Genomic DNA, 253,969 nt, shown 5'->3' with positions numbered 1-253,969 from the left:
TACTCCGGTCCTTTTACAAGCCGGCGAGTGGCGATGTTTTAAAGAAACAATAGTTTCGTAGATATTGTTATTGTGGAAAGTGGAGGTGGAGCCGGAACGCTTTTGAACTGCATTGTCCTCAGACCAAGCTTCTAAGAAAGAAATCGGATCAGGCTTCGTTGTTGTTGTTGTTGTTGTTTTTCAGTGCGGTAAAGCGAAAAGAAATTAGTCGCCACTATCAACGATTGCTTTATACAAACCTCAAACAACTACTATGAAGTTGCTGCCCTCGGCTCGTGTTTTATTTGTATATTACATCGAAGAGCAAATCCGATAGCAACAATTCAATTATTGGAACACCAGTTACGTGTCGTTTGTCGTGGAAGACAGATGTGGTTGTGTCAGTATGGATGGTAGGAGTGATTGTAAGATTACTGTAAAGAAAAAATATAAAAGTGGTGCTAAAAAGCGAGAACACAAACGAAGATGTTATTTACAAAAAGCTGCATCTGACCCAAAACAACGTAGGCTATTTGAATCTGTGAAGCCCCAAGAAACAAATGAGCGTGACGTGACTCATTGGAGTGCTGCAGGACAATTGCCAGGTACTTTTTTTTTTGTTTTGTTTTTCTCTAAGGTGTTTATAAATTATAATGCATACACCACGTCTTTGGATGATTTCAGTCAATTGTAGCTTATTTTTTTGGCTATTTATACTTGAAATTACACAACTTAACAGCCGAACACGAAATTAACTGAATTGTTTGCTGCCGTAGTGCTTTCAAACGGGTCCGGGAAGATATTTTTCGGGAATATTCCCTGAGAAAATTCCCGGGAAGATTCCCAAAATGGGAATTTACCCGGGAATTTATGTTTAATCAGAAAGAAAATTGCATTCTATTACTATATTATGATTTCAAAGTTGAATTAATTTTTATATCACAGCATATTATTACTGTTGTCCACAGAGGATTCTTTAAAATCTATATAATCTGAACGGTACTATGTTACTTTATTAACACTTTATTACAGTGTGCGAATTAGATAATCTATATTGGGGGGATAAAATTAGGCCAAAGGACATAGTCTGAAGGTTCAAATTTCAAAATGAGACAATAAATGCCTTACCCCATATATATATATATATATATATATATATATATATATATATATATATATATATATATATATATATATATATATATGTGTGTGTGTGTGTGTGTGTGTGTGTGTGTGACATCTGTAATAAATAAGAGATTTATTAATTTAATGTATCTACCGACAATAACTATGCACATATATATTGTCTGACATACACACACCCCACTAAACCTTTCTGAACGTGTTTTAATGTTGTACTCACTCTTGTCCTCGTAGCTCTCTAAGGTTTATTTATTTAATAATTTGGCTCGAGCGATAGCCATGATCACAAGCATATATTAATTTTTCCACTCATATTGAAAGCTTCCACTTTGTATTAATACATACAGGTTGCGAAAAGAAACCTACTTCAGTCTTGTGAAAACCACTAAAATTATCAGTTAAACCGGACATTTTTTTTAAAAAAAGAAAATCTAGATATTAGCCTATCAAATAAGAAATGAATTGTTGCTGGTCCCGATTTCTCACATCAAGGTCAAATCGAAGGCCAAATATTTAAAATCTCTCAATTCAAATTTCGAGCTTGTGCTTCTACTTCCCGCTAAAGCTGTGCTCATCACGACTTTTTTTCTCCAAATATCGATTCCGTGATGGGCACGGAAAGTCAACACTTAAAAATTACTTTACTGTTAGGTTGAAGATGAGTTGATTCAATATGGGCTACGTTATTCAAATAAAGTAAAATATTACACTGAAGTTTTTCAGACAACATTAATTGCGTGGACAGAAAACTGTACAACGAAAAGATGGAAAAATGAAGGGTTAACTTAAAAAACAAACAAACAAACAAACAAACGCTCCAGTTGAAATGCTTATACAGACACGGACAATGACACGGAGAACCAGTCGTATTAACAAATGCTGAAACAAATCTTGAATTATTCGCTTATTCACCTAAAAATCACCTTCATTGACATGTCTGCTCACTAGGAGCGTATCCCCCAGCGTGTACGTTAACATATACTTACGAGAGAATACCTATATTTCAGATTTTGAGTACAGTTTCAAAAGTTCATTTCCGTAAACTGTAAAAGCAGTGATTACTATGCTAATTATCACAAATTAAATGCAACTTTTGAGTTGCATATACACACCCTACTAGGGAATGAAGACCATGTGCTAACAAAGAGTACACTGGAAAATGAAATAACATGTTATAACAAAAATTAAAATAAGATGATAATCGATACAAATATAGAGGATGAATATGACATATCCGAACTTCGCCAAGTATGGTAGAAGAAGCTATTTGTTTACTTCTTCTTGGCCAACCGCTAAGAACATTTATAAATCTATATGTAGCTTTGTTATACGCAATTAGTACATTCAAATTCACAAACGATGACGAACTGAAGGGTACGAAGGTACAGTTGCAAGTAACAACCGTAGTCATAATAATATAGTTCTACTAAACAACGTTGAAAATAGTGGGTAATTAGGTGGTAAGTAGAAATGACCAAAACTGAACAGTTTACATCGATCATTTCGAAATACAGCTAGAAGATTAAATTTACAAGAAATAACAAAAATCAGTGAAATTTGGAGTTATACTAAGCATAGTTTGAGGGGGAAAGCGAGCATCCCCGGTGGGGATACTTCAGCTGACTTCTTTGGGGGGAACAAAATGTGATTGAGGGGGAAAATCCCCCTCATCCCCCCCGGTAATTCGCACCCTGCTTTATTATATTTAAAGAGTACCAAAAATGTATATTTATTTACAATAAGTTCCATCAACTAAATATGTGTGAAAAATTATATAGTAAGACCTAATACTTTTAAACTACTAAACAATTTAAATTTATATGTAAGTGGATTTGCTCAACTTGACTCTATTACTGATATTATAAACATATTAAATTTAAAAATGTTATAAACCAATTAGATTGGGTAAATGTAGAAGATACATGTCTCACCAATTTATCAACATTTGCGCATACAGACGTTAATTCACATGAAAAAAAGTCCGAGTACCTCTTCAGAAATTCGAGTCAGAGAGAGGAGACAGACCGACGTCTATTACTAATGGTGGTTCAGGGTTTATTAATAGTACTTCATCTCTATTTCTATAATTCTAAATTACTTTACAAAATGGTTCATCATTTGTAAATTAGTACTTTGCTAATTTTGGCTGTTCTTTAGCATTGGGGGCAAGCTTTTGCGCCTACTTTTTTGCGATATTCTATTCCGATGCGGTTGTTTTATGGTTTCATACATTAAATTACGTTACCAAAATTAAATTCAGACAGCATTGCAGAGCGAGCGTTAGCGAATGAAGGCGGGTTAGAGCCCCGCATGGCGCTTTGTTTTTTATCTTCGTTACCAACAATTCACTTTCTTTTCTCAGATAAATCATTTTCACTTACCTTTCCGTTTTGTATAAATCCCCTACTGCCCTAAAAAAATTGTGTTCGATACTTTCTTGACTACTTTAACATCACTATCAACTCATTTCTTCCGTAAATCATCCTACTTTTCGCTAGTTTTGGCTCCTCAATACTAAACAAATAGCTTACTTTTTAGTTCAAATAAAAATGGAACTTAAAAACCCATATTATTCGTTATATAAAGTACCGTCAAATAATATTAAATTTTTTAACCTCCAAATTCTTTAAAACCCAGAAGTAAATCATAATATATTAAAATAAAGTAATTAGTCATATGGTTCTTATAATTTGGAAGATAAAGTAGAGAAATGATAATAAATTCCTTCCCGGGAATTTATAGACCAGGGAAAAAACCCGGGAATGTTCCCATTTTTAAATTCCTTCCCACCGGGAATATTCCCACTGCCCATCACTAGTCAGATCAGGCTTTCATGGGTCAGGGGTCGAGTCAAGCTTGCTTGAGACCCGGGTCGGGTCAGGTCACCTACGCTAGGGTCAGGGCTGCTCTAGCCACGGGTCGGCTCGGGCCAACTTTCTTATGCACCGTTTCGGCTAAATACTTCTCGGGTCGAGTTGAACGTCGACCCGACCCGACTCATGACCCGAATATGTTTTAACCGAAACGACGCATAAGAAAGTTGACCCGAGCCGACCCGTGGCTAGAGCAGCCCTCACCCGACCTGTGACCCAAGGAGGTTCGACTCGAGCCCTGACCCGATGAAGCCTGGCCTGACCCGTTTGAGAGCACTAGCTGCTGGCACTGGGCTTAGTAAGCGTTGGTGTAACTTCTAAAAGTGCTGAACACTTATGCTCTCAGTCAAATCAGTGTGTATATCGTGTAAATGTTAACTTCCCTTTAGTTATTTAAAGTTAATTTAAAATAAAAGTGTAGTAGAATGTAAAAATTATTTGTGATGTGCAAAGTAGGTATTCATATGAAAAGAGAAGTTGGGGCCAGCCGAGGAATGGGCGGACTACACTAGACAATAGACGATATCTAACCTATTATATCAGGTTACAGTATGCAATTCAGCAGAAAATTTCAACCATTTTGATATTAGAACTGATTTATGAGGAAAGAAACTTACATTATTTCTGTCAGTGCTTTAATTATGTAGTGTTTCAAAGTTGACTTGAGATTAGTTTTTATTTATTGCACATGTATATATTTTGGGTTTTCTAAAACATGACACTCATTTGTTTAAATAAATGGTTTAAATTCATTACATAAAAAACAATAGCACTATATAAATAACTGAAAACACCAATTCCGGTATTGTGTGTGTTTACAATAAAAAATAATGCCAATTACACACTATATGAGTTACTATTAAAATGTTCCTACTTGATTTCTTGTAATTAATGTTTTGCTTTTGTATGAATATATGGGATACTATTTATGGGTTCAAAGATGGACTTTTTATATGTAATACATATGAAGAATGCCAAGTACATTTTTTACATTTTCATACAGTGGGCCCTCATTTCAGTTTAGCAGGGTGGGCCCTATGGTTGCCAGTCCGCCCCTGTCCATAGGTGGTAGGAAGTAGAAAAAGAGAGTATTTTTTTTATTTATATCATGCTGTAAAAGATTTAATAGGAGAATTCTATTGGAAAATAAAAACTTTCTATTAATACTTAAGTTACGGATTAGTTCATGCATTCACACACACACACATACATACACGGTGCTGTTCTGAGTACTGTCATTAATTGCTTGTATGATAGCTATATTATGTATTAAGAACATGAGTAATTGTTTTCCTGAATCTTGTAGATACGGTGATGTCACTTGCGATCTCGCAATTATATCCGTGCATTACTGCATATCCTATTCTATTAGGTTAGTACTCAGAAATAGGAGATCGCATTACTGAGAGAAGGTTAACAGTTAACAGGAAGGCAATTTGTTAGCTATTTTTTGCGTATAATTTTTTTCTCTCTCTCTCTCTTCTATATATATATATATATATATATATATATATATATATATATATATATATATAATTGTTAGCGGAATTTGTGCCTGAGGGGATAAAGACTGGAGTCATGAACCCATACTGGTTAGAATCGAGTAAGCCTTTCGTTCAGCTACATTTAAATGGCATTGCAAATGGAGAAATCGATCGAAGTATTATTTCATGACAATATGCAGAATTGGGATTTGTCATATTTAAATCATCCTGATGAGAATGAGCTTACTTTAAATTCGAAGGAAGATTTTTTCAAATCCAGCTTTTGACTATATAGAAAACAGAGATAGTTTAAATAACGTTTGGTCTCGGTTACAAATAGCTGTTGCTGGCGTAACACATGAACTGCAACCAAAAGAAATGCAACCCAAACTTCGATCGAGTATATTTTTGTGACAAAAACTAGCTTATTCTAAGGACATATTTTAAGAATAAAACCAATGAGACAAATCGTAACATTGGATTTGAGTAATTGTTTAAATAACCAGAAGTGTGATTCAAAAAATTTGCAAATTGTTTATAATCAATTGCGAGGAACAGAAAAAAAAGAATTAATCACGGTATTCTTAATGTAAATGTTTAAATAAAATAGCGCATTCTGACAACAATGTTCCAGCAAAAATACTACCACAGGTGTAACTCATCCTCGAACATATTGGGCAATGTGATTTATCAATAAAATAATACATTATTTTTTTGGTAAAAATATACGATAAGAATAATCTAGTCACTTGCAGCTGGCAACCCGTTCTGGCTTGAACAAAGAAGGCACTTTTATAATAAGTGTTCAAATTGGGTCCCACGTTCTTGCAGACATATTTTACCCGCCTTATCACGTTCCGTGAAACTTTTCGAAGTGTCCCTCGTAATTGTTCCCACTTCTGTTTCGATGTTTCTTTTCAATTGTTCTATTGTTCTGGCGTTTTCATGGACCTTTCCCTTCAAGAAACTTTTCAGAAAAACAGGTTATGTTAAATCTGGAGAGCGGGCAGAAAACAAGTTTTTGGAAACTATGCGATCACCAAAGAACTCTTGTAAAATTTCGTTAGAGCTATAACACGTGACCCCGTCTTGCTGAAGCAGTCAGCAGTCTCGATCATCGTCTTTTAATGTGGAAATAAATTGCAAAATTAAATCTCGATATACAATGTAATCCACAGTTGAATTGAAACAGAGAGGACCTACTATATATCGTCGCGGTATCATATTTGGAGTGGATAGAAACTATGGTCCTTCAGATTCATAGTCAGCTATCTTCATCTTTAGTCCACGACCACCTCGTCTTTACTGCAATCGAATTGTGTTCCCACTTCAAATATTCCACGATATATTTCTTATAGATTATTGGGTATTTTTATGTTGTCACTTTTCTACATTATGCAGTACTTGTATTTACGACTTCTGTCCTCTTTCGTAATGTATTCCACTTTCATTGTTTAACTCCACAAAATTATAGTTCTAATTTAATTTTTATCATTTTCTTCAAACTAGTTAGTGTAGAAATGCCAGACTCACAAATAGGTATACATTTACTTGACAGATAATACTTGTCAGCACCGAGTTAGGAAAAGTATAACCATTTCCGTAATAATAATAATAATAATAAAAAAAAAGTCTGGTAGGTCTGGGAAAAAAAGTTATAGGTAAGATAATGCACCTATAAGGTGAGGTGAAGTATGGCTTAATTTATTTTATGATGTATAGTTAATTTTGAACTGGCCTACATCAAAATAAACAACTTAGGATGAACTAGTTTTACGTTTTCATGTGTTGAAGATAGGAAGGGACTAGATGTGTTGGAAGGGACTTTCATTAAACTTATTTCTCAGCTTATTTCACTTAAAATCATGTCTCCAGTGTTAAAAGGCAATAAAAATTTCATTATTTGTAAACGTATAGGAACTAGGTCCTAATTTATTTTAGATCCGTGGCTGCAATGCAGTTTCGCCTGGCTTCTTCAATTGTTGAATTAGGATTAACATTAACGTCAGTGTTTCGAGTTTTGAGCACTATCCTTATATATTTTTTCCGCGTTTTCCCTTTCCAATGAAGGTATTGGCTCATAACTTGAGTTGTACTTTTATTCATAGTGCAGATCGTGACATACGTGTTTCTAATCAACTTCAGAAAACAGGCGAAGCACTAACTAAGAGGCTAAAACCATGAATATAATTCAACAATATCAGATAAGCGTAATTCCTTTACACTTACCTTTGCAATGGTTGGTCTCACTTCTCAGTCAGCCCTCGTATATATAAATTTCATCACATGTAACCATTAAATTTATGTAAAATTTCAGTGCTCTAGCTCACTATACTGTACGAAGAATTCTTGCTTATCGTTCACAGTTAACTTTATTTGATCCTTTTCTTGAACCATGTTTAAATTAAGGAGGAATAGCAAGTGATTTACAAATATTTCGGGAAAAAAATAGTAATGTTAAAATAATGAAATACTTTAATATTGTAATTACGTATATGTACACAACGTTCCATAATCATAATAGTAACAAAAACTAAAAGTTAAACCTTCAGTTTAAGAAAATAAGTTTATAATACTGTCTTTTTTTTCGGCATTATTTATTTCGCAAGAAGGCTAGCAAAATTAATAAGAGGAAGGATCACTTCGGAATTTTAGTAATTCCCCCTCATAACAGTATTCTATGTAAAAGTATAGCCATTTTTGGCTCCAAATTTGGGTACGAGCACAACATAGATTATTAACTCATGATATAGCAACATTACCTAGTAGGTAATTACAGAAACCTAGATAGAAATTTACAGGCAACCATATATTTTTGAGTAATTCTATTTTTATATTACTAAAGGTCCATCTTTAGAAAGTAATCTTAGAATTTTTAACATTGACAAGTACATAAAAGAGTTTAACTTAGGTAACTTTAATGAATTTATTTTACTGGTATAAGAAAATTTAAATACTAATATTTTTTAATACGCATGTTGCTTTAAAAAAAAAATTACCCAATGTAACAAATAGCGTTTTGCTGCTAATGTTTCTTTCTTTTAATAAACCAATTAAAATAATAGAAGAAAAATATATAATGAAACACATTGTAACATATTTGCTTCATTTCAGGCTTATTACCGATTTGAAATTAACAGTTGATAAGAATTTACAAGGTCTGGCATTACGAAATTTTCAATCAAGTTCAGTAATAGTACTATTACTTTATAACGAAATGTTTTATAAAGCAAGGGGGTACAGTTTATTGTTCGAGAGAAAAATCTACCTTTAACGAAAGGAAATATCATACACAGATTATTTCCAACTTGAAGTTTTCGGCAGAAGTAGACTTAAAAATCAAGATCGAAAGTTAAGTTTCACACATTAAATTTATGTGATAACAATATACAGCATTTAACACAAGATTTGAAGACTATAGTTAATGCGTACACTTGAAGCAGCATGTAATTTTCTTTTTTTTTTTCTTTTTTTTTCTTTTTTTTCTTTTTTTTTTACTGTGATAAGTACTATTAGTTTCAGGATTCTAATTATGTTAGGGAGGTCAACATAATCAGAAAATTAAGCAAAAAAGGCTGTACGAAAAAAAAAAGTCCACGTAGTTTTCTCTCCTGAGTGATAAGTCGTGCATGAGACAGAACGACGACAACCAGTGAAAACCATGTAGAGATTTCTGGAGAAAATCAGAAGCTAACTCCAATTCAAAATGGTGGATGTGGTGTACAGTCAACGACAAAAGTTCTTTTCGTTTGATGAAATTAGTGTCATAAATAACTTCAAAATGGAAGGATAATTTTGAGTACAGTGTTCAGTAAATTAAAAAGAATGTAATTTTCTGTTCGTTTCAGACATACCACAGTTATTCCCAAAATAAATTTTATCAAACGGAAAGAACTTTTGTCGCTGACTGTACAAGGAAGCGGCCATATTGTAAGGCAGTTTATTTCAAGATATTCCTTATTTCTTTTGAAAAGATCATTTTACGTCTCGACAAAATTCTTGAGTAAATACTAGTGGTCAGTTAACGTGTGATTTTCTCCGAAATGGTCTATACGTTTCTCTGAACTCGTTAATATTTGTACTAAGTACTCTCAACACACACTATGCTTTGCAAATAAGAAGCAACGTTTTCTTTTTAAATTGTTTCCGTAAGTGGAATCAAATCTAGACGTACGGTTCTATGCCAAGCAAAATTTTCGTTCACTCTGAGTTACAAACATACTGTAATAGAGATTTTAATATGTTGTGTATATTACACCAGATATTTAAACTGAACACACTGAAGTTTGTTTCGAATATTACAATCGCAGGATCTAAATCAATCTCTATCAATCTCCATTCTTTCCAAACTAATTATTACTGAAATGGCGTTGAGAAAGATGACTTCCTTCTTGAATTTTTAATATTCTGACATTACTTTGGGCAGAATTATAACAAAAAAATCAAATAACCTGTTATCACGGTTTCAAATACTTTATTGATTTCAAAAAACAAGAAGAATAATGTCCACTCTGTCCAATCATTTTTTTATAGCGTTAAACTAACATTTTATAGAAAAATAGTATTAAAAATTTATCCTTTTCTGTTGTGATTTTTAAGATAGTTTTCTTAATGTTTTCAGTTTAATACAACAGACTCCTCTGTTAAGATTAATAAAAAACATTAACTGAGTAGCAATTAAAAAATAAATCTATGTGAATCAAAACAAACGTCTATATATTACACACGATGGCAAAAATTTTGCATCAACAGATCACATTCAGTGTTGTTTAGAGTCTAAAATTATGTGTCTTAAATGAAGTATGATTAATGTACTTAGGTGAATTTCCACGAGAACGTATCAATAATAACGAAATTGCAAACATCTTTAATATACAGGACTAGCATAAATGACTCATTCATTTTGAAAAGCCTATATTTTCGAAAGTATTACACGCACACACATGAAAGAATATATGAAAAGAATCACACATTCGCCAAGTTTCCACTTTCTACAAATGTTCAACATGTGCCCCTTTGGTGACATGATACACGTCCGGACGATACTCGAGCTCATTCCATACATTTTGTAGCACAATCCTGTCAATTGTCAGCACTGATGCGTTCTTTTAGGTCGACTAAGGATTCCGATAGTGGGGGGTACGTAAAGAGGATCCTTAACGTACTTCCGCAGGAAGAAGTCGCAGGGCATTAAATCAAGAGATCTGGGAGGCCAGGGGAACAAAGCTGTCATTCTCACCAATACACCCCATCCAGTGATGCGTAAGTTCGTTTAGATAGTCATGAACTGGGATGTGCCAATGAGGGAGTGTCAAACACTACACAATACAAACTTGATGAGTTTGTGGTTCTTTTCATGAATCTTTTATGTGTGTATGTGTAATACTTTTGAAAATATAGCCTTTTCAAAACGAATGAATCATTTATGCTAACCCTGTATTTGTTTTCCATGACCTTGAGCAGAGTTATGTCTGCAATTAATCAAGATCCAACATGATATTTGTGTGTCGACTCATGGCCAACGAACAATGGAGCAATATCTCTGTTAACCAAACTATTTCAATTATAGCTGGTCCTCAGTGTCACTTCTGTGAATTAGACTTGGAAATTTTCTCAGTCTTCTGAAACTGACGACCTTATTATATTCTTATCGTAAGAATCTGGAGTACTAACTTTCCCCATAGTCCATGCCGTGTGCGTTCCGAAATTCTATTGACATGCCCTTTCTTTAATAAATAAAGGTTCTGGATGCAATAACTTCACATCTGATGATAGGACCATTCGAGATATATCGTAAAGATTTGAGAAAAAAATCTGAAAAGAAACAAAAACAAGAACGAGAGGAGCAAGAAGAATAGAAACCACACAAAAGAAAAAATATATGTATAGATATAAATAGGTTTGCCTATCCAAGTTTCTTGCACAGATTTCCTATCTATAGGTAAAATATGATGCTAAAATCGGATGATAGTAGAAACTGATACGGAATAATGAGTGAAACAAACATGAATTCAGAAATACCATTATACAGCTATATTGACGAGTAGATGATGTCGAAAACTTCAAAGTTACGAGTTTGTGAGGTCGTAACAGACCAAACATTCGTGGACGCAATCTCTCACTTCAACAATGTCAAAGCACACGACAATCAGACTGCAAACAGCCAAAAAGACATCAACTCAATCTATGGAACTCTTCAATCACAACAGGTAAGGACTCGAGAATTGCATTGTCTTCCTTTGCAAAAGACTGAATGGAAGTCATTTATAAAATAATAAAGATAAAAGATGATAAACGAACTTCTTGTGGATGCAGTATATAACGCAATTTGAAAATTTGAAGCAGCAGCTATTTTCATGGTGCTGATAAAAATTATGTTTTGTCTAAATTCGAAACGAAAGCTTGAACTTAAAGGTTGGTCATCCAATGGATGCGTAATCAGACACCTCATTGGTCATCAGAATATAGATATAACAGACTGTAGGACTATGAATACTGAAGTGTTCTCCGCCGGAGGCTTATTCCATATCAAATTCGACTCGGTCAGTAATTCCTGAGTTCATTACAGTTTTAAAAACTCACGTAATGATAAAGTGTTTTTGAAATATATGTATGTGGCATTAGCGCTTTGGAAACTCTTACACTTCATTATGGTGTGCTATTGTTTACAAGCATCAGCACAGCAGACGATACACACGAAGCCAGAACGACGGAAACCGAGGAGGAACGAGCCACCCAAAAATCGCCTATAAAAATGGACCCGAAGAGGACAGAAATATTAATTCACCACTGATCACTTAACCTACACCTGCTCCTGAGGTCCCCCTGGACGGAGTACTACCCTGCCTAAATCCGTAGAGGCTGCCATGAGCTAAGGGGATTCCTAACAACAACCCGAACCTCTGGAGGGTGCCATGAGCTGAGGTGGTTACCGAAATTCCGTATCTTCAAGTCGCTGCAAAACATCCTGGAGGCTGCTATAAGCTAAAGGGTTCCCATATAAAACATTTTCTTCCTTCATCTCACTTGTTATAAGGAAGATTGTAAGATATTCACTTTGTAGATACAAAGTCTATTTTTTGTAATATTTTTATAAAATAAATTAGGTGAAGGGCTAAAATCCCGGGACTGTTATTGTCTCTACCTAATAGGACATTACAATATATATATAAAGAAAAAAATGTACACTCTAACAAACACCTTGTTGAAACCCGAAGCAGATCGCCCGACTTCAAACATAAAATCCTACTCACACGGGACAAGCTGCTAGTTGCGAGTGATCGACAAATCGCAATGAACTTGAAATAGGATGCAATAAGCGTCGTTCACTTCCTTCCTGTGTTGGTAGATTCACCTTATCTATACAGATGGATAAGCAGCAGCCTGATTATGGATTCAATGGGAAAGCAACAAATGAATAGAGACATTTAACGTCAATCTACGTATCTACGGTAGATGTAAAACAAGATCTCTCACACAAATTCGATATCTAAAAATTGTAGGCTAAAAAAACTCACGAAAGAACTTCGCAGCATGAACTGAAAACTAATAGCATTTGTTAGTCAAGTTCTGTTTTTCAGGTAATAAGAAGGTAATTGGATCTATGATTGAAACGAATGAATGAAAAAAAAGGAAAGAAAAAAAAACTGCATTTGAAGCAACAGACTGGCCTTTTGAAATTAATTTCGTTTCAATTGCAGACTTTCTAGTTAGAATTCATATGTTCTCAAGTTAACAAATTGGGCCCTGATACAGTGCCGTACAGGCACATGAACCACCATGACAAAATGCCGGTACGAGTTGTGCTGTTTCAAGGATAAGTTGGCAGTTCCTATGAGAGTAAACGAGCATCTTGAGAAAGAACGAATTACAGTAGGTGATCTTTAATCCAGCACATTCGGGACCACGGCTGTGCCGGATTATCGAACATTAATACAATTTTAACAAGAATATCAAAGATAAAAATGCAAACGATTAAAGCACGTGCAAAAGTAATATGTAACCAGCTAGAAAAAGGCAGCATTCTACGTGGCGGTCAAGGTCGACAGGGCCGGATTTAAGGGATGCAAAGGTGCACGTGCACCCCCCCACCCCCCCTCGGCGTAAATATACACTATTTAAAATGATAAACTAGCAGTTAAAATAGCAACACTTTCCGAAACGTAAAAGAATTTCGGGGCTTAAAAGAACGCAGAGCTTTGCAAAAGCAATGGTTTAAGTCGATTTTCTAAAGGTTGAAGGAAAAGGATTCACCAAGCAAAACAATATAACATTTGTCACGTAGGGAAGAAAACAGAAGCCAGGAGAGAAGAACATTTTTTTTTCCTGTATGCCACTTGCGACCCTCTTTAAAATACTTTCCCCCGTTCTATGCATCAGTGTTGTCACGGGTAAAGAATATTGTCACATGTCACTTTGAAGAGTTTCAATGTGATTGGTTATTTTGGTAGATATTGGTGCACTCACCCTCAGACAATCCTGGATCCTGGATCCAGCCCTATATATATATATATATATATATATATATATATAGCGAGCGGTTCTCAATCGGTACAGGATTACACAATGTGCAAACCAGAGAGAGCCCCTATTGTACCCAGAAAAGAACTGGTTATTCATTCTTTCCACCTGAAGTGCCTTTCCGTAATTTATCTGGTTCTCTTTTTATTTATTATTATAATTTGGCAATCTTCCCTGTCATATAATAGTGCAACTCCACTGTAACTACTACAGGAATATTACAATAAGAACTAAAAATACTTTCACTGCAAAACAAAGAAATACGGTATAGCGGTGAAACATGAGATTTTTTTTTTTTCGACGGGAACATGATTCCACAATATTTCTTTGCAAAATGAAATAAATATCTTGTAACACCGACAAAACATTGTGTTTTATGCTTCCCACCGAAGGTCACACTAGCCTATGATAGAAAAAGAGATCTTCTTTTCCAAAGGTGACCGCTCTTTTATTGGGCCATTAACGTCTACTTAAACACTTTATTTGCCACTTTCTACTGCACGACTTGTCTGAAGATGAACACAAATAAGAAACTAAAATAACGTGAGTTCATCAAATTCTTTTGGGGGAAAAAATAAAAAAATAAAATAAAACAGAAATAAAAAATAAAAATAAGTAAATAAACTATGGATACTTTTTATGTGACTACTACAGATGAAAGCTAAGTTTCTGGGCACATCCCAGTAATACTCCTTAAAATGGAAAACCATCTCATCTCATTCCCTCAAAAATATCGGGAGCAACTTGTCACTACAATGAAACCTTTATTCAGAAATTAGTATAACAATATAATCACACAACCACAATTTTTATACTGCTATCCATTTCCGTGCAGAGCTTAAGCACTGAGTTTCAACCTCTAGAACTGAATGATCCACCAAGACAATGCACCAACACATACGGTTGTCAAGTACAGCTACGTTTGGTCCCAAACATTAGGCGTTTACAACCAATCAGCCTCCTGTTTTCGTGATTTGTCCACCTGTTTTCTTTTTTATCTTTCAAAATGCTGAGATTTGGCGTCAGCGACGCTCAAGAGGAATCGATCATCTGGCTCCTATCAATATTTCTTATTAACAAAACTTTGGATCTCTCCTTTGAATCCCCTTTGGATCAGAGTGTTTGGATTATCCAACTGCCGAATAAGGATTTGTGTTGGATATTAACGTCGTTCGACCGAAAACTGAAAAACGCAGTGTCGTCTTATCAGCATTATGGGCCCCTGGGTAAACCAATGTACTGAGGGCCTGGGCAAATAACCACTGGATTAATGCGTTAAGACAACCCTGTCTAGACGAGGATTGCGCTGAACAGTATGAAGAAAGAGGGCTGAAGGGTGCATCCCAATAAAATGGCACATCTACCCTACTGCATTAAATATCGCGAATCTTATTTTAAATGAAAGAGATTTCATTCTCTACCAAATATCATATCACTCTGACGCTTTTAAGAGCTGGCTGAACTTTGCAATTTTTTAACTTTATTTTGTAATTATTTTTATAAAATTTACCTTAACTGAGTCTATTTAAAATATACGGTCTATTCATGTATTCTCCTGTAAAAACAAGTAAATACTTCACATTTTATTCTTTAATATATCCGCATTGAAAATCATGTTACTCTTAAATAATTCTGTACTTGGACATTTCTAATAATTAAAGTATTGTTACATGAAATATTATAACATCTGTAAATAGAAAGTACATACATAAACACAAGTACATGTAAAAAAAACAGAAAAAGAAATCACCAAGATCATAAATTAGTCAGTAAATACTGACTATCTCGATGAACAAAAGCGTCACAAACATGTAAGCGTAGCTCCAACTTCTTTACTTAGCTTTTTTCTTACTGTACACTGGCGGCTTACATATTAGCTTCGGTTAGAATATAAATTCGCCTCCCCCACTCCTTTCCCGGGCATACCAATTTTATAATTATTACATCCAAACTGTTTTCTGTTCTTTTTCTTTAAATTAAAATTCTTTTTATCTTTTAACATTTTGTTGACATATTCCAGCACAAATACGCCTTTTCAACTATCAATTACATTTTTTTATTATTATTTTTTAAAAAAAAGCTTTACAAATAACACTTCTACTCAAAACTATATTAAAATATACATGCATAATAATAGTAATAATAATTGTAAAGGTTATCAATTTCACCTTTTTTCACATGAAGCAGTTTACTTTAAATCCATAATCACATAATTACAATCTACAGTTTTAGCCATTTTGAAAGAAAAAAATCAGCTATCAAATATTTTTCGTAACAAATAAAACTAGGGCTCACACAAATGCAGTGGTATATGTAGACACAAGGAGTTGATGACAGATTGACAAAACAAAAATACGTATTTACAGAAAACTAAATAAAATTACCATGAATAGGTAAGTAAAAAGTAAAAATATCCTTTCTCTTATATGTCTGTACATTTTGTTTTAAAGGTTAATTCTTGAGCTTAATAGAAAAGAAATATGTCCAAGTTGTAAAAGCTATTACATTGCGAAATAATAATATTGTTTAAAACTAGCATCAGAAACTGTTTTTCAGTCACAAAACATAGCACCATTTGAAGTGATTATTATTATTTTTTTCTCTTGAAGCGCGCACACACTCCCATACATTCTTCACTTCAAATGTTACCCTCGAACATACGAACACATACGCACATATCTAGGTAGAGAAAGCTGGTATTCACAGCCTACATTTGGTTTTACTCCCCCACCCCTTATTTTTTTTAATTATTCAAGGTCATTTTGTTAAAATTAATAGCCAGCCGTGATTTTCGTTTCTTGACTAGTACAGCTTGGCCTGTACTATGCTCTTGCGCTGTGGACGTGGAATCCTGATTCTGAGGGGGTAGTTGTTCTTTCTTAACAACAGTTTCCGTATTTTCCTGAGCACTTGTAGCACTGGACTGCCTGGTCATTACACTAATCGGATTCTGCGCCGGAGTCGTATTCGTAGTACTACCAGATTCACTACCTTCCTTTTGTGGCGTCTTTCGTTGCACCTGCAACGGAACGAACTGGAACCCTGCTGATGGCGATACTTGATCTTGTGGTGCCGTATCTTGAGTAGTCTGTTGTTTGTGACTTTGTGAGTGGAACACTTTTGTTTGTTGGGTTCCATGTTGCATTTTTGCAGTTGATCTGGACGCTCCTTGGTGTGAAGATTGCTTGTTTGAAACCTGCCTTGGAGAGTTTTCGTAGCCTTGGTTACTACTGCAAGATTTTCGCCAATCGGTGACGTTGTCAGCTACAGAGAAGTTAAAAAAAGACAATTATTAAATTACCATAAAATAAAAAAACAATAAAATTTCGAAAAGCGGTTGATGTCAGAATTAACGCCAAAACATTTCGAGGAAAAAAAAGTTTTGTTTTGATGACTCAAAAGCGTCACACTCGTTGATAAACATATACCATATATCTTCTAAATGAACGAATCGAATAATACCAAATTCTACGTCTTATAACAAAGCTCACATTTCATTTGAAAATCTCTCTTTAGAAGAGACAAATATATTAATCCACACTGATTACTTGCTACAACAAAATACGTAAGCCAGCATACTTTTTGAGTCACTTGTATCACGATATAAATATGAGCTTTGATTTAAAAAAAAAAAATGTTTTCTCACCTGTCTTCCAAACATTCTCCGCCAGCCGAGATATTAGTTTCTTGACTAGTAACACATAAAAGCTAGACTTATTATCTCTTTATAAGTTTAAACCTACAGATAACATGTAGTGACTAAGCGTTTTGATTAGTCAATTTTGGTACAGAAAAAGGGGGTTTCCGCACTGTTTTGACCAACAGCGCACAAACCAACATTGTCAAGTTCAAAATAATTGTAATCCTTACTTATCCTCTTTCGCATTCTGTATTTATATTGTTTCACAATTTTGGTAGTTGGTAAGTACTTCAAATTATATTCCCGTAGCCAAATTCCCTCTATAAAAACTGTTTCGTGAGTACTACAAGATTCTGAAACATGTATTTTTATTAGCACACATATTAGTTCCCGACTACGGTAGGTCCCATAGTACTGAAGCTACGGATCTTTAAAATTTATTTTTTCATGTTTTCGGCAGCCTATAATTTCGAAAGGAAGCATTTGTGCAACCAAGTGTAGCATTTGTGTATAATTTTTGCCTCATCTTGGTGTCAGGAATCACCTCCCAAACGTTGTCGGTGTTGTTTTGAAACACTATATATACCGCGAGAAAGCCAAATTTTAAGATGCCATATTTCGAATTCGAGAGACTGTGGATGGTGGTTCTTATCAGCGTAAAGGAAGTCATGCATAGGCAATCGAAAAATGCATATTTCATTAATGTTCAATGTGTGAACAGGTTATTCCCTGCAGGGTGAAATTCCCAGACATGCCATTAACCGAATTTTGAGATATGGTCTGACTTTATGATTGGTTCAAAGTAGACAAACGATAACTCTTGATAGCAGTGAACACGGAATCCTTTGGCGCGATTTCGAAAGTGTTTAGGATCGTCACCACCACGGTCTTTCCTACCCGGGAAAACGCATGGTGCGATGTTTTCTTTCACGCTTATAAGTGAAGAAAACGTGAAATATACCGTGACGAAATACATATCACACATTATTCCTAACACAAATAAACATGGAGCTGCTGATTCCTAACACTTCTGCCTTCCCTCCGAAGCGCTGGATGTCCATTGTGGTCAAAGTTTACTTCCTGCCTACTTTGGACACTTTTTGAAATCGGGGTATATCTGAAAACTCTATTGAAAACATATCTAAGAATTACACCCTGTACACCTATGGACAATTGATGAAATATGTACTTTTGGATTGTGTATGAGTGGCTTCCTTTACGCTGATAAGAACCTCCATTCACGGTTTCTGGAATTCGAAATAGGGCCTACTGAAATTTAGTTTTTTCGGGATTTTGGACCAGGATGTATGTTTGGGGGGGGGGAGGAAGTGCTGTTATAGGTACATATAGAAAAATTACAAACACCAAAGTACATTGTCGGACCTCTTTGGGGGGGCGGCCCCTCTGGCCCCCCCTTCCCTACGCCACTGTTTTGGACAGCCCTATCTCTGAAACTATGCACTTTTCGCCATAGGTTCATAAAAACTTTTTCTCTTATTTTGATGTTACGAATCACTTCTTACAGTTTGTCTGTATAGTTCATTAACACGATGTATATATGTGGTAGAGCGTTCACCTCTAGTGCGTGGAGCCCCTGGTTCGATCCCAGCTTCACCAAGTGAACTTTAGCCTACACGGCACAATCGTGGGATGTAAAACTGAAAGATTTCATTTCAATCTTCTTCTTCTTATAAGCCTTTTTTTCCCCAATTAGCTGGGGGTCGGCTTTTCAGATCCCCCACCTGTTTCTACCTTGTGTCATATCCGCTGTGACACCACACTGCATCATATCGTTCTTAACACAATCTCTCCACTTCTTCTTTGCCCGGCCTCACGCTCGTTTCCTATTCAGTTCTATAGCATCTACTTGGTTAGCTACGTATTACAGAGGTCTTATTACATGCCCGAACATTTCAGTCTACTTTCTTGTAGTTTTTCTACTACTGGTCTCGCTTTTACTGTCTCCCGAACCACGTCATTCTTAATTTTGTCCTTCTGTGTCACTCTACACATCCACCGCAGATTCCTGTCCGTATAATACGGCAGGTCCCATTACTGTTTTGTAAACTTTTCTTTTAAGGCATATTGATACCCTAGTCACACAATACCCCAGCAGCTTTTCTCCATTTTGTTCAACCGCTGGTAATTATGCTGTTTGCATCTTCCTCTCTTCCTGCAGTACTTGAATTCCTTCGTCTTTACCAGCTCTTCTTCGCCCAGCCGTATTCTTGTATTCTCGATTACATTTTTCCTTAAAGAATAATGTAAATATTCTGTCTTGATATTGGTAATTCTAAGCCTTTTGCTCTCCAATGATCCTCTTCAGGCATCTATTTCTCCTGCAGTGCTGCCTTGGTCTTATTCATCAGCATGTCGTCATCCGCAACTAGCATATTCCAAAGTGCTAACTCTTAGATATCCTTTGTAAGTTCGTTCATCATAATTGCAAAATGGTATGGGCTAAGATTAAATCCCTGATGAAGTTTCACTTTAACTGTGAACTTTATTGTTATTCCGCACGCGCAAGAGCGTGTGCGAAATAACAGAAGAGTTCACACTAAAAGATCTGGTTACTGCACTGACATCTAAATCAAACTTGTTTCTTGTTTTCCCAGGAATCTTACCCTATAACATTCTACGTTGCATGTAAATATGTCTTCCAACACGATATAAGTTCTGTATGTACAATGTTGCGAAATTAAACAGTGCTGCCAATTATGTTCAAATTCAACCGTTAATCCGTAATTTTTGTATGTCCTCAAGAAGGTATGACAAAATTAAAATTTTATTTTTATTAATGTAGTTGGTAAACATTGTATCCCAGTCCTTCAGAAGGTCTTCTTTCTGAGTGTTAGCAGGTCTTTTGTCCTCATATAGTAACTTTCAAATACGTTCCTTTCAAAATTAGTGGTGGCCCCATGTGAAACTTCTACCTTTTGAACTGCATGATTTGTAGATACGACAGAATGCATTAATTTCTTTAAGCACCAAATATATTTCTCAGAACTTTACTCATATAGATAATTTGTCATTTTTAGTTGACAAGGAAAAGCTAAAACAAACAAACAAACAAACAAACAAACAAAAAAAAACATATGTTTGTCCTTGTTTTTCAATTAATGTTTAGTAATATTTTTTAAAAAATCTCTCTCTTTAATTATTACTACATAACAGAAATTTATAGGAGAAATTATTAATTTAATATATCACACATCTTTAATAATAAAAATAATGCAATGAACTCATAACGTTTATTTTACACTCTGTGAAAAAAAGACATAAAATAATCAAATATGTATGTAAAATAATGTATATTTTCATAAAATAAAAAAAGTTGTACATACACTACTTGGTATCTGAAATTAAAATTCCATACTAGCTGCAAATACTAATTTCTACCTTAAAATAAGTTCAATAAATTTATACATGTTGCCAATAAAAGAAAAAGTCAGAATTTATATGTGTAAACAACGTTAAATAACATGTATATTTCACACAAAGAACTCATTACAAAGTATTTTTTATAAATAAAATATGTAATAATAATAATAAATAAATAACAAATGCAGTCATTAATTAACATGAATTAGGAATAAACGCATTAAAAGAATTAACATTTAAACATATATTCTGAAAAAAGTATTAGAACAGCATATAATATATTTGTGAGCGACGATCCATAAACTTACGAAAAGAAATATTAATACATAGAATTAGCGATTGTACAGGGTGGACATAAAGTCTCTCTTTGATAAACATTAATAACAAGAAAACTAAGAACGACAGAAGCTTGTGATTTGCGGCAAATAATAGGAAAACTCGATAGGTTTTTATTTGATTTCGAGAATTTCCACATGCGCTTTATTAGTTGCCCTCAAGACATCCAAGCGATATTCAATTTCCATTCATATGTTACTCAACATTTCAGGAGTCACTGTGCCTATTGCGACCCTTATCCTGTTTATGAGTGTTGGAATATCATGGAGTGTTGCGTAAACCTGTTTTTAACACAACCCCACAGGAAGAAGTCAAGGATGCGCAACGCAAGGATTTCCGTCGGCTTCCGGTTAAAGCAACGCGAACAGCTTCCACACACTCTTCACTAACACTCGATCTACCGCTTCTATCACGATCTAAAACATTTTCTGTTGCAATAAACATGCTATACCATTCCTTTATGCTCTTAACATCTGGTGGTTGCTGTCCATATTCTCTCTTGAATTTTCATTGAACTGTGACGGGAGATTTTGTTTCATGATACCACAACACACACTTCGCTTTCTGCTGTGCTGACGCCATTGTTTAAACGCATGACTGTCGCGCTGCAGTCAGCTGCAGTAGATAGAGGCACAGGATGTGGCAAAATCTTTATAAGTATAATTCATCCGATGTTTTCAGACCGCATGCTTCTATCCTTTTTACTGTGCTTTCAGTAACGTGTTACAATGGGCACTGCAATAGAACCGACCTCTTGTGAGGTGCGTTCTGTGATTACGTTTTTGTTGGAAAAACACTTAAGAAAATTAAGGCGCGCGCCGGGAAACAAGCACCGGGGAAAACATAGTACGCAGGTGTTGTTTTTTCACGACAACGCACGTCCACACACGGCCAAGCACACCCGAGAGCTCTTGGATGGTTTTGGATGGAAGGAGTTCGATCACCCACCATACACCCCGGATTTGGCGCCGAGCGACTACCACCTCTTTCCAGCGATGAAGACATGGCTCGCTATACAACGCTTTGATACGGATGCCGAACTGCATACCGGTTTAAGTCAGTGGTTGAAACCGCAAGCGGCAGATTTCTACCGCGATGGTATTGAGAAACTTCTGCAACAGTGTGGTAAGTGCCCTAATTTGCATGGCGATTATGTGGAAACATAGCTTAAGGGTGTACCTTTCAAATGTATATAATACAATTCATTGGTTTGTTCATTCTGTTACTATATTATTTCAAAACGTCTGTTACTTTCTCGACAGCCCTCGTACTGTTTAAAATGAGATCTAACCAGTACTCGGGCTTGTATCCAAGGCAATTATTCCCACCGAAATTACAAGCAAAAGCACATGTGTTAGCACATCTGGTCACGAGGAGTCACAAATATGTTAACTTTAATCAACCAACAGACGATCGTTTCGTGAATTTGCTATTAGCATCCTCAGACCAATGTTAATACTTGCAGTTTGTGAATCACAACGTTCACTGATTTAAAATTAAACATACACTATGTTTGCTACGTTTTTGAATTTACATTATTATTTTTGTTTCGTGTCCCATATTTATGTTCCGAGGATAAGGGAGATTTGATAATGATGATGATAAACGAAATAGTCGAATTAAGGTAGCGGGAGGAAACGGAAGAATCCCAAGAAAATCCACGCACACCAGGAACGTGCCGTGGAAAATCGGCGCCCGGGGCGAAAGTATTTGACGGCGCTCCCGTACATATAAGTGAGGTCGACAGACCAGCCGAAAAGCGTCACCATGGTTGGCGCGAAGCGTAAGAAAATTTTCAAAAATAAACCCTGCTTTTCCTTGGTTTTGAGCATTTTTTATTACTTTATTCTTTCCATTCTATATATATATGTGCACATGCATTTTCCTAACATGAGTAACATTATAGGACCAGTTCCTAAAGCAGGAAGAGGATTTAAGTATATACTACTAATATGCCAAATAATATTTCCTCTCTCTTTCTCTTTCCTTCTTTTCTTTTTTATTTTTCCACCCGAATTTTGCGCCCCCTTACTACGGCACCCGGAGCCGTCGCCCCGCTCCCCCCATGCGGCACGGTCTTTGTCTACCACAAGGTCCACTTGGTGAGAGCTGGGATCGAACAAGGGACTCCACACACACCCAAGTGAGTGCTCTCCTACCGAGCCACCCCTAGTCCCCACAGTTATAAAACGTATATGATTTTCGGCCTAGTAGCATATTTCCCTTCTTTGATTTGAAATTCATTGTGCTTTTAGTTACAAACAAAATTAACTGTTAGAAAAATAGGTTGCTTCTGCATTTTTCCAATGTACACTGCGTATACTGTTTATTTTGATTCATGCTAAATGTTTCTCTTGTCATAAATCAATCTCATGAAATTACCTAAGTACGAGGTAAAAATAAATAAATAAATAAATAACAGAAAATATGAAAATACAATATGCTGATAAATATGCTAAATAATACAATAGAACAAAATACCACCACTGCTGAAACATTGGATTAACGTATCTGTTTACAACAACAATCTCACCATACACTTAGCAACAACAATCAATAATTAAATTATGGGCCCAATCCAATTCTGACACTTGCTCGTCCATCTTCCACCTTTCTGTCTTCAAGCTAACAATACGTTTCTTTGTGTAATGTTTAACGTCCTATAACTTGATTTGTATACAAATCTCAAACATGATATTTGCAAAGCAAAATAATAACAGGATAGTAGGTTTATCTGTCAAAATTTTAGATCTTTAAACTTCGTCTCAACAAAGATCTAAAATCTTGACAGATAAAGACACGTATCTTGTCGTATCGTAAATTTTGACAGTACTATCATGAAGTATTTTTCTGTGCACATATGTTTGAGATTTATATACAAATCAAGTTATAGCACATTTAAACAGATTTTTTTTTTTATTTCCGATTTTGAAAGATTTTAACTTGTAAAGGAAGCAACCTTCAGTGTATATTTTTTTGTTTCTCATATGGTACACTAGCAGCGTTCACCCCGCTTCGCTGCGGTCACCCCGGAACGCAATAAACTTTGTTACTTAGATAATTTTTACTTTTTCGCTTTCAAGTGATATGATAAAAACCATAGAAGATTGCAGTAAATCTTAACATTATATCGCCTGTCATTTATGTTAACCCGCCCCGCTTCGCTGCGGTCATCCCGGTGCTGGCATATTGTAAAAGTGTCTGTAAAAATAAGCAAATCAATTAAAAAATTTTAAACAGAAGATTCAAGCTATTTTCCGCTGTATATCGCCTGTCATTTTGCAGTAAATCTTAACATTATATCGCCTGTCATTTATGTTAACCCGCCCCGCTTCGCTGCGGTCATCCCGGTGCTGGCATATTGTAAAAGTGTCTGTAAAAATAAGCAAATCAATTAAAAAATTTTAAACAGAAGATTCAAGCTATTTTCCGCTGTATATCGCCTGTCATTTATGTTAACCCGCCGAGTGACACGGTCATGCGGGTTGCATATAAATACGTTTATTTTTACCTATGATGAACTAATAACAAAGGATTTGTACGTTATGGACACTTGAATGGTCAATTATCTCAAGACACTGGTAATTAAAAATTAAAGTGATATGATAAAAACCATCTAGGGTCCAAATCCTAATAACCCCCCAAAAATGAAAGAAATTGGTTCAGCCGTATTAGCGTGATGAGCGGACAAAATTTTGTACGTTCTCTTTTATATATATAGATTTAGTATGACCCTCCTCCCTCCCGAAACAATTAACCCTGAGATTATGTTCCTTCTTGAGGTGTTATCATTTCGAACACTGCAAATTTGTCACTTTTGATGTCAACTGTTTAGGTGGATTTGGAACTATTTTGCAAACAAATTTCATTAAATATGTACTATAGACTACTCTTTTCCGAATAAAATGACTATTATTTCATTAGCCTAACCAGCTCTGAGTAATATCAGTTAACGGAAACCACTACGAACGCAAGGATCAGAGAGTGTTGTCAAACAAAAATGGCTGCAATGAAAAAATGCTACAAAAAATGTAGCTTTTTTCTTTTCCATCTTCTAAAATAAGAGAAAACCGAGTTTAACAAAAAAAAAAAAAAAAAGCCAAACCACTTGGCGTAGCGGCCCATTTGTGAGCCTAAGCCTGCTCCAGCGCCATCTACTAGCGACCGGCTGAACTATGCTCAAACTAGCGGTGAGCACGTGATCAGTGCGCTGCGACGCCCTGTTTCTAACAGGTGCATCAGGAGCTTTCTAAATCGAACTCAGGATCACGCGGACATGAGTACAGCGCTCTCTTTAGACCTTTAGACTACACTGTTTCCAGACAACCGAAACAACGAAAATTAAGTGAAATCTTTGAGTTTTACGTCCCACGGTTATGCTGGCTAGGCTAAAGGATACGGTGATGATGAGAAACGAATGGGATGGTGGAATGAAGAAAGTGGAAGAAAATGGGAGAACCCCGAGAAAATCCACGCACACGGTGATTGTCCACCACAAAGTACACTTGGCGTGAGCAGGGTTTGAACCCGAGACCCAAAACACCAGAGGTGAACGCTCTAGCACTGAGACACCGTGGGCCCTCCAGACAACCGAATTACAATATCATAAACTGGATACAAATATCGATCTTGTAGAAGAATCGGCACGTGGGTTTACCAAGCATTAACAGAGGAAAAAATAAATTTAGAAAAAGGACAAACTCTTTTGTAACAATACGAAAACAAACTATCTGCAGTAATGAAAAAGAGAAATGGATATTTAATAATAATACATACCACTTAAAGCCAGTAAGAAATATCATAATTATATGAGTATAAAAAAAATCACTAGAAATAACAAATATATCAGAAGAATAGAAACAAATAAATAAATAAAAATAATACTCAAAATTGAAATCTGAGTTCAACGAAAGTAACAGAATGATGATGTTATTGGACAAAATTAATATCATTTTCGCAATTACTAATATTTCAGTTACGAGCAAAAGTGATTCTGTAAATAATGTGCTCCCGATATATACCATATTCGTCGTAAAATTGTAATGAGGCATTACAAATAAAAAAAAAAATGTCGGTGGAAGAATTCTTTTGTTTCGTTTGTTTGTCACGTAGCATGAACATAGACTCTCATCATCAAAACCATGGGAGTCAATCCCACCGCGGACGTGTTCCCGCCAATACTTGTAAAACGGTCCTCGTTCCCACCAAGATTTCAAGTAACTTAGGTCAACTATGACCCAAAAGAGGCTCAACCATGTAGCAGTTTGCTACGTTCACAAAACAATGTTAGACAAAGTGAATATGAAAAGAAAGTAGTACAAAAACTTGTTTCCAATTGTGAATTGCTTTTGACGTACATTTGGTTTATCATTTAACTAAAATTGTAAAACAAGGTTCAATTTTACTGTTTGAATAAATGAACAAACTGTAAAACGTGTTGTGCGTGTATTTTAGTACCACATATTCCAACTAGAACTAGACTATCAAAGGTAAAAATAAAACACAAAATTTTTAAGTTTTTGTTTGCTTTTTACGTCAAGATGTTTTAAAATGCAATGTACGAAGACTATTTTCTCTAAATTTTCCCGAGGAGAACCCTCGAAACCCCGCATTCCTGGGAGTATTCCATATACAGGGTTCCTACTGATCTCGAGAAATTATTTTCCTGACTTCTCCTTGACTTTCACGACAAATGTTGGATGACGTTGATATATAAATAGGAATAAATAACGGTGAATATTTATATATAAGAACATTTATTCTATAGAAACAAATAGTAATCAATTGCTCATACATACACTCATGTCCAAAATGTTTGTCGCATATCTATAACTGTGTTCTTGTAACAATATAATTTGATAATGATTTTGCTGGGTGCTTTTAATACTGATACTATGTGTATAGTCTGGAAATGTATATTTGTGGTAAATTTCATAGGAAAAGAATTATAAACACGAAAATTAGAATGAGTAAAACAAAATGTTGCTAAATGGACAAGAGTTTTATTTTCGTTTTATTGTTCTTATTTGCTGCTCTTTTAACACGAAATTTGCCACATACCTGTCTTTGCCGATTATACACATACTAACATTATAAGAAATGCCGGACGAATTCGTTATCAAATTATATTCCTACAACAACATATTTATAGGCATGCGACAATAATTTTGGACATGAGTGACATTCCACTTATCTTTCATAAAAATCTGAACAACGTCCATTATAATGGTTGGCTAAGCTGAAATTGATATACAATTAAAGATAGAAAACATATAGTTTATAAAATTTCCCTGACTTTCCCTGATTTCTAGTATTTTTCCCTGAACTTCCCTGACTTTCCTGAGCAGTAGAAATCCTGATATACCAGTCCCCCTAGTAATCTGTCCCCCCAAAGTTTATGTGCTGCTGACGCTAATGTTCAAAACTAATGAACTTAGCAAATTTTAGGAAAATAATTTACGGTTATGTTGATTAACAAGACGCACCATAAACAAAACTGTGTATTACAAGAGAATAAGATTTATTAGATACAATATTTACAGATTACAAAGATCGTATTTAATAATTAAGTGCAGCAGTGATTAATATGTTATATAACTGACATTGGCTGTTATTCCCCTGTTTTAGTATTTCTCCCATAATCACTCATGGTCACTCAGTAATAAACTCGCCTCTGGACTGCAAATAAAATGAGATTATCCATCACGGAATTAACTGTTATTTCTTCCAACAAACTCTACTGTGTTTATTTATACTAACAACTTAAGCCAATTAATTGAAGTTGTAATTATAATTAGTTCATTAGAAGCTATTGTCATTATTAGTGAAATGTATGATTTTATTTACGTACTTCTTAAAATTTATTTACTTATTTATTATGTATCAGCGTTAATTAATATTACGGTTCAACCTATCTCGATTTACGGAATAAGTCAGTACCAAAGCACGCTTCCTGAGAACGATAAAGGTACGCCATTCCACCCTATTCGGGAGTGAAATGTTCAAACTCGTGAGCGTGACTTTCAGGTTCCATAACTGAGAGCGAGCGCGTGTAAGCACTAGCCCTGTAAGTGGATAGCGAGTCCGTGTGTAAACACTACTTCTGTAACTGGAAGCAAATGCGTGAAAGCATCACCCCCTATAAGTAGAAAGCAAACCCGTGTAAAGCACTAGCCCTATGCCATGGAGGTGATATTCAAACCAAAAGTAGTATAAATTCAATCATTTCCGGTTTTAAAGTTGATCGCTCTAGAGCAAAAACGGTGATAGATAACGAGAAGCGGTTTTCTGCAATCGATTAAGAGTTCCAGAAATATATTGCATCTCCACTCTAATCTTTATCCTAAAACAGGAAGTGGCAGAAATTCAGAATTAAGAAACTACGTATCACTCAATACAAACCAACCGTAGGTGGACATTGTAACTTGTTTTAAACTAACAGGCTACGGTAAGTACTCTACCTGTTTTTTACTAATATTTTTAATTATCCTTTTAATCTCTGAACATGACAGAACTCGAAGAATTCTTGGTCGTCATTTATATAGTTGAATGATGCATCTGACATTTTTCAATCTAATAGTAAAGAGCCATTCTTTCGATTAAATTAAATTATAAAAATGTCACTTCCTTGTCTGTCAATAGCATTTTTTATTGATATTCACGTGGGATCTTAGTGTGACTTTACAAGAATGGCGTCCTACTGTACAGTAACTTTTGGACCTAGCCCTCAAAATACCACTTTTACAGTGCTTTCCCCTGACTGGCTCTCTATGTTCACCAGCCCTTACGCCACGTATTTTCAGAATCCTGTGAATAGTTTGAGCTTAGCATCATTGAGTTCTATAATAAATACTCACAAACATTATTTGTAAGTGGACTCTTTGAAATATATAAGGAAATAAACAAATTTGTTTTATTTGTGAAATTATTAATACAAAAATTAAAAATACGTATCAAGTTGTTAGTACTTGTTATTTAAAACTAGCTGCATATCAAAATGTAATTGTGTGGTAAAGCGAAAAATAAGCTCTCATAATTTTTCTCCCGCTGCTTATCAAGTTGTGTGAATATATTTAAATCTGACATTTATGGCTATCACTGATTAGTATGACTCTCTTCTCTTTCTTCCATTTAGAAGGAAAAATAAGCTGTTTTAAAAGAAGGTAGGAATATATTTCATTGTAGGATCGGTGTATTTGATTGTTATTAGGATAACCGCCAACTGAACTTGCCGCGAGGATTACACGTTGAAACTGCGCTTTAGGAAGCAGTTCTCTTTTAGCTACATATTTCAAATAACAAATAATTTTATGATAGACACAAAATGTCTTCCAGAAAATAAATGGATAAATACAATTTATCCTATAAAATGGATTCAAAATTCACTGAGAAAATAAGGATCACAATAAGTAATAAAGGAAACAGAGTGATTCTCACCTTTCTTTTGTTGAAAATGTCCAGATTGTTGACCATACTTATTGTTGTATCCCTGGTTGTTCGCAGTTCGCCACGCTTGTTGATGTTGATACCATTGTTGTGGAGGTGTGGGAAGATTATTTGTAGGCAGTGAACTTGTAAGTGGCGGAACAGGTGTTTTCTTCACTTCATTTAGAGCGACTTTCGCTGCATTTTCAGCCGCCTAAAAGAAAGAAGAGAAAGAACAACGCCTTAATTCTATACAAATTGGTAATGCGTGAAACAACAGCTTAACCTAATATTTAAAGTGATGCTAATTTTCTCATCACCGACCGAATGATGCAAGACTCTCCTATCCTGTAGAGGTTCTATACAAACCCAACTTTTTTTTTTTTAATTCAAAACAGAAAGGGACAAAATTTTACTAAAACATCAATCTCTTTGCCAAAATACGATGACTCTCTTCGACTCCTCGCGGCTACATGGTTAGCGTACTAAGTAGGAGCTGATTCGGATATCACCTTAAGCTGAAAGTCCCACGTCTCATACAGCCTCGGCACTGAAACAGGCGCTAAACTCCAATCCAACGAACAAAGACCCACCCACCTCTTCCTTGCGTGACGAAATATACTTTTTGTTCGTTCCTTTCCAAAGTTTCTTTGTAACTTCAGATACTTTTCAGGTTATACCAACACTTTTCCCTTGTTAGCACTCTTATGGGCAGAGTTCGAAATTTCGTTGCAGCACAGTATAGTTAATTAAAAAGTTAAGATTAATTCTAACGCAAAACGTCGTAAAAACTCTTCTACAATGATGGAATTTTATTTTAATCAACTTTATTCATTTTTATAAGTTAACAAGCGGACAAACAGGAAAGAAATTCTTAAAAGTAGATGCAACTTTCCCCCCCCCCCTCCTGATTCCTCTTTGAAATAAAACGTTATAGAAAATGACCAAATGCTAGGAAGTAGGAAGACAAGAATCTAATAATCATTCCTCGATTCATTATTAGTCTTTACGACAGAAACTCATATCTGATCTACCTAAGGCCAAATGTCAGGATTTTAAACAAGACTCTTAAGAAATTTGTACTTTCCTTTACATAAAGTCATTAGAATGTTTGGACAATTAGTAAGTCAGCACTATTCATAATGTATCAATCCACTGAAATTTCGACAGAAGAAATCCCTCAGGTACCACCACAAACTAAACTTAAAAAAAAAAAAAATCTTCAGCGTTTATTTATCGATAAGTCGGCACGTTTGTGACATGCTGAGGCACAACACCTTCGATTTGAAGATATGATCATTCAAGTAGGCTTGTTCTCATCTGTAACTTTGGATAATTTATAATCGTACCGCGTATTACCACCAAATGCTCTAGGAACGAAGCTGTAAAATTATGAACATTTTTTAACCTTAGGACGTGGACAGTTACAGGACGTTTCGAAATACCTCCAAAACTCGACTGATGACTTTGGATTTGTATGAATGTCAAAGTGTACTGAAAGGATAGCTCACTTTCTCTATTAAAGTGAAAGTGTAATGTAAGGACAGTTCAACTTCTTCAGTTCGATGGTTACAGAGATCACTTAAATATTGTCCAAGTATAAATGCTAAGTCTTAAGTGACTCTGATGATATGATGCAGGATATAAATTAGTGCTGACCACAGATTGTTTGAAATCGAAACTCAGTGATGAGAATGAAGTTTTACGTTTGGTTTATAGTACTTCCGATAAAACCTTCGCACATTACTCTCAGCTATGGTCATTCTCATACTGCTAAAAATGCTAAAAACTTTTTTTTTTTTTTTTTTGTAGTCCCTTATTCAATGTTTTCGTGTTTGTATTTGAAGTATTACACATGCAATTCATGCTGCTTCTAACAGTATGTGAGGATGAACAAATTGGATCTGGCATGGTAATCTTCCAGAAAATCATGCCAGATTAAAATAATCCCCCAGACTTTACTTCGTAGTGCTAAAGGAAGACACTATTAAGCTGAGTAAGGAGGTACTAACTAAGCTGAATCGTTATCCAACTATGCATTAATAAATAATTATATTACAAGGTGTGGCTATTAATTTCCAGGACTGCTCTAATAACACCAGAAGAGATGATGTGAAAAACGTACCCTTTTAATATGTTTCGAAGTAATCCCCACCTGTCATAATACACTTCTGTGCTCGGCTGTATAAGTTGTGGAAACAACTTTTAAAGTCTCTTTCGGAAGGCTCTTCAAAGGAACACTTAATGTCAACGTCACGTGCTTCTTGATGTCCTCAACATCCACAAATTGTGTTCCTTTCATCACAGTTTTGAGTTGTGGAAAAAAAAAGTCTGCGGAGGCCAAGTCAGGAGAGTATGGCGGTTGATGCAGCTCCACGACCTCATGCTTGACCAAAAACTGCTTCACTGGCAACGCAATGCGGGGCGGGCATTATCGTGCAACAGAAACCAACTCCCATTCTGTCGAAAACGGGAACGTACTCTGCGAATTCTTTGTCGGAGTCGGGCAAGAACTTCTGCGTAATACTGTCCTGCAACAGTCGTGCCAGGTGCAACAAATTCATGATAAGTCCTTCATTATCGAAGAAAGCGATTAACATGACTTTGACCTTTGATTTTTGAAATCGAAACTTTTCTGTTTAGGGGAGCTGGGAGACCGCCATTCTGCGCTCTGTTTCTTGGTTTCAGGGTCGTATTGGTAGCACCAAGATTCGTCACCCGTTACTATCGAATCCAGGACAGCAGGGTCATCAGCGTTGTCGATGAGCTTATCACACGCGTCCATTGTGAATTGCTTTTGCTCGTCCGATAAACAGTGCAGAACAAATCTGGAACACACCTTGCGTTTCCCTAGGTCTTATGTCAGAATCTGAAGAACCATTTCTTTGTCGATGTTCAATTCACTGGCCAGTATTCGAATAGTCAGTTGCTGATCCAATGTTACAAGATCGCGAACTTTCTCAATTGTTTCAGACGTACGCACGGAAATCGGCCTTCCGGTGTGGGCGTCATCTTCAACACTTTCGCGCCCGTCCCGAAAACGTCCATACCATTCAAATGTGCGGGAACGGGATAATGCTTGCTCACCATACACTTGTTTCAACATTGCATGTGTTTCTGTCGCACTTTTGCCCAGTTTGAAGTAAAATTTGATGTTCACCCTTTGTCCATTTCTGCACTTCCACAACACCACTTCACCATTTCGACAACAACACTGCACCAGATACGTTATCACGCGTCTTTCCCGGCCAAGCTCTTGTTTCCAATTGGCGCGCGCTTCGGGGAGCATGTGCAGATGTACTACCTTCCGGATACCAACAGCGCTTCTCTCGGGCAAATGATCGGTTTCGTGCTGTGACGTAAGTCCTGGATATTAATAGCCACACTTTGTAGTATTCATAGTAGAACTACATTTAAATAAACATCATTCTGCTTAATTTGGCACTTGACACTTACCTGTTCTTTAGTCTTCTCGGCTTCTCCGTAAAAGCATCTTCTGTCTGGCAAAACTACCTGGGCCTTCACCGTTGCCTCTTCACTGTTGTGTATGTAGTTATATCGAGGTATGCCATAACCTATAACGTTTATACAACACTATCAGAAACTAAAACATAAAATAAAATATACATGCTTTATACATTTACACGTATTATCGACTACTTACACCATCACTGCACAATAAGAGGGATGTATCACTGATACCACGTATGTATCCGTACGTATTGCATTCCGAGCATTTTCGTTCCCCATTCTCACTTTCATTGAATTAAAGTCACCTGCATTTTCAAAATACAGTCAACACTTGATTAAACGGACAGGACTAATGTAAGAAATGTGGCTGGGTGAAAGGAATTGCTAAGGCAAAAACTTTGATCAAATTTTTAGAAGATATGTTGGCAGATGCGATTAATATACGGTAGTAGTTGTCTCATAGAACAACAACGTCACTCCTTTTTTCATCCTTCAAATACTCAGTGGTAAGGATGTTTACGAATATATTCATCCCAGTTACCCGTTAAATGTAGCGTTTACTGTGTTGCAAAAATCAAAGAAAAATCTTAAAATTTCTCTGTATAGTTTCACCAACTGTTTAACAAACTGCACCGTGACTATTTTACTAAATACCATTTATATAACAGACAATTATATAGAAGAATTTTAGGATTAGTCTGATTTCTGCAATATTTCGAATGAACGTTATTAAGTGAACACAGGTTACCTATTGACATTACTTAAGCAACATACATGTTGCCAGATCATACTATAACAAGGCATATTTCAAAAATTGGCAGCTCCTTATACCAAGGCAAAATGCTCAATCAAACGACAAAGCACTCAAAATACTTTCACAATTACTTGTAAACGATTAATAATTTCAAGAGCCTAGCTGTTCTCTTCAGGCCCGTATTCACAGGAGTCTATGGGGGGAGGGCTACAATTTTACTGCTCCCCTAAACTTTTCACGGTACGCTGGCAAATGAACTAAGTTATATGGTTAGATCGCCCCCTCCCCCCCTACACTTTTGGGCTGGCTACCACCCTGGTTCTCTTTTTTAAATCAGAATGGTAGTAAAAGAGGGAACTTCTTAATGCTGTTGCATATGTGTACTTCATTGCTGCGTATTTCCAGTGAAGTAAAAAGTAATAAGCCGTTAAAAATTGCACTCTATTGGTTTTACTGCTTAATCAATTGATAAATTGAAAATTACCTGAAGAAAACAATTTAATACCATAAATATTGGCCTTCCATAACTTATAGTTATGGAATGTCAGCGCAATCTTTCCTTTTCAGCGCGAGCTACATGTGGAAGTTTTTTCTTCTTCTTCTTTCTTTTTGAAAACGAACACAGATTTTAATGATTTAATTTTACTGATTTCTTTTGCAAGCCTTTCTACATGTCCCTTACTTTGCCAAGATCAATTTGCACTACACAAATTTTAATACTCTTTACATTAAATATAATTTTTTAAATAGTAAAATTTAAATATCGCAGTATTTAATTCTCAGAAATTAACGGACATGAATGCAATAAATGTGAAGATATCAGTGAAAGAAAACCACTAAAGTCCTCTCTAATTACAAAGAAAATACTTTACCCCACATCAATGAATAGCGTGAGAAACCACGATGACGTTAGGTATTTAACAGACTTGAAAATCACACACACCTAACAGTGCGAATTTAACACTGAAACCGAAAGTTAATAGATCTATAACTTTCGTTTGCAATAGAGGGATAAGGTCAAAGATGGAATGTGTTTCTGAATTCATATCAAAAACAATTTCTCGTATTTTGGTACAACTTTTACTATGTAGAAACTTGCATTCAAACTGGGTCAGTATTAAAATCGGAAACTGCACTAGTTTTTACTACTTCCTGTTTCAGTTGAAGAATAAAACTTGAGATGAAATCTATTCTTGGGGTACTGAATCTATATCAGAAATCCGTACGCCGTATCCCATTATCGTTTTCGATTTATGAAGATCAAAATTGAAACCGAAAGCGGTAATAGATTTATCAGGACTACAGTAGCTCTTGTGGTACTGAATTTATATAACAAGACTGCTTCTCGCCGTCTATTACCGTTTTCTCACTATTGTGATCCATGTTGAAACTGGAAACAGTTAATTTCTACCACCGATTTCAACACTGATCACTAGGGGCACGAGTTTTTCGCACTAAGAATTTAAAAATTTCGCGTTTCGTTTTTCATATTTCGCGTTTTGTCGCATTTTCCAAATAAAGTTTCGCATTTTGTAGTTCTTGTGGAAAAGAATTCCCTGCCATTTTTGTTCCTTTTATTCAGAGATCACTATAAAAACAAACCATTAATTACCTAAAAACAAAATACATTGAACATTTTATATGACATTGTAAATTTCACTGATACAAAATTACGTATTTTAAAATCAAACTGAAGGAAAATCAGTAACTAAATTTACTATGAGTAGGAAAGTTTTGTAGTCTTCTGAAAACACATAGGCAGACAGGCGCGGATCTAAGGGGAGAGCTATAGGGGTTACAGACTCCCCCTTGACGCTGAAGTGTACATTGGATAAAATGGGCTTCAATTCTACTTTTTTTTACACTGGATAAAGCGGCAAACCATGGTTTAGCCCTCCCTTGATCATATCCTGGATCCACGGCTGTAGGCAGAAGTTAGATTTAAGTATTAAACATAAGCATGTTACATGTTTCTACACTTTCCTCCTTCACTGCTGTACGTTTGTCATTTATCACCAGTCCATGCCATTGGCTAGCTAATTAAAACGGCTCCTCCCCATCCAGCTGTAATGGTCATAGTTAACGCGAAACATGTTCTCTATAGCTTAGTCTGAATCACCCAAAATGCCACGTTCTACTGTTCCGTCAGCGGAAAATTGGGGTTTTTAAATTAATGAAAACGTATTTTTAAAATTTCGCGTTATTTCGCGTTTTATTAGAAATTTCGCGCAAAACTGCCGTTTCCGCGTTTTATCGCGCAACGGAAACCAATGTACATAGAATACCATAAAAACGTCAATAAACTGAAAATTACTCGAAAAACTCGTGCCTCTACTGATCACTATAGTGAAAAAAAAACTGCAATAAATGCCGAGGGGCAATTTTATTATATGGATTTACTACAGCAAGAATTGATTTTATTCCCGACTTTATCTCATTATGTAGACGGAACTGGTGCCAATTTACTATCACTTTTCGATTTCAATATTGATCTGCACAAAACGAAAACGATAATAAAATGCGCCATATATAGATTCAGGATCTCAAGAATGTATTTGTTCTCAACTCTCGTTCTTCTACTGAAACCCGAAATAGTAAAAACAAGTACAAATATATAAATATAAATGAAGAGGTAATATAATATATATATATATATATATATATATATATATATATATATATATAAACACACATATATATATATGAAATTACCACATAATACCTTACCCTGTTACACTGAAATACAATCTTAAAAAGGACACAAAATAGCAAAATAAAAAAAAACTTAACGGTGCAATAATAAAACAAAACACAACAGACTGACTATGAAGTTTACAACGACGAATACACAAAATTACGTATTAAGATAATAATACGATATTCCCGTGTTAACAGCAACAAAGGCTCTCTGCTGACTGAATATCCCACCTACTAGTAAATCACTGTATAATTTGGGAAGCCTACAAAGTAATGACAATGTAATACATTTAACTTTTTGAACCTGTCTAAAGCAATAGATAAAATGTGACTTACCAGGGTTGTACTCTAGAGGGTCTACGAATTTAACCCCTCCTCCCTTTCGGTAGTCTCCAAATTGAAATGAAATGTAAACAAAGGTGTTTGAATATAATTATTTATCGAGCACATTTTGTTTGAATATATTTTATTTGAATAGAAAAGGGAGGAAAAAACTATTCGACTACCAGTAAGCCAATATAAACTCTTCCATTAACAAGTTTCTGGGTACGGACTTGTGACCATAACTGATTAAAATGCGATTCAAAACTCTACGAGATTTAAAGATATATTTATTCACTTATGAAATTAAATTCAATATTCAGTTTACCGTCCCGTGGTTATACCATGTAGAATCAAGTTGGCAAAAGATGAAAGATTTGATGAACGAAAGTAGTGACAATAGATGGGACGAATCCAAGAAAACCTACGGACATGACACCGTCTACCACTAGTTAATATAACTTAGGATTCCGAACAGTCCCCTCCCACAACATGTGCAAATTGAAATGAAATTTTTGAGTTTTACGTCCCACGTTTATGCCCGACAGGCTAAAGGAGACGGTGATGATGAGAAATGGATAAAATGGTAAAATAAAGTGGGAAGAAACAGGAGAACCCTGAGGAAACTCACGAATACAGTATGTGTTCACCACGATGTTCAATTGGTGTGAGCTGGGATCGAACCACGGACCCCATGCACCAGAGGTGAATGCTCTACCACTACTTCTACTTTGTTTCATTGAAAAATTAGTGATTTGAAACACATTTGATGCTGTAATTTTTTACATTTTTCTCTCCAACTTTTGTATACAAGTGCTTTAATTTTTATTTTTATTTTTATTTTTTTTTTACATTGATATATTTACGTATATTCTTAGTACTTGTTCATTATTTTTCCTGTTGTGTCTGTCGAAACAAAAAGAACATTTTCAATGTATAAGTTTTTGTTTGATGACAACCGCCATGGTATAAATACCCTATAAAAGTAGTTATATATATATATATATATATATATATATATATATATATATATATATATATATATATATATATATATATATATATATGGCGCCCATGCAGTAAAGCACTATTCTTCAAGTCAAAATAAAGCGAAAAGTATACATAATTGTATACCATTCGAGTTCTCATCTGAAGGCACGAATTGCACTACGTGGCAATGATGCAGTTGACACTAGCACTACCTTATTAGTGTAGCAAATTGAATAACTACATGATGAATTCGTAGAGCAATGTTAATGGTTCCAGGTTAATCTACGATGTTACCGCAGAGTGAAATTTTTGATTCCCTATAGTGGCTGAAGGAGGCCTCGAAGGGTATACCGTTGTATAACATTTTTGCTTTGCTTTGACCTGTAGAATAGCGCTCTGTTGTCGGCGGGCGCCATTTTCAGAACACCCTACCTATATATATAAGTGTGTGTGTGTGAGAGAGAGAAGGAAACGGTGTGTGTGTCTAAAAATAAAAATAGTACCACAAAGAATGCGTTTTTTCTTTTTCATTTTCAATTACACTTTTTAAAGCATTTTTCAAGTATTTCAAAGTATTTCTTTTAAAAGATTTTACCACATAAAAGAATTCTTTATTCTGCATTTTCTGCAATTCATGGCGCAATAAATCTCTAACTTAGTAATTTGTAAGCACACGAAGTACGAACTGAAATAAAAGAAAGGATAGGAATGACGAAAGAAGAGAAGGAAGAAAAGTCTATTCTGAGGCTCCTTGAATAAAGAATTAAGAAAAAGACTAGCAAAATGTTTGTCGGGAGTATTGTACGATACGGGGCAGAAGCATGGACATCACGCTAAAGCTATTTAAAAAAAATCTGAAGGCTTTCAAAATGTGGGTATGGAGAATGGAGAGATTAGCTGGTTTGAATGGAAAACGAATGAGGTGTTAGAAGTCGCGGGGCGAAAGAACAATTTTAGATATAATTGAAAAAAGGGAACTAGTTGGCGCATTAACTGAAAAGGAACTAAATCGTGTGACGTGCTAGGAGTGGTGGAAGGAAAAGGAAAGAAGAGCGAACGAGCTGTAGTTGAAAGATGGTATTAAAAACAAAAATCGTACGTGAAGACGAAAAGGTTTGTTGAAGACTACGGTGCATTGAAAGCTTTTCAGCTGCGGAAAGTGACTTGTCAATAATGACAGAGTACATATGATAGTGGGTTGTGATTTACAGAACAAATGCAATAACTATGCTGTAAGTTACTTTCGTAAAAACAAAGCTAAAATTTTGCTCAATGGAATCCAGTCTTATATTATTTTAAAACTACATGCACTGAACGGCAAAAAAGTTCTCATGTTATCTGAAATAACTTGAGTCACGTCTACACTCACTGTTAAAAAGAAACGAAATATTTTGTGTTATTGTGATCCACTCAAGCAATAATAAGTAAAAGTAAAATAAAAATAAATTAAAGTAAAGAACTATAAAGGTTTTATTTCGTATTTTTGTCTGAGGAGAATGGATCACGTTAACTGAAACAGAAAAGTACTTGCGAAATTAATTTTAACAACGTTTAATTTCACACCTTTAAATGCCTTTTTTACCTTTTCAATATAGCACTATGATGCCGTTATTCTAACTACAAATAAATAAACATTTGCATACATATACATAAACTACAAGTATTACCTTGTTCCTGAAAATAGTCCAAAAGTTTTACACAGTAGCTCACAGATTTACTAGCTTCCGTTTTCGATTCAGCAGCCCTTGCATGCTGAAAAGAAGGAAAATATATTGTTAGAACCAGATTTCAACACCAAACATGCAACTTCATTTCTTTTTCAATATTCTGGACATACCCACAGAACACAGACAGCACAAAGAAGAGAGATTCAGTATGGCATGGAGACAGCACAGACACAAATAACTACAACTGACAAAGGGTCTGGTTTAACAATTGCGCCGAAACACTTCTGAATAGATGGAAACTAGAATGTTAGACGACAGACTAAAGAAAACGATGAAGAGAATGAATCTAATACTCAAAACGTTATCTAAAACATGCTAGGAAAGAATAGTGGATACTAATGGTATTAACACAGTCTATAGGGCCTCGGTGTGCAACGTGATCCTCGTAATTCTAAATACCCACATTATGAGAATTAAATACACGAAATTTTAGAATTGAAATTTTACCTTGTCAACATTCTACAACAACCTACAACAAACCATGTTTATCTTGCAAAACACATATTTCGGAAACAAATCTACACACATCCTCAGAACAAGATGGAAAGAAATTAGCGAGAGACAAGTCAATTGATTAATTGATTACGGTAAGACCAATAGTCGATACATGCTGTACATTAAAAATTAACAATGAAGCGTCTAAAAAGTGCAGTTCAAAATACAAAATATAAAGTGCAAAATAAAAGAATAAAACAAAATAAATAAATAAAATTAAAACAGAAATAAGTGAAAGACTACAAAAATAAGTAACAAAATAAAAAATACCTAACAAAAACAACTGAAAAAGAGCAACAAAGTAACACAACGGCAAAAATCTAAAAACAAAAAACTTCAGAGCATGTTACCTTCTCCAATCTCACGAATAAAAGTGAGAGGAAGGTTGGTCACTAAAGACAGCGTTATCCTCCAAAGTCTGATAAAAGCTTTTAGGCAATTCTAAACGTTCTCTGAGGGCTAAGTATTGTGAACACTCTACAAGAATGTGCCGAATGCTTAATTTGTACCATACTGTCTTCACAACACGGATGATTAGCCCCATACACTACGGATGGTTAGCCTCATGCACTAAACAGAGATGTGTAAAATGACAAGTGTCCGATATACGAGTCAGGATCACTTCCTCTAAAAGAGGCGCTATTAGAGACTTCGTGCAAATTTTAAAATGTATCAGTTTCTTAAGCTTTCTTGTCTGGCATAGTGTGAATGTTTACTTCCTATTCATGTGGATTCTTTTTAGGTATCTCATGTTTCTCTTCATGCACAATTTACGTAATTCCACAACATGAAACGCAGGAGGGGAAAATAATACTTACCTCAAACAATTCTTCGACGGACACTTGCTTTCCTGTTGTTGGGTTACTATTAGCTGCATTAGTAGGAGTTGGAGAATTCCCTGGAATTCTCAAAAGTTGTTTCAGTAACTGAGTTCCCGTATCAGGAGTCTACAACAAGATATTTATTACTACGAAACAAGTACACTCAAATAATATAGATACAAATTTTATTTATACTTTGCATTAAGTACTCTTTGTAGGGACTTTCCTATTATTAAAAGAAAATCTTATCTCGAGATCTTTAATCGTACCACTTCCACTGATCTAATATTTTGACCACTGGCTATGATCTTTATTACAAATACTAAATTTACGTCAAAATTAGGTTTCAAAAAATGAATGAAGAAGTAACAACAACGTGTTTGCATATTTGCAATTTTTTTCATGATATAGTGTAGCGTTGAGCTTTTCCCCTACATTTTTTTTAAACATTCTGTTTATAATGTTTTTTACTGTTTTCATTTGTTTATGTAATTTTGATTATTTTTTTTTTTTTTTTTTGTGTGTGTGTGTGTGTGTGTTTTTGATTGTTTAACTAGAGTGTCTACAATTGTTAAAGTGAGTCTCTACGCTTTGTATGCTGTGCTTTTGGAAAGAATTTTCGTAAAGAAAGAGAGTAAGTTGAACCGTCCACTGTTTTTCGTTGAGCGGCAAGAAGGAAAGCGAAGAGTTGAGGGTGGTTGCTTGTTCTTACAAGGATCGCAGTAATTAACAAAATTTATGAGTAGGATAAGTATATATTCAAAGTAATCGAACACTTAACAGTACAGCATTACTTTGTGCATTTTATAACTCAAAGTTATAAACGAAAACTAAGCGTAAATGCAACGTGGAAAGATGGTTGTAGTCTGAAAGCAGAGGTAACAGTATTATTCAAGAAAAACAGAAAATATTCAAAGAACTTATCTCCATGTTAAAGTATTATAGCACAGCTACGAACTATTACATGTGTTAATAGCTACGGTAAGATTTTCTGCATACAATTTTACCTGTACCTTAAGAAGCACCGAATAAATAGAATATTTGGTTGTCCTTCAGAAATGACTGTAATATATGTATTTTCTTTTTTACAATAATCATTGTTCAGATTTAATATAAGGTGTCCTGTGGCAACGAAATTACAATAGCACAAGTCTCGAAGCAATAAACCTGAACACGTGGATGACTGAAGGAAAATTAGTTCCTTGCTAAGTTTTCCTTCTTTTTATAAGAAATGGCGTGAAAATATAAATGCTGAAAATATAAATTGCGTTTTACGTCTTGGATAGTACGTTTATAAACAGTAAGGAAAGCCAACATAACACAGAATATTGCCAAGCGTTTTCCAATGTACAAATACCGCTGCATTACAATAGGTGTAATTCCTATTGACAAAATGCAAATCACCATAGAGATATCTGCTGTTTGTTCAACGTCAATGAAATCAAAGGTCGCCATTAGGTCCCATCCTACAGGTTACCTCCCTTCTTCTCGGACTACCCAAAAGACTTTTTCCTAAAGGTTTTCTAAATATTCTACCCATCTCATATCACACATGAGCAATGTGTTCGTCATCTTGAGAAGTCTTGATTTAATCATTTGCCTGATATTCACTGAAAGTACAAAAGACATATTTTAGGGTTCCAATACGGCAAAGTGATTCTCCATGAGTGTAATGTGGGAACACAACAGCGCACTAGCTATTGGTCCTTGTTAGCTATCTTCTCCCATTCGTTCTGTGTAAGTAACCTGTGGAATGGAGTCAGATGGACCTGTTGTGTCAACGTGGCTAAAATAGCACGCAGTCACTGAATTTTTGACAGAGGAAAAAATGAATCTTAGTGAAATTCGTTGTTACGTACAATCAATTCATTCACTTACTATGTTTTTCTCCTCTGTACAGACTGGATGTTAGGGAAAAAAAAAAAAAAAAAGATTTCTCAATGATAGAATATGATAAACGCACTAAAATTCATTTGGGAGGAGGGAGAGGCTGTTCGATTTCGGAAAAATGTATTTTTTCTACTTCGTTCTATATTGCTTGCTGAATATTGCCTATTCTTCGCATTTACTTCAAAATTAAAACTTCGAAAACTACAATACATAGATTTTTTTTTATTTTCAAGAAAGGTTTTTGTCAGTTCCAAGAAATTAAAAAGAAAAAAAAAAGAAAAAGAAAACTTTTGTCCAGGTCAAGGTTAAGCTCCACAGTGGTATATAAAATAAATGGCATCGTGAAAAACATAAATGAGTTATTGCAGCCAACAACATCATGGACAAATTGAAGACAATTGGGCAAGCAATCAAAGAAAAGAAAAAAATGTGAATCTGATCCTCATATTTGTGCTCTAAATATGTCCGGACTAGATCCGTGGAAACAGAAAAATACTTTTTACATATTTATTTATTTATTATGTATTGCACTATTGACGAAAATTTATCAACTGACATTTTGAAGAAATTTATTATTATGTGGAATCTCAATTAATGATTCGTTGTGGTGAACTGCATAAATGTATTACGTTAATTTATATGGTCATTCTAAACCGACTAATATATTTTTTTCGGATTGTTCAATGTAAAACCTCATATTACTGTTCCAGAGATACAGACACAATATTCAATAAATAGTCTGTTTTATTACATATCCATGTAAAGAATGTCATTTTTGTTTCCTTAAAGTGTTTCCTTTTGTTTCTACAATCAGGGTACATTTCTAGATTACTTGAACACTATGAATGAGTTAATTTCAGTTTATATATGTTACTGAATGTTTGTCTTCAATATTTCGAGCTAGATTTTAGTGTCTATGTTCATGTTTTTAGTGTACAAACATCAGGTTTCGACTAATCTGTAACAGATATTGTTCGACCACACTAGGCCAAAATGGCTGCTCTGCCTTCTCCTGTTGCATGAAGTCTTAGTGCCCATCTACTCATCATACTTCCTTTCATTGTTTCTTCACTAAATGACGATAATTTTCACTCAGGGTGTCTACAAATTTTGAGAATCCAAATCTCTTGACTTTTCTTGACGATTTTACAAATTTTCTTGGCCAAGTACTACAATATTTTACGGTACTTTTTTTTTATCCCCTACCAATGGCCGGTTAAGATGAAAGCTTAAGGTATTTTACACTTTTGTCTCAGGAACTTGTAGTCAATAAAGACCTAATTTAATTTACCCATCTAATTTACCTAATCTTATAATTTCAGTGTTACCTCTTAGAATACACTTTAACTTTTATCTTGAATGGGGTATGGCTTTATTTGTTATGTCATAATTAACACTTTCACTTACAAAACAATCGTAATGACCTATTTGCCATTACATCTGGTAAAAGACAAAGAGGCCCCTTTAACAATTTTGCAGGCCAATGGGTACTTCTCAACCAGTTTCTTGAACAGAATGATCACAAATTCTCTGCACTGGTTCTAAAATGACAGTATCTCCAGATCTTTTAAACCTTTTAAGCAGCAGAAGCACCAGAACCAACAACCACATTCTGAGCCATCTTGATATTGGACGAATTTGTCAAGTCAATGGTAGTGAGTTTTCTGGCGTTGTTGATGACATTCATGACATTGTCGCGAATGACTCTGGTTGCACTACTGCACAGTAGACTGTACAGTTCCCTGTACAATGAATGGCAGAAATGAATCATTAGACTGAAATATGGCAAGAAAAGACTCCAACTCAAGTGCAACTGACTGAAGAAACTCAAGCTTTGCAACTTACAACGATAATGTATATTTTGTATGTTCTTCCCAATATTGTTTTTATTTAAGGACAAAAGTGTATTTAAAATTAAAAGGCACAAGCTGTTAAGAAGAAGAAAATATATAAAGAAATAATTTAAATATTTGTATTATATCGACATATTTCTTGTTTTGGTTGCTATGACAACCTGTTTATCTCGTTGATAGGGTAACTAAGAAATATAGAATGAAGAACCTCTTGTAAGAATTGAAAGTTCATTATTTTAATGTGTCAAATTTGATATATATTACGAAATATACATATTCTAAAGTACATAATTGTGGTGTAATTTATCATAATCTTGTGTAGTTTATAAATACTAAAAGTATATGCGGAACTAGGAAATGTAAGGAAAAGAACCACGTTACAAACTAGAAGCTGATCCTGCAGAAATTCTTATACCTTTTCAAAGTTCTTATTTTAAGGCGGCTTTTTTTCGGGGGGGGGGGGGGCACCACTCTCATATTTCCTAAGAGGCATGATATTTCTAAGGCTCTTTTAAAGACTTTCGAGTTCTCTAGCCACCTGTTTGCACAAAAATTTAAAAGGAAATCTTAAGGAACCAGAAAAGTATGTGTTATCTGCTCGTCTGGAAGGATAATCAATAATCAGATAAAAATGAAAATGAAGAAACTCATGAAGTGACCACCCACTCTTGTTATGAGCAGTTTTATAGGCTCCATGTACAATATGCAAAGAAAATGTCTAAAATTTCTGCCTGGTCTGGATCATCTACTTCAATTTTGAGGCGTTCCTTCAAATCACGCAAACATTTTACGTTTACATTGGGACCGTCCATTGCAAATTCTTGACCTACCGTGCCATTTTCTTGATATACTTGACCTAATGTTCAATTTATTGACTTTTCCTTGACTTTCTTGACCTGTAGACACCCTGTCGCTATATCTCAAAGGCTACTGGGGAAAAATATACGAATTACATGAATCTAGCATGTCTACCAGATGGAAATAGGTGATGCTTTCTGCTCTATTTTTATTTCGAAATACGGTACGATTCTGCATCTTTTCGCAGTCGCAAATGCCAAAGCGAAATGGTGAAACAAACTTGATCGCTCCGTGATAGCCAGTATTGAAATATCAAATGTACTGAAGGATAACCAATTCAAGATTTCAAAGTAAGATTTTCTAGTAATTTTGTGAACTAAGAGAACCATGAGATTACAGGAACTAATTATTGTGCCATTTCTGTTTAATCACAGTAGATCATTCACGAACTCTTACTGTTCTTTTCCTCGTAAAAATATCCATAAACCTACAGAAAGAAACTCTACAAACCTTATTAGGACGAAGAAGCCTAAACTGAATTTGGATTTTAAAAAAAAAAAAAGAATCATCAATGATTTTCTCAAAAATTTAATTTACTGTGAAATATATACCCCAGTGCTATGTCCGAGAATGCAAATTCTAAAAGGTTCACTCTCTTAGAAATAATTGATCTTCGGGAACATTCACTTGTTTATACTTCGTGAGGCCTGCTGGACAGTGTATGATTTTTTTTTTTTTTTTTTTTTTTGCCTGTATAATTCTTGTGATTGTGTTCCGAGACAATTAGGTATCTGAGTATTTTCTAGTTGGTATTTCAAACCAAACATGACCACCACCTCTTTTTGAGAAGACATGTACTCTTGCCTACAGTCGGAATTAAACCAAACAAATGTAATTTTCTTTGGCTAATTGAGATCTTTACTTCTAAGCCAAAGTATTAGAATTTCCTATGGGCTGCCAGAATAAAGACTTCTTGAAGCAACAAGTGTGGCCATGTTATTTTGAACAAGACTGTATACTGACATGAACTATTACAGTTGAAAGTTTTCGACTTTAGTTTTTCAACGTGCATCGTAGCCAATAGCAAGAGTTCTTGAAATGATTTAACCGTGAAGTGAAATTAAAAGAAAAAAAAAATCAATATCGCTACTTTCACTATTATTTAATGCTAATGTGCCAGACATTTCCCTCATTACATAGAATTAAAAATTTATTTTCTAATTCCTTTTTATTTACTTCTTATTTCAATAATCATTCACTCTTCAGCATTGTGACTCGGTTATTTCCACAGTTTCTAATCAATAACGAGCTAAACAAGTTCAAATATTTGGAAGTAAAAGCTACACAGTATAGAATCAACCAACCCACCAAATCTACTTCGTAGTTAAAAGCTTACCTCGGGTGACGCTGGAACAACGGAGGAAGGAACTTGATTATCTTTGGCAGGTGCATTATTAGAGCAAGCAACATCTGAAGCAACAGGAGTCGATTTCTGTTAAAAAGAAGAAAAGAGAAATCGATATATGATTCAAATTATGAAACATAATAATTCACGAAAGATGAATACTATATCTAAGCACTAAGAACCAACGTATTGTACCTCTACGAGCTATACTAGCATAGCTTGATGTACTGAGCAAGCAGAACAGTGATCACTCATTTCTATTATACAGAAATACTATACTAAATAAAATACTGTAATCATGTTACAAAAAAGAATGAAAAAATGAACGACTACGACGAAATTCGAACCCGGGATCTTCACGGTCCGTGCCGATGCGTTAACCACTACGCTATCCCTCAACTCTTTGAAATAGCCATTGCTCTCACACTTGCAGACGGTGTTTATTCACCCAGAGCACAGGGTTTATACGACCTTTATTGTACTTGGACACTCTACGTTCAGAATACCTCTGACGGTTGAATCATGTAATATGAGCGTAAGAACACATACTTCAAGAGTGGGAGAGTGTATGAATGGTTCAGAAAGCGGGTAGCGTAGTATAGATAAGGTATCGGCACGGTACGACGGTCCTGGGTTCGAATCTCGGTCCACTCACTCTTTGTATATCATTGCTTTTGCACCTATAGTGAAATTGCTGTGTTAAAAATCGGTTCTTTACTCCATTTATCAATATAACACAACAATCATAATGATTTTTCAGCATTATACTGTGCTATCCATAAGTGTCTATTGTTTATCCTTTTTAACCATAAACTATTTCGCATATATAAACACGATGTTATATGAAAGGTAGAGAGCCAGTGGTCTACCTGCACTGGCTAAAATTAAATACTGCTGTAAATTACAATAGAGTATACGAATTGCAAAAATTATTCTTGTACTAACGTCGAAAAGACTACTAGTTCTACAAAATTGAAATTTTCTTATTGTCTAACCTGTCAGGGTTATCTGGAGATTAAAATGTACTAAGGAAGAGGAAAATAATACAAAATGAAAAAAAAAAATTAAAAAAAAATAATAAGCCAGGAATGTAACCGTGATATCTGGCTTCTTACCATGCCGGTGCCCTAACCACTACACCACCCAGTATACTCCCTGAGTAGTCACACACCCATCAGTCCAGAATTTGTTGTTTATGTTTTCAGAATACATGAACTCTACCACAGCTCCTGCTGTGCTGGGCAATCTATTGTCTGTATTAGTAAAACATATATAAATATGCCTATATATAACTATGCCCTATAAATTCTACAATATTATCAATATTAGCGCATAACGAGGGAAAATATCCTATGACACGAATCAATAAACATTGAACTGAGCAAAATGATATGGATGAGTCTAAAATCATCATGCGTAGTTTTCGAAAAAAATATTTTATTTTAATCTAAACGTGATTATTGTTCCTTTAACCTCTCTTTAATTACATTTTTCTCAGTACCTCTTTTACTTCCAGTAACACTAACAGTTTGGTGAACGAAAGCTGTAACTTGATAAAAGATTACGGTTTTTTTTCTCATGTTAGAAGAATCACCTAAGGTGTTTATCGTAATTGATGAATTCTTTGCGTTTAATATTCAATGAGATAATGTTAATCTCTTAACCTCCATTTTCAGCACCCAGACTATATGAAACGTGGGCCTACAGTTTAAGTTGGAATCTGAACTACTCTAACCCGTTCAAATTTCAAGAGAATCGTTAGAACGTATAGAATATATAGTATTGCATATCGTTGATAATTAGTAACTCTCATACTCACCTTCAATTCATTCCACAGCGCTTGGAATTCACTAGAATTCGACTCCTGTTGAATGTCGCCGGAGAGCAGTTGATTGAAACTTTGTCTACCTTTATTTCTCATTGGCTGCTGTTGTGGTGTCCTCTGTTCTTGTTGTCGAGGCGGACCTCTTCGCCCTGACTTTTCATCGTTACTGAAGAAGTGTCTATGGTTTTTGTTCGCATTGTCCGGAGAATTAAGATGTCCACCAAAATTCGGCTGGTTATTTCTGCGTGGGAATAAGTTGGGAGCTGGCTGATAGTTGCCGAGCAGACTATGCTGAGGAAAATTCTGCAACAGAAAAGAATTTTACTTGTTTTATTTATTCTTTTTATATTTATTAATTCTTTCACCAGGAATTCCCAAGGACGTTCGTGCCGCTGTGGCGGAAAGTGAAATTCAAACAGCATGTGTTGGTAACTCTTCCGTGATGGTGTCTGATGTTGACATTCTCGTCAACTGCCAGTCAGTGTAAAGTTGCGAGGCATGTTGGACATGTCGAAAACAGTTCTGTAAGAATTACAATCTTCGAAGTGAACATATCAGTATCAAAGGAGGTTTTATGGCCGTGTTTACTGTATGAGTTCAAATTGGACAGCAATACTGTGTAAGATGCTAGGAAAATAGGCTCCACGTTTGGAGAGGCATCAATGAATGAGCCCACAGCGCAAAAATGGTTCGACTGATTTGCATCGCAAGATGAGAAGCCTTCAAGCCACGAACTCGCCGTCCATCCACCATCGGCAGAATCTTGTTCAAGCATGACATCTAGAGTAATTCGACATTTATTTATTTATTTCGCACAGAGCTCAATACTGAAGCAAACCAAGTACCGTATTTAAGGTTGAATAACACGTTTTCCAAAAATTTACCTCGGTAAATACTAATTAAATGGTGCGTTATCCACAGAATCATTCCAACAGCCACATAAAATCACAGTAAGGTACTATGTGTAACACACAGATATCAACAAACGAAACTAGGGCAACGATTTGATCGGAGATCTTTCCTATGGTTTCCGTATCGTCCCACATAGCATTAATGATACCCTGATTTCAATTCCTGTCAACACACAAGCAAAATCGTCTGTTCATTCTCAGAAAGATTTACGAAGTGTTACGATGATTACTGAGAAACTAACTGATGTTCAGCCATATTTTTTTAAAAATCCACTTTTCTTTACAAAACTCTATGTTCGAGGTTGTAAGTACAATATTCGATTGAAACGCTCGATAAAATTATACTAAAGGTAGTAAAATATACGACTATGTTACTGCATAAACATAGGGATGCAGATATAATATAGAGCATCTTAAATTATTATTATTATTATTATTATTATTATTATTATTATTATTATTATTATAGATAGTAATTTACACTATGGGGGTTGTGATATAGTACTTAGATGGTACAACAACGAAAATTTAAAATAATACAATAATAGTTACTACTGTACGCATAACAAAAAAAAAAAAAAAAAAACTACAACCAGAATTTACCGACGATACTGGGTAATCGTTTACAATAATAATAATAATAATAATAATAATACTCAATGGTAGGAACAAGATACAAAAATTTAATACGGTGTCTGGTATCACGAGCAATCAGTTACGGCTATCTGATACAAAAAGAAACAGTTAATCACTGAGCCTTCTTTGCTTTTAGAGTACCAAGGAAATTTCGAGAAAAGGTTCTCAGCAAGAACTCGAAAATGTTTTACCAAAGAGAACGCTTCCATTATATCATACACTTACCTGTCTGTTTTGGAAATGATCCATTGGTTGACCAAAGGGTGACCTATCAAGGCCCTGCGCCCCAGGGCCCCCGCCAGACGGAAGTTTCATCTTTGGAGACTGTGTCATAAATGGTGGTAGAGAGGAGAGTGCTTTATTCGAGTAAAATGGAGCTACCATCTGCATCTGGTTTGGTCCGTTCCAACTTGCAAACGCTGAATTAGGTCTCATTCTGAATGGGTGATAGCTATCATTCCAGCGACCGTTCTCATTTGTAAATGGCACATCTTGAACAACGGAATTCTCTGAAAATATTGAAAATACAAATAATGATAAAATGGAATTAATTCACCGTTTACACATTACATTTATACTTCAATAACACCATACAATGAACTATTTATGCACTATACTGAAATATATGCTGTATCGGTATACTAATCAATTCCCCGTCTGTTATCAGATACAACATTTTACCAGGACCGAGACCAAGTTAAGTCACTTTGTCGCACTCATAAACAGTACATTGATCTCATTTCATTCATTTATATCATCACGTTATGAAAATCACGACCCTTCTACGCCAAATTATTTTTGTCGAAGTTACCCACAAATGACTTTCCCCGAAGCAAAGACGTTACTAAATAGCTTTCGCATTCAAAAACAGTAAATTAACCCATTTCAGTGGTAGAAACATTGGAAATTATCAGATCCTCTGACTTGAAACGAGTTTTACCAAAGCCGCCTGTATCAGTTATTCTTTCTGCAAAATCTGGGTTTCATCAATATTATGGAAGTACTCTCCCATATATATATATATATCTTGCAACACTATTAATCTTGTGGTATCACTGAGTATGTTAAGTAGAGTCCCTCCCTACGCCACTGTAACTTATCTCGAAACGCCACTGTAACTTTTAAACTAACGGACAAACCGCTGAAATTTTGTACCACATGCAAACATCGGCAGGGGATAGGGAGGGGCTCTACTTAACATACTCTGTGATACCACAAGATTAATAGTGTTGCCAATCTAACATAAAGCTAGTTGTATTTATTTAAATAGCACTACATCAGATTATTACGTATTTCAAATTTACATGTAACAGTAAAAGATAATACCACACTTGCCATACAGTGTTGCAAAGTAAGGACGCTACAGTATCAGAAACATCCAAAGTTTGGTGGCCTCTAGAGCAGAAATAACGAAACGAGACAGACTGGGCAATGCACATTCAACGTATGTAATTTAGTGTCTAATACTATGATAAGACAAATTTCGAATGATTACGAACTAAGTTACAAGAGACTGATATTTTGACTTTTTTCTTTTCGAAAAAAAAAAAAATGCTTACATAAGTAGCTCATCCAACTGTATAAATGGTTTTCAATAGATCACAATACCGTTTATAGCACTTTGATATCTCAAATCGTTCTGAATAAATGGTAAAATCTGTTAAGTTTGCAACCTGCTTAAAATTATATAATTTCGAGAAATTATTGTAAGTATGCCTATCGAAAAGTATTATTGTCATTTATAAAAGCAAAGTAAATCAAAATTGCTTTAAAGTTTCCATCAAATATGTCATTTTAAGCAATATATCAAATTTTACCACTTTTTTCATATTTCCTGAATTATTTGAGATATTAAATTGCTGTAAACAGCATTATCATCTTCATGTGCACTGGAAACTATGTACGTAATTCAATATGATACTTATCTAAACCCTTTTTCAAAATAAAGTCCTCACAAAAAGTCAAATTTTCAATTTCTTTGTCTCTACTTGTTCGAAATACGTTATATGATGACCGTAGTATTTGTTAATGAAGTACTTTGAATGTGCATTATTCCACCATCCCACTTGCATTACTATTGTTGTAAAACCTTCCAAACTTTGGTTGTTCTTCCATTATTGTGATACTGTAAAGTCCTTAGTTTGTAACACTGCATAACAAGTGTGGTATTGTATGTTTTCCTTCTATATGCAGATTTGAAATATGTAATAACCTGCCGTAGTGCCATTTAAAATATACAACTTCGTGTTGGGTTGGCAACATTGTATAACCTTGTGGTATCACAGAGTATGCCAAACAATGTACCCCTGCCAATATTTATAAAGTACAAAATTTCAGCTTTTTTTTTTTTTTTTTTTTTTTGTCCGTTATTATAAAAGTTACGAGGATGTATCTAGATAAATTGTCCATAAAATAAATAACATATAGAAAACAGAGAATCATCAGACCGTCTCAAATCGTATTCTCCTGCACAAACTAAGTTACCGTAAAAGAGTATTAACGATTGCATTAGTTTCTGTCGTCGTTTTTTGAACTAGACAGTACGTGATTCAGAAATTGCTGTTTTCTGACGAGTCAACATTTACCCAGTTCTATCAGTGTAAGAAGCAAGCGAGGCGCCCCCACAACAAGTGATTTATTATCGTTATATCGTTCCAACAGTGAAGAGAACAGAAAAATTGATGATATAGAATTTCATTTGTCAAAGGATGTGGATCATTGTAGATTATTCTACGAACCACAACTAAAAATGGACAGATATATCTGCAAATTCTTCAGAAGAAGCTTCTTAAGAGTTACATTCACTGGTTTAAGTATTTCCAGCACAACGAAGCGCCTTATTACGGTATCAAGGAAGTTAAATTGTTCCTCGTAGCTTCTCCTGGTTTGTTTCTTGTAGCTACCAGTTGCTTGATTCATGGCTAGGCAGGTTACCAGATCTGAACATCACTGTAAACGCTTGGTACATCATGAATAGGACGGACCTGGAAAAATCCGCTCTTGTAGTAACCTTGTGGAGACAATCAAGTAAGTGTGTGTTAGCAAACTCACGCACGATTTCTGTCAACGTTTGGTGCACTCAATGCCTAAATGCATATGAGAAGTGTTTAAGAACAATGGACGTATTTCAAAATAATGAAGTGACATCCTTTGTAGGTTTGTTGTGTGTATGTCAGTTAAAACCCATGAAAAGCACATTTTTAAAATAATTTTCGGAACTTCTGGCAGTCTTAGAACTGTCAGTTTTAAGGGAGGATAAAGATGGTCGCAGGGAAACTGAGCTATCCTGGTTTAAAGACAGGTGATATTGTAGTACACTAAGGTTTTTTTTTTTTTATAATAATAATAATACATCAGAATAGGTTAATTTAACATTCAGACGAGGAAGTTACGCTACGATTCACTCTCAAGTCAATTTTTTTAAGTAACAGCAATAAAAGCGTAATTTATTTCGAAACACTTCCTTGTCCTGTGTTCTAATGTTAATAATTATTGAGCTTATTATTATTATTATTATTATTATTATTATTATTATTATTATTATTATTATTATTATTATTATTATTCTCGAAATTTTGAGCCCAGAGTAACAATATGGAAGTTCAGATCTTGGGAATTTTGGATCTGCAATTTCACTTTTCCCTAGCTCTTAGGTTTCAAAAATTATTAGGATATATGTCACAAGAGTGCTTGGTAGGAAAAAGAACAACTATACTAGCATTTAACATTTGAAACTTTGCTTTCAAGATATATATATATAATAAAACACTATTTCATTATACCACCACAATCCGTGAACCATTTCTGTAACACTGAACATTAATCACACTAAACTGACGTAAATAATTACTACACACAAAACAGTGAAATACTGGCAGAAAGAAACAAATATCTGCATATATATATATATATATATATATATATATATATAACCAGTTTAATTATTTCCAGTTTATTCATGAATATTTTGTAAGCTTGTTTATAATCTAAAAATCAACCAACGAACTTATAATTATGGAAAATCTATAATTTGAGTCCACATACCTGAAGGCTGGACAATGGCAGTTGGTTTCGGTGTCAGATTCTTCACTTGTTCAATTCTTAATCCATGAGAGATGTTAATGAAGGATGAAGCATGCATTCGATAGCCTCTGTTTGGTGAACAATTCAGGGTCAACCCACCAGGGAAGGGCTTATCAAACACTATGTCGAATAAAACATCCTCTTTCTTCGGTGCTTTCAAAACAGCTAAAAGTAAATATCGTTATTAACATATCAATATGACAGCATACATTTGAAGTTAAAATGTAGTACTAAATGCCATTTTACTGTTTGGAACCACAAAGAATCCTGCTAGGGTATTATTTTTTTTATACAAGTATTGATTTGATTGTTTAGTTTAGCGTCCTTTTCAGCAGCGAGGCTATATGAGACGGGGACCTAGTTTAACATGGAATCTGAACCATATGAGCTCTCGCCGGCAATCGAATCCGGGTCTCCCACACCAAAGGCGCGTACGCTGACTGCTTAGCCACGAAGGAGCTCTATACAAGTATTGAGCTGAAACTCCAGGAATGAATTAGTGTGACCATTGCTTCTAATTTTCCCCTTCTAATTAAGACAAACTGTCCATTCGGTTGATGCTTATGGGTATAGGCTGGTGACTGGAGCTCTTACTTCAGAATAGGGTGGTCCCGGGTTTGAATTCAGAAGATTGTCGTCCTGACTGAGGCTTGTTCAGTCTTTCTGAGTTCTGCCACTAAATACATACTCTGGACGACTTTCATTCACTTCTTTTTCATATTGCTGTTTGCTGTTGATTCCAGTTTGAGATGTCTCGCAGCCATATTTTGAACTTAAATACAGCCAAACTCAACAAAATGAAATGAAATCTTTAAGTTTTACGTCTCACGGTTATGCCGGTTAGGCTAAAGGAGACAGTGATAATGAGAAATGATTGAAATGGTGGAATGAAGAAAGTGGGAGGAAACGGCAGAAACCCTAGAAAAAACACGCACACAGTGTTTGTCCACCAAAAAGTTCATTTGAAGCGAGCTGGGATCGAACCAGGGATCCCATGCACCAGAGGTGAACGCTCTACCACTGAGCCACCGCGTCCCCCCTAAACTCAACAACTCAACAACTAATAGTGAAGGGGTATGGGGGCCAGGAGGAGCAAGTTCCACTATATAATGTAAAGCCAGCATATCTGCTTTCAACGATTTTCTACACTGGAGGTCAATTCATAATACTTAGTCAATTTTGAAAATTCTGTCAAGCCACAAAAATCGAACCCAAGGCTACATTGCCATGCTCACTAACTATTCGACATGAAGGCATATTCGTATATATAAAGTGAAATTAAAGTAACTAGTAGCAATGTGCATAACTGCACACTTAGCCGAAATATAGCAACACTTCTCAACCTATGATTGTGAGTCGTCATTTGCTCATCCGTGCAAAGTAAATAAATTTCTTGTTCGAATCAACAGCCACTAATAAGCTTCAGACAACGGTTATTAAGTTTATTATTATTATTATTATTATTTAAATCAATTTACCTTGTGGATCTCGTAATGTGCCATCAGAATTACAGAACAGAAAAGTGATTTCAGTTTACTGTAAATAACAACCCTTCTTGTTCAGAATTTACGTACTGTTGATAAACGATAGATGAAAATAGATGATATACACACACTGAAACTTGTAATAATTTAACCATTGCAGAAAATAGGCTTCCTCACTTTATTTCTTGACATACCATTTGACTCTCTATGCATTCTTTATGTGACCGTTTTCTTTGTTCCAAGTTCACTTTATTAACGTTCATTGCTATTCATGATGCAACAGCTATAAGATGTAGAAGCTCAAAATTGTATTTCCTAGATATTGTATTCCTCTTTCAACTTTCAGATACAAAATCGTCTTTTTTATTACATTTGTGATTTTTTTTTAACTCATGCGGAAAAGGAAAGTTTACTAGACCCATAATATAAATCTATATATTAAAATGCTAGGTTTATATTTTTGTGATCAAGAAAAGTTTATATGTTTGTCTCCAATCCTTTCGACAATGAGATCTCGAAAACCACAAGTGATAGAAACGTGCCTAGCTGATCGAATCCTAATTTTGTGTAGATTGTCCAGCTCTAATTGAATATTTATAAAACATGACTGTCATTTCTTTATTACATTTTTAGGGGCATACTGTAAAGCATCATATCCTACGAGTTATACACTCCAACACCACATATTTGAATACAGGGGTTGTATATTTCTCTCAGGCGTTTGTTTTATAGCTACATGATAATGAAAAACGAAGGATAACTGGGTCTAAGATGAATCGTTTCGTTTGGAGTGTTTTGCTCAATGAACACCATATATCACTGACATTATAATTAATTGTGTATATAATGTATTTGCTTACTACGTACTGCACGCAAGAAGAAAGAAAACAATGATCATACATGAATTAGAAACTTCAATCGGAAGTAGTCTCAAATCTTACAAAAGGTGCGAGATAGTGAAAATATAATCGAAAAAATCTCCCCTTTATGGTACCACTTGCCGATTTTTATCAAGACGTCTTTCACTTTCACATGCCCGTCTGCAAAGGGGCATGTACAGATGTGAAGAATGACAAGGAGATTTCATGGTCATATGTGAATGATGCGCTGTGTAGGGAGCGCAGGTTCAACTAATAATTCTTAAAAATTGAAATAAGCATTATTACAGTATTATATAGCATCTATTAGTAAATAAATATTTCTTACCTGTCACAGTTCCTTTCAGTCCGCATGGCACAGTATAGTCTTCTCTCACATTAATGACTCGGTCAAACAGTCTTGTTTCTGCATTGGGATCAGGTGGAAGGCATCCAGTGTGGAGCTCGTACTGTTCGACATCATTGAAAAAAAAAAAGCATAAAACACTTGTAACATAATAGCATTAAAAATATCTTATTAGCAAGAAAACATTATAAATAGTTTTGTTTCCTTTTGCGTACTAGTATTTGAAAACTATTTTCTTTGATCATAATTCAAGCGAACTACCATTCGAAGTATTACGTGAGTACGTTGTAAGTGGTAACAGAAGTTACTTCATTTACAGAAATATTTTTTTTCTTTCCTATTATGAGCTCTCTCGTAGCTAAGCGGTTAGCGTACGCGCCTTTGGCGTTAAAGTTCCAGGTTCGATTCACGGCGAAAGCTCATGCGACTCGGATCCCTTGTTAAGCAATATATCCACGTCCCATATAGCATCACTACTGAAAGGAACGATAAACCCTACATTAAATCAAAATCAAATATCTTCTATTATATCGCGCCACTGGAGTTCAAACAGAAACTTTAGGGACAGCCTAAATATAGCTTCTGTGAATTTTTAAAGATCTCCAAAAACACGATACAAAAATTTGTCCAGCTCCCATGTAAAGTGTAACTAGCTAACTTGACTTTATATACTTAAAATTGTAAAAAAAATAATTCTATAGATACCTGATTATTACAGCTATCAGTACAGTTAATATTGACGCTATTAATATGTTGTTTTCACACTATTAGCAACTACTCTAGAAATCCTACAAATTATTTGCCAGAGCTCCGTCGTGCTCTATATGGTTTACCACATCCCGATGGGACTTTATGTGGTTCAAATCCCCGTTAAGTTGTAGGTTCACGTCGCATATGGCCTTGGTATTGAAAAGAGACACTAAAGTTCAAATCAATCAATGAAATAATCTGTTGGAACTGGAGAGACTACCGTATCCACGATTTGCTTTCATCTGTCGAATGGAATTTTCTTTGATTCTAAAACATTTTCTTTAGAATACAGTGCTGCTAACATTTTTCCTTTCATAATGGGAAAAGAGTTAAAACAACTGGTGCTTACTTACTTAAAAAAAAAAAAAAAAAAAAAAAAAACGAAATTTCGGAATTAAAGAAAAAAGAAGTCATAGACAAATTGCGATTTTCAAAACACCTTGTGAATCTAAAATAGAAAGAAATAGATTGGTTGGCTGACATTTAACGTCTCTTCTCAAAAATTACCAACAACACCAATTATTGCCTTAACGTTCACATTTTAAAGATTAAGTTTTCAAATAGTATGAAATTGCTTTGTTTCAGTTGTTTAATAACGTAAAAATATTTTTAAAATTATAGCGGTACATTTACAGTTTTGCATTGGCCTAATGTTTGTGAATTTCGGTGATTTTTTTAAACAGTTTTATAGACGCACTTTTGTATTAAAATATATATAAAGTTTTTTTTTTTTTTTTTTTGAGTGATTTTATATATTCAAATTTGAGATGAAAACAGCTTTTAGTGGATATTCGTCCATTTCCCAAAATTATTCTTGCTAAAATAATCTAGACCTCACTACGTGGAATTGGTGTATTAGCTGCAATTCGAGTTCCATCCACGCCCTCGTCAACCATCCAACCATTCAGAGCATGTTAAACTATGTTGAATGGTTGTGGTTAACGTCCCCTTCAGCACTGAGGTTATATTTATTTATTTATTTATTTTTAATTATTTACAACAGTCCTCTACAGAACCAAACTCCATCTGCAGAGGAACATAGGTACATAATAAAATCAAAATTAAAATATTAGTAGTATAAATATTTTTTTAAAAAATGAAAAATATGAAAAATAGTCTTCACTATAGATTCAAAATTTATTGAGATAACACTTCTTACTTAATTGTTATTCCATACATAATGTCTCTTCAAAATGTTATTTTTGAGAATATGCAAATATATAGAGATAGGATAAGAGAAGTCAAGATCTAGAACTAATGAAATCAACTGATTGAAATTTTTACAAGCTCTAACCATGAACACTCCTGGTGGATTGTAATGTGAGATCTCGTTATGTTAAATACTAAACTCTTACGCAATGATCGTTTTGGTATACTGAAGTTAATATATTGGAGTAAATTACATTTATCTGTCACTGAGTTTGTTTTGAACAAATGTATTTGTTGAATAGGGAAACGTCTATTGTAAAGAGAGTGCATATCAAATTTAAGTAAAAGAAAAGAGTACGAGATCTTATTTGTACTTGCTAATGTATGATACAATTTGAAATAAAGAAGTTTCAAAAATTTAAATTGGACTCGTTGGGAGGTCTGTATTGCTTGTAATTTATGAATATGATCCCAAAGAACACAACAGTATTCCAACTTACTCCTAATCATCGCTATAAAGAGGTGTTTTAAAGCTTGGACATTTATGTAGGTCTCTTGTATTCTTTATTAAAAACCCCAGGGTCCTGTACGACTCTACAATAATTTTATTTATGTGATATTTAAATGTAAACTTATGATCTAGCAACATACCTAAGTCATCAGCAGAATATACTCTTTTTAGCTTTTCATTATTAATCTTATACTCAAAAGATGGGCAATTAATTTTATTTGAAAATGTTATAACATTACATTTTTTTATAGTAGAATATAATTTGTTCCTGATACACCATTGCAGACAACTATTAATATCTCTTTGTAGTTCATGCACATCATTATTCACTTTTATAGCTTTATATGAGACGTGGATCTACAGCCTAATGTGGGATTCCAATCAAATGAGAATCGAACCCGGCTCTCCCAAGCCAAAGGCGCGTACGCTAACCATATAGCCAAAGAGAGCTCTAAAATTATGATGTTCCACCGTTATCAATCAAGGGTGTTATCATGAAATCGGATTTCCAATTTAATTTAGCCATCAAAGAGGATAATGTTGTTCTAATATAGTTATCTCGGTTATCTTGTCTGCACACTTTACCGGCGGACTCTGCAACAAAATTTTACACATTTATCTACTGTTTTGGTGTGACAGAGGAAATTTATAAATTCAAACTCAGTTTTATTTGCCATAAATGATCAAATATTTTCTGTTGTCTAACTTTGTATCATTGGAAGGAATAACAGCTTTCATTGTGTCCATTCAATCAGCTCAATATAGTATCAAAATGCATTGAGGGAGATATAAAAGTTCTAATAGATTTCACTTTCGTCTTCTGATTCCTAGCTTTCAGTATTATACCGCAACTCGACTCTCGTATGTATTATCTTTCAGCCACTATTATCGTCATGTTCTCAGAATGAAAGAAGAACGTGTTTCTCTTAGTCCCTGAGATTCGATCATTTCTTTCGTGTTCTTCGGCATGCGTCTCGTAGCTTACAATGTCTTAAAGACTCGCTTTCTATCGAATTTCGCTGAGTGATACTCTTTAAACCCTCAGGCTGTCATATAAACCCTACATCCCTAACCTACTGCTGAATTTTTTAATACACTGAATTTAGCGAGTAAGTGCTCGAGATTCTATCTACAGGATAGGCACTTAATGACGAGTACGTACTCGGGCTCCCGATCTGAATAGTTAATATCGAACCAGACAGCAGTACGTATCTTCACAATGTAAGTAGCTAGTATCTTCAATTCATTCGTAGGACTTGTATCAGAAATAAACATTCATAAGACTCGGTGCACACGTCAACCACCAGGAACGACTAGACCCATTAGTCCAGTAAAAGAATGCGTTTTCTGTCATTCTGAGAACATGTTGTTGGCGATGGCTATGACAGTGGTTGAGAGAAAACACATACAAATACTGGGTTATAAGAAAATACTGAAAGCTAGGATATAAACAGACGAGGATGAAATCTGTTAGAATATTTAGCCTCCCTTAATAAATATTGTCAAAAATTACATTGCACTGATTGATTGTAAGCTGTCATCTCTTTCTATAATGGAAAGCTTTACAACATAAAACATTTTATCATTTATGCAAAATAAACCTGTGAGCTCGGGAGAACCCCGAGAAAACCCACGAGCACGATGTTTGTCCACCACAAAGTCCACACGGCGAGAAATGGGATCGAACCAGGGACCCCAAGCACCGGCGGTGAACGCTCTACCACAGCTACCGCGACCCCGTAAATATAAATGAACAACAATGAAATACTAGATCTGAGACACAAAGAACAGATACCAATTTTGTATTCTTTTGTTAGAAATTGTATATCTTTTTAATAAATTACATCAACTGCTTTGCTTCTCTGCAACCTTGGTATGTGGAGTTCAAGCAAGTGATTTATTACACAGAACGTAACATATCTTCTGACATATTTATGTTAGTCGGAAGGAAAACATTTACCATTACCTTCAGATAAACTTGTCCAATTTGAAAATTAAACTAAATTAAATCTTTCAGTTTAATCTGTCACGATTATGCTCTTTAGGCTAAGGCAAGTGAATCATGATGGAAGAACTGGCGGAATGAGAAAGTGGGAGGAAACGGGAGTATCCCGAGATAACCCACGGACACGATACTGTCCACCACAAACTCACTTAGCCGGGACTCGAACCAGGAACCCACACACAGAGGTAAGCGCTCTATCATCGAGTCACCATAACTTCCTTGCCTAATCTCAGTACAGTTTATTGACACAAAAAATATAGTTCTGTATATGTTAACGAAAACAGTACTGAAATTCGATCTATTCATTTCGAAGTTATTGGTAAAAGAAAAATCTATCGTTGAAAAAAAAAAAAAAAAAACATTTTTCAAGACAATGATTGGCTGATAAAATGCTAACAGAAAGATACCAGAAATTAAACAAATGAATGTGGTAATGAGAGGAAATCAGCTAAACGTCACATAAATGCATAACGAAGCAATATTTCTTTTTTTTTTTTTTTTTTTTCTAAACAATACTTTGTTTCCAGAATATAGACAGAGTATGTATCTGCATTTCACTTTTTGAGCAAAATTCCACAACACCTTCAGATTTTTTTTTTTTTTTTTTTTTGAAAATAGGCAAGAGGAGTGAAACATAAAAACTCACCTTATACAGCAAATGAGGTTTGACTTGCATAATAACTGTTTTTACTTTTACATTTCTCTCATGAAAGCTGTCCACTTCACTCTCAATTTCTTTAATAATGTCTGCTTCAAGCACTTCTGCGCCACAAGCTTGCCGTTCAATTTTAGTGTATTCTTGTTTCTTCAGCCACTCTTTTATTTCATTCATTCTGCTGGCTCTCCTATAAACAGAAAATAACGGTAAAATTATCTTAAGTTTAAACTGATTCACTTTTGATTTCCTCCTTAACAGGGGATAAAAAATGAAACGAAATATTTTAGTTTAAGAGTCTTCATCCCACCGAAATTAAAATACCGCTAATTTTACAGTAATTATGTGATATCTTCAAATAGATAAACGATAATTGAAATATAGAACAAGAGCGCCCTAGACAATATCATTTTGCGTGAGGTACCGTTATCACAAGTCACCTAGTGGCTTTCCGTTTTCAGCTGTTTAGAAACGGGAAAATAAATGCCGATTTTCAAAATGGCTCGAAATCGAAAGCAGATAAGTGAGTCGTGATAACAGTTTCTCATGTAAAATAATATTGTCTAGGGCGCTCTTTTTCCACATGTCGATTATCTTTTATCTATTTGAAGATATCACATAATTACTGTAAAATTAGCGGTATTTTAATTTTGCCGGAATGAAGCCTCTTAACGTGCCGCAATCATGCCCTTTAGACTAAGGAAGACAAGATGATTAAGGGCAGTGAATGATGTTGGAATAATTGGTGAAATTAGAATGTGAGAGGAATGGGAGTACCCCGACAAAAACCCAAGAACACGATGCTGGCCACCACAAACGTACTTGGCCGGGGATCGAACCAGGGACCACATGTACCAGAGGTAAGGGCTCTGGCACGAGCCATAGTGCTCCGTAACAACGGATAAGAAATGCCTATCATTGACTCAACATTGTACATTTTCTTTAATAATAATAATAATAATAATAATAATAATAACTATTCTATCAGGCCTTGTTTCCATTTTATACTAAAACAAAATACACTCAGCAAGGCTATGTGATAATATGTAACAAAACACGATAACTGTGTCTTCATCAGAGAAGAGAACTTCGGTGATGAATTGGAATGCAGGATTCTCGATAAATAAAGAGTGGGAGAAGATTCTATTTAAAGAAGAAAAAATAAAAAGGAAAAAGAAAGAAAGAGAACAAACTAATAAGAAAAATAAGGATAATTAAAGGCAGAATGTATCCAGAGAAAAAAAAAGTAAACTTTTAATTGGACACATGTGCAGCTAAAAAGGGAAAGTGAAAACCACACAAGTGTTACTTTTTAATGAAGGGGCGGAGCCTAATTAAAAGTTGATCTCCGAAAGTAACCAACTCCCACGAGCAAAAAGAAGAAGAAGAAGAAGAAGAAGAAGAAGAAGAAGAAGTAGTAGTAGTAGTAGTAGTAGTAGTAATAGTAGTAGTAGTAGTAGTAGTAGTAGTAGTAGTAGTAGTAGTAGTAGTAGTAGTAGTAGTAGTAGTAAGAAGAAGAAGAACTACGACAATAACGACGTTGTTTTTGTTTTTCCAATACCCAAGTTACAAGAGCTGTAGTCCCATTGAAATTATAGAACGGGTCTGCTGCACGAAAGACGAGAATCTAGCCAATCAGTTCCAAATATGACAACAAAGGGAATATAAGTACTGACTACGTATCACTCAATTGAAACTTGTTTTGTATCCGAACAAGTTTTGTGAATATTTCTCTCGGCCTACGAACAATATTTTGGGGTTTGAATCAGAAAAGGATAATGTCATTTTTATTCCATATTCTTCACCGCAGAAAACACATAAAAATGTAAACAACATATACAATACCATGTTTCTGTGGCTAAAACGGATTAATTGTATTTACATTAATTTCAAAAGGAAAAAAAATTTCAGTTTACAAATATTTTGATTCAAGAACAGCGTTATGGAACGGACTAAGTTCATCATGGTGATGGACTTGAGATTAGGGTCCATTTCAGCAGAGAGGCTAGATGAGACGTGGACGTACAGCGTAATGTGGAATCCGAACCACATGAGCTTCCATCAAGAATCGAATCCGGATCTCTAGCGTCAGGATTAAGTTTGTAGCCCCGAGTCCATTGTATATTATTTCAGAGGTTTATGTACAATCCGCAGCAAAAGCCCTGCAACACGAGCATGTATAAGTTTATTGTGAAACGATGAAGTCTTTTGCTCCAAAGTAAGTGTGCAGGGGAGGACGCCGAGCTTTCTCCTGACGTAATTCGTGCCACTTAGACATTATGTTGATTCCCTGTGCTGTTAGGCGTAGTTTCACAATAAACTTACATGCTCATGTTGCAGGTTTTTTGCTGCGGACTGTGCCAATTTTCACTCTTCCGACCAATTTCAATTTTCTTTTTTTCTTTTCTTTTTTAATTTCATTTTGTACGGCTGAAGTGAAGAGGTCATTGATCACATTGGAATTTATCCTTTTGCGTCCTTACCGCTCCTACACCGATGTATTAGGTGTAGTATTGTGGTAAGTTTACGTTAGTATAAGGCAGTCTTAGGTGTCCTTATTCCTCCTAAACCCAAACTATAGTAGTAAGTGTCGCACTGTGATCAAGCTGGGTATCTACCTTAATAGTTATACGTGGTATCTCAGATTTCTTCTTGCTAGGACTACGAGAAAACAACTCGATCCGACTCTGAATAAATTAAATTTTAAAAAAAACAAAAAAAAAAAACACTAAAACATATTGTTACTCACTCTTCGTCTACAGGAAAAACTTCTTCTTCAAAGAACACATCATTGCCTGTATTTCTTCCGAAATATTCCACTAGTTCTGGGAACTGCTGTATGTAATCTTTTACAAGATCCACGGCTTTCATCGAATAATACCAAACACCGTTGTCTTTCCTAGTGTATCCAGGAATCTGAAATTATAAAAGAATATTAACACAATCACACAATATCAAGTTGAGAGTCATATTTATACTTTTAAATCCATAATTGGTGTTCTGAATATTGACGGAGAAGTATACAATAAGTGTATATTACAAAAACAACCACCCACAATTGCAGTTGTTTAAGGAAAAGGTATCCATCCATTTATCTACTTTATAGCGAAGTATTAAATATAATTCTGATGCTAATCGCATGTTTAACAGTCACAGTACCATAAGAATCTTTTTATTTCTGCTCATTCCCCAACCCAGTTACACTTCTTGACCGTATGTATTAGATCATCTCCTCCTTTTTAGTGTATTTGTGTGTTAAGTAGTTCGATTTTCTCAACGTCAATATTTCTGGTCTTCCATGTTCATTAGGGCATTTTTCATTACACTGTATTCTAATTTACTAACCTGCTGTATGTCCCTATATGCACCATAGATTTCTCGTGTGAACATTTTTCATTAGTTTAAACATAAATTATTCACTCTTCAATTTATGATTTCACTTTATCACTTTATAAATACCCTTCATGTTACAACTCTTCTATAAGTCTGACTACGTTTAGTTTTCATGTATATTTCAGTGAGCAGGGATATCGTCAAGGAAGGGGTAACGGGGTATTACCCCTAAAGTTATCAATTTCTTGACAATTTGGCAAATTAAAATGCCTAGTTGGCAATATTACTTGGAAGAATGCCGTTGTGTTCAATTGACTTACTTGGCTTAACATTTTCTTCGCTACTCAGTTCCTATACATTATCAATTCTTTTATGGCGTAAATTTTGTGTAGTTTCCTATTCTAAAACTGATATGTTCATTTAAAACTGCCTTACTTTTTTTTCACTTCCATTCATTGATATTCCTAAAACAAATCTATGAGGTTTTCTCATTAGTAAAAAGTCAAAGAAAGGTATGTTTTGATACTAGAATGAATATATTGTGTGATTATTTGTGTGCATATGTGTGAATAGGCCTTTTGCCTCGAAACAAAAAGCGATCGTATTAATACCGGTTCAATACAGGCTTGATTTCCAGTAAGACTTTTTATTTATAGGTCGCTCCAGGTAGGGCAAACTGAATAAAGATTGGATTGAGAAGGGTGAACTCAACAAAACGCTCCTATATTAATTAGTTATTATTATTGTTGATAATTATAAAAATTATTATTGCTAAAAGATATGATGCTGAAGCAGAACATTACTTCCAATTATATCACAGACGAAGTATCTTACTCAAGAGATTAGGTGAACGCACTCACACTGTATCTAACGTGAATTTGAAGAAGTTCTTTAGAAAGGAGTTCAAGATTGTTCTAGATACTCGGTGCTGTGGCCTTCGAGAAAACGCCACTGCAAGAACAGTTACAATTACAGTGCTTCTACACTAAATTTTCAAGTTCCCCTTGAAAAAGGAAGTTTTGACTGGGCAAAGAGTGGAAGAGGTAGCTAACATGTTTCCCCCATGTTTTATTTGATATATGTAACGATGTGTTTCAAGAATGTAGTGATTGACACGATGGTAGAATGTATAAAAACCTCAAGTCAGGCTTTCAAACTTTTTAACTGGTAGTAAGTGCAGGATATGGGGTGAGTACGAACGAAAGAGCATTTGGTCAATCAAAATTTGTTACGAGATCTGTCAGACCGACAATGACTGAGAAAAAAACTTAATGTTATTAAAGTGTGACAAAGATATTCATGAAAAGGTTGATTTATGAAACATCATTGATAGGTGGTCTGAACTAAAGCAAAGAAGAACTGTTATGAAATGAAGAGTGTAGAATTCAAAATGACATTCGGATATTTTGCGGGAAGAAAAATGTTGCAAAGAATTTTGAAAAGAACATAACTAACCTGATATATTTTACACACGTTATATAAATATGGTTTAAGCTGCAACAAAAATTATTGTTTTGTTTTTTTTACCATTGAAGTTTTATGTAAATTAGATATTCCCACATCAGAAGCATTAGACATAACCTACCTTTCACTTCGTTTTTTTTTAAATGCATTTCTACAACGATCGTACAGTCATTCATTAGCTCTAAAGGTTTTCGTGGGAATTGGCTGGCAGGAATTACCTAGTCTACGCATGAATACTGTCACAAACTTTAAGTACATCATGCGCCGCCTGGTATAAAGATAACCAAGAAAGTTCTGTCCTTTATTGTGAAGGTTTGTGTTCAACTGACCCTCACACCGTGAGTTGAATGCGAATAGAGATAAGGCGAAGGTCAGTTGTTGGTATGGGTATATCCAACATACTACCTGGTTATGGTCGTTCAGTTACGGACAGAGTGAACATGGCATCTCCACAGAGCGTCATAAAGGCGTGTATGATGTACGAGTTCAAACTGGGGTCAAACGCCGCTTCAGCGGGGCGAAGATATGCCAGGCCTTTGGTGAGAATGTCGTGACTACGCGGACAGTGCAGCGGTGGTTTAACAAGTTTAAGGACGATGACAAAAACACTCGAAGAAGTACCACGTGCCGGAAGACCAACACATGTGCAAAATGAAAATCTTCAGACAGTAATTGAGGCGAACAATGGCCAGACATATGAGGAACTGGGACTACAATTCAGTGTGAGTGGACAAACCATTCGACAGCACCTCCATTAATTTGGGAAGCACTGCAAGTTGGGTCGATGGGTCCCACATGATTTGACTGCGGGCCAGAAGGCAACGCAAGCAGACATCTGTATTTCTTTGTTATTTCGTCTGAGGAAGGAGCCATTTCTGGTTAGGGTGTTGACATGTGATGAGAAGTGAATCCTGAACGAAGCTCCACGGCGCCGTCATCATTCGTTAGAATTCCATGAACCGGTTCCAAAATCAGCACTGCACCAGAAGATAGTCTTCCTGTGTGTTTGGTGGACTGCTCACTGCATCGTGCATCGGGAACTGCTACCAGCTGGTCAGAGCATCAATGTAACTGTGTACTGTCAGCAGTTGAGCCATGTTCAAGAAAAACTCAAAACTCTAGAGCCAACACTTCTGAATCGCAAAGGAGTCCTCCTGTTACAAGACAACGCTAAGCCACGCGTGGATACGATGACCCGGGAAACTATTCTATGCCTTGGATGGGAAACAATAATGCATCCGCCATACTCCCCGGACACTGCACCGTCCGATTATCACCTGTTCTATTTCTTGGACAATCACCTTACAAGGGAAGAGAGGGAGATTATATATAGAAGTGGAAGATGATTTATACACCAATCGAAAGCACTAATGACGCTTATTACGAAACTGTAATAAAAATTTCCGAATGCATCTACTGTGCGAGTTATATGAATATACAGTGTGTTCAAAAAATCCGTTTCCACCTCTAGAATCGCAAACGGTGAGATAGATGCCAAAACTGGAAAACATGTGTTTGATCATTTTAAAAGTACAACGCATCGAAGAAAAAGTGTTGTCCCAGGGCCACTCGCAGGGTCCCAGGCGGTGTCCAACTCAAAAATTGGAACAACACATTTTGCTTTGATACGTTGTATTTTTAAAATGATCCAACACGTGTTTCCCTGTTTTGGCATTTGTCTCACCGTTTGCGATTCTAGGGGTGAAAAAGGATTTTCTGGACACCCTGTATGTTCATAAAACTCGCGCAGTATGTGTATTCGGAAAATTTTTATTACAGTTTCATAATAGGCGCCATTAGTGCTTTCGATTGGCGTATAAGCCATCTTCCACTTTGATATATAATCTTCCTCTCTTCCCTTGTTAGAGAACACCAGTTCAAATCTTAGTAAAGGTGCAAAATGCACTTAATACCTTCTTCGCTTCACGGCCCACCAAGTTCTAACGTGATGTATGCATGGCCTTTCAGAACGTTGGCAGAAGGCTGTCCATGTTGATGGGGACTATTTTTTTATCTTCCAGGTACGTCTTAGGTGACATATCAATGTTCAAAGGTGGTGGGTGAGAAAGCGACAGAACTTCCTTAGTTTCCTTTACAGAAGCGGAAGAAAATGTTCTTGTCAAATCAACAGCTGCGCTCTTAGAATGGGGTGAATATAAAAAATGGATAGAAGTAACAATTTTGCACATGGTAAAAATAGGACTAAGATTTTCGGAACACTTGGCAAATTTTTTATCAACATTCGGTAATTTCCCATTTCACCCCAATCCTATAGTGCTCACTACGCCGTTGTCAGTGAACTCATGCACCAGTATTATAACTCAGAAGAGCTACAAGATTTTTATTTACTTATTTTTAATCCTGCTACTCACCTCTTCATTCTTCTTATTAAATTTTAAGTTCAAGCCAACATTCATTCTGGAGCCTGCTTCAGTATTACCACCACTGGATAAATATATTGATCCAGTCAAGCGCGACAGTAGATGAGAAGTTATACCCAATTTGTGTGCAGCAATATTCCCTACGATGTAAAGAAAAAGAAATTACTTCCTTACAGTATAATGCGTAATATTTTTCTTAGGCATAATGCGTAGCTGAATCTTAGCGCAGTCGATTTTTTTTCTCATGGTTTGGACTCGATTCTGAAAGGAGTTCACCCAAGAGCCTATTTATGTATATATTTACATTTTAAAAATGTATACATATGCATATATATGTATTATGAAGAAATAAACATTCATATTTACCATGTATTTGACCTCAACTAGCTTAATCAAGTCCTACGACTAAGAAAACATCACAAACTTACAATAATTCTGTTTCGATTAGTTTCAATGAAAAAGCATATTGACACAAACACGTTCCTATTGAAAATACTCCTTCCAGAGAGTTACTTTCGTGTTTCCAATCAATGACTGATTTTTCTACCTGATTAAATAGGATGCATATTCAATATTCATAAAATAATAATAAACTCTTTTTTTAATATGGAAAATACAGATAATAATCCTATTACAGTATTCCTCAGTATATAAAATACAAACAATAAATAAAACATGTAATAGAATGTCAAGTACAACAACTAACTAAAACAATAATCAAGTAACATGCTAATAAAAACACTAATAATATGCAGAGATATCCGATCTATATTGTTAAATATTATAAGAAGATTATTAATATAGTGAATTATTGTTAAAGATAAAAAAAAAATTGTTAAAGATATTTATTGTACGAGAATATTTATTGACCGTTTTAAGTCCTTTATAAATAGGTTCTTTTGTCAATTTAGGTACACTCTGAAAATTCGAAAATTCCTTGTGTTACTTCTTGAAACATAAATATATTTAAAATATGAGACAAATGTAATTTATCTACTAAGATGTATGTAACATTTATTTATGTTTATTAATAACTTATCTACAATGCAATCGGAATTATCCAATTGCCTAAATTTGTACAAAAAAAAAAAAAAAAAAAACTGGCTCCCTCAGCACAAATTTTTAAAAAACTAATATTTTCTGAATATGATTACCTTTCTTAACCCATTTGGAGCCAGCGTCCTATTTTTAGGACACTTTATAATTTATTTTTTATAAAACGAAGAATAAGGTTTTCGAGTTTTGCTTATTACAGAGAGCAATTGGAGACCTGTCCTAATGCACTGTAATTTTTTGATATATTTTCCTTTCCCTCTGTAAAAAAAAAAAAAAAAAAAAAAAAAAAGAAAAAAAAAGAAAGAAAAAGAAAAAAAAGAAAAAAGGTCGCTTAAATTTACCCGTGTAAGTTACTTTATTTGGGTATGATTTGGGTAACTTTTTTTTTTTGTTTGTTTGTTTGTTTTTAATGGAAACAATGCATTTGGTTTATATGTATTAGGTAGCAATAAGTATGCGGCAATCAGACTTTGTGCTATAGACGTTGAAACATTAGTCTCATATAAATAGACGCTGGTCCAAAGCAATATATTACCAAGTAATAAAAGGGAATGTATAGATAGACCAACGCCCTTGATTTTTTCGAGTTCTTACGCTTATCATTCATTGTTCAACGCTTGATAACATCAATTTTTTGCTTTTGTCAATTAAATGCGATTTATATCTAAGCTTTAGAATAGTTACAGTAGAGAAGTAAATGGAAGAGAGAAAATTGCTTTATAATAATGTTCAAATTTGGAGAGAAATGGACGCATCATACACAAAGCTTGCCCAAGTTGGTGTACAAACTGACAAACTTGAGCGAACTGAAAGAGAAATGCTGTAAACAAATCACCTACAGAGATATTCTATTGTATTTTTAACAGTGGCACAATGGAGACAAACAGATCGGTATGGTGCGGAGATAAAGAATGATCATTTTCTCTTGTGTGATTATAAAACTTGTTATAAAAATTTTATCTCTGCTATGGAAATGATATGAAGATAAAGGAGAGTGCTAGCGACAATATACATAATGATAGAGAATATTTTTCTTTAGATTCCAGAGTGGTTCTCAATATACCAGATGATCCGAAAAGTCATGTTCTATATTTGAGAATTTCTTCGCAAGTAGAGATCTGCTAATTCATCTTCGTGAATTGGAATTCAGAACAACCCGTATTCTGCAAAGCAATCGTGCGTCTCAGTACATCCATTGACTGATTCAAAAGAGTTGAGTAAATATATATGAAGTTCACATGAATACAGATTCGACTAGGAGGTAAGTTCTCATTGCCAAATGGCATGACAATCGACGTGTTATAATTGGCACAAATTTTAAAAGCGTACATCCTGTTTCGCGAACGAAGAGGTGGAGCCGACTACATGATGAACATATTAGAATTGAGCATCCTCACGTTATAACATCCTACAATAATCACACTGGAGGTGTCGACCATCTCGATTTGCTGGATCAAAAAATTAGAATTGATATAAGAGGCAAGAAGTGGTATCGGGTGATATTTACACGAATTATTAACATAATGATCGTACATTCATGATTACGTTTACGAAACCAACTCAGTCCAAAGTGGATCTTCTGACATTTAGGAGCAACATTTCTGTCAAAAATATATCAAATTTGGTAGTCACCTGTTCAAATGTATTCAATGATGTACGCTTCACTCTAAGGGATTACTTCATTACGGAAAGGAAGACGTAAAGATGCCATGATAATGAATTCACTTCAAAACCATCATCGTACTTTGAAAAGTGTAATGTCACATTGTGTTTGAAAGTGTTTCGGGAAATACAACGAAGCCAATGAAAAATAAACCTTGAATCAAAGTCAAACACGTGTAACAAAGTAGCACAGGTAGATCGAAATTACAAAATAGCAATTAGCTGTACTTCAAACATAAAAGTTGGGTGTTCTAAATACTGGCATTTGTATGTTCTGTTTACTTTTGTACCATCTATCGTATTTTGAAAACAAACAAACAAACAAACAAACAAACAAACATACATACATACATACATACATACATACATACATACATACATACATACATACATACATACATACATACATACATACATACATACATACATACATACATACATACATACATACATACATACATACATACATACATACATACATACATACATACATACATACATACATACATACATACATACATACATACATACATACATACATACATACATACATACATACATACATACATACATACATACATACATACATACATACATACATACATACATACATACATACATACATACATACATACATACATACATACATACATACATACATACATACATACATACATACATACATACATACATACATACATACATACATACATACATACATACATACATACATACATACATACATACATACATACATACATACATACATACATACATACATACATACATACATACATACATACATACATACATACATACATACATACATACATACATACATACATACATACATACATACATACATACATACATACATACATACATACATACATACATACATACATACATACATACATACATACATACATACATACATACATACATACATACATACATACATACATACATACATACATACATACATACATACATACATACATACATACATACATACATACATACATACATACATACATACATACATACATACATACATACATACATACATACATACATACATACATACATACATACATACATACATACATACATACATACATACATACATACATACATACATACATACATACATACATACATACATACATACATACATACATACATACATACATACATACATACATACATACATACATACATACATACATACATACATACATACATACATACATACATACATACATACATACATACATACATACATACATACATACATACATACATACATACATACATACATACATACATACATACATACATACATACATACATACATACATACATACATACATACATACATACATACATACATACATACATACATACATACATACATACATACATACATACATACATACATACATACATACATACATACATACATACATACATACATACATACATACATACATACATACATACATACATACATACATACATACATACATACATACATACATACATACATACATACATACATACATACATACATACATACATACATACATACATACATACATACATACATACATACATACATACATACATACATACATACATACATACATACATACATACATACATACATACATACATACATACATACATACATACATACATACATACATACATACATACATACATACATACATACATACATACATACATACATACATACATACATACATACATACATACATACATACATACATACATACATACATACATACATACATACATACATACATACATACATACATACATACATACATACATACATACATACATACATACATACATACATACATACATACATACATACATACATACATACATACATACATACATACATACATACATACATACATACATACATACATACATACATACATACATACATACATACACACACACACACACACATATATATATATATATATACACAGGGTTTTCATAAAGTCTGGACGGATTTAATTTGGTTATAATTTTCATAAAAATGCTCATAATGAAATCAAATAAAGTGCAAACGGTAGCGGAAGGATTAAATTTTTAGTTGGCAACACTGTTAGATAAGCGGCAACTCTGAACATGTTGAGAGAGGGAGAGGGAGAGCAAGGGTCAGTTTCTTACCAAATTCCATCCATTGTTGTTTTCATTGTTGTTTCAATGTTGACTGTTAAAAGTAAGTTGTAAGCTGAATTGGTGTGTGTGTCTTTTAAAGAAATAAATAAATGAAAAACTCCTCTGAGAAGACTATTTTTTTTTACCGTATCAAAGATGGCGTTGGTGAAAGAGAAAGTGCAATGTGTTCTGTGGTACGCAGAGCTAAAATCACCAATTCTGGTGTGTCGAAAGTCCACCAAAGAGTTCAAAAAGCCGGCACCGACTGAGAGTGCAATCCGAAAGAGGCATGCTAAGTTCTTGGAGACAGGAAGCGTCCTGGACCGTCCTCGAAGTGGGAGGAGGCCAACATCGCCTGCAACAGTGAGCAGGGTAAGGGAAAGCATCAACAGCCCACAGAAGTCGATTCCCAGACGGGCCAAGATCACCCGACCTTACCCCCTGCGACTTCTGGTTTTGGGGTCATGTGAAAACGGAAGTTTATGCAAAGAAGCCAAGTGGTTTGGAGAACTTAAAGAACAAAATCAGGGCGTCTGTGGCTGGCACTTCAGATCAAACACGGCGGAACGCTGTGAGTAGATTCCAGCGCCGCCTACGCGAATGTGTGGACGTAAATGGCGCCCAGTTGGAGGTGTGGCGGTGAATGAACTGAGCTGGTGCAGATTACAGGTAAAAATTTAATCCTTCCGCTACCGTTTGCACTTTATTTGATTTCAATATGAGCATTTTTACGAAAATTATAAGCAAATTAAATCCGTCCAGACTTTATGAAAACCCTGTATAAAGGAAAACTTCATGCTTTGATACACCGGCCGTTATCACTCAATGCCTTAAGGCACTTAGCGGTAAAAATTTGAACTACTTCACTAAAACAATAGAATGCAATTAGTTAAATATATGTCCTCTCTAGTATATCAGAAAGGACCAGCGTCCTATTTATAGGACAGGGCGTAAGTCACATCTGATGCGCAGGAAAAATCAAAATGTTATATTTCTGTGATACTTACGCAATAATAAACTAAATTAACTTCTTAAACTGAAAGAAATCACAAAAATAATAATTTGGTCCCAAATGGGTTAATGCTAGTCTTTCATAATATAAGATTAATTTTATGAAATACTACTGGAATTAAGAAAAGTAATCATATTTAAACTGTCAAATTTGATAAATCTGCGAGTTTTCGGGGTAAGTAACTTCTTACGAAAAATGGTTCACTTTTTTTTTTTTTTTTTTTTTTAACTTCTTTAAATATCCCTAGTATTACAATCAACAAAAAGCTATAGCCAGTTAATCGACACCAAAAGCATTATTTCTGACCCTTGTGAACCTGGCCCCCCCACCTCTCGGTACAAACGATTTCCGCATATCAATAAAAAGTACTTCGTTTGTACCGGTTTGTACCGCAAATATTTTTGTTTGTACTGTACTGCAGTATGAGAAATTAAGAAAACAAAGTGGGGGGGCCAAGTTCACGCAGCCCCCCCACATTGTCCTAGGATCGATTTATTTGTCTCATTTGAAAGATTTTCGTTTGTACCGGATTGTACCGTAGTTTGTTTCGTTTGTACCGTACTGGATTATGAAAAATTAACGAAACAAAATAGGGGCCCAGATCAAACAGGCCCCCAAATCACGACTTAATACACCGGGTACCCATGATTTTTGTATGTCATACGAAAGTACTTGGTTAGTACAGGATTGTACCACAAAGAGTTTTATTTTAGAAGTAATAGATTATGAAAAATTAAGAAAACAAAATTGGGGGGGCTATGTGAACCTGGCCCCCCCACCACGTAGTACAAACGATTTAGTTGGCTCATTTGAAAGATTTTCGTTTGTACCGGATTGTACCGTAGTTTGTTTCGTTTGTACCGTTCTGGATTATGAAAAATTAACGAAACAAAATGGGGGCCCAGATCAAACAGGCCCCCAAATCACGACTTAATATACCAGGTATCCATGATTTTTGTATGTCATATGAAAGTACTTGGTTAGTACAGGATTGTACCACAAAGCGTTTTATTTTAGGCGTAATAGATTATGAAAAATTAAGAAAACAAAATTGGGGGGCTGTGTGAACCTGGCCCCCCCACCACATAGTACAAACAATTTAGTTGGCTCATTTGAAAGATTTTCGTTTGTACCGGATTGTACCGTAGTTTGTTTCGTTTGTACCGTTCTGGATTATGAAAAATTAACGAAACAAAATGGGGGCCCAGATCAAACAGGCCCCCAAATCACGACTTAATACACCGGGTACCCATGATTTTTGTATGTCATACGAAAGTACTTGGTTAGTACAGGATTGTACCACAAAGAGTTTTATTTTAGCCGTAATAGATTATGAAAAATTAAGAAAACAAAATTGGGAGGCTGTGTGAACCTGGCCCCCCCACCACGTAGTACAAACGATTTAGTTGGCTCATTTGAAAGATTTTCGTTTGTACCGGATTGTACCGTAGTTTGTTTCGTTTGTACCGTTCTGGATTATGAAAAATTAACGAAACAAAATGGGGGCCCAGATCAAACAGGCCCCCAAATCACGACTTAATACACCGGGTACCCATGATTTTTGTATGTCATATGAAAGTACTTGGTTAGTACAGGATTGTACCACAAAGAGTTTTATTTTAGCCGTAATAGATTATGAAAAATTAAGAAAACAAAATTGGGGGGCTGTGTGAACCTGGCCCCCCCACCACGTAGTACAAACGATTTAGTTGGCTCATTTGAAAGATTTTCGTTTGTACCGGATTGTACCGTAGTTTGTTTCGTTTGTACCGTTCTGGATTATGAAAAATTAACGAAACAAAATGGGGGCCCAGATCAAACAGGCCCCCAAATCACGACTTAATACACCGGGTACCCATGATTTTTGTATGTCATATGAAAGTTCTTGGTTAGTACAGGATTGTACCACAAAGAGTTTATTTTAGCCGTAATAGATTATGAAAAATTAAGAAAACAAAATTGGGGGGCTGTGTGAACCTGGCCCCCCCACCACGTAGTACAAACGATTTAGTTGGCTCATTTGAAAGATTTTTGTTTGTACCGGATTGTATCGTAGTTTGTTTCGTTTGTACCGTTCTGGATTATGAAAAATTAACGAAACAAAATGGGGGCCCAGATCAAACAGGCTCCCAAATCACGACTTAATACACCGGGTACCCATGATTTTTGTATGTCATATGAAAGTACTTGATTAGTACAGGATTGTACCACAAAGAGTTTTATTTTAGCCGTAATAGATTATGAAAAATTAACAAAACAAAATTGGGGCGCTGTGTGAACCTGCCCCCCCCCCCCCCACCACGTAGTACAAACGATTTAGTTGGCTCATTTGAAAGATTTTCGTTTTTACCGGATTGTACCGTAGTTTGTTTCGTTTGTACCGTTCTGGATTATGAAAAATTAACGAAACAAAATGAGGGCCCAGCTCAAGCAGGCTCTCAAATCACGACTTAATACACCAGATACACATGACCTCTGTATGTCATATTAAAGCCCTTGGATAGTACCGGATTCTACGGCAAAGAGTTTTATTTTAGCCGTAACAGGTTATGATAAATTAAGGAAACAAAATTGGGGGGCTGTGTGAACCTGGCCCCCCCACCACGTAGTACAAACGATTTAGTTGAATCATTTGAAAGATTTTCGTTTGTACCGGATTGTGCCGTAGTTTGTTTCGTTTTTCCCGCCGTAGATTATGTTAAATTAACGAAACAAACTGGGGTCCCAATTCAAGCAAACATTCTAATCAAGTTTTAAAACACAGGATACATATGACTTTCGAGAAATTTGACTTTGTCATGGCAGGTCAACCTGGCCCGCACATGTTTGTTTTCTTTCCAATTCGAATCAAAACGTCACCAAAAATTTGTACCCAATATGTATCAATTTATTGCATCAAAGTTAGAATTTGTACCGCCATCAATTTCGAGGAATTTGAATTTTTAATGGCGCGTCAGGCTGGGCTGGAGAACTTATTTTCCTTTTCAATTCGAAGCAAAAAACTACCAAAACTTGTACCCAAAATGCACCAATCTGTACCACAAAAATTGAAAATTGTACCCCGAATATTTTTTGAGAAAATTGAACTTTTGTTGGGAAGTCAATCTGGACAGCACAAGTCATTTTTCTTCTCAATTCCAACTAAACCGTTACCAAAATTTGTACCCAATATATACCAATTTGTAGCACCAAAATTATAATCTGTACTACCACCAATTTCGACAAACATGAATTTTTATTGGCGGATCAAACTGGCCCGCACAACTCTTTTTCCTTCGAATTTGAATCGAAACGGCACCAAAAATTTGTAACCAATATGTACTATTTTTTTATTACGAAAATTACAATTTGATCCCCCATGAGTTTCGAGAAATATTAATTTTTGATGGTGAGTCAAACAGGCCCACTCAACAAATTTTTCTGTTCAATTCGAATGAAAATATCAAAAAAATTGTAAGAATTTTTACTCCCACCAATTTCTACAAATTTAAATTTTTGATGTGTCACGCTGGCCTGCACAACTTGTTTTTCTTTCCGATTCCAAGCAAGGCGTTACCAAAAATTTGTACGCAATTTGTACCACAAAATTTAGATTTGTACTCCCACCAATTTCGAGAATTGTGAATTTTAGACGGCGGATCGAAGTTACCCTCATAACTTATTTTTCTTTACAATTCGAATCAAAACGGGACCAAAAATTTGTACCAGATCTGTACCAATTCATACCACTAAAATTAGAATTAGCACCCGCATCAATATCTAGAAGTTTGAATTTTTGATGGAGGATCATGCTGGCTTGGGCAACTTATTTTTCTTTCAAATTCGAATCAACACGGCATCAAAAAATTGTAGCCAATATTTACGAATTTGCAGTATCAAAATTAGAATTTATATCCCCACCAATTTCGAGAAATACGAATTTAGATATGCGGGTTAGACTGATCCGCACAACTTATTTTTCTTTAAAATTTGAATCAAAACTGTACCAAATACCTGTACCCTATATGTAACGATTTGTACCGTCAAAATTATAATCTGTACCCTCACTAATTTCGACAAAAATGAAATTTTCATATATAACGGGTGAAGCAGAGCCGAACAACTCTTTTCCCTTCCAATTCGAATCAAAATGGCACTAAATGTTGGTACCTAATATGTACCAATTTGTACGACGACAATTAGAGTTATACTCCAACTAATTTCGAGAAATTTGAATTTTTGTGGAGGAAAATTTTCTCCTCCACTGCTTTTTTTCATTCTAGTTCGAATCGAAACGGTACCAAAAATTTGTACCCTATATGTAGAAATTTGTATCAACAAAATTAGAATTTCTACCCCCACTAATTTCGAGAAATTAGAATTCTTGATGGTGGACCAAATATTTGTACCCAATATGTACCAATTTATACCACCAAAATTAGAATTTGTACCTCCACCAATATCGAGAAATTTGAATTTATGTTGGCGGTTCAAGCTGCCTGCATAACTTGCTTATCTTTCCAATTCGAATCAGTACAGTATCAAAAATTTGTACTCAATATGTACCAATTTGTACCACCAAAATTAAATTTGTATCCCCAGTTATTTCGAGAAATTTGAATTTTTGGTGGCAACGTCAAGCTGGTCCCCACAACTTATTTTCTTTTCAATTCGGATCGAAATGGTATCGAAAATATGTACCTAATATGTACCAATTTGTACCACAAAAATTAGAATTTGTGCAACTACCAATTTTGAGAAATTTGAATTCTCAATGCTCGATCCAACTTGACGTCGAAACCTGGCTCGGCCAACACATTTCTTTTATTAATTCGAATCAAAATGTTACCAAAAATTTGTGCCAAATAGATATTAGTTTGCGCCATTTATAAACACCGAAGACAAAATTATTTTAATATTTTTCTACGGTGTACCAAATGTTAGAAAGAATAAAGGAAAGCATTATCACAAAACAACTTGGTTGGGGGAGAGAGAGTCAAACATCTACATATGTTGGGGACTCCAAAATATTTATGAGTGGGTGATTTTTTTCTCCAACCATTTGTGATCATGGATAATATTAATTTTTATTATAGAACTCATTCAGAGGATCAGTTCTGTGAAATCGTCTCTATCCACTCATATCTCCGTTTCGATAACAGAGTCTAAGTTCTAATTTTGCTTATACAAATTTTTACAAATTCAGTTACCATCAATAATACACTCCAGAGTTAAAATGTTTAATGGAAATAGTAACAAATTCATTTGCGAAGTAGTGATGTCGAATTTTAAAAAATTCGTTTCTCTGGTTTACCTTGAGATCAAATAGATACACACATTTGAGTAAGCATTTCAGATTTATTGAATTGGTGCAGGTACAATGTAATATTTTTTTGTTACAAATTGTCTAAAAAGTTTGGACAAATTCATATGAATTCTGAATAAGCCTTTGGCCTGGAAGAGTTGACTTGGTGATAAATTGGCCCTTCGTTGAATAACAATTTCTAATCTTTATTCGTACATGATTTTGCTCATGCAAATCATAAGCAAATTTCCGTTCCGTTTTTATGAATTGCGGGGAAATTTGTTTGCACGTTCTCGTTCGAATCGAATACTATTTTGATTGAATACAAAAAAAAAAAAAGGATTGCCATGCCCAGGAAGATTGCAATGAAAATTTAAATTTCTAGAAATTGGTAAGGTTGGAAATTCTAAATTTGAGAGTACAAACTGGTACATACTTGCCACAAACTTTTGGTAACATTTTAATCCGAATTCATAAACCAAATGTGTTGCGCGAGCCAAGTTTCGACGTTAAGTTGGCTCCAGCATTGAAAATTCAAATTTCTCCAAATCGGTGAGGGTACAAATTCTAATTTTATAGGTAGAAATTGATACATATCGAGTACACATTATTGGTACCGTTTTCATTCGAATTGCAAAGAAAAATAAGTTATACGGGCCAGTTTCACCCGCCACCAGAAATTATAATTTCTCGAAATTAGTAGGGGTACAAATTCTAATTGCGGCGGTACAAATTGGTACATATTTTGTTCAAATTTTTGGTGAGGTTTTGATTCGAATTTGAAACAAAAATAAGTTGGCCGGCCAGTTTGACCTGCAATTTAATTCATATTTCTTGAAATTGGTTGCTGTACAAATTCTAGTTTTGGTGATACAAGTTGTTACATATTGGCTACAAGTTTTGGTACAGTTTTGATTCGAATTAGGAAGCAAAAAGTTTTGTGCTCGCCAGTTCAAGTCCCTCGAAAGTTCCTCAAGTTCCTCGAAATTGTTGGGGCTAGAAATTCTAAGTTTTGTTGAAAAAATTGAACATATAGGGTACAAATTTTTGAAAAATTTTGATTAAAATTGGAAAGAAAAATAAGTTGTGTGAGCAAGTTTGACCTTCCAACAAAATTCTGTCTGACGTGACTTGCCACGCTCCACGAAATTTCTTGGGATATAAATTCTAATTTTGGTGTTACAAATTGGTACACATTGGGTACAGAATTCTGGTACCGTTTTGATTTGAATTGGGAAGAAAAAGTGTGCAAGCCTACTTGACTCGCCATTAAAAATTCAATTCTCGCGAAATTGGTGAGGGTGCAAATCATAGTTTTGGAGGTACAAATTGGTATATATTGTTTACAAAGTTTTAATACAGTTTTCATTCAAATTAAAAAAAAATGTGTTGTGTAGGCCAGTTGTGGTCATGCTGATCTACTGATCCTCCATTACATCCCAATTTTGTCGAAATAAGTAGTGTGTACAAATTCTAATTTTCATGGTACAATACGAAGCAAAAAACCTGCAACATGAAAGTTTAAGTTCATTGTGAAACTACGCCAACAACATAGGCAACCAACCTAACGTCTTTGTGGCACTGATCACGCCAGGATAACCTTCGGCTTCGTCCCCCTGCACACTTCGTTTGGAGCAAGAAATGCATAGACCACGTGACTACAAACCACAAATTTCTCACAAGATGGAGTAATAGATTGAGGTTCTTCTCATTTCTCTTCTCATTTTACATCCTCAGTTTTAAAGAGAGAGAAAAAGAAAAAGGTCAACGTGATAAAAACTAAATAAAGAGGAATATGCGAAATATAAAGGAAAAGAAAACGTGCGCATATATTGACAAATGACACATGCACTTCAAAGGAGACCACCTCAAATTTTGTTATGAACCATATATAATAACTGTGAGAATCAGCAAACCACAAAGACATAATTACACACAGTAAGTGTTACATAACACATAATTATTTAAACAAATAAAAATGCTCGCAGAAAACTGAAAATGTCTTTAAAATCTCAACCATAACTGAAACAAGAGATTACTTCTCTATTGTTTTTCTTCGTAGCATCCATCTACATGGAGGAATGAGAAAGAGAGAACATCTTAAGAGATTCGCACGTATACAATATCGGAAACTGCTAAATGGAAAAAATTACAGTCTTTGGATGGGATTCGAACCCAGAACCATAGTATTAGAAATCCCACACTCTACCGATGTAGCTAGTCTGACAGTAATACCCTGTTCCTCCATCATTACCTATGAAAGATGGAATGGAGTCTGCAGAAAACTACGTCTAACATGTCCACGACAAACCGCCTATAACCTATGTCTAATTGGTACTTAAAAAAGCTAGTTCTACACGTGCATAGAAAAGTAAAATCAAATGAGTAATTAGTACACATCACTTTGTCTGTCTCACTCTATCTCTGACTATAGAAATCGAGGAAGAAGAAAAAAGTATATAGGTGAGAACACAGGAAGAACAAGCAAAAATATAAGTTGCAGGAAACTGAATATCAAGGAGAGAGAGAAAGAGAGAGAGACATAGAGACAGAGAGAAAAATAGAGGAACGGAGCAAATGATTTAAGGACTATCGTTTGCAGGACTATCGTTTTATGTATTTTGCTGATCAGTTTTTTCTTTTGCTTAGAAATTTATTACCAACAGTACATGGTTGCTTCGATTCCCGGCAGCAGCTCATATGGTTCGGATTCCACGTTAATAAGTAGGTCCACGTCTCATATAGTCTCGCTGCTGAACGGACGTTAAACTCAAAATCATCAACAACATCTAAATGATTGTTGTGGGAAAATTAGTAATTTATTATGTTGCATAAACCACGTTTTCCACTATTACTGAAACAGTAAGAAAACAAGACAACGCGGGCATTTGCTACCTTTTTACAAATTAATATTTGTCATCTAGCAAGCAATTTAGAAGAAACAGAGTATCAGGCCCGTAGCCAGCCCAAAAATTTAGGGGGGGGGGCGGCCGAAGTTAAGGGGAGCCCGACCCAATCATATTATACTTCATCACCATATTATAGTTCATTTGCAAGCCTATCGTGAAACCTTTATTGGGGTCAGCCAAAGTTTATGGGGGGCCCGGCCCCCCTAGCCCCCCGTGGATACGGGCCTGCAGAGTATTCAATACATTAAATGTATAGCACAGTTGTGAACCTTCTTTTCCGATGTATATTAAATCATTTGTTCCGTTCCTCTATTTTTCTCTCTGTCTCTATGTCTCTCTCTCTTTCTCTCTCTCCTTGATATTCAGTTTCCTGCAACTTATATTTTTGCTTGTTCTTCCTGTGTTCTCACCTATATACTTTTTTCTTCTTCCTCGATTTCTATAGTCAGAGATAGAGTGAGACAGACAAAGTGATGTGTACTAATTACTCATTTGATTTTACTTTTCTATGCACGTGTAGAACTAGCTTTTTTAAGTACCAATTAGACATAGGTTATAGGCGGTTTGTCGTGGACATGTTAGACGTAGTTTTCTGCAGACTCCATTCCATCTTTCATAGGTAATGATGGAGGAACAGGGTATTACTGTCAGACTAGCTACATCGGTAGAGTGTGGGATTTTTAATACTATGGTTCTGGGTTCGAATCCCATCCAAAGACTGTAATTTTTTCCATTTAGCAGTTTCCGATATTGTATACGTGCGAATCTCTTAAGATGTTCTCTCTTTCTCATTTCTCCATGTAGATGGATGCTACGAAGAAAAACAATAGAGAAGTAATCTCTTGTTTCAGTTATGGTTGAGATTTTAAAGACATTTTCAGCTTTCTGCGAGCATTTTTATTTGTTTAAATAAATATGTGTTATATAACACTTACTGTGTGTAATTATGTCTTTGTGGTTTGCTGATTCTCACAGTTATTATATATGGTTCATAACAAAATTTGAGGTGGTCTCCTTTGAAGTGCATGTGTCATTTGTCAATATATGCGCACGTTTTCTTTTCCTTTATATTTCGCATATTCCTCTTTATTTAGTTTTTATCACGTTGACCTTTTTCTTTTTCTCTCTGTTTAAAACTGAGGATGTAAAATGAGAAGAGAAATGAGAAGAACCTCAATCTATTACTCCATCTTGTGAGAAATTTGTGGTTTGTAGTCACGTGGTCTATGCATTTCTTGCTCCAAACGAAGTGTGCAGGGGGACGAAGCCGAAGGTTATCCTGGCGTGATCAGTGCCACAAAGACGTTAGGTTGGTTGCCTATGTTGTTGGCATAGTTTCACAATGAACTTAAACTTTCATGTTGCAGGTTTTTTGCTTCGTATTGTACAAGTGGGCGCATAATGGGTACCGTTATGATTCAAATTTTTCGATACCGTTATGATTCGAATTTGAAAGAAAAATAAGTTGTGCAATCCAGTTTGACCCGCCATCAAAACTAAAATTTCTCGAAATTGGTGGAAGTACAAGTTCTAATTTGGTGGTACAAATTGGTAAGTATGGGGTACCAATTTATGGTGTCATTTTGATTCGAATTGGAAAGAAAAATAGTTGTGAGGCTCTGCTCCACCCGTTATCAAAAATCCAACCTTTTTCGAAATTGATGAGGGTACAAACTTTAATTGTGGCGTTACAAATTTGAACATATCGGGTAAAAATATTTGATACCGTTTTGATTTGAATTTTAATGAAAAATAAGTTGTGCGGGCCAGTTTAACCCACAAACCTAAATCTAAATCAAACTAAAACTCATTGTGTTACAATCCGCTACTAAAAAAGTACCTTCATATGACATACAAAACTCATGTGTACCCGGTGTATTAAGTCGTGATTTGAGGGCCTGTTTCATCTGAGCCTCCATTTTGTATCGTTAATTTTTCATAATCCAGGACGGTACAAACGAAACAAACTACGGTACAAACGAAAATCTTTCAAATGAGCCAACTAAATCGTTTGTACTACGTGGTGGGGGGGGGCAGGTTCATACAGCCCCCCCAATATTGTTTTCTTAATTTTTCATAATCTATTATGGCTAAAATAAAACTCTTTGTGGTACAATCCTGTACTAACCAAGTACTTTCGTATGACATACAAAAATCATGGGTACCCGGTGTATTAAGTCGTGATTTCGGGGCCTGTTTGATCTGGGCCCCATTTTGTTTCGTTAATTTTTCATAATCCAGAACGGTACAAACGAAACAAACTACGGTACAAACGAAAATCTTTCAAATGAGCCAACTAAATCGTTTGTACTACGTGGTGGGGGGGCCAGGTTCACACAGCCCCCCCCCAATTTTGTTTTCTTAATTTTTCATAATCTATTACGGCTAAAATAAAACTCTTTGTGGTACAATCCTGTACTAACCAAGTACTTTCATATGACATACAAAAATCATGGGTACCTGGTATATTAAGTCGTGATTTGGGGGCCTGTTTGATCTGGGCCCCCATTTTGTTTCGTTAATTTTTCATAATCCAGAACGGTACAAACGAAACAAACTACGGTACAATCCGGTACAAACGAAAATCTTTCAAATGAGCCAACTAAATCGTTTGTACTACGTGGTGGAGGGGCCAGGTTCACACAGCCCCCCCAATTTTGTTTTCTTAATTTTTCATAATCTATTACGGCTAAAATAAATCTCTTTGTGGTACAATCCTGAACTAACCAAGTACTTTCATATGACATACAAAAATCATGGGTACCTGGTATATTAAGTCGTGATTTGGGGGCCTGTTTGATCTGGGCCCCCATTTTGTTTCGTTAATTTTTCATAATCCAGAACGGTACAAACGAAACAAACTACGGTACAATCCGGTACAAACGAAAATCTTTCAAATGAGCCTACTAAATCGTTTGTACTACGTGGTGGGGGGGCCAGGTTCACACAGCCCCCCCAATTTTGTTTTCTTAATTTTTCATAATCTATTACGGCTAAAATAAAACTCTTTGTGGTACAATTCGGTACTAACCAAGTACTTTCATATGACATACAAAAATCATGTGTACCAGGTGTATTAAGTCGTGATTTGGGGCCTGTTTGTTCTGGGCCCCCATTTTGTTTCGTTAATTTTTCATAATTCAGAACGGTACAAACGAAACAAACTACGGTACAATCCGGTACAAACGAAAATCTTTCAAATGAGCCAATTAAATCGATCCTAGGACAATGTGGGGGGGCTGCGTGAAGTTGGCCCCCCCACTTTGTTTTTTTAATTTCTCATACTGCAGTACAGTACAAACAAAAATATTTGCGGTACAAACCGGTACAAACGAAGTACTTTTTATTGATATGCGGAAATCGTTTGTACCGAGAGGTGGGGGGGCCAGGTTCACAAGGGTTTATTTCTGCTATTACTCCAAGATTTGCTACTCCTCAACCCTTTGACTACCAATTTTTTAAATGTAAATATTCTTTTATATGTACATGTATGACTTCTTTAATGTGGGATATTCCTGACATTTGTACACAGTTTTGGAAACTAAACACAGTCTCCTAGTCACATCTGAATCGATGGGAGAACATTTTTTTTAATTTTTTACAGAATTTTCTAAAAAAAATCCCAACTATGTTTGAATTATTCGCATGGAACACATGAGTCCCGTTGGTAGTCAAAGGGTTAATCTTAGAACGCTAACTGCTCATGGTAAATTCTGTCCTCTTCTATCAAAAATCTAATCCGAAATCACATGCATCAAACATACGCGCACTAACTATTCGGCCATATCGCAGCTACAACTTCCCTTGTGAGCCATGATTTCCGTTTAATGAATATCGAAATTACTCTATTTTAACATGAAAATATTATAAATTTAAATTATCTTCCAGTTTTAAATATATGACACGATCAAAAGTTGGAAACAATCGTGGGATCCTAGTACAGTTCCGTTCAAGTAAATACACTTAAAATAATAATAATAATGATGTTTTACAGCATTGAAATATATCTCTTCTTACCTGGCATATAACGTGTTTTGTATTCATACTGTCTTCTTATCACCATTTCCAAATTAGGTTCTTTGGTGCTGGATACACTGATTTTTACTCTGCCATTCTTCACTGCGCCTTCAACCACCTGTTACAAACAAAAACAACTGAGATCACACTACCTTCGTAAAATAATTCATTCTATACTGTAGTTTAGAGTGTATCTGACTCATTGTTTTACAGTAACTGAAAAGTGTGAATTTTATCAATGCTGTACACAGACATCTAGTTTTCGGTATAATATTAACCCTTTTAAATTCCGGCTTTTTTAAGGTAAATTATAGACTTTCAGTCAAGCGGCTATATCATCATCCCTATTTATCTTAGGATCATGGTTCATACCTCGTTTTCTCCACAACAGAGCAACCTTTCAAATGGTACCATTCATATTTTCCTATCGTGTCCCTGAGGCGAGGAATTTTCAGAGAAATCGGGATTTTTCCCTGAAGATTTTTTCTAATTTTGAGGCCCCCCTGGATCCCCCCTGTGTTAACGCAGAGACCTGAAAATCAACGGAAAAATACTAAGGGGTGTACTAAATGTGTGTACCAAATTCGATGCTTCTATCTTGAATAGTAAGGGCGGGAAAAATATTTATCAATAATCCTTACAGTGATCCAGATTACCGCAAACGACCTTGATCTCAGGTGAAAAATTTCCTGAGATATCCATATTCATTCTAGCATCATGGTTTCCCAATCATTCTCTTCAGAATAGAACTGCCTTTCAAACGTATCATTCACATGTCTCTAGCATGTATCTGAGGCAGGAAAATCGCAAACATAGGGATTTTTTGGTTAAACAGGGTGTCTACTAAAATTCCAAAATGACATTTCGTGACTTTTTCGTGACCATTCCTTCACCAAATCATAAAATTTCTTAACATTTTCAAGAGCAAATTTGGGTGCGAATTAGGCCGAATTTTCATCCATGCGTTAAAAGCGTCCTTTACTTGCGATTTGGTAGCGTCTAAAGCCGACCACAGACATTTTTGGTGGTGAATTTTGACGTTTTATAGAACGAAATTTTCCAATCTGTACTTACATTTGTACAGTTAAAAAAATCGTGACCCAAAAGCTAAATTTCGTGACCTTTTCATGACTTTCATGGCCGTTTTCTGATTTCGTGACTTTCTCGTGACATTCGTGACTTTCGTGACCGATAGACACCCTGTTAAAATATCTCTTTTAAAAATTTTTTGGCCCTCTGGACCCTCCTTGAGTCAACACAAAGGTCTGAAAAACATTTAATAAATACTACTAGGTGGATTGAATGTTTGTGCAAAACTTCAATCTTCTAGGTATAAAAGTAAGCCTGCCATAAAATAATAAAAATAGGTCAGATCCCAAAAAAATTTTTTTTTCAGGATCTCAGGTAAAAATTCCTGAGACATCCATATATACTCTAGGATCATGGTTCGCAAATCATTCTCTTCAGAATAGAACTGCCTTTCAAATGGTACCATTTACATGTCTCCATCACGTATCTAATACGTGACAATCGCGAAAAAAGGGATGTTTTGGTAAAAAAAAAAAAAGAATATCCCCTTTTGTTTTTACCTTTTTGCCCCTCTGGACTCCCCCTGTGTTAACGCAGAGATCTGAAAAAAATCTGATAAATACTACTCGGTGGACTGAATGTTTGTGCCAAATTTAATTCTTCTAGGTGCAAAAGTAAGGCCGCCAAAAAATAATAAATATAAGCCTAACAAACAAACTTTTTTTTTAAAGTTATGACGTCATCACCTCCTATGTCTCGACGTAAAAAGACGTGAAACTACGTGTAACATGTTCTACAATGCCTCTAAACTTTAAAAAAAAAAAAAAAAAAAAAAAAAAAAAACCTGAAGTAAAAGCTTTATTGGGTCTTTTTTAATCGAATAATGGAGACACTACTTTACTACCTAAAAATAGGTAAGAGAACTAAAAAGGGCTAAGGAGCTGTGAAGCTCTTTTCCTCACAGTTAAAATAGAAAAACATAATGTTGTTATCCATGAATTCAGAATATTAATTTTTCGTGGACAATAACTATAATTGCAACGTGTTGCGCAGAAGATAGTTCACGCACATAAGCAGTTACAAGACTAGTATTAAAGATCATAGAATAAAGTAAAAAAAAAACGACAATTATACCAATTAAACGAAAAACAAGATTTTTTTAGACATTAGGGAGGAGAAGACATAGGAAAAAAGACACTTTAAAGAACAAAAGCACCTGAGAAGAGTAAAGAAGAGGACTTTATTGAAGTGTAGGATAAGATGAACGTCAATATTGTTAGAAGACTAGACGAAGTTTAGTGTATGAAGATAAAACTAATTGAAGAAGTGATGGGTAAGAACAAAAGAAAGCAAAGAAATAATAAATAGAAGGGGGGAAAAAAGGTTTAGAAAAGTATTGAAGGAATTATTAAAAAATATAAATAACACTTAAATAATAATTTTAAAATGCGAAAATATAGCTACATAAAAAATAAGATACAATAAAAATTATATCGAAATAATACAAGGAATTGAGACAGATTTTTTACACAATGGGAAGCGGACCACGTATGGTGCATACTATTGGTATTACAGATAGTTCAGATCAGCTGCAGTTCGTTGAAAAGATAAAAGCCTTAAAATCTCTTAATGAGGGACATGAAAGAGTCTGAGGAATGGGTATTTTAAGTACACTAACGTGGAAGGTATGGTCTAATGTCCTGCTGTGACTTGCTATGTGTTTTGAGACAAGTATACTTGGAATTTGAGAGCTGCAGAAGGGTGTCTACTAAAATTCCAAAATGACATTTCGTGACTTTTTCGTGACCTTTTCTTTCCCAAATCATAAAATTTAGTAACATTTTCAAGAGCAAATCTGGGTGCGAATTGAGCCGAATTTTCATGCATGCGATAGAAGCGTGCTTTGCTTACAATTTGGTAGCGTCTAAAGCCGATCATAGACATTTTTGGTGGTGAATTTTGACGTTTTATAAAACAAAATTTTCCAGTCTATACTTATATTTGTACAGATAAAAAAAAAAAAAAAAAAAAAAAAAAAAATCTTGAACTAAAAGCTAAATTTCGTGACTTTTTCTTGACTTTCATGACCGTTTTCTGATTTTGTGACTTTTTCATGACATTCGTGACCGATAGAACCCTGGATCTGTGATCGTTGATGTGAACTGAAAGAGTAATTAGATAGTATCGCTTATGTAGAAAGTTGGATAGTGAGCCAACTTAGAGATAAAATTAGCTTGGAATAATAAGCAACTACCGAAATGATAAAAAGTGTGTTACCTGTGACGGGGCGTTGGAAACTCGAACTAGTATGTAATATTGGACAGGTAGTTACACACACAAAACAAAGGAAGTCAAAATCATCCGTAAACTACTTCTCATGCTGATATAATAAATGTTGTGCGTCATTTTATACAAGAACAAAAAATCCAACGTTGAATTTAGATCAAGATCACTTACATAAAGTTTGGGTTTTGTCGTTAGCAGATTTGTTGTACAAATATAACGTTCACAAAAGTTAATATAATCAAGTTGTAGAATAATTTTGTGTTGTATACTCAAAGGAGTGAGGTAAAGGCAACAATTTGTACAGTTTTGATCTAACAATAATTTATACGGTCCACTTCAAGCATATGTTTATATAATGAGAGTTTTCTTGTGAATATATATATAGAAATGATTTTCTGTGTTTGTACTAAGATTTGCGATTCATATACATGCTGTAAAATTTAATAACCAGTTTTGCATTTTGAAATGTTCTTTCTTTGTGATTACTGATTGTTGGCTACCTTGTTTACAACTATCTACTAGTCTGCATTTAGAAGACGAACAGTGAATTCTTGAAATAATATTGAAAATACATTCTTCAAGCGCAACATAAGTGACTACGCTATGTATTACTGATTAGCTTCTATTTCTTGTATTTCTTAGAACAAATATCAAACAAAAACTTTGCTAAGTGAATAAACGGTACAAACTTATCCATCAAACACATTTCTATTTTCATACTAGAAAAAGAAAGGAAGAAAGAAAGAAAAAAAAAAAAAGATATGAAGGAAAACAATCTTACCTCGCCCAAACAACCATAATGTGGATGTCCAAGCATGAAACAAATAGTTTTAGGAGCAAAAATCTCTTGTACTGATCTATACTGAACAAAGTTCGGTGCATGAACTGCAATATCCTTCACTGTAGTCTGCAAAGCATACGCTGTGGGCTCGGCTGACCACTAGTCAAGAAAAAAAAAAAAAAAAAGAAAAGCTCAAATAACTACTTTTAATATTTTATTTCTTATTACTAAGAAATATCTTTAATAAAGAATTTAATTATATTTCTTTTAAAATATCAGATAGTATTTTAAAATAATACATGTGAACATTTACCTTGATGTAATTAAGTATATAAAGTTTATTTTTAGTACATTTTTAGTTGTGTATAATTAAGCTGTACATATGCTTAACATTTACTTCTAATGGACAAAATGTCATATCAACATGTGAATTAAGTTCTATATGAAAAGTGGGTACTGCAGATGTTAAACTTCAAAACTGATGTTGTTGTTATGCTACTATACTCAGGAATTTCAACCATCTTACTTATTTCGCATTTCGATTCCTGAAAATCCCTTGGACTTCCAAGCTTTCGACTCTCCTCTGAAGTCTTGTTAACCGAGGATAAAAATAAGAGTAAAGACTTAAAAAAAAAGTCAAGGAAATATAAAGAAATGAACTTACTATGGAAGTGCAGTGAAAATACAACCTTTCAATTGATGCTTCTTACTTGTCAAATGGCGAGTATAGCAAGCAATTGACAGAATGTATCTTCACTGCTTTTCCCCGGAGAGTCAATTCCTTTATATTTCCTTGATGTTTATCTTTCTTTTACTCCTATTTTTATCCTCGTCAACAAAGCTCCATGATGAACCGAAATCTTGAAAGTGCAAGGAATTTTCACAAACAGGAATTTGAAGTGAGATAATGTTATTGCATTACATACCATATTGCACGTAATATTAGTTTTCTGTGCTTAAAACAATAAATAATAAATAATATTTCCATTATAAACGGAGTATAAAATCAGTTCTGAAGAACACAGTAGTATAGACGTCATATGAGCTGAGTTTGCACACAATGTTCCCTGGTTTAGGACTAGGGAATCCTGGCGTAGGGGTCATGGACCAGGGGTACCTAGGACTATCCTCTTTATATTCTGGCAATGGATACATTGCCCCACAAATTTTGGAAGGGCTATAGAGCACCACTTCTGAAATTCTGAAAATTGCTAAAACTAAAAATATGATATGGTAATGTAAGACCACGGTGTGTAAGTTTGGGTGGTACATCTCGTTCCAGTTTATGGGTCCAAAATTCCCAAAATTTGAAATTTCGAGGCTCTGACCTATTGAATCCCCTTTGATGAGGGTTTATTAAGTTATACGAGGAAGTATCGTAAAGTTTTAATCATCATCAGGAAGTTATGAAGATATGATGATGAAATTTTGACAGTGTTATGTTTGGTTCTTATGTGCATGATGTTAAGAAGAAGAAGAAGAAGAAGATGATGATGATGATGATATGATGATGTGGTGATGATGATGATGATATTATTATTATTATTACATGGTGTGCCAGAAAACTGACCAAAGTACAAGATGGACAAGACTGAGGCTTGCAGTGTGATCAAGTTCCTTGATTTAAAGAGTAATAATGCCCAAACGAATTCATGACGAGATGACGGCTGTGTACGGCGATGATTGTCCTACTTATGACACCATTGTAAAGTGGAAAAGAAAATTCCAAACTGGTCGTATGTCCCTCACAGATGACCCAAGACCTGGAACACCATCCCTGACGAACAATGCTGCCACTGTGAAGAAAATGCAGTGTTTAATCCCCGAAGACACGTGTAACCATACAAACGATTATGAATGAGACTGGTCTCAGTTATGATAGTAGTGAAAAATAATCCATGACGAACTTCACATGTCTAAGGTATCTGCGCATTGGGTTCCTCGTTTGCTGACACCTTTTCAAAAGCACCAGTTCATTCATCTCAAATTGCTGTCAACAAAGCAAAGGGGTGTGGCTTCCAAGTATTGCAGCATCTGCCTTATTTTCCCGACCTCGCATCCAATGACTTTTTGTTTCCCCAAATGAAGAATCTGTTGCGTGGTTGCCATTTTGACAACACAGATGACGTCATTCATAAGGTGAAAAAGCACAATGTGCAGACTTCTACAATGACGGTATTCGTAAAGTGAATGAACGCTGGGAGGAATGTGTAAATCTGGATGATGATTTTATAGAGAGGAGTTAACAATTACAAATCACAACAATCTCTGTATCCTGATTCTTTTACTATGATAATCAAAATTTACGATATCCCCTTGTATGTTATAGAGCAGACTATAGGGGTCTATTCACTTTAATGGGACTTGGGTATAACATACCCCTCTTAAATTTTACAAGGGGTACATAGGACCCCTTAAATTTTGGAATTAACAGAAAATAAAGTTTGGAATATGTTTTCTAGGACTCGAATATATAATTCTGGAAACTTATGTGATCCTGATTATCTCCTTTTACGGGTAAAAATTCCCAAATATTACTATCAGCATATGTTCACCAGATGGTCAATAATCGACCTAATTTATCTTCTACAGGGGTAATTCTCTTCCCTAGGACATGAGTACATTGATGCTACCTTCTCAAAATTATGGATACGAGCTTGCTTTTGATTTGTGTAGTCGTACGTTAAAAGCCTGCCGGGGGTACATCAAATTAGAGATATTCAAGTAGCGGTTCGAATCCCTTTCCTCATATGTCCAATTTTTTACCCTGTTGTGTTAAGTATTGTGAAAGAACGCAAAACAAAAATCGCAATAAAACAGTAATGTTTAATTACATGTATTTAAAAGAAACGTAGATATTAGTTTCAAATGCAAAACCACAGTTTTAGATTTTACTTATATGCAATTAAGTAACATGTTGAAAAAAATTAAGTGAATTTTTTTAATTTTACATTCCACGGTTATACCCTTTAGTCTAATAAATAAGGATGATTAAGTGAATGATTACGAAAGACTTAGTGGAGTGATAATGGAAGGAAATCGGAGAACTTTGAAAAATTCCACGCATAGTGTTTTTTCACTACAAACTCATATGGTCTGGGATCAAAACAGAAATGCCTCGTACCAGAAGTGAGCGCTCTAACACTGAGCTACAGTGCCCCTATATTATATATATATACATCGAATATTAGGATACGTTGTCGGATGTCGTCGCTTTCACCATGACTATAGCAGTTTAAAAGTAATGATGTTGAATATACAAGTCCATGTCATATTAAATCACGCTGTCTATTCTTGCAGTGGCTATAAAAAGATCCAACAAATGTGATAATCAATACAAAAGCAGATGAATGTCTAAGTTCTTACCTGCTTCTCCAAAGTGATTTTGGAAGAAACGCCAAAAGTATATTTTCTTCCTGTCATAGCGCAAGCATATACAAGTATAGTAGTTTCTCCAATATGGACACCCAGACGATTGAAGTAGCTGCACACAAGGTATAAAAAAAACAGACAAATTAAATATATATTTAAGCAACTCAGCAAGAACAACAATTGTCACACTTTACACATACGAAGTATTTAAGTCATAAATGAAAATGAGATCACTACGACCGAATCTTATTCTTTATCACATTTTAGAAGACTGCTCACGTATAACTGTTAAGAATATCCTCGATATTACTCTATATGGACATTAGGTTTTTTTTTTTTTTTTTGTTCTTTTTAATAAGTAATTTTGTATAATTATTATTGCAAAGTACAGATCGTAGATGCTCATTTAGAATGAAATAAACCTAGGTTATAAGCAAGCAGATTTTACTTTTATTTATCATTCTTGGATTGGTAAAATATAGAAGGAAAGATACGTGAATCGGAGAGCAGAACAAAGGGGGAAAGAAAAAAGATAAGAACTTTCTAAGAATAGATATTTCATATTTAATTGCACATATACCAGTACTCTTTACAATAATACGAGGACTTTTTTTTAACCTCGAATGGAGCGTAACATATACACACACACACACACACACACAAAAAAAAATGTGAATCACAAAATCATTTTATTACCAAAAGTCAAGCACAATTACAGTTACTTCTCCACATAGTTATCATAACGATCAAGGCATTTGTCATATCGATGAACGAGCTTTCCAATACCCTCTTCATAAACAGTTGCCGCCAGCGTATGGAGATAAGTCTTCACAACATTTTGAAGTTCTCCATTAATGCGAAAGTGCTGTCCTCCAAGACCTAGTTTCACCAGTCGAAAAAGATTAAAACCAATAGGCGCTAGATCTGGGCTGTATGCCGGGTGCTGGAACACTTCCCACTGAAACTGAGAAGCAGGTGCCTGGTTACGGCAGCAGTATGTGGTTTCGCGTTGTCATGAATCAAAACAGTTCCAGATGACAGCATGCCCCTTCTTTTGTTTTGTATGGTCACACATACGAGAAACCTGAGGTTGAAAAAAATATTGTGAAGATCCATCTCCATACGCTGGCGGCAACCGTTTATGAAGAGAGTATTGGGAAGCTCGTTCATCGATATGACAAATGCCTTAATCTTTATGGTGACTATGTAGAGAAGTAATTGTAATTGTGCTGGACTTTTGGTAATAAAATGATTTTATGATTCATATGTTTCTTTTATGTGTGTTATGCTCCATTGAAGGTTGAAAAAATAGCCCTCGTATACTGCCTTCATGTTCGGTTTGTAAGGGCTCATGAGTTTTGTCTCCACTTTTTAACGATGCTGCAGCAATCAAATAATCAAGTAATTTCTCTGCACACATTTCTAAAAAGTACACAACTACTCAGTAAATCTATCAATCATTTCGAGGTCTTTATTCTTGCCCGATTTGTCATCTAAGCATATGATGTATTAAACTGATTTCAATATGTAGTTTTTGGCAATCGGAAAACTTACCAACGACACAAACTAAAGTAGACTCCCGAGTATCGGCTCGCCACTATCTGGCCTAGTTTTCTATTATCGTAATTAAATAAGGAAGGCAAGGCGTTGCATTGGCAACATTGCCAAGGCATTAGAAGCGGACGTCTCTTTCGACTCTCCTACGTGTCGTGTGCAAAATACAAGTTGTGACACGAAAAACGCAGCGTTCTGCTCCTTGTTCATTGTTTCGTCAGTGTGTAATGGACCTCAATACAGGACGCTTGCCGTTGTTCCTGATTATAACTGTACAGTACGCACAGTACTATATTCGTAAATTGTTCTTGGGCTATGCTTAATGTTCATAAAGAAATAAGTTCATAGAACTCCGACCTATCCGGCATTTTTGTTATCTGGCCTTCCGCCCTTCCGCCACATTAGGCTGGGAGTCTACTGTATTTCATTAACACTCTTAAGGTCCTCATTTGGAGTTTACACATAAGGCCCTCGGGTCCATTTGAACCCATTATTTTCGTCTTTTTTTTTTTTTTTTTTTCATGTATGTGCTTAAATGTTGGAGTAATAAACCGATTTTATTTATTTACGTGTCATCGTTAAAACATCTTAACTTGTGTACAGAAATCTTGCACATTGTACAAGAGCGTAGGAATGAAATGTGCACATCACTCCAACGTCCTTGTACGAATTGTGAGAAGTTTTATATACGCATGCACAAAACGTTAAGATATTGATTTATGTAATAGACATTTGTTTATATTTCGTTTGTAGTCCTATTCTAACATGGTAGCTTTTCGTAATTACTTGTTGAAAATATTTGGACTACAGCAAAAGAAATAATGATATATAAAATCCGTTATACAAAATGCTGATACAATATTTTTCTTTCTTGCGCGCAAACACAAAAATACAATAAATTTGAAAGTGTATGTCCATAGACAGTTGAAATATTATGGTTTATAATGTAATTGGAAGGATTTCAAACATATCCGCAAAACCATGGAGAGAGACAGGCAGTGGTACAAACGTAGGGGGCTGGTCAGACATCAATATTATATTCATGCAATATATAATGCAAATTATATATATTGTAATGTCCCACGTGCTTATGTTTACAAACACACAACATGTGTTCCTATTTATAAAAACAACCACCACGTGCACCTTACTCTGGAGTACGACAGCTGCAGTCGACGGAGACGACAGCAATAATACTGATCACATGAAGACGAGGGAACTGCAGCGCCATCATCTCACCTGGGTCGCATGTATAAGCAAGATGATTCCATGGACAGCCATCGGTTTTGACTGGTCACATTCCCTTTCTTGGCTTGCAATGAAGACTAGGAAGTACCTCACCCAAACACAAAGCTTTAGCTTGCAGTGGAGCTAACGGTTCCTTTTTCTCCTGGCTTGCAGTGGAGCCTTGTGGAAAACTTTCTCTCTCTTTCTGCTTCCAATGAAGCAGCGAGATATTCCTAGTCACAACTCGGCCTAGCTTGCAGTGGAGCTCTGTCGTGGTCTCTAACTCCTCTTTGTTTGCAGTGGAGCAGGGACCGTCCGACACCTGCTCACGTAGTTCGCTACTGAAGGATCCTTCCCGAGACCGTCAGGTCGATGGGACACCTTTCCTACCTAATATTAGACGAAGTTACATTATTGTAGTGTTTCTGTAAAATACTGTTTATACAGGATTTTATAATAAAAGAGTGGTAATGGGAAACAATTCCGGACTGTAATTTGCTCTACCTACTCCAGCACAAGCAGAACTTAACAATATGAATCAATGATTCTGATACTTGCCCCTCCAAATATTTGTGGCGCAGGGGGAAGCAAGCACCACAGTAACCGAGAACCTCAATGATCGAATATAATGTACAAATGAAAAAAAAAATGAAATCTTTAAATGAAATGAAATGTTTGAGTTTTACGTCCCACGATTATGCGGTTAGGCTAAAGGAGACGGTGATGATGAGTAATGAATGAAATGGTGGAATGACGAAAGTGGGAGGAAACGGGAGAACCCCGGTCTTTATCCACCACAAAGTTCACTTGGCGCGGGCTGGGATCGAACCAGAGACCCCATACACCAGAGGTGAACGCTCTATCAATGAACCACTGCGGCCCCTACTGTACAAATGAGTGAATAGCGTATGAATTTTCCGATTTCTCACTATATTTAAAAGATTCCAAAAATGATAAAAGAGTTTATCAAAGCAACGCGTCGTCATCAACAGGTGCATCTTAGTGAGCAATGGTCCGAATAGAGCATAAGATCTACCTAGTAAATCGTATGGGTCCAAATGGACCCAAATGGACACAGAGGAACTTAAGTGTAAAAAAAATTGTATAGCTCTCTAATTTAAACACCTACGGCGCTTATATTAATTATACAGTATATGCAAACATAGTAAAATTAATAAAAGTCATACAGTATGAGAGGTTTAGATGATATACTTGACGAATTGTGGAACACTGAAAACGAAAAAGGATCAAAATGGACCCGAGGACATTAGGAGGGTTAAGTAGTATTTGTACTACAATAAATGTTTAGATAGACCTAATATTTCCAAACTTTGTCCTTTATTTTTTTTTTTGGGGGGGGGGAGGGTAGTTCATTTTGAGTTGCGTTTCTTCATCCCAACATAATTATTTTGTATTGTAGCTAACTTAGGTTTTAGTAAGTCGATTATAGAAATTACATTTGTACCCAGACGTCTTTTTCGGTGTTGATACAACGTTTGAATTTATACTTTTGAAAAATTTCCTCGAATAATGGCATCGTTATACATTTTTGCTCAGTGTTACGCCTTGCTTTTACATTTTTCGTTCCAATACAATTTAGAGCAACTGTATGTTATTTATCTGATCAGTTAGTGTCGCATCTGTTTTGTTTATCTAAACTGAAAATAAGTCAAATCTCATATCTTCTTCTGAAGCTATTAATCAGGAAGACTTTTTAAATCCATGGTAAATTTTGGCTCAGGATCTAGGTTATTTATTTTTCTAAAACTGTAATTGTATATCTAATTTATGAATCAGAATCCCATCATCTCTCTAGTAAAGGTATTTGGTACATTTTAGCTCATCACTTTGTAGAATCTGAAATCCGAAATGAATAATTACGATATTGGCTAAACATGTAAACAAAGAGCTGCCGTGGCTTATCTTTCTTGTTGTTTATAAATTCGATTTCCGAATGTGAAGAAATCTGTTTCAGACATAATTCAGATAGTTTGGTTATTTTCTCAAATTTCTAAATTAAAACCTTTTAGCCTATTTTTGTGAAACAGAATTAAAGATGTCAATTACGTCAACGGAGATTATCTTGAAGCTGTTAAGATTACCTTCAGAGTAAAATGAAGCTTTTACTACACAACTACTATCGACAAAAAACATACTGACTGTCGAAAATTTCAACGGAAACACCCAACCTTTCTCAGTGGCGTTTGCTTAAAACATCTAAAGCAAAGTTTCAGATGAGTACCGTGCAAGTTCAAATTTCTGCGAGGGAAACTTTTTTTTTTTTTTTTATTTATCAAAAAAAAGTTTCTGCGTTGATACTTCCATACCACAACGATGGATGCTATGTGATGTGATAAGTTTGCTGAAGATGCTTGTATGTCAAGATTAGTCCCAGCGAATATATTCAATCATGCGTCAGAATAATTTCTTAAGTCGTTATTACCAACATAGTTATTATATTTTATATTGGTAGTGAAATTCATGCGACCATTACTTAAGACTAATTTTGTCTTAGAACTAAGTTAAATAAAAAGGGAGATAATGGCCTTTTGTGGCTACTTCTTATATTTGATAAGAAGTACAATTTTTAGTTCACAAGAACGAAGTTCTGTACACTGTCACCGGTATGTTTATGAAGTAATACTGTTCGTTTCTGTTCGCTAGGAAGAACATTAACAACTTCAGCTATTAATCAGCAAACTAGACTAGATTTCCCTGAATTTCATGGATATGAGACGATGCACATTAGACAATCTAGTAACAAGTTTGTCCCCACATTTTCCAACTTACCATATGAGCTGTCAATCTTCACTTGTTCAACGTAAGAATACCATGCTGGCATTTTTATTCTACAATAACACACCCCATCATGAGAGGAGTGGAACTTCACTACGCTGAAAAGATGTTTTCAGCTCAGACCTTCTAACTGAAGCTGTGACTCAAGATAGTCGTAAGTAGTTAATCAGTTCCGCAGCGATTTCACTGCACAACCTTCACTATGTTATTATATCGATGCATACAAGTGGCTGTAGATACTACGTTCCTTTCCTTATTCATGAATTTGAAGCAGTATAGTGTGTACAGTCAGCTAGGTTTGATACAGAAAAATACACGTATGGCTGCATTACTCTTTCCAGGTACGTTCGTTCTTTTTTTCTTTGGTTTTAGTTTCATTTAGTCTAACGTCCCACAGATATGTCTCTTAGGCTAAAGGAGATGTGAACCTTGGACCACTGATTATAATGGATATAGCACTTTGGTCATTCAACTGTACCCCCACCGGGAATCGAACCCAGGACCATGCGAACCGAAGTCAAGCGTGGTAGCCACTAGACCAAGCGGGGGTTATATATATATATTATATGGTTTATAACTTTTACTTCTATTTTTATCGTCCACGGAGGAGAAAACAAGTGCAAAGATTAGTCAGAAACTGAAATAAGAAATGTACATGATTAATAGTATTATCTAAGTGCCCCCATAGTAATAACAAATAGTATTTTAATCGCTAACATTATAAAATGTAAATTACACTCTTTCTCAAGAAACACGCTGCCGAAAGCACAAAGAAATGAATAAAACAAGAAAATATACGAAGAAAGGAAAAATCCCCAATAACTGATAATATCAATCTTTAAAAAAAATGACTACTTACTGATCCTGAATTGATTTCTTCTGTAACATCCACCGACTTGCAAGATCTCCTCGAACCTCTTCTATTTTGAACGAAGATTCGCGATCATTTTCCGCCTTTCCCTCGACATACGTATATTTCAACTCCTTGTTGGCAACAGCAATCACCCTATAAAAAACATTATAAATTTATATACTTACGAAAGAATATTTTTAGTCTGTAATTGTAAGATAGGAATCCCAAAGTAGGAATGGGAAATGAATCACAGAAAATAGTGAAAATATATCATACGTTAAAAAAAAAGTACATTCTCATCATATATCCATAAAAGAGTTGAAGGAAGTTGTCTAATGCTTTTAATAATTCCATATGCTGGTTCAATGATGACTGAATTATAATAACATAACACACATTGTAAAATGTGGCCATTAAAATGTATTATTTATCAGGATGTGAAGACAAGCAATACCGACAACTTCAGAGAAAGAAAAGGAAAAAACGTATTTACGAGCTGACAAGGACATCGATCAAGCTAAGGTCTCTAGTTCATGAGATGTAACTACCTTTATTTCAATTTTCCTAAGTTCACACTCGGATTCTTTTATTCTAACCAAGGTATTAGATACATATACATGTTAAGTCGCATATCATTATTTCTGGATTCTTTCTTGAGAGAATAGTAATGGAACTATCACACCTATATTTTTCTACTGAGCCATAAAATCTGAACTTTAAATGTACAAGTGGCACCCAACAAGTTATCTACCTAGTCAAGAAGGAATGCAAATAGGCTCGCCTTTTTTTTTCGATGTAGTCCCCATGGAGCTCTATTGACACCGTCGTCACTTTGTGGACAGCGAAGAAATAACAGAGAAAAAACCGTCTTTGTCATGACCTGTAAAATCACTGGGAAACAGCCTGTTGGACCTCGTTGTCCGACGAAAAACGTTGTCTCCGCAGGCGTTTCTTCAGGTCTCGGGAGAGCATAGACTCCTGCTTTCTCTCAGGAGCGTCATGGTGAAACCAGGTTTCGTCCCTTGTTACCAGTTGAGCCAGGAATTTCTCCTGGTCCTCCTCAAAGAAGCCCAACAAGTATTGGGACATATGTATTCGGCGCTGCTTCTGTGCAGGCGTGAGCATTCTGGGAACCCAAGCACAGAACTTTGACATGCCAAAGCGGTCACGCAGAATCGTCAGGACGGATCCTTTGGATATATCACATGCTGCCGCAATCTCGGCGACCTTCATACGGCGATCCTGCAGGACCATGTCCTCAACTTTGCGGCACATTTCCGTGATGACTGCATCCGCGGGTCTCCCATGATGACTGCATCCGCGGACTGCATTCTCAATTAACTCTCGTCCCCACTTGAATTGCTTTGACCAGTCCGCGCCTGGAATTTGACCTGGAATTCTGACGGTGCTGCATCCCGGTACAATTTCACCAGTCACTCGTGGATCTCCTTTGATCCTTCTCTTCTTTAGTAAAAAAACTTGATGAACGAGCATTGCTCCAATTTCTACAAATCCATTGTTCGTGGCGTCATACAAACATTCGCTACGCGGCGTAACACAAACACTCTGCTCATGGCCATTGTTTTGCTGCGACTGACCTCAAATTGCGCAGCAGGGTTCCCCACAGTGGCCTTGGCGTGTGTATCAGGCGTCATTATGTTCCGCCCCTTCCTTCCTGTCTATGTAGATAACTTATTGGACGCCCCTCGTATTAATTCACGATTACCGTTCTTTAACAACTATTAACAAATACTCACTTTGCTTCATACATATGGGGCCATGCAACATAGATACTTTGCCCCAGCAGCTCTTGGGCAACTTCCTTTATATCAGGCTTTCCTTGGTTCAGGATATTTAAGATCATACTATCGCCTTTCGAGGCCATATCAAATACTTTGATTTTTGCCTTCGACAAAGAAGCCTGCAACAACAAAGAAAAAATCAAATTAACTCCGTACACTGAAAATACAGTATACAAGGGTAAATAAATTGTTAGGCGAGGATACGTAACTCTCTACAAGAATATATAAAACAAATGCTGACATTAAATTAAATATGTCATTGAAAAAAAAAAATGTAGTTCAGGTCATGTTTTGGCACTATAACACTGAGTTCTAGTGATTGCCCTCCTATTTTTGAGAATAAAATATCATTTAACAGATTATACGACTAAATATATTAACACAAGCTTCTCCACTGAATACAATGGGTATTAATTTCTTAAGTATTTACTTTCATATAAATTCAGTGGTAATAATAAATTAGATCTGTTCCTTATTTAGCACAATAAAGTACAGAACAGAAAATCAGATAGCTGTCTATAATTATCAACAATAATAGAGGTAATAAATGAGTAAGTGTAATATCGATTCCAGCTAAAGATCGTCAGCCTTTATCTCAAAGATAGGACGAGATTGCTTCGAAGATGTTAAAAATAACAGTTGGAAACACTGAATACCTAACTTCAAATTCGTCGAACTATACATATACGGATTTCAACAAATTTCTGACCCAATTTACTTCTTCCTGCTCTACTCAAAAGCACTGGAACAACGTCACTATAAAAATTATGTACTTAACAAAGCTATACCCGAAATTAATTTTTACGATTAAACTTCAAGAGCTGTATGGTGCTTCAATAACTTTAACTGCCAGACGGACAATTTAACATATCAAGTGGAGAATTTTAAAAGGCTACAGAGTATACAGAAGATCTAATTTAGTCCAAGTTAGTTCACTGATTCAGCGAAGAAATACAGTGACTTAATTTAACTTCCATACCAATAAACGAAGTGAATACGAATCATTTGAGTTCACTGTGCCTTTTGAATCTTCACACATATACATATACAGAAAATACTCTTGATACCAATAAATCATTTACATTCATGTTTCCTGGGTTTGTAATATATGAGAAAGAACTATACCAGCGTTCCTACTGATCTGGAGAAATCTATTTCCCTGACTTCTCCGTGACCTTTAGCACCAAATTTCCTGCCTTTCATGACAGGTGTCGGATGACATTGACGTATAAGTAAGGAATAAATAACAGTGAATATTTATATATGAAAACATTTATTCTATAAAGACAAATAATAATCAATTGCTCACACGTACATTCCACTTACCTCCCATAAATATCTGAGCAACGTCCCATACTGTGATCATTAATGGTTGGCTAAGCTGAAATTGGTGTACAGTTAATGTTAGAAAAAAAAAAAAATTATAAAATTTCCCTGACTTTCCCCGATTTTGAGTCTTTTCCCCTGAGTTTCCCTGACCTGCACCATTTTCCCTGAGTTTTCCCTGATTTCCCTGACCATTAGGAACCCTGTATATGGATTGTGATATGAGGAAATGTCACTATGACTATATATTTTTGCTTTAAAATTTATTTATTTTTCTTTACTTAATTATTTTTTGGTTCAAACTTTCTTTTTAGGCACTACTTGGTCTAAACCAAGATTTAAACCCTGACATGAACTTTACGCGATTTTCACGAGTACTAAATAAATAAGGCAAGAAGATAGGACTGAAATACATACTTCGTGAGGTATATGTTTCAGTGTAGGAAATCCAGGAAAATAAACATCTAGTTTGGAACCTGGACACAGTCCCTTCACTAAATGTTTTGGATCAACGTAAATTTCATCTCGCCACACTTTTACGGCCTTTGCATGGTTCTGTTCTACAACTGGAAAGTATTGTGGAGCTTCGTACGGACCTGAAAGAAGAATTTTAGTCAGAAACACTAAGTTCTCACAAAACAGTTACAAACAATAATAATGTAATAATTCAGATTTAAAAAAAAAAAAAAAAAAAAAAAAAAATACAGTTGAATGATACTCCACTTATTGACATCACGACTAGTATGTTATGATCAAACATGCATTTTTCATGGCAGACAGGTAACATGGAAAGAATTAAATGTAGCTGAATTTTGGTAACTACGCTTTTAGTATGCGGTTACAGAAAAACAAAATTTAAAGCGTCGTTATATAAGAAGCCTATATCAGAAAATCTGGACACGATATAACAGAAAAGAAAGACCCAAAACAGCCGTTTGTGACTTTAATTTTGTACAACTGAACTCTTTGAAGCTCAGAATAAAATGTTTTCCGAATGGAGAACAAGATATAAGCAAGATTTTATACCAAACAAAAAGAGTTTTGTATTTATTTCTTGGTTTATGGTACGCTTTCCATCTCTATCAGATAGATTTAGGTAACCAGTAAAAACACATACATCAACATGTGTAACTTGCAAGTACTTGATAAAATGTTTAGGTACCCAAAACGACACTTGGGATATGTGGCTTCGATAACTAATATTTAGAGCAACCCACATTATGCTTTATTTTTCGTTTAATTATGCTTTATTGTTAATTTCAATCAATGCTTTACATTAATCGTGTATAATGTATAATATTTACTGTATATTAAATATTCTAAATATCTTGATCTATTTATTAATATTTTATCCAACCAATTTCTTTCATATTTAATGAACTTTCTACTTAATGCACTGTAAAGAGATATCTGCTCGAGTCAGTTTTTCTTATCACTTGTGTGCACCTTAGAGGTGCGTATATACAGAAAGGGAAAGTAAAAGATACCACCAAAAAGTACAGAAAGTGCTCAAGTTCAAGACGTACACATAACAGTACAGTGAGGAGTTCTTGTATACTATTCATTGTTGGTGGAAAGTTTTCTTTTTAATTTTTTTCCCCACATCAAAGAATTACACCGAAAAAAGTTTACAGGAATAAAAATAAGCTTTTCCTTGTTGTACTGTTATGTTCTCAATGATTTTGCGTTGTAAATATTGGTTTTAAAAAATATTAATACAGTATGTTAAACAGAATTTTTCAAGAATTGTGTTATATATTTTAAATTATGCTTTATGCTGTATTTTCTAAAATCTTTTAAAATTAGTTTCTCCTGGACCCTTAGACAACCACAACCATTTTTAAGGTACCAACCATTAAATCGCTATTATGCTTTTTATGTTTCTGGGTTGCTCTACTAATATTTAATGTCAGTTTGAAAACCAATCAAGACAGCCAGCCTAGAATTGAACATAGGACTCACAAGTAGGCATTGTAAATTAATTTCCTTAATTGTAGATTCCACTACAGCGAAAAAAAAAAAAAAAAAAATGGTACTTGAGTGAGAAAGCCATAAAACAGAAAAGCGAAAATTTCCGCTTCCCTCCTTCCCCCAAAAAGCTGGCTTATTATAGGGGGAAAAAAAACCTTCGTCCCAATAAAGTCTTTTTTTATCTCTAGTCTGAAATCATCTTAAATAATATGACTAACAAAAAGAGCACAGAGGCATCTTTCGAAATTATTTTAAATATTAGTGCATAATATACACTAGTAATTACATTATTTTTTAAAAAAAGTGCTGGACGATTTCATTATTAAAAATAATAGATGTGTTTGTTTAAGTGCAAAGGTTAGTTGTGATACAGCCGATGTGATCTACGACGTAGCGCACCGCCATCAAGAGTGACAATGTGCGATTAGTCTAAGGAAAAGCTAGATACCAAGACAGTACGCTCGACAAGCCATGCGTTTTCACTCTTTTGATATTTATAGATTCTTTGCTTACCTAAATCTTGTTCTGTGTATGAGTATATTAACATTGGTCCATGGCCGTTGCGGTTCCGTTCTTCATTTGTCAAGCGATCATTTACAGAGCTCATGGCATTCAGTAATTTTGCCTGTAAAACAGAAACATTTTTTACTCTGTTCAACATTTCTCATTCTATCATCTTGGTAACACGTCAAAAAATACGACATATTACGGGGTAGAGGGTCTCAATATACTGAGTTATCAGAAAAGCTATGAAGTACGAGGGCTGACCAATAAAGAATTATCGTAAATGAATAAAACATAATTATCTGTACTAATCCTCCAAATGTTGATGGCCTTTTTCAAAATAGTTCCCATTACATGCAATGCACTTGTCCCAAGGTTTTTTCTTGTCGTCAAAGACATGTTGGAAGACATTTTTGGAAAGATCATTCAAAATCGCCTCCGCAGTTTTCACCACTGCCCCTGAAGATGCAAAATGCCGTCTACGGAGGTGTTTCTTCAAAGTTGAGAAAAGAAAGAAATCACAAGGGATAAATCAGGGATATATGGAGGATTGGGTACACACGGAAGATTGATCTTGGCAAGATAGCCAACAGAATTTCTGTACTGTTCTTCGCGTGTCACTTCCATGTTGCCTTATGCGAAACTGAAACTACGTGTACTTGAACGTCTGCCAAGCCCACATTCCTGACATCATGGCCTTCAAACTTGCTCGATCTATTCGTCACTTCTCCCACTACACAGACGTGTTTCGTTTTCTGTGCCTTACTGTTGTATTCACCTCATAAATACTGATGATCGGTCTTTATTGATCAGCCTAAGTATTTCTTCTGTTTTGAATGGTCTCTTATTTATATAAAGAACATAAATCAATCACACATACTTCCTGTTTTGTTCGATAACCTTTAACCATGTTTCAGTGACCATAATTTCCTTGTTTTATAAAAGGACTTATTTTTATTGCTTAAAATCTGAACAAGGTGCTCATTTTCAGCGTTATCTTAATTGAATGCTATATTACGGAAGGTCAGTTAGTATGGTGGGTGTGTCAATACATCCCATCCACGCTCCAATAATCTTTGACCAAAGATTCAACTTCGCTGTAATTTTGCGTTGATGAAACACAACTCCTCTACAATTAACGATGTCGGAACGATTTTATGTAGATGATGAATTCGTTCAACTACCAACGGTACATATCTGAAGTGGATTGAAAATTAAATGAAATCTTTAAGTTTTACGTCCCACAGTTATACCGGCTAGGGTAAAGGAGACGGTGATGATGAGAAATGAATGAAATGGTGGAATGAAGAAAGTGGAAAGAAACGGGAAAACCCCGAAAAATCCCACGCATACGCTGTTTATCCACCACAAATCTCACTTTGTGCAAGCTGGAATCGAGCGAAGGACCCCATGCACCAGATGAACGCTCCACCACTGAGTCACCGCGGCCCCTGAAATTGATTATTTGGTTCGTGGAAGGAGCTCGAAAAAAAAAAAAAAAACACACACATGGTGCATTTCAACTCAGGCAAAAAAAAAAAAAAATTGTACCATCACCATCTCAGATATTGTTGAAACTTTTTTTATAGCAACTAGACATGTTTTTAAGAGACCAATATTTTTTTGTTTTGTCGAAAAAAATTTTCCCGCCAAGTAATGGGCCATCAAAGACGGGGAGTACAATTTATGAATTGTAAAAGACATGGAAAATGGTCAACTTCGGAGCCCCACCATTCAGCTATGGAGACAGGTAGTTATAATTCTTGTTGTAGTATGTACATAGGGATATAAATAAACTATATTTTATTGTAGTTCGGTTTGCGCATGCGTACCTTTTTGTACATAAATTAACAAATGAACGTAAATTTATCTGAAAAGTCGAAGTTTGCGAATTTTTTTCGAGCACTTCCGGTTCGAATTTTAAAATTCTGTTTGCACGGTTGGTAAGACCTAGTTACCCGCTTTCCGAAAAAAAAAAAAATTTGTATTGCTTCTGTGTCCAACCGTTTTGTCGCAAAAAATTCGAGAAATTGTAAAATTCTCAAAAATCGCCATTTTTGGGCGCCATTTTCTCGAAAACACCATCTTTTAAAATTCTGAAATTTTGTCAGATGGTTTAGCTTTACATGAATAATAAACACACCAAATACCATTTTCGACCAATGCTTCATGAATTAACTACAGCCTTTTGAAGTTAGCGAAGTTTCGTTAACTTTGATGTCACAGTTAGCAACACTGGAAACAATAAAAATGCAATGATTTGATGATGTTTGTGGTTCACATTAATTAAATGAAAAATAAAAGGTTTTCCTGGCTGGTTTTTTATTATTTTGATCAAAAAAATGTTCGAATTTTAAAATTCTGTTTGCACGGTTGGTAAGACCTAGTTACCCGCTTTCCGAAAAAAAAAAAAAATTGTATTGCTTCTGTGTCCAACCGTTTTGTCGCAAAAAATTCGAGAAATTGTAAAATTCTCAAAAATCGCCATTTTTGGGCGCCATTTTCTCGAAAACACCATCTTTTAAAATTCTGAAATTTTGTCAGATGGTTTAGCTTTACATGAATAATAAACACACCAAATACCATTTTCGACCAATGCTTCATGAATTAACTACAGCCTTTTGAAGTTAGCGAAGTTTCGTTAACTTTGATGTCACAGTTAGCAACACTGGAAACAATAAAAATGCAATGATTTGATGATGTTTGTGGTTCACATTAATTAAATGAAAAATAAAAGGTTTTCCTGGCTGGTTTTTTATTATTTTGATCAAAAAAATGCTCTAAAATAGTATAATAAGCCTCCCTCGTTCTCCGTTTTTTTAAAAACGAAGTAGTCTGAGATGGAAATTACGATTACGAAACACACAAATTTTAAGTTCACTTACTTAAAATGGTCTTCGGAAGCAAAATTTCACTGATTTTTTTTTCACATGGACCAATCATTTGCTTGCTTGGTGTCTTCTTCGCTAATAGCAGTAGGACACTCACAACTCGTCCAGAGGTGGATCCAAGGAGTCGATCGCCCTCCCAGAAGAAACGTTCTTATTTTATATGTAAATAAAACCCATTCCAGTGTTTCGAGCTCTTAAAAGTAGCTCTAAGTAGCAGTATTACACTCCCACCAGAAGTCCGTCCTGGATCCGCCCCTGCGTAGCACATTGTCGATAATCACAAAACACTTATTTTCACTTCCCTTATGCTCTTCTGGAAACCTGTACCCTGCTCAAAGTCCATGTGGAAGCATAAACAGCACTTCAACTGTACATAATTCATGAGTTATTCATAATTCTGCTACGCACCATTGGTTATCATAAGTATATGCAAGGGTGCCGATCCTGGGGGGGACCGGACCCCCCAAAGCTGATGGGGGGGCCCCTATTGTATTTATGAATATACAGTATTTGGCATAATTTGAATGCAATTTGTCTTAAAATCCTCATATATATACCTTCTGCATCTGAATTCCCCCCCCCCAATCTACAGAGAAATCGGCGCCTTTGCGCATATGTATGTAACAAAAGTTCTTTTTTGCTGACTTCTTAAATCTACACTTTGAATTGTAGAAGCTCGATTATGGGGGAAGCATGAAGTTAGTTTATGGTGACCCGTTACTGCCATAAAAACTTCACCATTTTCCGAAAGCCAAAGGTGACATCGTTGAATACCAGTTACCGGTCGCATACTTTCCTTTTTTTTTTTTTTTTTTTTTTTTTTTTTTTTTTTTTTTTTTTTTTTTTTAAAGTTGTCGAATTCAGTTCCAGGCAACAAAACGAGAGTAATACCCGCAGTTTGTACTTGCACTATACTCACGAATTCTTCTGCGGTTTTAATACTGTGTATCTGTTTTTGCCTAAGGTTATGCCGCGTTGCCACATTCTTTACAACTCCCCCCCCCCCCCCAATACTGTCGCAGAGACCCTAGCATGGCCGGTTTCACTGCACAACCACTGCTTTATCTGACCTGTCTGCATCTCGAACATCTGAAAGCAATTTTTGAAGTGGGACGCAGCACCATCATAAATCACTGACAAGGTTTGGGAAATTGTAGACACTTATTTCCACGTATTCGAACCTTTTTCTATAACCTATATTTTCGCTTTTCTTCGAGTATTTTTAGAATCTTGTCTATGACTATGAGTTCATGAGCCGAATCGTGTGTCTTGTCGTCGCTTATTACAACAAAACTGTCAGTTGTTCCATATTCCGGTGATAACTCTGAATTTCACTTTGCAGAATAACAGTCCAGTTTTCAACGAAGTCCACATGAAGTAAAATAGAATTTGCATCTTGAAATTTTATACGATGCTTTTCGGTAGCAATTAATTCTCTTTGGATTTTCTTGATATAGTCATGAATTACAATTCTTACAGTTAAACCAGCAATGTACGATACGAAAACGGAAAGTGGCACACTTTTTTTTTTTTTTTTTTTTTTTTTTTTAAACGAGATCATTTGTTTTCTCATACGGCGTACGTAACACTTTCATTTTCAGCAGGATAAGACTCCACACTTATTCCTTTCATTCCAGGACATTCACCACATTCTTGAAGAAGACAGCTGTCATTTTCAGCGGATCATACTACTAAAGGAAATAGGTCACTCATGACAGCTTCAATACAGGTTGCACCTTTGATTTGTTGCAACGCAGTAGCAGATAACTTAAAATTTGCACAATACACACACACACACACTTCTCTCGCAGGTTGCGTACTGACCCACTTTAGTCGAATACTATAAAATTCCGAGTGACCCATTCTTATGCTGAGATTGTTCTGTTTAAAAGAAAGTCCGTAAATTTCTTTGATGGAACGCGTAAGAAAATGTTTCGATTTTTTTTTTTCTTTTAACTTTTTGTCCTTTTTCGATCACTGTAATGACATCGCACTTAATTGACTTTGTCTGGATCATTCCAAGTCATCACTGAGGTAATAGTTCAGGCTTTTTATAGATCATCAGAATTTATTGGATGGCCATTTTAAGTAAACTTAAAATTTGTGTGTTTCGTAATCGTAATTTCCATTTCAGATTACTTCGGTTTAAGAAAACGGACGAGTAAGAGGGAGGCTCATTTTACTATTCCAGAGAGCTTTTTTGATCAAAAGAAATAAAAAACCAGTCAGGAAGACCTTTTATTCTTCATTTAATTAATGTGAACCACAAACATCATCAAATCATTGCACTTTTATTGTTTCCAGTGTTGCTAACTGTGACATCAAAGTTAACGAAACTTCGCTAACTTCAAAAGGCTGTAGTTAATTCATGAAACACTGGTCGAGAATGGTATTTGGTGTGTTTATTATTCATGTAAAGCTAAACCATCTGACAAAATTTCAGAATTTTAAAAGATGGTGTTTTCGAGAAAATGGCGCCCAAAAATGGCGATTTTTGAGAATTTTACAATTTCTCGAATTTTTTGCGACAAAACGGTTGGACACAGAAGCAATACAATTTTTTTTTTTTTTTTTTTTTTTGGAAAGCGGGTAACTAGGTCTTACTAACCGTGAAAACAGAATTTTAAAATTCGAACCGGAAGTGCTCGAAAAAAATTCGCAAACTTCGACTTTTCAGATAAATTAACGTTCATTTGTTAATTTATGTACAAAAAGGTACGCATGCGCAAACCGAACTACAATAAAATATAGTTTATTTACATCCCTATGTACATACCACAAGAATTATAACTCTACCTATCTCCATAGCCGAATGGTGAGGCTCCGAAGTTGACCATTTTTCATGTCTTCTACAGTTCATAAATTGTACTCCCCGTCTTTGATGGTCCATTACTTGGCGGGAAATTTTTTTTCGACAAAACGAAAAAAAAGGGTCTCTTAAAAGCATGTCTAGTTGCTATAAAAAAATTTTCAACAATATCTGAGATGGTGATGGTACATGCTCTGCCTGAATTGAGATGGAAGGCACCACATTACCTCTAAAATCCTACCACAGTGAGAGCATAATCTTCCTTTGATGACTGACTGCTTTAGATGTTGTTTGAGGCGAATCATCATGTCGAAACCAGACCCTTTGCGCACCACATCATTGTAAACAATCACGTCTTATCTCATCGTAAGTTATCGGTCGCTTCTAAAACAGATAGCTTTCTTCATGTTTAATGAGCACATCGCAGACGTTTACACGCAAAATCAAACAAATTGCTTTTGAGTTCCTGAGGAATCCGAGCATCTGACCTGCTTAAGCATACTAGCTTCAGCAGGTGGCCGGAAACGCTGGAAGGATTGATGTTCAATGTTTCTGCTAGCTTTCATGTCGTATACAATGAGTTTGACTTGATCAATGCTTGTATTTTGTTATCAACGTCGGTGAGCGCCTCTGAGATCAAGATCACTAGCACAGAATTTCGCGAGTAATCGTTGGCACTGACATTCTTGTACAGCATTGTCACCGAAAACTTCACGCAACTGTGCACCAGCTTGGTACTTTCTCCTCACGCTTCAGTTTGTTATAACATCTGCAACACTTACTACTACTACTACTACTACTACTAGTAGTAGTAGTAGTAGTAGTAGTAGTAGTAGTAGTAGTAGTAGTAGTAGTTGTTGTTGTTGTTGTTGTTCTTCATCATCATCATCATCATCATCATCATCATCATCATCATCATCATCATCATCATCATCATCATCATCATCATCATCATCATCATCATCATCATCATCATCATCATCATCATCATCATCATCATCATCATCATCATCATCATCATCATCATCATCATCATCATCATCATCATCATCATCATCATCATCATCATCATCATCATCATCATCATCATCATCATCATCATCATCATCATCATCATCATCATCATCATCATCATAATAATAATAATAATAATAATAATAATAATAATAATATTATACCATGCGAATATTTCTAATACTTCGAAAAATTAACCAGCTTAACCTGTTGCAAAAATGAATCATAAATTTCCGATAACGCAATAAATTATTAAACATTATTCTGGCTTACGAAACTCCAGACTTTATTGACACAGGAACAAAAAGTCCTAGTTCATATACTGTATCAAACTAGTCCAGCACAGATTAATATACAGTTTTTCTCCATGATAATGCTTTACATTTCATTCTATCTTCTTCTAGGCCTACTCAGGCTTTCAAACTCGAACGCTAAACAAATTAACTTTTAAAACACATGGGATATATTTTCAAATACTGAAAGTTCATATCTATGCAAGCATACTTGTACTTTGATTAAAACTTATTTTTCGATTAATTGCTTAGTTTGGAAATGTAGGTACTTGTTAAATTCACAACAGGAAAGCTTAAATAATTGGACAACTGAAGACTAGTTATTAAGCCTATGTAGATGTATATTTTCTCTTTATGACCCTTTAAAAAAGTACCATACATCTGCATAGGTTTAATAACTTCAGTTGCCAGATAACATTATTTGAGCTTTTCTGCTTGTTAACCTAATAGCTGCATAATTTTCAAATCCACCCTAGCACAATTAACTTTATGCCTTTCCTGGAAGGCCAGCATGACAATTCTAGCTTATTATACAAAGAATATTACGATACAGAGGTCGTTTCCGCTCTATGCTAACGAATGTGACGTACGCCTGTAGGGCCGCAAAGAAATGAACGGAAGCGAACCGAATCGCAGCAGTGACAGATTCTTCTTAAGTGTTGTGAAGTGTGCTCACGTATCTAGTACATAGAATGGCGTCACGGATACCACCATACTAGGATGGATATTTTGCAGCTCTTTCCAATGCAAAGTACTCCTATTCCCAGATTACATAGCACAAGAAGTATGGTTTCAGAATACCAAAGTAAAGCATCTATTGGGTGAGGAATCACAAACGTGTAAGGGTAGATTAGGACTGTTTCTAGAGTACAAGAAACTGTCAAGTCCATTTTTCTTATTTTCTAAATCAGGTCACCCAAATACAATGGCAAGTGAACTACCAGCACCACAGCTAAATATGTCAAGCCAACTTGGCCTACCATCAGACGACTGTCTGAACCCCGCTGCTACGCATGGAAGACCCAGATCTCTACGGTGCACATTCTCATAGCGTACGGCTGCATCAGGATAAGCCGTCAGGCGGATACGGAGCGCGCACAACAGGAATACATGACATCCCGTACAGCAACATCTCTGTTAAGTCACAGACGCCTTGCCACTGGATTACTGTGTGTTTGGATTAATGAAACAGACCCTTTGATGCACACGATCTCGCACTATGGACGGTCTCTGGAAAGGCTGTCAGGAATGGACTAACCTCGATGTAACTGTGTACTTCGCTTCCGCTTGTTTCAATGGAAATTCCGCTACAAAGAGATAGCCTATCACATAGAACAGATGATGGTGGCAGCATAGTATTTCGTAAGATAAGGCATATTTACTTTCGTTACTATAGTCCGGAAAAACCTCTGTAAAAACAAGTTTAAAGGAAGGCAAGCTTTTGCAAAATGGGCGTTAAAACAAAAACAAACAAACAAACAAACAAAAAAAAAATATTTTAAAACCGAAAAACAAGTAGCATCAACTATATTAATTTGACTTGCAATTTAAATATGTGTGTGTGATATTTCAAATGACTTTGAAGACAAATTACAGATAGAATGTACTTTACCTCATCAATAAAAGGTATTAGAACAACAGCTTCCCAGTCCTGTTTCTTGCCGTTCAAATCTGTTTTAAATTCAGTTGGATAGTAGCTGTAGATTGGGGATTCTGGATTAACCATAAGGTCCTGATATGGAGCAGGTAAAAGCTTCTTGCTGCAAATGAAATTAAACAAAATATTTCCACATATCAAGGTTAATGTCTAAAACACAAACAGAACTTTTTTAAATTTTTCATTCAATCTTGTGCTTTATAGTGTAACTGTTTGGTACTTAATAGTGTCAATTAATTATTGATGCTAAATGAGGATGGGTATTGTCATTCAGTAGAATAAATATATGAATTACAGCGAAGAATAAAGGAACACATCGAATGAGTGAAACTAGACTAATTCTGAAATTTCCAAGATTGAAAAATCAGTTTCGGAATAAAATTATATTGCAACACGTCATTCTTCTTTACATTCCATCTCAAACATTCAACTCAAATTTTGACACCGATTTCTGTTAAAAGGGGGTTAAGAACGAAACAAAAGGTAATAAGTATTCGATTCATTACAACAAAACTAAGAGTAATACTACCTGATTCATTCGTTGTTAATTGTGTTTCACCACATAATTTAAGTGCGCTCTAAATCGACATCAACGAAAGTAAATACCATATTTTACATGCAACCTATCTAGAAGATGTGTTACTTCTTTTGTCGACGACTGTATATTAAACTAATAGGAAAAAATGAAAATGAAATGAAAACTTTCAGTTTCACGTTCTACGGTTATGCCGGTTAGGCTAAAGGATACGGTGATTATGAGAAATGAATGAAATGGTGGAATGAAGAAAGTGAGAAGAAACGGAAGAACCCCGAGGAAACCCACGAGCACGGTGTTTGTTTACCACAAAGTCCACACGGCGCGAGCTGGGATCGAACCAGGGACCCCAAGCACCGGAGGTGAACGCTCTAGCACTGAGCCACCGCGCACCCCACTAATAGGAAAGCAGTACACATGTGAGTTCTGCTCTTTTATGAGATCTGCGATATATATCTGTTAACAGTTTTGGAAAAGCAAGTAATAAATAATTATCTCCTATTAATCCATGATCTATAGAACTAACGAATATATACACTGAAATAATTAACAGAATTAATATAATAGAAGTATGTACCACGATAAACTACTCTGAGGAATTACCAAAATTTCACGTTTCTCCAACTGTTAATGATAATTTAAAACATGTCATTAAGCATGTCTTAAGTTAGTAATAAAAAATATACTTCTGCTTTTACTAACTACTTAAAACTAAATACTGATTACGACGATTCATGAATATTATTTACAGTTAAAATATTGAGTCATTTCATATAAAGTTTTGGGATTTATTATTTCATATTAGCAGTACTTTAAAGATTAATGTCATTAAAATATGTATTTATGAATTACCTTGCTGATGGCAACACAGCCAAGAGTTGCTCAAACGGTAGGAAGGGTTTGCCCATATCGAATTCCAACTTCAAACTAGAGAAATCCTTAATATCAGATATGTAAGGTGCGTAGTGATGAGGATAATACCATGACCATGAACAAATGCCATTGTAGTAGTAATTGAGATTCCACTGTATCGCTCGAACGTAGCCTTCTGCTTGATCTCGTAACACTTCTCTTAAAAATAAATAAATAAATACATATTTATTTAGTTTATGAATAACCCCAAACATTAAAAGGAAAAAGAAAATATGACATGACGAAAGAAAGAAAGAAAAAAAGATAGTTTACGGTAAATGACCGAGCTGCTGAACATCGACGTGCTTCCTGTGGCTAATTTAAAAGCTTTATGTATACACTGTGTTGCCAAAAGTCACCGAACACCCCTTCACGTCAAGTAAATAATCTTAGAATGACGTCAGTACACCTCACCGATGCCATGTAAGTAACGACAAACATTCTGAAGCATCAAACGCGTGTTGTGTGTCACGATGAGTCAACGGAACGAGTTGAATGCATTCGAAAGGGGCATGATTGTAGGTGCCCGTAAATCTGGACATAGATATTTCTCAGAAACTAAACGTGCCTTGGTCCACAGTTAGCGATGTCAGAGTCAAGCGGAAACACCACGGAACTACTGAACCAAAGTCTCGCTCTGGTAGGCCCAAGAAACTAAGTGATCGGGACCTGGCGTGTATTGACCTGGTGAATGTCCGCCGAACGGTATTTACTGGAGTGTATGATGTCAACCGTGAAATTTGGTGGTGGTAGTGTCATGCTTTGAGGCTGTTTCTTCTGGTTTGGGTTGGGCCTGTTTTAATTGACGAGTCAATTATCTCTGGAGTGTACGAAGACATTTTAGACAATAGCAGACTGTTGACACTATGAAGACAGTTTGCGACAGGTCCCTTTTTGTACCAACACAATAATGCTCTTGTTTATACAGCACGTACAACTGAATCATATTTAACAATAATCAGGTGGGAGTACTTGCCTGGCCGGCGCAAAGCCCCGATCTGAACCCTGTAGAACATTTTAGGGATGTATTTGAGCGTTGGTTGCGTGACAGACACACTCGACAAACATCCAAATGTATACTTCACCGTGCTACAGGAGGAATGGAGCACAGTTCCGCCAACAGTGCACCAGAACTTAGTGACTAGCCTACCCCGACGGGTAAATGCTGTAATTCAAGCAAACGGAGGCCCGACATCCTATTTCATACGTGTGATGCCTTTCGAACCAACAGTACTGGGTGTTCGGTGACTTTTAGCAATATAGTGATATATAAAAATACGAAATTAAAACACAAAACTAAATGCATAAGCAGGCCTAGCAATGTTCATGTTATATGATTATTTTACGTCGGTTAGTCTTCTGTAAAGCTGAAATCTTTTCACTGGCGAAAACTTACAAACTCTTTCTTGGTAACAAAGAGAAGCAACTATGGTAAGTAAAATGTCGGAAAATAAGTTAACTCATACTCTAGTTTTCTGTCCGTGAAAAACTATCATTCGTCCACTCCATGGAATCCCCCTTCGTCTCTTTCTAATTGAGTGATTATTGAAATTCACACAAGTAGTAATGGAGTTTAAGACTGGAAAATAGCGATACTAGCAAAAATGCTTCTTTAAATTAGGGATCTACTTCTTAATAGTCGTGTAATGTGTGAATGACTATGAATAATCCTATTCGAGGTATTATTTATATCCATCAATGAATGAAATGGTGGAATGAAGAAAGAGGGAGGAAACGGGAGAACCCCGAGGAAACCCACGCACACGGTTTGTCCACCACAAAGTTCACTTGGCGGGAGTAGGGTTTGAACCCAGGACCCATGCACCAGAGGTGAACGCTCTACCACTGAGCCACCGCCCCCCTTCCCCCCATGATTATGCCCTGCAGGCTGAGGGAGATGGTGATGACGATAATAAATGAGTAATCAAGAAAGTGGGAGGAAATGAGGGAACCTCGAGAAAAAACACACACACCACACGCTCACTTGGCGCGAGCTCAGGGACCACATACACCAGAGATGAGCGTTTTACTACTGAGCCATCGTGGCTCCAATCAAATTCGAGCTGAAAATATGCAAAATTTATTCTATTAACTCTAGTAGATACATTAATGAAAGTGTTGAATTTAGTCTATTGGTTATATGTTAGCTTGTTTTTTCTTCATAGTTGTTCATAACAATGGTCTGTATTGTTTAAGGTTACCTAGCGGCATAAATTACGAAGATGTTATCAAGTAAATTAGGTGAAAGATCATTTTTCGATTTTGGTTTCCAAAGGAATCCACGATCCACACATTACTTAGGATGAATTGATTGTGAAAGACCACCAATCTATTACATATATTCTATGCAAATAATGAGAAAGAATTCCTCAACTGATTCACCGAACAACTAGCAAAATATATGAAACACTTACGGAATGTCTTTATACTTACTCTGTTACTTCTCGGTACTCTAGCTTATCCTGGTAATAATTCATTTTATGTTGATAGAATTCCATGAACATTAACGCATCATCTTCTGAGTCATCCTCTTCGTCAATTGATGAATCTTCACTATCGCTTGACATATCTCCAAACTTATAAAGGAAATAAAAGAAAGATATATCTTCTATCTGATAAATATAATGTAAATCACACTAGCTCTGTGTAACAAAATGGTTAATATAATTAGCACGTCATTCTTAGTATGGGTACACAATTATCGGTGTTGCCTCATTCTATGAAGACCACCTCGAGACTGCGGACGAATTTTAGAAAAAGCGAACGATTCGAACTTAAGTGTAGTCAGCAACAAGAGCAGATATTTATAAGCGACTTTTAATGATAAAAAAAAGTAGGAGTATGCAGGATCACTAGTATATATCATTTCTGCATATGCTTACATCCTGGACTTTTTTCAGTGAGTATGAAATGATTCGTACATTCTATTTACAAACCAAAATAATCTCTGTGAATAACGCTACAATGCAAACTGCACATTTAAAAGTTAAGAGTTGAATAAGTAAGGCAAAAATATTTAAATATTCTTAATCCTCATTATAAACACAAGACGTCTCATTCTAGTCACGTTAATTCTAGATAATTCAGTCAAACTAATACCTAGATAGTTGTCATTAGTTGCGCTGCCTTCTACCTCACACCAAGAGATGTCGCTAGCTAGCTTTGCAATCGAACCAAAAGCTTGGGAGAACAACTAGGTTGCATTATCTTTCATAACTTTTATATGTTTCATAACAATTAATAATTATTATACATTATGATTAATTCGGAAGCCTTCAAATTCCCCAACATATGCCATATTTAATTGCATAGACGCTACATTATGCTCTCTACTTGGCTTATCATTCTTCTCTTGAACATTTTGATCATTTGTAGTGATTTGGAGGAGTAACCTAACAGTGTTCTCTTGCTCTTTTCAACTCCTTTCTGCTCGTTCCTTATCCTTTCCAAGCATGACTTGCTCTCTTCGACCTTTTTTAATGCAGCTTCTACTGTAACTTGGCGAATGAAGCCCTTTACAAACATTGTCTTCAATACTTTTTTCATTAACTCATTTGCCTCATATTCCATAGCACTGTGGCTCTGAAAATATTCACGGTTTGTTTTCTTTTTGTAACTTGCTTATCATACTTGATTTATGGCAGAGTCCATGGACTGCCACTGGGTGTTAAACAAACATTATACTTAATAATATTAAACAGTTGAAGGTAAAGAGTACTAGCGTAGCTGACAGTATTTGCCTTTTCTTTAATGACTCACTAGGAATTATTATGCTAAGACTTCTAATATATGCTATATTGCATCCAACTTCTACGCAATGTAATCATTAATATAAAATTTTTGATTTCAAAGGAAATCTGCACTGCACATTGCAAATACAGTTACAGAACACGTCTACGTACCTCTCAGCGTTTCAGTTGTTTATTTGATAATGTTACTATTTATAAATTTTATTTACTTCTACACTTATGACGAAAAGGCAGATTATTACCAATTCATTCGAGCTCTTGATAAGTGCTTCCAAATCAGGATCCTTACGCGTTGTCTTTGTGTAATTTTCCTCATGGTTTTGGCACACTGATTCAATGGCATTCAACAGTTCCTGGGGATCAGAAGTAACCTATAATACAAAATGAAATATTATGTTAAATAGTCTGTAATACATGAAGAAAGTATAATATAAACCACAACTTGTTTCAAAAACCTTTATATCTGAATCATCCAAACAAGTTTTATTTTCTAGATTTTCTTTTTGAGTCAATAATATGAACAACGTGTGACATTTAATTGCTGGATAATATAAAAATAAAATTCTAATTTACTAGTAATTAAATACTTCTATGGTTCAGAAAAACACATCTGTGCATGATAAAGAATGGAAAATGCACTACTGGACCGACAATCGAACTCGGGACTCCGTCTTACCGTGGTGATGCGTTAACCATTACGCTACTCAATGCGCTCGCTGCATAGCTATACATTCTATTACTTTTGATGTCGGTATCGCAAGCCGGAGACCCGGTTTCTAATCTGAATTAAATTGTTCATTTTTTCACACTTTGCGTGATGTCTTTGAATTCGGATGAAGCGAGTACGTAAGTGTGATATAAAATCGGTTGTATCCACAATTTATTGAAAAATATGCATATAACCGGTGGAATATTTTCACTATTGTTGCAGGTTTAACATTATTAATGATTTCCAAATGCTAAACTGAATTTAATATCTCAATAATAATAATAATAATAATAATAATAATAATAATAATAATAATAATAATAATAATAATAATAATAATAATCTTTATTTTCGTGCTACGAACAGCTTTTGGCAAAAATACAGCACGTGGTATCAGAGCATTACATTGCGATGGAATAGTAATACTAGTATTAATATAAAACACAATGTAGATAAAAGTCAGTTAAGCAGAAATAATTCCTTGTCAACGCAGTAAAAATTATCAAGTTCTCCATCTATCTAAAACAAGAAGAAGCTAAAAACAGCAGTCATAAAGTTACATATTGGCTTAAATGTTTCTAAACGTCATTGGTTAAAAACTATCAGTCAGATCACATAAAACTTTCACATTGTTTAATACAGTAAATCTAAAATGAGCTTAAAGAATCTGTCAATCTTTTCAAAATTTCACATTTCCAATTCAGAGGAACTAAAATCGTGCTATTTCTTATACTATGATTTGGTACTTTAAAACCTATGTTTTGTAAACAATATTCACTGATATAAACGTTATCTAGTATTTTTTGCATGCATACTCTGTCGAAATTTTTTCGTTTATTCATAAGACTTTCCAAATTCCAATAATCAATCCAATATTCATAGCTATGTGAGTAACTCATTTTCATTTTAAAACATAGCAGTCGAATAAAACATTTTTGCACAGATTCAATCTTGTTTGTTAAAGTTTTAGAAATGCTATTCCAAATTACCGAACCAAATTCTAATTTTGGTCTTACAAGTAATTTATATAGAAATACATACGTTTTATCTCTTTGAAATACAGGCCACTGTTTAAAAATAAAACCTATTATCCTTTTGGCACCTTGTACAATACAATTTATGTGATTAGAAAACTTTAACTGACAGTGAAATGTAATACCTAGGTCTTTAATAATGTTTACTTTCTCTATTTGTACACCACTGACCTCATATTTACAGACATAATATTGAGTTTTATTGTGTATGCCATAAATTTTGTTTTCTTATCATAATTTTTAGAGAATTGTTTCTACACCATGTGTTTACTGCATTTAAGTCTTGTTGCAGTAGATAATTATCGAACTCATTGTTAACTAACCTGAACAACTTCATATCGTCAGCATATAGCAGACTTTTAGAGTATTTGATTTTTTCTGCAAGATCATTTAAAAATAATGAAAATAAGAGGGGGCCCAAGGGCGACCCTTGCGGTATTCCGTTTTTTACATAGCCACTAGAATGTACAGGTCCAATTTTAACTCCGTATGTTTTGTTTGACAGATAGCTTTCAAACCAGCGAGCGTACAAAGGTGACAAACCAATATTTGCTAACTTGCTAATGAGATATTTATGACTGACAGAGTCAAAAGCTTTTGATATATCTATGCATATTACATCAACTTGCAATTTATTTATCAGTGTGTTATAGGTAAAGTCTGTAAAATGAATTAGATTTGTTACAATCGACTTGCCCTTATAAAAACCATGTTGAGACTCATTTAAGATATTTCTTACATTAAAATATATGTGTTTATGTATAATTAGTTTAAATATCTTCGAGAATGCATTGACAAGAGTTATTGGTTGTACTTGCTAGCATTCTGTCTATCACCTGATTTATATATCGGAACAACATAGACTTGTTTCCACATTGAAGGATATACACCTGTACGTAATGAAACGTTAAATATATTTGCTAAACTAGTTGAAAGTTCAGTTGCACAAGCTTTTATTAAATAATAAAGAATATTACCTGGATCTGGAGTAGTGTTCTGCTTAATTAGTTTAATTGCTTCCATCTAATTCAGTAACGGTAGGAATTCCGATTAGAAGACTATTACTAACGATATTCTCAGGCAATGTCTCTTGACCTACGTCTAAATTAAAAGCTTCATAAAATACACTCTTAAATGCTTCAGCAATTTCGACAGTGTCTTGAATTAGCATACCATTACAATTTATTTGCTTTGGTACTTGTTTATAGTCAAGACTTTTTAAAAATGTTCCAAAAATATGAGCTGTTCCAATAAATACTATTTTCTAAGCCTGAATAATAAGATTTTCTTGCTTCAATGTATTTCTTTTTTACTAGCTTTCTTAGATCTGAATATCTCTGATACCATACGTCATCATTTGTTCTTTTGGCTTTAATATTTTTTTTTTTAATAATAATTAATTAGTGTTTTAAATTCTCGTGTCATCCACGGATCCTTACATTTTTGTTTACGACTTCTTAGGTTTAATACAGAATAAATTAAATTATATAAATGGTCAGTGGCTTCACTGACACTGTTGCTGCAATAATTTGTTAAGTTAATTTCCCTAATGCTCTTGTAAATACCTGGGAAATTTGCTTGTTTGAAATTATACGTATTGTATTGAGGAACTGGACCATATTTGCCACTGTCTAGTATCTTCCACTCAAATATAAATAGGGGATGGAAGCGATCGACTTTAGTCAGTGGTGGGATGTCAAAATGCATAAAACTGTTATCCATATTTGTCAGCAACAAATCTAATACTCTTCCCGGATTACTATGATCATATGACTTGTTTTTCTGCTTTAAATTTAAAATATTGCTTAATTCATTTTTTTCTTTTTTCTTCGAATAATAATTATCAGTTGTTATGTTACCTGAAATCCAATGTAGACCTCCTGCGTTACAATCTCCTAAAATAATTACATTAAAATCTTTCGTCAACATAAAAGAACATAGCCAGTCACAGTAGCTACTAAAATCTTGAAGTAACATGTCAGGAGGGAAATAAACTAAACATAAAATCAACGGAGTACTGTCATAAAATCAACGAAATAATAATAATAATAATAATAATAATAATTCACCTATAATGTTCCTTCAATGCGTACTTTTTAGCACATTTTACTTGCTCTAGCGAACAATTTTCGTCAGGGCAAAGGGGTTTATTTTGTAAGGATCCCCACCTACAGCGTGAGCACATGTTATTCAAGCAACACGTGCTATTGCTTGTAAGTAGCAGACGATACACAAAACCAGGAAAGCACGAGGAACAGCACGACAGGAACCGAAGAGGAACGAGCCACCCAAAAGTGGCCTATAAAAATGGAACCAAAGAAGACGGAGGCATCAGTTGAGCACTGATCGCTAACCCATACCTGCTCCGGAGGCGCCTTGGACGAAGGAATACTACCCTGCCTAATATCCCTAGAAGCTGCCTTGAGCGAAGGGGATTCCTAGCGACAAACCACACCTCACGAGCTTGCCATGAGCTAAGGAAGTTACCAAAGGACCATATCCTGAAGTCGCTGCAAGACGCTCGGGAGGCTGCTATGAGCTAAAGGGGTTCCCGTATAGAACATTTTCTTCCTCCATCTCTCAGGTCATAAGGAAGATCTAAGATATTACCTTTGTAGACACAAAGACTGTTTTGTAACATTTTGTAAAACAAATTAAGTGAATGGCTAGATCCTGAACTGTCATTGTCTCTACCCACATAAATATTACAATATTATTTTCCTATGCAGATCATTACATAGTGTCACAACTAACAGTGGTACATTGTAAAGAGCTTTATTATTATTATTATTATTATTATTATTATTATTATTATTATTATTATTATTATTATTGTTATTATTGTTATTATTGTTATTATTATTATTATTATTATTATTATTATTATTATTATTATTATTATTATTATTATTATAGCGTCTGAGATATCCACAACCAGTTATCTCATAGTTACGAGATTTTTAAATTATTAATACACGAACACATTAAACTTTTTTCTCTTTCTTTTGTAAAAGTCACTCGATGCTACCTTAGTCATACCTCATATAAGGATGCTTTGAGCAATTTTTTCAACGTACCACTGTTAGTTATAACTATGAAAAGATCTGTATAGGAAAATAAAAAAAATAATAAAAAAAACTATGCTCTGACGAAAATTGCCTGCTAGAGCAATTGGAATATTGGCTAAAAAAATACGCACTGAACAAGCATTACAGGTGTCATTGTATTACTTTTTTTGCAAGTGTAATTCATACGTTCGAACATGAAAGTGAGGGATAAAAGAGAAATAAAGGCAAAGCACCAAATATGTAAATCAATATTTAGAAACAAGTATTTAAGAATTAACTTACTGCTTTTAAATTATTTTCGTCATTAGTTTTTAATATTCTCAGAATTAGAGCAAAATTCGACATATGTCAAATGCATTTTATTCGAAAGAAACATTGGCGTTTTGTTTTCCTAAGATTAGTATAGATTGTTAATGCTCTTTAACATGTAACGACCACCAAGATAAACTATGGTTTATTTACATTTACTAATAAGAAATTAACCAAGTATTAAAACGTCAAATGATGATAAACTGCGTTACAAAACTGAATGCAGAACGCCTCTACACAAAAATTTTGTATGTATCACATATTACTTACTCTTGGTCTTTCCTTCGATCCCATTCGCCTGCCTGTTTTAGCTTCAAAGTACTTCAGGTCTGCGTACGTATCTCGGAAGGTACTGATATCAAACTGTGCTAGTCTTCTCATATATTTTTCAAACCGAGGAAGATTTAACGTACCTCCTTCATTTATGTAACCTGCAACAGATAATTATACAAGAATGATGATGTAGTTGCAAAGCCACATATAAGAACTATATACAGTACACTGGTTGCTCAACACAGCTTACTAAAAGGAAAGAAAAAGAAGGGAAACTAACTTACCATCCAAAGTGGGCAGAACTTCTTTATACACTTTATACAAAATCGATAATGCACCGGTTGCAATGTGCATCATAGGAAGGTGAGGTATAAAGTCATTTCCAACCAGAAAACCCATCAGCACCTGCAAAGACAATATCTATTGAAGAGGATATACTTCAAAACCTACAGATTGCGGGATAGTGGTAGGTTCTGAGGAAATATACAATAATCTACAAAGTTCTCATATCAAACTATGTAATTACGAGGTGAATATACTGAAATTTCTGATGAGACACTAAGTTACTTACGTTACTTTTTTACTCTATAATTGGGTAAAATAAAATTACATCTTTAAGTTCACGTGAAACCCATGGACAGAAACAGTCTTAATGCAATTTTAGAAATACAACTACACTTAATCAACACTGAGCACAACAGTTTCGTTATGAAGGAAACAATTGGAAGTTCAATACTCATATCATAATACCGTGAATTTAACCATATAATATATATCATTTCAGTGCTGAATATTTAAAGTAACTTAGTTTCATATATAACTGAGACACTTTTCTTAGTTAAATATCTATCAAAGTGCATCCCAGATTTCAAATCGCTGAGAAGTACTGGTCCAAACTTTTCTTAATATGTACCTATATACACTTAAATTTCCATCATATAAATTTAAAATCTTATTTATCTCATCTTCTTTCCTCCATTAACAGCAAGAAATCATGTTGTTCGGAATACAGACGGTGGCCGAATTATTACAATCAGAATGACGTTTTGTAACAAATTTACGATCTAACGAAGATTATATTTAATCTCTCCAATATCAGTCTGGTATATACTGATACTGGTCTCTCCAATATATACCTGTACCCTTATTAGTAAAAGTTACTTCCAGTTTCTTTGACATGTTACGAACACTTTTTATTGAGCTTCTTCCTATACTTTAGTTATGATACCATACTTCGTTGAGTTATTCTATCAATTTCTGCTAGGTTATTATTGAACGAACATCCAGATATAGCTTGCGAAGCCATTTTTCACCGAAATCATTAAGCCATCAACAATGGGAAAGGAGGAGACAGAAAGTTGGCCAGAGCCTGTATTTAAAGGTACTACACCTCATTTGCCTGGCGGAACTGAGACAAAACCTGTCAGGATGAAATGCCACCGAATTTGAACCTGGAACCTCGCGACTGGGATGCAAGAACCCTAATAATAAAAAAAATTTAAAACACCTTCGATGATATTATTATTACCGAGGTTGCTCCCTTTATATTAAGCCGAATTTGACTGTGCAATTTACCCAGGAAATACTGTGTTTCCAGCACCGTTTGTGTTTGATTTGCAGGGCACCTCTATTGACTATTGCCCTGCATCGGATTTTCCACTGCAGAAGACTGCGTTGCAGCTGGACTATGGGTATCGCATCCCACTTCTCTTCATAGGCTTTCACAGCTGGAGATGGTGCGGACTGGACGATGGAACACATGCCGCTTTAGGAGCCCGAAAGTAACAATAGTTCATTGGGCTGACACCTGGACTCTTAACAGGAATGTCCAAGGGAAATGCCGAAATTGCAGTCTCCTGTTTCATATGGCAATAGAATTCCAGAGATGTCTGAGGTCGCCGTGTGGCTGGATGCAGTTCAACCCAATTCATGTTTTGTTCGTACAATGTTGGGATTTCATGCTAGTACATTTCAGTCAGGATATGACTCTGGTAATAGCAGCTGTGATTTTGTAGTTTCACTCCTTTCGTAGACGCAGGTTGCCCCAGTACGAGAAATCAGCTACAATCATAAATCCTTTTGGGAAACTCTCTGTACATTGGCGCAAGAATGTGCTTCGGCTCTTAGCGTCTGTATGTAATGGCAGAATTTTACCACAGTCGGTGAGATAAAGCTACGACTCATCAAGAGTAACAACAAATTTTCACCGACCACTCGCGAGATATTCCTATGGCCTCCTGCAGTTCTTTTTTCGCTCAGCCTCATGACGCGGTTTTCGAGCGTGCACACTGCTCTTACAACTGACCATGAGACGTAAAATCCTGTGAATGGCGCGGTTGTTTCTCGCTTGTGATGTGTTACATTTGCTGGCCATTGTAAACTGAGAGGAGATTTTAAGAGTGTAACGTTACTTATGATTCCCTTGTGTTACATATATTTGCCCACAGTTCGAGTAAGTCAACACGGTCCGGTACTTTAATTTAAACACTTAATTGCAAAAACTAACAACTGCATGCTTTGGAAATTAGGTTCGTCAAATATATAGAACAACTAACTTTTATTCTCAAAACTCCATGAATAATAATCTTTTTGTTGTCATAGCAACACGAAAACAGCTGAACTATCTCTAGTCATAATAAGTACCATTACATGAACATCAATCTATCTCAACATATTTTTTTCTTCTTCTTCATAACATATTGTGCACTTTTAAGCACCGTTACCCAAAATAGCTACAATTAAACATGGAAGTAATTTACAGATCAGATATACAATATCGTTGTAGGAGGTCACCATAAGCCGAACCACAAGCGACAACGGCGGGGTCCTCTTCACGAGGCCTTTCTAGCTGCTCGTGTTGGTGTGGTGGGCCCAGGACTGTGCTCCACATATTCCCGTACAATACGATTCATAATGGCACGACACACACGAAAATTACACACTTTTGAAACATTTCAACTGTGCGAGACGTCATAAACTTAGCATCGGAAAGCGCTCCAATGACCCCCCTCCCAGAATCTGTTCAGTTACAACATCACACTACGGTCGACCACACTGCTCTACTGCGTAACTAATAAGATACGGCTGCTTGTCTCGTGGCAATCTCATGGTGATGGATTGCGCATACGCGCTACAGTCGCACATTGACTTCGGTTCAATATAAATGAATCAATCTCTGTATTACCGTATTGGCTTGAATATGGAAAAATAAAAATATCCAGCAAACACTATTACACACACACGCACATACTGAATATATTGTATAATGGAAGAATTGCAAATTTAAAGCTTTCAGTTTAGCGAAGTTAAATCCTAGTCTTTATTGCGCCTTCTTCTGATGGTTAACCCTTCATATTCAGTACTCTGGTGATATACTCCGATGAATTTAAATATCCAGTGGAAGTATAGTGAAAGTAGATTAAAAGCAAATTTTAGGTGTCCATGAAATTAAACCATAAAATGATGCATTACCATTGTTTCCTGAATACATCTGATCTTGACGAGTCACGTAACGGTACCATATAGTCGCAGGACAGTGATACAGATGGCGAAGTCCTATGTGCTCGAGCAAATATATACAAATTTTTATATACAAAATGTATATATTTTTATATACAAATTTTATTTTTAGTGTAAAGGGCTAGGCCGCGATTATAGTAAGAGAATGACTTTTAAGAAACTGTTTTTATACTAAAAATATCGTACTATTCGGGCTAATATGACATTACTAATTATTATTATACTTTAAGGGATAGCAACGGAACTTAGATTATGGATTCTTTCACAAAACTTACAAGTACTGCAAGTGCTTTGCACAAGTCACAAAACCATGAACACTAAAATAAAGATCATTTGTAAATACTAGCGTTTTTGTTTACATCTAATTTTTCGTTTCTTGAACATTTAAATTTTGATTACTCTCATACACATATTAAAGACTTTTGCTAACCTTTGCCAAATAAAATCCAGGTTAGTTTAATTTAAAATGCAATATACGACAAAGAAATTCCATTACTTACGACTGATACCATTCTTATACGCAGCTCGTGTACTAGGTTTGACTACACGAACAAGCGTAATGTATTAGAGGTAAGAAATGCACTTACCCAATCATCAATGATCTTCTCCACGTCAAAGGGAAACGAGAGTGTCGCCTTGAGAGAACTGAACTCCCACTCTAAATATTCTCTCATTAAAGATAAATGTAATAAATAGAACTTGGTTTCTTCTGGGGTAGGAATTCTCTTCGCTTGATTTTTCTTCACATTATATTTAACCTGTACAGGTAAAAAAACACTTTCAATTAGAAACATTACTCATACTTCTCAAGTGTGTATACACACACGTAAAATACACTTATGGGTTACATAGCAGCCCAGTCACTTGCAGAGGGTTTTCCTCTGGAGCAAAATGAAATTAAATGAAATCTTTAAGTTTAACGTCCCACGGTTATGCCGGTTAGGCTAAAGGAGACGGTGATGATGAGTAATGAGTGAAATGGTGGAATGAATGAAGAAAGTGGGAGGAAACGGGAGAACCCCGAGAAAATCTACGCACACGGTTTGTCCACCACAAAGTTCACTTGGCGGGAGCTGGGATCGAACCCGAGACCCCTAGCATCAGAGGTGAACGCTCTACCACTGATATTCACCACAAAAAATATGTAGCAGAATATTCTTCTACATGCAACAGGTAGCGCTTTCGGAAGATGCTACTTCCTTCATCAGCCGGTGGTAGACTTCAAAAAGGATAAAAAACATGAAGGATGGTTACAAAATTGTTATAAAAATTATCAACTTCAAATCATCACATTCATGGCTTCAGAAATTAAATGCTTGGAAAAACTTTTTTACAAGGGCTCTTTTACCTTTCAGACCTCTCTGAGGATCTCAACAAGGAAATACAGTATTTATTACAAACTGGAGAGGAAAATGGTTTCCAAAAGTCTTTATTGTTAAAATGGTATAAACAGGTACAGCAGGAGATCGTAGGCACCAACCAACAACGGATGGATTGGTGTCCCTTTGGTTCCACATTTTTCAGCAAAAATCAAGAAATTTCTGCAGACACATCAAAATTTCAGAATTTTCTCCAAAATCTATAGATAAATACATAACCAATTTTAAAGCATCTTTTACTGACTCTTTGCAAAACAGTGGCGTTTATCAGGTTAAATGTCAGTGTGATAAAGTGTATATAGGTCAAACAAAAAGGAACATCTGTACTAGAATAACTGAGCACGTTCGTACCTCGAAATCTCGGAATCCACAACAGTTACCCGGTCTAGCAACGCATCTTAGAGATTATAACCATCATATCGCGGAATCATGTTTAATTGAAAAAGCAAAAACAGTAACGGAACGAAAAATTAAAGAATCATATTATATTACAAATAAAGGCCATCACTTAACCTGGATAGAGGAGAAATAAATATTATTTGGACTTTTCACTACATACTTTCACCATTTGGAAAGCAAGAACAGAAAACAGTGAACAGCAGTGTACAATGTCAGTGAGTTTCTATTCCCGTGTGTTTTAATGTTTGACAAATGATTTGTTTTTTACATATCCTGACCTTTTAACCACCCTTCATGTTTTTTAACCTTTTGGAAGTCTTTACCACAGGCTGATGAAGGAAGTAGCATCTTCCGAAAGCGATACCAGTTGCATATAGAAGAATATTCTGCTACATATTTTTTTGCGGTGAGCACTAGCCTTTCCGCTTTTTCTCATACTTATTAAGTGTTTACTTGCGTTGCTTATCCGATTCTTTCCTATGCGAAATAAAAGTTATTTATTAGGATCACGAAAATGGGACGTGCGTATGATATTGTAATGTTAGTACGTCCGGCCGTTACTCCACATAATTACTCTTGAATGATAGCGTATTTTTTTCTTTTTGCCATAGATAGTTAGAGCGACTATCTCAACCGAGTTCGTTAATGGGGTCAATTCCTTAACACTAACGGATTACGGTAACTTACTCTGTCCGTTAGTCCGCATGTTAATTTCTGGATGAAATCGATTTTTTTATTTATTTTATTTTGAGTTCATTAATGGATTCAATCCGTTATCTTAAGGTATAACGGTGATTTTAACGGTAGCTATCCATATCCAATTTTCTACTTTCGACACGAAGGTAGAAGTTACAAATCTCGCCGTTAGATAGAAGCAAATATCATCGAGCGGTTGACATTTGTCGGACGAAATTGGACCTTCTAGTGTCTGATCCTTTTTACTGTCCACCAGGATTCATTTGTTTGTCAACAGGGCTCTAAAGACATCTGTGAAACCATTGTACATGGAAAAAGTTAAAACTGAAACACGGGAAGAAGAAATTTTGGAAGACGGTTACTCGGAGTTTTATTTGAAGGTACAGGTTGACATTCAAAATCCGACCATCGACAATCCGGTCCTTCAGATTTCCAACATTGATTGCAGAACACATTTTCAAATTCATCGCGTTAGTGTACCACTATCTTCTAGAGACAACGTTTAAGTTTTGATGGTGCTATAGTAGGGTGGTCATATAGTGAAATTTCAAAATAAATCAATTTACTCTCTGATCCTCTCAAAAGTTTTCTTTTCATATAGTAATAATAGATGCAAAATATCATATAAGAATTTTAATATTGAAAGGTGGCTCAACGATGTTACAATTTTGCCATGTCAAACCCTAATGCTAATTGTTCGAGTATTCTATGTTTCATATAGTCAGTTATTCACAGGAAGTCAATGTAACTGCCAAAATTTTGAATAGTTTCTACTGAATTATTACAGAATAACAAATTCCGATTGTGAGTAGCCCCATATAGGTTTGCAATCACTGATCCTGCAGAAAAGTTAATTTCCTTGTAACAGGGAACTTTTCCCAGGTGTGTTCAATTACTTGGACTGCATATTGCAACTGTTCTGCAGTCTTAAAACTGTGTGTGTGACAATTCTAACTGAGTCGCTTTTTGTATGAGGGCGACACCACGCTCTGCATGATCATTTGTGGTTGCTAATGAGCAAACAATTGCCTTAGCGACCTTAAAGTCATCTCTATCATTCCATACATTAGGCTCTCCACTGAGGAAACCATCTAGGATGCTAAGATGATCAAATATATTTCTGCTTCTTTTTGTCACATAATCGATGTGTCTTACTTTCTACCATTGCCAAATCCACATCTGCTCGGATTGATAGACCTTCTCCTCCTTCTATCTCTGCTGAAGATTGCACCATAGCTCATTTTGTGTTTAGAGTCTAACTCAGGATCAAAGAGACTAAGGAGAATCAAATCTTCTGACAGATACCACAGTGGTCATGTTCTTTTGTGTGACGTTGCTTCACCAATCTCATGTTGAGGATAAGGATGAAGTTCCTTAAGGAATAGGAGATCATTTCTAGTTGCCGTAGAAACCTAGGGTGGCAGAAACCAGAATTTAACGTAAATCTTCGCGAGAAATATGTTGAAATCTCGCAATCCCTGCAACTCTGTCTGTGTCAGCTTAAATTGGGAACGGAACAACCAAACCTTCGCCATCCAGTGAGCTAGATGCCATCCATGATCGATACCAAAATGGGCAGCCTCTCTACCTTATTGCTTCCATTACTATCACTCATTAGCTTCTCATCTCAATGAACTGTGACAATTGTGTTTGGTTTGAATGACTCTTTAATGTGAGTAGCAGCCGACTGCCTGTATTGTTGACGCTGACGGCGGATGGTAATCTATTAATGGCTAGCTCCCGAGGATCTTGCCCATACATCTTGGAAGCCTCAAAGAGAATCATCATGGCACATCTGTCACTTGAGTGTTCCTATCGAGCATTGCGGCTACCTGAGATGATAGAACACCTTTGCACCCTTGCTTTCGAAGTCGAACATTTAATGTCTTACTGGGACCTGGAGCTTTGTTGGATCTTCATTTTCTTCTTCGCTGCTGCTGCTAGCTAACATAGCTTTCTCGAATAACGTATCTTCTTCAGATTTGGATTGTTGCTTTCTTCTCTTTTGTGTTTCTTCTTTCTTCACTTCCTCCTTCTCTTTTTCATTGTCCATCAGATCTATGGCATTTAAATGTGCAATGCCAAAAATGTCTTCAATCAATGCTGAAAATGTGGCTCCATTGGTTTCTTGAGTCTGTGTCCGACGATTCTTATTTTTGTAAGTCCTTTCCACTGGAAGAAAAGATGCTCAAGTTTCTTTATCGAATTTTGACGGTGTTGGACAGGGATCTAGAACGGGACCAGAAGTCTTCAACTCGCTCCACTCTCTTGGTTAGTACCGTTCGGGTCGTTTCTTTGAGAAAATTAAGAGATACAGAAAGTGGGCGTGGGCTGCTCCAATTGTCACACACACACACACATCTATCTATCTATCTATCTATATCTATATCTATATATATATATATATATATATATATATATATATAGGTGGCCCAAAAGTAGGTATACTGATCCCATACTGATCAGCTCATAGTATTTTATATTGTTATCCATCAGGGAGACTTAATTTCTTTATTATTTGTTCTTAAAGCCTTTTTACTTATACTTTAACCCCAGAACAGCCGAAGCAAATAAACCCATAAGCTAAAATGTTATATCTAATCAATGGAGGGGTGTATACCTACTTTTGGGCCACCCCATTGAAAACGAGCCTCTACTACATGCTTCAGTTGTCTTTACAAGAAACTAGTCTTACAGCCGTATATTTTACAATGTATGGTTGTAAGAGAAAGTTTTCCGTTATGTCACTATTAAAACCTGATTAATATTTACAAGAAGTATTGTCAGTATAAAATCTAAACTACAAAAATGAGTTCTTCATTAACTAAAACAAGTCAGTCACCTATGTTGCATTTCTTGAAATGGTTGAATATTTAAACTTGCGAGGTTTAGAGTGTAGACTATAGACAGAACCATGGTGATGTCACTACTTTTTGATTACCCTCGAAACAATGTTATATAGGTCGTAAATTTTTTGGTTATAGGTATTAATTTTCTGTGGTGTTCTTTTTGGTCGCACACGCAAGCAGACAAAAGCGCCCTATAGATAAGGATACTTATTATATTGAAAAATTTACGTATCTATAAGTTTATTAATTTATTATAATGTTTATTATTTTTGTAATTATTTAATATTACTATTTATCATTAATTTATACATGATGGAATGAATAATTATAACGCTATAGCATGTCATGTACAACTTGCATTATGCTCTGCGGCAGAATATGCAATAAACTTCAAATCACTTGAGCAACCTCTAAATATTAATGAATTTGATTCAAATTTGACAGAAAATTGTTTTTCGTAGAAAGGAACAATAGGAGAGGGTCAGAGGTTGAAATTTCAGACATGTGAAAATAAGGATCACCCTATGCTATAGTTCTAAGGAACTATTTTATTTAGTTGAATTAAAACTCTGTAAACTGTTTTAATTAGTTACTGAACATTAAAACAATTTCATATAGTATTTTTCTTTCTTTAAAGGACACTCTTCAGGTCCGGAGGTTGCCGAACTTTTTAATGCCAATCTGCATTTACCTTGTGCGACTAAAGAAACCATGGAAAGAGTTAGCATGACCAGCCGTGGAACTCAACCCATGCCCACTGAACTACCATCCATCGCTTTATGCTAGTACCATCCTTCTACATTGCTAAAACATTTTTGATCTTTCTAGTCCAGTAGCAATTTCCTAATCATTCTATATTTACCCTGAAGATAAGGACAAAATAGAACTCACTTGTCTCATTCAGATTAATCCTTCACATTTAAGCAGATGGCAAAGCTTTAATTCATACTTTAATGGTAAGTTCGTCTGATTTTCACGTCTCTTTTCCGCACTAGGGCAATATGAGACGGAACTTATTTAAAGTGGGATTCGAACCTGAACAAGCACTCCGTCGGCAATCGAACGTAGTACTACATGCACTGGAAGACCGTGGCAACAAATGAATACAATTTATCGTATTAACATTAATACTAGGTACCAAATTCGCATATGAATTGCCATTTACAGAATACAAATTTATCATATGGCAAATGGATCTACAAAAGTAACATTATTGTCGAATGTCGAAAGAAGAAAATAAAAGTATTACTAATATTATCGTTTAAAAAAAAAAAAGTAATCAGTTTTTAAAACAATCTACACTAATGACAGAAAAATTAAATATTTCAGTTTTACATGCTACGGTTATGCCGTGTAGGGTAAAGGAGTGGCGAGGATGAGAATGAATGAAATGGTGGAATCAAAAAAGTGGTAGGAATGGGAGAACGCCGAGAAAACTCACGTGCACAGTATTTGGCCACCACAAAGCCTATTTAGCATGACCTGGGGTTGAACCAAAGATCCCACGTACTATAAATTAACGCTTTACCACTGAGCCACGCCGCAGTCAACTAAACGAACGAAGGTTCAAAAATAAAATTCACGACTCAGAACCGATTGTGTGAGTATGCATGCAGTAGAAAAATTTTTAAAATCTAGCTAACAAGTAAAATACTGAATTACAGTTTGAAGATATATTCTGAATTCAAACTTGAGTCCTGTTAATATGGGTAAAACAACATAAGCCACAAAACTAAAGTTTTAATTCTCACTAATAATTATCTCTACTGGTGAAGTTGATTTGTTTCAATAAAGATAAGGAGAATAGCATACGTTAACAAGGAAACTTAGCAGTAATTCTTAAGAAAGAGTAACATTATTTTTACAATGGAGGAAACTAATCAAAATATGAGTTCTACAATCAGCGTGACTCCTTACGGAACGTACACTGAGGATGACAACAATTAGTCGTTGAAATGTTGGCGTTGAATCGTTTATGGTTGTTTTGATGAGTATTTCTCGACTAATTTATATAAATCCTATTGTTATTTAGTACAGAACTGGATATTATTAAATTCTAATTACCTCTTCACGAAGCAAAGAGAAGTGAGGCTCATGAGTGCAGAGGCCCAACATGATAAGATCTGCATCTAATCCATACAAACAATGCCTTGTATTAGGATCATAATCAGGTTTTGATTTTAGGTAGCGTATGTAATCCATTATCTTGTGCTCCCCTTCTCCTGGAGTCTGAAAAAGAATGTAAGAATATATATATTCAGTGAACACAGCAACATAATACCACTCAATCCTGCTTAAATAAAAATACGATTAATGATTTTTAAAAAGTGAAGAAGGCGAGTTATTACACTGGGTTGTTGACTTGGTCGTTCCTGAACTTCAGCAATAGAAAGAGATTACCATCTCATTACGATCTAATTTAAACCAAGACGCTGTCGCCGTACCTTTCAATTTAATTTAATATAGTCCATAGTAATGCAGTGTGTTTCAATATTAATCAGTATTTTATCAAATTATCACAAGATATTGGTCTAACTAAACTAGTCATCACATTACTTCAACAGAACACTACCAATGATCTCATCATTTTCCTCTCTGCTACGATGCAGAGTAATATCCACCATTCGGCTTGTGCCAACTAGAACGACCACTTCCTAATTACGAGTCATGTGATGTTGAAGTAGACGTATATACAGTATTTTAATTACACCAACTCACTTACGCTTCTGTATATTGGATATCGCTGTCCACTTCTATTAATTGCGAGATTAAATGACAGCTGCCGACAAATATACAGCAATCATGATGTGTTGATTAACAATCCCCGCCTATCAACCATTAAACTGCCCAAATCACTGAACTGGAACCCGAATAATTCAATCATTTCCACTGTAAGTCAGCAATAGAAGCAAATTACATTCTCTGAACTTTCATTGGAACTCCTAATTCTCACTTTAATATCAAGTGAAGTTATTTTTACAAGCCTATATTCGAATAGATCCCAAGACCAAAAAACTAGTTATTTTAATTTCTTCCTTCCTTACACACAACTGTCAACAATGCAGTCATACAACTCGTTCATTCAATTCCTATTAAGATGATTATATAGTAAGCTACAGACAAGAATGAACAGACGAGCAACTCCCTATATGCGCTATTGAAATTAGTTTGTATCGTTGTATCGTCTGCACGGTGAAAGAGCCAATCAACGTTTGGTGGAGAATGATGTTTCATCGTGGTGTTCACCGCAAGTGTTAATAAAACTATAACTGACCAAAGCAGTATATAACGTGTATATATATATATATATATATATATATATATATATATATATATATAAGATTATATATTTGTCATACAGTTTCGGCTACGTAACATAGCCCTCCTCAGACACATTATGAGAGAAATATCCAACTATCAGAGAAATTGCAAACTAGCGGTTAAGCATATATATACACTGCTTTGGTAGTTGGAGTTTTATTAGCAATCCTGAATTTTCCAAAGCTACAATGAATAATTCGCAAGTGTTATAGCGCTACCATATGTTTTCGAACATGACGACATGGGTTGCCCTTGTAACCAGCGTGCAGCGCATTCTTTCAGTCTGCTTAGCATGTCAACATGAGGTGCAGTGCAAAATCAGATTAGCAATTAACCGTACTAACTTTTTTGGGGGGAGGGGTACCTTTTATAAAAGCATCATCTTGTATTGAGCCTGGATTGCTTTGTTGATTTTTCGTATATCCTTATCGAATATTGTTAAAATATTTTCTACAAACTAGCGGTTAAGCATAAAACAAATAAAAAAGCACACGTTGGTATGGTAATGCACACCACGTTTTCACCCACCATGTGAAACTAGAGACGGTTGGTTGTTTTCGAACTTTACACGCTGCTGACGACGGATCGACTTATTAGTTCCATCGTTGCATGTTAGAGGTGCCATGGTTCGCCTCGATTCCAGTTTTTCGCGGAGTTTACAGTCTGTATATTCTTGTCTGTGGTAATCTACTCCGTGTCTAAATGGTTAGCGTTCGAGCATTTGGCACGAGAGACCAGTGTTCGAGCTCATGTGGCTCCAATTGACCGTAAAAGCTGTAGGTCCATGTCTCAAAGTTCTAAAAACAGACGTTTAACTCAAACTTAAAAAACCATGTAGTAACTATTTTCCAATCATGTGATTTATTTTTCAGCGATTAGTTGTTTACCCGCAATAAAAGATGAAGCAAGCGAGCAGGGAAACTAAACCTCATCTATTATAGTTCACAAAGGAGAGAAAAACGATACACGTACGAGGAGCGCTTTTAAAGTGAGGTTCGTTTGGTAATATCTAAGCCAAGCGTAATTCGTAATTTTACGCATGCACATTGTCTCTCGGTATCCTTTGAGTATACATAGACGTAATTTGGAATAACGTCGGCAGCGTATGAGTTTCATGGTGTGTGATGAAGAGTTCAAAAAGAATGAGTAGCTCGCCCCCTTTGAAATAAGATCTATAACTCGATTCCTGACTGCAAGAAATGTGACACTGGCAGAAATTTTTGCAGTATCTGTGAGACGTGTGGTCTAAACATGAGTAACAGCTTGATTCAGGTTTAATGGATGAGTGATAGAAAAGTTCGTAAGTGAATGAGGCTATAAGGACGGGAAAATGTTCAAAATGAACCACGATCGTTAATGCCCTCTGTAATCGCAAACGATCTTCTGCATGAGGTAGGGATCAAAATTTGTGAAAACGACGATTCACCATTAGCACTCTACCTTAGAATTTTACATAAGTTTCACGCATGTCTTCCTGCATTTGAAACGGTTTCTCGCCGGCAAGCATTTATAATCTCAGGCGGAAAATGCTTATGACATGAGTCTGCAAAAATTTGTCCCCTTATAAGACAAATGTTTCAATATGAACGGTTATTGTTGAAAAACAGCCGAATATAGTAGACTCGAAATGTTTAATAGTTTTATTATTATTATAAAACCAGTCTTATCTTGAAAACGTTCCTCATATAAAGAAGTAAATCCCAATCATATGATGTTACTTACTTAACTTACCAAAAAAAAAAGTAATAAAAGTAATAAGTACATTGCAAAATACACATTAAAACAGCAGTCTGAACCTATTGTAATGATTAATTAAAACTGCACATATATACTTGTAAACTTTACCTCATGACCAGATAGTATAACTTTCACTTTCCTCCACTGTTTATCTGTTGAAATTTTGTATGTGACGAAGTATTTTAGTTGTTCATTTAAGCGCACCATAAATTCAGTTCCAGGAGTGATGCAGTTCGAATCAAAGCGTTCTTCGGAAGGTAAACTCTGTCCCATCTCGCGTGCTTTCTTTTCCAATATTTCAGCCTCCTTTGCTGATCTAAACCTGATAAACAAAAAAGAAAACTAAATTACAATTTTTACGCAAGTTATTATCTATATAAATAAATAAATAAATGAACATAACGACTTCTCCTCGCTAACCAACTTAACCTAGACAGCTGAACCGGTTTTTCTAATTTTTTGGTACTATGAGGGCAATCTGACCTAACTTAAGTTTTTAGGACGGTATTGGCAAGAGCAGGGCGGAGGGGGAAAGATGAAAGTGACACGTAAAAGCATGTATTAACAACCATCTCCTCTTAGACTGCTGCATTGATTGATGATTTTTGGTACCAGTGGACTCTTGCTTCACGTAGGTGACACCTCTTAATGCCATTTAAGTTCAAATTCATCCCCTATACCTATCCCAATGGGGGAGGGGAATTCAAATATTTCAGTTAACATAGCCTACCCGTGAGAAGAATGGGCATTTCAGTTAGTTTAAATTTTAAATTGAAATGAGTATTATTATTGTAAGACAAAGTCTAAAATATTCAGATTTTAATTTCAGTTGAGGTTCTAAGTATCTTAAATTTATTCTCCTGTATTTTCTGTAGTCAAGTTTAAGAAAACATGTTTTCTTACTCTTAACTCCAGAAAATACTATACAGTGGGGATAACCAGAACCGGATTCTGAAATACTCGGAAATAATGAATCCGGGTACCCGATTCGTGTACCAGTTTTTCGGAACAGAATATGAAGTATGATTGTGATACTAAAACGCAGTATGTCTTCAATGCCAATATGAAAAAGTCTCATTAGGGAGCATATAGAATAGCTGGGTAACGGACTTTTTTTAGAGCTTAATTTACACTCTTCGGGGAAAAAAGAAAAGAAGTGTGTGGCGAAACTAAGAAGAGCCCAACAGTTTATGAGGCGTAGAAATCGCGGTGATTTTACGCATACATTCATCGTGAATGCATAACTTTCAAATGTTAATGAAGGAATGAGTATTAAGAATAATTTTTTGTTAAATTATTTAAAAAAATTAAGAATGTTATTTCCCTTTTACAAATTCAATTAAATGGTTGAACATGTTTAATAAGGATGTCTCCAAAACATGTGCCACCACTGAGTGCGTTAATATGTGTTAGACTAATATTCTACATCCTCGTGCCAACTGCTAGGTTATGTCATATATTACATCAAAAATGAATAAGGTCATTTCTGGCAAATAGATAGCTTATGAAGAAAATCTGGCAGTGTAGCTGATTGACATCGAGACAGACAAAAAAAAAAAAAAAAGCATAGAAAATACTAGGAAAGATCATTTGCCTTGCATTCGCTATTGGGGTCTAGAGGACGGAGAATTCCCACAGAGGGAAGTGGAAGATCACCAAAAGCACCTGACATCAAAAATTCCCTTGTACTTTGATTTAATTATTTCCTTGCATTTGATCCGTAAATATGTGTCATGACGTTGGCTTTTTTAGCCGACAAAGGTCAAATCAGCAAACAATGAATTCGATGGACTCTGTTGACAGTAACTTCAAAACAAGTGGAACCACCGTAGAAACTACATGCAGACCTAATTCATGTAGAGCGAATACAAAGCGTTTGTTTCCGTGGGTAAGTTTAACTGCATTTTGTTATGAAGAAAAGCGTAATTTGGAAATATTTAAAAGAAACATACGAGCAAATTTGATGTATGTTTTTGTTGTAAAACGAATTTCAAATCCACTGGAAGTACTAGCAGTCTATGAAAGCTTTGCTTAGCTGAACCACACTTTATTCTTGCCGTCAAAGAGGAAGTTCTACCTAGACTAGCTATTGATGAAAATAAGTAAACATTATGGTAAGTTAGTATGGTAATAATTGTTTATCGTGTCAATAGTACTCGATATGCAAATTCTGAAGTTCCAGTTCATTTTGAACAGCACTTTTCAACTATACCGTCCGTGTATCACAATAATCCTTTACATACATTATTATTTAGGAATTATTATATATACCCTGTTTGTCCATCCACCCGGTATAACGATATTGTGTATTTTACATGTAATCTTAAATATCATTTCTTGTATTTACGGGCAATATGTGCTATTGAAATATGCACAAGCTAGTTAGAAGAAGAAAAAGAAAATATGAAAAGAAGTAAAAATTAATTATTTTCTGATATTGATATGTTGTTAACATGGTAATCGGACGATATGTGCTATTGCTCGTCATAGAAACGAGAAACATAAGATATATATAACAGAAGATCCATCTTGTAGAACCAACATGTATAATATTTAAAACGTGTGAATGTGTAATTCATTACATAATATAATAAAAAGAAAATATCAAAATAGTGTGTTCAAGTGAATTTCAGAAAAAGGTAGTAGACTAGATTATATTTATTCGAACTGTGGGCTGAAGTGTAACTTTGAAAATACTAAATAATTATATTGGTTACACCGGGAGACAAAAAAAAAAAAAAAATCTCAAGAACTCCTTGACCAATCATCACCATATTTGGGTGAAAATGTAGAAGGACAAAACTTAGGAACAGAGTTCTTTTTTAGAATCGACACATTTCCGATTTAATGTTTTCAAATAGTTTTATATCACGACAAGAAATCCAACTTTAAACTTAAATAACGATTGTATAGACAAAAGATGAGACAGCATTATACATGAACAGCATTTACTAAGAAAAGTTGCTGACTCATTTCTAAGCTTAGTTTAACGTTCCATGATTATGATCTGAGGCGGCTAAGGCACACGGTAATTGTGATAATAAAGGAAATAGTGGAATGAAGTAAGCATGAAGAAATGGGAGAAGCCCAAAAAAACTCCAACCGTTGTTGAAAATGAAATGAAATCTGTGAGTTTTACGTCCCACGGTTATGCCGGTTAGGCTAAAGGAGACGGTGATTATGAGAAATGAATGAAATGGTGGAATGAAGAGAGTGGGAGGAAACGGGAGAACCCCGAGAAAACCCACGCACACGGTGTTTGTCCACCACAAAGTTCACTTGGCGGGAGCAGGGTTTGAACCCGGAACCTCATGCACCAGAGGTGAACGCTCTACCAGTGAGCCACCGCGGCCTCCAACCGTTGTTGTTAATCCAGTATAAAGCGCATTTGGCGGGAACTGAGATCAGACTTCCTTCACGTATTAAACAAAATGATCATACTTACAACACCCTTAAAGATAAGTTAATATGTATTTTAAAAATCACGATAAAAGAACGAAATTAAGATTAAAAACTTCCTAATAATAAAATATCACACGTTAAAATACCACCACAGTACTTAATGAAAATATCAATCATTACGGTAACCATGTAATTATTTTCCTTATCTTCAAAAGTACTACCTCTCAATGTATTCTATAATTATTTCAACATAATTTATTAGTACTTACCTTCTTCCTCTCTGTTGGTTCATTTTGGCACGAGGAGCAACTCCGTCAACTGCCATGAAAAACAGTTTCTGAGGTTGAATCATACGAAACAGAAACTGCAAATGAAAAGTAAGACATTGTTAACGCCACGACAAACATAAAGGTAAAGAATCCATACAATCTTCTTACACAACGTGTATTTGATACACTACCTCAATGCAACATTTATTCGTATGTAAATATTCTCTTTCGAAATTTTGCAGTAACATAAACCGGAATCCCGTAAGACCGACGGATTGTATTTGACGCGGCTAATCCCGCATTCAAGTCCCTGAAGAACCCTTAGTCTACAGGCAAGTATGAACGATGTTAACGTATCCGGTCAAATATTAAAGGATAATCGATATTAAATTTTCCTCATTCCATACAAATCTGGACTCTCAATCGGTCAGAAATATACCACTGGCTTGTCGCGTTTGTGACATCTCTTCAGTTCTTTTTGGACTAGGACTACTTTTAACGTTTCGCCAGTGAGCTAAATATAACTATTAATAGGGTAACACGGAGAAACTCAACGAACCGAAAAGGATTGGAAATAAATATGTATCACTAACGATATTCATACAGTTTCTTATACAGTCAGTCACTGTAGCTAGCATTTTTTTTCTAAGATCCTACTCTGAAAAATCCTTTGTCCACGCTTATGCATCCTAAAATCATGGCACTTATTAAAGAACGTTTACAAGATCTTAGATATGCTTGCAACGAAGGGATCCCAAAACGGAAATGGTAATCAAACTATTTATCAGAAAATAATAATAAAAATAATTGTAATAAAAGAACGTAAATAGGGAGAGAAGTACAAAGAATAAATTAAAAACTCAAAAACAATAACATACTTTACATGTTGAACAGTTGGTACCATAACCCACTGTCATACTTCGTTTCTTTTCCATTTTGTTACAAACACCAGCAGCCATGTATATTCATAATAACATCTTAACTGCTTCTATTTCAAGACATCCCGCAGGTTGCTTCTAGATTTTCAGAAAAACAAAAACCTCCATCTTCCACTTTGAACAGAAATAGTCAAGGTGTAATTCTGAATATACCTACCCGACGCTGTTTTCAAAGGTAAAATGGAAACGAAACATGGGAGTGAATTACTACAACGTTTCGCCAAGTATATTACTTTATTTTAATATAGGGCGCGTGTGACAGCGCTATTAGGCTGAAAGCAGAGATAGTTTAATGAAAGAAGCGGAAATTAATCTGACATGTTGGACGGTTAAAGCAAAAAAAAAAAATCTAAAATAGATCATAACAAATTTCAATGTTTGTATACAACTGCATAGGGAAAATAGTAAATATCAACTTTACTCACCTCAATGTAATGAAAAATATCTCTAAAAATCTTCTCTTCTGTGATCCTAAAGTGTGGATCAAAATCATTCGGATGTGAACACATATGAATAATTCCATTCATGTCCAAATAAAGATTATCAAACTCAGGTATCTGAAAATAATAATAAAAAAAAATGAACAAAAATACTAGTAAGTAAATCCTACGAAAACCCTGTTTCAGCAAAAATGTACAAAATCTATAGTTGTACATTTTTTTTTACAATGGAAATTACTGCTCTATTATATAAATAATCCTAGCAATACAGAGAAAATAATGCTTTTTACACTTTTTAACATTTAATTTAGATCCATTTTCGTGGAATAAGAATAGTGGCGAATTATTCTTTACACAAGTTTGGCTTCGACAGCATTTTTTCTTTCTTTCTAGTATCTATCTATATATAAAAAATAAAAGTGACTATGTTCGTGATTTAATAACTCTTGAGCCATCCAATCAATCTCGATCAAATTTTCAACACAGATGAGGTTCGTGCCTAGGATGGATTTTATTATTTCATTTTGACGGTGCAACTTCGGTGAAGGGAAGGGGTAGAAATTTAAAAAAAGATCGAAAATGACCGAAATTAGTGTCAAATCCATAGTTTTCGGGGTCGCTGAGATAAACTGAGACACTTCCGATGCTGTTTCAATTCAAAATTCAGCTCCCATTAGTACTCCTAAGAGGGAATAGTGACATGTAAAAATAATTGAAAATGACCGATATTAATGTCGAATTCATAGTTTTTGGGGTCCCTAAGTTAATTGGTGAGAGTTTTGGTGCCCTTTTTGTCCAAAAATGAAACGTATTCTCCGCGTGCGAAGAACAGGCATTCTAGTACTTTAGTCGGTTAAAATCCGTTCCGTGGAACAGTATCTTCTTCGGTATACCTAAAAGATACCCTGTAACTATCTTCAATTCTAATAAATTTAAAGTATTATCTTCTTGTTTTCCATGACAAATTATTATCTGGGGACGATATCACTCCTTGGATATGGCCTAGATCAGCGTTTCCCAACCGGTGTGCCGTGCATGGGCCGCTGTAATAGACATAAAACAACGTGTCCTGCAGGGGGTTAACCAGCCTTCAATTGCTAACGCTCGCTCGGCAATACTATGTGAATAAAATATTAAACCTTGGTGCAGAAAAGAACCAATCTTACTAATAACCTATATGGAGAGACCTGTGTTCTAAAACCTTCTCAAATATTGTTATTTAGCTTTTGCAGGGCCATTGTCTTTCTGATGCAGTAAGTTGCACACATGACTTATATTAATACGTAGTATATCTTTCAAAAGCAGCTCTCATTTGTAGATATCGACCCATAAAAGGTGTTATATGTTAAATTATCTTTTACAAAAAATAAAGATACAAAAATTAAAAAAAAAAAAAAAATGGCGTAGTGGAGTCCAAGCAGAACTCAACTTAATTCGTATTAAAGAAGCACTTTTTCTACAAAATCAACAAGTTTATGACGAGGTCAGCTTTTCACTGTTTCCAATTTTAGAATCCTTGTACCGTAATTGCGGGCTACTTGGACCCATACCAAAAACTCATTTAAAGTCCCATATGAAATGCAATAATGAGTGAGTTCAGAGTTAGACCCGTTAGATGGGATCATAATGCAGGCGTACACACATTGAAACTAGTTCTGTGGTAGGCTACGATTGAGCAGCATTGGAGAGAAAGGTCGTTGACGAAAAGAGTGTATTTAGTGAGCGCCAAACTTTTATGTGTGGACACTATTTGCAAGGAAGTGGAACCAATGCTAAGTAAACACATAAGTAGTTACATATAGGTTAATGAAACTGACATGGTAAACTTTCTCATATACAATAAGATGTATGCGTAATTGCATTATACAGTATATGAAGTGTGTACATATAACCTGGAAAACATGGATATTTTGTCCCACATCTTTTGTTATCTTTATCCCACCCCATCCTTTGTTATCTTTATCAATGAAAAATAAAGGTCTGTTGTCACGTGTCACACAAGTAAGGACTTTTCATTGTTTCCTTAAGGATACCGGTACAAAATGGTACATCAATATAAAAGATTGCCTGCACGTCGAAAATATGCTGATTTTTCATAGCAGCTTGAAGAATGTTTACCAGCAATACAGTCGGGGAAAATGTCGCGAAAAGAAACAGAAGCTCACTTCAAGATAAGTCATTCCACCATAGAAAGAAGATTAAAGAATAGGTCAAGGCAGAATCCGGGCCATCTGAAAGTGAGGTGAGGTGAGGTGATTTTAATTTAGCGTCCCGTTCAGCAGCGAGGCTATATGAGACGTGGACCTACTGATTAACGTGGAATCCGAACCACATGAGCTCCCGCCGGGAATTGAACCCGGGTCTCCCACGCTAAAGGCGCGTACGCTAACCGCTTAGCCACGAGAGAGCTCAGGCCATCTGAAAGTGTTCACTGAAGAAAAAGAATTAGCCTTCGCTAGTCATCTTGATAAAGTTTGTGATTTCGGATTCCTCGTTAATTAACTTGATTTCAGATTTATTGTGAAGTCCTATTTAGCCATGCATGGGAGAACTGTCATTGCTTTCTAAGACAATCTTTCCAGTCGAGATTGAGTGAAGTTATTTTAGAAAATGCACCTCCAGTCAACGACTAGATTCGCTGCTAATATAGATAGGGCTCGTGCAGCTACAGAAGAAAACGTAATCAGCTATTACAATCATTATATTTGATAGTACCTCTTAACATGCTTTCTTTGTGGTTTGCAGTAAATAAGAAGTGTTGTTCTTGGAACACCTACGTCCTACTTAGTCTCAAAGCAGATTTCAATGGTTTTCTGTAGGAAAATATGGGGGTGGGTTCAAGTAGCCCGAACGCGAGTCTTACTTGGACCCATTTTTTACAATAATCGCCTGTGCTTTGTTTTCAATATATGTAACTAAAACTGTCCTCGATATGTGCAATAAAGCCTGTAGTTCCACTTAATATGGGTTATGACAATAACTTTCGAGTTTTCGTGGATGAAAATAGGCCGAAAGAACGAATTTGTTGCAAAATTGGGTCCAAGTAGCCCGCATATACGGTACCTAAAAAGCAAAATGTTCTCACAAAGCGACTCGGTCTTCATCTGCTGAGACAATAAGCAACTGAAACAGCTTAGGAAAAACTTTAAAAGACGCAATAAACAAGGTGGGTGTCTACTAAAATTCCAAAATGAAACTTTGTGACCTTTTCTTTTCCAAATCATAAAATTTCGTAACATTCTCAAGAGCGAATTGGGCCGAATTTTCTTGCATGCGATAGAAGCGTGCTTTGCTGGCGATTTGGTAGCGTCTAAAACCGAACGTAGACATTTTTGGTGGTGAATTTTGACGTTTTATAGAACAAAATTTTCCAATCTCTCGTACAGACAAAAAAATCGTGACCCAAAAGGTAAATTTCCTGACTTTTTTCTTGACTTTCATGACCGTTTTCTGATTTCGAGACCTTTTCATGGCTGTCGTGACTGATAAGACACCCTGCAGGTCCATGCATCTCTTTTCCATATAGTGTGAAAATATCTGTAAAATAATAATAATTATTATGGGTGCTGGTTCACATATAGCTGGCGCACCACATTTTGGAAGTTTTACAGGTAAAATTCAATAGTTTGCATGAAAAGACATGTTAATAAAGAACAAATTTCTGTAAGCGATAGAATTAAATACAAAGTAGTATCATCAAAGGGGGCTACTACGAACAAAACTGGGAAAATGTTTCAATCAAAATTTTTATGTCCTGAAAAGTCATTTGCGGCTCATTTGAATATTGCAACTAGTTGTTTCGAGTGTTCTGAATTCAACCATAACACATCTGTAACCTTTACTAACAATCATGTATGGGGAAAAAATTAAATATGAAAGGATATTTTTTTTTTTTTTTTTTTTTTTTTTAATTTTTGTCGACCAGAAAATTGTGTCTCTGCAACTCGGGTTTAAAGCTTTCACTGCCTAAATCAGTATTACTGATAAAATCTCATCCATTATCTACCGATTCCAATAGATTCTAATATTGTCTAGCCTATATTCAAATTTTGGTGAATTTTGAAAACCACATGTGATTTTAGGTCACAAATGGGGCTACTATGAACAGCTGATTTTGGTGGGTCTAAAAATCAGTTCGTGGCTAATAGTACAGTATATACTAAAGAAAGATAAATGGCATTATGTTGGGCAAGTCATAGGCAAAGAAAGCTGCGATTGGAAAGTCAAGTTTACACGCATTAATAAATCTGGTACATATATGACAGCCCAGTGGCCCGAAAATGTAGACAACGATGTGGTCTGTACAGAAGACATTGTTCAGATGTCATTCTTCCAGAGTTCATTCTTCTCGAGGACTAATCCAGGGCTTCTTAAGTTTGGTGGCATCTCTTTTGAAAGTCTCAATTTGCAGTAAAGTCAAGCATGTTCCAAAGAGTTTCTTATTATCCCGTATAGTGTAAATAGTGCTTTTTCATCCTACCAAAAGAAAAATATTTGCGTTTGTTTAAAAACTTCTCTGTTAGATTTATATAAACATACAGACCTCTTACTACAAGAGAGACCTTTTAAAGTTTTAAATATTGCAATACTGATATGAAGGACATCAGCCTTTGAGAAATATTGGGTAAGTAGCCTACATTTTAAAAATATTTTCAGTAGCCCGTTAGGAAAATCGCGCAACTATGTAATATATACTAAAATGTTCATGGGGCTACTTTGAACACACGTATTCCATTTTCTTCTGGCTGAAGACATTATTTGACAACAATGGCTATCATACAGAGTGATAGTACTCTTTTGTGCCATGGTTTTAAAAATATAACACTGGGCTTACAGCACGTTGTTCACAAAATATTTAAGAACACGTGCTATTTTCAGGGTTGGCAAAAACCATGGTTTTTATTAAAAAAACCAAATAAACCGGTTTTTTTTGGTTTAAACCAGGTTTTAATGGTTCAAATAATTTGCTCTATATATTCATATCATATATGGACAGAAATAAGTTTGTTTCGCCTTGATGTTATTATGCAACAACCGGGTTATGCTGGAAGGGGTCACATAAGCTTAAAGCGGAATAAAAACTGCTTCTCGAGTTACATCCGAGAGAAATTGTCCTCCATTTGAACTCGGAACCAGGACTAATTGGCCACAAATGCGATACGTCTGCCGACTCACTCATGAAGGAATCCTGATTTAAAAAAAAAAAAAAATACGTTGTACTGATCTTTATATGCTTCTTAATATAACTGTCAAGAGTCATTTCAGAAGGACAAAAAGATAAACAGTTGCACAAGTGAAACCATTACACAGAATTACATATGAACAATTTCAAAGTACTACGGAGTACAGAAGAACTAATTTACTTCAAGTTAGTTAACAACGACTTTTATTGGTCCAAATTAAAGAAATACACCGACTTAATCTGCATATCAATAAGAAAAGTGAGTAAAGATACGAATCATTATTTGAGAATTATTTGGCTCAGACTCATTTATACATAAATAGATACCAAAGATACTTATTTCACTAAATGCCTCTCGTGGGGTCCGTATGACCCTCCCCCACACACACACAAAAAGTACGGCATTTTCGATTTTTTTTAATCAATAGTAAACATTGAAACGCAACAATATTTAGAATTTTTCTTCGATTTCAATTACATAACAATAATAACTACAAAATATCACAAAATAAACATTTATAAACTTATAAAAAAAAGTTGCTTTTGTAGTATAATCTTTTGGAGTAATGAATGGGGAATTTAGGTCTGAATATAATACGAATAATATACGGGAGTGAAACGTGATAACCCACAAATGTGTGTTCATCAAGATTTTACAAACACACTTTTACGATTTTTTTTTTTTTTTTTTGTTTGGTTTAAACCATGGTTTAAACCACCTTGGTTTAAACCAGCCAACCCTGGCTATTTTCGTATCAAACTAGCCCCATTTGATGGTACACTTATATTTTATGTTTACAAGAACGATTACTGGTGCAAAAATCTTACAAGTTCTTTACTACGGATAAAGTAAGTGAGTGCATATGGAAATTGAATGTATTAGAAACACAGTGTACAGAAGTTGTATTATATGTTTACAAGTGGAGCGCTACTAGTATGAAACCATGACAAGTGCTATTGAAACTCGTATCATTGCCAAAACCTACTCGTTTTCACTATCCTCGCTTATGCGTAAACACATCTTCGCTGACGTACCTTCTCCCTTCGGAAACACTTCCTCGCTGAGATCGGACCATCCAGCCTCGCCCTGTCCGGACTCGGTTAGATAGCTTTCGTGCTTTTCAGTGGCCACCTAGCACAGATTGTCTTATGCTTTTTGCACTGTTTTTTTTTATGCATACATCTGGACGCTGTACTTATACGCAAATCGTACAACAATTGCTTGTGATGGCCCCCCTGAATTTTAACTATGCCGGTTATAGTTAAGGAGCCGTACTTCCCATTTAGGGAAGGACGAGAAACGCCATACTTTCAGGAATTATTCATTGACTATCTAGGATGTTAAAAAGTAGGTAATAGACTGAGTTCTTGCCCTTGTACTTAGGGTGTTTAGGTAGTGCAACAGTAAGATGTATCCTCGTGCACGGGAGATGAGAGGTAGCTGTTCTTAACTATTACCCTTTTTATTTTTGAAGAATAATTTCGAGTGGTGCGCCAAAAGTAAATCTGCACGTATGTCAACATCAACCAAAAAATTTTAAAATACAATATTATAATCTATTAATATCTTGACTGCCAAGGTATTTGACAAGTAAATCCTAATTATGGTGTTTCGTACTGATATAATATCTGTGTTTTAAAGAATCGGAACAGTATTTAGTGTTGTCAAAACGGGACATTCCCGATTAATAGGAACGTACGTTTATCTACAAGGAAAACAATGAAAAGTAACCAGCATCATGGGCTAACGAAATTTAAATAAATTTGAACAAACAAAAGAATATAGTAATGTTAAGCAAAGAATAAGGCCTAATCGCAACCACTGATTACTGAAATAATACGAAGTTTGTGTCCATGCGTAGCACAGTGATCTACAGGAATTTAAAACTGCGCGTAAGAAACTATCCAAACTATCTATTTAATCAAAGCAAAATTCTTAATGTTTTTCTGGAGTCACAAAAAGGGGGATATAGCAATTATATTAGGCGCAACCTTTAGTAAACAAACTTAAAATATTACTACTGTCAAAATTGAGCAAAGCATTATTAGAAATTTTACACAATCTATGTAATTTTCCGCTCAGATACAGAAACCCTATTAGCTATATCAAGTATTGCTTTAAATAATTCTTTATCACCTGCGAAAACAATTAGCTTGTATCCTTATTTATGTGGTAACATACGTGTTGATATTCATACGAACCTGATACTCCTTCACAAGCTCGCTCAAACATGGGTAACGTTCACTTATCCACCTGAAAAACTTCGGCACACCCATTGCTATAGCTTTACAATTACTAAATGAAATTCCACAATTTCGACTGCGGTTTTAGTTGATCTTCCACCTTAAAAACACTCTTTAATCTCATTCACTTCGTCGCAATTCCAGCTACTCCATCTTTCCTCGGACGTTACCACAGAATATACGTAATCACAGTCACTCATCAAAATATCTTCCTTTTCTTTCATGAATACTATTTTAATATAAATAAGCTTTTCCCAGGGCCTCATTCCGAGACGGAATAAGGAAAAGTTATAAAACGCAATAATTACGTATAATAATAATAATAATAATAATAATAATAATAATAATAATAATAATAATAATAATAATAATAATAATAATAATAATATTAATAATAATAATAGCTGCAGTAAAGTTATTCAAATGGTAGGCTACGCATCAGTATGATGAGGCTACGTAAAAGGTAAGCGCGAAATTCTTCCCTGTGCCCAATTCCGTAACTATTTTCATCAACGAATTGCAGAGTTTGCGCTGTATAAATAGTTTGTGATAATATGCATTACAGTAATCATTCATTTCTGTGTGTTCATTCATTCATTCATTCATTTATTTGCCTGTTTCATTAGCTTACAAAGCATGAGAAATTCTCATGTAAGCATTACAGTTGTCAGAAAGAAGAAAAAAAGCATACAATATTGTCAAGTACCAGAGGTATACATCATGCATCTTTCTAAAATATAAAACCACATAAATAGGATACACTAAGTATAAAAACATGACAATTTACATCTAATTAGGTAACTGTTTGTACCACACCAGGCATGTACTCACGGGTAAGTATCTGTTACCAACTCTTCAGTTAATGAGTCATTTAAATATTCTTTAATTGTATAATAGCACTTTTCAGTGAGTAGACTATATAAAGTCTTACCAAGAATGGAAACATTGGTCATATTTTTTAAGTACAGAGGAAGTTTATTATACAATCTGACACAATTCATGTACACGGTTTTGCTTATATTAGCATATTTTTGATGCATCACAAATATGTCACTACCTTGTCTTGTATTATTGCTATGAACATTTTTGTTAAAGATAAAAACATGATTGTTTTTCACAGTAAAAAGAATAGATTTATAGATGTATAAGCTGAGGAGTGTTAAAATTTTTGCTTCTCTGAAAACCTTTTTACATGTCGATTTTGTGGGTAACCCAAAAATTATTCTAATCGCTTTCTTTTGCAATCGGAAAGTGCTTAAACTATTTTCAGCAGATCCCCAGTGTATTATGCCGAAGTTAATTAACGAATTAAACTTGGCGTAGTAAAAGCTAAGAAGTGCTTCTCTCGATACAGTACCTTGAAGTTTGTATAAGGCAAAACACACGCTACTTAGTTTCTTGTTTAAAGTGGAGATATGAGCAGACCATGAAAGATCATCACTGATGATTACACCTAAAAGCTTTGTTATGCAAGAATATTGGAGTAAGTTAGAAGATATTTTTATTCTAGGTGATATACGCGGTTTTCCTGGAAAATGAAAATGTAAGAGAATCGACTTATCATGATTTATAATTAACCTATTCGCTGTTAACCATTTTACTAATTTGTCCGTAAAAATGTCAGATCTCCTCTCAACTTCTTCTATTGATTTTCCTGATATTATCATACTGATGTCATCAGCATATAGAATACATTTTGCTGGATGCATAAATTCTAACAAGTCATTTATATATATCAGGAAGAGAATAGGACCCAAAATGGAACCTTGAGGAACACCTCTAATTACAGCTGATAAAGATGAACAAGTTGTTTGAAACCCATCTGCAGCTAATTTTGATATTTGTACCGCTTGTTGCCTATTGGATAAATAAGAGAGAAACCAGTTGTGAGCTACTCCTCTAATACCATAAGCATACAACTTGCTTAAAAGAATAGCATGATCAATTGTATCAAAAGCTTTGGATAAGTCGATGAATAGACCAACAACATATTTACTGTTTTTTTTTATTCAAGAGCTATATTGGACATGTAATCAAACAAGGCTGTTTCAATACTTTTCTTATTTTGGAAGCCATGTTGTGATGGTGATAGTAAGTTACATGACTTCAAAAAATTGCAGAGTCGTGACTTCATCACATATTCAAAAATTTTTGAAAACGTGGAAAGAATGGAGACTGGGCGATAGTTTCTTACATCATGCATACTCCCCTTTTTATGGAGAGGAATTACTTTTGCCACTTTTAACACTGATGGAAAATATTCTTTCTCAAGAGATAGGTTTACTAAATAACAGAGATGATTTACAATGAAAGGAAAACAAAATTTAATAACAGTCACTGGAACTTCATCAAAACCTGAAGATCCCGAATTAGACATCCTACTCAATATTTTCCATAACTCCTCTACTGTTGCTGGAGTTAAAAAAAATCGTATGTGAATGCATTGGAAATTTCACCGAGTCGTCATAACTCGCTTGTATGGGGTCAGGTAACGGTACACTATCTAGAAAATAATCATTGAAGACATCTGCAATCCGCTTAGGTTCTTTAATAATTTCGTCCCCAACTTTAACATACTCAAAGTCGCTCTTTTTGTTGTTTGTTCCACCATTTAAGATTTTCCACATAGTTTTAGCTTTATTAGTAGAATTAAGTATTGTGGAGCTATTTGATAGTAATTTAGCTGTTTTAATTACTCTTCTGTATATTTTCCTGTACTTAAAAATATAATTTCGAAACCTGTGAGGAAGTGATGTATTTATTTTGAGTAATCTGTTATATCTAAATAGGTTACTTTTAGAAATTTTAATGCCTGTAGTTAACCACGATTTAGTGGACGACGTCCGGATTTTACGAGTAACTTTTGGAAACGCCATATTGAAGTAATGTAAGAAAGTTTCAAAGAAGTATTTAAACTTACATTGAGTGTCAGACGTATTATACATACCATTCCAAGCAGTAAGTACGCCAGAAATTTTTACTTGGGGGTGTGTTCAAAATAAAAAGGGGGGTGTGCTCTCAGAATAGTGATATAATTTTAAAACAAACTTAAACAAGAAAACAGTATATTTTGTTACGCAACTATTGCAATACTACTACTACTACTACTACTACTACTACTACTAATAATAATAATAATAATAATAATAATAATAATAATAATAATAATAATAATAATAATAATAATAATATCAACTCTTCGTAGTGGTAGGTTCAATAAAGTAAGTTCACACATTTGAGCATTTATTATTATTATGAAACTAAGTAATACAGTGAATCCTCTAAAAACGGACATCGGTGGAACACGATTATTTGTCCGTAAATGAGAGGTGTCCCTAAAAGGAAGGATTCTCTCTCATAACACCACACCACACATATTTATGAAATGGAAGAATAAGATTTTGTCCTCTTATGAAGATGTCCACTATTGAGAGATGCCCGTTAAGAGAGGTTTCACTGTATTAGGAATTAACCTCCACTATTTTACCCAGTAATTACACGTGAATTGATTACATACGAATTATTATAATTATTTTCAAAATTCTGCTATTATTTCAATTTATTCATCCCCAGCAAGTTTTAGTGGGTGATTCTTATTTCCAAAATATTAATTGGGAAAAAAATCCCCCGTCCCATGCTGAAATCAGATTCGTTTAGTAATTTATACTGTACATAGTTCCAATTTCATTATTTTTATATTCTAACCCTGTTGGTAACGTTAATTGTTATAATATTATTTGATCTCTTAATCTCCGTTCCTGGCCCATCCTGGCTACGTTATTGGCTCTGAATATCTTTCATAAGAAAATTATTCATTGATTTAGTTGTTTTCCAGAAATCCAGTTTTTCAATTTACAAATATTTCGTATCTTTCTGTTTTGTCTTCTTTAATATACCCTAATTTTAATAGTCTCAGGGCTCATAGTGGTCTGGTCTCTTGTAAATAGTTGAAAAGTGACCAAAAATGGCCAAAAGCGCACGTAAAAGTGACCAAAATCTCATCATGCCCCTTTTTTCCTTTGTCGGTTTCTCCATCACCTCTCTCTTTGTTGTTTTGTTTCTTCTTTCCTTCTTCTTTTTGAGCTTCCTCCTTTCTTAGGTTTTCAAAGTAAGCTTTGTAGTTACGGTAAGCAGACGTAGCAGATGTAAAAAGGTTCTGAGTAAGTGGAACCAGTTCTGGCCTATTTCCGAATTTCTTCATCCCAGACATTATATTTAACTTCGCATTAAGAGTTCTCAAAATCGTGAAATATTCAAATTCATCACCTACTCTTAAGAAGAACACACAAGAAGCATAATACAAGACAAACATGATGAACCACACAGACACACACACAGAACGTTGAACGGAGCGTTAACCATTACGAGAGAAAACTAAAAGATTATTATGATAGAAGAAAGAATGGACACAGAAGAGCTTAAGCATCCTGTGCTTTAGAAAGAATAAAAGCTGAAGTGAGAATAAAGCTGACTGTTTCACATGTGGCAGCAAGTACTGAAGCTTTCAGAAGAGTAATGAGTAACAAGTTTCTGCCTTCTTCCATTTGTTTTTATATTTTTCTTAGAAAACTGCCAATGCAAACCATAAATCAAACGAAAAAGTCACTTTACCTCTCAAAAAAGTAACTTTTAGTGACCAACTTTGAAAAAAAGACTAAATTTTAGTTACAAAGTGACTCGCTATGAGCCCTGTTCCACTCAATGAATTTACGTGAATAAAAATATACTTTACAAATGTAATGTACCATTACAGTTGAAAGTAATGGCAACTTTTTTTTACGCACCCTGTACCTAGTAATTTTTTTTCCAATTTCGGTTTAGTTACACAATTTATTTACTCTCTTTACTTCGAATTAAATATAATGAATCGAAAGGTTTCATTAGTAACCATATTCCCACTGAATAATATATTTTATTTATATTTTGATTAAGTGTAAATCCCATTTTCGCATATACAAGTTGAATAGTTACAAGGTTTACCATTCTGACGTCATACCGAAACATAGTTCCATCATTGGATATAATTTTTTTTTTTTAATTTCAGACCAATGTAGAATTTAGTCAGGTACCTAATCTTTCCCTCACCCCCTCTCACTAGTCCATAGTCACTTTCAGATCCGGTTACATCTGGATTTGCCAAATTTCTATTTGCTTTGTAATTTCCGCGGCTAAAGTTTTCGTTCTGATTGGAGGAATTCTCCTACCTCTGGCGTTTTTCGGCGCAATGTTATCAGAATAATCGAAGACACGTCACGAAGCACTATCTGTGGAAGTGATCACCATATTTTGGCTTTATTAGGACTGAAATTCAAACGAACTTAAGGTAATATCCAGTTAATTTCATTGATAAACGTCGTGTGATCATTTAGGAGCCAGAAACACATATTTTTGTTCAAAGAACTGAAAATCAGGGGAAAATATCTGCTTCCGGATTTCTGTTTACTAGGAAGCCATGTTTGCTGCCTATCTAGAATAGACAAGAGTGAAATAGTGACTTTACTTTTTTTTATTTCAAATTCGATTAGGGATTAGGGAAATTACGACCTGTTTAGTGCATGTTGTTCGTGTATACAGTAAATGTGATTTTTTATTATTTATTTAGTAATTGCATGTACGTAGTAGGTTTGATAGTTGTAATGTAAATAATCATAATGGCAGCTTAAGTTAGCTTAAAAGGGCTCCTATCCCCTTTTCCAAATTGAACCAGTTCTAGCGGGGGAATGGGTTAGTTATTGTTTGTTTTAGGGCCTTTTCCCCTTTCAGGGGAAGGGTCCCTCAATAAACCTCGTTAAGGTGCCCCCAGGGCATCAATCTTTAGCAATCATTATGTAAACAATTGGTCAGGTCAATTGGACCTAGGGTTACCTTTCTCATTTTGCCCCCCTTTAAGTTTAATAGAGCCGACTGTATATACCAACAAGGGAGTATTTTTTTCTCAACATGCATGTAACTAAATGGTGCATGTTTGGTTTAGTTAGTTGTCTTTATGTATAGTACTAACAGTGGTGTATGTAGTTAGCAGTTTTGTGTGAGTGTGTGAATTTTCGGTTAGGACAGTGTATAAATATGCGTTAAGTTAGTACCATTTGTCTAACTCGAAGTATACTAAACCAGTGTAAATATTAAATTTCTGATTAATGAGTACAAGTATATATTTCAGTACACGGTAAATTATGCCTCCACTACAGCGCCATAGTGCTCGTTTTCGGTAATCAGTTGTTTGTTGACATTACGTCATCGCATGACTTAGTGATTTAAGTTGTTTGATTTTGGCCATTTATTTCTAAATTACATCCCGTGGACATGGTTTTCGGTTCAGATGAGTATACCTGCATATAAGATAGCATGAGATCTTACTGTACTGAAAATTTCAGCTTGCTAGGTCCAGTAGTAACTGAAATATCCACTGAAATAAAGAATACCTATTTTCTTAATAGAAGTAAAGCCCATATGCTGTTACTGTTTGTTTCAAAATGTAGTATTAAATTCTCTTTTCCCGTGGCTGTAGAAAATTCCATTGTTGCTTTAGTTTTATCAGCAAATTGGAAATAGATTAATCGTTGACAATTTAACTTTCAGTGAATACACGTATGATTTTTTTAAAAAAACTGCGAAGTAAATACAATTTGGGTGCTTCGAAACAAAGAGTACGTGGTTCGATGAATGTTATCGTGTGGTAGTTTGAGCGTGATAGATTGTGATAGTTATATATATTTATTACTGTGTAATGTAAATATGTGTATGGCCTGCGTGTAAAATGTATGAAATAGGGTGTCTGTAAAATATTACTTCGCGCGAAAATTAGTAGATAATGAATGAATGTAATGATATATTAATAATATGATATAAAATATGAATGAGATGATGACCCCTATATTTAAATGGATAGGCCTAGTATATGTTATATAGTGAAAATATGAATATGTTTACTAAAAAATCTCTCGCATTTTGACTTCTACACCAGTACATTCATCCAACCGAGTTTGCTACTTGGATAGTAAATTGTAGTTGGAAATTGTGTGTTACTTCGCATTTAGGTACCTCATAATAACAGCCCCGGATCTTAAGCCAATCAATAGATAGGGTAGCATCATGTGGGAATTACTCCTAAAGGTTGACAGAAATGATAATTAAGAAAACTAACTGCTATATCCTATGATCATCGAAAAGTATAGGTTCGGTCATTTGTACCTTTAACATTCATTGCCTCTCCGAGATTTTTTTTTTCGTTGCTTACCTTATGTATTTATTATGCAGTGCTCATATAACTCAGTTCGGACTATCCGATTAAATCAACTGCTACTAAATTAATATTTATGTCATTAGCGTACCCGGACGTCGACCCCTAGTCCCCTTAAGTATTTTCATGTCTTTTCTTAGTTTAATTAGATGAGGGAAATTAACGACGTCCCAGACTGTGGCATGTCTGCGCGGGGTAGCCATCGGTGAAGTTTGGCAATAGAAATCACCGATCCAAAATTCAGTTTATTTAATTTTTTTTTATTTATTTTGGCAAATTCTCATTAGGGATATCTTAGCTATTACTCTAATTTCATTACTATTCTGGAATCTTCTAGTTTCCAAGAGGTCGGATGATTTTTTTTCTTTTGAAATTCTAAATTAACGCCGTCTCTAACCTTCCGGAGGATTTCCGGGACCCTGCTGGTTTGGGCCGGATACGGGGATCGGATTTCAATCTTACAACCAAACTCTTGTGGGATTGGGATCTGATGGACACAGAACTTGCATCCTTGGCAGCAGGGCGCTTCTTGAGTCTACGTATTTGAGTAGACCACCCTTTTGGCATGTTAAGAATATTTTGGCTATGGATTTTGTTGAGAGCGAAATTCGACTTCTATCTTTGTAGCGTTAGTTATTTCCCACTTAAGTCTTTGGCGCCCCTATTCTTCGTCTTCCTCCTTCTCTATCTCTCTCTCTGTCTTCATTACTTCGAGATTTTTTTTTTCAAATTCTTCAACCTCCCCCCCCCCCCCCGGTTTCTGAAACTCATGAAAACGTACAATATTCATATCACTTATTTCGATCGTATGTACTAACTGAGACATCGAGGGATGCAATTCGTGGAGGTATTGCAGCACATCTCAGGACCATTTTCGCGATATTCAATCCACCACGGGAGAAACTGACGAGAAGGTACACTATGCTTTCAGATTCCTGAAAACATTTGTTATTCATTGATCGTACAAATTATATCCATTGATTACTGATTTCTGGTTTTTCTTTCTATTGATTGGTCATATAGTGTGTATGTATTAGTAGTTTGGGCCCACTAGTTTCGAATAACATTGATTTTTTTCCTGTATATACATCTATATATGTACTTACATAGTTTTAAAAGTTACGTGCCTGCTCTATTCGTTGTATTTCCACCTCTTATGTCAACTTATTAAATAATACCAACTATTTTTTTTATATACGCGGATCTTTAGTAAATTGAGAATGATTATTGATTATCGGGTTTATATATATAAAGTTCAATGTCGCAACCTTATAAAAAAAAATAATAATAATTTTTGATAGTCAGGGTTTTTGTTTATTTTGAGCCAATAAAATATGGATACTTATCGAATATAAAAATGTTATGTAGAATTTAAATGTCGACGAAATATTAAGATGGATATTAAAGTGAAATTTATTATATTGAGTAATATGAATATATATATATATACGAGTATGTATGTAAAGGGCTCGGTATTTACCCTGGTTGTTTTAGGTTGCCATAGATTTTTGACACCCGACATTTACCAACTATTTGTGATATACAGCATTACCGCGTAAATTGTAATAAATGACATTTTGTTGAGTTGTTATTGATGTTTGTGACTATTAAAGTTGAATATCATGTTAAATACTGCATGTAAATAAAACAAGTAGCAGGTCGTAAGAAAAGTAAAAATAACCCTAATCCTTATCCAAATTTATTTGCGAGATCATAGTGAAATCAGTAAGCTACGAAACAGTGCGCCCCACCAACGAATCTTCTATCAGTAAACCATGAAACAAATCCTTCCCCTACGATCGGAAACCTAACTATTCAGTGACTAGAATCTTTTGACTACACGATCTATACTAAAAAAAAAAATAGTGATCTTAAATTCAACGAACTGAAATTAGGTTAATAATTTAGTAATGTGAATACAGGAATATGGAAATATGTTCCCAAGGTCTGTGACTGGATTCGATAATTTTTCTTTAATCTTGATAAACTTTGAAATTTTATATCAAGTGCGTCAAGTGACGAAATGAGAAATATAAATATATATGTGATATGAAGCAACTATTTGTCTATAGTTAAAACAAAAACGATTAAATACTCTCATGGACACAAATCACAGTGCGTAAAGAGAGTTGAAAAAGGAGTTACTATCGACGTGAGAACAAAGACTCATAAAATTGTCGAAATGTCTCCTCTTGGGACAGAGACTCAATAAAATGCTACTAAAGTGCTTTTTTTTTAAGAATGATTAACCAATTATATTTTTTTCTTTCTTTTGCCCGCAATGATATGTATTCATTGCACTGAATCTTAAATATATTGACCTTTGAATTTTTTTTTCTTTATTTTCTGTCTTTCGTTTTTTTTGTCGATTTTTTTTCATGTAATCCAACTTTTAATATATCTAGAAAGAGAAATGTGTTATTTGATATTGCTGAAAGTAGCAGATTTCTGTGCATGCTTATGAAACATTCTTTTCATGTATTAAAATTTTCCTGTTATGTCAAACTAAGTTTTCTTTTATTGAAATGTAATAAATGTCTATAGAAATGTAGTTAGGTTAGTTTAATTCAACTAAATACAACCTGAAGTATACATTGTCCTGTATGAATGTGTGTGTGAGTGAAATGTAGGTTTAGTATTAAGTGCACAAATTATTTTGACATATATGTGTGACTTATTATAATTAATGGTAGCTAGCAATTAAAGTCATTGAATGTTAATACTAACTTAATTTAAGTTGGCTCTATGAAGGAAGTAAAAAGGACCGAAGTAGCCTGAACGAATGATCATCATGGGAGAACTGTGAAAGTCAAAATCTTCGACAAATATGTGATACTCTGATTTTTTTTTCTTTCCTCTGTGGTCGATTCTAACATGCCATCAACTTCGTCGTTTCATTTTTCAAATATTGGATATTAGTCTAGAACTTCTGGAAATATTGAATAAACGGTAAAATTAAACTTTCTCATCTATCTCAGAGCTAGATTGGGATAATTCGGTAGTTGGGGTTAAATGGATCTAGGTCGGGGATGTATGGGTTAACATGTGTCTACCTTTGATTACCTTAATACCAAATATTCACCCAATAGCTATTGGAAATGATCCCAATTCGATAATTATTCACTTTCCCTTTACCATATTTCTCAAAATATCCAGTAACAGTTTCCTCTTTATCACCTTCTTACTTTACCTCTTTTCTCTTCTATCTTCCTTTTCCTTTCTTCATCTTCTTCTATTTTTAATAAAACTGAAAAGGGGGTCGTGACTGGGAATTCTATATGTAATAAACACGGTCATGTATTTATTTATTTTATTTTATTTTCTTTAGAAGTCCGATAAAAAGTTTTCTCGTTTCGATCGAACCTAGTATGTTCGAAATTAAAAAATGGGTAATATATTCCAATATAATTAGACATAAGCTGATAGCTTCATGAATATCCCCACCAGGGGTGAAGGGTTCCCACTCACGACTTATTCCATGCATCATATTTGTTGCAGATTTCTTTTTTTCTCAATCAGTTTTAGATTGACGAGCCGTGACGGGATTCGTTGTTATGGAAACGGTGGTTTCTATGACAACGGCCCTTTTTTCAGTTTTACAAAAACTTAAGCTAGCGCCAAATGCGTACCTGCACAACACTAGACTCAGTCTAAAATATACATAATTCTTATTTCGATCGCTCTCTTCATTTCCAAAAACGTTTTGACTACACCCTTCTAACGTCCGTCCGTTGATACACCACTTGCAAAGCAGGCTCGAAACCAGCCACAGAGCTTTGGGGGGCCATGAATATGTTAGGAGGGGCCAAATCATTAAAAATTCTCTTACAAATATCTAAATTGTGCATTTTGTATTGAGGTCTGGAGGGGACATGAAAAATTAAGGGAGGACCAGACCCTCCCTAGCCCCCTCTGGTTGCGAGCCTGTTGCAGAGTAGCACTTACCAACTGAATCTGGTATAGGCTTATTACTATATTGTCACATTTTTCCTTATTGAGGAGGAGGTAGGTGAATGACCGCTCAAGACGTTGCCAATTTCAGTCATCTGCATCTGTCCATCAATCTCTTTTCTCGGAAACGACCGCGGAACCCAGGAGGGTAAGTATGAGCAGGTCTGTTTCGTCAATTGTTTCGATCGAAACACCGCCCGAAACAATGTCATGTGGTTCTCGAAGCCGCACATGGGAACGAGGTCGCTTCGTATTTTGAAGTGAAATAAATAAATAAGAATATTGCCTTCTTTCCTAATCGCTAAACCGTTTTTAACTTGATGTAATAAATACCTATATGATACTGATTGATACAATTGGATTTGGGGGAGTATTCCTTTTCCATCCAGGGGTGTGTGTAAAGAAATTTGGAGGGGTGTTAGGGGGGTGTTGGGGGGGGGGGTAGATTACTCCCTGATTCCAAGACTCGTGAGAAAGCAAGAAATTTAGATATTCCATATTATGACTGGAGAAAATTCTCTTTGTAACTGTGTGTACTTTAGACTTAAGAACAGTGGTATTGTTTAAAGTGATTTTTAAAATAATCGCATCATGATCAGAGAAACCGGGATCAAATACTTCAAGGTTATAGGCAAATTGGTTTTTACTAATGATGAACTGATCTAGCGCACTTTTATTATGACGTGTCGGTACATCCACTAGCGCTTGGAGATTGTACACATTCAGCAGATCTCGTAGATCGGATTTCTTTTTTGCTTCCACTATCCAATTTACATTAATATCACCACAGATGATCATTTTTTCAAAGTCCTTTCGTATGAAGTGCAAAAGACTTTCGAGTTTCTTTAAGAAAACAGTAAATATGCCGGATGGCGACCTATAAATGCATATAATACAAATGTTAACACTTGGTAATTTAATGGCTACAGCTTCAAAGTCAAATTCACAGGTGAATTTTGTAATATCTATTTCAGAAGCTTTTAGACTGTTGTGAACAAAGATGCATACACCTCCACGTTCGTGTGAAACACGAGAGAATTTAGTGATAAGATTAAAGTTTTCAAAATTGACCTCCTTAATAAGTGTATCATTTAGCCAATGTTTACCAAGACAAATAACCTTACATTCTTTCAAATCATCATCTAAAAGTACATCAAAGTATTCGAGTTTATTCTGGATCCCTTGTACATTCTGATGAAAAATACTTATTGTATTAGCTATCTTGGGTTCGGATTTTTCATCTGGTGTGCTAAAAAAGTTATATTTTTTACGTTATTTTGTCCGGCTGCTAACGATACTGTATTATCATTGCTAAGACCTGTACGGGGGAAAGTAAGAGGAATGGGATCCCTGTTCCTGTTCTGAGCCTTAATCATATTACTTAAATTTTCACATACATGACGCTTTCCTAGATTATTCAAATGTAAACCATGATGGGTATGAAATTCTCGTGGAAGACTACTTACATCTAATACCTGTACATTTTTAAATCGACTACAAACTTTACTAATGATGCTATTTGTTTTATGTACTTCTGAGTTAACACAAGAACTCTTCGATAGATCATGCCGGTGTGGCAGATTAACCACTATTACACTTGTATGAGTAAGAGTGCTGAGTGTAGTCTTCAAAACACGGACAGCATCTTCAGACTCATTTTTTGACACATCATTAGTGCCTCCTATAAGTACAACAGTATCAGTATCTGAGAATGATTTCTGGTCCACACATGAATTTACAACGTTATTTAGTTTTGCACCAGGCTTAACAATACCTACTACGTTCATATCATCACACTCCTGCATTAATCTGGAAGCAAGACCACGACCGTGACTATCTCCTACAATGAACACCTTCCCTTGCACTTTTTTTACCCGATTTACTGAAATTGAGTTTCCATTTTCAACACCAAAACATGACTTACTGCTTGAATCCTGTGACGGAAATCTTGGTCGATCCTGCTGGTTTAAACGATCTACACGTCGCACTTGAATAGTCCTATTTCCTAGGCTAACTTGCTTTACACTATCACACTGGCCACTTAACTCACTGAATCTGTTTTTTGTTTCAATATTATAATCGTATTGTAGACCTGACACTTTATTACCTAGTAGTTTAGGGTTAAGTTCCAAAGTTGGGCGTCCGTTTCCAGCAAAATTTTTAAAATTTACAGGAAAGATATAGATAATTTGATCGTTTGTGTGCTTGATAATATATAAAAGTCTCGAAAAATCTGTTTATTTGTTATATATATGCGGCTATAAACATGGGACTATACAGCGAGCGGAGGGAACTACTTGGCGCAAGGTAACCAAACAGTTGCATTGTGGGAAAGAAACGAGCATTTATGTTATGAACATGGCGAATGTACAAGGGCAATGAACTAACAGTTTTAACATTTGTGAAGCAATACGTTCATAACGAGCAAATTTTTTTAAAAGTTTGTGAAGAGCACGAATTAATGAACCTAATAACAAATTACACAAAGTGTGAAGAGGAGATAACAACGAAAAAACGTAGCGAAAGCGGAAGCCCAACTTTGGAATAAATGCCGTAGTTTACCCTTAGTATTTGAGTTGCACACAGTGTCGTGTCTTTGTGCAGCTTTGACACTCCATTGGCAATTTGCTCTTGCACTTGCGTTGTGGATAGGGCTACAAATGATTTTCGGAGGGCTAGTATTTCTACTATATTGTGATTTCCAACTGGAAAAAGATGGTATCCTCGCGCTGTTATTAGATTCACTAGTAGCATTTGGGACTTCGGCCGTACTCCTTACGATGTCGCTCCAGGTCTTTCTATTTTGCCTTATACTAAACGATTCTTGACCCAATTGTTGAAATTGATCTTGGCGTTGCAGTTGCTGGATATCTTGCGCTAAGAGTTCGACAACTTTACGTAATGAATGTAGTTCCTCAAGAAGATTTGAAACAAACTCAGCTGAAATTGCTACCTCACTAACTTGATTGTCATTTGTTTTTTCGCAGCTACTACACGACATGCAAGACCAGCTTAAAATATTGGAATTTTTGTCAACTGCACTGCACTTGCCAAAATGAAAGAACTCCTTGCATCTTTCACACTTTATGCCGTTTTTCAATACTCTTTTACATTTACTACATTTAGTATTAACTGTAAAATTACCTGAAATATGGGACTCATTAATACTGTCCAACACACTATCCGCCATCTTGCCGAGATACGGAGACCGTAGTGACATCTATTGGCAAAACTTGTCCCTTTAAACCAACTTTAATGTTATCATAGTTAGTTTCGGAGTCATGAATAACGAACTTAGTTTGTGCGCTATCAAATTCTCTGTAGTTGTATTTAACTGTGATCTGGAACAAAAAGGAACACAACTACGTATGTTCCCTTCGTTTTTGTAGTACATACTCGCGTATTAGCGCATATAACTAATAAAATGTGTATCAGTTAATTACAAATCGAAAATGCTTCGCTTAAAAAGCTATTTTCCAACACTACTTTTGAATGATTACACACAAAACAAAGGAAAAAGAGTTACACTAAAAATGAAACAAAATCTCTTTATGTTAATTGCAAATGTGGCCTACAAATCAGACTTTTTTTCTTTTCTAATGCCATAGTTTGAATCAAAGACACCAAATGCTTCACTAATAAAGGAAATTACTAGAGATCTACCTCTATTTTTTCAATCTCTATTTTCTCACTTGAGTAATAACACACACGAAAACGAAAAATAACTGCATTAACAAGGAGATCGGGAAACCCCCGAATATGATGGAATGTATTGCGTAGGGTAACATTCATAAGACCTAAACGGCATAAGACCTAACATATAAGCACTAGATATAAATTTTAGGTCTTGTGGCTTTAAGGTGTTATGCCGTTTAGGTCTTATGGCGCAAAATAAGTTTTAGGTCTTGCGCTGTTTAGGTCTAATGTCGTTTAGGTCTTGGGCATTTTTCATTCATTTGCCTTAGTTCTGAAATTGGCGACCGCCACCGGAACTCTAGAACAATTATCAAATATCAAATGTAGTATAACATAGCAAGTCCTTTCATCGTAAAATATATTGTAAGAAAGCAAATTGGTAACTGTAAATGAGATTTTCTTTTTTAAAAACTTTTTTTATTTTTTTAAAAAAAAAATCAGTTAACTCTTTTAGATTCTTGCCTTTTTTAAACGAAAGTGTTGACTTTCAGTTAAGTAGCTACTACTTCAGTACCAATTATCCGAATATAATGGTTCATACGTCATTCATCTGGCCATTTTGTAATTAAGGTTCACTTGGGCACAGACTCACTACCTTGATAGGCTTACGCTCACTAGTCTCAATGAAGTTCAGGCTAGAGAGTCCAGGATCGCTTTTCTGAGTGACTTGCGCTAGATCGATGTCTTGCTCATAAGTTTCATTTGGTTCACGCTGAGCTCTCTCTGTGAGAGACGCTATACAATACATTGTTAAAATGCAACAAATAGAATGTCAGTTACTATCTCTTTCATATCTGGTAATCTCAATTATATACATTAATTTTTTTCCTTATTAGCTTCAACTCTTAAATTTTTACACTTCTAGAGGACAATTTTGACTCAGTTGAGTAAAAATCTGCTTCAGTACAGTACTATTCATACGCTGTTCTCTTCAGAATGAAATAAGCACATATGGAATTATGAGTATATGTGCGTGATGTAGAAAAGAAGGGAAAGTTCGGGTAAAATTGAAAAAAATTACAAAGTTTGTTCAAAAAGTTTTGCACAGTGGTCTCTAATTTTTTAACTTGTTCCAGGAGGAGAATGAATTTTTTTGTGAACATACTTGGAACATTTAGCTATAAGTTGGTATATACAAGTATTTTCTTTTATTTACAGGTGAGCCATAATGGACCGTGAAGTAGATGTCAGGTTGCGACAACGGTCGGTGATGGAGTTCCTCTTCAAGACCGGCGATGACTCTGCCACATCGATTCACAGGAAGTTGCTCCCTGTTTATGGGGAGGACACATTGGATCGCAGCAGTATCCAGCGGTGGTTGCAGAGGTTTAAAGAAGGTGATTTCTCTCTACTAGACAATCCATGATGCGGTAGACCATCGACGGTAGTAAGTGATGTGATTAAGGAGACCATTAATCAAATCATCCAAGAGCAAGCTCCACAATTAACAAAGACCGTTACTGTTTGACATTGGACAAGCTGCAACGTGCCATCAAGACCCACAGCTTCAGGGTAAGCTCACCAGACTACACCATGGCAATGCCAAACCCCATACAGACCTTGCTACGCAGGAGAAAATCACGAAAATGGGTTGGAAAAGTGCTTCTCATCCACCCTACAGTCCGGACTTGGCTCCGTCTGGTTTTTCCTCTTTGGACGTCTGAAGGCGTGCCTGCGCGGTAAAACATTTGATAGTGAGAAAGGTCTTATTTCCTGTGTCAAGCGATGGTGTAAATGTCAATCCCTAGAATTTTACCAAAGTGCATTTATCATGGAAAGAATGTTGGACCAGATACGTCGCAGCGGATGGAGGCTACATTGAGTAGGCTCAGTGTATAGCTAAATGTTTTAAGTATGTTCACAAAAAAAAATCATTCTCCTCCTGCAACAAATGAAAGAAATAGAGACCACTGTGCAAAACTTTTTGAACACCCTTTGTACCTCCAAATAATCATTTCTGTTAAGTTTTGCGTCCTGTGAAACGGGCTCGGCTGCAGATATCCGAATATAGTTCACCTTAAAAAATACTATTGTCCGCATATATATATATATATATATATATATATATATATATATATATATATATATATATATATATATATATATATAGATAGATAGATAGATAGATAGATAGATAGATAGATAGATAGGGTGTTTCAAAACAACACCGACACAACGTTTGGGAGGTCATTTCTGACACCAAAATAAGACTAAAAAGTATAGACCAACCTGGGTACACAAATGCTTCTTTTCGAAGTTATAGACCGCCGAAAACACGAAAAAAATTAAATTTAAAGGACCATAGCTCCAAAACTATTTGACCTACCGTAATTGGGTCAAGAGTTCACTAAGAAACTAACATGTGCCCTCGTCTCGAATTATCGAGACGAGACCGAGACCGAGACGGACTTTTATATACCGAGACGAGACCGAGACCGAGACGGACTTTTAAATACCGAGACCGAGACAGACCTCTATAAATCGAGACGAGACTTAGGTCAGTCTCGGTCTCGTCTCGAATATTGATATTCATAGATGCTAAAATTGCCTTCACACAAAATTTGTTTCGTTGCTGTGTTAGATAATATGAGAACAGTTGATTTATGTACAGTGGCGTATTTACGGGGTGGTTATCGGGCTCAAACCCCTCATGAAATAAATTTGTGATAATTTTTTGCATTGCACGTACAACGGAAATGTTTCTTACTCGCTCCTGAAACAAAATCCACTGCTGATGCAAATAGAATTATATATATAGGTCTATATATATATATATATATATATATATATATATATATATATATATATATATCCTATATATATATATATATATATATATATATATATATATATATATATATATATATATATATATATGGTCGCGGTGCCACCCAGGTCCGCCCTGTATGGGTTCCCGGAGCCCAATTTTAATTTTAAATGGAAGCAAGGGGTGAGTGGTACCTCGTTCGATAGATCTTGAAAAACTAAAAAGCGTTGTGGCAAAAGATCTTTCATATCGGGCACTGTATTCAAAATGGCCGCCAAGACATGTTGCCTCTATCAGATACAGTAAAACGTGCAGTACCACTAATATGAAAACGGTTGAACATAAATGAACCGAACAAAATCTTAAATAGAAAATGTCATGTGGCACATCTATTGATATTGTCGCGGATACTCCCAGGGCCACCCTTCATGGGGGCCCAGGGCGCAACTTCAAAATTGTAAATGGAAACATGAGGTGAGTGATACCTCGTTCGACATATCTTTAAAAGCTAAAGAGTGCTGTTGCAAAAGATTGTTCATATGGGTCACCGTTTTCAAAATGACCACCAAGACATGGTACCTGCATCAGGTAAAAGGTCCAGTATCACTAATATGAAAACACCAGAACAAATATTCGAATAGGAAATCACAGAGGGTATTTATCATTCTATAGCTCGGGAATGTTGCAACAGTCGAAAAGATGATTAGAGTGAAAGTGCCATAATGGAAAGAAAGAAATCTAACTCGTAGAAAATAATCGCTCCAACCTCACTCCGTAAGTGAGTGAAGCGGGAAGGATCGGTGAAGTTGCAAATGAGAGCCTTAGTTTTTGCAAATTGTATCTACGAAACAAAGTTATTTGAAATGTGTTTTTATAAGAGATAAATGTCTCTGTAATGGGATAAAGTATGTAAAATTCTTGTTAAATGGTACCTTCCATTTTGATTGTGGGCAATGGTTTGATGCAAAAATGAATCAACTGAAATGCGAAACCAATTTGTCGAACAATGAAATTTTAGAACAATGTTTACAAACGTTGGTTTTGTTCAACAGTCGTCTGCATGATATTGGTTCGCTTCTTTTCCTTCTGTCTTCTTGCATGTGATAGAATATGAGTTTCACTGAGATGTCCACAGTTACATTCCGAATAACTTTCAACGGTAATTTCAGCTGTGATCCTTAGTAACGAAACGGTACATATTGATGCAGATATGTCGCAAAAATCTTGCACGCAATGCGTTAAATTATCAGGGGCAAAGAGTCGGGTAAAATGTTGTTAAACTTGAATGTCACCTTATTTTTATTCACCTTATTTCACTTTATGTTTATTCATTATAGTACCAGTCATTTGTGCACAAGTGTTTCAGACAAACCATATCTATTGCAAATAAAACTGAGGTTCTCATTTGAGATTTTACCATTCATTCCCGCTTCACCTACTTACTGACAGAGATCGGAAAGATAATTTTATATCATTTCCTCTTTTGCATTATGTCAATTATACTTTAATAATATTTTTCTCCGTAGCATTATACTCGAGCCGTGGAATGATAAATACCCTCTGTGCTTTCCTATACGAGTTTTATTCTGTTCATTTATCTCCAACTATTTTCATATTAGGGGTCTAGTTGTACTGGACGTTTTATCTGATACAGGCACCATGTCTTGGCGGCCATTTTGAAAACGGTGACAAATATGAAAAATCTTTTGCTACAACACTGTTTACTGTTTCAAGATTTATCCAACGACGTATCACTTGACCCATATTCCGGTTTAAAATTTCTAAGTTTGGCCCCCTTAAAAGGCAGCCCTGGGAGCACTGCGAGAACATTACTCGACGCGCCCCATGCCTTTCCTGTTTCACTTTCTGACTGTTCGTTTATCCCCAACTGTTTTCTGGGGAACTGACTGTTCATCAACTACCTCTATAAAAATTGTTGCGTGAGTACCGCAGAATTTTAAAATTTGGATGTTTGGATAGGACATATACTAATTCCTCAATGAAGTCTTGAACCGACTACCGTAGGTCCCATAGTTTTGGAGCTATGGACTTTTAAAATTCATTTTTTCGTGTTTTCAGCAGCCTATAATTCCGAAAGGAAGCATTTGTGGACCCAGCTTGGTCTATACTTTTGTCTTATCTTGGTGTCAGTAATCACCTCCCAAACGTTGTCGGTGTTATTTTGAGACACCCTATCTATCTATCTATCTATCTATCTATCTATCTATCTATATATATATATATATATATATATATATATATATATATATATATATATATATATAGGTATATACGTCATTGTCTTTAGAATTAGACAGGCTTTTAAATGGGTACTCAAAACGTATATAAAAAGGGAAATTTTCTTCCAGAAATTTCTTTTTCGAAATTAGCGCCAATTTGTATTATAACTGTAAATGAAATGAAATCCTTAAGTTTTACGTCCCACGGTTATGCCGGTTAGGCTAAAGGAGACGGTGATGATGAGAGATGAGTGAAAGGGTGGAATGAAGAAAGTGGGAGGAAACGGGAGAACCCCGAGAAAACCCACGAGCACGGTGTTTGTCCACCACAAAGTTCACTTAGCGGAGGCTGGGATCGAACCCGGAATCCCAAGCACCAGAGGTGAACGCTCTACCACTGAGCCACCGCGCCCCCCTCATATTATAACTGTTTCTACTAATATATCATAATATAATTTTTTTTAAAAATGAAACGGTAAATTATAACAATATTTTATTGTTATATTAAAAATTTAAAATTATATAATGAACAACAATTGAAATAGTACGTCAATGATTTAATATTATGATGTCTCTATTGCCTACATTAATATGAACATACATATTAACGTCTGAGGAAGATAACGTTACGTTATGGAAACTGTTACAAAATATTTTAATTGTTAATAAAGAAGTTCATACTCTGGCCAGAAAAATATTAATTATTTAAATAAACATCAGGTAAAATATGATCTATTACAACATGTATGACTATACCAATAAAGATGGATTAATTTTCCCACCACCCACTGCGACCCACCACCCACCATGACCCACTGCGACCCACCGACTCAGTATGATCTACCGACCTACTCTGTTCACTGCATTGTAGACGGCATCTTCTGAAGACTGGTAAATTTCTCTTCGTTTTACTTTCAAGACCTTCATTTCCCTTCCTTTTCCATTTGTTTCTGTCTACTTACCTGAGGTGAGTATATCTAACCAAGTGAAAAAAAAAAAAGAACTTTAGGCACTTTTGGATATTGATATTTTTAATTGTAATAATAGCAATAGGACTTATACTACTACTTGGCTTTCGAGACCTGTGAGTTTTTAGAGGAGCTAACTACCGGAAAAATAGGTCATACTAAGATAATGGAAGAAGATAAGGTTCCCTATTTCCCTTGTTTATATACTGAATATATAAAGGGTGACCAATCTTAGAGCTACTTGTCATTTCAGAAATCACGGGTGGTGGTCTTGTATGTTTATTACTCCGCTAGAGAGAATCGTAAAATAATAGTGATTCATGCAGACAGTATGATACAGGCCACCGCGGGCTATCTTCCACGACTTATCGGTCGCCTAGTAGACCGCGGTCGACTCATTGGCCACCCTAGTATAGTATAAATGATACTTTATCTTACATAGATATTAGAAAGAACAAAAAAAAAAAAAATGTTCGAAATGATCCCTCAAAGAAGACCGATTAACCAAATTTTTTCACCACTGGAAAGTGCATTCTTCCTTGCGACTATCTTAAATGCTACCATTATGCTGACTCCATGGAACTCGTCTAAGTCTGTGACGCAAAATGTGTAACGAGTATGGGAGTATGGGGAAAAATTAATTATTAGATGGGAATTTCTACAATTATTACTATGTTGGTTTTCAACTATTGAACATAACGGCATGCAATTTGGTATATGTGAGCTTCTTGGTACACAGGATGGTTTCAATATAGCTTCTTGGTTTCAATATAGCGTACACTGCTAGAGGGCAGGATATTTCTCGAACAGATGACGTATAGGCACGAAACCTACCGTGTGGGGCTTTTCGATTTACAGTAGTAGACCAGCACATTAATGTCAGAAGTTCCACTCAGAAGAAAGGAAAAGCCAAAATCGTTCGACGAACAAGGGAGGGAGGAGGTTTAGTTTTCTCTTAATAATTGGAAATAAAATTGGGTTTCATATTAACAGGGTCGGATCCAGGATTTTCTGGTGGGGGGTGCACCAATAACTACTAGTACATTTGAATCAAATTTAAATGTTGTAAATGCATATAGACATCTGTTGTGTGTGAGAGGAATTGACTTAAAACTATTATTTTTGCAAAGCTCTGCTTTCTTTTAAGCCCGAAACGGAAACATGACATTAAATTTTCCGAAAGTATTGCAATTTTCACTGCTAGCTTCTCACTTTAGATAGTGTATATTCACAACGGAGGGGGTGCACGCCCGGCCCTGCATATTAATATCTCATCCACTTGTATGAATTCTGTAAAATCACGCTGAAGGGGTGGGATGAATATAAAAGGAAAACAATCGTTGAACGTAAAGGCACGACCCTTAATATATAGAAAATTTTGGGACACCGAATACAAATATTGAGTCTCCCTGTTGGTCAAGTGGCTAGTGTACATAGTCCCGGTTTCAATTCTCGGTAAGAGAACATTGAAATTTGAAAGCAGCACGGTGGTTTGGATTCAATCTTAAAATGTAACCCCACATCTCATAGTCTCCTGCTGAAAAGGGACCTTAAACTTAAGTTAATAAAGAAACAAATACCTGAATTTACTTCCACAAATGTTTGAAGATTTCAACCCGAAGAGCCGAAGAAAGAAGAATTTTAACTATTATATACTAGTTGAACATATCTATGCTTCACACGGGGGCTGTATTTGCAAGTCAACGCCTGTGGGAGTATCACCATTGCTCAGCGACCGCGAAAACTATGGATTTGATAGTAATATCGGTCATTTTATGCTGTTTTTTTACATGTCTCGGACCCCCCCCTCCCCGCTGACTCCCGGCCCGCATACAATTGTAACTAAATTTGCAAGTCATCGCTAATGAAAGTGTTACCATTGATTTCAGCTACCGCGAAAACTATGGATTTGACACTAATATCGGTCATTTTGGATTACTTTTATGTGTCTCGGTATCTCCCCCCTCCCCCCGGTGATCCCGGAGCCGGATAGCGTGAATTTGGAAGATAATGCAATCGGAGTTTCACCATTGATTCCAGCGACCGCGAACACTATGAATTCGATACTAACATCGGTCATTTTCTACTACTTTTACATGTCCCGATAAACGACCCCCTGAGACTACCCTGGTTCGAATTTTGACAAAAACGTTTAACTCTGGTTTGGAGCCTGGACCAAGGTATTCGTGACTAAAATTTGGTAACTTTCGGTCAATTTGTCTGGTTCCCAAGCCGGTTTCAATAAACATCCCCACCTGAGACCTCCCTGGTTTGAAATTTGAAAAAAGGGCTTCGTCTTGATCTAGGGCCTGGGCCAAATACTCCTGACCAAAATTTGGTAACTCTCGGTCCACTCATCTGGTCCCCAAGCCGCACACAGACAGACAGACAAACACACAAAGAAACTTTATTTTATTTATAGTCTATTAGATAAGATATACGTGTATAATTTTCTGACGAGGAAACCGATTCAAGTGTGACACGAAATTGTGGACGAGTTGATGCGCAAACGAAGTGTTTTTGTATACAATTAAACCCATTCGAGGGGAAAACCCTCGATCTCAACCGTTTCGGAGATATAGAGAAGAAGGCTGCTGCTCCAATATTTTGCTAACTTTTGAATATGTAGCAATAGTACAAGTAAAATAGACTTTTAAAAATGAAGAATTCCTTCATTCACGAAACTTTACTAATACATTGCATTAAACATGAGAGTTACAAAACCGAAGAGTCCATAAAAATTCTAGGGGAAGAACATTTTGGAGGGGAAGGCGAAAATAACTGAGTTCAATTGTTGCTTGAAATAGGCGTGTAAGGTGCCTTTGTATAGGTTTCTTGATCGAATAAAAGCATAATTAGGTGAAATAGGATGAAAAATATAAAAAAAGGGTGGACGTTTGTAACAGTCTGTGTTTATGTTTCATATTATTTGATTTGTTCTTCTATAGCGCTTTTGCACAGAATATGACATTGTATTTTTGTTCACATAATAACGTCTCTGTTCCTTTGGCTATATAATTAATACATTTTCATATAACTTTCTCTTTCTCTACGTACTAAAGACATGATATATTAGTAAGTAATATCATGCAATTTTGTTTTTCGTGTCAATGGCGTTATTTCTCATAAGCACTAATTTTTCCGGCACCGGGTAAAAGCTACGCCACTCACCTCAACATTCAACACAATTTTCATTCGCTCTGATGCATCTTTCTTCACGTTTAAATGCAATTTTCAAACATATTCACTCGCAACAAGCCGAAAATCTACAAACTTTCAGAGCACCAGCTTTCCCCTTACCCCTCTATATCTCCGGAACGGTTGAGATCGAGAGTTTTTCCCTCTAATGGAATTCATTGTTCACAAAACAACTTCGATTGCGTATAAACTTGTCCACAATTTCGGTCACACTTGAATCGGTTTCCTCGTGAGTCATTCAACGTTATGCACAAAATATCATATAAAGGTGTTTTTGAAACAGAAAATGGATATTTCATTTACTTGCATGAATTTTGTAAATTTCACTTCTAAAACGAAGCAGGTTAATTTAACGTAGTGGTGCAGGGGAAAAGAAGGAATTCTCTTTCTTTTTTACTTTCTTCACATCAAGGCACGAAATTTTGTATATAAAACTTTACATACACACAACAGGATACCGCTTTAACTACACGAATTTACGATATTTCAATCCGAAGACAGAGAATAAATTTATCTAGTATTACAATTTTCGTTTGTACCGACGGACATAGACGAACACAATTTTGTATGTGGAGATAATAGAAATGTCATATTCATTTGTATGAATTTTGAATGCTCCGCTGGCAGGGTGGAGAAATGCTTAATTTATTAGGATTCTTGTTAACCTTTGGGCATTAAAGACAGAAATTTGGAGTATAAAGACTTTTTATACAAGGAATATGAATACTTACTTCTCAAGTAAGAATTTTGTAAATTCCATCTGTTCATAATGAAGAAAGAATGACTTTAACAATTACTTATTACTACATGTTTCTTTTGAACCGATGAACATAATTTCACTGTATTTGAAATATAGGACTTTTGATACACAATACGAATATCTCATTCACTTACAAACAAATGTTGGGAATTCCACCTCCAAGAATTTACAGAAGACCGGAATTTTATGGTTATTACATATAAGTTTTGAATCGTTGAACTAAGTTACGAAATATGGTAAACGGCCTATCGGTTTGCTATAAGGACCAGACTGTATCACATGATCAGGTCAAAAGTCACGTTACGTGCTAAATCAAATCTGGAGATTACAAATCCAGATGTGAGATATTTCAAGCACGTAAATTCCGCGTGGGGCACCCTGTAAAATTCGAAGAAGATGAATATGTTTTATCATTATTATTGATTTTACTCAAACAACTTGACTTTCGGCAATGTTCTATCCGTATTTACCTTCGCGCTATACAATCTTTTCATTATGTATTTGCAATAAGCTTTCAATTAGCCATCTCCTTATTATAGTTTCTGAGGTATGTTGTTGTCTTCATTTTTTTCATTGATTTTTCGAGACTATGTTGTTTTTAGAACAATTTGCTTTTGGAATATACAATGCATATAGTCTCTTCTACATTTGAGCTGAATTTCAGCCATCTCCTTCAAAGTCTGTTCACATCACTGCAACCGGATACTCCCCCCCCTCTCTCTCTCTCTCTCTCTCCTCTTCATCACACAAAACGAATCTGTCATTATCTGGAGAAAATTCAGTAAGATTTTTTTTCTTCACAAGTCGGACGCAAAGTGTACAAGACAGTAAGTACGCCAGAAATTTTTACTTAGGGGGGTGTTCAAAATAAAAGAGGGTGTGTGCTCTCAAAATAGTGATATAATTTTTAAACAAATTCAAACAAGAAAACAGTATATTTTGTTACGCAACTATTGCATTATTATTATTATTATTATTATTATTATTATTATTATTACTAATACTAATACTACTACTACTACTACTACTACTACTAATAATAATAATAATAACAATATCAACTCTTTGCAGTGGTAGGTTCAATAAAATAAGTTCACACATTTGAGCATTTAGTATTATTATTAAACTAAGTAATACAGTGACACCTCTCAAAACGGACATCGGTGGAACCAATTATTTGTCCGTAAATGAGAAATGTCCCTAAAAGGAAGGATTCTCTCTCATAACACCACATCACACATATTTATGGCATGGAAAAATAAGAAAGTTCGTTCTCTTACGAAGATATCCACTATTGAGAGATGCCCGTTAAAAGTGGTTCCACTGTATTAGGAATTAACCTCCACTATTTTACCTAGTAATTACATGTGAATTGATTACATACGAATTATTGTAGTCTAATTATTTCGCAAAATTCTGCTATTATTTCAATTAATTCACCCCAGCAAGTTTTAGTGGGTGATTTTTTTTTTTTTTTTTTTTTTTTTAATATTAATTGGGAAAAACCCCTCGTCCCACGCTGAAATTACATTCGTCTAATAATTAATACAGTGCATAGTTCCAATTTCATTTCATTTAATATTCTAACCCTGTTGTTAACGTTAATTGTAATATTATTTGATCTCTTAATCTCCGTTCCTGCCCCTTCCTGGCTACATCATTGGCTCTGAATATCTTTCATAAGAAAATTATTCATTGATTTAGTTGTTTTCCAGAAATCCAGTTTTTCAATTTACAAATATTTTGTATCTTTCTGTTTTGTCTTCTTTAATATACCCTAATTTTAATAATCCCAGGGCACATAGTGGTCTGGTCTCTTGTAAATAGTTGAAAAGTGACCAAAAATGACCAAAAGCACACAAAAAAGTGACCAAAATCTCATCATGCCCCTTTTTCCCTTTGTCAATTTCCCCATCACCTCTCTCTTTGTTTGTTCGTTTGTTTCTTCTTTATTTCTTTTTGAGCTTCCTCCTCTCTTAGGTTTTCAAAGTATGCTTTGTAGTTACGGTAAGCAGACTTAGCAGACGTAAAAAGCTTCTGAGTAAGTGGAACCAGTTCTGGCCTATTTCCGAATTTCTTCATCCCAGACATTATATTTAACTTTGCATTAAGAGTGCTCAAAAACGTGAAATATTCAAATTCATCACCTACTCTTAAGAACATACAAGAAGCATAACACAAGACGAACATGATGAATCACGCAAACACACCCACACAACGTTGAACGGAGCGTTAACTATTACGAAAGAAAACTAAAAGATTATTATGATAGAAGAAAGAATAGACACAGAAGAGTTCTCAACCCCACCTTAACCATCCACCAACCGTCCACTGTGCTTTAGAAAGAATAAAAGCTGAAGTGAGAATAAAGCTGACTGTTTCACATGTGGCAGCATGTTCTGAAGTTTTCAGAAGAGCAATGAGTAACAAATTTCTGCCTTTTTCCATTTGTTCTATATTTTTCTTAGAAAACTGCCAATGCAAAACATAAATCACACGAAAAAGTCACTTTACCTCTCAAAAAAGTAACTTTTAATGACAAATTTGAAAAAAAGTAACTTTTAGTGACCAACTTGAAAAAAAAAATGCAAATTTTAGTTTAAAAAAGTGACTTGCTATGAGCCCTGTTTCGCTCAATGAATTTACGTGAATAAAAATATACTTTACAAAAATTAAGCTAGCGCCAAATGTGTTCCTGCATAACCCGAGACTCAGTCTAAAAAATATATAATTCTTACTTCGATCGATCTCTTCATTTCTAAAAACGTCTTGACTACACCCTTGTAACGTCCGTTCGTTGATACACCAACACCACTTGCAGAGCAGGCTCGAAACCAGCCACAGAGCTTTGGGGTCCATGAATATGTTAGTAGGAGTCAACTCATTAAAAATTCTCTTATAAATATCTAAATTGTGCTTTTGTATTGAGCTCTGGACTGGACATGAAACATTTAAGAAGGGCCAAGCCCTCCTTAGCCCCCTTCTGGTTGCGAGCCTGTTCCAGAGTAGCACTTACCAACTGAATCTTGTGCAGCCTTATTACTATATTGTCACATTTTTCCTTATTGAGAAGGAGGTAGGTGAGTGGCCGCTCAAGACGTTGCCAATTTCAGTAATCTGCATCTGTCCATCAATCTCTTTTCTCGGAAACGACCGCGGAGCCCAGGAGGGTAAGTATCAGCGATCTGTTTTGTCAATTGTTTCGATTGAAACACCGCCCGAAACAATGAGGTCATGTGGTTCTCAAGCCGTACATGAGAACGAGGTCGCGTGAAGTGAAATAAATAAATAAGAATGTTGCCTTCTTTCCTAAACGCTAAACCTTTTTTAACTTGATGTAATAGACAACCTATATGATACTGATTGATACAATTGGATTTGGGGGAGTATTCCTTTTCCATCCAGGGGTGTGTGTAAAGAAATTTGGAGGGGTGTTAGGGGGATGTTGGGGGGGTGTATATTACTCCCTGGTACAAGAGAACAAAAAGTGTCCGTAGCTAACATATAGGGACACTAATACAATACCGAAACAATGAAATTTTTTTCCACAGAACTGAAGTGTACAGTACGCAGAAAAAAAAAAACTGCAACATGAGCATGTAAGTTTATTGTAAAACTACGCCTTACAAGCCCAAGGAATCAACATAACGTCTAAGTGGCACGAATAACGCCAAGAGAAACCTCGGCGTCCTCCCCTGCACACTTATTTTGGAGCAAAAGACTTCGTCGTTTCACAATAAACTTACATGCTCATGTTGCAGGTTTTTTGCTGCGGACAGCAAGTGTACATAGAGATAAGGGGGTAACAACAAATGAAACAAAAAAAATATAACGCTTTGCATAAATTTTATTTTCTAATGTAATATTTTTCCTTGTAATTTTTGCAGGTACTTCACAATAACTCAATGGTTATTCTTATTTTCAATGTTACATGATATCAAGATTTTTTATCTTTCGCTCAAACCTTCACGATATATATTTTTATCTCCTTTGTGTGTTAAATCGTGAACAAGATAACTGTAATAATGTAACGACAAGATCATATATATATATATCTATATTTAGACCATTAAAGATCCCTTCGATTATTCTTTGTCTCAAAATGTTCTCACACCATTCTTTTCTTTTCTAGTTTTTCCCCTTCTTTTAATACACCGTCATGACTAGCATGAACAAATAGCTATTCTTTTTTTGATATCTAGCTGTTTGTACCATTAAGTCACGCACACTATTATTATATGTACTTATGAATATATAAATATGTTCGATTATTTATTTATTTATTTTTTTAAGCTATACTAGTAAAATTCTGAGGTTTTACCATTTACACCGTCAAACACTCATTTATGTTTCAGTTTTTAGAGAACAAACATCGTAGTACAATGAGCAGCATTAACAAAATAACCATTCATTTATACGTTGTTAAATAGACTACAATATCATTACAAATCTTGGTACTGTAATGTTTACATATCTCTGTAACATGCGCCTCTTGTTGCTGGACAGACGCAAATTTTTATCCGAGATCGTTCGCATTATTAGGTAAAAATCTAACAATCCTAATTTATTGTTCTATTTTTGTTTGCTGTTGAGGATATACAGATGTTGCTGCCCTAGAAATGTTCATTCTACCATATTTCTATTTTCCGTCTGAGGGACACAAGCTATCCGTAATATTATTATAAAAAGTAACATTGCTAGATATTTTCTAACTTACACTTTTTTTTCATTACATTATGATCACTAATATGTATACATCAGTGTCTTGGATTTTCACTTTAATTTAATTTAACTTTTATATAGCTTGCGGCATTGATCTGAAAAAACCTTAACATGTTCGTCAAGAAATGGCATTTACAGATATGATAGAAATATAAACAATTTTGTTTTTAGACTTACAACGCCACATTTTTATTATATACTATAAAAGTATTTATCATATAAATACCGAAACAAAATATCGATTTACTTCTCGACTCGGATACCAAAATATATTTGCGTTCAAGTAAATTTGTAAAGAAGATTAAACCTTACACTTTTGTATTCCTTACCATTGCGCACCGACTACGTATTTCTAGTTATGTAGAAGTGATTTGTATATGTATATACAGCGTGTCCCAAAAGTCCGGTAACACTTTTCTTAATTAGTTACACAAAAACTAGAAGTGATATAGCTGTCGTTATGAAAGAGTATCTCAAATGTTTTTATATTCAGGCAATGCTCGTAGTTCCCACATTCATCGCAGTTGGCGTTGGCGTCGGCGTGCTGTAAACATGGCGACTTGTTCGCAGAAATTACTGTAACTGGCCATACGTGCCTCGATATGTTACAGCATTGGTTGTTTCCACAAATGTAAGAAGATGCTGACAATTTCCTGTTCCAGCAGGACGAGGCCCCACCCCATTACCATCACGACGTTCGTGAATTCCTGAACAATGAGTTGCCTCAACGCTGGATAGGGCGAACAGGGAAAAATGATCAGTGTTTCAACATGTGGCCTCCAAGATCTCGAGATCTAACTCTTCTTATGGGTATGTTCCACCGTTACCAGAAAATATATAATTCAAACGCAGGATTGAAGAAGTTGATACGACTGTCTCTCAGGATATGCTCGAACGAGTATGGCAAGAATTTGATTACCGTCTAGACATATGTCGTGTTACACATGATTCCCATATCGAGACATTGTAAACTCATACATTAAAAAAAAAAAAAAAAAAAAAACCCTCTTTCATATGACACATACACGACACACGACAGCTATATCATTTGTAGTTTTTGTGTAATAAATTAACAAAAGTGTTACCAGACTTTTGGGACACGGTGTACATAAATACAAAAATAAATTCAATTATTTGATAATTTATGACATGTGGATTATCTGCGGACGATCCACGGTTAATTGCCTTTCCAGTTTACACAATTTAAATTATCTTAATGAACACTCCTAATGTTGCTGATTGTACTTATGTCGTCACTCCAGTAAGAAAGGTTTTAAAAAAATAATTATGATAACAATAAGACAATCCTCTTATCCGTTTTTGTAATTTGTTTAAAGGTTTGTAGTAATAAAACCTTTAAATGTTCGTTTAAAGGTTAAAAATGCATATTTTACAAGTTCTCTTTTCCCTTCTGCTACTGTTTACAATTTATCTTAATGTAGATTAAGCATTTTCATGACTTTTAATTATTTATGAGATCGATGTAATACAAACTACACAGTGTTATGTCCAAAACAACAAACAAGTTTCAAGGTTTATATTTTCTGTGTTGTTATGTTTTTAAGTATCACTCAGTTTAAATCACTATTCCACTTTTACTCACTTACATCATATCATCAGTTGATACTTGTTATAATACATTTTACTACACTTAAAAATATATATATATAGTCATTTTATCATATATTTCATTGAATGATCAACATGTTTTGAAATTGTGTTTTTTGTTTTTTTTTTCGAATAAAACGATCACCAAAATAAGAGTCAACTGAGTTTTTAGTGTATAATAGAAGTTTAAAGAAAACAAAATTAACTGTTATCAAGTAACACTACTAAAGTAAAGTAAAGCAATATTTGTGAAACATTATTTGCCAATTTACGCAGCAAAACTAATAGATTTCGGCACGCTGGTGTTTCAAATCAGAAAATTATAAGAATTGAATTAGTAATTTGAACTGCCGATAAATTGAGTGTTATTTAGAAGTTATTTAGAAGTATAAATTAATAATTGGACCAAAAAAGAATGCAAAAACCGGTTTGTATCTATCTCAGATTTTTAAAATAATATAAAGTACTTTATGTAATAATCAGCAATGTTAAAAATAATAATTACATTAGGTGAAAGAATCTATTTTTCTCTATTTGTTTAATTGGAAATTAATTCTAAAATCCAATACAAGCCACTAATTGATTGAAAATATTCTCAAAATATAAATATACGCATTGTATTTTCTTTTTCAATTACCTACACGAATTATTTAAAACAGGGTACTAGTCTGAAATTTAAGAAACGTCCTCTAATATGTTGTCTTAATTATAAGGAATTTAGGAAGCAATTATTTACTAAGGAGCTTTTATAATGATTCAATTATTTCACATTTAAGATAAATGAGTGGATAATTTCTTGTCAGCTACATTAAATAGGTTGTACTTGAAACCTAGAATAATGCTCACTGTATATTTTTTCATCAGTGTAGGCAGATTTCTTTTGTGTTATTGGACAGTGCTGTAGTCAATATATCAGTTCAAACAATTTCCATGTTATTGATCGAAACACTGCAACAAATATAGGATAGATTTATAAGAAAGTAGTGTATTATTTATTGTTTAAGGAAAAAAAAAACGATCTCTAAAGAAATTATTGGTTTTATCATAAACTTAACAAATGAATTTTAATAATAATTGACATTGATTTTGAGATTTTACTTACATTTTACTCTGTATTTATTATGCTCACGTTTCGAAAAACTACAACTATTTCTATCGTCAGAAACAGTTTAACAACTTCTGAGTAATTTAAATATTTTATTTAGTCCTAACAATTCCGATTATGAAACTAGTTTTAGTTTCTTCCAAACTTATTTAACCTGCATTTGAAATAAAATGAAATACACAAAAAATCATCCCGTTTATTACATGTTTGTCTTCGAGAAAATTCTACAAAGTATAGAAGAGAACTTCATTTAGTAATTGATATTATAGATTCAAAATTCACAATTGTGCCTGTGTGACATACTAAAAAAGTATATTTAAAAAATTATAAATTTTTGAAGCACAAAGAGTTCCAAATTCTTTCATTTTTTTCCTCCTCTGTTTTGCCAACGGTTGAATTAATGTACAATCATACGTTGAAATGCATATTATCGTGTTCTATACATTATTATACAGACTAGGAGATACAAATTAATGCTCGAATTAAGGCAGTGATACAGTCTATAAATGATCTTTTCAGCTGCAACAGAATATGTGCCTTTATACGCTACAGCATACTGTGAATGTGTTATCGAATACGTAGATTCTGTAATCTCCAGTTATTATTAATGCTAAACAATACAAAATTTTTAACAATTCTGTTGAATTTTTTAAAAACTGTTCTCTTACTTAATTTTTGTTTCACTTCTTCCCTTCTTGTGTATTAATTTACTTAATATTTCCTCAAAACTCTTGATTACTTAACAATTTTAACAATAAAAACTTAAGCAAGAGCAAACCTTATTAGCGTTTATTTATCTATGATTTGAAGCATTTTATTTAGATTATTTGCAACTTATTAGTTAATTTTCCAGGGTTTTTAGTTTTCGAAATGACAAGAGTTGAAAAAGAAAAGAAGAGAAAATACATGTCAATTAATAAATGAAATTGATTCTCCAAAAGATTGGCCTGATTTTGATATATATGAACCATGACAATAGAAAAAAAGTTCTAATGGTACCGAATACGGGTTATTAGCAGAATAATCTGAAGTTAATATATGTATTACGGTATGTATTCCAGTAGCTATAATTATTCACGCGTCTAGAAAAAAAGACACTATATAATAATTTACATAGCCTCAAATATAGTTGCCTGCGAACAACAAAGCATCTCATATTATCACTAGAATAACAGTGAACTTATTTTTGTTATGATTTTAGTACATACAATTTTCTATATGCATATATATATATATACTTTTATTCACAACAAAGTGATATAAACTTTCATATTACTATATTATGTTTCCTTGTGTTTCTGATACAATTACACATCAATTTTGAGCACTTCTGGAAATGAAATATCTAAAAGTCATCAAATGTAAGGAAAATAATTCTTTTTAAATTATTATGAAGCAATTTTTCTCAATAGACATATAAAAACTAGACCAGCAAAGTTTCTATCTATAAAATGGTGAAGTGAAACCATCCAGGGACACACGGGTGTGTATCGGGGAGAATGCCGAGTTAAAGAAAGTACTTAATCAAAGTGAAAGACATTTGTAAAAAAAGTCATTGGTATGCCTGCCTATAAACAGTTTTCAGCATGTAAACACAGAATTCAGTTAATTTCAAGAGACCAAGATGGCAGAATTCGCACACTATATTATCTTTGTGCATCGAATTCTGTTGCTTCACTTTGGCAGCCCCGCAGAGATAGTCATATATATAAAGTCTGACTATGGTGGCCGGAAAACATTAATTTATTCTTAGTTTATTTGTGTTCATAGAATTGACTTCACCTCAAGAGATGGCAACACGAACGCTCGTTAAAATACTAAATAAAATGTAAATTTATCCAACTGATTTTAGCATTACAACATGTATGAACAGTCTTTAGTTCTGTGGGTATAATCTAGGGAAAAGAAACTAACGTGTTCTTTATCACCATGCTTATATTACATGCAATCGTGATTCTTTGCTTCCGTTGTCAAATCATTGATTGTTTTAAAGATTACAGTATAATATACAATATATCAAAAGTACCTCGCCTTTACTATATTGCAGTCATTACTGGGATAGGTGGCCGAAGAGGTGGAAGCGGTAAGAGCCATTGCATTCCTGAGATTTCTGGTGTAATTTACTTTTTTAATGATTTTATTTCCAAACATATATGTTGCCACCCATATGGTTTCTGTTAGTTTGCCCTTGTCGCAAAAATTCTACTAGCACTGCGGGGCGCTCACATACTACATTTTTGCCAATATGCAAAGTGAGATAAATTACAATTAAACCTCATTAAAAAAAAAAAAAAAAAAAAAGTAATTTACTTCCTCCCCATGGGAGAAAAAAAGGTATGCTGGTGTGTGTTATTGATGTCTATTTCTTTATATGTCTATATTTTCCTAAAGATTCTGTCAGTTTGCTCCTCAAGATTCTGTCAGTATTAGTAAACTTATGACTTGTTTTTTAAAGATACTTAAAAAAAAAAAAAAAAAAAACTCAAGACTGAACATAAAAGATACTGCCACAACGAACTAAACATGAAGAAAAAATTAAACAACACCAAACTTAACGAATGTTTTTTCTCTACATACAATTAGTTATTGATATATATATATACACCTACTTTTTATATTTATTTTAAGTTAACGAAGTATAAATCACTTTGTTCCATGAATGTATAAACATTCACTTCCATTTGCACTTTAGAAACACACACATACACACGGGCACTCAATTATTGATATAATATATATATATATATATATATAACACTTCTTTGCCTCTGTATATATATATATATATATATATATATATAGATTTATGTATATATACACACATCGAGGGACTATGTATTTGTAGTAACACTTCATACACTGGGAAAGATAACTTGTTATTTATATGCCAATTTCAAGCAATATACTATTTATTCAACTTTACTTAATAATTCTAATCTCGAATTAACAAACTACATTTCTTTTATTTTTCTATCTTTTGCTTATCGAGACTTGTACACCAGAGTCATGACTGACTGAAAAAAAAAAAATGTAACTAACATTCACTGCCTAACCATTTGTTAGGCAACCAAAACCTGAGATGCATAAATAAAATAAATCTATTCAAAATACCTACTTGAATTCGTCACACTAGATGAATATCACTAAATATATATATGTATTTCAATATTTTTCTATTATTTTTTAATTAGTTAACTGTTTCTTGTAGGTAAACATATTTGATTATTTCAGTTCAAAAGTACATTCGTTCGTTCTTCACAAAAGAACTCATATGCAACTAACTGGCACGATACGCGTTAACCTCTCCGGAACACCTTTATATATATATTGCCTTTCATCAAATCTGATATACCAACAATATGTTTTACATATACACTATATTTATATATTTTTATTCATTATATTTTTTATTTATATATTTACATATGCGTACACAAACAATTAACTAGGCTGTTCGCGTATGTTTATGTAATCGTGGCTTTTGTTTTACTTGTTTAGTATGTGTTTGTTGCGATAACATAATATGTGAACAACAGCTGTAGTAGAAATCAAATAGATTCCTACTAAATTATGCTTTTTATTTCTTTTTATATATATTACATATATATGAAAGCATTTCTTGTTTTTGTGTTCCATTATACTGAATCACATTCAGAATAGTGTTATTTTAAGATATGTTGAGCATATTTTATATTTCTTCAAGTTCGATACTATATAGATGATGTATGCTACACATACTCTTTTCTGTTTCTGCTATGATTAAACTCCACGCGCGAGAGAAATAATAGTAATAATAATAAGAATATATATGTATGGTAGGAAAAGAATTCCTTAGAATTTCATCACTCTCCACCTGATACGGTAACTTCCCGCCAACTAGGATTTTCGGCTGCCATTGGAGTGGGTTCATAAGCGCTGGAATGAGAGTCCTCTGCCGGTGATGGGACAGAATCTTCCACCGAAACACTCTTCTCCGTTTCTTCACCGTCTTCTGTAAGGTTTGCCTCTTCCTCTGGAATTGTGCTTGTGTCAGTGGACAGGTGGGAAACCGGGGAAGCTGTGTCCTGGGCGATTTTCGAAGAGCAACCTTCCGAACTATCTTCACCTGCAAAAGTAATGAACAAATGACTTTCATGAAATGGATATTTCCTTTTATCTCTTTCTCTAAGAACTAAGACACATAAACTTTGAGCATTTGGTTATTTTATCTATTGAATATTCTGACCGCAAGAGTTAAGCTGATTGACCTTGTTACAACGTTTCCTTTATTTGAAATGTAAACTAGAGAACATATTAATTTTTAGCTTATTAGTATCTCCGCCTTTACTATTACTTTATTTTTTAGATTCACTAAAATTAATAGAGGTAACACAATAAAATATTAGTAACAAAAAAAAAAAAAAAACTGTATTCTTCATAAATCATCAAAATGTGCAATTCAATCTTTGATCAGGTAGGAACACTATTTAAATAATAATAATTAGTGCTTTGGGGAGGTGCCGATTCTCATCGTGAATACGTTATTCTACACATTCTGATACGTTGTGAAAGCAAGGGTGATAATTTGAACAAGTGGAAGAAATCAGCAGGTACTGACGGGTACTGACACACGTTAATCTAGTATCTTTTAAATACTCTTGTCTAAAGCTAGATTGCCATGGAGCAAGAATCTTGTAACTGTCATTAAAATATCTTGCAACCTCATCTTTCTATTTACTGTTTACATTTTACAACTTTCTGAATGTAGAAAAAAATATCTCCACCCATGCAGCACTGCATTCTAGTGGATAAATAGTGAACCTCCTAATTAAAAACGTGTATTTTGGCGCGCTTCCCCTCTCTGTCCAAAAGAATCCGTCGTTTCAGAAGCGGCGAATAGAGATGCAAAAAAAAGCCGGCTTTTTTGAATCGATGGTTTTTTGCACATAAAAAGCCGGCTTTTTTTTTGGGGAAAAAACGAGAATTTTGGAAATTTTGGCTTTTTTCATTTTCATGATTTTTCTGTTTAAATAGCTTTCTTATAGTATACTCTAAAGTTAAATAAGATTCCATGACCTAAATGCCATATTTCGCTCTGGAATTCACCATCATAATGGATGGAGCACATGGTTTATGAATTAAAGTAAACAAAGTACGTAGTATTTGAGGGCAATTTTAGAAGCTATTTAACTTTATTTTAACTTCTGAATTATCGATATTTTTTTCTTTTCTAGATTATATTTTTTAGTCATCCGTGTTTCACTTCTTAGAGCTTAGTACTCTAGCTTCTAGCACATAATTAAACTTATGTTTTTCAATATATCCATAAGAGCGTACGTTTTTCAATATATCTGTCAGAGCGTACTTCCACATTTCCGTTATACTGTAGCTGTGCAATGATTTAACAATAATCTTCCGAACACAAGCTTGAATATCATTTGATAGAAATAATAAGTATCGGATTTAGAAAAATATTTGGGAGGTTGTTTTTTAAAATAATGTTTGGTTTTTCTAAAAATTTCTAACTTTTATTTAAGAGGAGCTTAAGTTTATGAGTACAGGCAGGGACGTACGCAGGGCTGGGTCCTGGGGATCTGGACCCCTCCCTCGAAATTTCGACTTTTGTGTAAATTTAGACTAATTTTACGGGCAACTTTAGGAATTTTAATATAAAATACCCTCATATTGAGCTTTGACCCCCCCCCGAAATAAATTCCTGCATACACTACTGAGTACAGGCATAACAAATTGTTTCGTTTGTATATTCAGCTATAATCTTCCAGATATAACTTTGAAGACCATTTTATACTGATAATCAGTGGCGGATTTAGAAAAGTATTTTGGGAGGGGCTTTCTTATTAATGCTTAGTTTTTCTAAAAATTCCTATTTTTTTATTTGAGGAGAGCTTGAAGTTTATGAGTAAAGGCAAAACAAATATTTAGTTTGTTTTAGAAACTCCGTAATTTCGGGGTAGAGGCTTCAATCCGGAAGACATCCCCACCCTAACCCTCTTCGCAAATCCAACATTGCTGGTAATTAATAACAACAAAGATTTAAAAACGATTAGAAAGTAAGTCGGTCAGGACTCACAATACACGCACTATCTCTACATTCACCTGCTCACCTGAGCCTCCTAGACTTGATGACTAACGATGTTCGGTAAACCGTATAAATTATGTATTTCCTCCTTATGAAGTTTCCGCCATTCCCCATTCCCGTTCCTCCTGGGTCCAAATATTCGTCTCAGACTTTTGTTCTCAAATAATTTCAGTCTTCGTTCTTCCCTCAGCGTAAGCGGCCATGTTTCACAACCATAAAGCATAACAGGCATGATTATCATTTTATATATTTTAAGCTTTAAATTCCTTGACAGAATTCGCGACGACAAAATATTTTGAACTGAATAATAACAGGAATTTCCTGATTTCAGTCGACATTTAATTTCTTTGTGAGTATGATTTTGGTCTGGTAATACTGATCCAAGGTATCTGAAAGTATGCACTATGTCGAAAGTATTAATTGATATTTTAACGCATGCATAATTTGCCGTACTACGATCCTTGTGAACTTCCTTGTAGTTAGATTTCTCTGCATTTACTCATGTCCCTAAAGCGTTTAATAAGGCCTCTGCATTTCTTTCGATTGTTCTCCTATCAGATTTACATCATCGGCATACACCATAACCTGGTGAATACCATTCAACTCTAGGCCCTGGTTCCTATCTTCGATTTTTCTTATAGCGTACTACGGTGCAAAGCTGAATAATAACGGCGATAACGCAAATCCTTGTTTCAGGCCAATCTCGACGTGGAAGTTCGCATTTTTCTACTCGGACTTTAGTCTGGGATTCATTTAAACACTAGCTTTTCGGTATTCCAATTTCTGTAAGAATGTTGTACAAAGTTTCCCTCTTAACCGAGTTGTAAGCCTTTCTAAAATGAATAAACGGTTGATGTACTGGGTAATATATTCCCATTTCTTTTCGAGTATTTGTCGAATGGTAAATATCTGGTCGATTTCGACTAAATCCACACTGATAATCTCCAATAATTTCATCTGCGTATTGGATCAACCTTATTAATAGAATGTTAAGAGAAATGCCTTGATAATTATTAGAATCAATTTTGTCGTCTTTCTTGTGAATTTGAACATATTTCATAGTTTTTTTGTAAAAAGGAAAAAAAAAAATCGTAGCGATTTTCTTGTTAAAAATTCAGAAACGTTCAGGACTGGGTAAACCGTGATGGTGGTTATACATTCTACAGCCTAGGAAACAATACGCTCAGATGAACCGTCTATTACGTATATGATCCATGAACAGAAAATTCGATATTTTCCCGATCCTGAACAAGCTTAAGAAACAGTCAGTGCATCACAGAATTTGGACCTTTACGGATTTAGAAGATCCGAGCACCTGATAGGCGGTAACAGATTATTATGTATGTGATCAATCAGTGAAAAATTTGTTCGATACATTTATACAATGTATATGAAAGTTAAAACTTTACTTTAAAATTTCAAGAATGTATAGAACCACCCGAAACGAAGCTCTTGATGTGCAGATTTCTCACATGTTTTACTTTATTTTGCTTCAAAAAGAGGGTGTGTGATATTTTGAAGTAAAAATACTACATACAATTTTGCTAGTTATTTGTGTATCATTGTTTTAAGTACTTATTATATGTAAGAGGTTAAAATAGTATTACATATATTGGTTAATCCTTTGGAATTCATAATGTAAATATGTTAAGAATTTAAAAAAAAAAAAATCTTTTTGAAATTCATGGTTTATTTTCGAGGTTTCATATTATCTGCATCAACCACTAATTAAATGAGTTTTTTGTTGTAGAAAAGTGAAACAAAGTCTGCTTTATCAGTTTAAAGCAAAATTTTCAAAAAAGCCCAAAATTTCCCAAGCAAAAAAGCGAAGCAGAAAAAACCGAGTTTTTTTTTTCAAAAAAGCCGGTTTTTTTCCGAGCCCTTGCATCTCTAGCGGCGAAACTGTTTTTTTTTTCCTTCTATGTCAGTGGGAGGGCGGTAGCAGGTAGCAAGCAAGACGACCCAGAAAGTTGCACATGGTTTGACTCCTTGCAAAATCAAAAAACTGTTGCATGTTCCTTTCAAGATTGTTTATATGGAGAAATATTGTAAGGTTGCAAGATTTTTTTTACATGACAGCTACAAGATTTTTGCAGTGTAGCAACCCAGCTTAAGACTTCAAACTAATTTAAGCTATAAAAAAAAGTATAAATACAAAAATAATGAAATACCTAGAGAAATCGCAACTTGAAAAATAAAAAAAAAAAGCAGGTAGTACTGCGTACCGTTGCATACCGCGGAAAAAAACACCGATAAAAAAAATAACAAAGCTGTGCTTTATTTGAACATTATGCACAACGGTATAACATATACACCACAACCGTATATGAAAGAATTTTAAAAACTTTCAAGCATAAATAATCTGAAATATATATACGGAAATGTACACTTCACTACATTACAAATATTTCTCCACATGCTAATTCAGCAATGAAACAAATATCCAGAGAAAATTAGTTGTTTTATAAATTTATATCATGATATTTAGTTATGATTCACTTATCTGACTTTCGATAGATATACTGAATAAAACATTACTGTTTTGTGCACAAACAGAAGAGAAACAAAAACAATATTTTTTTTAAAAAAAAGTAGAAATAACTATTTTATAATATATACTCAGGATACAATAAAATATATAAATAAAACGAGCTTAAAATATCTTAAATTAAATTTCAGTGTGTAATATCGACATGTACAGTCATATTCAAATTAATTGCAATCGATATTTAAATTTCGACAGCTCTGCATTTTTATTTTTTATTTTGTTTTACATATTATTTATTTATCTATGTTACTTTTATATTTTTTTCTGAAATTATCAATTTGATCCTCTCAAATAGTAAATTATACTTATTTAAAGCATCTCTATTTTATTTTACCTCCAAGTTATGATAGTGGCCATTGTGGAGTGTAAGTTTATTATATATTTATCCGCATTGAGAAAAACATTCAATTTAATCTACTATTATATATGAACGAGTTCTTGAGACATTATCGCCACGTTCCAAACTTTAATAATAACGGATGTCTTTGAGTAACCGAATAATATCCTTAAAGACAGAATATTGGTTGGCAGGTTTGAGTTTAACGTCACTTTTTATCACTGAAGCTAAGCTGCATGAGAGATAAGGCTACAGCTACACGTTGAATCAGAATTACATGTATTCCCACTGTAAATCGGCTCAGCTCACCTACCCACCCACCCTCACCACAAATAAAGACTTTTTATTGACGTCATAAGCCCTTTATATGTCATATAATTTTCAAGCTGTCCAAATTAAAATATAAAATAAGTTAATATTATTAAAACATTAACTTTTACAGGTAAAAGTTATTGCTCAGTCATAAGTCGACTATGATTTAAAATTAAAAAAAGAAAAAAAAATCCTGCTGTCATGTGACTGTTTAATGGAAGTAATCTCCAAAGTCTGAAGCTGGATCAAAATGTAGTTGCACCTGCTCTACTTTTGCCACAATTCCTTGTATGTATGTCGGATGATTTCGTGTTTCATTTACAGGTTTGTTACGTTGGAACTACTTCAAACTGGGATATTTACGTTTGTCAGCCACTAGCTCTATGTAAATATTCACTAAAATGGTCATCTACTAAACAACTGACCGTTTACTGACACCCTGTCGGTTCTATAGTAAAGATAAAATATGACATAATAACATTATCAAATACTTTGGGATTCACTACATGCAGTATCGCAAATCCACGAATCTTTTCATTGAGCTGGTATGTAGACAGATAAATAGGTAGATATGTAAATCGCGAACATGAAAATCGCAATACACATCTATGTATTAAAGACTTAACGTAGCTTTCTGGAAGAGTACAGAGTCGTACTATTGATGGGTTCAATACCCCATCGTCAGGAAATACTATTTAACTTTAAGTATCAAATTACATGAACAAAATATATTGTTGTCAAAAGACTCTCACATTGTCTTACGCATTCATGATGTGATTATACATGGACATACATGCTATCAAGAAATAACAAATATATCAGAAAAACATCATCATACTTACCACAGGGCCTCAGGACGAGATAAAGAAGTAAATCTGATAAAGATATTATGCCTATTACTCGATCTTCTTCATCCACTACCACTAATCTATGGACCTGCAATTAAAATTTATTTCATTAGGATGTATTTGGTCACTAACACAGTTGCTATGTAGTTATAGGTATACACACCGAGATTTTATATGAGAAACATGAAACAACAGAAGATTTTATCTATATTGTACATGAGAAGATGTGCTACTAAAAGAAGTAATAGATCAATAAATTACTATGAAAAGCCGTCGGCTTGAGAAAAGTGTCTCAAACCAAGGAGCCACAAGTAATATTTAAGGAAGAAAAATGAAAAATGACAGAATTGGATTAAATTAAATCCTTGTGTGAACAGCTGAAGATGTCTCAAAGAAGAGAGAAATAGACCTGCTGTGGAACTTTATGCAAGTGATGTCTGCAGAAAAAAAAAAAAAAAAATAAGAATACCTACAGAATGGGAGGATTTTATGGTAAATTTTAGTAGCGATCTTCATAGAGTAGGGTGATTACTGAAGATTTCAATAACTATAGACGTATAAAACTAATGTCATAAGATTTAAGAAAGAATTCATAAGAGGCAGAGTCGGAGGGAAACATCAATTAGAGATAAACAGTTTGTATTTATGTTGGGATAAGGAACAACACGCGCAAATTTTGCAATCGGATAAATTATGGAAAAATTCCGAGAATAAGAGCTTGATATAGTTTTCAACGGCTAGAAAAACTTATGAAGAGTACAGCGTCAAAAGATCTGGAGATAAGAAGGAGAGTTGTCTTCTAGGAAAGTGTGTGCCTTACTCAAGATATGTATGAAGGAGCTACGACATGGGTCAAGAACAATGTAGGTTTCACGAACTAGGTTCAAGTCAAACTTGGTTTACATCAAGAATCTTCCTTGATTTCATATAATTTCGATCAAGTAATGGACGTTTTGTCTGCAAGCCTCCCTTTAATGCACACTGTTTATAGATTATGATAGTTTATGAAACACGAAGAGAAAAGAGATGGAAAAAAATAGAAGGGTGAAGAAGAGCCTTAAAAGATACAGGATTAAAAACCAGTTCTTAAAAAAAAAAAAAAAAAAAAAAAAACGTATATGTACTTTGAAGAACAAGATGGAACAAAACTAGAGAGAGAAATCATTCCAGATTCCTGTCTTGTATGATATAAATAGCTTCCTTGCTCATTAGCCCTTTGTCTCTCAGTGGTTATACCATGAAAAAGAAAACTAGTGCAAAAAATCGCGGTGGTGGTTGATGTGAGAGGTGGTGGTGAAGATGTTGTTTCCTATAGGTTTAGGAATAATATTCCTATAGTTTATTCTGTATAGTTTATTTTGTAAACTCTCTTGTAAGACTTAACACTGCTAGAATAAAATAAAATGGAAGTTGTTGCGCATTTCAGCCCAGAAAATATGCGAGCTTTAAATTCAACAGAAACAAATGACAATCGAGGTAGGCCTATTAAAGAAAGTGATAAATGTGAGTGTACTTCATCTGAAATTTTGAGTATATTGTATGAAGAGTTGTGTGCCTTAAAAAGTGAAGTGGATTATTTGAAAACCGAAAATGCTGAACTACGATTTAATGTAAAACAAGTAAGTGAACAGGTTAAGTTTGCAGTGCAAGGTGTTACTCAAGAAGTGAAGTCGCAGGCAGCATGTAGTAGCAGTAATGTAAATAAAACTAAAAGAGTGAAAAATAGTGAGGCCAAAACAAAGGATGTGTTGAAAACCAAATACTCAATTCCAGTGAAAAACCGGTATGAGCTACTGGACATCGAAGTGACAACAAATCAAAATCGAAAAGTAAAAAGTGTGCAAGGCAAACAAGAAACGGTACACATACCTATGAAAACAATGCATGAGGAAAAACGTCACCCTAGACAGAAGAATAGCAAACAAAGTGGAAATAAAAAAATATTAATTCTAGGGGACAGTCATGCCAGAAACACAGCGGTTCTGTTAAAAGACGTATTAAGCAACAGTTATGAAGTGTCATGTATCACGAAGCCGGGTGCCACCATGAGTGAAACAATGAGAGACTGTGGTTCACTATGCAAGGATATGAGTATGAAAGACACACTAATAATCATTGGCGGGGGGAACGATGTTGCACGTGGTGAGGGTAACAAAGCTGTGGTAAATCTGTACAAGTGTCTAAATATGTTAAATAACACTAACGTAATTGTAGCAGGTATTCCACATAGACATGACTTAGACGGTAACTCCTGTGTTAATGTACATTTAAAACAAACAAACAGCAAAATTTCCAAAATATGCAAAGGTTATTGTAATGTAAGGTACGTTGATTTGGGCTCTATGGAAAGGGATAATTTTACTACGCACGGACTACATTTGAACAACACTGGAAAACGTTCAATGTGTAATAAATTTGCTGAACTTGTAGAATCATCATCTGTAGTCTCGACAAGCGTCATCCCTTTACCATGGCAAGCATCGTTAGACAATAATGAAAGTCTAGCACCTGTAGTAAGAGACAGTAGCAATAACGTATGCAAGACCCTTGATACATACTCCAATATTAACGTAGAGTGTGGTAGTGTAGGAGTAGATCATATTGATAGGATTAGCTTAATACAAAGGGCAAGTAGTTCAATCTATAAAGCAGAAGAATGTAATAACATAACTGAAAATGCTCAAAAGATAGAACGACGGAAGAGAATGCGTAAGATGTTATCCGATGATTTTTTATGGTAGGAAATACTGACTCTTTACACCTTCTTTTTCATAATGTGCAAGGTTTAGGAAACAAAATTGATCTTCTGGAGGTATTGTTGGAAAGCGACTTCTCAAATGTACAGCTTCTTTGTATATGTGAGCACTGGTTAGATGCAAATATCGTTAATATGGTTAGTTTAAACGGTTTTAATATTATTACTCACTACTCTCGTACAATAAAAAGTCGAGGTGGTGTCGCAATTTTTGCTCGCTCTTATATACATGCAACTGAGATTGACGTTCGGAATTTTTGCGTCGAAATGCATTGTGAGGTAGTCGCATCAAAACTTCAAGAGTTAAATATTTGTATTGTGTGTATCTATAGGACCCCTTCTGGTGATTTAGGAATTTTCTTTAAAAATTTTGAGAAACTTCTAGCGAACTTACGTAGAAAATTTAGTAGTGTAGTTATCTGTGGGGATATAAACATAGATTGGTTAAAGAATTCAACTGATAAATCTAAGTTTCAAGATATGTTAAATTTATATGAACTACAAACTATTATTAACGTACCTACTCGTCAAGGAAAGACAGCTATCGACCAAATTATTATTCCAAAAAATAATCTTAAATGTTTGTTTGAAGTTACTGAACTTGGATTTTCTGATCATGAAGCCATTTATTGTAAAATACCTACCGAGAGAATAGTGAAGGGAAGTCCGAAACCGATAACGAGAACAACCAGATTATTTTCAACGGAAAATATAAATTATTTTTGTTTTCTATTATCTCGTGAATCTTGGAATCCCTTGTGCGACTTACCTAGTGCTAATGACAAATTCAATTATTTTGTTGATGTTTTCTTACATAATTTTAACATAGCATTTCCATTACAGTTACGGAAAGATCTTAATAACATGAAAAAGTGGGTCACGCAAGGAATAAAAGTTTCAAAGCAAAAGCTTATATATTATCATAAACTTAAGAAAACCTGTGTTAATTTACCAGCTAAAGTTATTTCCCATATAAAAACATACAAAAGAATATATCAGAATGTTATTCGAACAGCCAAAAGAATCCACAATGACACTATAATACACGGATATAAAAACAAAATGAAAGGTGCGTGGAACGTAATAAACAATTCATCAAAGACAGTTCCAATGCGTGAAATATCACAAGTTAATTATGGAAATAATTCTTTTGCTGATCCTGTTGCCATTACTGAAGTCTTTAATCAGTATTTTCTTAATACGAATTTACCACCTGGAAAGTTGGATCTCGCTGTAGAGTCAAATATTCCATGCAACAAACATAGTATGTATGTAACTCCGGTAACTGAAGAAGAATTGTTGGACTGTATCAAAAGGCTTTCTAGTACCCGTTCTGCAGGTATAGATGAAGTCCCATCCCTAATTATAAAAAAGAGTGCGCATTTAATAGTGAAACAACTATGCTTTCTTGTAAATGTATCATTTGAATCAGGCGTTTTCCCCGACAGATTGAAGACTGCAAAACTTATACCTTTGCACAAAAAAGGAAATACTTATGATGTTCAAAACTATAGGCCTGTTTCTATTTTGTCTGTTTTCTCGAAGATTTTTGAATCACTAATGTTATCGCGCTTGAGAAATTTTATATCCTGCCATAACCTAATCTCGTCTTCTCAACATGGTTTCCAAAAAAACAAATCAATTGATACAGCGTTGTTTAACTTTATTAAAGAGGTTTCTACAGTACTTGATAAGGGAAAATATGCAGTAGGTTTATTTGTTGACTTCTCCAAGGCATTCGACAGTGTTCAACATTCTCTTCTACTGGCAAAACTCCAGAAATATGGTATTAGGGGTGTAGTACATGAATGGTTTCGCTCGTACCTGACAAACAGAAAACAAGTAGTAAAAATACAAAAAATAATTAACAATAAACAAGTCACATTTTCATCCACAACTGCTACTATCTCTGCTGGTGTTCCTCAAGGCTCAATTCTTGGGCCAATTCTTTTTTTATTTTACATAAATGATCTTGTTCAATATATGTATCCCCAACATATTGTACTATATGCTGACGATGTAAATGTCATAGTAACAGCGGACAATACAGTTGAACTAGAAAGTAAATTAAAACAAACTGTGGAGCGTTTGATAAAATGGACATCTCAGAATCAACTGCTGATAAATGCAAAGAAAACAAAAGCACTAAATTTTCATTACTCATGTACACCTCGAACAGTACCACCCATTGTGATAAATTCAACTGATGTAGACTATTCAAAATCCACTAAATTTTTAGGTGTAACAATAAGCAATAGGCTTACATGGGATGCACATATTACTGAGCTAAACAGCAAATTAAGTCGTATCTGTTTTGTCATTTATAGACTACGTGGTTCAGTGTCAAAAGAAACTTTGCTGTTATTGTACTATGGTAAGTTTCAATCATTGTTAAATTACGGAATAATTTTCTGGGGAGCCTCCTATTCCAGTGTTACTACTTTTCGTCTACAGAAAAAGGCAATAAGATCTATTTTTAATCTATCACCAAGGTCCTCATGCAAAATGGTCTTTCAGTCAAATAAAATTTTAACTGTGCCTTGTCTGTACATATACAAAAGTATCATATATGTAAAGAGAAATGAAAGTAGTTTTCTTCATGTTGACGATGTACATTCATACAACACACGACAAAAGAATAACATATTCACAGCATACCAAAACTATGCGTGCACCAAAAGAAGTGTTCTTCCTATGTCCGCTAAGTTGTTTAATAAGCTCCCATGTTATTTGAAGAATATCAAAAACATACGAAATTTCAAAAATGAACTATTTAATTTTTTGTGTAACAAAATGTATTATCATATTAATGAATACTTGGGTGATAGTTTGTAAAATAATGTAAATCAATTATATTGAAATGTCTTATTATTATTTGACAAGTCCTATGTATTGGTCTCTGACCAATAATGTACGACATGGATGAATAAACAATGAAATGAAAATGAAATGAAATTTTTGAATCTCTCCTCCGTGTTTCCAGTTGGTTACACTGTGAAACTACGTTACAACACTGATTACTGTTGCCATCTTCTGTGCAGAAATGCAACTAACTCTTACCTAAACCAGTAACAGGAATCACGTCACATCAAAAATAATAGTAAAAAGTCATAAATAATATTTTCTGCATGGAAATATTCTTTAAGCATTATCTCAATTAGATATACGCTAAAAATTCTTTTTTCAGAATTATATTTTTGTATGCTTGTCGAAAGGTTAAGAGTAACTTCAAATAATCACATTTTTCACGAACTTTAAATTATATTTCGCGTCAGAGCAGGGATTATTAACTTTTCAATTACGTCTCTAGGAGCTCTAAATAATTTGGCAAATAGCTATTGTACGAACCAAAGGAAGACGGAGTCAAATGTTATGCACCAGAACATAAATTTACTATAGTCGTGAAAAGTTAAGAACACTTGCTCCTCCTCGTTTTGATGTTTAGTTCCAACATGTACGTACACATGCATTTTGATGAGCCTATGTTTTAAAAGTGTTTTTCGTACCCAGAAGAAGGAAACAATGATAACAAAATTATATATTTAGTCCTCCTTCTTACTAGTAGAACATTTATTCAAAATAAATAACCTACAACAGGGCGCAAAATTTCCGGTCGCCAGGTCGCTATTGGCGACTGAAAATTTAGAGCTGGCGACCAGTGTTAAGTATGAATGGTTTCTGCCTTAACTCACAGGGTGCATAGTTTGTTTCGCACGAAAATAACTGTCACTGAGCGAAAGAAAACACGGAATGTGAAGTCTTTACAACGGACATGGAAAGTGAAGTTTTCACAACGTTATAATTCGCCCCTCTTTTCCCACACTCAATCAAAAACTTCATTGTGACGGAGGGGCGAATTACATTTTGTGCAGTTTTACCTGCGAGTACTCCTTCATGTGAGAGAGGCTTCAATAATCTCAACATAGTTAAAACTGCCTACAGGAATTCACTGAAAACTGGCACACTGGATGATTTGCTGACAATTTCCATCAATGGTCCTTTACTTAAGGACTTTGATCACTAAACTACAATCGACAAGTGGTACTTCAGTGAAGAGAGAAAGGTAAGATATTTGTTAAGATATATATGAATTGTCCAATTCAAAATTGATCATTTTGAATCTAATTGTCTGGTTTTGAAATGTTATACCTTGATGTAATCTCTTTCTTCGTCAAACCAAAGGCCGCGCGGGGGGGGGGGGGAGCTCATAATTTCTACGTGAGAGATACTGACAACCATAATTTTTGGATTGGCGAGTGCGTCTGACTGAAATTTTGCGCCCTGACCTACAACATTACATTCGTGGTATAAAAATGGGATAGATTACCTCTGCTCTTACTATTCGTTCCATCACCGTATACAATGTTTCGTCTAACTTGCACTTTTGAACTCCTTCGAACCATTCATTCCTATGTTCATTAGCTTTTTTCAAGGAAACGTCCAAATTATTGTATGTCTTTTCAGCAGCTAAGTTCTGTAATAAAAACAAAATGGACTTGAGTAGCTCAAAAGACAGTACAATAGAGGAGCGCACAGATGTAGTTTAAATATATTACATTTAATGACATAGTGTTTACAATTTTAATCATTCATTCAACTAAATGCCAAATAACGCTTAGTAAAACCACTAGAAATTAACTATGAATACCATAAGTTGAAGTGACACTGAACATACATAACACACTATATAACGTCGAATGTATACACAATGATATTATGTACGCTATATACATTCAATATTAAATAATATTAACTTACACTGAAAGGTTCCGACCATGAAATACATTCAAATTTATCTGCCTATGATACTAGATTGTCCTTGGCTCAAACAACACATAAACACACAATCATTGAGCCCGTAGCTATAAGTTTTCGAGAAATTTGGGTGGGCAGTAGTCCCACAATCAACGCATATTGCGAGGACCCTGAAGTTTCAATGTCAAACTGGTGCCACTCAGGAAGAACAACTTTCTCCCTTCAAAATGAAATGAAATCTTGAAGTTTTACGTCCCATGGTTATGCCAGTGAGGCTAACGGAGACGGTGATGATGAGAAATGAATGGAATGGTGGAATGAAGAAAGTGGGAGGAAACGGGAGAACCCCAAGAAAACGCATGCACACGGTGTTTGTCAACCACAAAGTTCACTTGGCGTCTCTCCCTTCAGTTATATTCACTGGGAGAAGCCTTGTAAAATGTTATGTTTAGTGCACATATCAACTATCATTATAAAAGTAAAATGGTACATGCACCCCATTGTTCATCGTGAAGAAAAATGAAATGAAATGAAATGAAATCTTTGAGTTTTACGTCCCACGTTTATGCTGGTTAGGCTAAAGGAGACGGTGATGATGAGTAATGAATCAAATGGTGGAATGAAGAAAGTGGGAGGAAACGGGAGAACCCCGAGGAAGCCCATGCACACGGTGTTTGTCCACCACAAAGTTCACTTGGCAGGGGCTGGGATCGAACCCGTGACCCCAAGCACCAGAGGTGAACGCTCTCCCACTAAGCCACCGCGGCCCCTCATCGTGAAGAAGCACGTCATGCAATAGATATTCTTGCAATACAATTAGTGTAAAGTTAGTTACAGGTGGCCTGTTGAAGTCGAGTTTGAACACAAAATCATGTGCAGTTTTTAAAGTCAATGTATCTATGACCATGCTGCTAAAGACACGATATAATGTGATGACTTCAGCTGGTTGACTGCAATCGACAGTACCTTAGTTATGTTGTTACGAAAGCGACTATCAATCAATGTGTGCATTGATGTTGCATCTTGAGCATCATTTTTTATCCAAATTTCGTCACATTCAAATTTCTCAATTAGTTGGTGGGATTGGAGTTTAGTATTCCTTTCAGCACCAAAGTACTATTGAGATTCAGGCATTTGTCTCACCGTTGTACAAATTTGTCCAAACCCTTTGCAAAAGAATCAGGGCTCTGGCTATTCAGCACTGTCCTCACATTCTGCTTCACTATTTCATCACCAGTTAACAAGAGACCAAGTCGCTTATGACAAACCTGCAACTCTTATTAAGGAAAACGCAATTCGACATAAGCGACCTGGTCTTTTCTTAACTATAACGCCCACCTCGACTCAGCACGCAAACAAGACAAAAAAAAAAAAAATTAAGGTAGAAACGGCTGTCTCACTCTCCATACTGCCTCAATTTAGCACCAAGATATTTCCATCTTCTTCCGGTGTTAAATTCTGCATTGCAAGGTGAACGTTTCGAAAGAGATGAAAAAGTGAAGCGAAATAGAGGAGAGTGCTAAATAGACAAAGTCCTGATTTTTTGCAAAGGGTTTGAACAAATTTGTGCAACGGTGAGACAAATGCCCGAATCTCAATAGGAATTATGTGGAGAAGTATGAAAGGACCCACCTACACATGTATGTATAGTTTACAAACGTATCTTATAAAAAATAAATATTTTACAGCTTAGGGAAACTTATATATTGTACGACCCACGTAATATAAAACGTGGACCTACAGTGTAATGCGGGATCCGAACGTGACATGAGTTATCGGCGGGAATCGAACCCATGTCTCCCGCGCCAAAAAAAACGAGTACACTAACCATATAACCACGAAGAAGCTGGACACATTTCTCGAATATATATGTCTAAGAAGTACATCTTTCTGGTGTTTGTGTAGTTGGGGCCAAGGACTATCCAGTGGTGTAGGCAGTTTAGCTCGAACTTCTTTTCTTGGTCGGATCATTTTCCTATTATTTGCAATAATGCTAAGTAGACATACAGACATCTAGTAATATATGTCAGTTGAACAGACATCTAAAAACTTAGAATTTCAATCAATAATAGATACCCAACGAGCACACAAAAATCTTAAATGTATCAGGTAAATCACATTTAGTAGAGAAAAATAAAAATTCACTCACTTTTCTTGATAAAGCTAAGTTACCAACTTTAAACTTTAATTCTAACACACACACACACACACACACACACACACACACGCACACACACACACAAATTCTTTCGATAATAAAATTGATCTGATAAAGAAAAAAGAATCTTAACATTAAACGATATTTGGGTGTGGAGAAGAAATTTTTAGAAAGTTTTAAATTTATGACCAGTTTCACAGTTCCAGTAACCTACAAAACCTACTTAAACTTCTGAAAATCAAATTTAGAAGTCTAATTTCTCCAAGTTTGTGGTAACCATATTATAATATTTTTTTTTGGTTTATTGATAATACCCGAGTAAGCATTTAATAGTGCTTATTCATTAACTTGCTATTCATTTAAGGTTGGTTTAAAGAGACAAGTTTTGCCGATAGATGGCACTACAGTCTTCGTATATCTCCCATGTATTTTTTAACTTCCACGAACATTCACGATTTCTCTTACAAATTTTAACCTACAAACATCAAATTTTTAGAAAAGAAACTTCATAATCTATCGAAGGCAATAATCCGTGCGATTTTTCATTTAGAATTTTCTTCATTGTTCAAATGGCTTGATTGTTGAAATGGATATCCAAACCTTTAACAATGAAACTGTTTCAACAATGAAGAAAATTCTAAATAAAAAATCGGCACGGATTGTTCCCTTTAATAGGTTATGAAGTTCTTCTCTAAAAAGTTGAAGTCTCTAGGTTGAAATATATAAAAGAAATTGTAAATTTTCGTGAAAGGTAAAAAAATACATGGGAGTAATAAGAAGACTGTAGTGACATCTATCGGCAAAAGTAGTCCCTTTACACTAACCTTAACATGTTTACAGTATAGATATAGAAGTTGTTTTTTTTCATACCTGCGTTGTTTCTCATTTTCAATTATGACCCAATATTTTTCTTCCTTGCACTATGTTTACAATAATTCTTTTGTTATAATATCATAATAACATATAGACTACTGACATTAATGAATCACGTAAACTACTTTTGACCATGATTGAATATGGCATTGGTTGTCATAAATTGTGTAACGCCTTTGAATAAGCAAACAAACAATTGTTGATTGCATTTTTGATCGATTGCCTGAGGAGAAATATTGTTCTACATAAAAGAAATCAACTTTACAATTAAGGTATTTATATATGTCAGTACCAGGGCCAGATTTAGAGGAGGTGCAAAGGTGCACGTGCCCCCCCCCTCCCATTAATTGTAAATATACACTATCTAAAATTAGATGCTAGCAGTGAAAATAGCAAAACTTTCCAAAACTTTCTGCTATTATGTTTCCTTTTTGGGGCTTAATAGAAAGAAGAGCTTTGCAAAAGCAATAGTTTAAGTCGATTTTTAAAAGGTTGAAGGAAAAGGATTCACCAAGCGAAACAATATAACATTTGTCAAGTACTGAAGAAAACGGAAACCAGGAGGAGTGAAGTTCCTGCATAACACTTGCGTCCCTTTAAAATACTTTTCTCCGTTCTATACATCAATGTTGTCAGGGGTAAAGGATATTGTCACATATCACTTTAAAGAGTTCTCATGTGATTGGTTATTTTGGTAGTTACTGGTGCATTGGTGCACCCCACTCAGACAATCCTGGATCCGGCCCTGGTCAGTATATATAACGCCTCGACTCACGTGCAGATCCAAATTTGTCTCTTTTTTTTTTTTTATTCAATCGTCTTGTACACTCATGCCCAAAATTATTGTCGCATGTCTATAAATATGTTGTTGTTGGAAGATAATTTGATAACGAATTCTCCCGGTATTTCTTATAATGTTAGTATGTGTATAATCGGCAAAGACATGTATGTGGCAAATTTCATGTCAAAAGAGCAGTAAATAAGAACAATAAAACAAAAATAAAACTTTCTTGTCCATTTAGCAACATTTTGTTTTACTCATTCTAATTTTCGTATTTATAATTCTTTTCCTATGAAATTTACCACAAATATACATTTCTCGATTATACACATAGTATCAGTATTAAAAGTACCCTACAAAATCATTATCAAATTATATTCTTACAAGAAGACAGATATACGACAATCATTTTGGACATGAGTATACATTTCTAATGTTACGTTTTGCTCTTGTTCTTTTATGAATGAGCGTCCCAGGATGGCGTACTTTGCTTTTAATCTTAAGGTGAATTATCCGTTTATATCATCATCAGAAAATTCTTTCTTTTTCTTCTTGTGAAAAAAGAGATATAGTTTGCAGTTAGTTTTGAAAAGTTAGAACTGTCAATTTTTAGTGAAAGAAAAGTACTGAAATTTTACCCATACTGTATAATTAGTTGCAATTTCAATTATAGAAAGATATTGGTTAAGACATTCATGTTTCTTTAGCCATTTCTGTTCATATTATAATTTTGGTTTTGTGAAGGTTGGAATGCATATAACTATAAATCATTAAGTGTACAAATCTCGTCTGCCCGCTTCGCGCGGTGCTAATTGTGTTCATTGTTGCCAAGTAATCGAAATAATTTATGGAATATAAGTCATGACATCATAATATTTACTCTTGATATCATACAGTTATGTTATGAGTCATGTATTTAAGATTCTGCTGTTTTCTGTGTATATGCATATATTTTGCAACGTCATATTGTAATAGGCCTGACTCCTGTATTTGTTTCAATGAATTATTCTTGAGGAGTGTGAAGTTGGGAAAGAATGTACTGTAATAAATTGATATGTCTTTATAATATAGAAACTTATTATGAAATAATGAATTCGTCGAAAATACAATATGTGTAGATGATGATTAATGAACTCATTTATATTATGTCCATGACCCGATTCACAACATTCAAGAGTTGACCTAATAATTTAAGGAACTGATAGACTTTAGAGCAGACGTCCAAAATAAGTTGTAGAGCAGACATTGTTTTCTCTCATTCGATCAAAGAAATAAAGATAATGGTACTGGCTACTCTCAACTGCATCTAAGCTTCATTTCTAGCATGCAGCTTGTTGCTGTCCATTTATCGTTAAGGTCTCATCACATCGACAAGAATCGGAATTACTAAGAAAAGTCTTTAAAAAGAAACTCTTAATATAATATCTACGCGCAACACGGTGAAAAAAAGTTTGGTTTATCATAACAATTGTTACTTCCGACAGCGATATGAATCTTGAATCTTGCAGATATGCCAAGATGCAATACAACTTTTTTTTTTTTTTTTTTTTTTGTAATTCATAGAGAAGGATACCCCGAGAAGACTTACTTACTAAAATCACGTCGCCAGGAAAAATTCAATTCTTTCAATATAGCTCTTGCTTACAAATATAAGTATATGGAGAGGTTTCTACATTCATGCGTGCTTAGTTTCGCACACCAGTTTTAGTCGTCCAATTACTATATCAATATTTTGTCTATAGATGCCATTTTAAGACTCCCGTTCTAGTTCAAGGAACTTCAGTTTCATATATTTTATTTGCGAGTTTCTTATAAGTACAGAGGAGGAATTCTGCAAATCTATCAAATTTATGAATTACCTAAACGGGAAGAATATTGAATAACTTTTGTTTATCAAGTATTTATTTATTTATTTATTTATTCACGTCAAGAATTATCCCTTTCACGGGAATTTGCATGTTAATTCACAACGTTGCCCTACTCTTGGTCAACTGAAAAGTAACTTATTTTTTAAAATGTGTAGCTACTTAATGTCATTGTCAAAAGTATGAGCACATTATTAACTTTTCAGAATTTTTCAAACAAAAGACACTGTGTCCACACAAAAACATGTTTATTGGACTCATTTTTGAAAATAAACGAAGTTGATCATATGAGGATACGAATATTCATGACATCGTATCATGAAATTTATTGAGGAATGCTGCTTGGCAATAGAAACGTAACTAATGAACAGACAGCCGACGTCATGCTCTTTCAACGATACCTAATGGTGTGTGTATTAACCCTTGTCAGTAGTTGTCTTATTACTTCAACGAACAGTTGTGTATGAGCTATTCGATCTTACCTTAATATAGGCAAAATTGAATGCAAATCTGTGACATGCGATCTTACTCTTTTCATTCGCGTGAACCAGTTGAATAGTGTGAACAACATGTAAATACTACAAAATGTGGAAGAAAAATGTTAACAACAGTCAAAGCACATGTCCAAGTAATTATTTTGAGAGAAGAGGGCCATTCTCTGAAGAAGAAAGAAAAAAAAAAAACGCTCAGCGATCTGGCGAAGCAGTGCGTAGGATTCTTGGAAAATAGTCACATGGAGGTGTAAATATGACACAGAAACGCACTAATCGTCCAGAAATAATAACTTCTCTTGAGGACAAGTTCACTGGTGTATCAAGCAAATAGAATAGACGTTAACCGCTCCGGAAGAACCAATAGAACTATAGAAGAGCGATTTCCAATTGGTATCAAATAGCACGGTGACCCACCGCCTTCAGATCTTGAGGGTAGGATTGAAGTAAAGAAACTATTCCTTCAAGCACGAAACATTACAAAACGATACTTCTGGCAAAAAATAAAATAAAAATAAAAAGTAAAAAGCAAAAGTTAAAAAATAAAACAGACTGTAACTATTAACAATGGAAGAGAGCACTCTGGACCGACGATTATAAATTCCAACTTTTCGCCTTCCAATACTAGAAGTTTGTGTGCCATCCTCCCGAAGAGCGATTTCATCTCAACTGTACCTACAGCGAAGTATAGAGAAGATAGCGTCACTGTTTGGGAATGCTTTACAGACTATCTAGTTGACAATTTAATTCGAATTAATGAAATAATGGACAAAAGTGTATTCACAACGTTTAAGTGAAGCATGGAATTCTATCAGGAATGCGATCCATCAGGATTTAGGGCAGTAACTTTGTACTATAACAGGATTACCATCCCAAACATTCTTCCAAGTGAAATAGTCGCCATAGTCACCAGATTTGTTACTCATCGACCTCTTGGAAGATGAACTTGACAGGACACTCCATAAACAGATGCCAACGAATACTGAAGGTCTTTGGAAGGTTCTTCAGAGCCGCATAGCTTCGCGAAAGTTGAATAAATTAATTAAACAAATGGCTGGAATTTGTGAAGCTTTTATCAAGCCTAAGGGTTGGCATTTCATTGAACGCAAACATACTGAATAAATTTGTATCTGTGAAAACAAGGCCACATGTTTTACTTTCTTTATATGAGGAATGATGTTTATTTTACAGAACAAATCTAACACAATGGGTTTTATACTTTTTTTTTTTTTTTTTTTTTTTTTTAATTCTGAGAAATCAGAAGTGTGCTCAGACCGTTGACAATGACTGTACACTGAGAATTGACAGAGGTTCCAGTTTACTTCCAGTTATATTAAATCTTTTTCTAATCAACTGAAAATATTCTGTAAATCTAGTAGGAAGAAGAAACACTCAAAAACATCACAGTTACGGTGCTAGTCGTAATAAGTTGACTAGGTGTTTACTATATAATCTAAATAATGGTATGTTTTGAAAATTCCTCAACCAGTTAAAGAAATGTGCTGTCATTAAAGTTTAACGTACAGTTAACGATTAACGTTTAATATCATATTTAAGAGTATAACAGTATCTTCACAAAGTGCCTGCTAGAAATAAATAACATTTAAACAAATTAGCTCAAAATTAAATCTTCATAGAAGATTTTCTTCATAAGTTTTCCACAGAAATAGTGCAAGATACAATTCTAAAAAAGAAAAAAATGATGTGAGCTGCCCAGATCTACTGAGCAAAGTGTCAGAGAACACCGAAACATAATTTTACTAATACATCAAATATCAGACGTGGTAAATAAACGAGTATGTATACTAATTATTATAAACACGCATCATTCATATCCTTCAATAATTGTTTTTCTTCATATTGACGTTGTGATAGAGGTAAATTGCTGTGCCATAACAAAATACTTTTTATATCGAAGTTGTTTGCTATGGCGCAACAACAGATGATAGACTTCATCCGTGGCATTTATTTTCACACAAACTAAAAATTTGTTTCTAACCGTAGTAATAATTGAACTCATTCATCATTGTTGCTATGCGTACTCCTGTATTTATATATTCAAACCTGACATCTTTTGCAGCAATTGGTTACCAAATTTTCCAGTTCACACTTAAGAAACTAGCGAACAAAATGGTACTGACTTAGAAAAAAAAAGTTATTATAGCAAATTATAAGAATATGAGTACACTTACAATAACGTCGAATTTTGCATATATATCCACTAGCCTCCCTTGACTATCAATAATTGGTAGCGCTGACACTCTCCTTTCTACAAATTTCTTCAGTGCTAGGATAATTGGCGTATCTTCTTCGGCTGTTTCGATATTATCATAGGTACCTATCTTCAGTTCTCGCAATGGCTTGTTCATATAACTAGGTTTAGGAAGATCGTTGATCTGAAGAAGGAAGAAACAAATCTATAAACACATTACCAGTACTACTGGACACACATTAGATATTCATTATTGTTAATTACGTAACATAATAATACACACTGAGAGAACCCAAGTAATTTCATCACTTCTGGTGCCAATAAAGATGCAAGGTTTTCCAAAAGCTATATTAACAATTCTAAATACATGGCTGCTACAAAAATATGAGAAAATAGAAGAAATTATATCCAGGAGGAAGAGAGATGCACGTGTAATTGTAACGGGAGATTTCAATGCAGTTGTGGGAGAAAAACAAAATAGTGTTGTCGTTGGTAAATATGGTTTAGGCGAAAGAAATGAAAGGGAAGAGAAACTGGTCAACTTCTGTAGACAGAACTCACTAATAATTGGGAACACTTGGATTAATCAGCACAAGAGAGGAAGTTATATATGGAAATCCTCAATAGACGGCTAAAGATATCAAATAGACTATGATATGATTCAAGACAGGTATTGGAATAGCTTGAAGAACGTGAACACCCTTCTCGGAGCTGACATTTTTTTCTGATCATAATCTTGTGTTAGCCAAAGTAGATATTCGACAGAAAAACAAGAGTGTATGAAATCTTTTCGTTGAAAAATTCGAAGAAAAATACTCAGATGAGGAAAGGATACGTGCAGGTAATAATTGATGGTTGGAACATATTTAAACTTTGCATACAGCAGGCTGTAGAAGAAATAGGTTACCGTGAACACGAAACGGCTAAGAAACCGAGGGTTACAGAATAGATGTTGCAGAAAATGAGGGAAAGGAAGACGCAAAAAGAGATTGATACAGAAGAGGACCGAAAGGTGTACAGGAAGTTAAATAACGAGTTACGAAAGGAAAAAGGCAGAGCACGGAAAGACTTTAACAAAAGAAAATGTAAGGAGGACATAGAAGAATTAGAAAGAGTTGAGAAATATGAAGAAATGCACAAGGAAGTTTCCAGATGAGCTTTTTGTCTTCACGTACGACTTTTCTGTTTTGATACCGTCCGTCAACTGTAGCCTCCTTCGCCCCCACCATCTCTTTCCTGCCACTACACCCTCTAGCATGTCCCTTATGATATAGCTCCATCTCAGCCAATGCCCCAACCAGTCTATTTCTTGTTTCAGTTACACCTAAAATTGTATTTTTCTTTTCCACTATTTTTAACTCCCTATCGTTTGTTTTCCGTTCTGCCCAACTATTCTCTCCATTATTCTTCATGTCTACATTTCGAAGGCTTGTAGGCACTTTGAAAACATCGCTTTTATGTAACGTCCATGTTGTTGATATAATACACCATACGAAGTATTTTGTGGGTCCTTTTCTTAATTTTTTATTCAAGAATCCACAAAATTCTTCCTCCCAAATGCTTTTTTTGCCCTTCCTATTCTTGCTTTTATTTCACATTCGTACTTCATGTGAGCACTAATACTACCCAAGTATCGAAAACTAGTAACATGTTCTATTTTCTCCCCTCCTACTTCTATATTTGTATTAATATATATACAAGAGAATGAGAAGTTAACTTTGGACCGACTGAACAAATACAGATCTAAACATATTATATTTAAAAGTATTACTTACATAAAGAAACAGGAACCTCAAAATTCTTTTATGAGTAAGAATGTATAGGACGTTTCCTGTTTCTGGGTCTATCACAGGCAATCTATGGATTTTGTTATGTATGAGAGTCTTTATGGCATCATACAATGAGGCGTCAGGCCCTATACTGACTAATGGCATGACCTGTTCTTTCAGTACATCTGAAAATAGTAAGAAACCCATATTAAGCATGAAGTAAGCACTACATTTTCTCTGACTTCTTAATTTACAATAGTTTACAAATTCAAACATAAACATGGCTGAGTTTTCATAAAGAGGACATTTTTTTAAAATTTAAGCGGGATTAATTATACATATTACATAATTATACATAAAGTATCTAGAAACTTAGTTTCACTACCTTTACTAATATTATTCTGTTTCCTATTTAAGTTTTAAATTACGTAATTGGAAAAAATGTTAGTTTAAAAAATATACAAGTAAAATTTAACGATCACTTCTATACAGTCTTACAAAAGTAGATGATATTTATGTTTTCCATAGGCTTAAATGTCTTTCTACATTCACCATCACTGTCTTGAATTCTAGCAAGGAACTTGAAGACAAGACAGAACATTTAAAAAATAATTACAAAATGATCCAGATAGTATCTGCAAAATGCTATTAAATAAACTTACAACTATTGGAGGGGGATCTGCTGTTATTTTTATGGCTTAATATGCTTCAATTTCATTATGAGTGTTTTATTTATTTTTTTTTTTCAAAGGATTAAACCCTTTCTAGGTTCTTTCTTATAGATCAAAATTCTAGGTGTGTAGTTTATAATGGCATAATTGTAGGACACTTATATTTCGTTCGTTTGTTTCGTCCTTTTCCGAGGAATAAGATTTAAAGTCGCAGCTTAATCAAGCCAAGATCTACTATGCCACTAAAAATTGCCAAAAATTATTATTTGTAGCACAAAATGTCTCATCCAATATGGACGAATGGCTGGTTAAATGTACACTTGCTTTTAACTATTTATTTTGTATTAACGGGAGATAAGCGGCATCAAACATATAGAAACTACGTGAAATAAATTTAAGGTTGTAGCAAACTATTTTTTCTAACGTAAATATTGTATTAAAAAGGAAAACTAATTTTAAAAAAAGGAGAGCAAAATTCCCATATACTTATCACAATGGACGCCATCTTGATCTTCCGACACTCGTATTTCTGTTTTACACCTACACTTTGAAAAATAATATTTGTTCTCTTACTAGTTTGAGTTTCTTCTTCCTTTACCCTCTCCCCCACCTCCACACACACACACACACATTGCTGGATGCAGACTTAGTCCATATTTGCACCAACAGAGAAACAAAAAAATTAGATAACTTGAAATTCGTACAGATGGTTACGTTGTTATTGGAAATAAGATAAAACGTTTGAGAAATAATTTTAGTTGATGATGAATGGCAATTGTATATTGAAATGATAAATCTCTTGATAATGAGTGAATAAAAAATTATTCAGACAATAGGCGAAATTATTCTTAATGGTAGCAGTTTGTTGGTGGTAGTTTGCATACTGCTAAAGCAATGTTTACTGCTACTGCCCAAGCAATCCCAGGTTGGGAACCACTGACCTAGACGAAAGCTGGAAAGGTCAGTAAAATAAGCTGCTGGTCGATCGATTGTTCAGCATAAGCAGAAATCACTACCGTGAAGTAACGATAAAGGATTTTTTTTTTTTTTTTTTTTTTTTGATTCTGTTGTACACAATCTTATCTGTCCATTCAACTACTTTAATATTGTTTGTTCCTTCACCAAAATAGTCAAAAATCGATGAATCTTGGCACGGTCTTTTAAAATTATTCAGACTGCGGTATGGGGGGACTACTAACTACAATTGAAAGTAAAGCTATTCGACAGGATCCTATTAAAATGAAGCCTTTCACCTAGTTGTCTCATATGGTCTTTTACTATTTTATACAGGGTGTAACAAAAAGGTACGGCAAAATTTCGAGGGTGGATTCGTTATGGGTAGACAAGCAAAAAAGTTCATATGACCATATGTCGGGAAATGCATAGTTACAAAGTTGCGGCAATTGAGCCGCCTGACGGTGTAAAATAGTCACATTCTGATCGCTCCTCAATGTAACTCAATTTAAACCTCGATAACCCAACTCCTAATTAAGCTAGGAAGAAAATTTTGGTATATATGTATTCCTGAAGAACTACGATTTCCACCGATATGTATTTTATGTATGTGGGGGTACCACGGCGGACGGGAGAGGGTAAGTATGTGTTTTTTGTTGTTTTTTGCATCAGGATTTTGGGGATAACATTCCTTCTCCCTTGGGGGTACACTCATAAAATGCATATCGGCGGAAAGCTTCATCCTTCAGGAACACATTGTTACCAAAATTATCTTCTTAGCTTAATTAGGAGCTGAGTTATTGAAGTTTAAATTGAGTCACATTAATGAGCGACCAGAATGAGACTATTTCACATCGCCAGGCGGCTCAATGGCCATAATTCTGTAACGACGCATTTCCCGACATATGATCATATGAACATGTTTGCTTGTCTACCCATAAGGAATCCACCCCTGAAATTTTGCCGCACCTTTTTGTTACACCCTGTATATATGCCTTTGTGCTATGTAGCAAGAGAAGTGGATAATCTTATGTAGGCACATTCAGGTGTTACAGATAGCACCTAATATCCATAACATCTACCTAACATATGTAAAACATGATACGTGTTAACAGTATACATCATTCTTGAATAGGAGAATAGATACTCATATAAAATTTTGGAAACTTTTACATATTCTTATCTAAAACTACTAACTATATTTCGTTTCAAAAATAGTACTTTGGGTTATTTCCATATTCTATGTCTTGCATATTCTGATATCTATGTGAGTGTGATAGGAACAAGAAGAACTCAATACCTCTCCACGTATCCAATTTATGCTCTTCTAGCTCTTCCATCTGAACCGATGGCGATTTATAGTACATCTGAAGAATTTTGATAAAGTCTGTAATTGTAAGCATACCAACGAATTGTTGGTGTACACTGTCCCAAAGTGGTGCAGCTCGAACACCTAGAATAAAATGAAATAGATATGCTCATACATTATATATATTCTTGGCATCAAACTACATTAATAACATAACTGTCACATTATACTGTATATATGTTATTGCATTGAACTTAGAATGCTGATTAATAGGGCAACGCAAAAGCATAACAGCAATTTACACATATGGTTGGTACCTTGAACATGGTTCTTGTTGTTTATGGGTCCAGAGGAAACTAATTTTAAAAGCATAATCTTAGAAAATAAAGCACAAAGCATAATTTAAAATATAAAGCACAATTCTTGGAAAATTCTGTTTAACTGCAAGTTTAACATACTGCATTAATATTTTTTAAAACCAATATTTACAATGCAAAATCATTGATAACATAACAATGCAACAATGAAAAGCTTACATTTTATCTCGGTGTAATCTTTTGATGTGGAGAAAAGAAAAAAGGAAAAAAAAATCGGCCAACAATGAATAGTACACAAGAACTCCACACTATATTGTTATGTGCACCTCTTGAACTTGAGCACTTTCTGTACTTTTTGGTGGCATCTTTTACTGACTCGAGTAAAGCATATCTCTTTACAGTGCATTAAGTAGAAAGTTCATTAATTATGAAAGAAATTGGTTGCATAAAATATTAATAAACAGATCAAGATATTTAGAATACTTAAGTAAAAACTAATTTCATTGTAAACCTAAAAATTGAAGGGTCCTCTGGACTAACAAGGTAAGTCGTTACCTCGATTCCTGGTAAAACATAGATAAAGAAGGTGTGTGGACTTACTTTCCTTTTCAGTCGCCTCTAGTGCGTACACGAAGCGTCTCTTTGTGGGAAAAGCACAATTCATCTGCATCTTGAACGTCGCACTTTAAGTTTATAAGCTTTCTAACTCAAAACCTCATTTTTCACTTACCTTGTTATTGCAAAGGGCTCTTTAATTGACGGCGTATGAGAACCATTCAACTTATTATTCGAATATTCGCTTACAAGTTGGAGCATTTTCTTTACAGATATATTTAACTCGTAACCTAATTACTCAGAAGAATATATTTCATTGTAACTTGAATTACTCGGAAAAATATATTTCACTCGTGACTTGGATTACTCAGAATATAATTCACCCGTGATTTTAGATTACTCAGAATATAATTCACTCGTGATTTTAGATTACTCAGAGGAATACATTTCACTTGTTACTTGGATTACTCAGAAAAATATATTTCTTTTGTGACTAGGAGTACTCAAAAGGAGTATATTTCACTCTTAACTTGGATTACTCAGAAGAACTTGTAACCTGGATTACTCGCAAGATGAGACACTATCAAATCAAAGTATCACAGAAAATTTTGAATCAATGTAACTTATTTTAAAAGCACTTTGCCTGCACAAAAAGAACAGAGTTTTTGTTTGTCTTCTACTGCGCTACGCCAAACAAACACGGTAGGAACACAAGAACTTGTCTGTAGTTTTACACATTAACTATATATAACAAAACGGTTTGTAAGAAGTATCACAGAACAATAATAGTGAGGCGTATCGTATAAGAACTCTAAGATGCCAAGTCATTTCTGAATGCTTCCAGATAAACACTTAGGGGGCAAGTGCTTGAGAAAAGTAAAGTCAAAAAAGACAAAACAAGTAATAGTCCCTCAACACTCAGGCCGACATTTGCTGATGCATATATTTTGAGTATAACATTACAAACGTTTATAGTAAATGGATACTAACTTTAAAACTATAATACGGTATTACATGTCGTAGTGTACTGATGTGAAAGTTAGGATTCAAGGTCGAGAGTTTTCTAGGAGAATATTGATTTGAAAAAAAGAAAGAAAAGAAAAGTAAATGGGAAAAGTATACGATGTGGAACTTAATATTCTATCTGTTTTAAAATACCAGGGCTTTATTTCTTAGATTTTTTATAAAGAATTTCTGAACAGTCGTAATCTGGGTAAAGTAAGTGCTGTCATATGTACTTCGCTTATTGGAAGTGGAATTCTTACCCAGAGAGCTTAGGCTGACGCGGCAAAAATGCCTTAAAAGTTTGGTGAGTGCTATGACTGACAGCTGGCATGTGCCTTGCTAATAAGATAGTGTGGTCATAGACAGTTCTAATAAAGAACAGCTCTGACACTTTTAACAGCGAATAAATTCATATCATTGGATCTCGTACAAAAAGTAAGATCAAGACGCAAAGAAACAAGACATGCAGCTCGAGTGAAAAATATGAGCTGTGTATAATTGGGAAGCCTTTGGGTAGACTAAAAGGAAAGATGATATTTTTTAAATAAATAAATAAAAATAAAATAAAAAATTACTTACTCCAAAAGCACCCATAATTATCCAATTGTGTACGTTTCAACAATATATATTACTGTTGATTACCTTCTTCCGAATATAACCACTTTTCTTAATTCCAGTAGTCTTTCGTAAAATTACCTTTGTACCTATAAATTCCTCTTAATGAGCACCAACTGGTATTGTATGCTTTAGCAAACTAAAGATGTAGATAAATAAATAAATAAATTGGTGACTGGTTACGTAAGGCATTTCAAGACACGTCTTCTCAACCTACGTATGGCAACCATTTGGGTAAATATACAGATTCAGAATATATAATTCAGGAAATACAAGATTCCCCATATACATTATAATTTTGTCACTTTTCTTTGACCTATTACTTTTAATAATAGGGTGAAATGAAAATGTAAATGAAACACGTGGGATTGAGAAGCAATTTGTCTTATTATAATTAGTCAGCCGCATGAAATAAAAGTTGGTGCTCATGAAGAGGAATATAGGTGCAAGACTAGTTTTACGGAAGACTACTGGAATTAAGAAAAAATTATCTATCTATATCTCCTATATAGATTTGACAATGTTTGTGATTTAATAACTCATGAACCACCAGACCGATCTCGATCAAGTTTTCAACATAGATGAGGTTCGGGCCTGGGATGGTTTTTATCATTTCACTTGGACGGTGCAACTTAGGGGAGGGAGGGGGGGGAGATATAAAAAATATCAAAAATGAACGATATCAGTGTCGAATCCATAGATTTCGGGATCGCTGAGATGAACAGTGACACTTCCAATGTAGTTTAAATCCAAATTCAGCCCCCATTAGTACTCCTAACGAGGGATGGTGACATGTAAAAATAATTGAAAATGGCCGATATTAGTGTCGAATTCATAGTTTTTGGGATCCCTAAGTTGATTGATGCCAGTTTTGGTTCCCTTTATGTCCAAAATGAACTCCTCGTGCGAAGAACGGGTATTCTGCTAGTAATTATATAAAGAAGAAACTAACAACGAGTTGTAGTGCTAATGAGTGCTTTTTGGGTTAAATAAATTTTTATGAGTACTGAATATGCAGCCTATTAATCAAGTAGTGAAGTAAGAGGTTAACACAGGGATGCAAATAACCAACAAAATTTTATTCACCCAAGAACAAAGCTACTAGCTCACATCCCACAACAGAAATCATTTATTTATCTTCGGTATGATATTAAATACTCGCCCGCACCGATGAACCACTCGACCCGGGCGAATGGGCGAGCGGTTATTTGCAACCCTGGTTAACATTATAACGACGGATCTTATGAAAGTAGGTCACTACAATTCTGATTGAATTGGCATGGACTATGATATAATATGATGGTAAGCTTTTATTTCTGCAACGTTTAACCATTTGTGAATTGCTGCTTTAAAAAAAAAAATCAATATTTTTAATAGGAACGGAAATGCGACATATCGTTTTGCGGGTATCTGTTCACCACAAACACACATCTGACCAGTGATGGATCCAAGGGGGGACGATCGCCCCCCAGAAGAGTTTTTTTTTAAAATTTTATATATAAATTAAACCTATCCCAGAGTTTGGAGCTCTTAAAAGTAGCTCTAAGTAGCAGTATTACAACCCACCGTCCCCCCCAGAAGTCCATCTTGGATCCGCCCCTGCATCTGACAATACCTCTATCGTATCTATAATCATTTACTAGTTAGTACCTTCATAATATATGTCTTTCCGAACTTAACAAGATATCTCTGCTATATATTGTATACTATTTACACATTAAAAACTTGAGGTCGTTTGGGATACCATTTAATATTATTCAATTGAGCTAATTTTTCTCATGGGTTACTTTGATCTGACTTGGAACCATTTTAGGGAGGGGGAACCTTAATGACATTATATATCAGCGGTTATTTTAGTATTTATTATTATTATTATTATTATTATTATTATTATTATTATTATTATTATTTAGATTTTGCTTTTTGCGCAGTAATTTGCGAAATAAATTTAAATTTGAATCGCAATTTATAACTTTTGTATAGCATTTTGGACGGTACAAGAGTTGCATTGAATCACGTACTGGGAACAACGTAATCTGTTAGATTTTGTTGTAGTTAGAAACTGTTATCTTTGTTTTCTCTAAATACAAAACCGTATGTAACTCGGGAACTTTTGTTGTTGCAGGACACCAGTTTGAAGTGAGGTGATCGTGATCAAAAATGGAATTGACGAGAGAACATTTCCGTTCCATGATTTTTTACGATTCTCGCGAAGGGTTAACACAGCAAGGGTGTATTCGTCGGATGATTGCTACTTTTCCTGATGAAGCCCCACCCCAGACGACAATTTACAGGTGGTTTCAGGAATTTAGATGTGGTCGGACGAGCTTGAGTGATGAAAATCGTACAAGTCGTCCATCGACAGCCATTCTGCCCAAAAGCATGGAAGCTGTTCGTAAATTAATTAACACTGATCGACATGTGACATCGTGAAATTCAGGGGACCTTAGGCATTGGCATGAGCCAAGTACAAACAATATTGCATGATCATTTGGGTGTGTTAAAAACTTTGCGCTTGTTGAATCTCACACAATTTAACTTAAGCGCAAAAGGACGCCCGTATGAACAGGTGCAAAGCTATGACGAAACGATTCAAGTCTGGATCATCTAATTTGATGTTTAACATCGTAACAGGTGATAAAATGTGGATTTATGCATACGAACCAGAAACAAAGCGACAATCTGATGTGTGGGTGTTCCGCGATGAACCTAAACTAATCAAAGTTGTTCGTGCATGCAGTGTCTCTAAACAAATGACTGCATTATTTTTTATTTTTTTGGTAAATCACGTATTGTAACTTTCCTACTGGAGAATCGCATTAACAGTCAATGCAGAATGATACACAACCATATGTCTACCAGAAGTACTGAATGTGAGCAGACAGTCCAAACCCAACTGACGAATCATTCTGCATCACGACAATGCCTGCTCCCACACAGCAGCTGCTACAAATGATTTTCTAGACCAGGAAAACGTTGAAGTCATGATACATTCGGCTTATTCCCCTGATTTAGTCCCCAGTGATCTCTTTTTGTGCCAACAATCAAGAACATGTTGAGTGGGAAGCGCCTTAGCACCCTAGAAAAAGTCATCGAGTTATACAAACTTACAAACTGCATGTTTCACAGGCAGGGTTGGCTGGTTTAAACCAGCTTTTTTATTTTAAAAAAAAACAACAACTGGTTTAAACCAAAAAATTAAAAAAAATGTTCGTAAAAGTGTAGGTGTTCGTAAAATCTTGATGAACACACATTTGTGGGTTATCACGCTTCATTCCCGTATATTATTTGTATTATATTCAGACCTAAATTCCCCATTCATTACTCAAAAAGATTATATTACAAAAGCAACTGTTGTTTTTTTATGTTTATGAATGTTTTTTGTTGTTATTTCTTTATTGTTTGTTATTATTGTTATGCAGTGACAATAAAAAAGTTCTAAATATCGTTTCGTTTCAATAATGTTACTATTGATAAAATACATCGAAATGCCTTTTCTTTAGGCGGGGGTCTTACAAACCCCACGAGGAGCATTTATTGAAATCAGAAGTATCTTTGGTACCTATTTATGTATAAATGGGTCAGAGCCAAAGTGGACTCAGATAATTCGTATCTTTATGCACTTTTCCTACTGATATGCAAATTAAGTCGTCGTATTTCTTTAACTTGGATTAACAAAAATCGTAGTGAACTAACTTGGACTAAATTAGTTCTCCTGTGCTCTGCAGTATTGTCAAATTGTCCATATGTAATTCTGTATAATGGTTTCACTTATGCAACTGTTTATCATTTTGTCCTTCTGAAATGACTCTTGACAATTATATTAACAAGTACGTAAATATCATTACAACGTATTTTTACCAGGAGTCCTTCGAAAGTCGGCAGACGTATCGCATTTGTGGCCAATTAGTCCCGGTTTTGAGTTCAAGTGGAGGACAATTTCTCTCGGATGTAAGCCGAGAAGCGCTTTAAGTTTATGTGATCCCTTCCAATATAACCCGGTTTTTGCATAATGACACCAAGACGAACACGAAACAAACTTATTTCTGACCATATGTGATATAAGTACATAGAGCAAATTATTTAAACAAACAAAAAAAAAAAATGGTTTAAACCAAAAAACGTTTTTTTTTTTTTTTTTTTTGGTTCAATAAAAACCACGGTTTTTGCCAACCCTATGGTTTTATCGCAAGAAGCAATTCATTGCTGTACAGGGGGACTACTTTGAAAAGCAATAATAAAAAACGTTTATGTATTTTGATGTTCTTGCGTTCTATCATTTTCCCGAAACTTTCAGTGCAACCCTCGTAATGAAAATAGGATTTTTTTTTATTTTACTGTTTAACGTAGACTTAAAACAGTTGAAAATACCAATATTTGAATATAACACACGCATATGATAATGAAAAGCAAAACAGAGGAAGAGTAATTACATTTTTTTAAAAAGAAAAGTACTAATTTCATCTTTTTATCTATTTCTGCAGAATTTCTTCCTTTCTATTCTTTTCCTTTTTTTTCTCATATTGCACTGAACTACTTTCTATGTTAATTTTCCTGGCGTTTTCATTTTCTCCTTCAAGTCAGAATTATAAACCGTGTGCAGTAGCAAAACAAAACGAAACGAAACGAAAAAGGGACTGTGTATACCGACTATGACTGTTCTTTGCCTTCATCAGACATGTTATGAAAGACATCAATCAATCCAAGAATAACAACTTAAATATAATCAAAAAGTGAAAGGAGGAGCCAACTCTTCCCAGAGTCAATCAAGTTTGCCCTTCACATTTTACATCCATCTGTACAAAACTTTTTTTTTTTTTACATTTTTTATTTGATTTGAATTGCGTTTAGACTAAAAATGAAATGAAATTGTTAAGTTTTACGTCCCATGGTTATGCCGGTTAGGTTAAAGAAGACGGTGATGATGAGATGAATGAAAAAACTGGGAGGAAACGGGACAATCCCGGGAAAACCCACGAGCACGATATTTATCCACCACAAAGTCCACACGGCGCGAGCTGAGATCGATCCAGGGACCCCAAGCATCGGAGTTGAACGCTCTACCACTGAGCCACCAAGTCCCCGAATTGCTTTTAAGAGTCCCCTTCAGCAGCAAGTCTATATAAGATATGGACCTACAGCTTAAAGTGGAATCCGAACTACATGATCTGCCGGGAATCGAACCCAGATCTCCCGCGCCAAAAAGTGTGTATGCTATCCATATAGCCACGAGAATGTAAATTTTTAATTAGGTGTTTGTTATATATTTCCCCCAATTATTAGCCAAATGTGAATTTAGTGTATTTAGTGCTTTGGACAGCTTTATTTTGAAATGAAATATTTAGGTTTTACGTCCCACGATTATGCCGGTTAGGCTAAAGGAGACGGCGATTATGAGAAATAACAGCTTTATTTTATTAATACGTCGAACATTTCCAACGATATAATGAACAATATGGCTGTACTTATATTCTGTCAACCTGTAAAGTAATGCAGAAAACCACTTATGTGTACCCCCCCCCCCAATAGCATGTAACTACAACAACAGCGACTCCACAGAACAAACGCATTTAATTTAACAGACACATAATAATATGTAAAATCAAATAGGAGGTTAGTAGTATTCCATTACTCACCATTGTAAACAAGAGCAAAAAAGGCCTTTTTCACAAGCAGCTGAGTATCAAACACAACCAGTTTTGCGCTTGTCGGGATGAGATCGTAGCACTTATGGAACTTGAAGAACTTTACAAAAATTTGACTCTCGTCCTCCTCTGTAAAAGAAAAAGATATAAAGTGAATCAGTAACAATCAATCAGGTTAGCATTTTCATCTGCATACATTTTAAACATCAATAAAATTCAAGTCAGTAAAAAGTCATAGTGCATTGGGTAGGAATACGGTTTCATAGCGCACTGTATTTGGCAATGCTTACCGTCATCTACAACTGGAGATTCCGCACGTAGTTACGCCGAGTTAATGTTTTGCGCCTTCTTCTGTCATTGATATTAAATTGGTCTAGTTAAATGCAAAAAATTGTATTTTCTAAACAAAATAGCTTCCCCCCCCCTTGCATTATACATATTTTTATGCCTTGTGCTTCGAAAGTTATACTGCAGTGTAAGATTACAGTGATGCTCATGTTATGAGAGAAATGATGATTATGTCGCCAAGGGTGTGGGGAGGATGGAAGTACAAGACAAAAGAGAGAAAGGAAGACCAATAAGAAGATGGATAGATTGTATGACTATGGAATTTGAAGAAAACGGGTTAATATAGGAGGATGTTTAGGAGCGAGCAAGATGGAAACAAATCATAAAAAATATCGACCCCGTGTAAGCGGGAGAAGACAAAAGAAGATTCAATTCTCCTTTTGCAGATTATGAATCAATTTCTCGTTGTGAAAAAATGGTGTCCGAATACTTTACGAAACGGTTTTTAGTGCCATGTAACACTGTACAATCCCTCAGCAATCAAATTATGATATTTAAATAGTAAGTGAAGCGTACGGAACAGTGAAGATATGCAGAAACCCGATTATTATGAGTCTTCTTCTTGTTCACCTCAACCATAAGTTGGTGGGCAACATGGAAAATTTAAAACTTTCCTCTCGCTTGGAAGAGCTGTTTTATACCTTGATAAGGTCTGTTCTTCGTAACTGCGTCTAAATATTCTATCCTTGGTCTTCCCCTTCCTGGTTTTCCTTCTGCCTTTCCTTCTATCAGCACGGTGATCCAATCGGAGTGCCGAATAAGATGGCCAAGCTTGCTGCTTCTTCTTTTTCCTATTATCTTTATGCTCTGTCGTCCTTCATTAGCTTTCGTTAGTACGTCTTCATTCATTTTCCTTTCGGTTCATGATATGCGCAGCATTCTGCGCCAACACCACATTTCAAATGGATCCAGCTTGGATATTTCAACTTTTCTCAATGTTCACGTCTCTGATCCGTAATGAGCCACGCTCCATACCAGCACCTTAATAAATTGTTTACGAACGTCCGACACAAAACCCATCAGATTTCCACCATACATACATTTTCTTCCTTAGGAACAAGTCTAAAACTACCCGCCTTTTTAAGAAGCAGGTGCTAATGGTAACTGTGACAACGAAAAAGTGAGCAAAAACAATTTTTCGTTGTTTTCTGCTTTCTCTTTCTACTTGTAAAATATTCAACAGCAAAGATAGAGATGGAAATTATATATATATATATATATATATATATATATATATATATATATATATATATATATATATATATATATATATTGGAAGATGGAAAAGGCTACAGCACTTAAGCAAACTGTATAAGACATAATTCAGTTCTTCTTGCATTTGTAAACAGACGTTGTGGAATAGCCATGTAAGAGAATGTTTCTAACAGAAAAATGGAAAGTATTAAAAAAAAGAGAGAGAGAGTTGGAAGAATAAAACAAAAGTGAAAACTTCAATGGTTTAAAAGGTAAGTTAGAATTATCCTTAAAGTTTGAACATTTGCCTGTACTACTGTTATATTCTCCACGTTTCTGAAATTCGAAATTGATTTCTACACTTATTGAAAAGTTAGATTCGCATATTAATAATAATAATAATAATAATAATAATAATAATAATAATAATAATAATAATAATAATAATAATAATAATAATAATAATAATAATAATAATAATAATAATATTATTATTATTATTATTATTATGTTGTGTATGTTGTTCTCGTATTAACACATGCATTGTTACATAGTTGAAAGTATTGTCATTTATTCCTTAGGCGCAAGCAATTTCTTCGCCAGCTAGCATGGCTGAACGATCTAATGCACTGGATCGGACATCGTAAGGCTTGTCTTTAGCGGGTTCAAATTCTGTTCACGATATGGGTATTATGTCTGTACGTTCATCAGTCATTTAATCCTTATCATCAGTTTCTGATCGGCTCACATAGTTTAAACACAACAATCATGAGACAGAAAAAGAATCATTATGGTAGACGTTTCTCAAATTTGATAACACCCCTTCTCTCAATTTCGCGTTATCAAAACTTCAATGTATTACACCGGGGCAGTACGATAGAACTTTACAAATTAGGTTACAGTAATGCTGTGAATAAAATGCATGTATCTCACAACAATCCTAAAAACATATGAAAATAATAATAACAATGAAAATAATAATAGCAATCCTAATTATAAAAGAGAAACATATCAGTCTCTCTGTCACGCTATCCTAGAATGTTATACAATCTTGCTTAGGAGATGTGTAATGTTGATTTTGAAAAAAAAAAACTAGCAACACAAAGGAAATTCTTTATAATAAGCGGCAAACATCTCAGCACGTCACGCTAATTCTTAATAGTACAAAATCACGCTAACAAATGTCGCTACGTACGCTGTCACTTGCCTACCTAACGCTAATAGATGTATCTATTTGCGGGATTAGTTGTGTATTACGAAGTAATTGAATAATTGCATTAAGAATAAAATGTATGGATTTTGGTGTAGTTGATGAGCAAACTAAAAAAAATTAAAAATGTTAAATATAAACTATTTGAGCTTTTAATTAAGCGCAATTTTAACGCATATAATGTACAGTAGATGTAAGGATTTGGCGCAACAATTGTTAATAATAATAATAGAAACATTGCAAGAGTGACGTAACTAGGGAGAAAACAGGATTGTGTGCGCCCCGGGCGCCGGATTGGGAGGGCGCAAAATTGGGCAATTATTTAGGGGAGAGTTTTGGTTTGGTTGGTCAGGGGGCGCTAAGGCGAGTTCTTGCCCCGGAAAATAACTAGCGTATTTGCGTCGCTGCACTGGAAACATAATTTACATTATCTGATTTTTTCATGACGTAATGAGACAAAAGTAGTTCTTTCCATCCTACTGTAGTTAGTTCCTTTTCTTCCTTTTTTTTCCTTTTTTTTAATTAGAACGCTGGAATTTCATTAGCAACGAAGCATTACTATATTTATGAAGAAAACAGCTCATAAAAGGAAAAAAAGTAAATGCAGAAAAAATAGTAAAAAAATAATGAAAAACAGCTTCTATTTACGTCATTCTTTTATATATTAAACAACTCGTTCACCTCACAAAGGTTAACTATTTTTCCCTCTGTGCTGAAAGGAAGAGAGAGAGAGAAAGGGATGGGGACTCAACATTGTCTCCTTTCTACCAAGAAATAACATTAACACTTGTCGAGAATATTAGCACTTCATTTAAAACTTTGTTACGCAACCATTTCTTCTTCTTCTTCTTCTTCTTCTTCTTCATTTTCAGTTTCAAAAGCAGTTTACCTCCGTCTCGTCTGTTTAATATCACTAAAACGACTCTCTCTAGTAGAAGTTTGTATTTTTATTATTATTTAAATAATAAAAGTAGAGAGAAAATATTAACACTGACTCGACCTACAAAATTTGTCACGTTTATTCCATTTACTCCTGATATGATTTTATATATAGAATACGGTTAACCTTTATCTATGTTTAAAAACTGTTTCTGTCTTTCCTAACTTTTTAAAATTTTTATAGTATTAAACGTGTTATTTGAAAAATTCTACAATATGTATTACGTATTAAGGGGGCAGACTACTAAAAAATGATACAAAAGCTAACCATTTTTCTTTTGCCCATTTCTCGTAAGTGAAAAGAGATAGTGAAATGTAACTTACCACAATAATAATGTTATTCTACACCCGAAAATGTGAATCAAAAGAATTTTTAGTGTTGCTATCCATAGAAATTACAGTGTGGCCAGAATATGAATTACCCAAAAATCTAGGTTAAGGCAGCGATTAGAAAAATGAACTCAATGATGATTGAAGAGCTATGTTGTTTTGGTTCCTTGTTAACTACTTTTTAAATAATATTTATTATTTATTTTGTACTGTTTATTACAAAATTATTTGTATTGTATTGTTTATTATAAAATTATTTATTTTGTACTGTTTATTACAAAATAAATACAAGTATTATTTAAAAAAGTAATTAACAAGGAACCAAGACAACATGATAAGTCATCAATTACCGTTGAGTTCTTTTCCTAGTCGCTGCCTTAACCCAAATTGTTGGGTAATTCATATTTTGGTGATACTGTCATTTCTACACTGGAATGGCAACACTGAAAATTCATTTGATTCGTATTTTCTGGCGTAGAATAACATCATCTATTATTGTGGTAAGTTACATTTCATTATATCTCTTTTCACTTACGAGAAACGGGCAAAAGAAAAATGGGTAGCTTTTGTATCTTTTTTTTTTTTTTTTTTTCATATGCCTGCCTCCTTAACGTCAGTGTTCGTAGGTTTCTTTAAGAAAATTTCCTCTCGACTGACACAAAATTTCCCCTTTTCTTATCAAATTTTCTTCCCTAGCTTGTTGAATGCCCAATTCCAGTAAGAGAAGTGATAAGATTAATTCAGCTTTAATAAATGAATTGTCAACCACATTTGCTTTCTGCTTCTATTGTTTTTAATATCCCTTCACTTATATATATATATATATATATATATATATATAAAAACATGCATCCAGTCAACAATGGGTGGTGCAAATTATCCTACTCTGAACACACACACACACACACACACACAAACTATTGCTATTTTATTGTTTTATTTCTGAAGAACAAAGAAAAATTTAAGGACTTATATTGGTCAATCAGTCAGCACGAGATTTTTCCTGGATTTTCACGTTTTGTCGAAAAATTCCCTTTTTGCTAAATTAGGGTAATTTCCCTCGAACTACGAACATTGATTAACGTTTAACGAAAACAAAAAAATATCCAACGATGTGCCATATGAGAATATCTTCCACAAGCTTTTCATTATGACACGTTCGTACTTACTGTAAACGGTATTGCAGTGGTTCTCAACCTAATTCCTACCACGGCCCTCATTTTATCAAATCCTTTTGCCAGCGATCCCTTTATAATTTCTGATTTGTAATAAGCTTGTGTGGGATTTTTTTAATATACTTATTGCGGAGATCTTGTGATATCCATCTATTTCTGTAATAGTAGAATGAATTTCTTGTATATAGTGGATAGAGTAACTTCCCTAAAAGCGAATGGATTAAAACCGACAAGTCCTTGCAACTGGTTTCCTGTAACAAAAACTTGGACAAATTCTGTCTAAAGAGGAGAGAATATCCTGGTCTGGCATCTGCTGCTTTAAAAGTAATAATTGCATTTGCTACATCGTACCTATGCGAAAGTGGTTTTTCTTCCATGGTAAGCATTAAACCAAAGACAAAAATTCCCTTTCAGTTGAAAATAACGTGATAATGTGCGTCACGAAGATTGAACTGGACATTGCTGCACTAATGAAATCACATCATGCTCAGGTTTCTCATTAACTTTCAATTTTAATTGTATTTCAATATGCAGGTTTTGTTGAATTTGTATTTTTCTGGTAAAAAAAAAAAAAATATTTCAGTATGTAGTTATGATTAGTTTCATATCGTGCCTCTTTCACTTAAATTGATTTTTTAAACAACTCTGCACCTGTTCAAAACGTTAGTAGACCTACTTTTTGTTGTTCTCAACAGTATGTAAAAAAAAACAAAAATATGCCTATCAGAACATAAATTCAAAATAATATTTTAAAAATATTTTCCGGTATTAGATTCTAATTATATATATCTCTTTCGCTTATCTTCGCGACCCCATGAAACCATCTCGCGACTGCCAGGTTGAGAAACCCTGCAATACAATATACAGTATACCGTATACAGTAGTTATTGAGATAAAGGCTAAAACTGTGACTAACTTCTGAAATATAGTTTTCGTTTAATTATACAGGGTTGCCAGTGATTTTTCAAATCAATTTTCCCTGACGATTCCAGGTTTTCCAGGCAAGATCTATTATTTTCCAGACATAATTCCTTCCTCCAAATGAATGAATGAATGAATGAATGGAAAGCTCTCCACAATATCCATCCACTGCCCTGCATTCACTTCTTTTTTTCTTTTTGTAAATACACAATTTACAAGATTTAAATCTTTGATATATCTCTTTCATTATAATAAAATTAAAGTATCATACTTCTGATTTCAGTCTACATAAATAATTTCTGTTATGGAACTTCACACTAAACAAATTACAACTGCATGTATCCTTAGTTTTCACAGTTCTCTACCTTAGAGGTGCTTTCAAGAGCTCAATTTCATGTTCCTGGTGGACAAACACCGTCTGCGTGGGTTCTCTCGGGGTTCTCCCGTTTCCTCCCACATTCTTCATTCCACCATTTCATTCATCTCTCACCATCACCGTCTCCTTTAGCCTAACTAGCATATCCGTGGGACGTAAAACTCAAAAATTTCATTTCATTTCATTCTCCAAGTTTTGCATTCAATGGAAGTCTCTAATGAAAGTTCTGGTTCCTTTTTTTTTCTTTCTAAAATGGTAATCTGATCCGCTATGCGCTTATTTTCCTCTCTCTCTAATTCGTTTGCAATAGTTTACGTCCTTTTCCTTTGCATCGCTTCTTCATAACGTGCATATGATCCACGTACGTACTGAAGCATTTTTTTATATATAAATACCAAGGGACTCTCCAGCACATTTTAGAGTACCACGAACAAAGATTCTTAATGCATATTTTCCACCTGTATATCATTGTTAACTGAGAAATCTTTCTCAAAGGAAGTATTTCCATGGGAAAGGACAAGTAACATTATAATCATGCCCCAAAAAATTAACGAATTCACAATTATCAAGTAGACTGCAATAAAAGACATTTAACCTATGTGTGTTTACATTAAATGATTCGAATTCCTTCTTCTCTTTTATTGCTGAAACACATAATTTGAAAAAAAAAAAAATGATGTTTTACTTTCTCAGCTTTGGCAGGTAGAACTATATTCTTGTTATGGAGTTACTCAAGAACATTATACATCTTCCCTTCGATTACACTTTGCTTAGTACAAATTTTACTTAGAATAAGACATGACAAATTTTGCACCAGTTTGTGTTTAAATGGGCATTTTTCAACAACTTTTGAAGTTTTTTTTTTTTTTTTTTTTTTTTAAATTAATGTTATCAGTACACGAAATTCCCTGACACAAATCAATTTCCCAGACATTTCCAGGTTTTTCAGGTTTTCCAGGCCGCTGACAAGCCTGTTATATAAATTGTCCACAGATGCGACATGTACACTCATGTCCAAAATTATTATCGCATGTCTATAAATATGTTGTTGTACGAATATAATTTGATAACGAATTCGCCCGGTATTTCTTACAATGTTAGTATGTGTATAATCGGCAAAGACATGTATTGTAGCAAATTTCATGTCAAAAGAGCAGTAAATAAGAACAATAAAACGAAAATAAAACTTTCTTGTCCATTTAGCAACACTTTGTTTTAATAATGAAAAATAATGAAAAAGGTTTTATTAGAAGGCCATCTTTGACCCATATAACTTTCATTGCTTGCGTCCTTCGCTAACCTTCAAGAACTTACGAAACGCAAAAGAATCACACGAAGGAAGAAGAACAAATATAATAATATTCGGGAATATTGCAACATTTGTTGGTATGGCAACACTGGCTTGACGTCAGATGGAGATCGACCTATTTAACCAAGATGGACAAGGTAAACTTTGGCTTCTGTTCTCTACTCTACCTATCCGTGTACAAGATAGATAGATCACAAAATGCTGTTTTAAGAAAAGCTTCCAAAGAAAACACACACACACACACACACGTCTTCTTTTTAAAAGAACTAAAAAGTGAAAAAGAAGAAGAAAAAAATGGGAGTTGAAAAATTGACGACCTTCTAAAGTGTATACCACATGGCTATGACATTTGTGAAAGAAATCGTATATATCATGGCGCTCATTCAGACAAAGAAAATGGGATTTCTATAAGTAATGGTTTCGTTACTTACTTGTCTGTTTCATTTGACCTAAAACTACGCTTATGCCCGGATTTAGGTAAATAAAAGTCTTATCCTTTTGAATGACGATCTTCTATCCAATGATTCACTGACGTCGTTTTCAACGTCTTGAATAGTATTAAAATTTTGAAAAATGTTCATTATCCGAACAATTCCAAATGGCAATTAAAAGATGCAAATACACACACGGTAGTTTGCGGCAAGCTTCCATAGCCAAGCGAAATTAATTAGAGATAAACTTTTTAAAGCGAAGAAAGCGAGAAAAAAAGTATATGACACTTATTTCAAGGAAGAGAACAAAATAAACTTAAAATATTTATTTGCTCCTTGGCATCTGGCGTTTTAAACCTATGCTTCGGAATATCTAGTATTTTAATTCCCATAAGAAATATAAAGGAAAGTGTGTAATGCTTGTTTGATAAAAATAAAATATTTTATTTCGTCTTGGCAGTTGCATGTTTCGATTTTTTTTTTTTTTTTTTTTCGTTCTACGACCTCGTATGATCTCAGAATCTGTTACCCTTCGGTGGCTGAATCTTGGCTGATCTTCGAGATCTTTACAATCTGCACAAAATTTTTGGAACCAGGAAGTTGCTGTGCTGTGATTCACTGCACCTTCTTCTTTCAAATGACAAATTTTTTGACTTGCTACCGCAGCGTTATGCCTGAGTTCGAACTTGTTCAACTATCAAACGTTGTTATCCATTCATCGTCACTGTCACTAAAAATAGACTGAAGATATTCTACGGCACTACCCCTTGCGGCAGTTATACCTTGTATTTACGGCTGATCACGGCGTATACATTAGGGATGGCCACAAAGTTCCGGTTCCACCAAAATCGGTTTCACGAGAAAACGATTCTTGGAGATCCGGTTTTCAGAACCGATACTAGACCTGGATCCGAAAAACCCGGTTTCGGAACCCGATCTTAAAAGTCGGTTTCAGACCTGGATCGGAATTTGTTCCAGACCTGGATCTGAAAACTCGCTTCAGGAACAGGATCTTTCCAGACCTGGATCGGAAACCCTCCTCAAAAACCCGTAACTTGTGTCCTCCCCGCCCAGACCCGCCTGTGCCTCCAAGAAAAAAAAATTGGTCCACCAGTGGATGGTTAGCCAAATTAGTTTGCTAGTTTGCCTGTTTAGCCAATGAATTTGCCAGTTACGCAGTTTGTTCGTCACCAGTAACGTTACACAAGTGTATTGTACTTTGTTTCAGAATTGTACGTATTACACTAATGACGAACAAACTCCATGGCTCTGGATAAGTAGCTTAACAAATAAAACACAGTTCTGACCAGAGCAGAATGAAATATATTAAAAACTATACTTACAATGTGTTACAGTTTCAAGAGTGTTTGTGTCTGATGAAGAGGACGTTAGGTCCTTGAAACTGTAACACATTGTAAGTATAGTTTTTAATATATTTCATTCTGCTCTGGTCAGAACTGTATTTTATTTGTTACACTAATGACATTTTTAAATTTCTTCTGAATAATGTCACTCATATGTGTATTAAGAGATATGACAGAATGTAGCAAATCAATCAGCAGAATTGTGGTGGACAAACACCGTATGCGTGGGTTTCATCGGGGTTCTCCCGTTTCCTCCCACTTTCTTCATTCCACCATTTCATTCAGTACTCATCATCACCGTCTCCTTTAGCCTAACCGGCATAACCGTGGGACGTAAAACTCACAAGATTTCATTTTCATTTTAATCAGCAGAAGGTGAATTTTGTGTCAGAAAGGTTTTTACATTTTTTAGATATAAATGTTTGTGTATAAAAATATTTGTTGGATGCAAAAATACTGAAGTTCAGCGTAGTGTGAAAACAAAAATTGGTAACCTTTTTTTCTTTTCTGTAGCTGTAATTTTGCCTTTGCATTGCAATGTATTTAGAATTTGCAGGGAATTGAAATTGTCCGTAGCAGGGGCGTCATTTCAGACTTCGCTTGAGGGGGGCAAGAGCACCACCGACATACTAGTATATTGGTAGACAATCGATTAAAGCATATGTATTCCTCAAACTCTTGGAGGGGGGCAATTGCCCCCTAAATGACGCCCGTGATCCGTAGATACATTATTTTGGTAATTTTTCATCGGAAATACGTAAATACACACACGGAAAGTAAAAAGTTACTTGAGTAGTGAAAGCTGGAATGAGTCCGAGCTATTTATGTTCAATAGTGATTTTGTATTACACCATTTTTTTCAGAACTCGTTTGTGAAAAATAAAATCAGTTGTAGCTTACACACAAACACACACACACAAAAATCCTGGTCGATTACGTACACACGTTTCTCCTTACGAGACGACATCGTACGTAAAATCAGAACCGGTTGTGGAACCGGTTCCAGACCTGGTTCCGGAACCGGATCTTCTAGAACCGGATCCGTTCAGAGGCGAAAACCGGTTCCACTAAGAAACGGTTCCGGCCATCCTTAGTATACACGCGTCTGCGGTTTGGGTTGTGGAAAACATTGCAAGACTTATGGCTTCTCCTTGTAGTTTTTATTATGCCGGCATAAATTATTTATTTCTTTGTTTATTTCTATATTGTATTTGCCAAAAAACGTTAACTAGAATATTATATTTATTGTTGTCTGTATTTTCCTAACGATGACACACTCCCAACAGTAAAAGTATACTGAGCAAATATACCAGGCGTAATGGAACACACTTGAAATATTATTAAGAACTCCCTCGTTCTTGCTTTTGATGTGGAAGACTCAGGTTCAACCTTCGGTACACAACAAGAACATTTGGTTAGAATTTAAATTTTAAGTTGTAGATCTGGGTCTCATATAACCCATATGACGAAAAGAGATTATTTTCAACTACAGATACTAATATAACTTCAATACCTGTAAAATAATTCCCCATATTATCCGCTCAATCTGTCATTTCCCATATCCAATTTTCAATTACGCATAGACCTTATACTACACAGCTGGCAGTGCCAGATTTACGTATAAGCTAAACAAGCTATAGCTTAGGGCCCCACTCTCTTGCCCCGCCCCAAGAAAGGAAAAATAACTGGATTTACTTTTCCAAAATATAAGAGAAACAGTAAATAAGATAAAATCTAATATAACAACAGTGCTTCGTATCGTGTAAGTCCTATGATGTAAGTAATGGTCCCCTTCTGCTAGCCTAATATTTAAAATATCATAAGTTTCTTCATTTCTGTATATAGGACGCTTAAATTATCCGGACATTATAAAGGGCACCATTACCCTCAATAGCTTAGGGCCCCACTAAACCTAAATCCAACTCTGACAGCTGGTATCAACTTTTGTTGTTCTGGTAATCACACCATCTTGGAATATCTTTCTAAGTTGGAGAATTTTCAAAAGGAAGCGCAGCTGTTTGTGTAACTTCAAGAGATTGTACTTTTAGAATGAAAATCTGAACATATTCTAACTGTAAGCCATTTCATGCCTTCACGTCTTCCCAGCCCCGCTTTCATTTGATGCTATATTATATATATATACCAACAAATGCTTCCGGGGTTTCTCCATTTAAATGTTCCATCACATTGAATGGAGGTAAGCTTGACTGCTATGATTAGCATGCAAAGCAATTAGTGAGTTACCGCAACACTGGAGGGAACAATTCGCAACTTTTCTCATTAAAAGTTACGGAATCTCTGGCGAAAACTTCTGAAACATAGGTGCCTGCGTTTCCTTCGACCCCTTCCACCGAATTAGATCTCCTTCTCAGGTGTGCTCGTCCCACACATACATATTATAGCAGGAACGATTCAACTCCTGTTCATTTTCATTAGCTTGTAGAGGGTATTATTTTAACATTATACGGTAGCAGATAATGCAAGTTGACATTAAAAAAAAAAGAAAAAGAAGTTATGCTGGTACTAGCAACATTAGTTTTGACCTTGATCATTTCTCTTTTGTTTCACAATTCTAGAAGAGAATTTGCTAAAAGGATATTTGTACAATCGTGAAGTTGATCCAATATTCAGCCAAAGGTAGAGTTGCTTCTTTGATACCAAACAATGCTGTGTTTAGTGATATGAACAATTTGATTTAGTTAGTTTCTTGACAGCAACAAATGAACTATCGTTATTTATGGTGATGCGAAAAGCATGATAAAGTCGTATCGTGAGTTCTCAAAAAAAAATATATATATATATTTACAGAAAGATATATATATCAGAACAGGAGGACAGTTGGCAATGTGAAAATTTCACCGATGGAGAATCTTGACTCCACATCCAAACCAAAGCCCGAAATTATGCTGCTGGTTCAAATCTCACGTTCAGTGTCATTAGTTCATCCTAAGAAGTTACATTTCACCGAGGAACAGTGGCGTATTTAGAATTTTGTTTCGGGGGGCTATGCACAACACGGGGAAGCAGGGAGCAATTGCCTACCTGAGTTTGAGAATTAAATATAAATTTTAATTTATGCATAAATTGAAGTTTTCACGACAAGAATTGCATACTGGTGAATCTTATATATGATATGATACAAAAAATTTAGTAGTGAATCTGTTTATTCTATTCATAGAAGAAAAATGGAAGCATTCTCTTGGCCTATCTAATTTCCCCTTCTTGTTTTTCTTTAATTCAAACATTTACTTTTCTTTATGACTAAACGACGTAAATATTCCTTTGCTATAATAACTTAAGTCCCGTTATGTTGATATCCATGCAAGTTTGTGTGGAGCACTAGTTTCGCTGATCAGCTCCTCTTAGTTTTGACGACGGCCGACTCGAATCACAATTACTAAGTCGAAAGTGTGATAGAAGAAAAGAAAGAAAGTAACAACTAAGCAAAAGAAACAAGAGCAAAATGGACGAAAGAAAGAAAAAAAAAAGAACGAAGTTCTTACATGGAATGAAATTTGACAATACAGTATTATATCTGAACAAAGAGCATAAGAAAATGGAAAGTCAATGAAATTTTTAGAAATGGTAAGAAGGATTATTGTTGTACATGGAATGCGAATAACTAACAAATTAATTTCGGAGGGCTTGAACCCAATAGCCCCTTAAATACGCCACTGCCGACGAATATAACTTCAAAAAAAGAAAATAAATAAATGATGTAAATAATAATGTACTTTTACCCGAAAGAAAATATATTCGACAGGCGATCATGGCACAAAAGGTCACGTCACCACTCATGACATGGTTTCAAAGGGCTCGTGACAGACATGCAACATCAGTTCTTTCTTTGGGGAAGCATAACGATCATAGAAAGATTAAGAGTCTTCATCCCGGCGAAATTAAAATACCGCTAATTTTACAGTAATTATGTGATATCTTCAAATAGATAAAAGATAATTGAAATATGGAACAAGAGCGCCCTAGACAATATTATTTTGCGTGAGGTACCGTTATCACAAGTCACCTAGTGGCTTTCCGTTTTCAGCTGTTTAAAAACGCGAAAATAAATGCAGATTTTCAAAATGGCTCGAAATCGAAAGCAGATAAGTGAGTCGTGATAACGGTTTCTCATGTAAAATAATATTGTCTAGGGCGCTCTTGTTCCACATTTCGATTATCTTTTATCTATTTGAAGATATCACATAATTACTGTAAAATTAGCGGTATTTTAATTTCACCGGGATGAAGACTCTTAAAGGAAAGTGGAATGTGGGCCCACCATAACACTGTTTTTCTGTTAACAACTTCGGAATGGGTCAACCATTTTTTTTTCTCTGACATAGATAGAATATGATTCTTCGTGGAGTATTGAAATATGTATTGGTAAAATTGTACAAGAGTTATTAACAAGAGATTATTTAGTGTACATACAGCCATTTGCTGGTGACTGGGAGAGTTTCTATTTCAGTCTACATTGGTGGAAATTTTCTATTCTGACTTCCAGATAATAAATCTTTAGATATTTTGTAATTTAGGAAAAGAAAAGACAAGTAAGTTAGGAAATCATGGTGGGAAATTCTACTAGTCCGTATGCAACGGTATCAATCACTGCATTAATATCAACGAAATGAGAACTGAAAATATTGAGGCGGTAGGATTATATTTAGCTCTAGTAATTTATATAAAAGGGTTAAAATTGATCTAATTTATACATTTGCGAGAGGTATTTGCTGGTAGGATATCACACTATACAACATGAATTTCCATATCTTAACGGGAAACAGACAATATGTTTGAGGGTGTTATTAAGTAAGGAAGCAAACTTCAATGTTGATAAAGAATATTTAATGTTGAATAATGAAAAGTGTTTATTTAGTACTGAGTTTGTGTGACTAATCGCATAATAGCCAGGCGGACAGATTCACTAATGTTTTAGCAATGACTTGATTATGTCTGTTGGTCTATTGGAGTCTGGTATCCTGAGTTCAAATACTGAAAAGTTTCCTCACTTTTGTGTTACATAAAATACATATTTGTTCCTTAAATCTTACGAAGAAAGAGTAGTTTACCCGAAGAAAAAGTAGCATGAAAAGCTCTTGTTTTCAATAACAAGTCTTCTTGGTTAAATTATGTTCACTTCTAATTTTCCATAGCTGTAACTAACTCTATGACGAACACACACTATCTGTCTCTATCTAATTTGTTTATCTCTTTGTATATGATCCGGAAGTTTGTAGGATATTTTGTATACTTGAAACTCGCTGAATTCAAGTGAATGCAGAATGACATAGTTCCCTCCTGTCTAAAAGCTTCTCCAAGACCCCAAACAATTTGTTGGTTGGAAACCTTGTCTAAAATCTGTAAAACTTTTGATATCCATGAAATTTGTGGAATCCATCTACTCACTTTACATACGACGCAACAACTACTAAATTACGTAGAGTTTTAGTTGGCATACGTAACAGTTACACAAACTAATGAATGCGTTGAATGATATAGGTACACTGTACACGAATATTTCTTGATCACAACTATTTTTCTTTCATGACATGAATTCAAGGACTTACAGTTTACTTTAATCGACACAATCTGTCTATAATGATAGTTTTTCACCTATATGGTTCGTGAAATTAAAGGTATTTTCCTTCAATATATACACGTCTGTATATCAAAGATGAACAAAATTAAATATAGAATAGTGTATTACTTAATCAGGCAGGTCACTGAAATACTAAGCCTATGAAACTTACGGCAAGACTAATCTTTTGGAGTAATTATCTACCTTTTGCATTCAATACATATGTTTTGGGAGAAATAGAATATTTTAAGATATTCTTCTTCTCACAAGATCTGAAAATAAGTTTTTTTTTTTTAATAGTATAATTTTGACATCTGTATGATCTAAGAGGAGTGTATAAAGCAGGCAAATTTTGCAATTAATGTATCTTTTCTAATTGCAAAAAGGAGGTAAAGTTTGTAATTAATGCATATTTTCTAAATAGAAAAAAGGGATATATTTTGTAATTAATGCATATTTTCTAAATAGAAAAAAGGATATACCGTATTTTGTAATTAATGCATCTTTTCTAAATAGAAAAAGGGATATATTTTGTAATTAATGCATCTTTTCTAAATAGAAAAAGGGACATATTTTGTAATTAATGCATCTTTTCTAAATAGAAAAAAAGGACATATTTTGTAATTAATGCATCTTTTCTAAGTAGAAAAAGGGACATATTTTGTAATTAATGCATCTTTTCTAAATAGAAAAAGGGATATATTTTGTAATTAATGCATCTTTTTTAACTGAAAAAAAATAGGTAAATTTTGTAATTAATGTATCTTTTCTAACTAGAAAAAGTGGTAAATTTTGTAACTAATGGATTTTTTCTAAAGTCAACATAAAGCAATGATTACTAAATGATCTCGCCGCAAGCAATGCAATCTCCTTGGTAAAAATTATCCAAGCTCACAAAGTTTATATATGCCAAAAGCAACAAACATTTCACGAACTACGTCACACGAAGCATACAGAAACAAAGAGACACACACATGTACGAAAAACAAAAAGCAAGGATCTCACATACACACACAGAAGATCATTCTCTGACCTTGCTGTAGATATTCAGTTAATGCCTCTTTCCACACAGGGTCGATATGTTCGAATTCTTTAATTTGATCCAGTCGATATACGTCTTCATCATCCTCAAAATCTAAAGCCACGTAGTTCGAATAGTATGTGAATCGCAGCATTAACTTTTGGCTCGTAACATTAGCGATACAGAAAGATGAGTGGCGCTATTATCGAGTGACCAACACTTATGGAACAAAATTCATAATAAAACTTTCTTCTATTTGTCGTTTCTGCTCCTTTTCTCACTTTCTGAAGCTGTTGATTAGGTATTGTTAATGTATAATTAAAATTTTACAATCTTCCACCATATTTCAATATATTATCTGAATTATTTAAGAGACATTTTGATATTTTTTTGTTTGTTTGGTGCGTTCAAATTTCATCATACAACACTATTATGCATCAAACCCTGGAGACATGACAACCAATTTAATTCCTTCATGTACATACACAAAAGACACTGCATGCGTCATCACGGCAATGTGGTGGTCAACACCGTCTAGCTGACATTGACCGAACACAGCACAACGTCGAGGCTGCTCATTGAAACAAGTGTACAGAGGACTTCCGAAATAAACATTCCACACAAACACACACACCTCCTGTTTCTCTCGTCTGCACCCAACTAGACACGAACCCCCTACATCTTGAACCCAATTGGATAGCTGGCCAGGTCTGGCTGCTATAAATGGATCAACCGGCCTACAACGGCGTCCCACTTCCCGTTCCTCTGTAAGAGTTCTCAAACATCCTCCCACCATTCTACTCAAGAGAGGGCGAACTGCCAAAAGTACTCTAGTCTTTCAGAAGGAAATTGGAGGATTGTCACCACAGAGCCCTTTTTTTTTTCTCGCAAAACTTCATTAATTATTTCCCAGAATATTACTTTTGTTTTTTCTTAATCAGTGACGTGAAAATAGAGACGACAGTTCTGGCAAAGTTTGTATCTTCTTGCTTAACTATGCAAAGCGTTCTGGTATACAACATCTTTGGCAGGCATGGCAGGCATCCATTACCAGATCTGGACAGCAGTGAGAGACGGAGACGCATCTTATGTATGTAGTGGACCTTATCAACAGGTGTGGCTACATAAATTAATTAGATAAAAATCAAAATCTTAACTCCACTGCAAATGCATGGCCTCGTTTGCTCTATTTTGACTTGTATGAACGTACAGTCTTGCTTTTGAAAAAAAAATGGCCGCCATTTCCTATTTAAAAGAACAATACTGTTACAACCATTGAAATGTTAGTACTTTGACTTCAAATAAATATTACAGTTTACCAACAACAACAACAACAAATGGATTTGTTTGATTTAATTTCATCTGTGGAAAAGAATACAGAACTTTTTAAAGGGACCTGAATGGCCATGTTTATTATGAACAAGACTGCACAAATATGCAGAGCGATATAAAGAATATATATAGCCCAAAAGCACAGCTAAGATTTAAAATTGGATCTTTTCAGGTATTCTTCTTGAGGTAGGTTGGGGATATAGGTAAAAATAAGTTGGTAAATTCTCAACAAAGAAAGAAAGAAAAAAAAAGGAATTACAGGAGTTCCTTACATCTTTAGCGAGTGTTAACTGTGAACTCTCAGATAGTGAATCCACAATTGTGAATTGTAGCCAAGTGGGAGGCACCATACCCGTGATCAGGAATTCAGCTTTGGAGATTTATTAATATCTGTTTTGTAAATAAATACTATATTTTCTCCTATCCAGATGATGAATATAATGAGTCGATCGTTCAGTTTGATTAATTTTGTTGTTTCTGAGAATAAAATATTATGATGGTACCTAAATATAAAAGTGTACACAAACTTGCTTTAGGATTCTCACTCCGTTTAGAAATATTCTACTGTAATTTGATATCAAAAACAGGCTAGTGAAAAATTAACATTCAAAGATTATTTTTTCTATGCATTTTTCTCGTCTCTGCATTTATTGAAATGACCAAGTTCATCAAAACAGATTTTGTCTTATTGAACTATAATTGACTATAATTTATGACTATAATCACTTAACAATTCAGGAAGAATCTATAGTATGTCCTACACCTTACTAGTTTCTTAATAGTGTATTATATTATGTTTATTAGTAATATTACACGGTGTCCAATATACAATGCAACCCGGAGTTTGGGATAGCAAAACTTTTGAACTTGAAGCGATACACAAATAATGGTTACACCAAAATAAAGCTTTCTTCATGCATATATTTTTAAACTAGGAAGTAACGATTGAAGTACACTAGGAACCGCACAGTGTTGCCAGATGTAACCGAATGTGTAATTTTTTTTTTTTTTTTTGGCAAAACATGTTAATTGACTCATAACTCATACGTATGGATGTTCTGGCGTTAATTTTCAGTTTGTATAGTTGGAATAGCTTAGAAACTATGGAGGAGAAAAAAGAATTTTTCATTCCCACCGATAACTAATCGGGTGAGGCCTCTGTAAGGAGGAAGTAGGGAAATCGTAGTTTTCATAAATTAACACTCTGAATTGACAACATTGCTGATGTTTCAGTGCATCAAAAGGTGTGTTGAGGATCTGTCTACGTTATGCAATTCCTGAAAACAATTAAAAAGAAACTTCGAAATTACCATGATAAAACTTTTACTTACATGCACCCGGCAACACTGCTATTCATTTCTATGGGGCTACTTAAAGCAAAAGGTATACAAGAAGAATTTTCGGACTATACAAGACCTGGAAACGAACATTTGCAATGCCATTGAGAATATTAAGACTTCTACTCTTCGTAAGGTTGATGCCAACATAGTGAAACGTATGAACCAGTGTTTGAATCAAAACAGGGGACACTTCCAGCATCTGCTGTAGAGCTGATAACTTATTGCGTGGTAGTAGCAGTGCTGCTGGATGCATGTAAGTAAAAGTTTTATCATGATAATTTCAAAGTTTCTTTTTCAATGTTTTCAGGAATTGCATAATGTAGACAGATTCTTAGCACACCTTTTGGTGCACTGAAACATCAGCAATGTTGCCAATTCAGAGTGTTAATTTATGAAAACTACGATTTCCCTACTTCCTCCTTACAGAGGCCTCACACGATTAGTTATCGGTGGAAATGAAAAATTCTTTTTTCTGCTCCATAGTTGCCAAGCTACAACAACTAAACAAACTGAAAATTACCGACAGAACATCCATACGTATGAGTTATGAGTCAACTTACATGTTATGCAAAAAAAAAAAAAAAAAAAGATTTACACCTTCGAGTACATCTGGCAACACTGTGTGGTTCCTACTGTACTTCAATCGTTACTTCCTAGTTTAAAAATATATGCATGAAGAAAGCTTTATTTTGGTGTAAACATTATTTGTGTATCGCTTCAGGTTCAAAAGTTCTACTATCCCAAACTCTGGGTTGCATTGTATATTAGACATCCTGTAGTAACATTTATCTTATTATTGTTATTATTCAATTGTTGGTAGTCTGAGTTCGCCTCACTCACTCATTTTGTGAATTGGAATTACAGACAAGTTAGTTTTCTGTTGAAGAGAGATTGGTCACAAGTATGAGAGTTATAAACATTGTCACACAAGAGAGAATTATCATTATACAAGAAGATTTTTATGAATTGGTTTAATAAGCCTCCACTGACAAAAAGAACAAAGAAAGGCCTTCGGTATGGGTTGTCTTCGGTACAACTACACCTGCAACCTTGAAAAAAGAAGTTACAAAGAATCTGGAGGTGCATTCAATTATATATATTGAGCATGATGTACCATACACGAATCCTTTGAACTAACACTAAGTTCACTAAGGAATAGGGATATACTGACTTCCTGAGCATACTGTATTATTTCACAAAATATAATCATTTTAAATACCAAATTAGGGAAAGTATCACCCCTAAAAGAAGTGCTTATTAATATTTGGTTGGGAAAGTGTTTATTGTTGGGGTGCGTTAGTCCGAAAATTACGAGCTCTCTGGAAAATGCTGCTTGAGAATGAGCGGTCTTGGGTTTCGCAAAGTTGGGAATAAACCACGTTAACTTCTTTTTTTTTTCTACTTGATTAATTGATAAGGATATCAAGAACCCGCTCTATACTCAGAACCCGCTCAGATAGGACGTAGCATATAAACACAGCCGGTAATTCCGCGGTGGTATATACACACATCATCTGGTCGGAGAGAACCCTTTAAAATTTTATACGCCTCATTTGCGTTTGTCAAATAATCCACTCAATACCCAAACATAGGAATTGGTTTGTAGGGTGTCCATTTCATTGTCATCTCCAAAAAGTTGAAGTATCAATAGGTACACTACGAAATTTACTTTACTGTGTAAAAGTGATGTAAATAGTTTTGACGAACCTCTACTAAATCAACCTCCATGTATTTAGACATGGAGGTTTCAGATCCGAAATAAGCTTTTCAATCTCTTTTCCAGAACTTATGTACCGTGTATACAGCACAAAACCAATAACAGACTAGTCTATTAAGAACTTCCTTTCAGGCAGCACTGACAACTGTTATGTAACTTCCAAAATATTAATTTTCGATGGTTTAAATGGAAAAGATATATTTATTCTTATCAAACACTACCTATTTACAACCTATATAAAATATTATCGATTGTTCATTCTCCTTTTCCCTTTTAATAGGCCTATTTGTTTTCTAGTCTCGTTTTCTGTTTCAACTCGTGTAGAAAAAGCTTCTGAAAACCTTGTCAAGGCGTGAAGTATGCAAATGCACAGGTGACAAAGAGGCTCATTTTACAGCAAGTGGCAACAACAGGTGTATCGTTGCTACCACGAAAGAATACATTTATCTAATTTTTTTTTCTCTCTCTCTCTCTTTCTACAGACGCAGTACGACAAATTTATATGATTATAGCTAGGCAACTGCCAACATTACTTTTTTTTTTTTCTCCTTGGGAGCTAAAAACAAGGATGCTATTAGTAGGTCATCTTTCAACACCAATCTTACTATACTAGCTTCAAAAGAAAAAAAAAAGATACGTATCAAATCGAAAGTCACTGAAGAGCCAAACAACTGATCATATTAAGATTATGGATGAAAACAAGATATCGTAAAAGACATTTTACACAAACGCTATGCTAAAACTATAAACGAGTAACAATATCCGCACCCGTCTTGCCTCGTCACGTTTCTTCTCTTTTTAAACTGTACATGTTAATTTGAAATTGAAGTATGTTTCGATTAAAAGAATACTTAATGATTAATATTCTATTCACGTAAAACAAGGAGTTTTCAAATTTTAATTTATTACGTTTCGCTGCCTTTGCTTGGCTCATATTTTCAGGATAATTCTTGAAGTACACACATTTTTTTTTTTTTTTTTTTTTTTAAAGAAAAGAAAGCGTCTGGATTTCGGTCATAAGCTACTATTCCAATATTCCATAATACTATTCCCAAATACTATTCCATAATACCTTGTAGCACCAAGAGTAATATATAATAATAATAATAATAATAATAATAATAATAATAATAATAATAATAATAATAATAATAATAATAATAATAATAATAATAATAATAATAATAATAATAGTCAGGATTAGAATTAATAAAGCACGATCAGTAGTTTAAAGATAAAATGGAACCAAAGAACCACTTATAGGACTTCAGTATAACTAACAGGTACTTTATAAATCGATTTTACATGTCCTTCCCAAATTCCACCTATGCAACTTGACTCGATATGTATTATAGACCACCTTTCGAAATACCACCTATTAAACGAAGAAGCCTATCCCGATATAAGATTCAATACTTTTCAAGTTTTATTGCACAGTCAGTGACAAAAGTTCTTTCAGTTTGGTAAAATTTATTTTGGAAATAACGGTGGTATTGCTGGAACGAACAGAAAATTACATTCTTTTTTAATTTACTGAAAACTGTATTCGAATTGTCCTTTTATTCTGAAGTTATTTACGAAACTAATTTCATCAAACGAAAAGAACTTTTGTCGTTGACTGTACGTAGACATGTGGTAGGTAGCATGAACTGAAAGCAGTCCATTTTTAATGAACTTTTTCCACAACAAAAAATGCAAATTTCTTTTCATTACGATTTTTTTTTTTTTTTTAAGTCACTGGCCATCCGCATTAACTTTTCGATTCTTTTAATTTTAAATTAAATTATGTCATTCTTTATCGCTGTTAGTGAAACATATATTTACCAAATATGCACAAAATCGTTGAAACTTTTTTTTTTTTTTTTCGAAAAAAAATCTGTCCAACAAAAACACATTATTAGTAGGTTGCTATTCCTGAATTTAAGGAAAAGGTATTCAAGTCATACAGTGTAATATTGTTAATAAAACTAGTCGAATTTGCGCTGTCTATACAGCACATCATTGCAATATGACTATGAATATGTTTGCATTCCCTTACTAGAACTATACATCTCCCTTTAGACACACTAGTGAAGAACGGGAGGGTTCACAAAGGGAATAAATTACTTTAGACAAACACATAAATGCAGCATTTTAATATACAGATATATATTTTTTTCTGTCCTTATAAACCTATATTTGAGCACGCATCATTGAAGCTCTATATGTATTTGAAGTTGACAGCATGCGAATACTTTGTCATTTTTGTAATTCAGATTAAAAAAAAAGCGCCTGGCATCTTAGTCAACCTGCTATACGTAGCTCTTCTACTAGTTGTCTAACACAAAGGTATTAACCTTAAGTAACAACAGCATAGCGACAATGTTAAAGTACGTTCCTAGGGCTTGTGGTTTCCGAGATCTTATTTTTAGAGAGGAACTGCCCACGAACATATAAACGTAACATTTTAATATATATTTATTTATTATTTTAAATTGGGAAGTTACGGAAGTAGCAAAATATAAGTTAAAAAGAACAAAATGCCTAGAAAGAACATTATAACTGAAGAAAATACATGAAGTGAGATAAATCTTTAAAAGATAGAGAAGAAAATAGTTGTTGAGTTCTTAACTGTATCAGGGATTGAGTTCCATAGCCGTATAGTGCTCATTGTAAAAGATTCCGAATAAAATTTTGTTTTATGTGCAGGAATTTTTAAAGTTAAAGACTCGCGGGAATGTGTTTGTATTGAACAGTAGCGTAACGTGATATTCCGAAATGAGGATGAGAAGGTCAGTCACTGGTATGACACTATACTATTGTACTTAGCAAAACAAGGCTATACCAAGGGACAATGTAGGGACTTCTTAACACTGAATAAAATGACAAAGTCATTTTTAAATTCTTCTAATAAGGATTGTTGTTTTTCAGACTGTCTCCTCTTCCTAATTTTTTCTGGCTATGGCCTCGTATGAAAACAAACGTTTAAAAGTTTTCCATTTTAAATTATTTTTGCTCCAAGACGTTATTGGTTTGTTAATTTGGAGCTTAGAGTCCCGTTAAGTACCGAGGCTATATGGAACGTGAACCTACAGCTTACCATGGGATTCGAACAACTTTAGCTCGCACCGGGAATTGAACTCGGATCCCAAAGCCTCTATATAGCAATAGCCTGGTAAGTTGCATGACAGCATTCTGTCATCAGCATACAAATTGTAATTTGCAACTTTTATTTAATTTGTGATGTCATTAATATATACTGAGAAAAGATAAGGTTCTAAAACGCTTTCTTGTGGTATACACCTTGTTGGTTTTAACTATTTAGATCGCTCGTTTGCAGTGACAAAACATTGTCTACTTCCTATTAAGTTTAGATTCACCTACCGCTTTGATTCTGAACAATGACAGTAGCATTTTAATTTTTGTAATACATGTGATCAATTAGTTGAAATTCTTTGCTGAAGTCTAATATAGATACTTCTAACTTACTATATATATTCATTTTCGAAAAATCATGGAAACAAAATCCCATTTCGAAAGGAAATGTGTTTCACACAGTATAACTGCTAATGCAATATCTGCGAAAAGTGAAGAAAATTGTTTTTAAAAAAAGTTTTCCAACAACAACAACAAAAAAAAAAATAAAAAAAAATAGCTACTTTCGGTTTCCACCCATAAGTAACCTATACTTAAGTTTGCGTATACGCAGAAAAAAAACTCATGAATTTACATTTTCGATTTCAATCTTATGATTGCTAGGTAAAAAAAAAGGCTGATATATGATTTATATTTTATTTCCATGTAATATGTTTTTCTTGATCGTCTTTAGCTTTCATTTATTTACACGTACTTTATAAAGTTTCTTGCTTCAAAAATTTAGGGGCGGGACACAATTTTCTGTTTCATTATAATCTTTATAAGCAGGGGCGACGAATACGGGGGAAATTGCCCCTCCCCCAGTTTTTTGAAATGATTCCTTAATGTATATAGTTTCATTTGGAAATGTAAAGTTTTTGTATGTATTACTGGTTCATAGAAAAAAATAGTGTCATTTAAAATTTCCCGTTGCGTGAGTACGTATTGGTTATTTGTCTTCCCGTGAAGTTAAGAAAGCTACAGGACTGCGTTTTAATTGCAATTAAAGCAATAATTATTCCAATTATATATTTCTTTAAATGTCGTAACATATGCTTGTAGTATTTACTGTCTTTCATTTTCTGAGGGTAATAACATACATTTAATAGCATGTGTGGAATTAAAACATGTTATTTATTAATCTTCAGTTTCAATATAATTTCTACAAAACAAGCCTCATTATTCATTACTATGATTAATATTACCCTTTCTATTTATTTGTTTTGTAAATTTGTTATTAAATAATCTGATGACAATTTCCCAAACAAAATTTTAAGATGTTCATGAGCAAAGAATCAAACCTCTTCTTACACTTTCGTTGTTTAAGAGTACAAAGGGCTAGTACCTACTTGCGTTGCTCTTGTCAATATACTTAATAAAATACGAAATACGATATACGGTATTTTAACTGAAAAAGATAGTATCCTATTAGTTATACAACCTTTCGTCAAACACTGTTAGAAAGAACCAGAAAAACTAACATTGATATACAAATATTCAGATCATGTCTTGGCCCCCTTCCCACTTTTAACGTCCAATCGCCGCCACTGTTTATAGGTCAAAACTAAACAACTGTAAGTTCTACACGTATTTCTTTGGAATTTAAACAGAAAGAAAGTATGCCGGAAGTATTAGTGTAAATATATCATGTTTGCCCAACATATTTCTTTGTAATCCACCGAAAGTACTGGCGAAAGTACGTCATCGTTGACCGATCCATTTCTTTTGACCCAGCCAGAAATAAATGATGGCAGAAGTACTGGGGAAAGCACTTTATATACTTGTCCCATCCATTGAAGTACTGTTCTATACGTAACTTGTGTAGTTCGAAATCAGAATGAAATTTCCGTTTCTACACTGAAGACCTTCTGCTTAATACAGTAGTTTAATAAAATACAAAAAATCTCTCAACGGAGTGCAAATAATCTCATTAAACAATCTAGAACAGATTTCAGTGTGTTACATTCTCTAAACAGTTAACATTGATTTTTCAAACTACAAAACTTTGTATGTAGAAAGAATCGCATGTAATACCACGAATTTTTAATATTATATAATCCAGTAACATTGTTCACAGTGTTATATCAGAAAAGTTAAATTCTTTATGTATTACAAGCCCTTCTGAAAGAAAAGTTTTGTAACGCCCTTCTGTAAAGGGGATAAAAGCAAGTATATACTTAAAACAGTATCTAAATACTAGTATGCAGCTTAATATAGTAGAATGTAAATATTAGCTACAAAGAGTATTATTTATTTACTGGTAAGATCAAACTAGCCACACAAAGAACTTCACTCTCTCGGCTACCGGATTCATATACATCTATACAGAACCAAAGGATTGTTCCCTACTACTTCTTTGATTCTTTTGTACACACAGCTACAAGTGCATATATTTATAATGTTCTAGAAGCTTGTACTAGATTTTATAATACAGTAGGCTTAACCTGAAACGCATTCCGTAGAGACTCTAAACTAAAATTCCAAGTACACACACAACCTCTATAGTATGCGCACCACTCCATTGATCTAATACAAGGAGGTGAGGTTAGTCGCAGAGAAAGGATTTGAATATAATGTAGTTCCGCTCCATTATTCCCAAGCTATTTGTCAGTGTGTGCTGGCTTACAATGGGTGGCACATATTGTACCACATTCATTCTCAAGCTTGACTCCAGAGTAAAAATAAATGACCACACCACAGACAGGTGCTTTGACGCAAGAAAATTTATTTCAACAACTTTTAAAAATAAATTGCCAAAGCTTTTGACAGGGTGAGAGGGCATTATCAAAAGGCGTGAAGAATGTGAGGACTCTGAGGCGTACGACAGTATTTATTACTATGTTGTTTTCTTACGTCACTTTAATTTTGTTTCTAAGTTTCATACACTCCCCCTTTTCTCCCCCATAAAGACTGTGTAAATTCTTCCACAACAAATGAAGCGTTCCGAGTAGTAAGAGCAAATTCAATAAAAGCTTGTTTACTGAAAATACATTCTGAACGATCAAAATTTATTTTGAAATTGTGTTTTCTAAGGGAAAGACAAACGATTTTGACAAACTATACAGATGGGCGTGAGAATTGGCTGCCACAGAGAAATTTGGTATTCCTCGAACACCCCAATGTAATTTCCCAACGTTCAGATAGCACGTAACTTTCGTAGTTCGGTCTTACTACCTAGAACACTTCATTATACGAGGAGGAGTCCGAAAATAAGTTTCCCCAGGTGACTCTGGACAGAGATGGGAATGCAAGACCAAAAATAGCATGTGACGTTAAAGATAAAACATACCTTTATTTTTCCACATAAGTACCACGTACATTGGAACATTTATCATACCGGTCAAAAACCCTTCCAGGAAAAATTCAGGGCCCTGCATACGGAAGAAGCGTCGACCACCGTCTGTGACTTCAGCATTGCTTCCACAGCGCTTGCTGCCGAGAGTCTTCTTCAAGCCACAAACAGATGAAAGTAACTAGGTGCGAGATCAGAACTGTATGCCGGATGGGCGAGGTGCTCCCACCCAAGAGTTGCAATACGGTTTCGACATCACAACAGGCCCATAGAATTCCACGAGGAGGTTATGGATTTCTGCTCCCAATACGCCACGTGCCCATTCATACCGCACTATCACTCGCCTACGACGTCAAAACAAGCCTCCTCTCCATAGCTACCAGGCTCAAACTGATAGACTCGTCTTCGCTTTGCACAGGCGCTGCGACGGCGTCATCTGCAGGATCGCGGGAGAACAATACCCACTTGTGTGTGTATGTGTTGCGCGTGCAAGCGCTGCCTTGTTTCCCCTCATTGCTGTTCGCTTTCCTGGGGAAACTTATTTTCGGACTCTCCCTTGCAGCACGGTACAGTTACAAGCAAAATGAGTGGATATAGTGAGTTTGAGTTGTACGTCCTTATATAACATCAAGGTTATGAAGGACAGGGTCTACTATTAACGTCGCCTCCCAAGACCAGTCCCACCCAACCTTGAATCCGATAATGTTGATTGGTGCACAGACCATCATGCAAGTTCAACCTTCAGAGTATAGGCCGTTCCCTACCACATTATATCGCCACCAAGAGGGATAGGTTACAGATCACTCCACCGGTCCTGATATTCTCTTGTGAATAACTTCCGAATAAATAATCAATTGGAATATTATTGTCGACATTACACATCGAATTGTGTTCTTCTCACGCTAAATAATAATAATAATAATAATTGCTCTATTCGTCTCAAAGTCATTGATTTATTGATACACATTTCTTGGCAGTACGACATTTACAGTCTTAAGCCATGTTATGTGATTGGTTTATTCCATATCTGCAAGATCGGGGGACTGCTAGGTCGTGTATGATTCCAGCAGGATGGAGCACTAGCCCATTATCCTATTGTCGTTAGATAATATCTCAATGAAGTATTTCCTGATAAATGAATTGGACGTAGTTCTGTTCATTTGTCTGCACCTTTGAACTAGACATCCCGAAATTCTGATCTGACATCTTGCAACAATGCACTATGGAGGATCATTAAACAAAAGCTTGCTGTCACGCGTTACGAGACAGTTGACGAACTTTAGAAGGATGCTGTTCGACGTGTATTTACTACTATTAGCAATGTTGAGGAGAATTTCATATCGTACATGGAGGAGAATCATACTCTGTTATGAAAACGATGGTGTACACAAAGATACTCTGGAATAAATAGTAAAGAATAGTCACACTACCGCAAAGTTATCCCGTTCCATGATCTCATATTAGTACAATGCGACATCTATGAATATGTGGACATGCGATACGGGGTAACGGGGCTTTGTGATCACTCTGCATAGGAAGTGACTAACTTTGTCTGATACGCTTATCTCGATATCATTTAATAACATTTCAACTGAAATTTAATATTTTTTCTCAGCTATATGAGATTAACAATTTAACCAACCACATGTACAGGGTACTTTTATAGGGTATCCATAAGCTCTTGGGTCAAAATTATAGAGGTGATAGAAGGGTCAAATATAAGTATTTTGAGATAGGAAACCGAAGATCGAAAACGGCTACTTCAAACGCCACGCCATCTTGAAGTTGCAGCAATCTGTAGGAGCAAGTTCAACGTATCAATAGAAAATGTGTTATCAAGTCAATATAACCTGCTTTATTGTGCATAACACTACATCTGAGTACGTAAAATTTAGTACAAACAAACTACTGCTGCACTGTACGTACCAAACACTCACAGTAGCTGCTCAAAATGGCGACCACCAACCTCGATGCACGTAGCACAACGCCTATATAAATTTTGCCTCACTCGCTGAAATATTCCCGGTATCTTTTGCACAATCAAGTAGGCAGCTGCGATTCTTGCAAGCAACTTTTCCTCGGATTGATGTGTCATCGAAAGAAAAAGAGGAGAGGGTTGTAATCCGGTGACCAGCGCGTTCTCCGGATCTCAACCTTATCGCCTTTTTCTTTTGAGAACAGCAAGACTTGCTTACAAGAGTCGCCATTTTGAGCAGTTACTGTGAGTGTTTGGTACGTACAGTGCAGCAGTAGTTTGTTTGTACTAAATCTTACGTACTCAGATGTAGTGATGTCCACAATAAAGCAGGTTACATTGACTTGATAACACATTTTCTATTGATACGTTGAACTTGTTCCCACAGATTGCTGCAACTTCAAGATGGCGCGGCGCTTGAACTAGCCGTTTTTGACCTAAGGTTTCCTATCTCAAAGTACTTATATTTGAATCCTCTATTATGTGTGTAAATTTGACCCAAAGGGTTATATATATACAGCCGGTCTCGAGAATCCAACCTGGTTTTCCACATTAAAAGCAAGAATTAGACTCAAGCAAGTCATTTTAAACATTTGAAAGCCGAACTTACTGAAGATAAATTAGCCAACATATGAAAACAGCATCATAGTGAAACGTCTCTTAAAACACGGTCTTTTTGACTAAACATACCTAATGTTAAGTGGCAAACTACGTCACTACAGAAATAACATTCATACGCACAAAACAATGTTACTGCCTAGGAAAAGAGACAGAGAAAGACTTTGTATTATTCTCTTCAGCCGAGTGTCTATTGGAACACTGCTCGTTTCGACCAAAATGACGCACAGAGGAATTGCAACTATGAAAGTAAACCACTAATGTATCGCAAGCACAGATGTTCAACACATTGATTTCAAAGCAGAACAAACATAGCCTACTCTCTGCATGATTTATTACTCAGCCTTGAGAAAGAGCTGAAGAATTCCTTTTTTTATTATTTTTTAAAGCACGTATAAAGAAAACACTTTGTATGAAAAAGAGATTAGTACCATCAAGAAAAGAGAACTTGACTGGTTACTTTAAAAAGAACTACTGATTATGACAGCTATGTCAAAATGTAAACAAAACATTATAAACCTTTGAACGTTTATGTTAACATAAACTGGACATTACTGGAATAAAATAATAACTAACTCACTCACACTCTATG

General features: G+C 34.8%; 2 protein-coding genes across 5 annotated transcripts in view; both read right to left on the bottom strand.

Annotated features, from left to right (window-relative positions):
* Window positions 1–16,031: 16,031 nt before the first annotated feature.
* On the bottom strand, window positions 16,032–152,869 carry pcm (5'-3' exoribonuclease pacman). 3 transcript variants are annotated; one of them, XM_081736800.1, is made up of 32 exons: window positions 152,643–152,869; window positions 145,244–145,375; window positions 143,881–143,975; window positions 140,318–140,531; window positions 137,216–137,380; window positions 130,416–130,586; window positions 126,594–126,714; window positions 126,307–126,467; window positions 121,159–121,287; window positions 119,601–119,743; window positions 117,108–117,326; window positions 115,676–115,823; window positions 107,066–107,177; window positions 104,999–105,177; window positions 103,211–103,374; window positions 101,460–101,606; window positions 95,018–95,135; window positions 91,652–91,810; window positions 87,556–87,673; window positions 69,405–69,553; window positions 64,985–65,151; window positions 62,227–62,425; window positions 57,148–57,268; window positions 54,419–54,622; window positions 50,600–50,883; window positions 48,822–49,130; window positions 46,994–47,089; window positions 41,054–41,182; window positions 39,681–39,765; window positions 33,237–33,355; window positions 29,793–29,994; window positions 16,032–17,263 (listed from the first exon to the last, which is right to left on the bottom strand). In XM_081736800.1, exons 1-32 carry the CDS (start codon window positions 152,715–152,717, stop codon window positions 16,743–16,745), a joined length of 5,355 nt encoding a protein of 1,784 aa, XP_081592926.1. In that variant the 5' UTR covers window positions 152,718–152,869; the 3' UTR covers window positions 16,032–16,742. The 3 variants fall into 3 exon arrangements, with proteins under 3 accessions (XP_081592926.1, XP_081592927.1, XP_081592928.1); XM_081736802.1 differs by lacking the exon at window positions 16,032–17,263 and adding an exon at window positions 27,860–28,034; XM_081736801.1 differs by lacking the exon at window positions 41,054–41,182.
* Window positions 152,870–181,331: 28,462 nt separating this feature from the next.
* The window catches only part of SNF4Agamma (SNF4/AMP-activated protein kinase gamma subunit), a 924,355-nt gene continuing 851,717 nt past the window's right edge, over window positions 181,332–253,969 (bottom strand). For both annotated transcript variants that reach the window (XM_081736798.1, XM_081736797.1), the window contains 7 exons: window positions 223,785–223,922; window positions 215,648–215,800; window positions 212,729–212,907; window positions 210,934–211,137; window positions 202,146–202,292; window positions 195,058–195,151; window positions 181,332–189,044 (listed from right to left, as the gene is read on the bottom strand). In XM_081736798.1, coding sequence (XP_081592924.1) covers window positions 188,782–189,044; window positions 195,058–195,151; window positions 202,146–202,292; window positions 210,934–211,137; window positions 212,729–212,907; window positions 215,648–215,800; window positions 223,785–223,922 — 1,178 coding nt within the window. In that variant the 3' untranslated portion in view covers window positions 181,332–188,781. The remainder of the gene's footprint in view (window positions 189,045–195,057; window positions 195,152–202,145; window positions 202,293–210,933; window positions 211,138–212,728; window positions 212,908–215,647; window positions 215,801–223,784; window positions 223,923–253,969) is intronic.

The sequence above is a fragment of the Thermobia domestica genome, chromosome 13 (genome assembly GCF_964235325.1).
Source record: "Thermobia domestica chromosome 13, izTheDome1.hap1.1, whole genome shotgun sequence".
Lineage (NCBI taxonomy): Eukaryota > Metazoa > Arthropoda > Insecta > Zygentoma > Lepismatidae > Thermobia > Thermobia domestica.
This window is presented reverse-complemented; position numbering and strand designations above follow the sequence as displayed.

Bases quoted from the DNA above. Each gene is read 5' to 3' on its own strand.
- pcm (XM_081736800.1), bottom strand. From the start codon at position 152,717: ATGGGTGTGCCGAAGTTTTTCAGGTGGATAAGTGAACGTTACCCATGT. The intron at 119,744-121,158 runs GTAATAATCTGC...TTCCTTTATAAG, and splicing joins TCAAGAGCTCGAATGAATTG to TTTGGAGATATGTCAAGCGA. The intron at 65,152-69,404 runs GTGAGTAGCAGG...TTATAATTTCAG, and splicing joins TTAATAAGAAGAATGAAGAG to ATTCCTGGATACACTAGGAA.